The sequence below is a fragment of the Emydura macquarii genome, unplaced genomic scaffold, assembly GCF_026122565.2.
Source record: "Emydura macquarii macquarii isolate MOO-44397 ecotype Brisbane River unplaced genomic scaffold, CSIRO-AGI_Emac_v2 contig_369, whole genome shotgun sequence".
NCBI lineage: Eukaryota > Metazoa > Chordata > Testudines > Chelidae > Emydura > Emydura macquarii.
In genome coordinates, this window is record NW_027130506.1 from 6,105,850 (window position 1) to 6,394,207 (window position 288,358).

The 288,358-nt window shown below is 41.4% G+C and overlaps 4 protein-coding genes across 20 annotated transcripts; 2 read left to right on the plus strand and 2 right to left on the minus strand.

The window, feature by feature from the left end:
- The first annotated feature begins 16,154 nt into the window (after positions 1 to 16,154).
- Positions 16,155 to 23,667, plus strand: RNF139 (ring finger protein 139). The gene is made up of 2 exons (XM_067531181.1): positions 16,155 to 16,463; positions 21,766 to 23,667. Exons 1-2 carry the CDS (start codon positions 16,283 to 16,285, stop codon positions 23,517 to 23,519), a joined length of 1,935 nt encoding a protein of 644 aa, XP_067387282.1. The 5' UTR covers positions 16,155 to 16,282; the 3' UTR covers positions 23,520 to 23,667.
- Positions 17,255 to 55,307, minus strand: TATDN1 (TatD DNase domain containing 1). 11 transcript variants are annotated; one of them, XM_067531269.1, is made up of 16 exons: positions 54,616 to 54,672; positions 53,558 to 53,623; positions 52,145 to 52,236; positions 42,758 to 42,807; positions 41,686 to 41,770; positions 40,007 to 40,070; positions 37,893 to 38,036; positions 37,759 to 37,801; positions 32,405 to 32,490; positions 32,240 to 32,280; positions 31,010 to 31,086; positions 30,046 to 30,116; positions 28,083 to 28,209; positions 24,498 to 24,596; positions 18,794 to 18,865; positions 17,257 to 17,494 (listed from the first exon to the last, which is right to left on the minus strand). In XM_067531269.1, exons 6-15 carry the CDS (start codon positions 40,065 to 40,067, stop codon positions 18,805 to 18,807), a joined length of 810 nt encoding a protein of 269 aa, XP_067387370.1. In that variant the 5' UTR covers positions 40,068 to 40,070; positions 41,686 to 41,770; positions 42,758 to 42,807; positions 52,145 to 52,236; positions 53,558 to 53,623; positions 54,616 to 54,672; the 3' UTR covers positions 17,257 to 17,494; positions 18,794 to 18,804. The 11 variants fall into 11 exon arrangements, with proteins under 11 accessions (XP_067387298.1, XP_067387290.1, XP_067387370.1 ...); XM_067531248.1 differs by lacking the exon at positions 41,686 to 41,770 and having other exon boundaries at positions 17,258 to 17,494; XM_067531258.1 differs by lacking the exon at positions 41,686 to 41,770 and having other exon boundaries at positions 17,258 to 17,494; positions 54,599 to 54,645.
- NDUFB9 (NADH:ubiquinone oxidoreductase subunit B9) lies at positions 54,757 to 63,367 on the plus strand. 2 transcript variants are annotated; one of them, XM_067531287.1, is made up of 5 exons: positions 54,757 to 54,930; positions 56,582 to 56,684; positions 57,594 to 57,786; positions 61,796 to 61,909; positions 63,097 to 63,367. In XM_067531287.1, exons 2-5 carry the CDS (start codon positions 56,632 to 56,634, stop codon positions 63,223 to 63,225), a joined length of 489 nt encoding a protein of 162 aa, XP_067387388.1. In that variant the 5' UTR covers positions 54,757 to 54,930; positions 56,582 to 56,631; the 3' UTR covers positions 63,226 to 63,367. The 2 variants fall into 2 exon arrangements, with proteins under 2 accessions (XP_067387388.1, XP_067387394.1); XM_067531293.1 differs by lacking the exon at positions 56,582 to 56,684 and having other exon boundaries at positions 54,767 to 54,930.
- An 8,499-nt stretch (positions 63,368 to 71,866) lies between these two features.
- Positions 71,867 to 236,790, minus strand: MTSS1 (MTSS I-BAR domain containing 1). Of its 6 annotated transcripts, none has more exons than XM_067531314.1 (15): positions 235,848 to 236,790; positions 210,602 to 210,663; positions 205,904 to 205,977; positions 117,077 to 117,161; positions 115,688 to 115,779; positions 113,384 to 113,458; positions 90,828 to 90,985; positions 89,585 to 89,692; positions 88,139 to 88,236; positions 85,820 to 86,030; positions 79,601 to 79,720; positions 78,432 to 78,626; positions 76,470 to 76,634; positions 75,902 to 76,061; positions 71,867 to 74,786 (listed from the first exon to the last, which is right to left on the minus strand). In XM_067531314.1, the coding sequence occupies exons 1-15, from the start codon at positions 235,917 to 235,919 to the stop codon at positions 74,092 to 74,094; spliced, it is 2,370 nt and encodes a 789-aa protein (XP_067387415.1). In that variant the 5' UTR covers positions 235,920 to 236,790; the 3' UTR covers positions 71,867 to 74,091. The 6 variants fall into 6 exon arrangements, with proteins under 6 accessions (XP_067387415.1, XP_067387407.1, XP_067387431.1 ...); XM_067531306.1 differs by having other exon boundaries at positions 75,902 to 76,064; positions 235,848 to 236,788; XM_067531330.1 differs by lacking the exon at positions 79,601 to 79,720 and having other exon boundaries at positions 235,848 to 236,788.
- Positions 236,791 to 288,358: the final 51,568 nt, after the last annotated feature.

The following is a 288,358-nucleotide window of genomic DNA, read 5'->3' on the forward strand; positions in this document are numbered from 1 at the left end:
GAATCACCCAGCAGGCCAGACCAATCATGTTGGTCATTTTCAGGAATGTCAGTGTCTGTATTTGATCCATCTATCTTAAGTGTCTGAAGATGAACAGCAAACCACAAAATACAGATAGTCTCTGTGCTAAAGAGAGTATGGTCTAAACAAGACAGACATAAACAAGATGCACTAGGAAGCCTGCAAGAGGAAATAACTAGTATTTTCAGAAAAAATATTATAATTATTGTCTTGCTTTTTATGAGCATCACAAAAGTGAGACAAGGTGGATGAGGTAATATCTTTTATTGGACCAACTTCTGTTGGTGAGAGAGACAAGCTTTCAAGAGGGATTTGAACTGATAGGGTAATAGATTGATGGATCAGAACTGGAAAGGTATTCAATACATAAGGGGGAGTGTGGAAAAAGAGAGAAGGAATGGACAAATGGAGCATTGAGTCTGGCATTGTTTGTGGGCACAAGGTGACACAATAAGAGACTAGCTGGATGTGTAGGGCAGGGCAGAGTTATGCAGGACCATGAACTATCTGAGATCCCAAAATCTTAAAGTAAACAACTAAATAGTTGCTCCTCCTTCACTTATGTGTCTAGACTTGAGTTCAGATGAAAGTTGTTTTATGTAATGTGTTTCTGAAATCATCAGTTGTTGCAGGGAAACATGGAATTCTGAACTCAGGACTTAGCCAAAGGAGAAGCTAATTTTCAAATATCATCTTTTAAAATATGAGCATATAGGCTACATTCTGGTCAATGCAGTGAGAATGGTATAACCCCACCAGACGACATGTATGTATGCTACAGATGTTGACATGCAATGTATTCTGTTTGAGACCAACCACACATACAGCCCCATCATTCATTCAGGAGGAGTAATAATCTGGGATAAAGCTGGCCTGAAAAACTTTAATGGAAACGTTTTTTACCAGAAAAGTCAGTTCCATTGAAGCAGAAGTGCTTCATGTAATTAAGTTAATTTTGCCAAAATTTAAATGTGGAGGAAAAATGGGGAAAAAAGTTCCAGCAATGTTGACACCTCCCATTTTGCTATTTCCTAAATGAAACGTTTTGATTTCTTATTTTGAAATAACTTTTGTCTTGATTTCTTTATCTTGTTTATTTTGCATATATTATTATAATATACTAAGAAATAAAAAAGTCAAAATAGAAATGAAACATTTCAGTTTTGTCAAAACAAAATGTTTCAATCGATCCACAATGAATTTTTTTTTTTTTTTTTTTGGCATTTTCTTTCACAGAGAATTTCAAAATTTTGGTGGTTTGTTCCAATTTAGAAAGCAGCCAGATTTTTAAATCTAGACTCTCACAATCCTTCCCAAAATGGTATTTCTGTCCTCTGCATGGCTCTAAGTTGGGAGGGATAGTGTGTATATAGCAACTATCTAAGTAGCCATGTAAAGGCTCATATAAAAGTGCAGTATGCCAATTTCTGCATCCCCCACCTTGCATTCCCATATTCCATTATGTCCCTTCCTTGGTGTCAGTCTCCATACAGTCTCTATAAGTTAGATTTGCAAAAGGATTGGGCCAAGTGGGATTCACAGAACCCCTGCTCAGCTGCTGCCAAACACTGTAAGCACCTAGCTCATTCAGCACCTACATTTTTGCAGTAAAAGTTCCTTATGTGCCTATGTTTCTGCCTCTGCGCATGCACACTGTTGCTCCACTCTTGGTGTCCAGCCTCCCACAGTGAACTGGGAAAACAACCTAACTTGCCTGCAGGGCCCAATCTGGTAAGTAGACTAAGAACTCCCTCAATCTCTACTGTTCAATTTGTTCGACTGTGGATAAATAAAAATTAATTGGAGCAGGAGGGCTGGATCCTGGGTCTCCTACTCCCAGGTGACTTCTCTAACTACAGGGTATGTCTACACTGCAATAAAACATCCACGGCACTGAGTCTTAGAGCTTGGGTAAATTGACTTGGGCTCACGGAGCTAAAAATAGCAGAGTACACATTCGGGCTTGGGGTAAAGGCCGGGATCTGAAACACATCAAGAGGGGAGGGTCTCAAAGCCCAGACTCCAGCCCAAGCCCAAACGTCTACGCTGCTATTTTTGCTCCTCAACTCAAGACCCATGAGCCTGAGTCAACTGACCTGGGCTATGAAGGTATGCGCATACTGCAACATAAGACGGCAACATTAAGCCTAACCGCCCTTGCATCTACACTCCAATTGCACTAATCCAGGGCTCAGGCCCAGAATCCCAGGACCCTACAAGACTTCAGGGTCTGAGCACGAGTCAAGCTGGGAACCAGGGTTTGAGCCCTATTGTTTTGCAGTGTAGACAAAGCCCCTCTTGACTTGTGTCCTGGGAGTCAGCCAATAGTATCCCATAATTCCATGGGCCTTAGTCTTTTCTATCTCAACACTCTCCAGTCGTCTCTATTGAAAACAGAAGCCACTCTCCCCTTCTCTCCCGCCCACCTCCTTGGCATATGGCAGCAGCTCAGGTCAGTCTTAACCCATTCTCTTCTGATAGCTGCAAGTACACTATGGGAGAGCGCCCAGGGTTTACAATGGAAACCGAGCAAAGCAAACCTTTTGCAAAGCATCCTGCTTTATGGTCAGGGAGCACAGCCGAATTTTGGCAAATGTCTGGTGTGAGGCCAGTAAAACCGTGCAAAAGCACCAGCAATGATCACATGTACCAGCAGATAGCTAAAAAGCTGGTGGCTTTGCAGATTTTCCAGACTGGTGATGAGTGCAGGGAGCAGCTTAAGAGGCTGAAGATAGAGTACCAGAGGATCAGGTACAAGAATCACACACCAGGCACTCATCAATGACATGACTATTTTATGAGAGGTTTGACCACGTGCTGGGCACAGCACGCAGCATGGAGCCAACTGTGGAGCTGCCTGGAAACTGTGAACACAGTGTGTGTGTTTGGGAAACAATCTTCTAATTACAAATCTAGTCCATTTCAGTTAGAGGTAATCCATGCAGTCTGCAAGTCACAAAATCATTTCTCCCAAGTCCGAGTGGGGTATCAATTTTTGCCCACAACTGTGCTGGATGCGAGCAGGAGGAAAGCTGTGTGCAGCAATAACAGAGTATGCCATGTGTGTGCTAACACAGCATCCTGTTAATTCCCTCATGGATTCTCACCCAATCCTGGTTTCTGATAGCTGCAAACTTTTCCTGAAGTAGGAACTCCAGATAGCTAGTCACATTGCAGGGAAAGGCATATTTTCCAGATTCCCCTCTATAGCTGACTAGCCCTCTCCACTCCCACATGTGCTGTTCAGTCAATATACATTTGAATTCTTCTCCTGCAAGGAGCGAGGGTCCGAAAGCTTGAACTCCAGCCCAAGCCCAAAGGTCTACACAGCAATGAAACAGCCCCGCAACCCTAGCCCCACCAGCCCGAGTCAGCTGGCACAGGCCAGCTGTGGGTTTTTCTTTGCTGTGTACCCTGAGGAGCCTCTCTCTCTCCCCATTCATTGTATAGGGAGCCCAGGCACCTAATTCAGCTTTGTGAATCCCAGTGATTTTCTAAGACTATGTCTACACTATCACTTTTGTCAGAATAACTTACGTTGCTTGAGGGTGTGAAAAAACACACCCCATGAACAACAAAAGTCACATCAACAGAAGTGCTGGTGTGGACAGCGCTATGTCGGCAGGAGAGCATCTCCCGCTGACATAGCTACCACCGTTCATTGGGGCCGGTATAATTGTATTGCTGGGAGAGCTCTCTCCCGATGGCATAGGGCGGCTACACAAGCTATCTGACAGCGGCGCAGCTGCATCGGTACAGCTGGGCAGCTGTAAACTCCTTAGTATAGACATGCCCTAATTGCCTAAATGTTAGGCGTGGTGACATTCAGCACTGCCACACCTCAATTCCATTGTGAATCTAGCCCTAACTAACTTTCTGGAGGTTGTGGAATCAAGGAGAACAACTTCCACCGAGCACTTCCCCTGCCACCCATAATTTTATGATCTGCATATGCATGTTGCCAATCAGAATTTGGCCCATTATTTTAGGTGAAATTCATTCCTGTACAGAGGGCCATCAGATCTGTGCATCACTTAAATCTGTCCTAACCTTAAATCCATCATAAGCCTTGTGCTGCCCTCTGCATAGGAGTGAATTATACCCTTAATAATGTAGTGTCATAATATGTTTTCCACAAACCTCTATTGAAACTGTTGTGAGACTGCAGTCCTGAGATCATTTTATTTGTGGAATTCCCACTGAAATCAGCTGGCATTAATTATCGTTGCAGAATAATTGTGATAACAGAATCTGTGATGCTACCACAAACCTACAGCTATTTAAACTCATCCCCTCCACCAGCCAGCCAAACTCTTATCTTACCAGTGCTGCTGGAACAATTTTTATATTAGGGGGGCTGAAGGTGGAAACCATGTATATGGGCTGTTATCACTACTTCAGGCCAGGAGGTGCGGCAGCCCCTAGTTCCAGCATTTTTGCGTCTTCCCATCTAGATGCAAAATCTCTCAAGCAAAGCTCTGATGCCAAGTGGCAAGCTCCTCTCCTGACTCTCAGGAAAGGGTTGAAAACAAATACCTTCAAGGCTGGCTAGACTAGAGACTGGAATCTTCCCAGGAAGCAGATCATTTTTAATTGAAAAATGCCCAGTTTATTAATCAAACCGTTACGCTCCTGATCAGTTGCTTTTTCAACTGCTTCTATAACTAGGAGCTGTATTAATGATAATTATAACTATAATTATAACTAGGAGTTGATTAATTTCTGGCTGTTTGTGTAGTCTGGAGCTGGATAGCTCCCTGAGAAAAAAAGTCTAAAAGCTGATGATATATGTCTGTTCAGAATGTAAGTAGCTCTGACCTTCTCAGATCTCATAAATCTGATCCTCCTACAGGTTCTGTACCAGGCTCCTCCCACAGCTGAAAAAGATTACAGCTGAGAGGCTTTGACATATGCGGGTTATTTGTCAAAGTCCATAAGGAAAAAACATCTTGGGAAGGTTTATAGTATTTGAAGACTTTGTGCCTGTTTGTAAATGCCATTTGAATGCAGAGAGACATGGTGAATGAGGTAATATCTTTTACTGGACCAACTTCTCTTGGCGAAAGAGACAAGCTTTTGAGCCATTAGTAAGGGTTTTGAGTTCACTTTAAGTTGCCATGGAGAATATAATCCTGGAACGTGGGAGGGCACGAGACCACCCATGGCTAAAAGTTCCACCCCCAGCCTAAGGAGAGGAGCTACTGAGCCCAGAACTCAACTAAATTCAGGGGACAAGAAATGAGAAAACAGGAACGGGCATGAAGGTCAAGGGATTAAATCTAGGGAACCTGAAGGGGACACTGAGCAGAGAACCGCAGACGGTGCCCACTGCTCTGGGTCACTGTTCTATTTAGGTACCGGACGTGGGAGGGCATGAGCCCACCTGCAGCTAAAAGCCCCTCCCCCAGGCTAAGGGGAGGAGCTACTGAGCCCAGGACTCAACTAAATTTGGGGGACAACAAATGAGAAAATAGGAACAGGCATGAAGGTCAACGGGTTAAACAGAGGGAACCTGAAGAGGACACCGCGCAGAGAACCTCGGACAACATCCGCTACTGTGGGTCATTGTTGCTAGGCAGATTTAGCACAATGGCACTCCACATCCAGAAGTTTTTGGAATTAGGTGTGTTAGTTTTGGGTATGCTCTAATAGGTTCCCTTGTTGCTGGAGTCAGACTCCATGAGGGCAAGCGGTCAGGGCAGCTGCTTTACAACAGACCATGTGCCCTGTGTGAGTTGGGACTTGGGAGAAGCCTAGCCCCTGGAGCAGAGAGCAGGTTGTTTTCACTAAGTCTGAAGCATTTTGCAGCAGGTTAGTGATATTATTAACCCTCCAACAGGGAAGCCCTGGCAGTGTTAATTATAGAAAAGAGAAAAAATATTTTTTTATTTTAATTGTATACTTTGAATTTTGTTTGTTTTTTAGCCAAGCTGTTTTAGTTAAATGGTCTCAACTTGTCAGATTCACCAACTTTTCTTTAAATGTAATAATGGAGAAAGAGTCATTTATATTTTGCTATTCTCAGTTTTGTATTTTCTTGTAAACAGGGTTTTTTTTAATCGATATATTTAACTGGTTGGTTAATCAGTTAGATGACTGGCTAACAGTGATTTCAGCAGAGGAGGAAGAAAAGTCTGCATAGATTCCAGCTGAAGATTCCTACAAGCAAGCAGAGGGAAGATGTTGCTTTTGACTCAGCAGACTATAGACTTGGTGCTCAAAGACTCTAACTGAGACTCAGGTGAACTCAGCCTAAGCTCTGGGAACTCTGAGTTTCTTCTCACAGATTTTCTTTGGGGACTGACCTGTTTAGATTTAATTTGTTTTCTTTATTTATGTAAAACTGTGAAGATAATTTATGTGAATTACAAAATAGCCATGTTATGTTATACAAATTGTTATTATTTATTTATTATGTTTCTTTATCATGAGATTTATAAAGTTGGTACTTAATTAAGTTCATTCCTTTTTTGTTCTTTTGTGGACTTGAATATGGAGAGGTTGACCCTATGTAATCCTTCCTGAAAATCCTTAAAGACTGACTTCTGGGTCTCCAGCTTCTTTGGGTTTTTTTTCAAGCACTGGAGAAGGCAATGGAGTGAACTCTAGCCCACTGAAAGGTTACACACTGACATATCATTCTTTTTTGGTACACTTTATCATAACCAAAAGGCAAATAAGTAATCATTCTTACTGAGTTGCATGCTCAAAATTTCTGTAAGATCAAAGCCATTTGATATGTTCCTGCTTCTTCCATGTAAGTGTATTATAAATACCCTCTACAATTGTAAGAAGCAATTCTACTGGGGGCGCAGGCTTTTCAGATGCATTTGTTGGAAACTGCCAATAGATTAATATTTGTATTCCAAAATCTTACTGGTTAAAAAGACTGATCAGTAGTCATCATTTGGTTGCACTCACTTATTATTGGCCAAAATATCATGAGAACCAGAATTCCTAATGACACTCTGTTGTGTGTGCCCATATGCCAATGAAAGATAAAGGGGACTTTGATGTCCTTCCCCACATTTTCTCTCAAAGCAAAACAGATTCCACAGTTCAAGATTTATAGAAACTAAGTAAATGGGGTATGAATCTGCCTCACCAAAGTCAATGGGGAGCAGGAGCCCTTATTAAGTTCTCTACCTATATAGTCATTGTACTACATGCATCTAGATTGTAAAATGCTTTCATTTTGCTTAGCTACGGAAAGCAATATATGAAATAGAATCTAGTTTTATCAGGAAAGTTGCTATTTAGAATTTTTTAAAAATGATGTTACAAGGCACTAGCAAGTCCAGTATTTTATTTATCACAGTTGCATGATACAAAGCATAGCTGATGTCAGAACAGTGTGATGTTGATTTCATCCCCTCCTCCATCTGCTTTTCAATATGTTCCACTCCCCATCAATCAAATGTATTTCTCTTTCTAAATTGTTAGTTATTACAATCAATCTTATTAGATAATTATTTCTGAATTTTCGTTGGGTGTTTGGAAAATACAACTTCACTTCATTGAGTGCCTAGTGTTACACTTATGAAATAAACAGCAGGATCTTATTCAGGGGATAAGGCAGTATGCCACGTTTATTATGAATACAGAAAATATTTGAAAAAACAATTGCCTAAAACACACACACACACACACACACACACAGAGTTCTGCAGGAGGGATATAATGACCAGTCCCTGCACTGCCCGAGCTGAATCACTGGCCAGGTAATTCAGACATGGGGGTGGAGCTGGACTTCTGTCGGTCGCGAAGCGATGCTCCTTGGGGTCTGCAGAACGAGCCCAAAGTCCAGGTTTCTTCAACCCATTTTTATACTTATCCATTCCCATTCGGGTCTATGGATTTTGTCATGTCAGATAGTCTCCTTGTTTGATGTAATCATCATCAATTACATTTGAAATTGCAAGTGTGACAGCTTTCTCATCATTCCTTCATTCCTGTTTCACACTTTGTTTTATTTTCATCCTTGGGTGTTAACTCCCCTGTTTTCCGGGGTTATCTTGATCTTCAGTCATCTAGGTTGTAAAAGTTCTTTAAACAAAAGCATCTCTTTTTCCTCCTGTCCTTGAAGGCTGAGAACATTACCTCAGCAATTATTTTCTTGCCGCCTTATCTCAGTACTCAAACTGCATTCACTCCTCATTCATACTTACTAAAAATCATTACATTCTTATTCCATTACACTGGTAACAATTATCTTTATCTTATTCACTAACTTAATAAAATCCTTCTACCTACACCAATTTTACTAACAAGAAACACAAGAAATCTTATTTGCCCTCTCATTGCCCCATGATTTACACATCAGTCACATTCCTGATATACATCGGGCATTTTCCTTCACTTGTAAATTATCACAATCAGATTTCAGGGTGTTCCCAAACATTCATTCATTGATGGTTACAAGCAGGGCCCCAATGTGTCATAAATGTTAAATCACAGAATGTTTAGGCAGGATGTTCCCACTCATATATACAAATAGTTAATTATCATAGTGGAACCTGGGATGGCATGGACAAGCAATCAATGTGTCCTGAACATCCTTATCTATAATGTCTGTTTTTTGTTCTTTTTCTCAGTGAGAGGATTTAACCCTTAAGCTTCAAATATGTATCCATGGTTCAGGCCTATATCACAGTGTTCACAGTGGTGGGGCCTACATTAGCTTTTCCAGCTGTTCCCCCAGCTACGCACATATTTTAGGACAGAAATATTTATTGTGAACAGATAGATGTTAGGTCCACAGTCCAAAAGAGGGAAGAGATAACACTACAAATGTCTAAAGAACAGCAGGAACCCATAACAGATCCAAAAACATTGAATGTGTCAGCCCAGGATAAACTGACATTTTTATAGCTACTGCTATACTATAATTTACTATTTTAGACGTTCCTTCTCTGCCCGCTCCCGAGATCATTGTTACTGGATTCTTAAAGCACTTTGCAGTAAGGCATACAGAATCAAGCTTTGAAATCTGCAGCATGGATCAAAGGAGTATTCACTCCCACTAAGTCCGCACTCTCTCCTCCCATTGCCTGAAAGGAACATACCTAGCAGTAGCTAAACTAAATCTGATATATGTTCCTTTCTAGTTCCTTATTTAAGTCTTTAAACTAGGACTATAATATTCCACCAATGGGTATATAAAGCAAGCAAAACCACCATGGGAAAAGCAATTATGTAGGAAGCTCACCCTTCCATACAAAAAAAGATATGCTGCTCAGAAAAAAAGTGATGTAGCCAAAGGATCAAGGGAGGGATTGCTCTAAGTGGTGTCTTCCCCCTATGCCCTTAGGAACTATGTATAAGAGGAACTGTAAAAAACCAAGCAAAAAGTGAATGATGCTTTAAACATTGCTAATGCCCATGAACTCCCCTTACAAGGACATACAGCAAAGATTCCAGCTAGCTGCCAAATGGCATAGCTATTGGTCCAGCTCTACAGCCATGGCTGGGGAGGGGGACTAAAGGTGGGTGTGTGTAGGTGTCATATCCCTTCACTCAGCTAGCCAGGGGATGCATAAGGATGGGACTCTGGGTACTTAGATACCTCTGGTCTCTCTTGCTTTTTGCTGTCCCCACTCTATGCACACTGGAACCATGCTGGGCATGCAGATCAAGTAGGCAGTTGGGAAAGGAAGAATGTGCCAGCCATGGAGTTTTTATATTAGTTTGCTCTCTTTCACTCATTTTTGCACAGGAGGAGAACATAAGGGCTCTTTTTCCAAAGAGTTATATAGAAAATTTGCCTAAATGGCAAGGACCACACTATCTCTTGCCATCTTTCTGCACTGGTGAGTGGGTTTTATAGTTAGCTCTTAAATTGGAATTTGGTGATTTTGGTGAAGCTGTGGATCTTAAATCTCACTGGAGATCCATGTGAGCATGATTCTTGCCTTCTTTAAGGCATGATACAAAACTTGCCTCTGTGTTCTAGCTTTCCATTGTATAGTTTACCTTGTATAGAGGGAATATTCTCCTGAATCTGTTCCTTTTTTAAGTGACCTTTTGCCAGACAATGGATAAAAGATCCCCATCTCCCATTTGAGAGAATCATTCTAGAGTGGATGCCTAAATACTGTGGTGATAAGTGTCTTCAGAATGTGTAATAAAATAGGATTTTTTACACAGAAATAAATTATCATTTGACTTGTCAGTATTTAATAGGAATAAATCAGTTTTCACACATTTTACTTGGTTTCAAGAGTGAAAACTAAACTCATGGCTTGCAGTGCAGAGAAGAAGAAGATCAAAGTGTAAACACAGTTTCCTGAGGTTTGTGCTTGCTATCTGAATCTTGGACACCTGCTTTTTCTGGACAGGGGAAAAGGGAAGAGAACCAGTTCTTAAAATATCAAAAAGATGTCCCTAAGGCATTTGCAAATATTTACTACTGCTATATTCAGTTACTCTTCTTTTTCAAATCTTCTGGTTTGTTCTGTTTTCATTATTTTGCTCACAAGAAGCAGATGCAGATATAAACAGTTTGTTCTCAGCAAAGACTTCACCGGTGTCTTTAATTTTAATGTGAAAAATAGATACTGTAATTTTAAATTTCTTACATCAAGCCCTAAACAGCAACTGCTCTGATCTTTTAGTATCACTCATGCTTCTAATATCATGTATAAAAGGTCATCTATACCAAATTGCAAAACAACAGGTGCAAGTTTGGGAAATGTGAAGTCTCTATGTGCAGTACCCACTAACTATATTTTATTGACCTTGTAGTCAGTACACCAGTTACAAGCTTATTAACATAAATAATTTTGCACAAGCATAACTGAGAAAAGAGTTTTGTCCCTCTATTAAGAGCCCATGCTAATAAACAGTAATACTTAGATTAATATTTATACATTCTTTTTTAAATACTATCTAATGCTAAAAAATCGTTCAATGATGTGAATAAAAAAAAATGCTTTACTCTCAACACCTATTTCCTTTCACAGTTCTCATTCATTTCACTCCAGAGAACAAAAATCCTCACTCTTACTAATGTGGAAAACCCACTGATAAATTAATGAGATATTGTGCAGAGCTTTTCAATAAGAAATGTCAAATCATTTTCTAATCATTGTTTCCAAAAGATTTGAGCCTTTAAAAGGGAGAAAGAAGATCTTTTTGAAATACAGTAAGACATCTAATTATTTCATCATTTGCATGCTGTGTACAAACTTTAATTTTTCAACACCCAGATTTTGAGTTGAGTCTCTTTTAACAAACAGCAAGTGTTTATCATTCTTACATAACTTATGTTTTTTGGATATGGTTAAATGTTAATTTCACATAGGTGAAAACGTCTCTGAATACATTCACATGCGTCTCAGGAATTTGTATCTAGAAACAAGAATGCAACCACAAAATCTTCCCCCATTTATCTTTTTCTTTACCTTTAAGAATGCAGATGTCATTTCATAGTGTCTGCTCTTACTATTAACGTTACCACAACTATATTGACCTTTGGGTGAAGAGCCCAGTATAGCACCTGAGCAATAGACATAGTCATCTTGAGTCAACTGTTTTTCCCCAACAGCTGCTGTAGATGTGGCAGTTTCATAAGGCCAGAGAAGCCCACACATTTGATTTCAGGAGGTGGCAAGGTGTAGAGAGCCTGGTTTGAGAAGTAGGTGGTTGTACCGGGATATTCTTTAATATACAAGTTTAAGAAGTGTTTTGAGCTCCAGCAAATGTCTCTTATTTATGTCCAGTTTATTTGTGTTCATTTTGTTAAACCAGCTACAGCTCAAGCAAACGGTCAGTCTGTACTTGATACTTTTCATTTATATAGTACCTCTCATCCAAAATCTCAAACAAAGCTGGTTGAAAAAGGGTGGTGAACAATTTTTGAAAATGTTCATGTATTTTGACCAATCTATGAGTCAGCTAAAAAGCAGCAAAAATCATTTGTAAAAAAAATTAAAAAATTTTGCACAATTTTTTTTGTCTACGTTTTAAAAATCTTCAACTGGCTCTAATCTCAAAGTACTTTTCAAACACTAATTAATTTTCAAAATGCACTTTGGCAGGTAATTATATCCAATGTATATAGAGAGAAACTAAGGCCCTGATCCACAGAGAATGTAGGTGCCTAAGATCCAGGTTTAGGCCCTAAATCCCGGTATTGGCTCCAGTCCTTCTAAACACGGTAGGCACTACTCACTTAGCATCTAACTTTTCGTGGAAAAGTTCCCCAGGAGCTTATGTTTCTGCCTCTGAACATCTGCACTGCTACTTCCCTCAAGGCCTATCTCCCATGTAAACCCCCGAACTAGTCATGATCCAGGGGAAGATAGGTGTTTGACTGCCTAAGTTGTCTGTGGGACCTGATCCAGTAGGCATGCTTAGATGCTACTTACCGGATTGGGTCCAGTTCAGAATCTAGTGAGAGACAGCACCCACCTTATCAGTTTAGCTCAATTGCTAGAACATTACCTGGGATATGGGAGACCCCTGTTTGATTCTTCTCCCTCCCCTACCAGAGAGGAAGAAAGGATTTGAACACAGGTCTTCCTCCTAACAGGAGGATACACTGAGTAATGGGATAGTCTGATGTGGGGGCTCCCTCAACTTCTCCTGTTCAAGCTGCTCATAGTGGATAAACAATGAAAATGTGATTGAAGCAGGAAGAGATGACCCAGGATCTCCCACCTCCCAGGTGGGTGCCTTAACTACTGAACTACAGAATCATGGTCACTCGCTCTCTCTTTTTTGCCCAATGACTATTAAGTATTTATCCATAGTGGAACAGTCACTTCATGGATACAACCCCATTGACTTCAGCGAGGTTCCACACCAGAGTAAATGAGCAGAATTTGATTTGTTATTCCAAATTATCATCATCACATTTGGTAGCACAAATTGTAAATATCCAATAGATGTCATCTTTACTCATACTATATGCCTGCTAATAAACAAGCCTAGAAGGTATTTAAAAATAACAGCAGCAATCTTTAAACACTGGGTCAAATTTTCAGAAGTGTATGTACAAAAATGTGTGCACTCATTTGATCCACTTTAGTTACAATTACACCTGATTGGCACCCACAAGTTGGAGTTTTGTACACACAAGACCCAAAACATATACATGCACGTGCACCTGATGACACTTCCGTGTGTGCATAAATTAGCCTGTGTAAATGTGTATAAACATGCATACGTATTTCAAACAAGAATTATTCTGAGGAAGTTGTCTGGCCTCTGTTATGCAGGAGGTCAGACTAGATGACCACAGTGTTCCCTCCTGGCCTTAGAATCTGTGAATCTCTGCAAATCTAATCCACTGTGTTTAACGCTTAATGCCTTTAAAGCAATGTGAAAATGGCAATGTAAACTCCAATCAAGCAAGATTCTGCAAAGGCATATCCTACATCAGCGAGGAACCCAACTGTAGTTAATAGGGCCCCATGCAAGTCAAGGGGTCCATCTGCATGGAAAACTTTGCAGCTGTTAGTTAATTTAAATTACTATTTAACCCTATACAGATAAAAAAAATTAATATATTTTATTCAGAATTATCAGGTACTTATATGTTGCTCCCCTTTCCCTTTCTTTCCTCCTCAAAAATGATTAGTATTGATTTATTTCAAATACTTCTTCTCAAGCTTTTATTGTTCTCTATTTTCATTTCAAATTGAACATTATCAAAATTATTATAGGCATCAGCCATTTTTAAGCATGAGGAACTTTTTAAAAATTACCTATTTCCCATTATAAAACAAAAAACCAAAACCTGCAACTTTTATTTGGCATGGAAATAGTTCCAAGGTTACAGATACGCCTGCCAATGTCTGGTGGAAATCAGTTGTGAATTGTCAAAGATAAGTTTTGTCTGTTTTTTTTTTAAATGTTCTTTCTAAATGTTTATTGGATTTGTAATGCAATCCTTTAGCAATCTGCCAGTATTCTATTAGTTCTGTTAAAGTGAGCATAGTTTAGGAACATTTGTATGCAATGCTGTAGGGCCTGATCTGACTCTTAGTGAAGATAGGTGGGGAAGGGAGACTGGAGTATAATGTCCAGTTCTGGGTGCCACATTTCAGGAAAGATGTGGACAAACTGGAGAAACTCCAGAGAAGAGCAACAAAAATGATTAAAGGTCTAGAAAGCATGACCTATGAGGGAAGATTGAAAAAAAATTGGGTTTGTTTAGTCTGGAGAAGAGAAGACTGAAGGGGGGATAATAATGATAATAGTTTTCAAGTATATAAAAGGTTGTTACAAGGAGAAGGAAGAAAAATTGTTTTCTTTAACCTCTGAAGATAGGACAAGAAGCAATTGGCTTAAATTGCAGCAAGCGACGTTTAGGTTGGACATTAGGAAAAACTTCCTAACTGTGAGGGTAGTTAAACACTGGAATAAATTGCCTAAGGAGGTTGTGGAATCTGTCACTGGAGATTTTTAAAGGCAGTTTAGACCAACACCTTTCATATAATACTTAGTCCCGTCTTGAGTGGAGGGGACTAAGCTAGATGACTTCTCAAGGTCCCTTCCAGTCCTACACTTCTATAATTCTATCGTTCCAAAGGAGTACTGGCTTCTTCCATCTGACATAGAGAGGTGTGCAGAGGATAAGACAATGGCTTCTGCATTATTGACTGCACATAAAATATAGGAAATTCCATAACCCTCCCCCCCACCTACATTAAAAGAACATTGACACTTCAAGGTGAATAATTCACTCAAAAGTCAGTAAATTACAATGCTAAGGTTGCCTGTATCTAAACGAGGTTAGACAGTATAGTGATAAAAATGCTGGCACCTATGGGAAATGTTATTAAAAAGGACAGTGGTAAAGCCTTGTAGTGCAAACTACATACAATTTCTTGTGAGAAAATAAAATAGCTGAGCTAGTAAAAACAGAAAAGCAACAATACTGATGTGCTGGGAGAGCTGGTAGTCCTTATAATTGTGTGTTGAAACAAACTGAAAGCATCCCAGCACTAGTCAGTTTCAGGATTGTTCCAGATCCATTGCTATTAAAATTAAACAAACATACATTTCTTTTGTTTAAAAACAGATCCCTCATTTTAAAATACTGTTTTGTGGGTTGGGAAATTTATCTATATGTAACTTCTGTTTAACGGTATATGAGTTTCATATATATAGATAGTATGTCATATTTTTATATATGCTGTTTATGTGTCGTGTACTATGTGAAATGGGCCCAACTGCCATATTAGTTCAAATGTAATGTTAGTGTGCATGGGATTTTGTGTAACTTTAGCATATGTGGATGCATTGTGGAGCGAGATGATCTATTTAATTTCAGTATCTGTGTTTAGTGCTGGGTGTGAGAGAAGGTGGCTAAGGGATGTGGTGGACTTTCTGAGGGGGTGGTAACTGTGTACATGAGTGTGTATGCAAAGATGCAGAGGAGTTGGTGCGTGTGAGGGACACTGATAGTTGTTAAGGAAACGTGTGAGTGGGGTTGTGGTGGGGTTTGGGCTGGATCAGGAGCACAGAGGGAGTTTGGGGTTAGGGTGTGGATAGGATGAGAGCATTCTAGGTGTAGGAGTGGGATTTCAGTGTGTGTTTGTGTACAGGTGGGGTTGCATTGAGGCTTGGGGGCATATGATGGAGTCACAGTGTACGCGAGGGGGGCTGCACGGGGATTTTGAGATGTGTGTGAGCGAGGTTGCACTGAAGTTTATGGGAGAGGCTGCAGTGGAGTTTTGAGGCATGCGAGGGGAGCAGTCAATGGGTGTGACGGGGCTGCAGGGGGAGATGGGTGAGCAGAGTTATTTGAGGGGACGGCAGGAAGGGCTATGAGGGCAACAGCGGAATTTGTAGGGGGCTCTGAGCAGCAATGGGGCGTGAGGGGCAATGGCCCGGGGTGCAGTGACGGGCTGTGGGCGGCAGTGGCGTGTGAAGAGCAGCGGAGCACAGTTCGGCGTCAGGCACCCAGGGGCTGCCCTACAGCCCGGGCGGGCGGGCGGGCGAGCGAACGATGACGGGCTGAGGAGAAACAACACTCTCCAACTCCCGCCCTCACCGGCGGCGCCCCGGCCCCCGCCCTGTGTAGAAGCCGGGGGGCGGAGCCGCGCATTGTGACGGCGCGCGCCGTGTGTGTCCCCGCCTCCCCCCGGCCCGGCTGGTGCGGCGGCCGTGCAGGCCCCTAGGCCCGGCCTGCGCGCGAAAGGAAGATGGAGGCGGCCGCACGGCGGGGAGCCTGGCCCGTCCGGGAAGCGGCAGAGAGGCTATAGCGAGCTCCCTGGGCCAGAGAGCGGTACGAGGCGGCGGGTCCCGGGGGATGGCGGCCCCGGGCCCCCCGCAGCTGCCGGCGCTGCGGCTGGGCCCGCGGCTCCGGGCCGGGCTGGAGGTTGCGCTGCGGGTTCCCAGCCTCTTCCTCATCGACGCCATCTTCAACTCTGACCCCCTGCCGGGGGGCTCCCTGTGCGCCGGCCTCGTGGGGGTGCTGCTGCGGCTGCTGGGTGAGAGACCCCCCCCTCCCTGTGCGCGAGCTAGTGGGGTTGCTGCTGGGCGAGACCCCTACCTCCCCTTTCCCTCCCCCGTCCTGGCTCCTGGAGGCACCGCCGTGGCGGGCTGGGTAACCCCTGGGCCCCGCGATACCCGCTTTCCTCGTTCACTTCTCAACCAACTGCCACCCTCTTGGCTGGAGCCTGCCGTCCTCGCCGAGTCCTCCGCCCGCCCCTCTCTCCTCCTGACTGCTGTGCTCCCCATAGCTCTTCTCTGGGGCCTCTGGGTCTCACCGCCTCCTCCCTGCTGTCTCCGTCCTATCTCGCACCGAGCTCTCCCCGCAGCGCAGCCCCTCCCCAGCTGCGGCCCCCTCCCCTCAGCGCCTCCTGGCTCCCTGTTCCTTGTCCTCTCTCACTCCCCTTGACCTGAGTTCAAGAGCTTCTCTAGTCCCTTTGCCCTACCTACAGCTGCTTTTTAGCTGCACTGAGCAGACCTGTCTCCACTTCCCTTTCTCTCCTGCTGCTGCAGGCCGCACGTCATTGAGCTTCACTCTTTTCTATTCTCCACTCACCCTTTTCTTCTCCTTCCTGCTTCAGCATCTCTCCTTCCTAGCAGCAGCAAGTTGAGAGCTCGTCCCTTCTGCTCAGTATCTCCTAGCTGAATTGAACAGAACCCATCTCTTCAACTGTTCTTCTTGTCTTGTTCTTTTGCTCTGTATGACTCTTAATGAGATACTTTTGCCCCTCCATAACAATTTGAGACTCCCTAGAACATTTTAAAGCTCCATATAAGTGTTAAGAATTATTACTGTAACTTTATCTGGCTAACAAGGCCTGCAAGTGATGCTAAAGCTAATACCTTGAAGTGTCTCTAAGGTAGATTATACACAGTAGTAATGGGTCTTCTGTCACTTGACTATTTTGCATTACTAACCACTTCTCTTTCCAGTTTTCTCCATGTTTGAGTTTGTAATGTTCTGTGTAGTCTTGAGGTTTTCCAAATCCTGTCTTTGGTGTCCTTACACATATCACATTCTGATGAGAGACTTTAAAAAAAAACAAAACCAGAAGTGTAATATGCTTTGTGGAAACATATTGCAAAATCTTTGTGTGCTATAGAATCTTAGAAGTGTAGGACTGGAAGGGGCCTCCAGAGGACATCTAGTGCAGTCTCCTGCACTGAAGCAGGACTATGTAGTAACAAGACCATTCCTGACAGGTGTTTGTCTAACCTAAAAAGGTTTTCTAAAAACCTGCAATGACAGAGATTCTGTGACCTCGATAGGCAGTTTGTTCCAGTGCTTCACCACCCTGACAGGAAGGTTTTCCTAATGTCTAGCCCAAACCTCCCTTGCTGCAATTTAAACCCGTTGCTTCTTGTCTTATCCTCAGAGGTTAACAAAAACAATTTTTTGCTCTCATCCTTGTAACAACCTTTTAGGTACTTGAAAACTGTTATCATGTCCTCCCTGCCTTCTCTTCAGACTAAACAAACCCAATTTTTTCAGTCTCATATCTTATAAAGTGCATGAAAAAGAATCCTCAGATGGGAGGGTCACCCTCATAAGAGTGAAACTTGACAGGGGTCATGTTTGATATTGGGGAATTTTTCGTTGTCTGCCTGGGTATGATGGTTAGGCACTATAATAGATTTATATTACAGTAGTGTCCCTGTAACCTGTAAACAAGACTGGGGTACCACTATTCTAAGCGCTGTACAAATGCAAGAAGGTATGTTCCCACCTGTATAAAGTTTACAATCCCAAAAGACAGGAAATAGGCAGGAGGGGAAAAGGAATACAAAATACAATCACAGTGCTTAGGATGATGGCAGGCACGTGACATGTTGGCTTCATGTCTTCTTTTAACATGCTTTATTTATATTACAAAAACTGAGCTGTAGAATTTTTGTTTGTTTTTATGGTGGGGCACTTGGAGTTGAAGTGGAGGAGAAGACATTGAAAAGGGAGGTAAAAAGAGGGAAGGGAGAGAAGGATGATGAGAACTATAATGCTGAAGGAGAATGAGGTTGAGTAGCTGAGGAGTTGCAGTGTTAAAGGGGTGGGGGAGAGATAAAGGCAACCAACAGCAATACAGCATATAAGAGGAGAGAGTCTAAATTTCAGTGATAAAATAGGAAGTTTTTTAAAGAGACAAATCTTTTCAGGGTTGAGTTTTTTAGAGACAAATCTTTTCAGAGTTGAGTAAATGATGCTGTCCATAGGCTGCAAAGGCTTCTCCTGACTGCTGCTTTTTGTGTGAAGGAGAGTTGGGGAGGCTACATGGCCCAGTGCCTAGGTGGATTCTTTTGTGTCAAGCATACAGGCTAGAAGGCTTTGACTTACTCAGTGTTCCTTCAGTTGCAGCTGGTGGTGGTGGTTTTGGGGAAGGAGCCCTTCTTACTCCTGCTTTTCTGTCTGTGGGGAGAAGGAGAGAGGATAAATGAGCCCTGTGCATTGTCTTGCAGGACTGGAAGGCCCTGACTTATTCCCTGTGTTCCCTCCGTTGGTAACAGCAGTACCTCAAATTGATAAAATAAATTACTTTTTTTTAAAAGTGATACTTCTAAATGTCTCATGGAAACACCTTTCAAAATCCTGCATATTATGAGGCAGGTGCTTTATAAAGTACTTTGAAATTAATCCCACATAAGTGAGACTTGGCATGTTTGTTATTGGATGTTCTCTGTTAAGTATGTAATGATAGGATTAAATGATTATGGTGCTCTTCAGAATGGTGTCTGTATGATAGGTTTTTCTGAAAGGGTTTGGGGAAGGAGAGGGTAATCATTTTCTTTGGTTTTTGTCCTCCATGGAAAGTTTTGGAAGTCTCATTGCTTGAGATACTTAAAACTTAAATTGGCTGCAGCACTTAATATTACACTGTAGGGAACAATCCTGCACTGATATAAATACACTTCCTACTCATAGGTAATGTTTCCCACTTTTCATTGGAGAACCCCCTTATGATATTAAGATCTTTCATACTGATCAGTAATGAAGTGACTTGATATGACTATATCTCCCTGTATTTAATTTTTTCTCTTCCCTATCCCTCTAATAAGAAAAGAGGACTGTTACAGTCCACGTTCACAATCGGAAACAGCTTTATTGAAACATATGAAGATAGTATTTTGACAACTAGCTATATTCTGAATACTTGAAGACTGTTCATTTTGCAGCTGACAAGTGTGTAACTGAGATCAACATAAACATAAATATTATTAGACTCTGAAATACACTTTGGATTATGCCGTATTGAAATAATGGGAAAGTTTTGTTGGCAAAACTCCCAGCAAGTAGGCAATGATGGTCGGACTGATTCTACTTTAACAAGTTGACTTTTTTTAAAAATAGGATAAATATACTAATTTAGCAATGGATGGGAGGAAAAGTTGTGTATCCCAATGAAATTTTATTGATACTTTTGGAGAGTGCTGCTGAAAAGTTTTGAAACACTATTCCAGATAGTATGCCTTGTTTTGAGAAGAATGAATGGAATACTGTACAATTATGATACATTATAGAATTTTGTTGCTTCTGTTTAATTTTTTGTATTCAGTTCTGCCCTGATTTACTTCCTATGTAAGTAATCACATTGGCTTCACTGGGATTATGTGGATAGGAAGTCAGGGCAGAACGGAGTCCTAAAACTCTTTGCAGTCTTTCTCTAACCTTTCTGCTTAACCTCTCACTTTATCTCCCTTGTTACATACTCTAACCATCTCCATAGGCTCCCAGTTTTCTTTAAGCCTTAAAATCACTTCTGGGGCTGTGTCTCTGTTGCATTAAATTGTCACTTCAGAAAGTAATATCTCCTCTTTGGGGTGTGTTGATTTGACAGGTTCACTGGAGATGTTTTTCAGTGCAGATGGAGTTTGAGGTGGATGGCGTTGGGGGTGGAAAGACAGTCCAGTGGCTTATTAAAAGAGTTAGAAGAGAAGTAATAGTTCCTTGTAAGATAGCTCTATTACTAAAATTTGAATACTCTGTTGAATTCTGGGTATCACATTGTCAGAAACTTATTGACAAACTGCAGGGAATGCAGTCAAGAATAGAAATGAGAATTAGAAGTATTGATTACAGTGTAAGGGAAGATATAAATGACACTATTAGTAATGTCACCCTAATGTTAAGATAATAGTTTTTACTATTTTAAAATGTTTGTTCTCAGAGGATTTAGAGCATTGTGCAACAGCCAATTTAAAATACTATTTTCAGAAAGCAACTGGGTTCTGTCTTTAAATAAAACACATGAACCAGGTGTGACATATTTGGATTTTTCAAATAAAGTTGATAGTAACTCACAATCTTAGTAAAAATTTATCCAAACTGTTTAGGTTGTGAACATTGTCACATTGACAGAAGGGCCATACACTAGTGAAGTATCAAAAAGGCTATTATTAGATTCCATCTTATTTAACATTTTCATTAATAACTTGGACCTGGCTAGGAATATGGTATCCTGTATGAAAATGAATGTGTACAGTGGTACCCTTAGCTGTATCTCTTAATATCACATTTCATATATTACAAAAATAATTGTTTCCTGTTGTCAAACTAAAAAGTTAAATGGTTTGGACACTAAATTTAGGGTGTTGTAATAGCCTGACGTTGTAGTCTGATGATTGAAATTAACACCTCAAAATAGCAGCAATGTCTGAAGGTTTCAAAATATATTCTGATAGCAACACTTTACTTACACTGTTCTCTAAATTTGAAAAATAGTAAGTATTAGTGAAAGGCTCTGGATTAGTTGTTCTAGAGACTGAAGTCCTCTATATCCATAGTGCTTGAAGAGCTCAGGCATTGGCAATTCAGTAACAAGTTATTAGGCTCAATGCAGAGAGAGCTGAGTGGAAATTTATGGCGTGTGAGACACAGCAAGTCAGACTAGATGATCTAACGTCCCTTCAGGGCTCAAAATCTATTAATCTCCCTGCATTGTGCCTCAACCCTGATCTGGAAGGATCCCACCGTACTGAGAGGGGGAAAGTAGTTAAGACTTCATATTGAAATTTCAAAAAAGACTGACAATTGTGGTGGTGACTTACTGTTTTTGCTTCATTGGTGTGATGTGCCTAGGTTTGTGTGTATCAAAGGCAAGTTTATTAGTCCTGTACTCTGGTGCCTCTTGCACAGAAAAAGCTAAAGTTTAAATAGTAACTCTATTCAACTGGGTTTTTTATAATAGAAATGTTTAAAGGTAAATACAAGTGTCAAAGCTAAAAACACTGAATTGTGTATCATGAAAATTAATAGGTAAAATGTGTATCTAATTTCTGCAGAAGACTAAATGATTTCATTCTGTTTTTTAGGGATCTTTGTATCCAGTGTTGTTCTGGTCTTGCAACAGCGAGCACTTTTCAAGTTTTATATGATCAGTTCGGCATTTCTGCTAGCTGCAACCTCAGTGTTGGTGAATTATTATGCTTCTTTGCACATAAACTTCTACAGTGCCTACTACACAGCAGCTTTTGGAATTCAGTTCCTTCCTCGTAAAGGACCCTCACTATGGATGGCACTTTCTATCCTTCAACTTACTTTTGGAATTGGATATGTTACATTGCTAAATGTGCAGTCCATATACTCTCAACTAATCATCCTGGATATATTGATTCCTATAATAGGCTTGATCATTGAATTACCTTTAAATGTCAGACATATTTTAGTTTTTACTTCGGGCCTAATTCTGACATTATATACCACAGTCATTTTAGTTATGAAAATTAAATGGTTCTATTATTCCACACGATACGTTTATCTCCTTATAAGGCATATGTATCGCATTTATGGATTACAGCTATTGATGGAAGACACATGGAAAAGGATTCGTTTTCCAGCTGTATTGCGTGTGTTCTGGCTAATGAGACTTGCAGCACAAGCAGTTGTCTTAACATATGTTGTCAAGATGGCAGAAACTGATACAGAAGAAAAGTTCTACCTGATTTCTTGGGAAAATTGTTGGGAACTAGTTTGCAGTCTTATAATAAGTGGGTGTGATTCTACTTTAACTGTCTTAGGTATGAGCGCTGTAATTTCTTCAATAGCCCATTATCTGGGACTGGGTATTTTGGCCTTTATTGGATCAACTGATGAAGATGATAAGAGGCTTGGTTTTGTAGCACCTGTTTTGTTTTTTATTTTAGCTCTGCAGACTGGTTTAAGTGGTCTAAAGCCAGAAGAGAGACTAGTTCGCTTAAGTCGAAACATGTGCCTTTTGTTAACTGCAGTCCTGCATTTTATCCATGGAATGACAGACCCTGTACTAATGTCTCTCAGTGCCTCCCATGTGTCATCATTTCGCAGACACTTCCCTGTACTTTTTGTTTCAGCTTGCCTTTTTATTCTTCCAGTTCTTCTCAGTTATATCCTTTGGCACCACTATGCACTAAATACATGGCTTTTTGCAGTTACAGCATTCTGTGTGGAACTTTGCCTGAAAGTAATTGTTTCTATCACTGTTTATGTACTATTCATGATTGATGGCTACTATAATGTCCTATGGGAAAAGCTTGATGATTATGTCTACTATGTTCGTTCTACAGGCAATATTATTGAGTTTATATTTGGTGTAATCATGTTTGGAAATGGAGCTTATACCATGGTATTTGAATCAGGAAGTAAGATTCGGGCTTGCATGATGTGTCTACATGCTTATTTCAACATCTATTTGCAAGCAAAGAATGGCTGGAAAACTTTTATAAATCATAGGACAGCTGTTAAGAAAATAAACTCACTTCCTGAAGTAAAAGGAAATCGGTTACATGAAATAGATGATGTATGTGCAATCTGCTACCATGAGTTTACTACATCTGCTCGTATTACTCCATGCAATCATTACTTTCATGCACTTTGCCTTCGGAAATGGCTCTATATTCAAGACACTTGTCCAATGTGCCATCAAAAAGTATATATTGAAGAAAAGGAAAATGCAAATATCTCTAATAATGGGTTTGTTGCACCTAATGAAAATCCTATAGAAGTTGCAGAAGAAGCTGCTGAAGCTGCCAATGAACTAAATGAAGATAATGACAGTACCGACAGTGATGATGATGATGACGACGACTAAGACTACGTGGCAGAACACCAGAATGAGACTTTTAATGACTCCCTTGGTGACTAAAATGTCATTTACTAATCTTTGAGGTATTTGTTTAAAATGGAGTTCAGCAACAGAATAAAAGTATCATTTCATCATTGTATACCTAAGCACAACACCACTATCTCAATGTTGTCTGTGAATGGTTGTCTTTTACTCTTGTGTGCTACTGTAAATATACCACTAATTATTTCTGGTCTCTTTCATGACCACCTTAAATTTATGTACATTATTGTACATGAAATAAAATGTTTTCACATGTTTTTTTAAGATAAAGTTGGACAAACACTTAATTGATGTAGTGACACGTAATCAAGCAGCTGTGCCAAAGACCGCATGCTAATTTGAAAACAATGATTTTTGGTTGTGAATTAAAAACTATTGGAGAATTGAGATCTTCAGGATGCCTACCACACACAATTAGAGATGAAAAGTTTTGAGCAAAAGTTGGTCTACCTACGAGTTTAAAAACAACATTAGCAGAACTTTATAGTTACAAACCTTCTGAGCTATCTCAAAATAAAGTTCAGGTTTGTAGACGACTTAATAGCAATTTCATTCTCATATTCTACATACACAAGTACTATGTTTTCTGGAAATTTTTCTCAGAAGCAAGATGTATGGGGGACAGGTTTGTTATAATAAGTTTGAACTTCAGTAATATAAGAAGGTACCAGGCAAAACAGGAATGTTGCTTTTACCAGACTTAAAAGTAAAGTGCTGGAAAAGATTAATCAAAAGTATAGCTGTTATAGATTACCCTTAAAATTGATCCTAGAATGTTGATGTGAGAGAAATAGAGCTGTGAAATTGACTACGCAAAGCAGATCAAGCTTGTTGACAAGCTTAAGAATTTCCAGGGTGATTTATTTGTTTTGAAGTTTTATAGTGAGGTTAACAGACTTTGTATAAAAGTATGCAAAATAAAGGTAAGAAATATAGCTTTACATGTCTGAAAAGAAGACTTTAATAGTATTGTTGTACAGAGTGTTGGCCAGTTCAAGTGGGTCTTCTTCTCTTACTGTCGTCATTATCTCCAGTACTTGACTAAAAAAAAAAAAAGATTTTTACTCAGTTAAGTATAATAGTGAATATACTAAGGTCAGTTTACTGTAGGTGTATACAACTACCTATGAGGCTAGGTAGAAGATGGCAGGGAAACTTACAGGTGCATGTATACTCTAGCTTCATTTGTACAGTCACACCCACTTAAAACATCAACCACTCACTGGCAGTCTCTAATCTTTGATCCTTTGACAACTTTTGCTTGGTCTAAATGGGTAGTTAAACAACCTTACATTCCAGTGAAAGTGATTCTGGTGTACAGGTGAAATATTTGCTAGCCTCCAACTTTGGATAAAGTGCAATATAAACCTCCTTTCACATAGCCCATCAGAAGTTCAAAGGTTGAAGTGATGTCCCATTAAGAGCAGAGTCAATTAAATAGCTTGCATGCCATCCAAAATTTTTATTTCTAATGAACAAGCTTAGTTGGTTATCAATAGCATGTTAAATGAACACTTCAAAAATATGGTGTGCTAACAAATCTGGTTGCTAAAAAGGGATGGGGAAGAAGCCAAAGGATAAGATGGGCTTCATAATAGTGAAACTGGGTTGCACTTTTCAAAAACTTGAGCCTTGACAAGTGCAGTCATCTCCTACTACTTACCCTGTATTTTCTAAACAGCAGTTCTAAAGTAGTAGCTGAGAGATAGATAAGGATGGAATAGTTGTTCCTTCCACTACTTTCTGATCCCTGGTAGCCTTTAGGACTACCTCCTGACAATTAATGCAATATTGTACTTCTTTACAGGCACTTGAATTAGTGGATACACTTCTGTTTAAAAACTCAGTTAGGGTCCACAGTGCTAGTGCTGCCCTTTGAAGTTCTTTATTTCTGTTAAAGCTTCGGTTCACAAGAAATTTTTCTGCACAGGCTATTTGTTATAGGCACAACCCATTAACAGTAAGTGAAGGTGATCATTTCAGGGACAGATGCTCAGCTGATTGTAGATACATTAGCTTCAGTAGAGCTACACCAATTTACACCAGCTGAGGATCTGGCCTCAGGAAGTCTCTTTCGGAAATCTGAACCTGAAGTCCATATTTAGATCCCAGATTGAGCCCTGCAGGCAAGAGAGATGAGAACCTATTTTGTGAATCCCACTGGGGCTTGGGCATGAAGTACATACTGAGTATCAACGTGGTCAGCTTTGCACGTGCCCACCGTCAGGAATTTAGGCAGCAGCAGAGCAAGGGTGTTGAGGATCTAAATTTTGAATGTAGGCAAATAATGTGGCAGGTAAGTATCAAAATCTTTGGGGATCCAGCTTAAAGTGGTTTCCCCTGTCACTTATCACTTCATCTTAGCTGAAACTCAGGTCATTTTTAAAGTAACCAATTTAAAGTTTTGTGTTTTCCAATTTACACCTGACAATTGATGTTCAGGGTTTAAGTTGGCTGCATGTTATTTGAGATAATTTTAAAAGGTGACTGCATTTAGTCACATTTTGACATAAATGTTTTATACCTATTACAGGTTCCTGACTGTCACTGAAAGAAAATCCTCCGCCCCTAATAAAATAAAAGGGTTATTTTATGTATCTTAGTTCAACTTTCTCTCTCAGGTACTGCTCTGGAGGAAGCTTCCCTGTATGTTCTCCCCTACACTCAGTAACCAGGTATTTACTACTAACAGCAAAATTGAAACAGGAGGCAGCTGACAAGCATGGGGGAGGGGCTCTTGACATAATTTGGGGTTCATCCAGATAACCTTTCTAAATAGCAGCAGGGAATAGATAAACTTATGTACATCCCTAATTTGTAAAGTTTATCAGAACACTGTTAGATATTTTAAAAAACAAACTGTCCCTATAAGGTCTGAATGTATTGAAAAAACAGTTTTATGTTGTAAATATACTTTAAACATGGAAGTACACACACATTGTTCAGACTCCTACAAATTGCTACGCATAAAGAGCTTCCGACCACTTTTATAATAGATGATGCCATATCAAAGTAAGATTGATCAACTATCTTGTGGACTACTTGCCAAATTTACTTGGATTATTTAGTAGCTGCATTAAAAGTGTTTTAAAAAGCTAATCTCTACAAAAGTAACGTTTTATAATATTTCAGAGAAGGAAGCACTATTTTTCAGTGACCGACCATTTCTATGACAAGTAAACTAGTTTCAGATTTTGATTGCTACACATATTTTACATTCTTGCAGACAGACACACTTGCAAACTGTTACTGGGCCAAAAGTGAATTAAAGTCACAACTAGGCCTGAGAAGATTAGATTTTTACAGGTCAATGTCACCATGCACAAAATGAAAAAATATTTCCACTAACGATAATTGAAATTTACACATAGAGAAAAATGCTGCTTGAGAACTTTAGTCTGATTTAAGAATATTTAGACATGATGTTGATTTCTGTTTAACGATTATACAGCTTTAATTTTTTCACTCAACATCCACTGTAATTAAATAGTTGTCTAACTTTCCCCATAATTTCCCACAACTCTGAAAATGTAAATTGGTAAACAGAAAACAATGTTTAAAATAAATATCAATAAAAATCAAACTCTACCAAGCCTACTTGTAACACAATCAGAGCTTTTCACTTAATATTTTGTGATGGTGGGTGGAAATAAGAGAAAGCAGATCTAACACCAAAACCAGACTCATCAGTAGTTGCGTATTTCAGCTATCAATCTCATATAGTGATTTAGTTAATAAAATTTAAATCAAAAGCACTACTTTTACCCCCTTCTGTTTTTTTTTCTAGACAGTGAGATTCTAGAGCAATGGGAGCCACAGGCACCTGAAGAGTTTCCCTTTCCAAACTCCGTTTTGGGGCACATGTTCATCTCCAGACTTCATCACAAGATCAAACTGGTGCTTTACTGGCTGTAGCTTTCCTAGCAGAATGAATTGATGTGATCTTAATTAGTTTCACTTTGCTGCTGATCTTCAGATTACAGCTACACCAACACTAGCCTCCTCATCTGGTGGAAGTACTCTTAAACCAGTGGACATTTGGAGAGAAACAGTTTATATCTACTGTATGTCCCACTACCCTCTTTTCACTTTAAAAGATCACACACTTGGCTCTGTTGGTGTTGCTGCTCCAGCTGTAGCTGTTAGAGTATGTGCAACACATTGAAACTAATTAGAATCTGGGTACCTGGATTCAATCTGGGTAGTGCTAAGGGGAGAATTAATCTCTTATTACCCAAGGGAATTACAAAATAGAGGGAAGGAATACATGGGATATCAAATGAAAAGGCCTGAGGGCCTGATTTTAAGATTTGATGAGCATCCAAAACTGCTGAAGTCAATGGGAGATGCAAGAACTCAGTACTTCTGAAGATTAGCCCCAAAGCATATATGAATTTTATAAAACATATCTTAGAATGCAACACCTTGCTCCAGATTCAGTAACTCTCGGTGGTTTAAGCCTACTAAGTTTCTTAAGGACTATACGTTTCCAAACCTTTGTTTAAAATATAAAAATTACATACTTACATTATATGGCAAGGTTCATTTCTATCCTTCAAGCAATGCCCTATTTCCCATTTCTTTTTTGTGGGAAATATTGTTTTTATACACTTTGACCCAGCATGAGTATTTTTCACGCCACACCAGGGAGCATCTAGTATGATTCAAAGAAGAGTTAAATGTATAGTGGTTTGGTAATTTTATATAATAATTTACTCTTCTGTCAGTTCATGTCATCCCCACTATCCACAGACCAAAGCCCATTTTAGAAAACACTCTTCTTAAGCACAGTTTCTGCCCCCAAATAATAAAGGAATGATTATGAGATTAGTTAATTTAACATCCATAATGGTGAATAAATGACTTCAAATTCCTATTTCCTTATATTGAATTCTGTAAGGTTTTTTACATATTATAAAATTAGCCACTTTATTCACCAATAATGAAGTAGAATAAAAGAAACAAGGAGAGAAATGCTACCATGATGAGGGATGCTAGTTAGTAAACCACTGTGTAACTCAGAAAGTTTATATACACCAGTGATATACAGATGGAGGCTCATGAGCCAAGCCACAAGTAGCCTTTTAATGTGTCTCCTGCAGCTCTTTGCAGCACCTATTAAAACACTGATTTAATTAACCAATCAGGATGCTTTTACTATGTTATTAACCAATTGTAATTGATAAAATAATACTTGATCAGTCATTTTGCTGTGAGAATAATACATATCTCTCCTGTCATACTGTTTAAATATGTATATAAAGTACTATAGTAAATAAAACAATGAATTTACACTACTATAGCTCTTTTGGGTAATGTTGATCGCTAATTTGGCTCCTGAATCACTGAGGTCTGAGTATCACTGATGTGCCTCTTAGACACAAATGAAATGCAGGGATTTAACCAGCATTTTCTAAAACAGGCTTTTTCAGATATGCCAAATTACATAACTTGACTAAATCTGATATCCACTAATATATCAGTTCAATCACAGCTAATTATTCCAGGAGGTATTTTCAGGCCCTCTTTCATATTGTTTTGCTTAATGAGTTGGAATTTCCTTGTATGCATCCAAGTGTCATTACTACTCACAGTGGGATGGTCTTTATCACATCCTTTACTATAGTGTGTTTGGCATAGCTATATTCTGTTTAGTGCCTCCGCCTCCCCCCCCGCTTTTATTCATTCATACCCTCTGTGTCTGCCAAGTGTTCTTTCTAGCAGAAGACAGCTGAATATAATTACTGCTGGAGCCAGTGAACTGCTTACTGAGTCTAAAAAAAGGGTGTCTACAGTGCAATGTTCTCTTAACTTTGGGCTTATGAGAACTCAATTTAGCAGACCCTGGGTTTGTTACAACCTAGGGTTTGAGCATCTACACTTATTTGTAACCCCAGGTTAGGAATTGTTGAACTCTTGGTCCCAATCTGGGGCTCCAGTGTCTACACTGCATTATGTGAGCCTGAGTCCAACCACTCATATCCCAGACTTCTTAGCACCCTCCCAAAATGTGGCTGCTCTAGCTCTTTCATCGTGGTGCAGTATGGAAAAATTTGACTGTCTCCCTAATATGATTGTCCAGAAGACAAAGAAGGCCTGTGGGATTGTGGAATACTATTGGCAGACTATTAGAGCACAAGTCCAGTGGGGCTGCATCTATTCTGCAGAGCAATAGGGCTTGAACATGCATGGGTCCTGGCTTGACTCAGGCTCGGACCCTTGACCTTCATGGGATCCTGGGTCTAAGGATTAGCAAGATTTGTGTGTAGAAGGAAGGGTGGTTAGGCTTGAGCCTGAGTTCCAACCTCGAGCTTACACTGCTGTATAAGAACAAGGTAATACATTCCCTATTCCTGGTGCCTGTTACTCTGATGGTGAGTCTGTGTCTGAAGACTGCCCTCTATGTCTATTGCCATACAAGCACAACTCCACTTCTAATGAAGTTTTCAAATGATCAAATAAAACACGGTCCATCAGAACAGTAACTTACCAGTTTCTATCATTAATCTTTCACTAGGAATTGACTTCAGTGTTTCTAAGTTGGCTTCTGTTTTCAGTGAGCTAGAAATCATAAAAACAGGGAGTGAATTTGGACTTAAAAGTTGATGTTTTGTTGAACAATTGTGGCTTTGTGTTCAAACTATACATAAGCCATGTGTGATTGGAATCAGCCTCTCAGAGCCTTATGAAGCTCATAACTAGAAACTAACTACAAGGTTATCTGCTAGTGATATAATTACCTTGCCTATAAAAATGGTATCTTAGCATAAGTGGTTTCTTAAAGAATTAATTTCTAAATAATGTGTAAGTACTATTTGTTTCAATTTATACAAAAAAAAGCTCTCAGCTGTGAGTCCAAGCCACTGCTAAAAATGGCAACCCTGGCATGGCCCACTGTCCCAGTCCTAGTTCCAATTTCACAAATTAGCTTCTATAGCCACGCTGGCCTGCTAAAACTTGTGGAAGCTTCTGCTGCATGTCTATGTTCACCTGGCCCCAGCTACCTGGATAATTTAAAGGCTCCTGTCACAGGGTATAGCAATCTGGGCTCAGGTAAATCAAACAGTTAGGTCTCAGTGCAAATACTAGTGTGATTTCAGCCCATTAGGCTGATCACATTAATTCTTGGTTACTTTTGGACTAGACAATATAGTTTGTCTTATTTTTTTTAATAGTTTGTCCTAAAATAGGGCTGCCTCTTCTTTAAAAACAAGAATTGGCATGGAGGGGCTCAGAAAGGGTTTAAACCTATACCTCAGTGAGTAAAGGGGAATGCATTTGACCTCTGAATTAAGAACTTTTTGCAGTTAACAGATTCATAAATGCAGGTTGAAAACTGTCTACAAATGATCACTGACTCTAATGAGCTTTGAAGACTTAAACTCATTTAAAAAAAGTAATTACATTTCAGGTTATGAAACTGTTTTAAAATATATTTGTTGAAAAGAACTTACCAACCATTTATTCCTATGTAGAGATCCAAATCTATTATAGCAGCTGCTTCTTCCTTTGTGCCATCAAATGAATGTACCTAGAAAGTAATGTTTATATATTCTATCATGTAAGAAAACCTGTATCCAAAATTAATATTTATGTAAATATTTATTTTCCTTAATTGTAAAGTAAAAACCAGAAGTAATATGCAAGATGTATTTATATAGAATTCAGTGACTTATAGAGTCAGTAAGGCTCATCTGATTGATAGCACTTTTGCCTTTGGACAAGAGAGACACAGGCAGAATTCTGCATCAGAATTTAAGGTTAAACACTACATTGACAAAAGAGGGCAGCCCTTTGACAAGTAGTGTTGGCTCTGAATATGTTACAGAAGGAAGGCCTACCTTTCTCTCTTAGCCAGGGATGATGATTATATGCTAAAGTAATCCGCAAGAGTTGTTTTTTTTTAAACTGTCCCTTGTCTGCTGTAATATTTTTTAACATAAAAATGTAAAACCTTAATTTCTGCAGATATATACTGGTTGAAAGTTACATCTGGACATGGTTTGGAGAAAGTGTCTTGATATAAAAATCAAATGTTTGTGGTTACAGTTCGCCCTGAAGCATGCAATGGACAAGAAATTAAAAATGAAGTAGTACAAAGTTAGTTGCACTAGAAAAAGTGCAGCTTCTCAATCACAGTCAAGTGTTTCCTTCAGAAGAGCTATCCTAGACATTAGTGGTAGTAAGACCAATGATGGAGGAGACTGCATCACTAAAACAGACTCCTCTGAAGTGAGGTAAGCATGACCCTTATGTTGAAAGTATGTTCTATGTTTTATTCTTGGTGAGATGCCCGTATTTTTAGCATTTTACTCTTGTACGCAGCCCACTATTTGATATTAGGTTTCAATTTCTAGACAACATTAACACTCCTTATAACTAACTGCAGCTATAGATGCTTCAGAATTGGGGAATAAGCCAGTTTAAGTAAAAAGTGCTTAAAGCTGCACTTCTGGCAAACAAATAAAAACTGCTAATGTCAGTTGCAAAGTGTTTCTCTCCTTGGCCAATCCTGTAAGAAATTATTGGAAAAGCAACAATGAGAAGGATAAAAGTAGGGAAAGGGACTGTAAAGTTACTATGGATTTGGAATGGTTTAACAGGACAAGCAACAGGATAGTACTCAAATGAAATAAATGAGTGTTAGACTGAATATAATTTATTATAAGGTGGCTCATACTTACCACTCCTCCCACACATCTATCTCTATTCCTTCTCATTATGTCTGCCAATTAAAAGAAAGAACAATGTAAGCAAAACTAACTGTTTGCTAAAGGGCAAACGCAAAATATTAAAAACTTCTGACATTCAGTCTTGAGCATTGCTTTAAACTTCCAAACAAAACCCACCTAAAAATTCAGTGTGTGCATTTCTACAATGGAGAAACATTGGTAATTTTGTTTGCTCTGACAGGTCAAATTGTTTTTCAAAGTATCTGCAAGAAAAAAAAAATTTTTTAGACAGAAACTCAATGCAAGATTGAATAAATGGAGTAAAGGATGCCATGAGGCAAATGGTATCTTTTTTCTTTTTAAGAAAGCATCAACAAAAATTCATGTGCATTTTTGTCCAGAAGAATTAAGACACTAACACAGTGTTACGCAGACTGAGGCTCAGGAGCCACAAGTGGCTCTTTAATGTGTCTCCTGCAGCTCTTTGCAGCCTATGATATTAAAACACTGGGTGATTTAATTCTTAAGCAATCAGGATGCTTTTACTAAGGTATTAACCAATTGCAGAATACTCAGTCATTTTGCTCTGTGTGTGTGTGTGTGTGTGTGTGTGTGTGTGGGGGGGGGAGAGGGAGAGAGAGAGTGTGTGTGTGTAAATGAGACAATGAATTCACACTACTATGGCTCTTTTGAATAAAGCTGATCACTAATTTGGCTCCTGAACCACTGAGGTCTGAGTATCACTGTACTAATGGTTCCACTGAATGGTTCCACTGAATGGGAGGTTTTGCCTGTGAAATGACTAAAGGATAGATCTTTAAAGCAAAGTCTTCCCCTGGGCACATTAATATATTAAGTGATACATTTTGGAAGTCAATAAGTGGCCAGGAATGGCAACATTGAATGCAGAGGGGTTTATGCTGGGCAGACTGACCATATGCTGGGTGTGACCCCTCTTGCTTCCCCGCTTTTTAAAAAAGGGAACTGAATTATCTCCCGGAAGCATTAAAAATTGGGGAACTTTAGGTTTAAATTTAGCAGTTACAGCAACTCTCCCCAAAAATTTAGGAAACAGGTTAGGGGTTAATGTCATGTGGGTACCAACAGCCCAAAGAACCATCAAAGAAAGCATGTGTAGGTTGGAAAAAGTATGGGAGTGTTCCCCTGGCCTTTATATCCTCAAACAGCTACAATTAGACAACAGGATGCCAGTATTTTACTGTATGGTAGTCCTGCAGGCTACCCAGAAAGACCTTAAATTTTGGTTGTCATTTCTCAGTGGAAGGCTGGGGCATCAATGTTAGGATCACTACTATTATTTCTGTCCAATTTTTCCTTCTATCTATCTTAACCCTCTTCAGGTCTTCAGTTATCGGTCTCCTCTCCTCTCCTTCCTTCTTTCTGCAATTGTTTCTGCCTATTCTCACTTATCTTTCTTCCTCTCTTCCTTTTTTCTGTTTTTGACTTTTTCTACCCCTGCTAGTCTCTTCTTTAATGGATGAAGGGGGTCAATAGCAGTCATGCAGCCACTCTATAAAGACATATGGAAGGGTGGGCAGAGGGAAACCAGCTAGGGTGCCAGTTTTCCCAAAACACTTTCAAAGGAAACCAATCAATTTCTGGTTGATTGTCTGCCAAGCTGTACCCAGACTGGCAAATTACAACTGATCAGGAAACACACTGGGGCACTTATGCATGTCATATGGCCAAGAATGCATAGTAGACTCACTATGAGTAAGCATTTTGGAGGATAACATTAATTGGACAAGGAAAGAGGGCACTGCTGCCTGCCCAACAAAATGATACTTACTGCATTTGCTGAGATTCTTTATATTTTGTTGCTTAAACTAATAAGCACAGAGTATTCCTATCCTTGGCACATCAGAAACCCTTTAAAGGGAAGATCCAGTCCATATGTAGGTGTGCATGATACCCAGCACCAGAGTGGACTGGAAGAATATTGATAAAATACTTAAGATGATAACCATTCTCAGAACATGCAGACTAGGGGAAAAGAAAAACATGACATATGCAATAAAAGAGAGTGGCAGCACTAGAGAATCAGCATCAAACAAGGGACTGTCACACAAAGCCTACTCTTCCCAAATGAAAGTGGATACAAAAAAAGCAACAGCAATAAAAAATAAGCCAGCTATCAAACCACGTCAATTATTTAACCACAAAAGCGATAATAGCTAGCAACCAAAATATTATTTAACCAAAAGAATCCAAATTAATTTAAACTCAGTATCCAGACAATATACTAAAGGAATTCCACCAATCTGAAAGCTATTCATGTTGCATTTAATTGATGACCCTAAATCTCCTGGCCAATTTTTATGATTTCTATACTGCAACAGGTGAGAAAGAAGGAGGAGGAAACTGACAGAAACTGCTTCTGGGGCAGCTTCACCAAAGGACTTTCATTCTCAATGGCTATGCAAGACAGGAGACAAAGTGGAATAAACATCCTTTCATCTTCACAGAAAATTGTCCCCAAGGAAACAAAATCAAACTACAACAGAAAATAATATTTAAGTATTAAATGGAATTCAGAAGTCATACTCAAGTATTATCTACTGGGAAAGCATGTCACTTTGCTTCACTTACAGGATAATCATCTGACTGACTGCTAGCAATCTTAATAACTAGTATAATAGTTTGATTCCCTGTCGGCTGACAGGTGGCAATTGACTACCTCACTATACCCTTTTGTTTTTTTCTTTCAGTGTCCTTACTTTTTTTTAAAAAAATCATTAATTTGAAAACTTTCCCTCTATCTTGGTTTGAAACGCCAAATGAAAGAGTTACCTAACACTATGGCATGCAATTTTAAAACTCTCTAACAGTAAGTTGCCCAAACAAATATAGGACAGCTCCTAGCAAAATGCAAAATATCTAGGAAAATAATAAAATAAAATTTACAAACCTAAACCTGGCATGTGTCTTCCCGTTTTACATTTCTTTATTACCTTGTCTTTCTTGCCTTCTCTCTCATTCATTTCCCCACACCATAGATCTTTTCTCTATGTAATTTCCAGAAAGGATGCCAAGCGGAGCCAATACGAATTGGACTGACATAACCAACTTATTTCACACAATCACTGAACAATCAGATGATACAGACTTTCTGCCTCTGCAACTCACAGGTGATCTTCCTTTTCTATTTTTCCTCTTCTACCCTCCCACTTCAATTTAAGTATGGCTGATTAGAGGTTTTCCTCTAGCCTAAAAATCATGCACTTGCATCAGTGACCATGCTGATTCACACTGCTGTCTGTAAGCTTGTGTAGTGGGAAGGAACAATTAGATTCTGAAGATTTATTTCAGTAGGCTCAGGCTCTGTTTAGGAAACAGAAGAATCTTCAAAGTGACAACATCTACTCTTGATCATTATACCGATGTTTTGTTTCACAGCAAGGGTTGAACAATTGTTTACAATTGTTCACTGCATTCAGCAAATTTTGATTGCTACTCCAAACTAATAAGAACAAGAAAAATTATGCTGGCTATTTGGCTTATCCTGTTACTACAAGAGGCTAGTGCAGTAGCACTGTAATGCAGTAAATAGGTTAAAAACTAAAAGCTGCTATACCTTCTGTAGTGGAAGCTACACGTTCATACTGCGGGTGGAAAGTGCAAAAAGTCCTAAGTAACCTCTCCACTACCGTGAATGACATTAGTTCTCTCCCTACTCAGACAACAATGTGCAAGCATCATCCACAAGTCCAATCATCATTTTGTTCAAATGTACCATCTGCTGTCAAAGATGTATTTTTCAACTGCTTCCCTGAACTGTCCTACTTATTTCTGCAGCACTTCCTCCCCAACATCACAACCCAATTCTAGGTGCAGTACCAGCATGCCTCCATCAGAACAACATGAAAATATATGAAAGGTGATATTAGGTCAGACCAATGGTTCATCTAGCCCAGTAACCTGTCTTCCAACAGTGGCCAATGCCAGGTGCTTTAGAGAAAATGAACAGAACATGCAGGAACCCAGTCCCTTCCCTGCTCCTTACTGCATGCTTTGCTCTCTGACAAACCAGTCCTCTCCCAACTTCAGATTTTCCTTTCCCTCAGCTTTCCTAGAGCACCCTGCTCCTAACTAAGGCTTGCCTTGCCAATATCTTGCCCCTTATCCACTGCAGGCTTTGACAGCTCTGACAGTTCCACTCCCTTCTACAGGTCTTCCTTTCCCACTGCTCAGCTTCTATGCCACTGCCTAATGTAGACTTCCCTCCTACACTGGAGCTCCTGACAGTTCTTGAATAGCAAAGTCAGTGAATGCCTCTCTAAACAGAAATTCACAAATTATGATTGATTTTACAGCAAGGAAGTATTGATTCAATGTCAAGCATAAGAGTAGCTTTGCAACATTAAGGGTAGGATCCATGAAGGAACTTAGGCATTGCAACGCTGAACATCACAGTGCCTTTTAGGTGCCTAGAAAAATCACGCAATCCACAAAAGCCAGCACATTAGATGAGGAGCCAAACCCCTTGCTCCAATCACTCTTTCATTATTTATCCACAGCGGAACAGCTTCAACAAGAGAGACTGAGGGAGCCCCACATCAAAATATCTCATAGCTCCATGGTTAGAGTACCCTCCTGAGAGCACCCCCTGTTCAAATCCTTTCTACAACTTTGGCAAAGAGGGGGGAATTGAACCTTGGTCTCCCACATCTCAGGTGAGTGCTCTAAACACAGGGATAAAAGTTGTAAGGCTGGGCACCACAACCTCCAGCCAGATTCTGAATCTGTTCGGTATGCTCAGACGATGCCTACCACATCAGGCCCTGCATGCAATTTAGGTGGCCAAATGCCTATATTCCCCCAGTTCATGGATTGCTCTGGGGCTTACGTGGGAGACAGGCGTCTGGAAGCCTAGAGGCAGGCATCAATGCGCATGTCTGACGGTCTAAAACTTAGGCACCTAAGGAATTTTTACAGCAGAAAGTTAGGAGCTGAGCGATTTTAGGCATCCAAAGGGCTAGGCGGCAGCCAAGCAGAAGTTTCATGGATTGCAGTGATAATGTGCATTAGGAGTTAGGTGTTTAACTCTGGAATTTAACCACCCAAATTGTAAGTAACTACCTATCTTTTCTTGAATGCAGGTCTTTTTCCTATAGAATCATTATTACTGGTCAAAAAATAATAGCTAATCAGACTTTGAGTTAGAATAAGTGTATTTTACAGACGGGATAAGATATTTAGCTGACAAAATGCCAGTTGCTGTAATACAAAATGAAAAAAGTTGTAGACTCATAGACTATAAGGTCAAAAGGGACCATTATGATCATCTAGTCTGACCTCCTGCACAACACAGGCACAGAACTTCATCCACCCATTCCTGTAACAGATCCCTAACCTAAGACTGAGTTACTGAAGTCCTCAAATAATGATTTAAAGACTTCAACGTACAGAGAATCCACCAGCAAATGACACATGCCCCATGCTGCAGAGAAAGGTAAAAATTGCTACAAAATTTTATACATCAATCTCTATAGTTATCAGATTTTTCTTACTTGAGTTGGGTGTCTTTAGGGCAAAATTCTAATCTATCAAAATCTACAAAAGAAAAAAAAGAAACAATTAATTTTTTTTTTTTTTTAGAATACAACTAAATAAAATAATCTTGATATTTCCCAACAATACTTACCCAGGCCACATTCCCCAATTGCTCTGATCTTCCTCTTATTTTTTTCAACTAGATTTTGTAATTCAGCTAAATATTGGTCTGGGTCACTCTGCTCAAATTGTCCACAGCGGGTGGGATGACAGCCAACTGTACTGTAAAACATGTCTAGAGCATGACAATATTACAGTTTTCTTTCCAGGAATACAGTAAGTTTATATAAATTATAGATGCCTTTTTTTTATTTTGTTAATAACTTTTAAAAACCTTTCCCTTCCTACTGCCTCTATTTTAATCTGTGTGGTGAATTAATACCAATGACAATTTAGTCCTAACAATGAAAAATAACATATATATGTGCCTTTTACAGTACAGACTATTTGCAGCATTGCAGTGATCCACTTCCAAAACAGCAATTTATACTGAGTTTATTTTTCCTTAGAGCAAACCTCAGGCAGAAACTGGGCTGGCTCAAGCAAATCAGGTGACCTTCAGCTCTGAGGCTCATGGTTCAACATGTGACTTTCTTTCCTCCCACCTGCTCCAATCTTCTAAGCAATCCTTCTTGGAGTGGAAGAGATTCAGTCCAGCTAGGTAAAGGGGTAACTTGTCCAGAAGTTTTGACACTTTGATACCATAGATTACATTAACAGAATTTGCGGGTGTATTTGTGAAAGAAGGTAATGCCCCAACTCAACAAGCATTTAAGCACATGAATAATCCCTTATTCAACAGAGCACTTAATCATATACTGAATTTTAAGCAGAGGCTTAACTGCTTTTCTGAATAGGGATGGGATCATTCGCATGCTTAAATGCTCTGCTAAATGGGTCCTACGTGAATAGTGGATGGAGGTTTCATTTCAAACAGAAAAAGAAGAGGGAACCTCCAAAGATTGCAATAAAGAGAAAAATATCCCAATTCCCCATGGTATTCATGTTGGTATAATCAGCACGAACTCCACACTATGTTGCACTGCAAGCATGAGCAGTAAATACTATATTAGCACTTCCACTTGCTCCAGAAGGGCAGGATCCAGAGAAGTATTATTATTATTACATCCTTCTCACACCAGTGTTGGAGAACAGGGTGGGAACTAGTCTCTTCCATCCCCTTCTGTCATTAACTGCTGCTTCCATCTGCTCTATGGTGTTGAGACCAACTATTCTGCCCTCTATTTGAAGGCTGTTTCTTAAGGTTTTTCTTGGACACCCTTGTTTCCTCATACCAGTTGGTTTCCACTTGACAGCTTCATGTGGGAGTCTGGTTGCTGGAACCAAGAGTACATGATCCAAATACATCTAGCACTTCCTTCTGATTCCAGTAGAGACGAACTGCAGGTTCGTGATTTCTTTGATCTTTTCATTGGTCATGAAGTCTTTCCATCCAATGCCCTGGATCTTTCAAAGCACTTATTTTCAAAGGCACCTAGTTTTCTGTGTAACTGTTTGATAGATCTCTAGCTCTCACAGCTGTATATTAACACTGAGATTACATTTGAGTTGAAAATTCTGTTTTGGTACCATATACCTTTAATTTCCATGTTGATGAGTTTAGTATATGTTGTGGATTCCTTTCTATCTTTGATTTCACTTCTTTTCTGAGGTCTCCGTTGGCTAGTATGGTGCTGCCCAGGTAAATGAACTGTTATACTTTCTTGATGTTTTTATCTTCCAATATGATGTCACTGCTTGACATCCATGTTTCAAGGATGTTTGATTTTGAGCCTGCTGTTTTTGCCAAGGTGTCTGTCTTTGTTTGTAGCTTTTTGGGGGTGTCATTCAATAACATGATATCACCAGCAAAGTCTAAGTCTTTTAGGCACTTGGCAACTACCCAGTTGTTATGCCAGTGTGTGTGTTGCTAATACTCTGCTTCATTATCAGATACAGAATGCAGCCCTGTTTCACACCAATATCCACAGTGAACCACTGGAAGGACTGATATTAACCAAATACCCCAACCCCTCTGTTACAGGAAATAAAATCATGTAGGATGTATCGAGCTAATCCTAATATATTTTTTCTTTTCAATAGCTCCAGGAATAGATAATTTTAAATATTAATTACCATGGGGAAGAGGGGGAATATACCGCTACAGAGATTAAATATATATCATATATTTTAAGGCAAGGATACCGTTTGTCTGTGCCAGCTGCAATGCATCTTTACTATCTTGTAGATTTCCACCTGTAATCATAAACTGAAATTAAGAAAAATATTATTAGTAAATGTGTTCAACTCTGAGCAAACAACCAGCAAATGCTTCAAAAGACACTCAGATACCAGAGTGATAGAAGTCATAGACAAACCTAGTAGTTATTTGTATTATGAATATATTAGTATTCTGATAAATCATGCAAGAGTCTCAAGATTTGTTAAGACTTTCAAGAGACATATTAGTGAATTTACTATAAGCCAAATCGTGGATTTTGTTCAGAAGGACATAAATTAGTCTCCCACCTTAATGGCAGTTGTCGTCTATTCAATTAGTGCAATACCACTATTAATAACAATACCAACCTTTTATACAGTGATTTTCATCTTCAAGGCACTTTACTGGGTACTATGAGGATTAATTCATTTGTAAAGTATTATCCCCATTTTACAATTGGGGAAAACAAAGTAGAAGGATTATGTGATTTAAAAAAGCTACCCAGAAAGTCATTATCAGAGCCAGGATTATAATTTCAGAAGTTTCTGGCCCCCAGTGCGATGCTCTGACCATAACATCAGAGCTTGTTACACTAACATTGTAGTTTTAATGTGTCTTCTTACCCTTTCATATGTTGGATGTACATCCAGTGTTTTACTACAGAAATGCCATTTTATTGCCTCTACAATAAAACCATGTCTCATTCTCCCAAAGGAGAACAAAGGCAATTTATATTTAAACTAGTTTTGCACTGTTTGTTTTTCTTCAAACAGGTAATGCTTTTGCTACAGAATATTTTCTATTGTATGTTCTTGGAAATTCAGGACTGGATTTTTAAAGATCAGTTGTGCAAAATAAACAGTTGATAGATGTGACAGCATGTGCAAATTAGGTAAATATATGTGCAAATGCCAAAATTTGGCCATTTGGCCAATTAGTTCATAATTAGTTCCTCTGGATACGCAATCATAGCAATTGCACATATAAGTTAGGTGTGCAATTACACATGCATTGTATGTGCCTAACTTTTTTCAGAATGAGGGCCAGCAACGCTCATGATAGTCAAACAATTAAAAAATTTCCCATGTGTTCTGGGGATAAGTGGGGTTTACTGTTTACTTGATATATGTCCATAATTCTCATGAATGTTACTAGATACTGCCATCTATTGAGAAGAAACAGTTCTTTGCTGTGAAAGATGTAAGCCTCGCTAGGACTAATCAGGAAAGCTACAAAACAGCAGCACAGTGATTGTGACATTGCAGATCTATTTAAGATGTACATACAGATATCATTTGTATAAACGAGGAAATAGTCTTTGGGGAATACCCAGAAGTAACATACTTATCTGCCCTTTAGGAGTTTATGTAGGGTCATTACTAACAGTATAGCTGAAATTTAAATAATGCAGTTTAAAAAACTAATCAATAGTCTGTCTTAGATGGGCATCAGAGGAGTGAGTTAAGCCAATCCAGCTCATTGTAGGCAAGCCTTAGAGGTAAATGTTCACAGCATAAAACTTAAGCATGCAGTAAGGCACAACTACACACACAGAAATAGAAGTATGTTCAAAAAAACAATTTAAGACAACCGGAAACAGATACAGAAGAGACCTCTAAATCTATGTGTGCTGGAAACATGGTCTAGCGGACAGAGCACATACCTGAGAGCAAAGAATTCTTCAATTCTCATTTGGGTTCTGCTATGTGCTCTTGAGCAAATTACTTAATCTATGATTATCAGTTTCTCTGTGCAAAAATAGGAATATTACGAATTACTCACCTCACAGGAGTGTTGTGAGGATTAAACAATGTTTGTACAGCACTTGCATAAGTGCTATGTATTACTATGATTCTACATTAGTTACTTTAAGAGAACTTTTCCCTTGCTCTCGAAATTTTGTTTTAACTCATTTCAGATTATATCTTATTTATCAAACCTCTAAAATACTTGTTCCTGTGAAAGAGGTAGGGTTTCTTTGTTTTTAAAACAAACTAATCTGTAAGCCTTACTAACAGAGTAAAATACCTTTATAATATCACACAACTCCTGATTTGAGCAAATTCATATTTTTGTTTGTAGTGACAATTTATAGAGGTCCAATAAAGGAGTTGGACTGAATATTTTAGTCAAAGAGTTCCAAGTTTGCAAATGACAATGTAATTCTAAATACATGTAAGTCAACATTTATTAGCAGAGACTCAGCAAAGAGTCTGTGCACATGCTTAACTTTACACGGATGAAAAGCACATGAAGATGATTGAATTAAAGTGTTTACAGAATCAAGGCCACATGAATATTTGGGTCTAGGCTAATAGAGGTAATCACAGGATCACACAGGATAACAGAAGTCCATACTGGCCTCCTGCAACACAACACACTCAGAAAACCTTCCCTTCCATCCCTGCTTGTGTAGCCTTCCATTAAAACTTGCCATGGCCAGCTTTACATACATATCACAAGTCTTTTGCAAAAAGATGCCCTTACACTTATTTTAGTGACCAGCTGATCATTGTGCACAGGAATATGTAATACTGGGTACAAAGAATTTTGATTTTGCAGAGAACTCTGCAACACTAAAGAAAGTTGCTAGCATTTTTATTGATGCTAATTTCAGTAGAAAATTGTTTGTGCTATGGCTTCAGTTTTCCTACAAACCCAAGGTGTTAAAATCCATTTAAAAATTCACAATATCATAAAGAAACCACATATATATAATCTATAAGAGAAGTTACCTTTTTAACACCAATTTTGACTGCTCTCTCTATTACATCCAAAAAGTCATCTGCAAAAGTTTACAAAAATATGGTAAATTAAGGTCAAGTTCTTAAAACATAATTTAACTTCCACATTCCTTTGCGATAAAGCCTCTTTTGCATAAATATTACACTTAACATGGTATGAATAATCTTAGGACACATACAATTAGTTAATCTTTTCAGGAGGGCAAATGAGAGGATGATGCAAATGACTGAGATGGTAGAATTTAGGATCCTGACAAAAGGAAGAAAGGAGAACAGCAGAATACAGACCCTGGACTTCAGAAAAGCAGACTTTGACACCAGCAGGGATCTGGTGGGCAGGATCCCCTGGGAGGCTAATATAAGGGAGAAAGGAGATCAAAAGAGCTGGCTGTTTTTTAAAGAAACCTTATTGAGGGTGCAGGAACAAACCATCCTGATGTACAGAAAGAATGCAAATATGGTAGATGACCAGCTTGGCTTAACAGAGAAATTTTTGGAGAGCTTAAACACAAAAAGGAAACTTACAAGAGGTGGAATCTTGGTCAGATGACTATGGAAGAGTATAAAAATACTGCTAGAATATGCAGGAGTGAAATCAGGAAGGCCAAAGCACAACTGGAGTTGCAGCTAGCAAGGGATGTGAAGGGTAACAAGAAGGGTTTCTACAGGTATGTTATCAACAAGAAGGTGGTCAGGGAAAGCGTGGGCCCCTTACTGAGGCAACCTAAAGGGGGAGGCAACCTAGTGACAGATGATGTGGAAAACACTGAAGTATTCAATTATTTTTTTGCCTCTATCTCCACAGACCGGGTCAGCTCCCAGACTACTGCACTGGGCAGCATAGAATGGGGAGGAGGTGAGCAGCCCTCAGTGGTGAAAGAACAGGTTCAGGACTATTTAAAAAAAAGCTGGATATGCACAAGTCCATGGGGCTGGATGCAATGCATCTCAGAGAACTGAGGGAGTTGGCTGATATGATTGCAGAGCCATTGGTCCTTATCTTTGAAAACCTGTGGAGATTGGGGGAGGTCCTGGATGATTGGAAAAAGGCAAATATAGTGCCCATCTTCCAAAAAAGGAGAGGAGGAAGATCTGGGGAACTACAGACCAGTCAGCCTTACATCTGTCCCCGGAAAAATCATGGAGCAGATCCTCAAGGAATCCATTTTGAGGCACTTGGAGGAAAGGAAGTTGATCAGGAACAGTCAGCATGGATTCACCAAGGGCAAGTCATGCCTGACCAACCTGATTACCATTTAGGATGAGATGACTGGCTTTGTGAATGTGGAGAAAGTAGTGGAAGTGATATAACTTGACTTTAGAAAAGCTTTTGATATAATATCCTACAGTATTCTTATCAGCAAGTTAAAGAAGTATGGGTTGGATGAATGGACTATAAGGTGGATAGAAAGCTGGCTAGATCATCGGGCTCAATGGGTAGTGATTAACGGCTTGATGTCTAGTTGGCAGCCAGTAACAAGCTGAGTGCCCCAGGGGTCAGTTTTGTTCAACATCTTCATTAATGATTTGGAGGATGGAATGGATTGCACCCTCAGCAAGTTTGCAGATGACACTAAGCTGGGGGGCGGTAAATACACTGGAGGATAGGGATAGGATATAGAGTGACCTATGCTAGTTGGAGAATTGGGTCAATAGAAATCTGACAAGGTTCAACAAGGACAAGTGCAGAGTCCTGCACTTAGAACAGAAGAATCCCATACACTGCTACAGACTAGGGACAGACAGGGTAGGCAGTAGTTCTGCAGAAAATGACCTGGGGTTACAGTGGCCGAGAAGCTGGATGAGTCAACAGTGTGCCCTTATTGCCAAGAAGGCTAACAGCATATTGGGCTGCATTTGTAGGAGCATTGCCAGCAGATCGAGGGAAGTGAGGCCACATTTGGCCACATTTGGAGTATTGTGTCCAGTTTTGGGCCCCCCACTACAGAAAGGTTGTAGACAAATTGGAGAAAGTCCAGCAGAGGGCAACAAGAATTATTAGGGGGCTGAAGCACATGACTTATGAGGAGAGGCTGAGGGAACTAGGCTTGTTTAGGCTGCAGAAGAGAAGAGTGAAGGGGGATTTGATAGTGGCCTTCAACTACCTGAAGGGGAGCTCCAGGAAGATAAAACTAGGCTGTTCTCAGTGGCGGCAGATGACAGAACAAGGAGGAATGGTCTCAAGTTGCAGTAGGAGAGGTCTAGGTTGGATATTAGGAAAAACGTTTTTGCTAAACAGGTGATGAAGCACTGGAATGGGTGACCTAGGGAGATGGTGGAATCTCCATCCTGAGAGGTTTTTAAGGCCCAGCTTGACAAAGCCCTGGCTGGGATGATTTAGTTGGGGTTGGTTCTGCTTTGAGCAGGGGGTTGGACTAGATGACCTCCTGAGGTCCCTTTCAACCCTAATTTTCTGTGATTCCACTTTAGTGCTGGCACGTCCTTGATCAGAGATTCTTGCCAAAAATGCTCATCTGGGTGTATGTGCCATTGGTGCCCTTTTCAGCACACTCAAGCCAACCCCTCTGTTCCTTCTCTACTGTGGAGCATAAATTTAGACTCTGAAGTAGAGGGAAGGAGGGTGGGTAGTGGATCAGCCACAAGGACACACATCTCAAAGAACCTCGGATACTGCACAAGGTGAGTAGCCTTCTCTTCTTCTTCAAGTAGTGTCTCTGGGGGTGCTCCACTGTAGGTGACTCTCGGACAGTACCCTTAACTGGTGGAAGGAACTTCAGTCAGTAGGTTGTATAGAGGAGAGTACCAATAGTCCTATTGACACATCAGATCTGGATGCTTGGTTAGTGGTATAATGTTTCATGAACATATGGGCTGAGGCCCAGGTACCTGCTCTACATATGTCTAGGATTGGTACATTATGTAGGACAGCTGGGAATGTAGAGACCAATCTGGTAGAATGTGTTTTGACCCCCTTTGATGCTGATGCACCTCTTTGTGTGTAGCATGTATGGATGGAACCTGAAATCCACTTTGAGAGACTTTGTATGGATTTGATCGTTACCTTCAGATCATTCTGCGATTCATACAAAAAGTTTGGGGGATTTTTTAAATGGTTTTATTCTTTCTAGGTAGAATGCAATTGCACATCTAATGTCCAATGTGTGCAAGGCCACATCCTGTGTGTTGCTGTGGGGGTTGGGGCAGAACGTAGGTAGGTGAATTGGTTGGTTTAAATGAAATGCTGATGTAACTTGGGGGAGGAATTTTGGATGGGGTCTGAGCGTTTGTCCTTATAGAGGATTGTGTATGGTGGGTGGGCCATGAGTGCTCCGAGCTCACCTACATGGCGAGCCGAAGGGATGGCCACTAGGAATGATACTAATGCATATGTCAGTGAAGGTAAGTGTGACCCATCCATGTCTAGGGTAGACCACCTGAAAATACCAAGGTCAGGGCAGGCTGCAAAAGGAGAGCAGATTCTCACAGCACTGGTGGGTGACACTGAAGTCAGACTTCCCAACCAACCATGAACAGTTCTTCTGATTCCTCACACTGGTTATCAAGAAGCGAAAACAAAACATACACAGCACACTTTCCTGCATTTCAGTCCCTGGCTCCTAATCGGCCACTAGGTCCAGTAAATAGATCAGTTATTTAAACTCTATGCTCTTTACCAAAAAGGTTCTCCTGACCCCAAAGAGTCAAGCACATTACCAGATCAATATAAGTTTGGATCTTACCCAAAATACCACATTGCTAGCCAATCCTTTAGTAACTAAAACTAGAGATTTATTATAAAAGGAAAGAAACAAAATATAAGAGAAATGTTAAAGGATTAAAGCAATCAGATACATACAAATGATTTGAAAGTCCATACACATGAGGTTTTCAGTAGAATTGTGGAATTTGCAGGCTTGTATAGTCCCTCTGGTGTACATCCAGTAGCTGGATGGGTCTCAGTACTTTGATTTACAGCTTCAGTTGCAAATGAGTTGATCCAGAGGTAGATGAAGACTAAAGACAAAATGAATGTGGTGCAGATGCTTTGTATGTCCCTTAGCCTTTGCTATGCTGCCTGTGGAAATTTACAAAAATAAGATGGAGTCCAGGTCGCATGAGTAAGTCTTGGTGACTTATAAAGTGTAGCCTCTGGGTTCTTTCCCTAGGCTTATTGTACCTTTGAGTTCTCTTAATGGGCCATCAAGCAGCTAGTGCAGCAGCCATCCTGTCTGGGTGTTGCCCAGAAACTCAGCACAAGTTGAAATAAAGATACATCAAATATATCCATAACTTCCAATACAAATATGACACATGAACATAAACAATATCATTATACTTAGCAAATTATAATCTTTCTAACAGTACCTGACATGGCCTCATTAATTATTGTAATTTTGAAATATTGATGTTAAATAATTTCATAAATGGTTCCCCTTATTCAGCCAGCGTCACTGTGAGTATGTTGCTAAGGACTCAAATGGTGGTTTAATAATGGTCCTTAGGACTAGGTTAAGTTCCCACGGTATTGTGGGAACTCGATATTCTGTATACCAGTCATGAAACGCTTCACCGTTGGATGTGCAGAGTGTCTTGTCATCTATCTGACTGTGGAAGATGGTGATAGCTGCTAGATGAACTTTGAGTGAGCTAATCGATAATCCTGATTCTTTTAGGTTTAGGTTCGACTGTCGACGTCTTTGAGGTCTCTGTCTAGTGCGTGATTGCTTGTATCATCTGTGCTGTGAGTACTGTTGGTATCTTTGAGAGTAATTTTGATATCTATATTGTTTCCTCCTTGTCGCAGGTTTATTTATGCCGAGAGTGCACAGCATGGCTCACGAATCCTTCATTGTGTGCATGACCTCATCAGTTTTCTTCGCGAAGAGCTTCGCCTGGTCGAATGGGAGATCTTCTATGGTGGATTGCAACTGTGTAGGTAAACCTGTGGAGGGGAGCCACAAAGCCCTGTGCATGACAACGGCCATTGCTACTGTTCTGGTGGCGGTGCCAACGACGTCAAGAGAGGCTTGTAATGCAATTCTCGCGAACAGATGGCCCTCCTTTATCAGATTGGAATTGCCCTTTTTTGTTGTTAGGAAGGTCATCAATAAATTCAGAGATCTTTGTGTAATTGTTGTGGTCGTAGTTGGATAAGAGTGTGAATAATTAGCTACTTGTAGCTGTAAAGTTGCTCATGTATAGACTTTTCTGCCAAATAGGTCAAATCTTTTTCCATCCTTGTCCTGTGGAGTTGATTTATACTGCTGCTGCTGCTGCTTGCCCCACTGGTTTGCTGTCTCAACAACTATAGGGAGTTTGGTGCCGGGTGGGTAAAGAGAAATTCTGTACCCTTAGCAGGAACATAGTATTTCTCGTCTGCTCTTTTGCAGGTGGAGGGGATGGTGGCTGGTGTTTGCCAGATATTATTGGCTGGTTCCATTAGCGCAGGGTGTCAAAGTCACTGATGGTGACGAGCCAAATTCACATAAACTGCACTTCACAGGGGCTATGCAATACCCTCTGCCGAAAAATTCAGGGCGTCTTCTGCTTTTCGGCGGCAGGGTTCTGCGGAGGAAGGTATTGCCGCTTTAAGACTCTCTTAAAGTGGCAATGCCCTCCGCTGACAAATCTCTTAAAGTGGCAATGCCATACGCAGAGAAGTGCGTCAGCACGACTCACTTACACTGGCTGAACGTGGGCTGGATCAAAAAGGTTCGCAGGCCAGATGTGGCCCGCGGGCCGTATGTTTGACACCCCTGCATTAGCACATCATCAATCAGAAGAGTAATTTTTGACGAGGCTGAGGTCTGAAGGATCTTTAGTTTGTGCTGTGTTTCTGCGACCTCCTGAAGTGGGATTTCTAGATTGTCAGCTACTTTCTTAAACAGCTCTTGAAACTGCTTAAAATCATCTGCAATAGTAGGAGGTGGAGAGATTATAGCCTCATCTGGTGAGGAGGATGAGTTGTGTGCAGGTGGTGTTGTCCCCTGCTCTATGCTTTCCTCCCTTTGTTCTGCAGGTTCGGTGCTGGTTGTGCCAGACCTTGTGGGTGATCTGGGTCTGCTTCTGTGGGGACTTGGGGGGTCTACTATAAGATCTGGTATAGTTAGACCAGTTATCCCAACATGGCCACTGCATATGGTAGGGGATTGGTGGCCCAAGCCATGGTGGTCTAAACCATAGCTGTGTGGGGTGTCTGGGTTGTGACCCAAGTCTAGCTGTCTGTTGGTTAGATCTAGTGGGAGAAGAATGTTGGGAGGAGAATACCCCTCCTTCTCCTTCATCCTCATCGTCACTGGAGAATGGAATTGGGGAAATGGCTTCATCGTGGGTGAACTGTACTGGGGATGTATCTGTACCGTAGAGTGGTGACTGAGGCGAGGATGTTAACAGTATTTCTTCTTGTTTGTGGTAGCACTGTTTCTCTGTATGTTTTTGTGGCAGTGCCAATGTCGGTGCTGCTGTAGGGTTTGGCTCCCGCACTTGAGGTAGGTTCTGAGGTATAGGTTGATGCTAGCATGGTTGTTGGTGCCATCGGTGCCATAATTGTTGTCGGTGCCATTCAGTGTCTTGGGTGGTGTCGGCACCGTGGCGTATGTTAGTGCTGCAGTTGGTGCCGTGCACTCTATTGGTGCTGATGTCGACATGGGGGTGGTTGCTACTGTTTTCTTCCGTGGTTTGTGAGCCGTTAGTTTTGTCAGTGCCATATCGGAGGAGGGCTCTTTGCTTTTGCCTCTCGACTCCGCACTGGGACATTGGGAGTCCTTCGGTGTTGAGAGACTGACTGTACTAAGGAACCTACAGCCTCATTGGTACCAGGTCTTTAACCCGCTATGGTTGGTGACTTCCTTCTCTTGGCTGACTCAGTTCCAGGCAGGGTTGAATGACATTTTCTATTAGTTTTTCCCTCTGATATCACCTTGTCCAGAGTCAGAGGAGGGTCTGAGTGACTTCTCCAGAAGGATAAGTTTCAGCTGGAGAGCTCATCTCTGTCTTGTCTGGCTCTGGCTTTTAAGTTCTTATTGTGGAAACATTTCTGTGTTGTGTGTCCCTCACCCCAGCATCTGACGCATTGTGAGCATCCATTAGATGCTGAGATTGCGTCATTACACGAGGTGTATCTTTTGAAACCCGGTGAACCCAACATGATGCATGATTCTGTGAAGGGGAACAAAATGAAATGCTAACTTACTCTATGAGTGAGAGAGAGGGGAAAATATAATAATTTTTTTTTTTTTTGGGGGGGGGGGGGGGGGGGCGTTTACAGGGAAGGTAAGTTCTCAAAAGAGAAAGCTAACTAAAATTAACATTATAACTAACTAGTAACTGACCATCTGACAAGCTGTGGAGAATGGCTGAAGGATCCATCTCAGACCATGGACGGTTGAGGAGGAATTGAGGGGGTCGGGTCACGTGTGCCAAAATGGGCACCAATGGCACCGTAAATCGGGGATGGCACATGCGCAACCCGCACAAGGACTGCTGGCAAGAATCACCCATCATGGACACGCCAACACCTAGAGTAGAGCACCCACAGGGACACTACTTGAAGAAGCAGTAGTACCTATAGTGGGTCACTGTGCCCCAGCACACCAACAGTCTAACACAGCGGTTCTCAAACATTTTCCCTGCATGACACCATTTTCAGATGGGTTGTCTCCCACTACCCCAGACAGCACGGAAGTTGCCATTTAAAGAAGGTGTCCTCCATGTACTATGACCTCACATGCACTGTACATACAAGGTCACACTGCAAGGAGGATGCCCTTTTGCAAAGCAAAATGGCATCCTCTGAACTGCATAATCTCACACACATACAGTATGTGCAAGGTCATGCTGCATGGAGGGCACCATTTTGGGGAGCAAAATAGCATCCACCATGCAATGTGACCTTGTGCATACGGTGCATGTGAGGTCACAGTGTGCAGAGGAGGCTGTTTTGTACAATGGCGCCCTCTGCACGCTTGGGATTGCCGTGACCTCATCTGCTGATGAGGTGACCCCACTTGGGGTCACAACTCACAGCGTGGAAACTGCTGGTCTGACAGCTCACTCTTGTGTGCATGGATCCCTATCAGCCGCATAATCTCTATCAGTAGAGACTGTGTCGCTTAACATGTCTGTAGGTAGCTGTAGGCCAACTAGCCCTACCACTTTTCTGTTCCTCCCCCAAGAGCAGGGCTGCCTTCATGGTCAGTCAATACTTGTTCTCCAATATTGAAACCAAATGCAAATGAGAGAATGCAGTTAAACCAAATGTTTATTTAAGGAACAGAGAAGAATGAAGAAGAATTACAAGTTTTTTGATAAATGGGAAAATTGTCTAGTTTCCTTTTAGCTTCTCTAAATAACTCTGCTTTAGAATTGGTTGGGAAAAGGTCAGCGTATTTCATGAAATTTTTCAAAATAAATGAAATGTTATTTTTCAACAAAAAAAATATTTCACTGGGGGGAAAACATTTTTTTTAAAACTTTCCCCCACTATTTTCCATTGGAAAATGGAGTGGAGAATAAAAAGAGTGAGAGAAAGTGGGATTTTCCACACCAAACAAAACTGAAAAAAGAGAATGTTTTCATTTAAATTTTTTAATGAAAATGCATATTTTCACAAAGATTTCCATTTAGTCAAAAAGCCATTTATAAAAAAAAATTATCCATCTTGTAATCTGTATCTTTTACTACTGTATTATTTTATACCTTTCTGTATTTCTTACAGCCATACTCCTCAGATATTTTATCCTTCCACCTCATAAAATAGCAATATACTCAGAGAAACGATCTTCAGGAATCTAAACAAACTAATATTTATTTCAGTTTTGAATATGCTCCTATCATTGGCCCATGTACCCTAAGAACAATTACAAGCTTCACAAAATAGACCAAAGATGAAAGATTAAAAGGACTGCCGTAAATGTAACTCCTGCTGATACGACTTAAAGTTGATTCCTGTGAATCTGTAGCATACAGAAATATGCACTCTAAGGACCTGTGTGTATTTCATATGCACTGCTGTTTAATTTTGATGTATTATGTTTAATATGAGCTCAACAGTCTTTGGACACAAAGAATTGGATAGCTAGAACAAAGTGAAGCCAGCTGTCTTCAACAGAACAGCTAGACTGAATTAGGATTTAAGTTCCCACAAACAAACAAACAAAAAAAAAAAAGGTATATAGTAGGAAAGCATTGGAGTTAAAATAATACAGTATTATACTATGCTACCCCGTAAGTGCCTTCCTTTCAGAGGTACAAAAGAAAACATCTCTACTACAAAGGAAGTAACCAGCTGAAAGATTTATTTTGTGTGAATATAAGAAAAAAAAATTAAAATTGTACCATATAATATATAATACAATTTACTTTGATCTGGCTTCTTTAATAAAAGGATTAAATTAGACACGACTGAAAATAACTTGCATTTTCCTATGCCATCAGAAGCAGGTGTTCCTCATATTCTTTTAAAATTCCCTTGTGGAATAATCCCAGAGGAAGATCATCCCACTGATGGACTAGTAAAAAATGAGATGAACAAAAGTGTATAGCAAGAGAAACCCAGGGCAAAGAAACAGAATTTGTTCAATGTTAGGATTGAAATTATAATAATTAGCTGGAATTTATGTTAATATGTTGTACAGTGCATTAAAACCTTACACCTAACGTTTTTGAATCTCACCTTCTTTGAAAGAAGAGAGTGGAAAAGAAAAGGAACGTGAGAGAGAGAATTCTCCAACAGACAAATATGAAATTAATGCCCTGTAATGCAATGAGTCACAAAATAATTTACATGGACAACTGGAAGCTAAAGAGAAAAAGAAATTTAAACATAAGATCTACAGAAAGGAAACTAGACTGTTATTACCAATAAATATTTACTGAGAGCCAATGTGTACAGCTCTGTACATACAAAGTAGGAGTCACGGTCCTTGTCACATAAAATTTACAATCTAAACCAAACAGACACTACAGTCTAAACAGATACGACAGGATCCTTAGCTGGTGCAAATCAGAGTAGCTCCATTGACTACAACAGAGTTATACCAAAGTATACCAGTTGATGACCTGGCCCACAGAATACATAAGATGAAGGTCTAAATGCAGATCTGTGTGTATAACCTTGGAAAACCACTGCTGAAAGACTTTACTAAAATGTTCAGCTATTTAGATTTTTATCTGTATGGAAGTTTTATTACAAAATATATGTTCTAGTTAGAAGGTGTAAACATTTATTTTTAAAGCTCCAGCCTCACTTTGGGCACTATAGAAATAAAGTAATAACTAGGTGAAAGTCCATGCTATTGTATAGGTGTAAGTGTAAAAAAGTAGAAAATGTCTGAGAACTTGAAAATTGGAGAGTAATAGACCACGAATTCTAGTGGTGATTGAACCTGGTGATACACTAAACAAACAAACAAAAACTCTCTCAACCATACTTGTAGCTGTTTCCATCACTTCACACTGACTTAACAGACACTGTAAGCATAGAATCATAACGTTAGAAGGGACCGCAACAGTCATCTAGTCTAACCTCTGCCAAGATACAGGATTTGTTGGCTGGATATGCAGGTTTCTTTTGAAAACCTCCAGTGAAGGAGCTTCCACAACATTCTTAGGCAGTCTGTTCCAGTGTCCTATTCTTCTTACAGTTAGGAAGATTTTCCTGAGATTTAATCTAAGCTTCAAAGTGACAATCCTGGAATCTCGTAATATAGATGATAAATGCTTAGATACTATACATAACCGCTGAGAAAAAAGTGAATATTTAATATTTACCATTCAGGTAAGAAATATAAGATAAACTATAACTTTTCGCAGATTCAAGGAAACATTTACCTTGATGTTTCCGTGTACCTCTGTAAATGCCTCGGAACATAGGATCAGTCAAGTTAATACCAACATCTGTAGTGAGAAAAACAAGACAGGCTGAATTAACTGTCATTGTCTTTCTGTTTCACATATAGCTCAACAGACTAGGTATTGAAAGCCACGGAGAAATAGTCTTTGTGTACTTTAGGGTTCTCAGAGGCACAAGACACCACAATGATAGCTAGCTAGCTTAAAGCTTAAGCATGTATTTACTTCAACAATCCTGAAGCTTATCTAATCTTTCTTATATTGGATGCAATGGCAAATTCTGGCCTGTTTGGGAATAAGCATCAGACTCATTCTACCCCATAATATTTTATAAAACCTGACTCCATATATAGCAAAGCAAACACATGTACATAATTATAAGTGAACCAGTTACGCTTTACTACTATTTATTATGTACACTTGTACATAAATAATAAGCATACTATTTAACGGTGCAGGGGAACATCTACAATAGCGCTCCCCAGTCCCAGCCCAGGGGAGAGGAGCAGCAGCACAGGGACCGATGCAACAGCTCACATGCATTCCGGCACCTGCGGGGTAAGCGACAGCCAGTTTCTCAAAGACTGTCAGCCTTCCCGCTTTGCTCCCATGACACCCCACACTGCGGAGTGACACAGAAGGTGAGGTAACAGCTCCCACTGGACCAGCTTCTGCCGGTGAAAGAGACAAGCTCTGGAGCTTACACAGAAGGCCCCAGCCCTTCCTAGGCGTTGGTAAATGACCCTGCCGGAGGCTGGGGGAGGATGGACACAGACGCTTCCTTCCCCCCAAGCCTCGGCCTGCCTAGAGAGGACGGATAAGAACACACACCCCCCCTCAGCCTCGGCCTGCCTTGGAGCGGGGACGCGGGGGCGGACACCCCCACACGGGAGCCCCCTGCCCAGAGACGGGCACGGCACGGCACCGAACTCCCCCCACAGCCTCGGGTGAGAGACGAGGGGGATGGCGGGAGAAGCGCGCGCGCGCGCCCGCCCGGCGAACGAGACCCCGCGGACGCACCATACCCGCCCCCTCACCGACGAATTTAAAGCGGCTCATGGTGGCTGTACTGGTCCCGCCTCCTCCTCCCCGAGCTGTCCGGCTGCGGCGGAAAAAAAGACGCGAACGGAACCGGAAGGAAGCGCTCGGCGTCGCCGGCTCCTCCTCCTTCCCGTCAGCCCACGCGCCTCCTGAGTCCTTGGCGAAGGACGGGGGAGGGCTGAGGGGCCGGGCAGCGGCGGCGGCGACACGGAGGGAGCCCAAAAGATGGCGGCCTACCTGTCGCACCGGCAGAAGGTGCTGCGGCTCTACAAGAAGTCGCTGCGCCATCTCGAGTCCTGGTGCATCTACCGGTGAGAGCGGGGCGCGGATGGATCTCGGGGGGGGGCCCTGCGAGCCGCCCCGCCCCGCCCGCTACCCTGCTTCCTCATCAGGACAGCCTCTCTGGGCGCCGCGCAGGGGCTATTAGGCCGCAGTGGGAGTGAGGCGCCCCCGGAGCCGCCTCCATAGGGCTGGGCACTGGGCAGGGCTTGAACTAGTGCCCCCGGGTGCTGCCTCCTGTTACCCGCGCCCGGGGCTGCCACCCCCCGCAGAGCGAGCCCCTGGCGGTGCGGCCCCGGGGCCTCAGCTCTGCGCCAGCCTCTGCTGCGAAACCTACCTCGGGGCGGGTGCCTTTTCCCTCTGGCTGCAGGGGGTGACAGGCGGGCCGGGGGCGAGCTCTGGGGATCGGGCTCCCCCTCAGCACGGAGGTCGCGGTCTGCGCCCACACAGGCGACCGTTTCTGACGTCAGTAACGGTCAGTCATAACCGGGTCGGGTCGGGGTGAGATGGTGTCACGCTGGGAGCCTGAAGGAAAAGAGGCATCAGCCCATGTGGAAGTTCAGTCCTTGCACACGTTTCTTCTAAAGAGATGGCCTTGAATTGAGGCTGATCAGTACAGGCCTCAGCACATCTCCACTGCCTGAAGGATCGCTGGCGTTGGGGATGTGGTATGAAGTCTTTTCGGTTCCGTCTCAATTGAATTCAAACTTTTCCTTGCCTTTAAGGTTTTTAGTTAAACAGTAACGTCTCCTAATAATACCTAGCTCTTAACTAGCCCTTTTCATCCGTCGTTTTCAAAGAGCTTTATGAAGAATCCTTATCCCCATTTAGCAGAAGGGGAAACTGAGGCACAGGGAAGTGACGGGTTTAACCAAAATCACCCAGCAGATTAGTGACAGAGCAAGGAATAGCACCCAGATCTCCTAAATTCCTCTCCCAGTGCTCTATCCACTACATCAATGGTTCTCAACCTTTTCAGATTACTGTACTCCTTTCAGGAATCTGATTTGCATACCCCAAATTTCACCTCACTTAAAAACTCCTGGCTTACAAAATCTGACATAAAAGTACAGAAGTGTCACAGCCCACTATTACTGAAAAATTGCTTACTTTCTTAATTTTACCATATAATTATAAAACGATTGGAATATAAATATTGTACTTACGTTTCAGGGTGATAATTGAGCCTATTTTTATGTGTGAGCCTTGTCTGAAGCCCCTGAGCCGCAGGTGGCCGGGTTGAAGCATGTAACTTAGCTTTGTGGGATTCCCTGTTGTGTGGAGGCCCCCGGCAATTGCTCTACTTGCCCTCCTTAATGCTGGCCCTGCACTTACAATCCCTCTAAACTTGTCCTGTTACACCCCCCCCCTTGGGGCTGCAATCCCAGGTTGAGAAACACTGATCTAGATGAGTTAAGTACCCCCGGAAGACCTCTGCATACCTTCAGGGATATGCATACCCCTGGTTGAGAACCACTTCACCATATGAAGGAACATTAGTTATGTGGATTCTCCATCACTTGTGGTCTTCAAATCAGGACTCAATATTCTTTTAAAAGATATGCTATAGCACAAACAGAAGTTAGTTACTGGGTGAGGCTCTATGGCCTGTATTATGCAGAAGATTAGATTAATATATCGGTCCCTTCTGGCCTTAATCTATTTGAATTATTTGTATTACAGTAAAGCCCAATGGCTTCAGTCAAGATCATCAGGGCCTGTTGTGCTGGCTGATGTACAGATACTTAGATGTTCCCTTCCCAAAAGGGTTTACAACGTTTTTAGGGTACGTTGCTTATTATTACTAATGAATTTTTGCATTCCAGTAGACCAAAAGGCTCCTATGAAAATGATGGCCCATTATGCCAGGTGTGTTACTGACATGGCTAAAGAGACAGTTCCTTCCCAGGAAGGCATGGACCCTAAAATAAAAATAAAAAAAAAAAAAAATACAGGAGCAGACAAAGGATTAGGGATGGGGATATAACATAAACATAAATGAAATGATGATTACTACGGTTTTGTTACTTGTATTAGGGGCATTCTGGAAGAAAGCAGAAAGTTCTTTAAGGGACAAGCTTATCTGTGGGCAGTGTCTCAGAATGCTAGAGCAGGGCAAATTGTGAAGGCCTTAAAGATAAAAACAAGAGGCATTGTTTGATACAGGAGTGAAGAAGGAGCCAGTGGAGGGATTAGGTTAGTGAAATAAGTGGTGAGCCAGGAAGACTATTTTATAGCATCAGCATTTCAAATAGACTTTGAGAAGGTCAGTGAGGGAAGAGATCGCAGTAGTCAAGGTGCAAGACGGTGGGAGTTCTGATGATGTGGACAGAGAGGACAAACAGAGTCCTTGTATAACATTGTAGAGATGTCTAGAATTGACTAGACAGTGCCTGGATATGTAGAATTGGAGAGAGGGCTTAACATATTTATAACTAGAAGGGTTTGATTCATTTCAGAGTAGACAATATACAAGGAGAACCTACTATAGACATTCAATGATTAGGTGAGCCAAGGAGGCTCTTCCATCTGATTGCCATGAAGAATGGTGATGATGTGAATTCTCAAAAGGTCATGAGCAAGTCTTTTTGTCTTTGGTGAGGAAACTTCTAATATTCCCATACTAGAAAACAATGCAGAAAAGAGCCAGGATATTTTTACCACTAGAAATGTTGCATATTATTTGTATCTATAGGGACAAATATCGATTCTTTGCCTGTCTGCTGAGGGCACGGTTCGATGAACACAAGAATGAGAAGGATATGGTGAAAGCAACAAAACTGTTGAAAGCTGCTGCGGAAGAATTTTGGTACAACCAGCATCCTAATCCTTACATCTTCCCTGACTCTCCTGGAGGCGTATGTTATGAGAGAAATGATTGTTACAAGGTAGGTAGGCTGTAAAGTAGCATCAGTGGGCTGTTTGGTCTATGTTCTTCTCTCCTGTCTTAACACAGTTGTCTCTCTTGTTCTTTTGGGAGTGGGAGGTGTGAATTCCAAGCACTGTTGTCTTGATCCTTTTTCTGCTTCTGTCAGGACTCTTGTTTCAGTTAGGTGTGTTGGAGGACCTCTGCTTCTTCAGTCTCCTACTGCCTTACTCCCCTAATATTATAAAATAGGGTTGTAAATGTTCGGAGGATGCTTTATGGATCTTAATTATATGTTCAGCACTTGAATACTACAATGTGATAGGCACTGTAAAAAAACAAACAAAAGGAAAACCCCAAGAGATTTACTTTGGCATTCTTAGAATGCTAAATAGAATTTTAAATATAAAGAAACTCCTAGTTAAAGTTCTTACATGAACTCTAGCTCCGATCTCTTCGTAATTCTCATATGCTTTACAATAAGACTATAAATCTGTATGGTACAACAAAGATCCATGCTTTCCCTCTCCTTCAAATCCTATTTACTGATATAGAAAGTGATCGTCCAGATACGTCCATGGAGGGTTCCATGCATAAGGGGCATCAAGGAAGAAACAAAAGGAAATCAAGGCGGATGTTGGTAATGGGAATGGAATGGCAACCTGATAAACAAGCAAATACATAAGAAAAAGCAGAGCTATGAAACATCTTGGACACGAGAACAAGAGAGAAGCTTGAATTTGTTGTGGTGGAAGGATTCAAAGGGGGTTGGGCTTACATGACCAGGAGGATTATTTTAGCTGTGCTTTGAACAGACTTGGCAGGGACATGGATTGTGGGAAGCTAGAGAGGAGGTTACAGTAATCTCAGTGAGGGACGAATGAGTCTCAACAGAAGACAATCAGTTTAGGAAATGATATGGAAGGAGAATTAACAGGATTTGTACATGGCCTGGATGTGAGGGAGAAGAAGGAATTAGGGCCTGAGTGACAGGGAGGATGATAGTGCTGTCAACAGTGACAGAGAATCAAAATAATGGGAATTGTTTCTGATGAAAGAAAAATGGACAAGGTTCATCTCAACATAATAGTTTTTAAAATGACTGTCTCATCTCCTTTCTCTTCCTGTTTGGCTAAACTCCCTAAAATCATAATTTCAGGGGTTGAGCCTAGATGGGACAGCACTGGCTGCCTGAAAAGGTTACAGCTGCTTTTTGAAGTAGCCCTGAGAGCCCAGGAAAGGGGAGACATGCCTATGCCTTCCTCACCTTCTAAGAGATGGCAGAGTTTCCAGGGTTGGGCAGTGCTGCAGTGAGTTTAGTAGACCAGCTACTGATACCACTCTCCGTATGCGGTTCTTGGGCGGGGAGGGGACTGTTACAGTAGAACCTCAGAGTTACGAACACTTCCGGAATGGAGGTGGTTTGTAACTCTGAACAAAACGTTATTGTGGTTGTTTCAGAAGTTTACAACTGAACATTGACTTAATACAGCTTTGAAACTTTACTATGAAGAAGAAAAATGCAAAATAAAGGCTCAGTGGGGTGGTGGTTTGGGTGTGGGGGGGTTAGTGTGGGAGCTTCTGAGGGTGTGCATGGAAGTTCGTGGGGGTCCAGATGCACAGGGGTTGGACGGATGGGGAGGAGCTACCCCTACAGTGACCCTTCCCCCTGCGGCTGACACGGGATGGGGCAGGGAGTGAGGACAGAGTTTCCTCCAGATGGGGGAGGTTCCTGGTGATGAGTTTGACCCAGCCAAAAGTCCCCCCCCTCGCTGTCGCCCCGTCCCCCCAGCTTAGCTGGGATTAGCGGCTGAGTCAGGAGCAGAATTCCTCCAGTAGTAATTGACACCATCATTCACCTGGGTTGTACACTGCACAAATGCTTGGGAAGCAGCTCAGCCGTCTAGCTCTCCTCATTGAAAACGGTCCCAAGCTGGAGCTCTGTGTGGGTAGCTGCGCTCTTCCCTTCATGGGCTGTTTAAGGGGAGGGTGAAACAGACCTGCTAGTGGAGAACATTTGGCATCACCACTTGCCCCAGAGTGCAGTTGGCCGGTCAGGTCTTAATACTGGTGTTCATATCTCCAAAATTTTACTATAATTCTCTCATAAAAAATGCCACAGCTGGATGGGTGTGGGAGTTTGCTGTGGAGTTGCACCACTCTAAGTGTGGTGATGGGTTTTTTTTGTTTTGTTTGTTTTAAGGGTAAGTGACTGGCCCATTAAGCTCACTTCAGCTTTGTCATTGTTCTCCCCTTAATGTACTATCACTTTGCTACAGGGGTCTGTTCAGGGGTTGAGGGGTTTGGCAAGAGCTGCAAATCCCATGTAAGTTTGTTCCAATGCTGTAAGGAAGACAGACCCCAGAGTAGGAATATTAACTTGAACGTTTTAACAGTGTCCACATGTGGTGTCTGTTTAATTCTGAGTGTACAAAAATGTAAAGAATTGAAAACACTAGCAAAGTAAAGCTAGGTCTATATTTTAGTTTTAATTGAGGATAAATGTATACAGAGTCTGAATTCTCTATGCCTAGATACTTAAACAAAAATGTGTATGTTCTCAGTGGTAAGAACCACAACTTAAACAGCTTCACTTTCCCAAAATTCTCATTTGATTTAAGATGAAGCATGCAAGGCTTCAGACTGAACACAGATTTTGTTTACATATACAAAAACTATTGAGCTTAGAATGGGTTCACTGATGACTCAATAACAGTTCAACAATGTAAATGTAGCTAACTGGTTGGTCTGATGCATTTTACAATTTAAGAAATCCCATTTTGAAAAAGTTCATATCCTGGGAAAAATTAAATTGTCATTGTTGAGATTAAAGCACTTTGTATAATAACTGATTAAAAGAAATAGCAGCAAAAATGCTGTTTAAAAGGGACATCATCAATTTAAAAATGAAACTTGTGTCTGAGAGCTTATTTGGTGATAACACCCAACACAACAAACTGAAAGGGGTTAGAGAAATTTGTTTCTCTTATCTTTTCGTTTTTACTTTGTGCACTTGATAGCACAAGTCAGTTTAATTGTTTCCTCTGTATAGTCCCTTTTCTCCTCTTGATGATATGCATCTTTAACACTACAGCAGAGCAGACAAATATTTACAACAGGAACTTGTATCTGTAAAATCGTAAAAACCAGCAGGAGGTCCTGGGTAGGTGTAGTACTTGGAACAGCATTTTATTTGTTTGAAACTGACTAGTTTTCAAGTTTTTGTCCCTTCAGTCGTAGTTAATAGGTTAGATACCATAAATATTTTATTTTACCTTTCTCTACTGGGGGGATTCAGTGAAACCTACTTGGCTCCCAGAAGACCCACCCACTTTTTAATCCAGATACGCCCCTTAGTGTGGACTAGACTGCACCTTAGAGTTCAGAATGTACCATAATCTTCTAGATACGTGATTGCTGAGCTACATAAAACTCTTGTAGACAAGCAGGAGTAAACTGTGAAAGTTGGACCACGGTGTTATAATTCTTATATTTTGCCTTCATCACTTGGTCTGGTTTGCACCACAAATGCTGGAACTAAACCCCAAATTTAGGAGGACATGAGTTTTTTTAAATTACACCTCTTCTATAACTTTGAGTTAAATATAAGCAATTTACACTTTCAAGGCCAAAAATGAAAGTAATTAGGACTAGTGGACAGAGCACTGGAGTGGGAGTTAGGAGGCATGGGTTCTATTTCCAGCTTTACCATTGGCCTGCTGGGTGACCTTAGGCAAGCTACTTTACCTCACAGTGCCTCCATTTCTTTCTGTGAAATGGGGTTTAAAAATACTTACATCCTTTGTAAAGTGCTTTGAGATCTACTGCTGAAAAGTATTATATAAGAGTTAGGTATAATGTAATCCTTTGCCTTATGAGCTTTTATGATACTTACCTATTTTATATTAACTTGATTGCCTAAGCTGTGTTTTTGCTGTATATTCTGCAATTTCTTGTATCTAGTACGTGGAGTGTGTGTGTGTGTGTGTGTGTGTGTTTGTGTTTTTGAGGGTTTTTTTTTTTCCCCCCAGGCTCCTGAGTGGTGCTTGGATTTCTGGCATCCTTCTGAGAAGGCAATGTATCCTGATTACTTCGCCAAAAGAGAGCAATGGAAGAAGCTGCGGTTAGAAAGCTGGGAAAAAGAGGTCAGTACTATTTTAATGGGGAGTGAAGCTCAGTTAGCGTGTGATTCTCTACTTTCAAAGAAGCAAACTTAATGTATTCCAGACTCCAGCTGGGTGACAAACACTTTAAAAGTGATTACTTGATCTAGGCATGATACTTGTATTTCCCCACTGAAGTCTTAATTAAACCGCATCAGTAAAATTGTTAGCTGTGTATAATATTGACAGCTTTCCATATGCAGATATCTTAATGACACACTACTTGATGAGAACTCTAAAGGAACATTTCAGAGTTAAAACTGCAATTTTATCTTTGTCTCATCCTGTTGTGGCTTAGTATTGCAACAGCTACACTAAAAGTTATAAATGTCACAATAGGACAAACAGTATCTCTTTGATACTAACATTATTATGGTAATATATACCTTTTGCAGGTAGAAGCTCTGAAGAAATCGGTATGTGCTTTTGAAAAGCTCATTGTCAACTTGCTTTAAGGAATTCAGACCAATCTTGGGCCATTTACCATTTAGTTTTCAGCAGGAAAGAAAATTGTGATGTTGAAATCTTGAACTTCCAAACATTAATGTTTAGGCAAATAGAGTGGATTTCTGGATCTTTGACTGTGCAGTTATATAGTGGTGGTGAAACTGACCTTAACACTAATTGTCACATTCTTAACTTCAAGAATCATCAAATCAAAATAATAGCAAATGGGAGCTGAGGCTGTCGGCTCCATATAGAACTTATTTCATGTTTAAAAAGGTTTTCTCCTTCAAGGACATTAGAGCAAGTCCATTAAAGTCAATGGAAAGACACCTATTGAACTTCAAGTGGTGCTGGGTTGGGTCGCTAATATTTAATGGAGTATCTGATAGACTTCCAAAGCAGAGGAAGGACACTTATTCCATTATTTGTTGCAGTTAATAAGCTTCTGTATAAAATATTCCTTTGTCATTAATTAGTTTTAACTTAAACTATTGTAGGGTCAGAGGTTCCGTAACTGAAATTGCAAATGAGCACTAGATAGTGTAGTCAACTTAAATGAGGGAATTTTATTTGTAGTAGCTCTATCCTGTTCATGAAGTCAGTGCTCCGTTTGGTTAAAGTTGTGATGTAAGGAACTGTTCTGTGCCTATATTTGAGTACCAAATACCAAAGGAAACAAAGATTCACGTACTTAAGTAAATTTGTTTTCTTGTATGTTTCAGGTTAAACAACTAGAGGAGGAAACTCCACCTGATGGTCCTTTGAATGAAGCCTTGCCCCCAGCTCGCCAAGAAGGGCATCTGCCACCTCTGTGGTGGCAGTATGTAACCAGACCCCGTGAACAGCCGTAATAAAAACATCCTTTCATGAACAAGCAAATTTACACTCAAGGGGTTTGTTCTCTACAAGCAGTAGGGATGCCAGTTAACATGCACTACTGTACTTAATGCACAATGAAGCTAAGTAAAATAAACATGAATATACTTAAAATGGGATTTGGTGATGTGCTCCTTAACTCTAAGGCATCAAAACTACCTATTGTAGTGTGTAGGCATCGAATCTTCGCAAACCATTTGGGGCCTGTAGGTCAGATGCCTTTTTTCAGCTAAGTACACAACATTTCAGTTGGGCGCTGTGCATCCACATCTTCCTGTAAAATGTTAATTCTGCTTTGGGTGGGTTACAATTAGGTTCAGAACTTCAGACCAAGTGTAATAAAGGCGCACATTTAGAAATTGAACTAATGCCAGCTTCAAAATTAAACAGCAGCAGTGGGACTTTTTAGTTTAGTTTTATTTTTTTTTAAACCTTTTGCATGTCACCTTTAAATCAATAATAGGCTTGTCCTTTTTACAGCTCTATTTCTGAAACCTGGAACTTCTGCTTGTTTAACTCTAGCAAACTTCCCTGGTTTCATTGGAGAAGGATTGAGGTGTAAGGATGTTTGAATGAGGCTTTTATTGTTGAAGTTAAATAGGTGCCAAGTTCTCAACAGTGATTAGAAATCTCTACTGCTCTTAATAACTGATCTTTCACTTATGCCTTGGGTTGTCATTCACAGTAGCTCTCCCATTTCCTCCTAGACAGGTTCTGAATTTCAAAGGTGAAAGACAAACATTGTACAGAGGCAGCCTGTACATTCTTTTGAAGCAGAAGAAAAGGTCACATGCTCTGTGTTTTTCTCTTTGCTGTTTTCCTTTAAGACACTGCCCTTAACTACTAGATGACAAGACAGAATAAACTAAAATGTAAGAACTTGTCCAAAAATGCATTTGGATATCAGCAGTTCTATGTAGTACTGTAAACTATGGGTGCATTTCTAGTAAACTAACTGCATTATTTTTGTTTCACATTAGAGTGTTTGCTTTTGAGCCTTCTACTAATTTGGCTAAATTGACAACAATGATTTGATTTTAAAAACAACCAAAGTGCAGAACCTTTTAATGCAGCAGCCTCTTCTGCTGGAAGAACAAGTGCACCACTCCTAGTTTCAAGCATTGGGAAAAAGCAACTTGCTTATCTTAAACAGTTTAAATTTGTTAGCTAGCAGGGTCATCTTGATGCTCTTGCCTTATTTAAGATAAATGTTCTTTAATGAAACTAAGGTAACTCAAATGCTAGATATGTTTGTTTATGCACTTGTACCTATATTATCTGTACAAGGTACCACGTTTCCTTCTTTGAAGCTGGCCCATGGTGCTCTGTGATACAGTACAGCTGGACTGTTCCTCAGCTGCCAAGCACAAAACCTTTTTTTTTTTCCTTAATCCCCACTAGCATCACGAGGCAGTGCCAGCAGGTGGATAACACTCTAGACAATTGCCGAAGCTGAGAAAACAATCTATATCACTTCTGATTACTCACTTCTAAGAGTAGCTCATGCCATGCAGGTATGCTATCACTTTCATTAATTCATAACAAATGGAAAAACTTAAAGCAAGGAAGATCTCCGTGAGAATCCCAAGAATCACTCTCTCTGCAGGAATGCTCTATAAGGGAAAAAGGAAACTGAGTTCCCTTCTGACTGGAATTTAATGCCAATTAAGTGATGTCCTGGTGTGGGTTTCAGAGTACCAGTTGCCTTCTTCAAAGAAGGAAAAATGTTGGGTAGGTAATTAATGCTTATGTGCTAGTGTAGGATCACAGCCATTCAAATTGTCTAGTGGTGGCGGCATGCTGAGGGTTTGAGCAATTACATAATTTGAAGTGTTGCTTGAATGGAAGTTGCTGTTAGGCTTAATAAAATGGTAGGCAAGGCTGCTTTGGCACTCATGAGTGGAAAGAAAAGCTTTATCACGTGTGTGTATTCCAGAAATGTGAGTGATTCCTTGGCCCACGCAGGCTGACGTGATCTAGGTTGCTCTGCTGCATTGGTAAGAAATGCAATAGGCAGGCTTAGTTTAGACCATACTAACCTAACAGAGGCCCAAACAGTCTTCTTAGTACTGGGAAGAAGTATGGGCTAGAACACTGTACTGCATATGATACTTCTGGGGAATTTTGCACCAAAAAGTTAAAAATTCTGTGTACAGTGTTTTAAAATTCTGAGAATCTTATGTCAAAATAATGTAATCACACATTTCAATTATTTTGGTAATTTATTTCAAAATACCTGTTAACAAATAGGTCTGTAACAATACAGGTGACGACAAGGATTCAGGAAATGTTTTTAACAACTAGAGATTCAATTTATTTAAACTACAATACAGAAACGTATTTTCTGCACTCCTCAGAAGCAGAGGAAAGGCTTGCGGGTGTCTGCAGTAAAGGAGGAGCTGAGAGAGAGGGAAGTAATTGCTGGGAAGGAGTGTTGGAGGGCACCTGGAGAGTAGTCACATGTGGAGGGGAGAAATATGTAACAGGTTTTTTTGGGGGGGGATTGTGAGCCAGGGAGCCTCCCACAGGCTGACCCCTAGCCTCTCCCAGTGTCAGTCACTTGCCCTGTCCCCGTCTGTCCCTCCAGCCCCCTTCCCCATGTCCCTACACCCCTACTTAGCCACCTCTTCTCCCATCCCCATATTCCTGCACTCCCATTCAGCCTGTCTCAATACTGTCAGCCCTATAGCGCCTGTGCCCCTACCCTAGTCTGTCCCCCCAGCAGCCCTATGTGCCCTGGTCTGTCCATGTCTCTTCCCCCCCCCCCAATATCCCATGCTGCCTCACGTGGTCCTGTGAGTAGGGTGTTGTGAGGAAAGCAGCCTCTCCTTCCTTTCTGTGGCTGGTTGCTCCAGCCCATAGCCAGTTCCTTTTCTTCTGGTGCCACAGCAGCCCCTGGTGGGCAAAAGGTGTAATTGCAGCCCCTCCCCAGCATAATGTATTATCCTACAGGTGAGGAAAAAACATCTGCAGGGGACATGAATTCTGCACAAGTGCTGTGGTGCTGAATTTCTCCAGAAGTAATAATATGGTGGGTGGAGGAAAGCACTGGTAAAATGAGACTGGACTAGGCCATGTCTGAGGGGGAATATAGAGCTCACCACCATGAGCAGGCTTGCACTATGGATCAGACTTTTGCTGCCTCACTGAAGGGGTGGGGGAGAATCTGAGGCTTGGAAAAGAGAACGGGCCTCTCAGGCTACCTTCATGTAATAACTCATACCAAATATGGGGTATCTGAGCTGTGTGGGGGTTAGTGTAGCATTGGTGTTGGAGTCTGTGGGAGTCAGAACTGCCCAGGGCTAGGGAAGGATGTGCAAGAGCCCCTAGGGTTCAAGATACTGACCATAACAAGGAATCACTAAGGCTCTTCCTGGAGCAATTTCTGGCTACTGTGGTAATCTGAAAGGGATGGGGAATCTTGTTCAAGGGATTTTGCCAGCCTCTTGGAGCTGCTCCTAGTCACTATTTCACACTAGAGCTCATTGCTTCCAAAATGCTACGTCGTATTGAATTTCCATTCTGAGCTACTTAAGGCTTGCCTGCTATGTTGCTGCTGTTGGGGTCAGCCTTTACTACCATCTTTGACCTTGTCAGGAGCACCAAGTACACAAAGCCTACTATGCTTGGTGATTCTGCAAAGCCAGCTCTTGCTGCTGACTTTCTTCCCCAAACAGTTTAAGCCTGGCCTTGATGCTGTAATATGCAGCTGGGATGTGAGCAGATGCCCTTGTGATGGTATGTTGGCCTGCTACCATGCTATGCTTTCTCCCCAATACGAGTTTCATGCAGACTCCTCTCCTCAAAACTCCTGTCTCTCCAGAGGGGCATGGAAAAGAGGGAGCAAAATCAATGGAAAAAGCTCCTGCTTGTTGGAGTAGAGAGACAGACAGGTAGTTATCTGAATAGCTCCACCTGCTGGCACAATTTGTGAAGCTAGAGGGAGAAGTTTAAAAAAAAATCTTGTACTGGAACTGAGGAAAACCCAGTTGCAAGGGATTATGGAGCACAAGGTGCCCAGAAGGAAGAAATCTTTATAGCTATAAAACTGGCTCCTGGCAATTAAATGGAAGAAATTAAAATGTGTGCATATTGTTTTGGGGTTTAAATAGTGTGGCACGGGCAGCTAGTTCAGCCCTCTCACGGTACTGTGCCCTCCTCGGCTACGACTATGGCATGCCTGGGTGGGAGCGGGGGGTGCTGGTCCCACACTCTGCCCCGGGCCCCGACCCAGGGACCCTGTGTGGAGTAGTCTTCAAACTGCCCAGTCTGTGACTTACTCCCTTCCCTGGGTTGCCTGTCTTTGGCCCCACTGCTCACAGTCTGCTTCCTGGAACTGGGTGGGAAGGGGTTCTCCCTCAGGCCTGTGTCTTGGGTCCTTGGCCGTAGCCAGACAGGTACCCCCCCCTCTTGTCTCTGGTACCTTTGGGGTTGTAGTATGTGGCAGTGGTTGCTCCAAGTCCTGTAGCAGCTCTGCTGTGCTCCTTCTTCTACTCCCTTCCAGCTGCTCCTGTCTGCCTGACAGGGAGGCTTTTAACTGCTGGGGCAAGCTCCTTGATTGGCCTCAGCTGGCCTAATTGCCCCAGGGTAGCCCCAGCTGGATCACCCAGGGAACAGGGATTTGTTCATTGTGGGACTAATATAGACCCCCCTCTACTACTCTCCTGTAGCCATCAGGTCTGGCCCTGTCACAATAGTGAGTAAAATCAAATAACTCTTGACCAGCATTTTCATCATTGAAGTGAGTTATAGCTGGAGCTGGTTGCAGAATATGGACATATTTGAAGCAGACATTTTTGCAGAATGCTGATACTGTTTTAGCCTGCTCTAAAAGCATGGTGCCTTCCCGTGGACAGCCCACACCTCCCCCAGAAACACTAGGCATCACCCTAGTAGCCTGGGACCCAAATTCCACTGCTCTGTGGCTGTGAAGGATTGTGGAATGTGAGTGGAGAACAAAATTGTGGACTCACTACTTACAGCCTCTACCGCTGTTTGCTGCAGTCTTGGCACAGGATAGAGGGTTGGTCCAGCTCTATCTGGTTAGGAGACCTTCAGTACCTAATTGGTCTAGGAAGATGGGGGTAAGTCAGTATCTAACAGTGCCACTTTAGAAAGAGGAAGAACAGAGTCTGCTAAGTGCTCAGTAGCTTATCATTGCATATTTTTGCTATAATAGAGAGGATTTAATTCAAGTTGCTGGTTTCCCTTTGGGGAAGAACATTTGATCCAATTCAGTTCCCCTCGAGTTTTAACTGGAGATTGTACTCTTTCCTGAACTGCTGTGTTGCACCAAGCAGTGACTCTACACCAGTGGTGCATTTCAGTGGGCAAAGCAAGTGCTACAGGCTCACAGGTGACACACAAGATAGGAAGGTGGGAACTTCAGCGTATTTTGCAGTAATCCTAGTTGGAAGGAATTTAGCTCCTAGTATAGACCCTCCAGCTAGGCTGGTGACTTCAATTGCAGGAGAGGTGGAAGGGATGTGAGGGCTCTAACAAGGGTGCAGAAGATTGGAGAGAAGAATAAAAGCTGATTGCCACGTCATTCTATTTTTCCACTGTAGGCTAGACACCCAATCAGAGTAACAAACTCGTGGGAAATTAATCCAAGTAACTTAACTCTTCATTTAGTACTTTATCAATGAACTGAAATGTCATTTCCACAGCCATGTGCAGTACAGCTGTATGCATGTTGACTGGGTTATGTCTTTCTCCGGAAGCTGGGTCTCCCGCCTACTGCAGCAAGCTTTATCCACTGGGCCACAATGCCTCCCTTAGCTTTGAATACACTGGCTCTGCTTAAAATCTGACTTACCTGCATTTCAAATTCATATATATTTTAGCTTTTCTGTGGTGCGCACTCCTGAAGATTACTCATCTTTGACGGGGCAGGGCCATCCTCCCTCCAACAAGTGGTCTGTGCCATGTTCCAGCACACCTCTCTCTTTTACGACCCCTGATCTTTGGCATATAGCTGTTCCACACTTGTAATGATCCTGTTCCCCCTTTAGCCTCTGGTACAGTTCCCTGATACCACTTAGAGTGAGGAAGGAGGTGGCCCTCACTGATGGTGCTGTGCTAGAGATGACTTGTTCACAACAGGAGATCCAAGCAAGCCCCTTTTACTCATGAGTTTGTAAACCACTCATTGCCATGGCTAAGTTCTTTCTCGCACAGCAGCTCTAATAGTTGTAGCAAAATTTTGGTTAGCCAGTCCAAAATCAGATTCCAAGGCCAGAAGAGATCATTGTGATTATCTGCTCTGACCACCTGAACAACACAGGCCACAGGACTCGTGAATTTATTCCTGTTTGAATTAGAACGTATTTTTTTTTTTTTTTACAAAAACATCCAATCTTGACTTAAAAATGGCCAGTGATGGAGAATCCACCATGACCCTTGGTAAGTTGTTCCAACATTTTATTACTCTATTTTTTAAAAGTGTCCCTTATTACTAGAGTCTGAATTTGTTTAGCTTCAATTTCTAGCCATTGGATCATGTTACACCTTTTTCTGATAGACTGAAGAGCCTTCTGTTATCAAATTTCTGTACCCCATACCTACAGAATGATCAAGTACCCCTTATTCGCCTCTTTGGTAAACTACATAGATTGCACTCCTTGAGGCTATCACTGTAAGGCAGATTTTCCAATCCTTTGATCATTCTCATGACTTTCTCTGAACTCCAATTTATCAGCATCCTTTTTGAATTGTGGACACCAAAACTTGATACAGTATTGCAATAGCAGTCGCACTAGTGCTAAATACAGAGGTAATATAACCTCCCGACTCCTACTTGAGTTCCTGTTTATCTATCTAAGGATTGCATTAGCCCTTTTGGACACCAGGTTTGCTTTAGATACTAATGTTCACTTGATTATCCATCAGGAGCACCAAGTCCTTTCAAGAGTCATTACTTCCCAGGATGGAGTCCCCCATCCTGTAAGCATGGCCTACATTCTTTGATCCTTGATGTATACATTTCCATTTGATGGCATTAAAATGCATGTTTGCTTGTGCCCAATTTACCACACATTCCAGATCACTTCATCATAATTACTTACCAGCCCTCCAATCTGTGTCACCTGCATACTTTATTAGTAATGATTCTGTTTTCTTCCAGATCATTGATAAAAATGTTAAATGACATAGGGCCAGGAACCAATCCCTGTACGACCCCACTAGAAACATACCTGCTCAAAGATTTCCCATTTACAGTTACATTTTAAGACCTGTTCTTGAGCCATTTAATAGGTATCATGTTGATTTTGTATCATTCCAACTTCATCAGTCAAATGTCTTAGAGAAGTCTAAATATTGCTTCAGCACTATTACCTTTATCTTAAAAAAAACCCAACACAGACACACACAACCCACAATAGTTTGGAATCTGTTTTCCATAAACCCAAGTTCTAAGCACTCATTTGTTTTAGCAACTAATTACATAGAATTGTCTGATTCTTTTCTTTAAAAGGGACACTCAAGCCACTTTTTTTTTAAACCTGCCATGATTCTTGTGCTGTGTATGTCGAGTAACTCTTATCTATGCAGTGTTTACACTGGAGGTCCCAGTTTTTGCCTTGTTATGGCCTTTTGGGGACAAATGAATCAAAATACCCTTTTTGTTCTACTTGTCTGAAATCTCCATGTTTACAACTGGCATGAAGGTACCAATCCATTTACCACCGAAACCAATATTGTCTTTCCATTAACTTCAGGGTCATCAGATCAGCCCTATGTCTGATGTTCTTTAGGAGGATGCTTCTTTTAAAGTTTTAAAATGTTTGCACACAGGATCAAAGCTCATAGACACACTGAACAACCATTAGGAAAATGTCTCAAGGTTTTGTAGGATTGTCTAGCAGCACCATGCAATTATGAAATAAATTATGGCAATAGAAAGACAGTAGGTATGCAAATATACTACTTTTAAAGGCACAACATGTATTTCACTCAACCACCTTGAGTTTTCCTTTAATGTCTTAATGAAAAATGGAAACTTTAGGACATGAATTGTCTATTTCAGCAGCAGGTAACGTAGGCCACTGCATAAGAGTTTCAAAACAATCCCTTCCCTCCCTTCCTTCGTCTTTAGGACAGGCATCTGCACTGAGAGCTGACATCAGTAAGTGCTATCTTCCACATATCTCTGACTGTTATGCTTGATTCTGACATATATTAGAACACAAGCAGAAATCGTTCTCCTAAGGCAAAAGAATAACTGCAGTCCACCAGCAAAGCAGATATACATAAAACACGATATTGTCCAGGAAACACAAAGAACTCAAGTAACAATGCGGGAGGGGGCAGGGAAACAATTGTTCAGCACTTAGGACATTTAATCTTTAGAGTACTGTACAATGTATGTTCCCCTCCCCAACCTCAGACCACTTCTCCAAACACCCCAATAAGAAACAACTGAACAAAAATATAATCTCCAAGAGTCCTTACTGAAGCTTCTGTTTACTTACATGCATGAATCAGATGGTTGGAGTTCAGGTATGATTTGCATGTTCTGTGCTTTATGTATTTTTTAAAGGAGTTAGACAAAGGAAACCATTTACATCCAAAGCCCTGAAAGGACGGAGTCTTTTTTAAGAATTGAAATACATGCATTTTTCATCAGTTCTTTATTTATAATGTAGGCTGAAGCAATCATTACAATGTAGAAGGGAGACACAGTTACAGCAATTATTTATACCAGTTTAAAACAAAAAACTGCACAGGGAGAGGTCAACTCTCAGTACAAACTATCAACTAAACCACAATAATTTACCGTTAGAAACTTTTTATTTTTTAGCTGTGACACTGCTTTTACAATATGCAAAAACACAGACAATAGAACTATCCAAAGTGTTTTGTCACATTCTTTCTACATTGAATTTGGCAACATTTTATATTACATTTACCGAGATTATACTAACGTTTAAGAACTAAACAAGTGAAAAGCTGTACTTCAGTACAGTTACATCCATTTATTTCAAAGGTTTAAATAACACTTTTTAACTACTGAGATTATTTCCTAACAGTTTTTGTTTAAGCAAAAACCATCTCAAAGCATCATTTGCACAATGCATCAGCTACTTTATCAACATTGGTGGGCTGGCTCCACCACAGGCACTACTGTTTATTATATTCGGTAATAAGGAGCTTGTTTTTCAAAGAAAGGAAGGTTTCATATATTCTAAGAATCATGCCTTTTTGCTTTAAAGCCATAATATAAAAAAGTTAAGCAACCACAGCAGTGTAAATGTTATATAGAACAGAGTGACTATTGAGTTACAAGAAGTCTCACATCCAATGCAGTTATGTATTAAAGCATAAGAGGTTATGTAGGCAAGATAAAAGCCAACAGAAATCTGCAGTATTTGGTGGAAACTAGCCCCTTACATTTATTTGGTCACAAACGTAGAGGCCTGGTATTGATCTCACATTTGTTGTTGTTGAAGACAGGCAGATTGTGCCCTTTTGGACTGTTTGAACAGAATGCTTGTGGCACTCCAAGTTCTGCACATTTCTATTGGCTTCAGGAGATGGGTACTGCAGCCATAACTTATTTTTACTTAAGAAAAAAATCCAACTCATCTATAATTCTATCTATCAATAACATTCCAAAAATACATTACCTAGAATACAAAAGAGAACAGAGTGGTCAGTCTCCCAGTAGTAACATTAAATACAAATCAATCTTTCTCCCACCCCCCTATTGTTCAGTATTTAGTAAAAGCCAATCAACTGCCATTTAAAAGACGGTAAGAAAAACAAGCCCCTGAACTGGAAAAGAAACATATTTGCAATTTACTAGATCTTAAGCTGGTGACTGCAGTCAAATCATTAAGTGTTTTCTCAAAATATTTGGGCTTTTCAGGGTGCCCAGCCTGCTGGGCACAGTCAGTAAAAGGCATTTTGATATATCTAAGAACTCCCTGTTATCAGTTTTAAAACGTTTTCACATTTGTAACTGCCTTAAGCCTCTGGAACTTGTTTGTATTCGATGAAAGGATGAGAGGAATGGAAAGTAATGGAGGAAATCTAAGCCTACACAGTTAAGGTGGCATGCATGTAGCTGAAAGTTGTTGCTGTGCAGTTTAGAAGAAATGTGGGGGGAAGAAAAAATTAAAGTCTTTAAACCCTCTAAAGAAACAAACACTGCAATCCAATATGGCTTATTCGGATGCATTTACTGTGAAGCTACAAGCACTTAATCCTACTAAGCTACTCTTGTGCAACTGCATCTGCTATTTTGATGGCATTTCCCTCCCTCCCCCCACTATCCGCAAATATTCTACCAATTGCAGGTTTCTTTCTTGCATTATATTGCTTTTATTATCAATTGTTCCTGCTTTTCAAACAAACAAAAAAAAATCATTCTACTTAAATGAGGATCTAATTCCTTACTGTTTCGTTTATACACAGAAGTCCCATTTTTTTAAAACCTCACTATTATAAGACGCTCTACCAAAGCCTATAAGAAATCCAAATACAGTAGATCTCTTTACCAAAGTTAACTACTTAACCTTTTTCCCCCCTTGCACACATAAAACTTTACAAAGAGTTATACAAAAGTTAAATGGGATTTGGCACCTCCAGAAAAAATTAAAAGGGGGTTTTAGATCAAAAATTAGCAGAAACAAAATCACTGATATTTACAAATTAAAACACTAGTGAAAATGTCTGTTACTATGCACTTGCATCTTGTTGTCTCCTTTATAGTGCCTTCAAAACTATTACTGAGTTTCCTACAAAATCTTTTGATTATAGATTGGAATGGATAGAGACAAATAAGGTTTCATCACAGTTCATTCTCAGTAACTAGAACACTGGTAGCATTCTCCTGTCTATGAAATACGAGGTGCCGAGCGATCATTTGTGGTAGTTTTCTTCAGTTTGACACCACGGCGAATGGCGTTCAGCATGTCTTCGCCTTGTGGGGCATTTCCTGGGCTCAGGTCTCCTGGGTCACACTTTGGCTGGCATGGGGGTGCAAGGGAGCTTGAGCTATCCCTTTCATTTTCTTCTCCTTCACTTTCAGGGACTGCTTGTGTCTGTTCATCGGCGGTATTCAGCTTCTGGCTCAGGGGTGGAGGGTTGATAGATGCTTGCCCGCTCCACAAGGAAGAGGGCATATTGGTGACTCCTTGCCCACCATCGCCAGCAGATTCAGACTCAGGACTCTGCTCAGCACATTCTTCTGCCCCACCGAGAGTGCCTGGCAGTCCCCCCAGTACATCTGGTACAGTTGGCGTTTTGACAGGAATGACAGGAGTTTTGATTGGAATAGGGCCTCCGCCTATGGTGCCTCGTCTGACCGAAGGTTTGGTGGAAGGGGTCCGTCTGATGGTTGCTACACCGGGTGTAACTATTACTGGTCCAAGCGTTGTTGGCAGGCCTGCAGTGGAAGCAGGACGCTTGGTCTGAAACATTCTGCGGTAGGACTGGCTGATGTCACTGTTTCTTGGAATGGTTGAGGATTTGTCAAATTCTTGTTCTGTCTCCTGATCACCACTCACAGAGAAATAATCATAATCTGAAACTGACGCCAAAGGATACTGTTAGAAACAAGCTGGAGCAAACAGGTTAGTGAGTCTGAAGTAAGTGTATAACAATACTGTGTTTGAAGTCAGTATCTATTAATATTTGCAGAAGACACACTTTACCAGCATGTCCATGCACCCAAAAGGCCTAACAACAAGCCTAAGATATCCTGACTACAATTTTCAAACCTGGGTGTCTAAAGTTAGGCACCTAAGTGGCCAGATTTTATATGTGATAAGCACCTACATCTTTCACTGAAGTTAATGAAAGTTACGGATGCTCAGCTCTGAAAATAATCAGATCATTTATTCAGGTGTCTAAGAAATTTGGGTGACAACTGTAAGGCACCCAACTTTTAAAACCACAGATTACTCTGGCCTGTTAGTCACATCCCAATATTTTGAATTTGTCACTGATGGAAGGGCAGTCCCGGTCTAAAAGGCAATTCTATAAATTGCATTGTGGGGACAAAAATCTGCTGTGTCTCAATGATATCTGCATCAGATATGCTCAACTTACAGGTAAAACTGTTTTCTAACTGCCAACCCTTCAGACTCAGTTGAAGTTACTACAATTTCCACCTCTGTTTAAAAAAGCTCACAGAATGAGGGAAACCAGAACAAGGCAGCTACTGAGCAAAGTTTATGGGTTTGCCATTGGCCAATACAGGACTACCCAAGAGGCCTATTAAGTCAGTGAGACGAATCAAGCAGAATATTTTTAAATAAAAACCCATAAAAGGTCAGATTTACTATAAAAATGGTACAATACTTAAGGTGAAATTCACCCCTACGCTGTTCCTCAGACCTCTGTTAAATCTTTAGTTGGTGCGTAAGATGTGCAGGCACCACGCCACTGGAGTGAATTTTGCCTTATTTACTGTTTAAGGGAGAACAGTCTCAGAGGGTTACAAGATGAAATCTGTTAATATACAGCTCACACTTAAGCCTGAAAAAACCTTAAGCATGGTAATGTTAGCTGTTCTCTTCTCCCATCACTAACCAGAACAGAGCAACATTTCTTGGTTTCAGATCCATTAGCAGAGAGAGGTGAGGGGCCGTGATAGTCTTTATCTGGAATACTCAAGAAGGGCAGCAATTTAGATCAAAGCACCTTGTGATGGGATAGTGTCCTCCGAACAGCATGGCGTGGTAGTCTGAGTGCTGTAGCCACTGGAACACTGCAAGGAATCTCTGCTGCTTCTCTGGGTGTCCAGCTGCAGACCTCTCGTCAGAGCTAGAGCTAGCTCCTCACATGCTTCTATCTCCTCTCCCTGCTAGTCACACGCAAGAAAGCAACTCATTAGTTTTATGTCTGATTCAGTCAGGGCGATACTTCAGAGATCTCACCAAGTTTGGTCCTGCCAATGTGGTACCCTTTCCAAAGTCAGCACCACAACCCAACAGGATTATTTCTAAATATTCATAATGGTTTTGTAAAAAAAGAACAACAGGTGTTTCTTCTTACATCGTAATTCCACAAGGGCCAACCTATTGACAGCGTGTCATCCATCCGTTGATGCATATTTATGATTTCCAAAGACTATACCCCATGCTATAACCAGCCTGTCATTATAAAAAGGGCTGTGTACCAACAGAAAGCACTTGAACTAAAACGTTTGCAAGAGCTAACAAATACATCCCCTGTGCACTGAGCTCCTTAGTAAAAATTAGAGCATCACCCTTGTGGCAGCTGACACAGTCATACTCCGAGGTCTCTGGGCCTCCTCCATGGGCACAGATGGTCCACTTAGGGCCCCGCCATTAGGGTCTGGTTCACGTTTCTCTTTGCGGCGTTGCAAGGTATTCACCATAGGCTGATCATATGGACCTGGCTTAGCCCAATCCTAAGGAAACATTTCCATTAGTAAGCATACAGTCTATGTGGAAATACAACCATTCCTATTACAGAACAATACCAATACAGCAGCAGATTAAATAAGTATCAAATGTAGGTGCAATATTGAAAAAAGCAAAATAAACTACTTAATTCTCAGGATAGTTATAAAAAAAGTTCATAGTATAAACTCATCTCTTCTAATCTTCCTTTAAACAAGATACCTAAAATATTTTAATTTGCATTTAAAGCCTACGTTTTCAGAAACACAGCGGCAAAAATGTATGTAATTACCATAAGTGAACAATTACAATGCATGTGCAAATAGTCAAGTTAGCTATCTAAAAATTCATTTGCATGTACAATAGCTGAAACTGCACACATCACATTACGGGTGCAGATCTAAATACCCCCATTAGAAGTGTAAATTTATTCTGAGTATTTTCTTTAAAAACTACTTATTAGCTCAAGTCTAGGTTTTAGTGAAGGGCTACATCAAATAGGGCTAACATCACTTTGCGCACTGATGACTGTGAATCCACTAAGGAGGCAATTTCTCAAGCTATTGGGAATATATGCACTTAGGGCTCTATGAAGAAGTGAAAATTCTGAGGATACACAGAAACTATAGTGTGCGCACTAGGAAAAGTGTTCAGCAGATAAATTTGGTGGGACTTCAAATTCACTGATGATCGATTCCAGACATGCTGCTTACCAAATGATAATGCTCAATTAATTGTAATGTCTTCTTTAATCTCTGAATGAAATCCTCTCTCTATTCTGTTTTATAAGTGGGCTGCCAGAACTTTAAGACTACATGGCCCATTTCTGGCAGCAGGCTGGCTGCTAATCAGCCTCTTCCCTACCCTCTTCAAGTGAACAGCGGACTCTCAGAAGACACCCAAGCCCCGAGGTGATCATTACCATCCTCCATATAAGGCTTTCAGAGGGAGGTAGCTCTACAGACTCCAAGTATTAAAGGCTGGGGTAGAACTGGAAGCCTGTATGTAACATTCTACAGCTGCAATAAGTCTCCCCGAGTCAGGATTTAATTTATAAAAAGTCCCATTTAAAAAAGTCTCTGGGTATATCTGCAATATTGTAACAAATCCATAGCCACCCAAGAGCTTCACAGCTGTCTGCATGATGCAGGTCCATGGCTACTTGGAGCTGCAGGGGGACAGAACTCATATTCTCCTGCTCCAAAAACATAGGCCTACTCCACCTGTTTGAGTTAAAGGAGAATCTCTGAAAGCTCTGGGTAGTACTGGGCCTCTGACAAAATGGAGCAGTTCTGATTCCATCCACTAAAAGACAGGGGTGCTATCTATCCAGTAGTTCATTAAAATAGCTAAAAGCAACACATGCAGATTGTTGATCAATTTAAAAATGTCCACTAAATGAACTAGATGCCAATCCTACATTTGCCTCTTCAGGCATAAGTGTGGCCAGGTGCTAAAGAACTTGTGGAAGTCTCACTATTGGCTGAACACAGCCCAGAGTGCTTTCAAAGTACCATCCCCCTCTCTTTCTAAGGCCAACCTGTCTTTACTGATACCCAGTCCATTTTTAAAGGCAAGTATTTTACAAACCTTAGACTGTCCGTGATCATTCAGAAATATTGGGTTAGTTCTTTGAACATTTATCATCTGACCATGGTAAATATTCAGCATGTCAAGTCCACTTTAGAATGGTATTAAACAGAGCAAATCAACTGGTAATTAAATGGGATTTGAAAGGCAACGACCACAGTGAGTACCGTAAAGCATGGAGAAGAGAGCACTGCTGCAACAAAAGAAACACAAACCTTCCAGCTAGGGATCTTAGATGATGGTAACATGCCTGGCCCAATGGTGTAATAATGACCGGAGTCTGCAAAGAGAGTTGAGGAAGCCCGAGTCCATGCGCGGGAGACAGATGGGAAATGAGGGAAAGGACCTGCACCAACTGAAGCTAGGTATGGGTCACTTGATAAACTACAGTGATAATACCCATTAGACAACTGGAAACAAACAAAACAAAACAAAAACAAAAACCAAATTAATATAAACAAGATGAGTATGAAAATACACGGTGACTGACATGCTCTGGGCAGAGACAAAGTCTCTTCATTTTAAAGCCAAAAATTGAGAACTGCTACAAATGAACAACTAATTAAAAAACTGATCTAATGTTTGCTCCTGAAGCGTGCCTGCTTGAAAATTGTTATTCGAATTAACAAATTTCAAAGGTCAATCCAGAAATCATTTTCTCTGGGCTGAGCAGCTTTGTGTTGTCTCCCCTTGGAGAGGGTATTTTTTGGGGAAAAAAAGACAACAGTTTGTTTATTGTGTAGCTCTGGACATGGAAACTAAACATATCCAAAGCTGAAAATGTTCATGTCAGCATCATCATATGCAATAAAACAGAGAGAGGAAAGTGTGCAGCCTCTGAAAATGACATGTTCCAGCAGCATAATGACATGGGAGGGAAGAAAAAATGGGAAGGAGTTACTGGATGAGAATGGATACTGATATCACTGGCTCCCCTAGATTTAGGATTTATACAAAATTTATTCTAGCATGGTGGGTTTTTTGGGCATACCTGGATTTCTCAGAGATTAATGCATAATACATAATTTGGGGGAAAAAATATTGACAGTGAAACCTGAACAAGCAGCCACTCGTATTAGGCAACTACTCTCTTTAGACAACTTCCCACTATGTTACCAAGCTCAGGATGTACAGTTTGGCTGCACCTTTGTTAGAAAACCACCTCTTAAGGCATCAATTTGTAAGTACCCCTGATTGTCAGCTTAGATGAGTTTCACTGTATTTTACTCATGTATTCATTCTTTAAGGGAGTGTGTAACAGTTTCTTTTCTCATCTTCACAGGGAAGGGTCTTAGCTACGTGTCCCATGCATGCTGTTATTCAAATGTCACTGGGCTTGGATAACGAGCTGGAAGATTTGTACGTCTGAGATGAAATTTTTCACCTTATCTGTGGAGGCCCAAGCCCCCATGGTGGAGCCTGAGCTGACTGAGGTGGGGGAACTGCACTCGCTCACTGACTGGCAGGTTTCAGAAGCTTCTGAAGAGGCAGAGCTGGACGAATTCTGCAGCGTGAACACCACCACAACGCAGGGAAAGGAAAAAACAAGCCACCAACGAAGGAAAGCAAAAAGCACACATACACACAGACGGACACACACAGGAGAAGGGGAAGGATGAGAAAAGCAGAGGGTTAGGGATTAAATCAATCATTAAATACTGCTCCAAGCCACCGCTAGCGATCAGTAACTCTGCAGGAGAAACAAAAAACCTTAATTTCTTAATGCAAGGACTTGCTGCATAGGCTGAGGGAGCTCTTGGTTCTCTCCCCCCCACTGCTTTCTGTGCAACTACAACTCAAGGGCCACATCTCCTCAGGTGCTGAGGGCCCTCCTATGATAGTAAATGGAAGTTGAGAGAACTCAGCACATCAAATGTCTGGGCCCTAAATGCATTTAACTATTTAATATAGCAAAGACGGATTATATCATGAGCTCAGTTTCCTAGGGGAAGCTGTCTAGACTCAATGTGTGCCTGCAAAACAGCAAACGCCACTTGTGCACACAGATTCTGTTTTTTCCAGATGCAAATGTGTGTATGCAAAGCTTGACTGAGTTTGGACATTAGGGAACAGTCTGCCTTTCCTCCTTTGGAACCCATCCTTGTGAAAACAGTTTGACTATCAAATCTCGTCACATTATGAACATACCTACTGGATGACCTTAAAGTTCAACTCTCCCCTTTAACCATTTCATCACAGTAAGTATGTTTTTAAAGCCTGGAATGACTGTGGTTACCCTTCAGTGCACTCACTACAGATCTAAAATCACCTCTTCTATGAAAGAGATCAAAGCTAACACAACATTAACATAGCAGTCTAAAGAGTGCTTTGTACAAAAACAAATGTCATTTCTCAGAGTTCTCTTATTTTATATAGCCTCCCTGCTATCTGATCTGTCAGATGCTGACTCTGTTGGCGTCAGGGATTGTTCTTTAATAACCTTTCTTTGTTTGTATGGTTTATGCACATTCCACTGAATATACATAATATTTTTTAATTTGGTCCATTGTACCATGTTTTTATATTAGATGGCAGTTTCCGCCTTTCAATGTATGTAAGATCCATGTCCATCTCAATCTGCCTGCATCCTTATTTTGCTAAATTTTCAGTTCATGTGCAGTGTTGCTGCTTACAAACAAACAAGCAATCTATCTTTTTCTAGGACACCGCACCATGGAAGACAACATCCTAGTGATGGGCCTGATCCAGACCCTACTGAAACCAATGGGAGTCTTTTCACTGACTTCAATAACCCAACTGGGTCAGGCTCACAGTGACTTGAGGTCACGCCCTTGGATTTTTCCATTGTCAGCAGAAAGTCTCTGCAGTAACTTCTGATGTTCTGTTGTAAATAACACAACCCAAATGGATTTTTTAAAGCTGCAGAAGCTTGGGAGAAGCTAATACTTGATAGTGGTTCACTGAGATTTATAGCTTCTGTGGGACCCTTACTAAATCTTGCACTGTGGGGCGCTTGTGCCAATTCTGAAGTGACAGATTTAGCTGAGGTTAGTCCTGCTTTGAGCAGGGGGTTGGACTAGATGACCTCCTGAGGTCCCTTCCAACTCTAATATTCTATGATTCTATAACGTCACACTGATATTTTATATATCATTCACAAAGCAAGAGCTCCTGGCATGACCTAAATGGTGCTTGGCCCAGTTAGTTAGTGTCTTCCAAGCCAGTTTCTTGCCCTAGGAAAATAGTTTATCCCACATACCAGAACTTTCTGCTAGCTAATTAACTGGGATGTAGTACTTTACTGAATGCTTTCTGAATATCTAGGTATCAAAGTATTTCCTGCATTTTAATCTGCAGGATCTTTGAGACAGAGGTTGCATTTTCTTCTGTATTTGGAAAGCACTTAATGCATTTGGGGACTACTATAGTATATATTAACTAGTCATGATGATGTCTGTAGTCTGCCATATAAATAACAACTGATGAAGTCCAACAATTAGTTCAGCATAATAGACTTCCAGGCCCTTACACCAAGTGTTCCTACTAGTTTCGCTAATAGATGCAGTAAAGTTTCCTAATCCTTATATTTTAACCTGGTATTAAAAACAAATTCCGAATGTCAGTTAATGAAACTGCTATTAATGTCAGACAGAGCTTTATATTTTTAAAAGATTTGTAGAGGTTACCTGCCCTTCACAATTTACGTAGAAAAAAATCTTTTCAAAAATATTTCCACTGTGAACTGTACTAACTTCTTCACTGCTATCCGATGCAACAGGATCTCATCAGCAGTCCTATCAGCTTCCTGATTTGTACATGCTGAAGCAAGTTAAAACAAACCTGCCACATATTTCTGACCTAGTTTCTTTTTTTAGAGATGACCCATTTTCCTTTATTGTCTCTGGAAAGATATTTAAAGAACTCTTTATTGTTAGTCAAAGTGTTTTCTGCAATTTGAGATCAGCATTTATTTTGCTCTAATTATCCCTTCAACTAGCTTTGTCTGCTTATTTATTTACTTTTCTAATACCATTACCTAGTATTCTTCCTTATCAGGTTGCTTTAAAAGCCGTTTTGATTGTGTCTTGTGCCTTCACAATGGCTTTTGCTGTTCTTTTGTCATGATTAGATTTAAAACAATGAATTCCATGTGCAGTCTCTCTAACTGTGTAATTACTGTCCACTTTCCTGCAGCACATTTCTTACATTATGATAAACAAGGCATTTTCAAGCTCACCCAAAGTCAAAGGCATCCTTTTATTATTACCCTGATAAGTCAAACATAATAACCACATCATTTGATCCTAGATGCTCCCAAACCTGGGCCTCTATTGCACTAAGCTATGATTAGCTTCAACAGGACTTCTATCATGCAAAGTGTGCACCAAAGAGCTGTTATGTGTTGTCTCTACCAGCATATTTCCCTTCTTAATTTTATGTAGTTCCCTCAAAAATGATCTATCATTAAAACACTAAATCGGAAAAATTCTGTTATATACTTTTCTAAAACTCTGGTTTATGCTTCTACCCATTTCCTACAGCTCAACTGGAAGACACATGACCATGGAATTTATGCACAGCCTCTTTCTATATTCTTTTCACCCATCCCCCCCAAAAAATAATAATGCTTTGTTGCCTTAAACAAAGTGGTGTTAAGACATGAAGCTAACAGACACCACCAGCAGCAGGTAGTCCATAAATGCTGGATGCACAGCTTTTGATTTCCTTTTGTCTGTCTAAAACTCCCTTTTCTGCTTCCCAAAATGTTATTGTTAGAAACAACATCTGGGTTTCAAAAGCAACATTTAACAAACAGTATCTGTGCTTTCTTCCCATATGAGCATGGAAACACAATACCAGACTGAAAGTTTGTCCATTAGTTAGAGACACACAACATGAAATATGCTGTACATTAAACAGCCTTTTAATAAATGTACCGTCACAAATTTGTCAGCACAACATTTGCATTTTACTTAGTGCTGCACATACAAAGCAAGACACTCAAGCAAAAATGAAGCTGCCAGGCAATGATCTGTTACCTTTCCCTCAAGGTAAACGTTGAGTACAGACCTATTCATCGTACCAAGATACTACAGTTGGCAAGTCAATATAAAAGGCTGAATTTCCAGTTACTGATTTACAGCCACTATTCAGGAGCCACAGTGGTTTTGAGTTGCTTTGTGACTTCATATGTAGCTTCAAAAATGAACTAAAATAGTACTTGGGCCAGATCCTCAGCTGATGTAATCGGTATAGTTCCATTAGCTTCAATGAAGCTACACTGATTTACACAGGTGACAATCTGTACCCTCATTTAAAAAGAAGCAAAGGGAATTTGTATGAGATGGTGCAATACCCAAATGATCTTAACAGAAAAAAACCTTTGCCTGCAAACATACCCTTCAGTAACATATTGCCACTCACCTCTCTTTTACCCAAATGCGCTGGATATTATGGAAAGGTAAAGGGATACTGATAACTTTAAAATATATTGATTTAACCTAACTTTCTTACCTTTTTACTAATCTCAAGTTTCATTTTTGATCATTCATGTTGCATTTACCTTTTGCTTTTCATTTGGCTTAGCATTAGACCATCAAAGCAGAGTAGTCAATTAACTTGTCTATATGCAGTTCCTAATTAATTTCACTTTCAGGATCTCATCCAGATGAAAAATGCTGCTATGTCTGGGCTGCAACATTGCAGAGGACATACTCATTTGAAAACAAAATGTTTTCATTAAAATAAAAAAAACAGAAATATTTTTGTTGATGTTCCATTTATGAGACTATATTCTAGACCTCTATTAAGCGGACAGTGTTCTTCTACATATCCTACTGTTTTATTTCTGATGTGTTACTTATCAAATACTCAGCAACAAGCAAGGGACCTGATGCACCAGATGTACTGACGACAGATGCACATCTTCCATTAATTGGATTCAAATTCTCAACTTCCTCTTTTGGCCGGAAATCATAGTTTCAGTGCATATGAACTCCTCTAACTTCTACCAGATGAAAAAGTTTAGGTTTGTATTTATTAAACTAAAAACCTTCACTAAAGAGGCACTAAGGGCAGCTCTTCTCCCAGTGATCTGGGGGTAGTAAGCAACAAACACAAACCTCAACAAAAGATGACAAAGACCCACTCCAGGGGTATATCTACACTTCAAGCTGGAGGGTGTAATTCCCAGCTTGATGAGACATACTCATGCCAGAGCTAGTGCGCGTACGTCTCGAGCTGGGAATTACACTCCCTGCTTGAAGTACAGACATAACCAATGTCATGATGTTCAGCTCTCAGTGGAGTTTAGTATGTAAAATGGTAAAAAGCCTTAATTAGAGCCCAGAAAAAAACACTGTTCTTAAAGGGTGATTTGTAAAAATTAACCAAAATTCAGCTGCTGAAAATGATTTGCCAGTCAGCCATGCAAACCCAAGCCGCATATTTCACCAAGGTTTGGTAGAATGCTTGATTTGACCCTAAACAGAACAGCCACTCAAGTTTGACACAGACATGTGTAGAATGTACAATCTGATTTAAAAAGGCCAGGAAAAAAGCAAGAGGGGAAAGTCTGACCCCACTGATGTTAACAGCAAAACTCCCATTGGCTTCAGTGGGCTGGGATTTCACCCAACATCTTTAGGTTATGACACATTTCTTATCAGATTTTCCTTTTTTTTTTTTTTTAAAAGAGTTTGCATTGTTTTAGTACCTCTACAGGGTGTTGGATTGGCAGCCCTAGGAAACGAGGTTATCCACAGAGAAGAATATCACCAGAAGTGGCAGAGCAAGGTAAGTTTCCCATGCTTTCTGCCAATGCTGCTTAGCACTGCTGTGGCAGTGGGCCATTACTCAGGGGACAAAGGGGAGTACAGTTCCATATGTATTCAGTCCTTTGCCTATTGGCCAACAATACCAGCAAGGGTGCCAGGGTTAACACCAATTAGAAGGCTACTGTGGCATGGATGTCTGACCACTGGGAAATTGAACTGAGATGACTTAACACAACCGCCATCAGATGTTAACAACCTACAGTCACTGCTGACCTAGAGAGGATATGAACTAGTGGGACAGGGTGAGTGAAGTTCAAGTGGATGTTAATTCCCTCAATTAAAAATGTTCAACTTGATTCCATGACACCTAATGACTAAGATCAAGATTTTGTCTCAGTTATTTTTAGTAAAAGTCACGGACAGGTGGCAGGCAATGAACAAAAATTCACAGAAGCCTGTGACCTGTCTGTGACTTTTACTAAAAATAATGGGCAGGGGGAGGTGACTGAAGCCTGGGCCCCGCAAGGAGGTGGGGGGAGGGGGAACTGAGAGGCCGGGGGGGGGGAGGGGGGCGGCGGCTGGTGTGGCTCCAGCACCCGCTGCCACCTCAGCTGACAGCTCCAGGGCCAGCGGCTCAGAGCGTCTGGGCTCCCACCGGCTGACAGCTCCAGCCCCACCACCCCAGGCATGGGGCTGAAGCTGAAGGGAAAATGTCATGGGGGTCTCTGAAAGTCATGGAATCCGTGACAAAAAAAACAACCTTATCCTTACCAATGACCATGTGCTCCTTTCTCTCACACTATGAATTGTATGTGCATTATCATACGCTAGTCACTCAGATTTTTGTTTTTTCCACTTGCACGTACCTGGTTAGGTGCTTCGGGTGGCATGGGAGATGGCGATTTGGACTGGAAAGCATCCTGGGACATGAATCCAGAATCGTGGGAAGACACACTGGACAGTCTCATGGGCGCCTGCTGAGGCAGATTGGAGCTGCGATAGCGATAGTGTGAAGTAGGTGAGTGAGAGTGCGAGCCACTCGACCGGGAATCACTACTGTTAACGCTGTTCAGACTGCTGTGAGAGACAAAAGGAAAAGAGAAAGGAAAGGGGAGAGGGAAAGACAAGAGGGAGGAATGGGAAGAGACCAATACAATACAATTAACGCTCTACAAGTCTAGCAACAGGCAGCATAAACCAGAAAAGAAATGTTGACAAGTAACTGGTAAAAATCATAAGAAGCTGCAAGTATCCTTGGCGATCAGAGAAGGAAAATGGCATTCTACATTCCTGTGTGTTCTGCACTCATTAGGGACAGACTCTGACACCCTTAATCACACTGTGAAATAAGGGTAGCACAAATTGGCCCTAGGGAATTTATTTCCCCAGCTTGGGGAGACAGTAGAATACTCTCTCTTTCTCTGGGCTTTTACAGCGCACAAGTCACCAGTCAGTAAGCATGAACACTCCATTACTGTCCCTCTCTAATGGTCAGCAGAGAGAGTATAGTTTAATAATACTAGCTCAGATATGTTAAATTCAACGTAATGCGCCAAATTTTTAAGGTCATCTCCAATAGCCCATCTGCAAAGCTTAAAGGCACATCCAACAGCCTGCTTCTGAGTGCACAAAGAGGGTAAGTAGGCAGGCAAACAGATGCACTTTTTGGAAGTGGCTTTGAAAACGTGACCCATCTTGAGTTCTCCAGATCTTCTACAGTAGGTTTCACTGTATGTAAAAGCTTTCTGCCAATAAAGAAAGCACATAATATAAAGCTATACTGAGAATATTTATCAAATGTTAGTGAGGACAGAGAGGGAAGAGAATTAAAGATCCCAGCTAATAACTGTGAAAAAGGCAGAATAACCCAAAAGAGACTATTTTCAAAGTTCCAATAAATCTATATTGCATCAATTATTTACCAGCGACACTGTGGGTGTTTTTCAAGAAAGTTTCCTTTTGTCTTTTAAGAGAACATATTAATGGCACTAGTAGCATTCCCCAGTGCAAGTATAGGGAATGACTGTTTAGACTGGTAAGCTCTCACCTAAGGGAATAAAAGAAAAAGAAGAGGTACCCACCAGCTGTATGCTTATTTAACATGTTTAACATTGTTTTTCTATTTAAAAACTGCTTGTTAAAGTGTGTGCTTGGGGCAAAGGTGGGGAGGGCTGCGTTGCTTTATCCAGACACACAAAAACCTGCTGCTACACAATCTTATCACTTGAGAAAATAAAAAGCTAGTTAGGAATATACGATGTATTTTCAGCCATTTTCTTTTACAGTTTCAGGATATTGCATCTTTAAGCCTGTGCTCACTGCTGTAAATATATACATATATATTAAAAGTTAGCCACCACTTTTTTATATATATATATATACATGCAGAGATAGCTAGATACATACATACATGAAGAAGTGGAATTTTGCTAAGTCTGCCATGCTATAGGCTAAGTTCTGCTCCCACAAGGGAGTCTATGATCTATTTGTTTGTAAGGCAAACCAAAAAGGTAAGAGTATTAAAGGCTACCAAGGTATTAGAGCAGGATACACAACAGGCAATCATCCTTTAAAAAAAAAAAAAAGTAGAGAACTATTTAAACATCAATGCACCAGGGCAACATGCTGATAAACTGTTTTACTGAAAGAAAACAGTTTTACAGAGAAAGCAAAGACAGGATCCAACTACTCCAAAACACACTTCAAAGGACAGAATTAGACAGCATTAAACAGTCTTGTATTTCACAGTAAAGCATTTCCATTTAACAGACTGAAAAAGTAATTGACAAATACCTTCTTCCCTTTCAAACAATTTAACCTAGTAGTTAATTACAGCTATTCCATGATCATTTCTTTATCTAAATGATAATACAAAGTATGCATGATCAAAAAGGGCAGCTAGGAGTGAACAATCCAGAGTTTCGATTGGTTAGTACAGTTTGCTCTTTCATCAATGCATTAAGCTGAACTGAATCAAAACACATCTTCCGCTGTCAGTCTCTTTGCACTCAAAATTGTTTAACTGTGCCCCTCATTTTTCATGTTCTGTTATACTCTTAAGTGGATTATAATTACTAGGCATTGATCTCTCATTATTAAACAAAATATAGGCACAAATTTGTAACAGAGCTTGAGCCGTATTTTCCCCAAAATAGATTAAAATGACATTTCACCAATCTGCTTACCTACAAACACTCGATTTTCTGGACATGGTGGTACTGGGAGAGGATGGAGGAGTCTGATATGACCAGCTGTAATCAGAACCTTTCAAATCTAGAATCACCTGATGAAAGAGAATTGATCATATAAAACGTTTTTAAAAAGGCCATTTTCCTTCTCAAGAAAATACCCCAAACTTGCAAAAAGCTGTTCATTGTAAGAGGAATTTTCACTACCAATCTATTGCCATTCTTCTATCGATTTATATTCTGTGATCACTAAATTCATGCTTTTTAAACTTCATTTGTATTTAACTCAGGATGAATGCTGAACACAAATTAACTTCATTTTTTGGTTCTCGCATGCTAGAGCCACGTCTCAGTATTTGGGTTACATACACTAAAGGGAAAGTTTAGATTTATACAAAAAATTCTTTTAAAAAAATTTCACTTATTTAGACATAGAAATTAAAAAAAATATCAACCTTTGGGTCACGATCCTGCAGAAAGGATGTATGAGAGGAGACCCATTCAATTAAATGGATCCAATTCTCATTTACACTGATCCAGCAGTGTAAAGGAGTCAGTGTAAATGAGAACTGGGCTCAGTAAGACTACTCAAGTGTTTGTGGGATCAGGGCCTGAATTCTAAAACTAGGTTACTTGACAGTATACCTTTAAGGAAGATCATAAGGGATGGGGAAATAAAACTCAAATAACCAAATGGGAGTTACCTACCCATGCAGTGCTATTGTTGCCTAAGATGTTCAAAAGTACCTTAAGGGAGTCAAGCACCCAAATCCACTGAATTTCCATGGGAACTGGGGGTCTAACTTCCTGGCCTCTTTTGAAATGTTCAGCCTAAAATGCTACCATAATTACCATAAGATTTGTTCCTTCATTTGTTTTTACAGTTCTATACATGTATTTAACAGCTACTTTTAAAGGTTTAAAAGATATCTATACCCGTTATAGTTTGTAATTGCCAAAGGTGGTGAAGGGTGAAAAACTCTCTCAGAGCAGCCTAATTCAAACTGTAGTCAGCAGTAAACTTACATTGGAGCCCCAAGACAGAAAAAAAAGTCATTTCCCTTTGAAAGGAGTCCGCCAACTCTGAGGTTGCACTATGTCATTTTCCAGCACCTAATGGTGAAACTGATTTATGAACAGCACTTTCCACTTAGTCGTCTTTGGAGCACAGTTGGTTGTTTCTCAGCTACATTTAAAGTGTTACCACTGACAATTTGTGTTGATCTGCTCAAGATTTCAGGAGACAATGGATGATTTACTTGATTTATTAAGTTGGAAAAACTGTATATAGTAAAAGTGAAAAAGTTTTCTTGCTGCACGCTAGGCACCTACAAGAATACACTCAAATATTTTTTACCACTTGGAGTTAGTAAAAAGTTCTAATAAGTAGCAAACCACCCCCACTCCCCGACAAACAGCCTTTTCTAGGGAATAAGAACTAACCTGTTCACTTGATGATGGCAATTTGTGAGGATCCATAGTGAGGTTTTTCAGGTCATCCGATATGGTCTGTAGATGCGTTATTTCTCCTAGCATTGATATTTCTTCTTCCTGAAGAGATTAAAAATGGAACAGTAAGGTTGGTGTCACTCTTAAGATTTAAAAAATTGCCATATATACACCATGATGTGCAACCGTTATCACTCCTCTTGCTGGATGCAATTATGTCAAACAATCAGTTACATGCTCATGTCTTTGTCCATGAGATTATTATTTCCTAGGGAAAATGGCTGGAAAGGTCAATCTACAAGGTTTAAGAACTAGATTGGGGATTTTTCCACATTGCAGCAAATCTGGATCTCAAAACTCTTGCTCAATAAGCCACCTATGTCACCCATGAGGTGCAGAAATCTAAGCAAATTTTTAGAAAGACCCTGCAAACAGAAGTTCAGTGCTTCTCTGCATTTGGAACAGGGATCACAATTCCTAAGTGCACTAAATATTTTGCCTTAGGGATCTTATCCTTGAATCCAAGACACCATGGTTGAACTCATACTTTTTGCTGGTTTTGTGAGCACTTCATTTAGATAAAGGCACTACATAAATCCGTGATTCAGAATGGCACGTAACTATGTCAAAGGTTGGTTTTGACTAGAGACAGTTTCAGGAACATAGCAAATTGTCACAGTAATTGCTTCAGCTACTATGGCAATTTTATCCAGGACTTCAGTGTCTGCTATTCACTGTTTTTTGCTTAGGCATCCTCCTAATAATTAACTGTGGTTCTACTTAGAGACTGAGATGCCTTTCATAAGCAAGCAACAAGAACATATTGCATATGCATTGATGACCATCCACAAATACACAAGTCTTATATGATGCCACAAAATTCCATCCTGGGCTTCAGACAACCTGAGCTTAAAAAAATATACTTAAACCTTTCAAATGGACTGAGAAGGGCATTGTGTAGGTGGTCATGGCTGGCAGAAAATTAACAGAGAAAACTGGAATCTGTCAAATAATCTCATTTATGTATATGGGGTTCTCATGGAATGTATACGAGTCCTAGCACTCTAGGAGATGTGAGGAAGGAAGGTTTATTTTTTAATATTCCATTTTGAAGAGGAGGGGCAGAATATGAATTAACATCTAATTGTTCATTCAAAGCTTTTATTACTAATTACTCTACCTCAAAGTTAAAATTCACAGCACAAATGAATGTAAGAACTTGAAACAAAAGACTTACTATCACAGGCCGTAGCATCGAGATAAAAGTACAGAAGCGACTGCGTTCTTCGATGAGGGCCTTTCTAACAGCCTGCTTCTCGGTTTCTTCAAGCAGCAGGTACTTATCATTGACATCTTGTAATGCACTGTCCAACTGGGGCTGGATGTCTCCTCTCCCTGTACACGGGAAAGAACCATAAGTAGGTTTTGTCTGAACAACTGGCTTACACAGAAGGAACTCCCTATTTTCAGTCACTTTGCCTCATTGCCTGAAGAGGTTATTCATAATTTGAGTCTAATCAGCATTTTCTGTAATTAAAATATATTTTCTTAATCAAGTATTTTACCATAATTTCTCTCTCATCTGGAAGAAGAAATACAACCCTCTCAATTCAAAGGAGGTTTCATCAAGTTAGAAAGAGCGGATCCTGGTTCACATGGGGAGTGTAAAATGGCTGTATTAAGCAAATCTTATTAAAAACCCTCAATCCACCCTTGTTAATGACTGTTGCCTGCAGGAGTTGTGAAAGTACCAATCATTGAGCACTGATCTCTCTTTCCCTTCCCTCACACCCTCTTTCAGCCCTTAGCTAGTTACTACTTACTTTTGTTTTTGGTAGGACCACAAAAGATTCATACATTAGTGACATTCCTTAGGATCAAATGACAACAGGTGCTAATTACAGATTGTTGGAACACTGAATTCAGTTGTATTTCTAGAAGTTACTGGTAAAACAAAGCACAGTACTTACCATTCTAAGGTCAAAAACCTTATATCATTTATGCATAAATCCAGTAGCTTTTACATTTTTTTGCCTAAAAACAATCTACTAAAAGTAAAAGGTACAGATTTTTGTCAGAGATCTATCAAATTAGTTGCAACAAACTCATTGTGCTGAAGCTTGCTGCCACAGTGAGTATATAGCAAGTCTCATCCTAAAACAAGTTACACGCTTGTGTACTGTTCACCACTCCAAAAATATAGGTTTGTAATGAAAAGCAGCCTTAGTTATATATAGCATTACTGATGCACTTTTAGAGCTATAAGACTTTTTAGTACAAGTTACTAGGTTCTGTCATACTTTAGACTCTCAGACACATACATTCACCCTAAGCATTAAATAATGTGAAGTCTTTTCTGAAAACTTAATGTACTTTGTATATTTTCATTTCCATCAGTGTGGAATATCAAAAGTGTTTGTGTATTATATTTATATGCTTGTTTATATTAGTGAAGCACCTCCTCCTAGATTCATTGCAGTGACACTGCCATCACTAATTTCTGCATTCCTCTGAAATGTCTGGCTGTAGGCCATTTCCAGACAAGATAACTGTTGATTAGTGCGTTTGGGTACGCGGTTACTATGTCCCTTGGTGGAGTGTATGACATACCGGGGCAGTGCTGATTGAATTGGGCAGGAAGTGGCAGCTGATTACTGGACTATTTCTCATTAGAATGTTTCAAGAGTGTGCGCAAATAACCAGTAAAGCTAGGTGCTTCCCTCCAACCTAAGCTTAGTTACTGAACTCTAAGAGAGGGGAGGGTCAGCATCTCCCACTGGCTGGCTTAGTCATCTCCCTGGATAGCATGCTCGCTTTTGTGTATCTACTCTTAAGCACCTCTCTCTACCCGTTCACTGTATAGGGAGTGTAGGCACCTAATTCAGGTTTTTGGGATTCCATTGTTGTTCCAGTGATTTTCTAGGCACCTGTTAGGCATTGCAATGCCTATGCCCTTTCTGAAGCTGGCCCAGCATTTACATTTCACCTTCTATACAAAGCTTTTTGTCTCCATCTACAACAAAGACTACCACATAACATTTTATAATATTTGGCTCAAGGATGGTGTTTATGAAGTGGGGGCAACTGAATAAACTAACGTGTCTTTTTCGGTGCAGCTAGACTTCAATGGTACGAAAGTTGGCAGAACTTCAATTCCTGAAATCCTATTAGTGAGCAGACCTGACAGAACGTAAGATTTTTCCTTGCTGTTTTGCAGGTTAGTTTCAGAATCTATACCTATGTCCTGCTGACATAGTCCTTTTTAAAACAAAGGCCACTTGATGTATCAGGTGCAAATTTACAATGCAGCCCATACAAACCAGAGACTACATGCTCATTTCACCGTGGATTCTCATACACTGGATGATAATAGTTACTGGTAACCTTAATTAGAGCAGAATTTGGTATCTTGGTACACTATGGTTTGAGAGAGAAAGCAAATGGCAAGGTAAGATTGGGTTAGCCGATGGTAACGCATTGCCATGCACATGGTGAAAGTACATCTTCTGAGATGTACTGTCTCCTGTGGAGGCAGCAAGTTCCTTTCCTGGGAGGGATGTTTGTACAAAGAAGCATTTTTAGCACCTTGTAGTGACTCCTGAAGTCATTCTAGGAGCAGGACTAACTGGCCCTGCAGGAACCACGACCAGCTTCACCCCTCAACAAGATCATTCACTGAGACCTGAAGGCTTTTGGAGTGAAGGTCAGCAAAGAAAATTCAGATAAATGTCCTTTCATGAGTTGGTGCTGAGACTTGGGATTCATTAAAGCACAATATGTGTGCTGAGCTCAGGGCTCCTAGTGTCAAGGGGCTGAAACGCTAGAGCTAAAAATGGATTGCAAAAATACGTAGAATTCAATTTCACTTGTTTTAGACACAACACAGGAAGAGAAAATATTTACTAGCTCTCTAGCTAATCACTCCTTCTATGTTTCAAACAACTCTCACTAAAATGGTTGGCCTAAAAGCACAGCTAGTATATACTGATGCAGAGCTCTCTTAAGATGCATGTTTGTCAGTAAAGATTTAAATAGAAATAAGTACAGTATGAGTTAGTTACTTCTGTGCACTAACAGAAGTTGGTCCAATCTCTAGGTTTTGTAGCTTTAATGATGTAGGACAGCAGAGAAGCTATGATATCAGACTATTTAGGGATAGAGTTCATATGGCATCTTGACTGATCCAGTGTTTTGAGGAACATGTAGAATTAAATTGAGACTTTGCAGAATGAACCCTTTACTATGAGCTTAGTATACAATATATACTATATATAAGCCATATCAAACTGGTTTGTAACAATAATAATAACCTATCAAAATATAATTATCTGATACAAATCCAATCAGAGCTATAGGCCAAAAATTTCAGTTCAGAGTTCCTAAAAATATGTACCTAAATAAATGGCCTGATCTTCTGATATCTCCCACAGACTTCAATGGCTTTTCCGGGCCTAAATCTGGCATAGATGCCTAACTGAAGGCATCCATATTGGAAAATGTTAGCCATAGCTTTTACAAGTGCAACAATTGTACACACTAAGATATATAATATATTATAAATATATAATATATATATAATATAATATAAATCATATAAATAGTTAATCACATAATGATCTCTAAGAAGAGACAAAGTTACATGGAACCCTGTGGCTCAATGTCACATTTTAAAAAAAGGGTATTCCTTTAACAGCCAAGAACAAAGTGGTGCTATACATTATTTAGCAGTAATTCAGGGCTGGATAGAAACAAATGCCAAAGCCTGCACAGGGGGTGACGTGACCCAATTCAGGCGCAGGGTGGATAAAATGAAAAAAAAAAAAATCCAATTTCTAAATTTTATTTTTAAAATCTAATTTTTAAAAATTAAATTAAGGTGTATTTTTTTAAAAAACTCTTTAAAATGTAATTTGAAATTATGACAATGTATGTTAAGCCTAAACTTATTATAATTTATTAAAATACATTAAAAAGTTAAGCAATACATGTTTGCTGCCAATATTTTTAAAGAAAGACAAACCACTGAACTGGTAGAAGTCAAGGGCTAAACATATATCTCTATTGTACCATATTTATAAAGCTTGACCTTAAAAGTTAGATCCCCTGATTCTCTTTTTATATAGAAAAGTAGCCTTTAACTCAAAAGTTTCTGAAAGAGGCTCACAGATTCAGCATTTTTTTATTTAAATGTTTTCAGAGATTATAAGTAGTTTAGGCCTTAACATATTTTGTATTAAATTCAGATTTCATTTTAAATAGATTTTTTTAAAAGAAAAAAAATTAAATAAACCAAAATCAAAGAAATCCAATTAAAATAAAAATATCTGATTTTAAAAAATCATTGATTTGTATCCACCCTAATTTCAAATCATTCTTTAATGGACCCACATTTTCTGAGTCCTCCTTTGCCTCTTGAGACAGGCAAGATGGTAACTTCCTGCGTAATTATTACTTAAATACCTTTCAAATCATTTTTATTTAAAGCGATTCACTTCAATGCAGTGATTGCAATACCATTTACATGACACTGGTGTTTTTTTTTCTATCAGATTGAGGATTATATTATTCACACCACACAAGAAAATACCCAGAGGCAATATTTTAAGAAGAATTTTAAAAATGATTGCAAATGAAATAACCTTGGTTGCCTTAAATCTAGACAGTGGCTCACAAATGTAAGTCAACCAAATGCAAAATATTAGTCATTAACTGAACTGCCAAAACTAACGAATGACTCAGCTTCAGAGAGCTGCTATTGTTCAGTTATTTCTCAAATACAATTGTGCATGGTGAAAGCCTTGGATGAACACAATAATTCTAGGTTATATTCATATGTCTGTTGGTATAAGTGATGGAAGATGCTCTATCAGTATCACCAGGAATTTGCTGATGTATCAATCATCACTGTTTAAAAGCTATTTAGGAAAAAAACCAACCACCCGGCATTAATTACTTGGTGCATAAGTGACTTTGCTCATACCAGTGTATCGCCACTGACTTTAATGGAGTAATCCTCGTGTAAGTTAGGAGTAACCAGGCCCAAAATCAGGCCTAGTATGTTTTAGCCCAACTCCCTTCAACACAAAGTTTCTTTAACCTCACACAGTTCTGGCACCATCTGCGCCTTTACAAAGTTCTTGCTCCTTTATGTGCCAAACTTACCAAACCTATGTGAACAGGATGCGTTTAATGACTGTTCCTTGGACAGAAAGACTGTACTGAAGACCCTTTGTGCTCCACAATGCAGAGACTAGCCAGCCAGCAGATAGGGCTTCTGATCTGTTTGTGGCCTACTCTCTCCATTCTCTGAAGACTCATATACTTTAAGGCCAGAAGGGACCATCATGATCATCCAGTCTGACCTTCTGTACATTCCAGGCCACAGAACCTCAACCACCCAACTCCTGCAGTAGACCCCTAACTCTGGCTGAATTACTGAAGTCCTCAAATCATGGTTTGGGGACTCCAAGTTACAAAGAATCCACCATTTACACTAGTTTAAACCTGCTAGCGACACGTGCCTCATGCTGCAGAGAAAGGTAAAAATCCTTACAGATTCTGTTCTCCCTTGTACTTGCTTTACTTCAGTGTGACATTGGTGGAGCTATTCCTGCTTTACATTGATGAAATGCAGAATGAGGCTCTTTGTGTCAAGAACAGGGAAGTCCTAACTGCTGATTGAAAAACACACGTTGATGCCCACCTACAATGTACTCAATCTTTGTTTAATGATTCATGCTTGAAGAAAAGGTTACTCACCCTGTGCAGTAACTGTGGTTCTTTGAGATGTCTCCCCTCTACAGGGAGCACCCATAGGGACGCACATCTTGAAGACCCACAAGATGAGTAACCTTTTCTTCAGCGAATGGAGAGTGTAGGCCAGACACAGATCAGAAGACCTATCTGTTGGCAGGCTAGTTTCTGCATTGTGGCACATAACTGGTCTTCAATTCAGTCTTCCTGTCCAAGGAACAGTCATGAGGATGCATCCTGTCCACACAGGTTTAGCAGGTTACATAAAGGAGCAATATAGGAGCTTTGTTAAGGCACAGACCCACGGTACTGAGTCAAGAAGTCCAGGGCTACAACACCACAGACCTAGCAGGAGATTTGGACTTCTTGGGAGCTGGCTCCTTGTGGTGGGAGGCTGAACTCCTCTTCGAGACTTTCCCTGAGTCCTCCAAGAGCTTAGCCGAAGTCGAAGAGGCACTGGATCTGTCTGGAGACAGATGTATGGGAGGAAGGGAGAGACTCCCTCATCTGACTCGGAAGTGACTCAAAGGGAGTGCTTTATCAGCAGCTTCAATTTGGTCTCCTGATTCTTCCGAGCTCTGGATTTTAGAGCCAGGCAAAGTTACATTTCTGAGAGACATGGTGTGACACCCCAAAACCCTCATATTCCCCACTGTCATATAATTATGATATGTTTTATACAAAGTATGCCTTGTGATGCATCATTTTAAACGTCTTGGTCTGTTAAACATTAATATGCTGTTGGATTGTATGTGCTGCCATTGTATATGAAGTTATGAGGTTTTGCTGCGTATGTGAAACTGAAATATGGTGGAAGGTAGGAAACACCCAAAACAGCTTTTCAGGTACAAGAATGGAATAGCCCGATGTGCTGATGGGCCATTAAGGGGAATCCATTCTCCCAAACCCCATCCCTAGATACTTCACAAAGGAAGCACGTACACAATGGACACAGCTTGACCAATGGGGGGCAGCCCCTCACATCACATGCATAGATGTTTCCAAAGCCCCTCACATCACATGCATGGATGTTTCCCAGGTTGGAAGAAGCTGGGGGGGGGGGGGGGGAAGAGGAGTGCCATCATCACTAGTCGTCGCTCCCCCATAACTCAACACCTGAAGGAACATCTGGAAGACAAAAGATTTTACACAGGGGAGGGGAACCCAGGCTGCAAAGCAGACGCACCCTGTGCTGCAAGAATCTGTAAACCTGAATCATCAGTCACGGTGAGATATTGCTGATTCAAATCCTGTTTAGTGGATAAGAACTTAGACTACAAAGTTATTTTTATTTCTTTGGTAATTATCTCTGATCTTTACGACTACTGCTTACAATCACTTAAAATCCATCTCTCTCTAGTTAATAAATCTGTTTTATAATTTTACTTAATACAGTGTGCCTCAGTTGAAGTTCTTAGGCTATCCCAGCTCAGTTAAAGGCTGGTGTATGTCCTCTTCAGATTGAGGAAGGAGCAGACAAATTACTGAGCTTCCTCTGACCAAATTTCTGTCCAGAGTAAGACAGAACAATTCTGCAGTGCAGTGCATAAAGCTGGGATGAATTGGCTGATGCCATTCTCTATTGTTGGTTCATGAATTGCTAAGGGAAAGCATTCATGTTCCACAGTTGGGTGCATCCTTGCCTGTGAATGCCTGTGTGAGTACTTTACCTACTGGAGATTTGTAGCTTACTGATAGCATCACAGAGCCAAAGGCAGCACAGGTAAACATTCCTGCTCCCTAGCTGGGTGAGGTGCTCCATCTGCTGTTGCATAGAGGGATCTGCTGTTTATCACCAGCCCAGGCTGGAAGGGATGGTTAAGAGTGTACAGCAGTTCCATAGCTTCCAGGTTGTACCCTGGGGAATGTAATCCTGTCACATGGGACTTTCCCAAGCAACAGATACATGTAGAGTGGCTGTCAGTTTTTGGGATAGCCTCCCAACAAGAGAGGCAACATTTGAAAGCTGGCAAGCAAGGCATGCCTACCCAGGCCAAATAAACTCCCCAGAAAAAATGGGGAGGAAAAACTGAAACCTCTCAACAATCTAACTAATTCTACACTAACAATAGCGAAGACTAACTAGAAACATTAAATTAACTAAACAACAACTACAAAAGACACTGAAACACCCGAGGCAGACACTCTAGAGCTCCGTCTCAGATCAAGGTGGTAGGGAAGGAACTGAGGTTGGTTCGCCCATGTACCCTCAAGTAGTTGTATATAGCACATGTGTGGGGCAAATGAACACGGCTAAAGGAAAAATCTATAATCAAGGCTCGAGAGGCACATGTGCACCTGAAGTGGAGCACTCATAGGGACACTACTCGAAAAAGTAGTGGCAGTTGCCTACAGCAGCATTCCCAGGCCTTACCAGTGAGAGAATCGGGTTTGAATCCTAAAGAGGTTTCCATTCCCCAGACGAAACAGCACACAGTGCTACCTCTAGGCTGCACTCCTGATATATCGAGGTATGCGTTTTGAAAAACTCTGAGGTTGTAATATTAGACTGCAGATCACCAGGCACTTCCCACCTATTGCCTTCATTAATCTGACTCCACTATGTTACTCTCTGAAGGAGCTGTTGGCTCCGACTGCTGTCAGAGATGAGAAGTGGCCAATTGTGCACGTGAGTTGCATCCACACTGGCATTCAATTAACAACTTCAATCAACTGAGGTTTTTTCCCCTTTGAGTTACCAGGGAAATTTCAACTGATTATTGCCTTCACGACAATTTAAAGTATTTTTCCTCTTGCACACATGGAGCACTTCAATCAACAGGGAACATTAACAATTGATTAATCTCTTTATCATAGACAAGGCCTTAGGCTAAATATCTGGAAATATTGTCATAGAAAATTATTAAATTATAGAAAAAGTTTCCAGAGAAGCTTCATAATTGAATACTGGATTATACGTTGCAGGGTAAAGGTATTACGGAGGACACGCCTGTCCCAGTGGGGGATTGCGCTGGATGACCTGACAGAATAGAAATTAGAGAGGGACAAAAAGGTCTTTGATTTGGAGTTCTCCAATCAGCAATGAGAATGAAGAACATTAACGTGCCGATTGCATGCTCAGAAAGGGACCAATCACTTGCTCGAATACCCTGACAGATTTCTTAAGGCAAAAGGCTTCTTATTGTCCATTCACTCTTCTCTCAGAGCCTTGATTTTTGCTGTTGCTGAAAGGGAGCAGAGCTATGGGGTGAGTGACTGTCACCTGACTCCACTGTGTTGGTAGTGAAATCAACAGCTTCAGGCAGTTGTAGGAGTCAGGGGTCGACACACACAGGTACCCTTCTAATGAACTGTACAGAGAGCTCATCACAGCTGCTGAGTTGCTTCTCATCAATATTAATAAGAACCCATTGTTACTCACAGGACAGTCTGAATGTGCTACCTTCGAAGCAGCTGCTTCAGTCATGAATGATCAGTAGCATGGTATGCAAGAGCCTTCAAGGACCAACATGCATTAAAACAACGGGTTTCACAGTAGTCTGTGTGAACTGCAGCTAGATGCGCTCATGGGCCTGAATCCTAAATAGCCATTTATTAAAACAAAAACGTAATGAAAGGAACATATTAAGAGACTAATAATTCTAATTTCCAACTCACTTTCACGCCTGCGGTTTGTGCTACATCTTAAAATAAAATGTAGCTTTCAACACTGCAGCACTGATGATGTATTATTTTTAAATGCACCCAATATTTAGATTTGGACACTAATAAAGGCATTGCTAGTGTAGAGAAGATATATAGCACCATATATTGGTCCAATTAAGGCTACTTTTCATTATATATACTTTGGCTCAAAGATTGCTTTCCTACCCCTTCCAAATGTCTGTATGGAATTTTAAAATTTAATTTGGTTCATTACACAAAACGACAGGATTTACATTACACTGAGTACATAAACAGTAACACATAAAAGCTGAGTACATAAACAGTAACACCAAAAAAATTTGCTATAGGCATTCACTCCGGTTCTTTTCCGATGCAACTGTGTGCACCTTGACCTTCCAATATAATTAACTGCTGTAAGTACTGCACAGCGAGTCAACAAATAAGCAACTATGGTCTAGTCTGAGAACAAAAAACAACTGTTTTCAGACTGGTGGAAAGAAACTATATAATATCATCTGCATCTTTCAGAATAGCCTGTTTCTGCTGGCTTAACCCAATTATCTTCAGATGTGAGAGGAAAAAAAAACCCAAATGTGTTATATTAGTCTGCAAATAACCTTCTCCAAAATCTCTAAAGAATGCCTGAGGTAACTTAGAGAACAGAATTGTAGAAGCCCAGTAACTGATCCAGTCCCCAACCCCATTCCTGCAAACATCAAGAAAAAATGGTTACCTACGTATAACTATTGTTCTTCGAGAGATAATGCAGATGTGTGTTCTGCTTAGGTGTGTGCGCACCCAGGGTACTGGAGCTGGAGAACTTTGCCTAGCAGTATCCATAGGGACAGTGCTCATGCCCTGCAGCCCTTCTCCCTCCTCTGGCCATATCAGGGTGGTGCCGCCCAACCTCCTCAGTTCCTTCACACTGAACATCAGAAGTACAGACTCCAATGCCGAGATGATGGAGGCTGGGTCGCAGAATACATAGATGTGATGCAGATGTGGATACGGCTAGGCAATGTTCTCCAGCTCCAGTACCCTGGGCACGCTCACACCTAAGTAGAATACGTCTGCATCACATCTCAAAGAACAGTTACACACAGGTAAACATTTTTTCTTCTTTGAGTAGATGCAGCCGTGTATTCTACTTAGGTGACTCACAAGCTCTACTCATAGGAGCTGGGGCATGGAGTCTGTTTAAACTGAGACTGCAGGACTGCCTTCCCAAAGTTTACATCTGATCCGGATGCAATAGTAATGATATAGTGGTTTATAGAAGTACGCACAAAGGACCAAGTGGCAGCCCTGCAAATGTCCAGTATGGAATGTCACTTAGAAATGCCATCGATGTTGCCTGGGCTCTCGTGGAATGACCTTGCACCCTTTGAGGAGGCGTAGTCTGTGCTCCTTAGTATGCTGTCATGATACAGGAAGTTATGCATCTGGAGATCATCTGTGAAGAGACCGCTTGACCCTTCATTTGGTCTTAAGAGTGTGGCTACAGGATTATTTTGTCTTCAGAAAACTGCGTGTAAAGAGGCTCCGCCATCAAAGCCTATAACTCACCCAATCAACTTGCAGATGTTATTGCCACAAAGAAGGCAGTTTTTGACACAGAAAGGAGAAAGCGCAGAAATGGCCAGAGGCTCGAATGGAGCCGTAGGAGCTGCTGAGACAGTATTAAGGTCCCAAAAAGGAATCAGATCTTTAAGTGGCAGGTGGAGAGCGACCCTTTTCAAGAACCTCACTGCCACAGGGTTTGAAAACACCAACCTCCCATGGATGGACGGATGAAACACCAAAATTGCTGCCAGGTGCACTCTCAATGAACTAAGCACAAGACCAGAAGACTGAAGGTGCAACAGGTACTCCAAGATATCCTGGATACAAGCCAGCTTTAGATGAACTCCCTGGGGACGGGCTAATGACTATATTGAGAACCACTTCCACTTGATCAAATAGGTGGCTCTGGTGGAGAGCTTCCTACTACTGAGCAAGACTTACTGGACCACCTGCAAACACTGCTCCTCCTCCTCCTCCTCAGCTAAGCAACATCTATGCTGTGAGATGCAGGGAGCTGCGTGCAGGATGCAAAACCTGACCACGGTGCTGAATAAGATCATCGGGATGAAGAGGAAGGGATATGGAAGGCCAAACTGCTAACACAAGGAGGTTGGAATCCCAACATTGGCTTGGCCACACTGGAGCAATGAGAATGAGCTTTGCACAGTTCAATTTCAGCTTGAGAATGAGTCGCAGGATGATCAGATTTGGAGGAAAGGCATACAGAAGGACTGATTCCTAGCTCAGATGAAAAACGTTGGTCAAGGAGCCCGGACTGAGACCCCCTCAAGAGCAAAACAGCCAGTGAACAGGCAGATTGTTGGGATACCCAAACTGCAAAAGTAGACTACTGGATGCTGGGTTTCAGAGACCACTCATGATTAAGGGAGAAATTCCTGCTGGAGTGATTCCGGATCCCAGTAAGTGATCAGCCACGGGCTTGTTTTCTTCAATGCAAAATTGATCACCTCTGGACACAGCACACTGGAGTTTGAGCTCTCCTGTCTGTTCACATAAGACATCGCGGTGGTATTGTTGGTAAAAATGTGCACTGCTGAGTCCCTGATGTGTTCCTGAAGGGCTGACAGGCATTGTAGATGGCATGAAGCTCCAGGACGTAGATATGCAGTGAAGCTTCCTGTTTCGATCACAGGCCTTGAAACGTTCAGCGACCTCAGATGTGCTCCCCAACCTATTAAGGCATCGGCGACAATAGTCCTGGTTGGTGGGGAATGAGTGAAGGGAGCTCCCTGGCACACATTGCTCTGAACCATTCACCATTGTAAAGAGTCTAGAATTGGTGGAGGAAGTTTGACCAGTCTTGTCCAAGGGATGATGTCTCAGATGATGGACCAACTTTACCTACATCTGAAAGGACACAGGGGCAGCCTGACATACTGGACTACCGGTGTGCATACTGGCAACCTCAGACAGACTCGGCCTGTGGTTGGGCATTGAGACTGCAGCTCCAGACATAGGAGGTGAATCACTTGGAATCGCTTGGTTGGCAGAAAAACTCTTGCACTTATAGTCAATCCGGGGCCCAGTGAGTTCAATTCTTTGAGTTGTAACCAATGTTGACTTCCCACTGTTTAGGATAAGACCTAGATGACCGAGTAGGCGTAATGTGAAATGGACAGGACAGATGACTTCCTCTCTGGATTTGCCCCATAGTAACCAATCATCCAAATACAGGAAAATATGAATACCCTTCTTCCTGAGATACACTGAGGTTATCACAATTATACATTTGGTAAAAACCTGGGAAGCAGAAGATAAGCCAAAAGGTAGTAACAGTGTAAAATACTGCCAGACAGCTATGACAAACCTCCAGGCTCAGAAGTATTGCTGCATAGAAATAAGCATCTTGCACGCCCAGGACAGCAAACTAGTTATTATGATTTAAGGAGGGGAGGATAGTTGGGGTGAACATACGGAATCTCACGTATCTGATGTAATTGCTGAGATCACAGAGGTCAAGGATAGGTCCCAAAATCCATTGAGAGCCAAGAAATAATGGAAGTAGAACCCTGTCCCCAACGCTGCCGGGGGGGTGGGGGGGGAAGGAGGAGGGAGATCCTCTACAGCCCCCAGAGCCAGCAGAAACTGAACCTGTTCAAGGAATGAGGTTCAGGGAGTGGGGAGGAGAGATGGACAGGAACAGTGTGGAATACCCTGATCTGACAGTCTGTGGTAACAGAGTACCAAACACCATAAAAATGAGCCAGCATGACCCCAAACTGAGGGGAAGGAGAAGTAGCCACTGGGTTGCTGTTCTGGACACAAGAGTCAAAATGGGCACTTGCTAGATGTTGGTGGAAGCGGGGAGGCCAGCTGGTTTAACCCAGAACCAGAGGACCGTCTCTGGATTCTATGGCTCTTCCAGGAATAGTTCCACTGACCTTACAGGAAGGGAGGATTGTCCAGAAAAAATGCTGTGGATGGTATTGCTGCTGACCACTATAATGGTGTCTCTTCATGGCTAGACTCTATAATCCCAAAGAACGTAAGGTATCTTGGGATGCTTTAAAAAGGTTTCTTCGGTTTTTTTCTGAAAACAAAACCCGGCCATCAAATGGTAAGACCTAAATGGCCAGCTCCCTCAGGCACAATGCCCAAATTCTGCATACCGGGGGCCTGCCTCATAGTCACAGCTGATGCCATAATTCTGGCCACAGCATCTGCCACATCCAGAGATAACTGCAACAAGGTCTGGGCTACCATATGCCCTTCTGCAATGAATGCCATAAACTCTTCCACGAAGGGTTCTAGCAACCAGTCCAGGAACTTAGATGTGGCCATGTAACTTGCAAAATCATATTTAGAGATCAACACCCGCTGGCTCACAATGTGCATCTGCAGGGAAGAGGAGATACATATCTTCCATCCCAGTAAGTCCATTCTTTTGGATCTTTCGTTCTTAGGGACGGACTTGCAACTTCCCTGCCATGCCCCATCATCTGCTGCCGTTACCATCAGAGAGTTAGGGGCTGGGCGAGAGTAGAAACCCTCAAAACCCTGCATTAGAACGAAGCACCACTTCGCCAAACACTTTGCTGTGGGAGGCAGCAAAGCTGGAGTACTGCAAAGGGTCTTTGCAGGCTTCAAAAGACCCTTGTTTATCAGGACGGCTACTCTCCATGGAGCAGATGATTGGAAAATGTCCAAGAGCTTATCTGTAATTCTCTTGCCGGAATTCTCCCTGGATACCCAAGATAGCAGCCACACACCTTAGGAGGTCCTGATAAGCCTTAAAGTCCTTGGTCTCCAAGGGAGAGAGACATTCTGGCATGGCAGAGTCATCTGGGAAGAACAAAGAGGCAGTTTGTTGTGCTAAAGATGGATCCTGTTCTTGCACCACAGGATCTGGTCTGAACAGTCCTGGAGGTCCTCAGGGAACAGGCTCAGCAGTCACTTGCAGCTTTGGGAGCCGGAGCCACCATCAGGACTGGTAATCGCACTCTGGAGCAGGATGAGGAGTGGGACCTCAGGGACCGAGGAGCTTCCCAAGGAGATTACTGAGCATATGGATAAGGCATTGGTGGCCAGTAGGGACTCAAGAGCTCTGTCCTGATTGCAGGACAGATGCTGATCTTGGTACTGATGGTGATCAGAGGGTGATCTCAGGTGCCTATATGACAACGAGGGGGAGGGTGACCCCAACCTGGATCCTGAGGGGTTCAAGAGGTTCTCTGGTGCCACCCCGATGGGGAAAACAAATGGTCTGACTCATCTGAAGCCCAATATGGGACTACACTGGTGCCCAAGAGGAATGGGGGATCAGCACTGGTGGAACCGAATGAGAGACACTCTCACCCAATACCGACAGAGGTGTCGTTACCGAGGCTAAGGGCGGTACCCAACTTGACAAAGTGATCTCCTGCCAAGACAAGGACGGTGCCGAAGGATGCATCAATGTCAAGGAGGCCTTCAGTGCTGGGCCTGGTGCTGGCCTCAACTCCACAGTCTGAAGCTTGAGCAATGTCAGCAATGGTGCTGATGAGCCTGGCAGTTCTACAACATAGCCACAAGGTGTCAAGAGCATAACAGAGGACAAGGCACTAAAAGCCATGGCACCAGCAAACTCTTGAACCAGTGGAGAAGTCCAGGACTGAGAGACAAAGCAGGTCTGATGCCACTTGGTATGTTGCCAGCATGGAGACAGTCAACGCCAGTGCCGATGTCATCAGCATCGGACTCAACAAATACCTCATGGCTGGAACTGGAGTCAGTGGTATGGGCTCTTGGAGTGGTACGGATATCGACAGACAGACTTGCTCCATCCCACATGCTGGAGAAGATAAGGAGAAGTCTCACTGAGCCCTGGAATGGGCCCGATTCATTTTATAGGACCTCTTCCTTGCTTTACCAGAGGAGGGAGAATGACCCTCTTCCTTTTGGAGGAAATGCCAGAGCCCAAATGCAGAGCAGTATCACTTGCTAGATCTGAAGGTGACTGCCAATCAGACGAGGACCTCGGTGCCAAAGTGGGCTTCACGCAGCTGCAAGTCTCTCACCACCTGAGTCCTCTTTGTGAATGATGTGCAGATGGAGCACCGCTCTTTAAGGTATCCTTCCCCAAGACACAACAAGCACCTTGTGTACAGATCACTTTTAGGGATGACCCCCAAACACAATGGACAATGCTTGAACCCTGGTGAGGGCATCACACAGGACAGCTAACTACTCTAACACTATACTAACACTGGAGTTAACCTACGGTACTACTAACTGCTATAAACAAGAAAAAAATTCTCAGAAACTGAGACCAAAAGTGCAAGATGAAAAATACAACATGTAGCTCTGACTTTAGCCATGGGCAGTGAGGGGATCGGGTCAATGCCAGCCTTTTGTGGCCAGTGTGAGTGCCACCCCTAAAGGTCAAACTAGGCAAAGTTCTCTGAACACACGAACACCTACATAGAATACACAGTTGCATCTACTTGAACAACCACTTCTGTTATTTAGCAAAACATTAATTAGGCCATAATGTACCTTCCAGCCACTCTGAGACTTGCTACCTCTTTTTCCTATCATCTTGCCTGATATCATCAGTGATTCTCAAACATTCGTCTGTGCAGAGAGACATGCTCCTGAACGTGAGGATCTGACCCATTATCTTCAATTGGACTCAAACAACATCACTGTCTTCCACCTGCCTTCCAATTGTTATGCACAGTTTATTGCCGCTGCTAACTTCAGAAACTAGTTCGAGATCCAACGCACAGTAAAATCAGTTGGAGTCTTTCTAGTGACTATAAGATGAGGTATATCAGTCCCTAACGCTGAAAAAAACGTTAGTTGTCCCTACAAGGCCAGCTCCAAGTAATGCAAATGTATAGATTTAGAAAGCTCAGGAAGAATGCAAAGTACATTTTCAAAAAGGAGAAAAATACTGTAACCCTAAAAGACACTAAGCAATCCAACCACTTTCAACTTCCAGTATCCTGGTTGAAGATGGCCCTCTGATTCAACAGATTTAAGACTCAGTCAAGCAGCAGAAAAGAAGAACCCAATTTCCAACCCTTTGAAAGGTCACATACAATTTGTTATTAATCAATCATAGAAGGTGCATGCAGTTTGTTGAAAAGGGATTCAGATCACAGGTTTACAGAAAACACCACTAAAGACTTTAAGCTCTAGACTTTAAAAATCACACTGCCAAATATGAAAAAAAAAGTTATTTGGACATCACCCTAACATGACAGATTGAATGTTTAATGTAACTTCTCTGAAAAGCATGGCATGATTTAACCAGTGCATGATTTAACCTTTCTAAAAAACCACTAAAATTTTGCTACTATAATACAGACTTTTTCTTTTACAGCATTCCAATTAGATGCAAAGAAAATAAAAATTAAAAGAATAGTTGTTGAGTTTCACAATCATTGAGAATAAGTGATATTTTAATTTTATTATTTTAATTAGAAATTAAAGTCTAGGCAGCTAGTGGACACTAGACAACCATAAAGAGGCCACAGAAAGGACTACAACCAACCAGCCACCAGGGATACAGCACAGCACAGACTTACCCAGAGCCTCAGCTGGCAGGGAGGTGCCCATGATGAGAAATTGCAGGATACAAAATTGATACAAAAAGGAAAATAAAAAAGTCAAACTGGTATTCCAGCATTCCTAGTATTTATACATCATTATCAGTTCCAGGACAAGAGAGTGAGTCAGTTTAGATTACACTACTTTGACTTCATGTTCTTTTATCAAGGAAAAACTGCTAGCATTGATTCACAACAGTTCATCAATGAACGAACGTCCCATTAATAGCCAAGTAGTTTTATTAAAGGGAGTTTAACTTTAAATCCATTTAGTAAGTTTTAAAATCAACTTTAACTTATAGCAAGAACATAGTAGCTGATCCTTAACACACAATACATATAGATAATTATCAGACCGTTAAGTTAGTAAACTAGAATGAAGCAGATGTCCTTTGGTCTAACTTTCCCTGCCTCTCTATTTAAAGCAGCAGTGACACATGGAACAATAGTTCACGTTCTTGCAGTGCTGCACACCCATATTGCACTGATTGCTACAGCACACTCCACGATGCTTTCTGCTGCAATTTTATTAGCTAAACATTGATGCAGTAAAAACCAATGCCAGATGGCTGCTACCATGAACGGGAAATAATCCCTCTGCAAGTTGTGACTTTAAATATGATAAAAGGAAGGAATGTCAAAACAATGGCCAATGATTTCCCTGACCTTTATTTTCATCTTTATTTTCAGTAGAGTTTACATGACAGAGGTGTGAGAAATAAGATGTTCCTAGGCATTATGGTCTTGTCTACACTTTAGTTTTCTCCTAAAGTTTCCAAAAGTTGTTACCTCCAATTTAGCTCCACCCACTACTCCAAGCCTGTTTGTATTGCACAGTCAGCTCTGTCTACATTCCCACTGGTGGAGCTGCAGCTATGGTAGCACATGCTTAATCGAAGGGGGAAAATCCTAGTGTAGACTCATTCTAGAATTGGACCTGATCAGAGGTCCTTACCTGCTTGCAACTCCAGTGAGAGTTAATGGGAGCTTTGCATACTAAAAGGACTTCAAATGGAGCGAAGAGAACTTAAACAAAATGCTAATCTATTTAAGTATTTATATGGCTGCCACCACTTATAATATGGTCATGCAATTATTTATTTTCTCCCTTCAGCATATGTGCAGGGTACACAATCATCCTTTGTATTCCACAGCAGTGATAAATGTTCAGACATCACAATGTCAAAATCATCTGACAAAAGGGATCCTAAAATTGGGACCATTTTATCTCATCTAACAAAAAAAGGAGAATTTAAAGAGCTTCTAAAGCTACTTAATAAAAAATCTCATATACACCCAAATTCTGAAGAGCAAGTTCTCAAGAACTGCTGAGTAACTCAAAAAAGTACCTAGAATCAATATCTAAAAGTAAGTACCCATTAGCACAACATGTCATGAACTAGGACACCAGCTGCTGATGGGATGAGAGATGTTCCGATTCAGGTATATTAAGTGTAAGTAGTGCTCAAAGAGGGACTTTACTGGGCAGTTCAGATCCAAAATGCAGGTTTTGTACAAGTTTTATAAAATGAGTTTGGGGGGAGGTTTGCAGGGAGGGTGTTTGACTATTAATTGGTTCCCCCCCCAACCCCCCAACTAAATGAAGCTGAAAACTCTTCAGATTTAATCATTTTCCCTTGCAGTATTTGCAACCCTTGAACTAAACACAATGTGCCACGCAGACCCTGAATGTGAAACCTATCAAACACAAATTAAACAATAGTGAAATCTGATCAGTCTAGCGAGATGTAAGTAGATTTTCTATTTTTTCAATTATAATCTATGAGGTTATTCATGATTTTAGTTAATTTAAAAGAATGATTTTTAATTATAATGTGTCTAACAACGTTAACTCACCCCAGCTCCAAAATGGTCACACCTGTAGCTACAACAATTTATGCCAGCTGGGGATCTGCCCCGAGACCCTGCTCCATCACAACACCTGAAGTACACACACCACCTTAAGCACATGCTTAAGTGTGTTACTGAATCAGGTCCTATGCACAAGCAGTACACAGAAGTGGGAAGGGCTTATTTTTGGGGCCAAAGAGCACAATGTGAAAAAGGAGAGCAATTTAAAGATGGAACAGTAATTGCATTCATTGGAAACAAACAAATATAAATGAAAAATGTAGATCAATTAAGACTGCAAATGCATTTCCTATGGTCTTAATAACATTGTCATAAAGCAGCCACAAAAAAAAAAACCTAATTGCACAAAATCAGTAAGATTTTCAAGAACATTGCAAAACCTCCATTTCCCTTTCCATAAAAGGCCTGCCATTTTGCCAAATATCTTTTTGCAAATTTGGAAAAAACAATCCTAAAAACATTCATTCTCTTTAGCATTCTAGTACTTAAGGGCTTCCCATTCACCTTAAAAGGAAACACATTTATCCCCATTAACAATTATCCCTATGGAATAGGGGTGTTTAAGTGTCAAAGCTTCTAGCAGGCACTACACTGACAACACTAAGCTAATTCCATGCTAGATAGAAGCAGAATTTGAACCACAATCTCTAGAGGGAACTGGGGAGTAAGTGTATTAACTTTAAAAACCAAAAAACATCATGAGACATGTAAGTGTCAAATGAGTATCCATGTACTCATATCAGTGTGTCTGTCGCCCGTGTTTCTTTCCCACTCCCACTCCCTGTTAGTCATAAACTAACTTGTCTGTTACATCCCTCATTTAAATTGAGCTCTTTTCAAGCAGGAATTTATCCCTTTTGTTTTCTGTGATGTTCCTAGCACACTTGTGGGAACTCTAAAACAACAAATTAGATAATCTTCCACCTTCCTCACCACTCCTCAGATATATTTTAACAAACCTTGCAATCCAAGATGGGCCCATAAGGCAGTGCTGAGATCTGGATCTAGATTACATTTATGGTAAAATTTAGTGCCAGAATTTTGAAGCTTTTCCTAGCAAGCTTTCTGTCACAACTGAATTGGAAAGTAAACTCCTTTTGGCTTTGAATACAAACTATATGGACAGCTTCGGATCAGCGTTTTAAGAGTATAATCTTCTGCCCTAACACATGCCTCCTTCATCCTCATCCCTTAGAATTCAAAGAGGATTGAATGTATTTGGTCTATCTTTTCTTATGGCTTGTGTAGCCTATATTTGTTCTGATTCCATGCAACTATGTGGAAACTCAGCTTCTGACTTTGTTGAGATCAGTAATTAGGAACCAAGAGTTTCTTTATATAAAACACTGCAGACTGATAGTAAGAATAATGCAGTCAGAACTGAGGCATATTAAGCAGATATTTAGGAGGAAGCATAAGAACATTTTTGTCTTCATGATGCCTGCCATTAGCTAGACATGGATCTTATTTTAAGGACAATGTCTTGATGTTTCAAGTCTGGGTATCGGGGGGGGGGGGGGGGGGGGGGGGGGGGGGGGGGGGAGGGGCGGCAGTGGACAGGGAGAGGAAAAGGTGCCTGATTCCTATTTTCTTCCAAACTTTGCTGCTTTTTCAAAATATTAGAGGAAGTAGCTACACTCCTCTCCATTGTGTGAGACATCCATTGGGCTGACAGGCTCAGGAATTCATTTTTTTCACTTCTATACCAGCTTTAGTTTGTTTTATACAAGTCTCAAGGTAAAGAGAATGACAAAGATTTCCTAAGAAATATGGTGGATCCTGATTTCACTGTATATTGGCTCTCTGGGCTGGCCTCCTTTGCTCTCCTCATTTCAAACCTCCCTTACCGTTCCCGTCGCCATTTATTTTGTCCCCCCGCCCCAGTCTCCCTCAATTCCTACCTTAAAGAAGCTTTGGTTCCAAGTGAATGTTCAAGACAGAGACAACTCTGGGATCTGAAGTGTCCCAAGAATGCACTGCACACCAGCATGGGTGATTCAGGAAGGAGTCTGACAGCATACCGCAGAGTGCCAAAATGCAGAAAGGCTGAGTGGGTTTTTAAACCAGCACCTAGTCACAGCATTATCGCCACAGAATCCACGTCAGGATGAAGACACTAACGTAAAGGGCCTTTGTACCTCTCCATTCCCCCTTTTAATCCTTTCACAAAGTAAAACAGGACACCACATTGAGCTGATCTTCTCTTGGCTAGCTTCGGTTCTTTAAAAAAACAATTAAGGCAACGCACTCCACTGTATGCACTCCTCCTCATGGGGACAGGATAAGAGAACACATACAAGTCACGTTGCTTAATGCATTTCTGGAAGGTGCTCAGATACTACAGTGATAAGCATGGTATAAGAACCTGTATAGGACAGAACTGAACATAATGCCCTCTCTGCTGGAGAACGAAGCTAAGTGTTCCTTCTCTCCAGAGAGTCTCTGCAGCACTTAGTGCTCCTGCTGGCCTAGGAGAGAGCAAGGGGTAACCTGCTAGGTGTAACAAGGGGGAAATGCAGGTGGTAGAGAGGGGAATACCATACCCTAGTTTGATAAAATTAGGCTGAAATCAGCCAATTCCACAAACAAGGAGGAAACAAAGCAAAAACCACAGAAAGAACCTAAACAGAGGCTATATTTTGACATTGGACTTCCTCCAGAAGAACTCCTGATACAAAGACTGCTGGATCCAATGTGCTAACCCCCTATTTTGCAGCCTTTTGCTATTTCTTTTCTTTCCCCTCCACTCTTCCTTTATGTAGTTAGTCAAGCTTCAAGAGCAATTTATTTACTCTGAAATAATTTAGTCACATGATTATCCATTAGACTACTTGTTCATAAACTCTGTTAACTCAATGGTCAAAAAGGAAAGCTAGGGATGCGTAAACTGCCTTGGATAAAACATGAATTCCTCCGAATCTCTGAGGTGTGGAAAGTTAAGGAAACACCACATCCCACCACTCACTTTTCTTGAGTCCACACTTTCCAGTTTCAGCCAGGATCAGAAGCATAAGTTCCCACATGGAAATCGTCCAAAGCATATTTCCAGCCCAGCTGATATTGGAGAGCAAAGGACCAGGAAATAACAAAAGGCTCTTCCTGCAAGTTTTCCAGTCCAGTTTTGCAAGCATGTGGAGGTTGTAATAAGAATCTGAAACTTACAGGTTTGTGAATTTGACTTCTCTGACACTCTCTAACTTGAGGCAGGTACAAATTTAAAATCACGCACTGACCAGTCACCAATGGGAAAAAAATAAACCACCATGAAAGCCACAGCTTCTGCTATTCAACAATTAATGGATTATGAGAGAAAGAGCTTGGTAATAGCTCCCTGTTGGAGAGGAGGGAACATTTGTGCTGCTCTTCTTTACCTCCTCTTTAGCTTTTCACTATTGCTAAGTGCACTCTCTGACAGCAACCAATACCAGCTTCCTACAGCTGTCATTTTATGAATCTTGTAACAAATAATGGGAGGTTTAGGAGATTATAGGTTGTAAAAGATGGAGGTGGAAAAGGAGAAACAGCATAATTTCCTGCTATAACTACTTCAGAATATTTGCATAATGGCTTTTTTATACTATTCCGAAGCTTTCAGGAAATTTTGCCTGTATAACACTGCAAAAGTCATACTACTCTATCAGTTTCTTAACATGAAAAAGACTACACAAAAGTTCCATTTTAAAAAAACTCCCTATATGCTCATCCATTTTGTACACAGAGATTTTCAGGCACTTTAAGGCATTTTAAAACAGCAGCTTTATGATTCTACTAGAACACCATTACAGATGAGGTGTATGAAGGTGCACAACAGATGTGACACTATATAGAATGTTGGCTTTTCCACAGAACATCCTATAGTTATGCAATCTTTGCCAATGAACCCTTCACAAAAGTACCTCAATGGTAAAAGTATGGAGAAAGTTACCTTTCTTTGCTTTCTTCTGCAGCTTCAGCGTGTCTGATGACTTCTTTTTTATCTCTTGGCGGGCTTTTTTGTATTCTAAAAAACACAGTCTTTATATCAACACATTTGATATCTGATTCAGTCTTTGTTTTACAAAAAAAAAGGCTACGTTTTGAGACACTATAACTGTTCCCTAGACTAGAAATTTTAGCACAGAGATATATTCACTTTTGATCAAAGCAGCTTAAAAATTAGACTGGCATTGCGTAGTGTCTGTAGCTTTGGTTTAACAGAGCATTTTAACGTGAAATAGTGCTCAAGGGATATATCTGCACGCAATAAAAAACCTGTGGCACTGAATCTCAGTGCCCAAGTCAGCTGACTCGGACTCGTGGAGCTTGGGCTGTGGGGCTAAAAATTGCAGTGTAGATGTTTGGGCTCAAGCTGGAGACCTTCCCAACTCACAGGGTCTCAGAGCCCGGGTCCCAGCCCAAGCCCAAATGTCTATCGTGCAATTTTATAGCCCAACAGCCTGCACCCAGTCAGCCTGCGTCAGCTGACATGAGCGAACTGCTTCTGTGCCATAAGTCTTTTATCGCAGTGTAGACGTACCCACAATGGACATTTTAACCAAATAAACTAGGTCTTTACAGAAATATCAGTGGAGAACACAAAGCTAAATGAGAGAACTAGCTTGATTCTTGACTTATCCACTAACAGCAATGGAACACAGAAGGATTTTGACAGGCCTCAGAACATTTGTGTTCAAAAATTAGTATCTACTCTTGGTAAGACAGAAAAGACACTATATTTACTACCCCCTTTGAAAATCAGGGAAGAGATGTCACATCTAGAGGTAGGCAAAACTTTTTTTTTTTTTTGCGTTTCCTCCTTCTCCCCCCACAATGCAACTTCTGGTCGATTTTGGCAAATTTTTTTGGTCCCAAGTATGCATCTGTTTTAACAGCAATACCACCTTGCTCTTATATAGTGTTTTCCATCAATAGCTCTCAAAGGGCTTTATAGTGGAGGTCGGTATCATTATCCCAATTTTACAGATGGGGAAACTGAGACAGAAAAAGGAAGTGACTTGCTCAACATCGCCCAGCAGACCAGTGGCAGAGCCAGTAATTGAACCCAGGTCTCCTCTGCCCCAGTCTAGTGCTCTGTCCATTAGGCCACACTGAGTCCCAGCCTCCACTCTTTGGAGAACCCCACATTTAGGATCTCTGCAACTCTTTCCTGCCCAGTGTGTGTCTCTGCTTAAATCTCCCCCAGACACCTCTGTGGTTGCAAGGGTGAAGGGCAGGGTGAAAATTCTTTCAGCGACTGATGCTTCTATTAGGCCACAACATCAGCTGGGTGTTAAGAGGCACTTCTTCCTACAAGGACTGCTCTGCCTCCACAGCAGTCTTAATTGCTCCCAGTGCAACAAGTATGGTGAACTGCACAGCCATGCAGGAAACCCTGATCTGAATGCTCACGGCACTGTCAGGTCAGCAAGCATGATTTTGCTTTGTTCCACAGACCCAAGGACTTAAATTTTGAAGGCAAAAAGCAAAACAGAAACAAGTTCAAATGGCTATGTCAGAGGTCAACTGTCCCCAAAGTGATGCCTCATAGGTCTGAAGTGTTTTTCTGCCAGCAGCCACCAGCTCCTGCTGTGCGAAACTGCCTCCCTCTTCCCCCTGCTGCGCATTTCCACCAGAGAGATCACCCCTCGACAGAACAGCCCTGCCACTCTTGCTCTGCCGAGTGGGAAGCTGGCTTGTCCTGCCCTCTAACAGATGGCTTTCCAAGTTCTCTGAATATTCATCTCTTATATCCAATGGGATATAAAACAAAAAACACCGAATGCTTTACAAGACCACCCAATATCTGGAGGGTGGTCTGGCTGAAGCTTGCCTTACTCTTACAAATAGCCTGCATATCCCATGACTGTTGAGTGGTGGGTGACATGTCCCGAGCAGCGTGCATGACAAGGCATCACACAGCAAGAGACTGCTGAGAAAAATGCCATGCCAGACTTAAATTTACAAGAGAAGATTCACCTAAGTTTAGTAATATGCTGAAAACATTGCTTTACAGAGTTCATTTGAACCCTTCAGCACCTAGCCTCAAATTTAAGCCTGTAAAGTTTGAAGAATTAGCTAACTATATTTGCTATGTAGTTTTAAAATTGGAAGAGAGGATAATTAGTATAGATACTTAAGCAAATTTAATATGGTTTCCCGAATACCCAGTAAAAGGAGAAGAGCCATGTTAGGAAGATATCCTTTGTTAACCTTGTCCTATTATACTACAGTGTTCTTCCTCTATAACTACCTTTTGCATGGTCTTTATCCAGTTGATTGGCCACTTTCTTCCACTCTTCCATCTGTTCTTGAAGTGGGTTTATCAGACAGTCAATTAAAGCACTAATTTTGTTGAAAAAACACAAAGAGCAATCAAATCCTGCAGATGCCCTTATTTCTATATCCAGAGCCAAGGTCAATATTGGAGTATTTCATTCTACTGCAACAGTTAATAGTGCCATGGAATGCAAATATCCAAACCTTAGTGTGTCTAGAGTACCTGCTACACAATAAAATGGTTAAATAGTTGTTATGATGTGACCCAAATTCCTCTGGTTGGATGAAAGCCAAAGATGGGACAATTAAAAAACCCACATAAGAGGGTAACCAGAATTAATGTGCAGAAGTTCTGGAACAGCACGGAATAGAATATCAACCAGAAGAGTGACCTGAAACAAGGCCAATATAAGCAATTAGACTTTTCATTTGTCATGTGCTTGCCGAAGTCAGTGCTTGCAAAACGCTTTAGATTGATGTCCTGGAGACTACGGGCTTCTATTTATCCAAAAAGATCGTACAAATACATAATGCACACACAGAGCACAAACAGCAGCAGTGCATGCTTCTCTATTCTGCCCTATGCATGTGCCCCAACCCTCACCAGTGGGGACCCTGGTGCTGGGGTAATTCAGTCTCCATGCCCAGTGAACTACTGGCATCTTTGCTGAGAGTTCCAGTTGTGGTTGTGGATTTATGTAGGCCAAAGAAACGGCAAGTCATTATTTCTTTTTACCACTGGCAAAGTATGCATTTCATTTCTATGATAAATGAACTAAGCATATCTTTCTTCATGACACACAAGAAGATTGTGTTATTCTCCCCCATCCCACTATTTCTACTTTCTGTAGAAATCTACTGAGAGGAGTTGCAGCGGAGGAGTTTAGTTCAAGTCAGTTTGCTCCCAAACTTTCTTGGCTGCAGGTTATTTGGGTTCTCATGCATTTGAGAAGACGGAACAAAGTATTTGCTTTTGCTTTAACTCAGTGACGACACTTAAGCTTCTGAAATTTTAAGCCCAGTCCTCATCATCATGAATTGACTGCTCACTGCTGAGCTACAATAACTTTGATGACAGGAATTTCCAGCATTTAGAGCAGCTTGAGCTGGCAAGCCCAACTCTCAGAATGAGCAGCTAAATCCTTTTCTCTCTATTTCTATAAAGTCCAATTTGTCAGGAGAGAGAGAAAAGAAAGCTCTTCTCAGTGACTTTAAGTCAGAGGTCAGCTGGAAGCCAACACTGGTAAACAGCTTAATGTGCTCCTGAATGAAAGGGGCTGTGTAACAACTACATTTTGACTGCAGTCCATTCACCAATGAAAAGTGATTCCCAAGCTTTGGGCCAGGCTGTACAACTGCTCACCTTGAAAACTGCCTGAGTTTGGACTCTATACTTCTGTGTCTCATGCACATTCTCGTCAGGGCAGACCCAATTTCTCTGGTACCACCTGAAAACGAAATACAAGAGAGTTAAGGAACAGGGATCCCTGGGATGGGAATCTCTCACTGTGATGTAGATAGAAGCTGAATTAAATATCACATTGTAAAATTAAGTGTCATGTACTATTATAACAGCAGAACTACTAAGCAATATTCGACATTTAGGAAAAAAGATACATATTTCTGCTCACCAGGAGCCCAGAACTAGATTAACAAGACGACAAAATAGTTTTCTCTCTAGAGGCTTTAGTGTGGCACAAATACATACAGGATCAACATACTCTCAACATGTTACTTAGAAGGAATCCAAAGGGAGCCCAAAAGTTGGGAGATCAGAGCTGGATGTGTAGGAGGAAGAAGCAGGGTAAAGAGAGGAGAGAGAGAGAGTAGGGAACCGTAGCATAAACACTGATCAGGCCAGTGTCTAGTCTAGAGAGAGAGAATCCAAAATCTTGAAACAACATATCCAGGGCTTCTGACTAATTTCTTTTGATCACATTCTTCACAGCCAATATTGCAAAGGTTCTGATATTAAAAACACCCATTTCAGCACAGGTAACGCTTCCCCCAACCCAATCCTGTATATAAAACACATCTATAGTTATAGACCGTGCATCTATCACTTCACAAATATTGCCAGAAGATGGCGCTGTTTATTTGCGCTACACACCCATTCATTCATTTCAGTGCCTACAAAAGATAGCCTCTCTTGATAGCAAATGATTCATTTTCAGGACTTTTTCTCCCAAAAGTATTTTACTTTTAAAGCAAAAATTTCCTTGCTCTATAATTTAATTAAACACAATAATCTTGGCCTTTTCAGTGTTCGGTTTTGTTTTGACAGCCATATGGCCCTAACTATATGTAAACCAAGCTATGGCATCTCAGACACAATACAAACTTCTACATAAAGTCCTACAAATTCGTTAAAATATTCACCAGGGTTGTGTGAAATACATTTTGAGATTTTAAAATGGTTATGGGTAAGGTTTTCATTGTGATTGTGATATTGATCTGATTTGGCAATATACTGTGAAAATTCTGTGAGTTTTGCTAAAAACTACACTGTTTAAGGGAAAAGTTTATTTTTGAGTGAAAAGTTCAGTGTGGTCAATATTTCATTTTCAAAATCAATTTTTACATTTTTAAAAAGTAGCCAAAAAAGTCATGTTTTTATGTTAAAATTATTTCAGGAAAATTCTTCACACAAAGCAAAATTTTGGGCCCACCTTATGACCCAGAAGTAAACTGCAAATATTTTGCACAAAGTGCCATGGATTTTATTTTTCTGGCTCCTATTATGGCAGAGGCCTTTTGTTTACCCTTTTGAACATGTTCAGAGTTGAACTCCTTTATAGAATTAATTTAATAATGAATATACACAGTAGTTTAAAGTTTTACTAACATTTATAAGTTAAGGTGCTGTAGTATAACTAACAATTTTGCAAATACGAGTGAACGAAATATGCAGACCTGAATGGGTCTTTCCAGTGGAGGCAGATCTGTCTTCTCATTAACACTGCAGTTCATTCAAAAGCTGTGACTACACGTATAGACTGGTACCAAAAAGCATTGTGAAAATTTCAGACCCCCTCATTTCCCACAGTGAAGAACTATTTCTGCTACTTAAGGCATCTTTCTTGCTCCATAATCTCAGTATGGTCTTATTCTCCTTTCCCCCTAAAAGAGAACTACCAGGTCACTAAAAAACAAGAAAAGAACAGGACTTCTTGTCCTAATGGAGCAGAACTTCTGCTGGAGATTTCAAGGAAGGTCTCTTGAGAAATGAGTGCTAAAACTTTCTCCATTGTCATTAGCAGAGCAACTTATCAGTCAAGAAACAGTGGAACGTTGCATTAAGCAAGAACTGAAACTTGAACAGGAATGCAAGTATTCTAGGGTTTCTATAGGTTAATATTTATATTTCCCTAACCCTATACCTTGAGAAGAGGAAGAGCCATGTAAGTACAGTAAGTGGGAAATAAAATGGGGAATAAGGGTCAGCTAAAATAAATAAGGGAACAAATAAAAACTGCCAGGTAGCACTATTATAACCTAAGTAGCAGTAACAAACAAATATAAATATGCATTTTCAACACACAAGGATGGTGTATATATGGTTAATACAAATGTCAACACAACAAGGTTATATGAAACAAGGTCTACATATTATTTCTGCTTATTTATAACAAAGCACATTCGCAGATTTTCAAAGTATTTACTATTAACTGCAACAAGCTCTTTCAGAGGTCTGACAAAAATAGGGTTTTTCCAGAAAGCTACATTGATTTTGGGGTGGCGGAACTTTTTATTTTTTTTAAACTACATCCTCACATCTTTTGAATTTCCATGTCCTTTGGAAGTATTTATAGAACCATAGTATATATTTGAAAGCTTTTTTTTAAAAAATACTGCAAACATTGGGTGTAAATTTCAATCTATGAATGAAAATTATTCTAAAAAGTTGAAAAGGAAAGTGAGGAGAACATCCACATTTTTGTATGCCTGTTAGAAAATAAAGTCTAGAACTTATAGAAGACGAAGAAAAATGGGTAGAGTCAACGGTGACAAGGAGAAGCAGCATTAGCACATGAAATTAACTGTCGCTGAATATTAAAGAGAAGGGAATGGGAGAAATTGTCAATGGTTAGCGAGGCTTAGTTTGTTAAAATCTTGCTGCGTAGTGGGTAGGGCATCTGATAATATGATACCGTATAATGCCAGCTAGCTCATCTTATTTTTCTCTCTTCTTCACAATGTTGAATTCACCAGGCAATTTCTCATTGTAAGTGATAAATGTGAAAGCTGCTGATCTTAATCAGTACTGCAAAAGAGTGGTTAATGTTTAAGTCATTTCCAAACAGCACGCAAATATATCTGACTCAGCTTGTCTAAAACCAAAGCAAGTGTTAGGAAATAAGTGACGGCCAAAAGTTGCTAAGTAACAAAAGAGGAAGGATTCATGCTCATCTAATAAAGCTCGATGAACTGGTTTCTTCAGAACCTTCAAGATCAAATGTGCTACTCAATGAAAATGTCTGCATAAATGGCAGAGCAGAGGGACACTAATGAGTCTGATGATCCTAGAAGCAAGACATTCGCAGTGCCACAGTCTGCATCAAAATATAGCTGCAATGCCTATGTAAGTACCAAATCCAGATCTTCCAGCAGCTCATCATCATCATCATCTTCATTCAAGGGCAACAATGCTATGGGGCCATTTAAAAACAAAAAACACTTGCGTACAGCAACTCGCCATAAACAATTACAGTGCTGTTTGATTCAGAGACCATAGTGATCTTTGTTCTATTCGTCAAAGCCTTCTCATTTGCAGGCTGCTGCCATCTCGCAACACAGCAGGCAGCTAATAGACTCACAGTCAATCACTCTTTAGAGGGGTGCAGGTGGCAGGCATGCTCCGAAAAGCTGTTCTGCATGAGCAGGCTTCTGTCGCAGTAAAAAAAACAAACAAAAAACAAAACAAAACAAGCTTGGGGTTCATTCACAGCATACTGTGACAATAAAGTCACTCTGCATTTCAAATTCCCATTTCAAATTAAAGCTGATGTTGAAATATAATTAAGTGTATGAGAGAATTGCTGGAAGAGACAATTGGATTTTTAATCTGGACGTGCGTTTGATCAGAAGAGCCAGAAAACCATGTAAATATGTCTGTAAATACCTATCAAGGTGAGAGGGCATGCTGGGATTACAGGATATCTCCTAGAGATAAAGAGATGCTGAAGCAGAAACAACTGCACTGATATCTGTTGAGTGTCTCATCTCTGAAGATGACAAACACAATGATACTGGAGGGGTCCCGGGAGCCCCTTGATAAAATTCTAGCATCAGACCGAAGGGAAAGTTTGGTTGATATTCCTGTCTCTGTATCACCCACCCCCTTCTCCATCTATCACTAACATATCCATGCCACGGATTACTTATACCCAGGACTCTGAAAAACACCCTGAAGAGCAAATGTTTTCCCACTGGAATGGACCCGATTGTACCACACTACAGGTATTTTAAACCAAAAAAAAAAAAAAAAATTCCCAAGGGTAGGAAAAAACCCAGGTCCCTAGCAGGTCTTCAGCCCCTCTTCATATTACACCATTTATAGCCTTCTTCCAAAACTCACGATCACACGCCAAGGTGTGGGGCAAATTAATCTTTGTCTGTCTGTCTACAGAGCAAAGAAAAACTGACTTGGGCTCGCGGGGCTCAGGCTGCAGGGTTGTTTCACTGCTGTATGTAGGCTTCTGGGCTCGGGCTGGAGCCCAAACTATGGGACCCTTCCACCCCGCAGGGTCCTAGAGCCTAGGCTCCCACCCAAGCCCAGAAATTTATGCAGCAATGAAACAGCCCCACAGTCTGAGCCTACTGACACAGGCCAGCCCCAAGTTTTCCTGTGCTGCGTAGACATACCCTTTGAGGTCTGCCGATATTTGGTTCGTGTACTGAGCCTTTGATCTCTCCTGTGGTTGTCTTCCATCCAACGTCACTTCAAGCATCACCCTACCAATATAATTCTTCGGTCTCTGTTGAATATGCCCTTGTCAACATAGCCTAGGCTCCCTCAACTTGTTTTCAATTGAAGCAACCCACACTAGGTCCTTTACAATCTCGCTCGGTTTTCTATCACGGCGTGTCCAACCACTTAACCATCTCTACATCTTCACTTCTGTGGTGATGATCATCCTGATTTCCGTTCCTGTGGATGGTCAAGTCTCTGTTCTGTATGTTAAGATGGGTCGAATTTCCAGGAACTGAACTGTGTGTGTGTGGAGGGGGGGTGGGGGGGGTCGCTGGCCTGGGCCACTCCAGAAGAGTGGCACTGAAATACTTGCAGTTGGGAGGGCTACTATTGGTCAATCCCAGCACCAAGCTGAAGCAGGTCTCTTCAAGTCATAGGGTCTTAGTAGAGTTGAAATTTCTGAATCTTCAGAATTGCTGAGGTGTGGTGTTGTTTTGGTTGATTTGTTTTTTAGTTTGGTGTTTTTTACAGCTAGCTTTAATTTTCAGCTTCCACCAGAGGGCCATCACAGATGGGAAAGCAGTATCATACTTTGGTTCAGCATTATAGTAACTTATTGTCCTGCCCATAGAATGAGATGTTCACAGACCACTAGCTATTTGGTTTGTTACAGAATTCTGAAAGTTGACATGGCAATAGTATTTTAGCTATTAACGAATCCACCAGGCAAAACCTCAGCATTATACTTGGAAGTTTAGCCAAACAACATGAATGGGATGTGTGAGGAAGTTTATGTATTAAATATGCAATACAATCAGTGCAATCTACTGCTTAGGAGCACAAAGCAAGAACATTAAGATCTAGATGAGAAAGTAGTTTCATATTTAAAATAAAAGTTTTAATGCAAGTATGCATGGCCCCTGAAAAGTGAAATCTACCTATAGTCAAGCATAGGCAGGTACAGTGCAAACTTTCCAGCACTAACTCATACACTTTCCCCAACCGTGACCTGGAGGTACCCACCTCTAAAAAGGTGAGATGATAGCTTAATCTCCGTGCCTGTTCACTTCTTACCCACCAAAATTCTCTATGAGTGACCAGTTGCAAAGTGAAAACCTTTTCACTGAAGAACAGAATGCTGTCAATTTGTTTCCCAGAAGCAAACAAAGAGCACCATCTTTCAGCTGCTACTAGTGCTGTCAATGAATCGCAGTTAGTGCATACAATTAACGCAAAACAAATTAACTAGATTAATAAAAGTAGTCACAATTAATCACAGTTTTAATCGCACTGTTAAATAATAGAATACCAGTTTAAATTTACTATAATTTTGGATGTTTTACTACATTTTCAAATATACTGATTTCAATTACAACACAGAATACAAAGTGTACAAGCGCTCAGTTTATATTATTTTTTTTTTACAAATATTTGCACTGTAAAAAAGATAAATAAAAGAAATAGTATTTTTCAATTCACCTCATAAGTCCATTCAGTCTTACTTTTTCTTCAGTCAATCACTAAGACAAAAAAGTTTGTTCATATTTATGGGAGATAATGCTGCCTGCTTCTTATTTAAAATGTCACCTGAAAGTAAGAACAGGTATTCACATGGCACTAGAGTAGCCGGTGTTGCAAGATAGTTATGTGCCAGATATGTTAAACATTTGTATGCCCCTTCTTACTTCGACTTGTAGGTTTCTAAAGTTTCACATTGTTTTGTTACTGAGTGCAGTTATGTAAAAAATAGTAATTCTACATTTGTAAGTTGCATTTTCACATAAAGAGATTGCACTACAGTACTTGGATGAGGTGAACTGAAAAATACTATTTCTTTTATCTTTTTTTACAATGCAAATATTTATAATAAAAATAATAGCAAACAGTGATCACTGTACACTTTGTATTCTGGTTTGTAATTGAAATCAATATATTTGAAAATGTAGAAAAACATCCACAAATATTTATAATAAATGTAAATTGGTATTTTATTACTGTTTAACAATGTGATTAAAACTGCAATTAATCGCAATCACCTTTTTAATCTCGTGATTAATTGTGATTTTTTTTTAATCTTTTGATAGCCCTAACTGCTACCAAACCCAACTGGATAGACAGAGCTAGTGCATGGAGATGAAAGGCTTTGCATCACAATATTATGCACTCCCATGCATTTCTGTAACTCAGAAATATTTAAACTCCATTTTGTTTAAAAGTTGACTCTTTGAATAAAGTCCCAGCATCAAGCACACTTCTATGACACTTACTATCCCCTGAAGAGAAGGGATTATAATGGCTTATTTGGCAGTCTCCGAATAAAAAAGATGATTAAGTGTTAGAAGACCTGGGTTCCACTCCCTGCTCTATGACTCCTTGGCCAAGTTACCTAACTACTATGTCTTTCCATCTATAAAATGTGGGTAATATTTATGTACCTTACAGGGGCATTACAATGATTCATTAATATCTGTAAAGCTCTTTGACATCATCTAAAGTAATATCCTACAACTGGAGACTGGCATTACCACTATACAATGGAACCTCTCATCAGTATTACAAATAAATACTCCTGTCAAAGTCCATCAAATTAAAAAAACGGGGTAAAAAAAAAATCAAAGATTCTGTGTTCTCATAAATAAAATGCATTATTCAGAACCCACACACGTGTCCCCCCAACCAAGCCTAAGATGACCAAAAACCTCTTTATTATAAACTAATTAAATGAAATGCTGCATAATACTACTACAAGGAGGCCACTGTAAAGGCTTAAATGGTTCTATTTCCGTGCCCATTTGTTATTCAACACCACAGAGGAATAAAAAGGAGTAGGGCTGGGGGAGGGGAGAGGTTAAATTGCTTTATTAGAATCATTCTGTTCTACTTAATGATCATGTATCAATGAAATGGTTATTTGATGAAACATGCAGCTGTATAACTACAAGGCCTTCTGTATACTCAAAGCAGTTGGCTACAATCAGCCTCTTATCTCGTCTATCCTTTAACTTCATTGTTGAGCAGTCTACAGAAGGTTAGCATGACAACTGTCTTTCAGGAAGTGACTTTAAGACTCCACTTAAGTGATTCCTTTTTATCCTCCAGGGCAAAGTCCAATTATGTCAGACACCCAAAAGGGAAGGGAAACTATGAAAAGTGGACATAATATTTTGCAATTTCAAAGTTATTAAGAGATGCTTCCATCTCAGAGCATAGATTAAATAAGCCGCTGACTATAGGCTCGATTATTAAATGAATTAAACACCAAGGCTGTGACAAGCTGGCAAGCAGTAGGAATTCTAAGCTTGTGGCCAACGCACAACCTTTATTCAAACTCTTAAGAGTAGGCAGTTTTCATTACGGGTTACAAGCCGTAAAAGCCCTGATCCTGCAAGCTATTCATGTGGTGGGCGCGGGGGCGCCTGTGCCGACATGCAGCCCCACAAAAGTAAAGGATGGATGGATCAGTGCCACAGAGACTGGCTCTGTTAGGATTTTTTGGGCTAACTGGAGCCTAGCATGGCTGCAACATTGTTTGCCTGCACTGCACCAAATACCATTACAATATTACAAACTTGTTTGAAGCCATGCCATAAGCTACCTTTGGGGGTGGAGGGAGTTTTTGGTCACAGTATTCTTTCGGTCAGTAGAGGTCTGTCTCCCCACACAGAAAGGAATTATTGGTAAAACAATTGAATGTTGGGCAACTTCAGCAAGCTCCTAGCTGAACTGCACTTGGGAAATATTTCTAAACATTGTTGCTCAAGGTGAATAAAAACTAAGCAATTTTCTGAGGCTACGTCTTCACTGACGGCAGCAAATTCACCGCCGTCAGATGGATTTCTCTGGATTGACTGAGCGGTCAGTGAAGACCCATTCAGTTGATCCAGAAATCGATGTATTAAGACCACCTTCTCAAGTGGAGTAGCACTGCATCGATGGCACGCAGAACAGAAGCAGAGAAGTCAACGGGAGTTACGCATGTTTTTTGCGTAGCTTGTGTAACTCCGAGATTCGGCAGCAGTTGACTGGAGGTAAGTGTAGACAAGCCCTGAGGTACAAAAGACAATTTTTGAAGCTTTCATTAATTTTTTTTTTAAAGGTTAGACATTTTTTAAACAAGGGTGAATTTGCAATTGTTACAAGGTCTAAACTCCCTATTAACTATTTTCATTTAAATCGAAAAAACCACGATTATAACAAGCCAAAGTCATGCACTGCATAGCCACGCAATTGTCACCACTGAATAGATGAGGTGTAATATTCAGTACTGCAGCCTATTTGAAAAAACTACTGGATAACATATTTAAAGGGGCTTGGATATGAGCATGCCACACTGACTGAAAATTTTCCCAGGCCATGTGATTCTGTTCCAGGTTGGTTGAGAAAGAAGTATAGCTATTTTATCTGTGCTAAGGATGCCAAAGCCTTTGCAGATACAAATCAGAGGAAAACTGCCTCAGAGATGTAGATTTGGCCTTGTTTACAAAGAAAGGGTTTGTCACCTACAAACTCTCTTAGTGTAGATGCAACTTATACTAGCAGAAAGGGTTATTTTGCCAGTATAGCTTATACCTGTTCCCCTGAATAAACTAAACTATACTGATATAAGGGCTTGTACCATAAGACTTTTGCCAGTATAGTTATGTCAAAATATCATACCCCTGACTGACATATCTATGCTGGCAAAAGTTTTTTAATTAAATGTGAATGATGGATCTCAGTAAGATACAGAGGTGCAGACTATTCCCGGAGAGCAACAAAACTCTGCCCTCTGAGGAGCTCCAAACAAGTTTTGGGAATTAAAAACAAAAAACCGTAAAAACAACAAAACCCCTCAATCTGAAAAAACATGTAAATGGTTTCAGCCCAAATTCATTCAAGTTACTATCTGTACTCAAAAAGTTCCATTTGGAATACAATGTTCAGTTAGGTCTTTGATTTCCATAGACTCCAGCAGTGGGTGCACTTAGTGCAATACTTGGTTGAATTTAGGATATTGGAAGAGCATGCAAATACATAAGAGTCCATTGGACTATACCAGATTACTGGGCACCAAAACACTCTGTGAAACCCTATATGTATTAAGGGTTAGATGAAACTGATGACATATGTGGGACATTACTGCTACCGGAATTCTATTTGATATCCATATGGAAGGTTGACTTGGAACCAAACACAGCTAAATCTAACAGGTGCAAAAAGCAGAACAAAGAAATTGTCACTCAAGTCAGCAGATACAACTGAGAACACACAGTGAGCAGTTCTGCAGAGTATGGCAGTGCTATTTTTACACTGTCACTTTTCTGAGCAGAACAACTGTAAGATATTTTTTGTCGTGGAGTAAAAGGGAGGAGGGTGGGGTGACAAAGTGAGGAAATTCACTAAAGGCTATCTTAAAGTTAACATAAGATTATCCTTTCCATGGAATCTCATAGGTCTTCATTCAACATACAAGAATACAATACAAAAGTTTAAATTAAAATGACAACATTAACGAACAAAAATAATTAAGTGGCCTTCTGCACAACAGGGCCCAATAAAGCATGTAGAGGAGTGCTATACTCCATTTCCAGGTACTCCATGATGTGCTACATTTCCTACTTGTGAATGTCTTTCGCTTTGCATCAGTGTTAACATTCTTTCACTGTGTTTAGTGGATATAAATGCATTTAGGAGTGCAATAAAACCTTGTTCTGATACTCTCCAAAGGCAGCTGCTGTGCATTCTTTGAAGCCGATTTTAAAAAATTCTGCTCTCAACTGTATTATGAAATACCTGTGAACTCCGTCTCCCAGGATTAATTCATTGTATACCAAAATTAGTTTCAACATGGATTGGTATAAAGAATGGAGCTTTAAAATCAACTGTCTTTTTCTCACCACTCCTCTAGACAGCAATTTCTTAGGCAAAATTTGGAGAATTTATGAACTCCTTTAACCCAAAGACCGCTAAACCAAAGTATTAAGTTTAAGGTTGGTACCTGTGACATTAAAATGATTACCTAGATCCCATGAAACCTGCTAAGGTATTTTACCCAGTGCTGTGTTCAAAGACGCATGCTGGGCTGTAAAGCAGGTTAATCAAAGATAACCAGTTGGCTTGGCAGTAATATTTTGCATTACTGCAACTACTTTCATCTCCAGCTTTCCTACATGTGTTACATAGTTATGCTTTTCCACAAATGGATGGAGACCAGCACCATACAGCGTAACACCAGCTGTTTAAGGCCAGTAGGCACAGGAATTTAGTACACAACACTGACATCAATGGAAAAAAGCAATACTCCACCTGTTATGAAAAACACAATGAGGGCAATAATCTGCACACACAAAAGTCAAATGTCTTTTCTCTTCTGGCCACATAAATGCACTAAACACTACAAACTCTGAAATAAACTAAATCCAATTACAAAATTTGTCAATTTTGAATTTAAGAACAGTACTGTAGCATCTTTCCCACCTCTGCATACAAGCACCAGTAGAGGACTATGCTTTATATATTAATAAACTTGCATACCAATTAGCAGATTAATTTACAGGTGGGAAATCTGATGAGGCCAGCCCTGGTTCTCCAAACAAATTCTTAGCTGGCTTGAGTGAACTGCTCAGCTGCCAAATGTACTGTTTACCCCAAAAATCTTTACAACAATCTAAACTGGCATGTTGAATTTAAAACACTTCTGTTCAATCATAGAGCGTAAAAGTGGGAATAGCTTCCTAAGATTTTTACTTTGCAGGTAAAACCTGTAGATCTTACAAAATATCCTTCATTAAAAAAAGCTGTGAATTGTTGTAGTACTAGGACATGGCAATTCTGGAGCAAAGCAAGATGTTTAGAGTGTTCATTTGCATGCAAATACCAAGCATGTGGTCATGTCTCACTGCTGCTGAATCATCAGTGAAGGCAGGCACAGGGGAAGTAAAATGTGTGGCCATCCCGTGAAACACAAATGCAGGATTCAGCACCATTCCACAAAAGACAGAAAAATGTCTTTTTGATTCCTTCTTTAAGAAGATCCCCACAACTATGACGAAAACTTAAGGGTTCAGATTGTTAGACTGCACACAGGTAACTTTGCTATACAGTTGCTATTATGGTATGCACAAATTAAACACAGACAAGTAAGTTTTGAACAAGAAAGCTTAGTTTTAAGACACTTTGCGCATTCCCTCACTGAAACTAACCGTAAAATGCTCCAAGAAACCCACCCTAGAGATGACAGATTTTTTTCCCCTAGTCACGGAGCCCAAGACAAGAAGCTAACGGAAGGAAGAACAGCCTGAGAGAAAAAAATTAATCAAAAAAGAGAGGGGAAAAAAAGATCCATAGAGACACAAGTTCTTCTGTATCCCTATAAAGGACAGTGCCATCACCGCATCTACTTTACAGTTTGTAACCAATCAAGCTTGGGTGGCTCTAAACAAGCATTCTGTCCACACACACACACACACAATGCGGCTGATGCTTTCTTAGTAACTATGGCAGGTAGGAATGCTCCCTTCCCTGCCAGTATACACAGCTAGCACATAGCTGTCTTCTTGTAACTCATTTGGCCCACTTCTTTTGCTGTGCAAATGGAACTCCACCCCCCCCCCCCACACACACACACACGCACACTCAAAGAGCACTTGTGTAGCCAGTTTGGCTGGTTGTCCTTCCTCACAGTCTTTTGTGCAGTGGAACATTCCAGAATGCACCACCCGTTGCTGCTGTGTGCATGACTTCTGGGTACTCAGTTCCCACCTCAGGCATTAGCTGCCCAAATGTATCCAGACTGCTCTGAAAGACGACATGGCAAAGCAGCCTGGTAGGTGTGGACAGAAACACAGTGGACACTTGTTTGTATTGTGAAAAATGTTTGTGTCAACACAACTCAACCACATGTGCTAAATGAGTCAAATGCCAGTGTTACAACCTAGTTACAGAGATTCTCTGGTGTATTTGAGAGGACCTAAGAGAAACAGGGGCTAACCTCTGGGATAACACAAATTTATTTGGATGCATTTGTACACAGTTATTTTCTCCATGCTTCCTAAAGCACATCAAAATACATTTTGCACTGCTTTTCAAGGTTAAGTTAACTTATGCCTATTGATACTGAGATCAGTGTCTGGTCATCTGACTTTTGGGTAATAAGGTAAGTTCATCCAAACTTTACACCTTCTCACCCCTCTTTGCCACTCTCTTGTTCTACTAAACAGACCCCATCAGCCTTTGCTTAGGAAGACATGCCTGGTTTATAAAATTGTCAATTAAAGATGACAGGAAATGTCAGAACAGGCAAAGGGGCTTTTGACCTAGACTCTAAGCGCTCTGGTGCACAGGACCAGCATATAAATTACAGGTTTACAGGAAACTACTTGGAAAGATTTGCCTGCTATTTAGAATTTATTAACTATTCCCAGAGGAAGCACTTTGATTTAGTGCCATGTTCCCACATTAGTAGTGATGCTCTTGTATTACAGACTTGTCTTCCTCCCACTCTCTCTCTACCATGACGGAGGACTCTTGTTTATTTCACCCAGCTGCTCTTCTGAAGATGGTCAACATGAGAACCAGGATGCTCTCAGACAAAGAGCATGACCCATCTATACAATTACAGACCATTTTATAAGTAACTTTTGTAATGCTATATTGAAGCAGTAGGGGGAAGTAAAACCTCACATTGCTCAACAGTAACTCCACAAGCCAGAGCATGTTTGCAATTTCCTCACTTTGTGGGAGATATGCCCTCTAATGGAGGCCCAAAGAAAAGTTAAAAGATCTATTACTAATGGGAACTTAAGTGGTGAAGCCCTGTGTTTTGGAAGCTGAAGCACCTGAGTTTTGGAAGCTGAAGGACCTGAGTTCTAGTCTCAAATCTCCAGATCCAAGTATGATTAATTTAAAACTGATTATATGCAGCACATGAATGAGTTACAAATTATGGCCAATAGCGGGACAGAAAACCCCCAGATGGAAGGTGCTGTCTTGAAGATCAGGAAAAACAGGAGTCCACAGGACAAGAACGCAGCATCTCTGAAAGGATGTGAGATGATGAAGGGAGACCAACCATAGCTACTGTATATGCAGTTACTTTCTCTCTACCCTGCACAATTACTGGTAATGCTTTCAGGGAACCATGTGTTCCAACTAACACTATGCCCAAAATATGAGCATTATGGACATCAATAAGAGCGTCTTGTACTTGACAGTAAATGTCAATGAAAACAATGTAAGAGATCTAATGAAATTACTCACAAAAAATATCAAAGCTATATTCAGATCAGTAATCAAAGCTACTTTAGATCACATAAATTCTACCATAGGGAGCGTGTTTCCCCCCTCCCCCCCTCCTTTCCTCTCCCCCATCTCTCTCTCTCTCTCTCTCTCACACACACACACACACACACACACACACACACACACACACACACACACACACACACACACACACACACACACACACACACACACACACACACACACACACAGGTTTTGTTTGTTTTTTAAATTAGGAATATGAACTGCAAAATATTAGCTTCTTTATAACTCAATTTCTCCAATTGTAAAATGGGAATAAGGGAACTTAATCTTTATGAAATGCTTTGCCTTCTAAGCATGAATATTGCCACAAGTGCTAAAACAAATACAGCATGTTCAACATTCAAAAGCTTTCCCTTGCTTCAGCATAATTTGTATCAGTTATCCATTAACTACAGGGCTGTTCTCCTGTAATTGCAGAATTATATCCAAGATTTTCATCAAGTTTTGATACTTGTGAGCCTTAAGTAGAGTCCAGTTACTGAATAATATAAATATTTTGTAGTCCTTATTACCAGAAATGAGATATTGCACTATATGGGGGTGAGGAGCGGGTCAGAAAGTGTGGTGGACCTTAGAAATGGTTGTTATGTGCAAGATATTCAAGTTGGCTATGCTCTGGTAAATATTACATCTTAACAGTCTTAAGACACATCCAATACAATACAAGTTCCACTGTTTTACTTCCTTCCACCCCACAAACCTCTTCACCACAAACTGTTTCCATTTGAAGCATCAATACTCAACAGCCAATCTCACCATCTGCAGCTTACAAGGCCATTTACTTATGGAAAAACAGATATGCATTACCTGCAAAAGAGCAAAATAGTAGACAACAGAACTGTGATCAATTCTGTACTTCCCTCTTGTAAATAAATGATCATTAGCTACTGCATTAAAGTAGCTAGGTCACAGTTCTTCTGTGTGTGTATAGTTCTGAATATACAGAGAGGTGAGACTCAACCTTTCACTGCATATGCATTTTCAGCTTTGAACACAGTACTTAAGAGAGAGGAGGGGGGTTGATATCAAGTGATTATCATGCACAAAAAGCCTTTAAATATCAAAAACCATTTACAGATTTAAACTCTCGCCCATTATTCAGAACTGAAGCCACACTTTCCTATGCTCCTGATGAACACAACAGCCCAAATTTCGGATTGTGATATAGGCTCACAGCAACTGCAATGCAGCACTCATATGGTCTTTGATTATCTCAGAATTTGTCTTCAGCAACATTGCCACCCAATCAAAGTAAAACTCAAGGGCAAGTCCTTAACAAAATAATTACTGCATTCAATCTGTCCAGCTGCAATCCATTCTAGATACAACTGCTTGCAACAGAATTAGTCTAGATTTTGTAATAGTATATTTAAGTAGGTAAAATAAATTATTCAGTGAAAAATACCCTCCCCCGAGAACTATTTCTTGATATAAGAATACAGACAGAGTAAAATTAGGTCTTGATGTAAGCAGCCCCTCTATGGTTAAGAAAAACCTTTCCAATGCAATACTTTGGTCCCATTAATCTGCCATTTCCAAAAGCATCAGAAACCTGTGAAAAAACTGCTTGCAGGCAAGACTGCAATAAAATGAAAGCTATGTTGTCAATTCAAAAATAGAACAGGGATGCATGTGAGATCAATTCCATGTAATGCACTATTTTATTATCCAGTAGCTATGGTGGAATCCTACAGTGACAGAAATGGGAAGCACAAAAAAACCTTAGGAGACTGATAAATTTCAGAACACTAATGAACAGAACCAGACTCAAGGAACATTGATCTACGTATTACTCTACTAGATTTGTTTCAGGCAGGAAAGCTAGGGCACGGACATCACATGAAATTAAAGAGCACGCAAAGTTCCAAACAGGAGCTAGGAGATCGGATATTTTCCCCCTTTATAGTGTTGGGGGATGGGGTGGGTGTGTGCATGCTAAATGCTTAAAGAGGTGACAGATTTGCAACCATAAAATAAGTACCAAGCAAGAAGCAGCAGTCCCAACTTCTCTACCAATATAGCCCCTCTCCACACTTACCTATAACAATAGTAATGACAGCAATTTAATGAGGGGGGAAAGCCCCCTCCCACCCAGACATTCTGTTCATCACAAGCAATGAATGAGAAGGGGATTTGAATGTAAAGCGCATGCAGGAGGAGGTAGGATGTGGCTTCTTTTGAAGTTTCTCTGCCTTTTGCAAAAGGAAGAGCATAACAAATCAGTTAGCAAAAGCAACACATGGATCCCATTAAGAGAAATGCCTCCACTTTACAAGATCCCATTTGACTTAGTCTAAATATCTCAAAGAGCTCTCATTTTTTTAAATGATATGTGGCAGGATGGAAACATCAGAGAGGGGGATAAGACCTATCAGATCATCGAGTTTATCTTGCCGATAACACAGGACCATTCCTTGCACTTCTTGTTTTAAGTGTTCCAAAACTAGGGCTACGCACCAACTGCAGAGATTAATCTATAGCCTAACACATCTCTTCATCAGGAAGTTTTCCTGATATTCATCCTAAAAATGTACCCTCTTCACGCATTGTACTATTAAGTAATTTCTCTTCCTCCTGAGTGTTTACATCCTTCAAAAGGGTGTTTGTAGACTTAAATCCAGAGCTATTATCATGTATTCTCCTATTATACAAATACCAACAAACACGATAGGTGAAAACAGAGGGAGTTGGCAGTGCTTCCTTCTGGGTGTGGAGGAGGAAGTGCGAGCAGTAGGCAAATCAAAATATGTCATTCACCAAGTCAGCCCCAAGCAGTTGATCACTGGTCCGCATGCATCCTGCATTGCAGTGTACAGAAGAGCTATCTGCAAGCTGCAAATAGAAGTTTTGTGCTAGTTTCGTGTGATCATTTTCCAATAACAGAGGTCACAGCAGCAGAGGAAGAAATCCATGGTTTATGTGCCAAACTGTCTCCAAGTCTTTGATTTCAAATCCTAGAAAAAATTATTAAGGACGTGGTCAAGCTTGAAACATGCCCCAATGCTCTCGTAGCCAGCCCGGGCAGCCAAGATTACTTCAAAAGAAAAGCGAAGCCATTGACCCAAACTTTAAAATAGGGTCAATTTGTGTACTGTGGGGAACATTTCCTGTCACAGAACACCTCAATATGGAAACCTTTACACTAACTTTCTTTAGAAGTCTCATTTTAATTGGGGCCAAAAACCAATGCCAACATTAAAAAATAATGACCCAAAAACTGGATTTCTCAGCTGAAGATTTTGATGCTTTGCCACATGCTGCAGGAGTGAATTTTCTGTCTTTTTATCTTTGGATTTTCCACCATGAGAATTCTACTCCAGACTGATAGCCAAGTATAACATCACTGCTTTAGATGACAGGATAGTTACTGTATTAGCAAATTCTCATGAATCATACCACTTATCCCAAGTAAAAGGAGCAACAAAAGAATGCAGCACCTTGATAGTAAAGTACCATTCAGAACAACATTGGGTAACCTTGATGGATCACTCAAAGGAGAGTACACAACTCCACTCTACAGAAGATATATAAGATAAGGTTTGATTCCCTGATTTCTTCCTCCTCCAAACCCCTTAAGCAATCGATTAGAGGAGTATAGAAATGCAAGTTATATTCCAGTTCTCAAATCTCCCTCTCTCTCTCACACCCCTACAGTTTATGGAAAAACATCATAAAAATCTGTCAAGAAGCTCCTGGTGGAAATGGAAAAACCCCATCCCCTAAGATATTTTTAGCCTAATGAGTAAGAAAGCTCTGCTAAACCAATTAGCCTGGACCAGATCAGCTGTGGGGGCTGGGAATCTGGCTCTGCTTTCACTTCTAGATTTCACTGAGATCCACAGGAATAAAGTCAGATCTATAACTAAGCATTTTAGCACCCGAGGCAAGCGAGCAAGCATATCTGCAACCCACAGAGGCAATGCGTGGGGGGGGCATGCAGGATCAGGTGTCCTCCACCCCACCCCACCCCCAATTTCTACCTTCCATTTAGCCCAGAGGTTTTCAAACAGTGGGGTGCGCTTCCCTAGGGGGACACACTCCACAGTTTGAAAACCCATCGCCTCTTGCCAGGAGCCAGAGTGTAATGTCAAAACCCGCAACTGACAAATCTTGCTACCAGTAGCAGTTACTGATATCTATGGATGTTCTCTTTTGCTGCCATTTACAATTTGCAACCTCTCTCCTTTCTCATTGGTCCAGGGGAAGCAAATTCTGATGGACGGGGGTACCCCGTCACAATTTGCTACCTCTCACCTTTCCCATCCTTTGGTCCAGGGTAGCAAACTGACAGGACATCCATCACAATTTGCTACCCGCTAGACCAAAGGATGACAAAGATGAGAGTTAACAAATTGTGATGGATGGATGATACACGATGCACCACATTCTGAATCAATACAAGTGCTCATAATATAAGAAACGGCCATACTGGGTCAAACTAATGGTCCATCTAGCCCAGTATCCTATCTTCAGACAATGGCCAATGCCAGGTGCTTCAGAGAGAAGGAACAGAACAGGTAATCGTCAAGTGATCCATCCCATTGCCCATTTCCAGCTTCTGGCAAACAGCAATCCTTGCCCATCTGGCTAATAGCCATTGATGGACCAATCCTCCATGAAGGATAATCCTGGTGAGTACATTCACTACCAACATGAGGAGCCAAGTAAGTAGGCATGTGCAGAAGTGACATACTAACTGCAGCAACTGTATCCTGACATAACTTGAATTAATGTAAGTTTGTAGTGTAGATATGGCCTTACGTATATGGATTATTTGGGAGAGGTTAAAGCAAAAGTATGAGGCTAGGCCAAGATTCACTCAGGGGTTTAGGCTCCTACTTTTGTGGATCTGGGCCTCCTGCACCCGAAAGGCTCAGGAACAAAATGGCACATAAAAAGAATCCATTATCATTTATTTCTTTTTTTAAGTCTCATGACTTGGGGATATATAACTCACGATTTTTGAATTCTTGTGGTTGTCAAGCAATCATGGGGTTGTAGATGTGTGCTCATTATCCTGTGAAGGCCAAAACCACAACTGGGTCCAAAAAAAGAATTAGCTAAGTTCCTGGGGGATAGGCTCATCAATGGCTTTTACACCCAAGATGGTCAGGGATGTCTGTATCCTTAGCCTCTGACTGCCAGAAATTGGGAGTGAACGACAGGATCACTTGATGACTGCCCATTCTGTTCATTCCCTCTGAAACACCTGGCACTGTCCACTGTTGGAAGAGAAAATACTGGGCTTGATGACTGACCCCATATGGCCATTCTTATGTTCAGTAAAAATTACTGACTTTTTGCCTTTGTGAAGGATTTATATGAGATAGTATGCTGCCCTTAGTGAATATCTGGGAACCAAGTAAAGTTCTACGCATAAACAGTGACATGCGAAAAAGCACTAAGGGCTGAACTGAGAGGCAAAATAACAGTTGAGAAAGACAATCCCCCCACTGGTGGATCAAATGAAAATGAAGTTTTGACACCAGGCTAGGAAACCAGTCAGATTAGAAGTCACATGATCCAGCAGAATAAACTTGTGCTATAAAAAAAATTATGATTAAAAATTCCAAGTTAAAAAATCACAGGAAAAACATAGGAAGTTTTAATAGAAACACAGATGTCATTACTAAAACTATTAGCTTATAAATATTTTTAGTGATTATTTGCTATTATAATATAAATTAAATAGCACGACATCCATCTGCACAATGTTGACAAAGGTAAACGAAGTACTAAGAGTAATGAAAAATAACATTCTAAAAAGTAAAAAATTAGTAGGAGCAAAACTATTTAAAATGGATTACAAGAAAGTGAATACAATTCAGGGAATCACAGTAGGAGATAGACATATTAGTGAACTGCTGAAAGACTTTATGCAGACATATAAACTGATAAGAGATTCTTTTAAACACTCAAAGGGTGTGGAACAGTTTTCTGGGTGGTGTATGTAAAATATTTCACTGAATCAAGTCTCTAGTATCTCCTCAATGCGTTATATCAGACAGAGAAGAGTTGCCTTGTGTAGGCACTGGGATGCCTGTGCCTTTAAGAACCCAGCCATGGGAAGTGGGTGCTGGGACCTATTGTCCTGAGGGAGGGGAAATAAAGTCCCTCTGCTGCCCCCCGCTTCAATTTTTGTAAACAGGTGGCTCACCTCATTGGGGTAACTGTTACCCCCCCTGTGCCTCCATGCCGGGGTTTTACCCTCTGCCACCTGCTGGCAGCCCTTCACGCGAGCTTAAACCTGGCTCCTACTCCCCCGATTTTGCCCCTCGGCCCCTCTCCTGCCCCTGCCCTCCAGCTGTTTGACACCCCCACGCTGTCAGTTTCCACCCCTGCTCAGACCCTGCCCATCTCCCCCTCCGATTTACCCCCTTAACTTCTGTCAACAGCAGATTTAATCCCCAGCAAGGGGGCAGCAGCTTCAGCATGAGCCAAGCAGAGCATCAGTGCCATGGCTGCCTGCTGCCCCGGTCATAGAACCGCAGGGAGTGCCTGCTCCAGCTGGCGTCACTCACTGGGCCTAATCCTGCGCGCTGCCTCAGTTTTGTGCCCCTGCCAGCTCTGTGCCTGGGTGGCTGCCCCACTCTAGTTACAACCCTGAATACAGTAGTCCAAGAATTGGAGAGCTGTGTTTTATGTGGACTTAAACCTCCACAGAAGAATGTCACAGAAGAATGTGGTTATCGCCTGGGGAAATGTATGTTAAGTCACCCAGATCAGGGCGTCAGTTTCACATACTCAAAGGCTGTCCTTTGTATAAACAATATCCCTGGCTCCACAGCATGAGATGGAAGAACTGATCAGCTGGAATCCTTCCTCCCTAAAGTGCTACTTCTCTGAACACCTCTCTCTTCACTTACTACAGGATACCCTCAGACACAAACCAGAAAGAACAATGGGACCATCACAGTTACCATGACTATGACCTTTAAATGTTTAACTACGGATCTATTCTTTCTTGTGGCCAAGAAAAAACAGCACGTGATTAGCGTCACTATGAGTCACTGTGTGCCTGTAGTGCAATAATTCAATTAGACACTTAACAGCCTTCAATTTGGTTCAGGATCGGTCTACCAGAGCCACACACCCCTTTGCTGTGGTCTCATTCAACCTCGCAAGTTAAGTAGGGCCAGACCAGGTCAAAACCCAGGTACTACAGGCAATTAAACCATCAGCACAGTCAATGCTTGGGATAGCATCTGGAGTCAGTTGTGTGCAGTGATGTAGGGCTAAGTTTTATAATACTGGATCCTTGACCTGCCCCCCCCATGCTCAGCTCAAGTTGCCTCTCAGCGTAGGCGGCTGGTGAAAATATTCTTCGGGGGGGAGACAATTACAACTGTTGGGCCCTGCTCTTTGATGCATGTGGGGGCCATGGTTTCTAGTCTTGCCTGGTGTGAAGGGCGGGGGACCGAGGAACTGGGCGGGGAGGGATGACTGTAGAGCATGCCTGCCCTACACACCTGTCCCACAGGGCCCATCTCCCTGCCCTGGCCTTCTGGCTCTCACCACCTGCAGATTTGCTGTGGCAGGCTTGTCCAATAAGGAGTGGGGGGAAAACAGCCATCTGACCACCCCGAGATGAGGGGAAAAGGTCACCTGCCCCGATTAACACTCCAGAGCAAATATGGGATGCTGATGCCAGGGCTAAAGGGCAGGAAGGTTCCTGGGTGAGCCTTAGGAGACTGGAGCACTTGGAGAAGGAAGAGAACTGGTGCAGCCAGCAGTCGGGCTGATCTGTTGGGTAGATAGACAGGTAGGTGGGAGAGCAGAAGAACCCTGGGGAAGGACGTGGTGGAGGTGAAGAGGGAGGCTGGGAGGAAGGAAGCGTTTTGTGGGGGATGGGTGAGTATGAGGGGGTTTAAGAGGTCGGTTTATTGGGGAATGGGGCTGGGGTGATGGTGAGCAATGGCGGAGGAGGGTTTGGGGGTGAGGATGTGGGGCAGAGTTGCTCAGAACTGGGGGGAGGCTTGGGACCCCTTCCAGCCCTAGCCACCAGCCACCTGTGTCCCTTGGACTTCTCCCGGGGCAACAGAGCAACAGATGTTTCAGAGAGGAGTGCAAGCCTCGAGGAAATCTATGGGAGAGGGAAAGGGAAATTCTGAAGTGCAGGGGCTTCACTCTAGCCTAGATTTCAGGTGCCGGAGCAATGCTCCGGGCCATTCTGGCAGCAGGTGGTGGGTTTTTCAACAACATAAAACTGATGCTGACCTCTTCTGGTCACTGATCTCATGGTACTTTCTGCAAGGCCTGGGGCATTAACTTTGGTATCCCAGCAAACTCCAACTTGGGTAGGAGTATATTCTGCTAACTTAAATGTGTTCTGCAATTTCAATCAGATACATTCTTCTTCATTTCCTGACCCAAGCTGCCGCATTGTGAGAGTCTAAACAGCTGTGTTTTCCACCCCCTGAAATGGCTGTAATTCAGTGATGAATGAATCTACACATCCTTCACCCCCTCCACTGAATCTATTTTCCAGGTGGCTTAAGACTGTATCAGGAAGCAGCTCGGGACTTGTTCCCCAGTATGGCAAGTAAGTGAAATCTTCAGCACAGCATGCAATGCACAATCTCACCTGTGTTCCAAAGCAGTGATATTTCAGAAGCTCGGGGGGTGGGAGGGAGGGTTCTGTTAGGTTGTGTTTATCTAAGCTAAAGGAAGGTCTTGCAGTTAAGACAATGGACCCAGATTCAGGAGACCTGGATTCAATTATAGGCTCTGTCACAGGCTTCCTAAATGACTTTGTGACAATCACTTAATCTCTGTGCTTCAGTTTCCTATATGTAAAATGAGGATAATAATGCTACCGCTGCCCCATGCTTTGTCTATTTAGAGTGTAAATTTACAACTTATTTAGGCTGTAAGTTCTTTGGGGCACAGACCATCTCTTACTATGCAGTTATTCAACATAAGAAGGCTCAATACTGTAATGCAAGCTAAATAACTGCAAAGGTGTTTACCGCATTTAAACATGCAACTGTGGAGTTCGGACTCCCCCTCCAACCTGACAATTTAGCTACCGAAGACTTTGAATTGCTGGCAAATGACTGAAATTTCTAGCCAACAGCTCTAAAGGTTTGACAGATCAACACTGAATCCAAAAGCCCAGCCTTTCCAATCACAAAATCACTGCAGGAGCACAATGCAGACTGCCACATCTGCCTGAAATCCCAGGCTTTAATCCAAATCAACAGGAATCAAAGGGAGATTTATTGCAGCATAGACATACTCTTGGTCACTTCATGGAAGCAGGAAAGAAGCAGCAATCATAAAATTAAGGGGGGGAAAGCATTTTTTAAACCCTGAATACTCCAGAGGCTGGCTTGAGCAAGTTCATCAGCTTTGATATTTTTCTTCCTCTCCATTTCAGGACTTCATGTTGCCAAAAGGGTAGGTGGTGGACAGACCAGGACAGGACGTTCCCAAGCATTGCTATGGTTACTGTATCAGTACATGATATACTGGCAGACAAAATATTCCCCCCATTGGTACCTTTCTGCCTCCCCGCTGCTCATGAGTCAGCAAATATGTTCCTATCTTAAATAACACACGACAACATATTCAGCCTCATCACCCTGCAACTGTTTCTCCTTTCAGGATAGATGGAGTGACACCTGTAGCAGCACTAGCCAAATTCAAAACCAACAGTCTTCTAAGGGGAAGAACTTAACACTGCTCCTTTCATCCCAGCATCTCTGATTATGGCATTAAACATTACACCTCACTGCAACCTGATGAAGCAGAGAAGTCTTCCTGTGTTATTATGGGGATTACGTCTATGCTGCAATCACAGGGTGTGATCGCGGCTCCAACAGACACACCAGAGCCAGCTTTCGTCTAGCTAGTCTGGGTACCAGAGCAGTGCAGCGGCGGCTGGCCATGAATAATTCCCCAGGGTTCTAAGCAGGACTGTACAACTGCGCAGCTGCAGCTTTACTGCTCCGGTGCCCACGCTAGCTAGGCAACGTCTACTCAAGCTGCTGTCACAGCCAGCGACGGACATACAGACATACCCCAAAGAGACTGACTTGTTCATATCAGTGCTACAGCCCAGAGCTCCTTACTCCTAGTCTGTGCTCCAACCGTGCACCACCTTTTTAGCATCTGCCCTCAAACGGCAAAGGTCAAAAGACTCATGTGCCCTTTGATATATCCAAGATTACAGTGGACAGTTTGATCATTTAAAACTAGCTAGTACTGAAGTTAGTTTTATGAGCAGTCTATAATCATTGCCTAAGATGGACAACACGCTATCATAGATCTGGTTTAATTAAGTGTAGTACTTAAACTCTCTTCAAGAGATGCCAAGTTGATTTAAGCCCAGATTGTTGTCATTTGCTGGATGTATTTATTAGCAAGACCTGTCCACCCTCACACCTACACAACTCCTTTTTCTTCCACGTTCTACATGATATAGCAGATACCAGAACTGGCAGGCAATGTGATTCTCTCTCGATTTTCCTAAGGCAAATGGAGCTGCGGCATCACATGCAAGTGGTTAAAAACGTGATAATGTATTAAACAAATCCCTGGTGGAGTTTTTAATAACCAAGTGGCTTCTTGTTCTTCAGCAGCCAATAAAAATGCACTGTTAGCACTTCAGTCATAAACAGAAAGAGGTCCCAGCAGTGCCATTACTGCTCATCCCCTCAAACCACATGCCTACATCCATTAGTGCTGATGGGCGTTATGTACATATATCCAAAGGAGAATAAACCTCAAAGTATACTACTACACATGCAAGTCAAAGCACTACCTGCCTATTCAACAGTAAAGCCTTATACTACACTATAACTGCCCTAACTATGCCACAGACTCATCACGGGCCGAGTCGTACAGCCCTTAGTCACACAAGTAATCCATATGGGACTCCTCTTGAAAGAAACTGCTCAGCAGCACGAGTAAGTGTTGCACAATGGGATTAAACAGTAAGGATGATGTTGTAGCACTGTGCATGACGAGAGGCTAAGTGCAGTGCTGTGGGCTGGTCATGTAGGAGGTGCATGCACTTATAGTTCTTTAAAGAACGCTCATTGGTTTTCTGGTGGAAGGCACGGTCAGAAAGCTAGCGGCAGTTTTAGAAGAGCTGGGAGGCTTAATGAGAACTCGTCTCTACTGAAAGTTAAACAGGAAGGCCTGACCCATTCCCACTTTCATCCAGAACTAAGTCAGGCTCTCTAGTATTTCAAACTGCCCCGATTTTGCTGTCCTTGTGAACAGAAACGGGTACCAAGATGCTTCTTGCTCTGATCTGTACATGTAGCCCTGTTCGCGACAAGCTACCACAGATCTGACTTGGGTGGGGCACATCTGGAAGAGCCTCTCTTAGGTGAGCCATGGTGGTTTTTTACGTAACCAGAGTCAAAGGTAAACCCAAGTGGCTTTAAAATGAATATGAGCTACTCGTAAGTACAAAGTCCATGCACAAAGATTTTCGAGTAGCACCTGCAGTGTAAAGAGATCTCGTGTCACAACCACACTACTAGCTGTACACTTTCGCACTGCAATGCTCAGCTCTGAAAATTCACTTTTGGCTGGAGTACAGTATGCAAGTCCTCGCCTACGGAATCTTATTTCTGGCCTCTCTCAACAGTTACTTTCACCCAGAGCAGCCAATTTTAGGTAAATTATGAGTAACAGCAATGAGAAGTTCTACAAGGGCTCTGAATGCCAAGTTAATGGGCATGTGCAACAGCCATGCTGACGAGGTGACATCAGGTTGGAACCGCTCCACAGTGTCAGTCCAGTAAACTTTAATGCCAATTAGTCAAGTCCGTGATCCAAGAATTATGAAAGTGATAAGGGTAGAAAATCTTATCGCCAAGCGCTTTTAAAATTAGAAACAAAGGGTCCTAACTCACAAGGACAAGGCAAGCAAGGCAGGAGCTGATGCTAATGCTATTGTTTATCCTGTTGTGTTATAGTATGACACTGGATTGCAACCACCATTGGATCTTGTATGCTTAAACCAACGCCATGTGCTAAACAAATCACCTTTACGAGTTTATTAAAACTGAAAGGGCAGAGAAAAAAAATGTATTGTCCCCGCTCCGCCACTCCATTTACTTTGTCCATCTGACATCTGAGCTGGCTTAAAAAACAAAAAACCAGCCTTGATAGACAAAAAGGGTATGGTTTTTCGATCATGTTAGCGCATTCATGTTAACTGAACTGAGGTAACATAACTGATGCACACACTCTTTTTGTCCATCAAGACATGACCTTTGAATAGCCAGTTTCACCACTTGCCTTGTATAGTCAAAGTCCTCCTCATCCAAGAAAAGACTTGTATTAATTAGAAACAAAATCAGAGAAATGTATATAGAAATAAAGGCAAGGCTTAAAATACGTTAAAAAACTAGGCAGGTATTTAGGAGAAACCTTACAAGAGGCTGGCACTAACATGATGTGCACCTATCACCAGCTTGACTGCTCTATTTATATGTTATATCCTATCCCATCACCCCCTTTTCCCCTCTTTCCTTTGTCTCTTTAGACGGTAAACTCTGTGGCAAGAAGGTATCCTATGCCTTTGTATAGCACCTAGCATGAAGCCTCTGACTGGGCCCTGGTGCACCATCGCAATAAAGATTTCAAGGGTGGATACATCTGGAGGTTACTTTTTGAAATATTGGTAATTGCAGTGCCCTTGAAAGGTACCAGATTGACACTGCTGCAGAATTAAATCCTTCATTTAGCCACAAAACCCACACTACATAGAGAGTGGCAGTGTAAGCTTTCCCAAATCACTTCACAATATCCCTTATTCCTGATAAAGGAAGACTCAGAGCATCATTTGACCTGCCTAACCAAATCTCTAGCCTCTCTACCGAGGCTTTCAGTGAGTGCTGAATTTGGTACTGGTTTGCATGCCGGTGTGGAACATCTATTAGGAACAACACTGTGGAACCAACATTCAGTCACTACCAATCTGAGTCCTATCTGAAACAGCAACTAGAAGTAAAAGGCTCTATATTCCACTACCCATCTCTCAAAACACCAATTCCCCAATATATTAATGGCTAAATCAACTAGAAATTAAGTATCAAAGGCAACCGAAGTGAGGCTGAAATTGAGTTGAATCTGAACTGGTGGGGAAGATCTTAATTACCTGCCCAACTCAAAGCTGTGACCAGGAAACATGAAGTTCTGACCACCTCCTATGTCCCATATGTAGGAAATAAAGATTAACGTGGAAACAGAAATTAGGTTGCAACTGTATTACTGAAGTCTACATGCTATTTCACTGAGCCAAAAGGCCCTAGATGACCTGGCTCAGACAGGTGTACTGTGATGCCAGATAAGTTTCAAAAGTAGAGGTCAAAGTCATGGCTATGTCCTGGAAATATATTAGCACACACTGGCTGTTGCCCTTTGCGCGTCACCAATGGTAACTCATTTCACAGTTGGTACCCTTATTTGTGGAACTAAGATAAAACGTATGTTTGCAAAGGACAAAATGCACTATTGCTCTCAACAATAACTTGCCTTGATTTTTCCAGACAAACTGAAGCATCTGGTACATTATCCTCATCACCTCCATTATGACAAAGGTTGACAGAGTAGCCCTGCAGTTTTCTGAGAAGTGATCATCACCTCTCAGAATCTCCAGATTAGCAGCAACAGCATGACAGGATTTTGGACAGAGTATGGGTAAAAAATGGTAACCAGAATGAAAAAGCAAACATAAGCCCCACTAACAAAGCTCTAGTTGGCCAACTCTGCTTGCTCCCATATCTAGCATATGATCTGATCAGAGGAGAATGAAGAATCCTTATGTCTAGGTGCCCAGAGGCAAAAAATGTATATGTAGTTAAAGTCATTAATCGAAATGCAAATCTTAAGAGTGTTGGTCTCTTCTTTGTTCTCAGGGGCACTCAGATAGCTGCATATTGAAAATCAAAGTTACAACAAAACAAAAATGCAAATTTCAATAAATCATTGGGCTAAAACTCAAAATGTTTATCTACAAAAACAGACATGCTTTTTCATCAACTGTTAAAATGTTTTGTAGATATTATGAAAGATTAAAACTGTTTTGTGCACTGATCTCTGATGATGGAGGTTTCTCTTTACTTCCCATAAGAGTAGTAATTTGTTCTTCTGTATCACATAAATGGAATTTGGAGGGAAAATACATGAAAAGTCATGAAGAAGAGAAGCTTGTAAACATTCCACTTGGCTATTGCCATCGTGTTGGCAGCCAGACAGGCGCAGAACAAGTGAAGTTTTAAGCAGTATTCATTAATAAGGCAGCTATGGGGAACCAATCTTAATGGCTTCGCTCCACTTCCTCCATTGATTCCTCCTCCAATTCCTCCCACCCCCACGTCTGCAACTGTAACATAGTTACAATTATTATGTACAAGTTTATTGAAAGTCCAATGCCTGGATGCCCCTGGTTAGGGTCTGCCACATGCATGTGGTAACTTGAACAAGGAAATAAACTGGCTAATACATGCAGCCAGGACATTGCTCACAATGAAATTGCTTGACTTTGTCAGAGTAACTTGGAAAGAAAACGCCTGCACTGCTAAAGATCTACACTTCAGTCTATAGGTGGCAAAGAAAGGGAAAACAGCAATGGCTATACTATTCATGACATTCATGGTGCAGTGTTGCTGCACAAAACCTCCCTGAAAGCCCATTGACTGGGTGAAAGCACCAGGACTCATCCCTGAGAGTGGCCCCAGAAACCACTGACATTTTCCTACACAGCTATACAATAGAGACAAAGACCTTTACTTCACTTCTCAGCCCCATTCATAAGGATACAGGGAAACCCCACCCCTACCCCTGCTTGCATCACAGGTATTCTAGTATTCTACCCACTTTTTTTTTTTTTTTTTAATCATATTAAATATTCTGCTTTAGAACCACATTTTGAGTGTGGCAGAAAATGATTTCCCCTCTCCACCCCAATGTCTGATACCCAAACCTAAGCACTTATTTTATGGCAGAGGAACAGCTCTATCCAGTTCACACTCAATCCACTTATTCAAAAAGTAAATAAATATTAAAATAAACACTGGAAGGGGAATGGTAGGACAAGTTGCACCTCTCTGCATTATTTATACACTGAAATCTATCAGAGTCCAGCACTAATACAACTGCTGCATTTCCAGATGGCATGGATGGGGAGTGTTCAAGAATCACCTGGGACTTTCCAGTAGCTTGCTTTGTCCAAGGAACATAAGGCAGAGTGTAAATGGATGTTGAATACAACCTGGGAGGCTTGCTCTTTAAGATATGATTTGAAGCACACTTTTCTCTATTTAAGGTTTTGGGTATATTAAGCAACAAACAAATCTCTCTGCTTCTTTATGCAAGGAACTCAAAAATCTCTGAAATGTTGAAGTACTGTATATTAGTTAAGGTCTGAAATTAGGCTGCAGCACACATGACTAAGATTCACAGAAGTTCAACCTTAGTTTATGTAAGAAGAGATGGAACTGGTGATTTAAAAAAAAATTTAGACAAGGACTAGGGTCAGCAAACATGCTGCCTAATATTTAACGACATTAAACCGGAAAGTTAACCGGGCATGCAGCCTAAAACTGCTCCTGAAGGCAACAAATGTGACATGATCCTTCTGACAGCTGTGACAAATTCGGTTTCATTTGCTTGAGCGCCAGCCATGTTCATTTAACTACAATTACTGACGCACCAGGATCCCCACTCCGGAGAATGCACCCAGTCATCCATCCCAGCGGTGAAACAAAGAATCTTGTACAGATCAACATGTTTAAATCATTCCTCTGTAACCACATCAAAATACTGAAATCTTCAAGACAACCCAGTGTGCATGCATGCCTGTAGATCCATCTGGTGTTTAGCAGATCCTCTATTATTCAGGAAACAGGGAATAGTAAGACCCATTTTGAATGCTTTGAACTACTTACCCATCCACTATGCACCAGGCTACTGAACACGGCATAAAAACAGAGCAGTCCATGCTCTCCTGTAGGATGTATTCTGGTTACTTACCTTGTATGATAACTGGAGTCCTTTCTGGTGGCATGAGGTTTGGATAGAAGACAGGTAAGTGGATGATCTGGGTCAGATGTAATTCTGAGATTACTTCTGGCATGAATGTAGGACGTAACCTCAAGAAGCTCTTATCCTCACAGAAGGCCGTATAGGCACAGACACCCAGAAGGGCTCCCAGTATACCTACTGGCTGAGGTGACTGTCGCCAGAAGGCAATATTCATAGATAGGACTAGATTAAGGTCCCATATCAGGGTAGGTTTCCACACCAGAAGAAAGGCTGACAAGTCCCTTCAGAAACCGTAAACTGTAGGCAGACAGGCAAAGACTGAATGGTTGTCCACCAGAAGGTGAAATGCACTAATAACTGTCATGTGTACTCCTGAGGAGCTGAGACACAAACCTGCCATTTTCACATAGAGGAGATGCTACATAGAGAGTCTCTTCCATTTTGCTGTATAGCATTGTCTCATGGAATTTTTACTGCTATTGCGAAGGATGGAACGTACAGCCACTGAGCATGATCACTCTATGTTAGTCAGCCATCTAAATACCAAGATGCCAGATGGAGACAGATTAGCTGGGGATGCAGGATCTGTCCTGGGTCAGTAGATCTGGAAGATGCAGGTGAGCCAGGACTGCCTCGGATGCCTGGGAGCCAAGAGAATCACCATCATTTTGTCTTGTTTGATCTTCCTCAGAACTAGTGGAAAGAGAAGGATGGGCAGGAATGTGTACATTAGTGGTTCTGACCATTGTATTGGAAATGTGTCCCATCTGCAGTTGTGGCCCCTGCACTACCCTGGAAGAGTAAGCCGGGCATTTTTTGTTTTCTTGAGATTTGAAGAGCTCACACAATGGGAATCCCCACTGTTGAAAGATGCTCTGCATCACCGAGTAATGTAATTTCCATGCATGGTCTTTGGAGAAGTGTTTGCTAAGGCTGTCTGCCAGAGTGTTCTGCCCAGAGTGTGATCTGATGGCAGATGCACATGTTCCAGAGACTGACAGCCTCTATGCAAAAAAGCGTGGACCTTGTCCCTCCGTTGTTGATATAACAAACTGCTGTCATGTTGTCCAATGTGACTTGAACGTGCCAGGTCCAGATCAACAGCAGAAACCATCTGGCAGGCCTTCGTATACGGCACATGGTTCCTAGTAGGTTTACGTGTAAGTTGGATTCCTGCTGGGAATCCCAACCTAGCAGAGAGGCTTCTGTAATCAGTCTTTTTGTCAAAAAGTGGGGTTGGAAACAAAAGGAACTGCTATACATACTGTCTTCATATTTTCCCATCAGGTGAGTGAAGTTAGAACTCTGAGGGGGAGCAAGACCAGCGTGTCCAAGCTCTGCTTGTTTGGAGCATTAAGTGTCCACAACCAAGCCTGTACACATCGAAGCAAAAGGTGTCTAGCAAAAGGTGTCACGAGACACGATCCCATGAGGCCAGAAGGACAAAACAGGATCTTAGTATTGTCTGAGGGCTCACTCGGAGCTGAGTTATGAGATTCTTCACACCTTGGAATCTGTCCTGAAGTAGATAGCCTTTGGCCATGGCCAAATCGAGCGTCGCTTCAACAAAGTCTATGGTCCATGTGGGAACTAAAGTGGACTTTTCTGCAAAAACTTGGAATCTTAATGATTGTAGGAGTTGGAGCAGGATCCACAGAATTGCCACCTGCACTTTATGGTATGAGTTTCCTGTGAGCAGTTGTCAAGGTAGGGGAATGCTCACATACCCCAACAATGCAGATGTGCTACCACTACTGAAAACACCTTCATAAATGCTCGCGACGCTGCTGAGAGGCCAAGGGGAACATTCTGTATTGGTAATGGTCTAGGCCTACAGCAAACTGCAGGAATCTTGTGCATGCAGGGGGAATATTTATGTTGAAATAGTGCCCTTCAATTCGAGAATTGCAAACAAATCACCTTTGTTTAGCAATGAGGCTATAGCTGCCAGGGTGATCATTCTGAACATCAGGTGGCAGATGAAGAGCTTGTGGGGGGGAGAAGGGAGGGTAGTAGAGGAAAAGATGGACAAAAGCTCTATCGTATAACCACTGGTAATGATTTCCAGAACCCATATGTCTGATGTGAAATGGCAGCACACACAGGAAAAGCAATCTATGTGCCCACCAAAAGTTCTGCGTGAATCCAGTCTGGGTAGCTCCATCTGAGACTATGGGCAGTAGAAAGGAACTGGAGAGGCAGGCAGTCCACAACACCTCTAATATTCACAAGTTCAGAGCACGAGAAGAAGGGTGCATGTGCGGATCAATGGACTCTGCTAATGAAAGATCATCTCTTCGCAGGCACATACACATCTTGAGTAGAATACAAACAGGGACAATCATTCAGAGACGAATCTTACTGTCTTGTCTGATCAAACCCAAAACAGAATAGATCATTTGGACACTAAACAGTGTCCATCTATACCTTTATGGAATAGAAGAGTCTGCTGGAATTTAATCTGCATCTATAGGATATTAACGTAATTTCTACCTTGTTTCATCCCTATTAAATTCTCTAAGTCTTATCCATAACAATCTTTAGGGCCAAATTCAGCCCTTGAATATATGCCAACAACTCCTACAGACTTCAGTGGGCACTGAGCATGGTTGAATGAGAGCTAAACTTCACCCCAAAGAGGGAAAGACCTTATTTCCAGATCTGCTAAAGGATTAGGTGCTTTACGCCACGTCTACACTACAGAGCTACTGTACTGATGCAGCTAAAAGATCATTCATGTAGTCGCTCTATGCTGATGGGAGAGAGCTCTCCCACTGGCATAATAAAACCACCTCCATGAGTTGCGGTAGAAGCTCTGCTGCTGAGACAGTGCTGTTGACACCAGTGCTTCTGTCGATGTAACTTACTGGGTTTTTTCCACACCCCTGAGCAATGTAAGTGGTATAGTAGACAAGCTGTAAGTGTCCTCATCATTATCCCCCCCAAAACTATAGCCTCAAAACAGAAGAGAGTTGTAAACATGCCAATGAAACACTTTTTCTTCAGAGATTGACTTTAAAGCTCCTAGATACCAGATCTGTCTTGGTTTTAAATAAGTTTAGAAACTTCACAAAATGCTTCCAAATATCAACATTATTTGTGTTAAAAAACAAAAAACAAAAAAACAATTTAAAATAAATTCCAAAGCATGACATGTAGCAAATACATGCAATCTGTAGACTGGAATTTATTCTCTTTAATGCTGTTGTTCAGGCCACAGCTGTTCTTTCAGGCTATGGCCTGTAGTAACAGATGGTTTATGTTTTTCTTTTCAAAAGAACATCCTAGTCCACATCTTCAATGGAATGCAAGAAACACACTGGCATTTGTGTATTCCAAAGCAGAATTTGCTCTTTAGGAGGATTCAGTCTCCCATCAACACATGGGGAGACTTACAGTACAGTATATATGTAACCTCAACTAGCACACGGGATGCTATTGAGTAAGTCCCTAGTATGTCAAAAGAATCCAGGAATCCTTATATGGCATTAGCTAATGACTCAAAATTCCTGTTCATTCAGGATCCCAAGAAAGATACTTTGCTGGGCAGATATGTTTCTGAAAATAATTGCCGTGATGAAGAATGAGCTGAAACAATTTGAAACTTTGAAAATAGGCAAAATGTTAAAGCAAATGAAACTAGAAGGATCAGGAAAGCAAGTGACAAGGAAGGGAAAAAACACAAATGAATTTTTGACAAAGATTATAAACTAAACAGCAATCAATGGGCAAAAGGTATCATCAGTGGGTAAACAGAGGCACAGCGGTTATCTGACTTGCTCAAGGGCACAGCTAATCAACCGCTGAGATGGGAACAGAACCCAGGAGTCCTTATTCCCAGCTCCCTCCTTCCCCCCCCCCCTTTTTTTTTTTTATATAAACAAAAACATCTTTCAACTTCCGTAGAACATAGCTCTTTTCACACTAGTGGTGTGTACATGATCTAATTTTTTTGGTGTTTATTTTTAAAGCAGTTGAATTTTACTGGAAAAAAAACTGGAGATTATCGAGCACAAATAAACTCAACAGCTCTGCAAGCCGTTGTTGGCCTGGTTTTCTACCCATTCCTCCCCCCCACTTTTAAATCATTATGTGCCTCTTGCTGAAGTCTATTTGCAGATAGTATTTTCATAGCCACTATCTTTCCTCAGCAGCCAGCCAGCCATGCAACACATCTTAGTCCAGTGTTGCAAAGACAGTATTGATGGAAAGCTACTGTAATATTTAAGGAATTCTGTTTAAGAACAAGGTAGACTTTGTTGACAAATAAAACTGGAGAGGAAGATTTGTCATTACCTTTCCAAATAAAAGTAAATAGAATTGTGTTTATTTTTCAATGAGAAATTCCCCCCCCCCCTTAAAAAAAAACCAACAAAACAAAAAACGAACCCAACAAACTTCCTACACCAAAAACACCCTATAACCATTTGGGTATGTTTTGAAGAAGATAGTAAGAGCAAAAAACAAATTCATTTTCTGTCCTGGTATTTCTAATGAAGCTCCATCATCCCCAAGAGCCAAAGCAGAAGGAAAATGGGTCACATAGCTAATTACCACTGATGAAGCGTGAAGCCAAAATTTCCCTGAAATGTAATAGATTTTTTTTAATAACTCCAGACTCATTAAAATATCCCACAGTCACCTATGTATTGCCAGCAGCTTAAGCTGAATACTATGCAAGAACGTATCCGACACCATGCTGTTTCACCATCAAAAGAGAAAGGCATCACACTTGACAACATCTAAACTCCTATTAGTTTAGTAGTAAAATGACTAGAAAAATCATCCTCGTACAGGCTGTTCTTTAATTTAATCAAACACCCTCCCACACAAAAACACACAAAAAACAAACCACCTAGACTTATCCAGGCACTAACCAAAGAATTCAGTTTCAGATCAAACAGCTGGGCAGAACCCACTGCAGGTTCCAACTCATGTTTCACAGAAAAGCCTTTTTAAAAACCTGCAGTTCACATCAAGTTTATTATTTCCCTGTAACACAGGGAGTATTCCACAACAAGTTTTTTGCCCAGCTGTTCACTTAATTCTGCCCTCATTCCCTCCCACGCACAGATATCACACCGCCATACACAAACTATTAGACACAGCCACGCATTTTGGCTTTGTCATAGGCAGATCCTGTTTATAAATGACAGGTGCATACACTTGCTGTACCAGGCAGTGAACCTGTGATCAAGCTTATCAGGTGAAGAAAATATGAGGAAGTCACAAGGGGGGGAAAACTCACTATCAGGCTACAAATATCACATTTACAGCCCACTAAGATCATAACAACAGGATGCAAGATCAGCGGCATGTCAGCTGGCTACGCTTTCCATATCAGTTTAATAGTGTGCTATTTGCTCTTGCCTCCTAAACCTTGTTTTCATTTGGACCAGTCTGACCCCCGACTCCCAAGCCAAACCCAATTTCATGGATAGGTTCACATTACCTCTTGATGCAGAACACCAATGTACCATTTGCCTTGGATGATATCAGTGACAGTGAAGCCCTGGTGGGGTGTTTAAGAAAGCACCAACAGGGAAGTCAGTCTGTCCAGCCAAACAACATGTGGCCATAACAGATTTCCACTCACCAAGTGACTGGATAATAGAACTCTGCACACTATAACTCAATGCATCATAGCTACGGACAATATACTACAAAAGCAAGTCACCACAACGTTTTAGAAATCAAAACATCTTGCAGAGGGGACGCCTCATTTGACAGGTCTGCAGCTGCCTTTCAGTACATGTCAAACAGCACAGTCCTCGTCCTGCATCAGATTTTGTATGAGAGAAGAGCAAAGATGCTAAGCCTGAAGAGTGCAAAACCAGAGTGAGACATTCATTCTGAATGGTATGTCCGTGACTACGTTCCTGCCCTGCAGACTAACATGCCTTCTTTCTGTGGGTTTCGCACTCCAGCACAATTGCATCCGCTGCACTGATTTCACATTTTTGTTTAGTATTAAATTGTGAGCTCTCATTTTATAAAGTCTTCATGCTCTACAGTGAGGACAAATACACAAGTCACATTTGAGTAAAACCCACAAAATTATATTTACAGATATATCCCTTGATTAATCCAAGTACAACATTACCATTAATCAAATATATGTTTTTTATCCACTTAATATAGGAAAAGGCAAAAAAACAGTGGCAACAGGGTCTAATGGGTTAAGCACAGTTCTGGCACCCAGGAATACATGGATCTGAAGTCTGGTCTACACTCAAAAGTTTTACTGACATACTTTAGTCAGGGGTATAGTTTATTTTTTTACTGAAATAGTTATACTAGTACACCACCTATTGTGGATGCAGTACACAGGTATAAAAGTGACTTATATGGGCATAATTTATAGATTCTAAGGCCAGAAGGGACAACTGCGATAATCTATTCTGACCTCTTGAATAACAAAGGCCACAGAATTTACCCAAAATAATTCCTTTGGAACTACAACATATCTCTAAAAAAAAAAAAAAAAAAAAAAAAAAAAAGATCCAATCTTGATTTTGAAATTTCAAGTGATGGAGAATCCACCACAACTCTTGGGTAAATTGTTCCAAGGATTAATTACCCTTACCATTAAAAATTTACATTTTATTTCCAGTCTGAATTCATCTAGCTTCAACTTCCAGCCATTGATCGTGTTACATCTTTTTCTGCTAGACTGAAGAGCCTATCAGATATTTGTTCCCTATGCAGGTACTTGCATACTGTACTCAAGCCACATCTTAACCATCACCAAGTTTCAAACAGCTCAATCTGTTTAGTTTAACAATCACTACAGAGCTTATTTTCTAATCCTTTAATCATTCTCACAGCTCTTCTCTGAACCCTCTCCTATTTATCAACATCCTGCTTGAACTGTGGACACCAGAACTGGACACTGTAATTGTCACACCAGTAATTGTCACACCAATGCCAAATACAGAGGTTATATAACCTCCCTTCTCCTACTCAATATTCCCGTTTATGAATTCAAAGACTGCATAAGCCTTTTGGCCAAAAGTATCACAATGGGCACTCATGTTCAGCTAATTGTAAAAGATTTGGGAGTCAGGGCTGATAGAATCACTGCTTCCCAGGACAGAGTCCCCCGTTATATAAGTATGGCCTACATTCTTTGTTCTTAGATGCACACATTTACATTTAGCAATATTAAAATGCATATTGTTTGCTTGTGCTCAGCTTACCAGGTGATCTAAATTGCTCTGCATCAGTGACCTGTCCTATTCATTGTTTATCACTCCCACAATCTTTGTTTCATCTACAAACCTCATCAATGATGATTTTATATTCTCATTTGAGGCTGAGATGTTAAATAGTGTAAGGTCAAGAAGGGACCCTTGTGAAACACACCTGCGCAATAATGATTCCCCATTTACAATTACATTTTGCAACCTATTAGCCAGTTTTTAATCCATTTAATGGGTGCCATGTTTATTTTGTGTCTTTCCATTTTCTAGCTTATTCCCTTTTCTGTACAGGAACAGCTATACAAATAAAATAGCATTCACATGAAGGTGTTGTACCGCTTTAAATATGCTGGTAAGCTTAAAACAATATAGGTTTCTGCAGCAGACAAGCCAAAAGCAGAAGCAAAGTAGTTAGCTAGCTAACTTGCTTTAGGGGACCTGGGGCCAGATTTTCCAAACAGCTCTGTTCCCATTCAGATACCAAAATATAGCTGAGATTTTCATAAGTGCTCAACATGTTGGGTAGCAAGCTCTTTTGAAAATCTGGCCTCTTATTTAAGTACCCTAAATGGAAGCAGAATTCTTCCATTCAGCAGTCTGAAAACCAGACTCCTACAGTGCACTTCCACAGCACTTTCTATGCAAGGAACTACAAGTGCTAACAAACCCCTCAGAGGAGGGTATTATCCCCTATTATATCTGGGGAGCTGTGGCACACATTTTAAGGATCTAATCCAATACTTACTGGTGTCAACAGAAATATTCCCACCGACTTCAGTGGGTTCTGAATCAGGACCTAAGTGTCTTGCACGAGATCACACAGCAGTTTGTGGCAGAGCCAGAAACAGAAACCAGATCTCCTATCTCCTAGTCCAGTGCCTTAACCACATCATCTCATTTACTGTGAAATAAAACTAGGGTAAAAGGAGGCTTTCAATGGAGAAGGTGATGTGAATGGAAAGCAAGAGCAAAAGTCTCGTCAGCACATTCAATAGACTTTGTCTCTGTTTAATGAGGAGATAAACAGATAAAGCTTTCAACCTACCTATGGAGTATTTTTATTTAAAAAGAAACTAACCAAGCAGATGGAACTCAATGGCAAGCAAAGGCTGAACAGAACACATTTTCTGACACAGAGCCTGGATGTTAAGTGAAAAATGTCACAATTCTCATGCAACAGGAAGAGGAAATAGAGGGTTTCCCCTATCATCTCTACCTGGCTGAATTTGTTTCCTCTAATTATCTACTCCCATTCAAACACCCGGCTGTGTCATAAAGTTAATATATTCAAAAGCAAAACAGTTACTTCTATGCAAAAAACTAATTTTACTGCAAAATTAAAGTTAAAATTCAGCGTGAAGATCCTCAGAGCAAGTTTCTCTCTCTTCTCATTCACTTATGCTTTACAACCAACCCCTTTACTACTTGACTTAATATGTGGAAATATAAACATTCTTCTTGTAAAAATGCTAGCAAATAGAACATCAGGCTGTTCTTTTGCGTCATGTTTGCAAAAGAATATGTGACAATGTCTACCTGTACAAGCTCATGTAACCCATATCCCTGCTGTAATGCAAAAAAAATTTGCATGCGTGTTTTCCTTTGTTTTTAAGAGAAAGTGTTTAGTGCAAAATGAGTTTTTTAAAAATGAAGATCGAGAAAATGGTGTCCCTTTCTTAGCATGACTTTGACAACAAAACCAACCTCTAAGCGGAACTTTTTTCTTCTGTTCGGGGTGGACCGAGGCCACAGAATTTGGATCCAGACTTCCAGAGTCTGAAGGTTCTTAGACAGGCTTTTGTTTGAGATCATTAGTACCCATGTTGCCCAGCCATCACTATTCTTACAAAGCTGCAGGCTATACCACCACCACATACGCAACCATTTAACATGCAAAGGAGCTTTATCTCTATTAACATACAAACCATCTCATTACAGAGTTCAATTTATACACAGCTGTTAAATTAGGTAAATAAAATAAAGGTCAAATTTTAAAAGCTGCCTTGTAAATATTAAAGCATGGAAGGATTTTCTTCATGCAGGATTAATTTCAAACATCTAACTGGATTTTAATTTTCTTTCCTCATGTGCTAAGTGCTAGATTGACAGCTCTGGATAGGGAAGCCTTCTCTTCAAAGATGCATGCGTCTGTCCATCAGCATGCTTCAGCCATGACGTATAGGGTCCACCTCCAAGAAAAGATGGTAATTTGGATTCCACAGACCACTACGTCTTTGGCCTTTCTGCCGAGACTGCCATTTCAGGTGGGGATTTTCGATATACTAACTTCTGTGCACTAGGAACTGGACTGAGATCAAACACATACTCACATAGCCCAAAGAGCCACCAGATAAGTAACTTTCTGTCTCTACTGACCAGGGAGAGATTAAGGAGCAGGCAGAGATTAAGAACCAGCAGCCTCCAATGAAAGACCTTATATCCTCTGCTATCCAGCCCTCCTGGATTTCTTTTTTAAAATCTTTAAAAAACCCACACTTTTAGGACAAGACCAAGCATTAAAAACTTCAAAGACGATTTTTGGAGAATTTTCGAAGTACTTAAAAATCAGGGTTTAGCTGGAAGTACCATCTAAACCTTAAATAAACAGCATTGTTACCACAATACCGTAAGAGGCCGGTGACTTAACTATGCAAGTCCCAGACATGTTGATTTACATGCATGTGAAATACAAGTGCAATTTTAACAATTTTAGAAGAACTTTACAAATATGGTATATCTTCTTATTGAAATGGAAATACTGAATAACAGCTGTTATGTTTAAAAAAAGATGTAGTGCCAGCCCCAGCAAGAACTCTATGGAAAAGAAATGCCCTCGTTTTTTGTTTCTAGAAAGGCTGCATCACAGCTTCAGTTCTTGTAACATGTGTCAGAGATTGCATTTCAATCAAAAACATTTATCCTAAAGGGCTCATCACGGAAAACTACAATGCAAGAATTTCTATATTTGAATATGTAGTTTCGGAAAAAACTGGCAGGAAAACAATGGAAACTTATAAACACTTACCACTGTTCTGCACAGTGCCAAGAGCTATTTTTAAGATGCAACTGTGACATTCCCCAGGGGGGCAATCTGAACTGCTGTGTCCCCTTAGCTCTATAGCCTGGGATGCTTTTTACATTGCTTTGCTGATGAAGCAGCCCCTCCAGGCTCTGCTCACGCCCAGCCACCAGCATGCAATGTCACTCCCAGCTGCAAACACAACTGCTATGCCCAGCTGCCATGAATTACATACAGGGTGACACCTGTATATTCCTCAGTCCCAGCTTTGCTCCCCAAAATGTCTGACTTGTATTGCTGAGTAGCCCACTGGACAGTACAAACTCACGGATAATTCATCATTTCAACAATGGGTAATGATTATGCACCAGACTTGTTGACCAAAGTAAAGATACACAAGCATGTCAACCAAAACATACTGGTTTAGATAAAACAATAAAACAAGTTTATTGACTAGAGAAAGATAGATTTTAAGTGATTACAAGTATAGATGCATATAAGTCAGGATTGGTTCCAAAAGAAATAAAAAGGATAAATACACAAGCTAATTCCTAAACTTTACCAAGGCTAATAGGCTTAAAAGCAAAAGTTTAGTCTCATCATGAGATGCAATACATTTCACAGGCTGTGTCCCTTTACAGCCTGGGACAACTCCCCTCCTTTGTTCAGTTCTTTGAGAGTTGTCATCGTTATGAGCAGAGAAATGGAAGGAAGAGAGAGGTGAGGTGAAAGTCACGGTCTCTTACTTTTATACCTCCCTCCTCTCTTTGAGGATTACCCCCCGCCATGGTGTAGTCAAACAGCTCACATTCCTGTGATGCAACATACATTTCTTGTTTATACCCCTCCCCCCACTGGTGAATAGCCGATTAAGTAATGGCCCTTTAGCACTTTGCTGGGGTGCCACTGTCTTTGCCTCTGATAAATTAGTTTGTGGGCGTTACACAGAACAACATATTTCAGTAACAATCATACAGTAAAATCTCATAGCTTTACACACAGTGTTGTTATACACATCTTATCAGGACAATGATGTTCAACAAATTATGAGTTTTCAAATGATATCTTATAAGGCATACTTTGGACAAAATATATCATAACCTTATAAAGGTGGTGAACTTGGGGTACAGGGTGTCACATGGGGTACAAGATGTCACAGTAACTACGTCATTCGGAAAGCAGCATATTGATGGAATGCATTACCCAGGTTGCATCCAGTGTACAACTCAAAACATGTAGGTTTTTATTTCAGTGGAAGTAGCATAACAACACTACAAATTGTTTTCCCTATTTGGTTCTAATGCAAAACAAGTAGAACTTAATTGCTGCATATTGCAGCTACAATCAACTTGAAAATAAAACTTAAGCTCTTTATGGGTAACAGCCAGCTCAAAGTACAAGAGGGTATCAGAGATTTAGAAAAATCTCTCATCTCATCAAGGTTTATTCTATTGTTAGCAATTCTCTTTTGTCAGACTAGCTTCCTAATACATATTACTACTTCAAAGATTTTATATTTTTCATTTTTTCTACCTCTACTCTACAGAAAAAAGTTGGGTAAGATTACCAAGAAACAGTTTGCTAAGGGAAGTGGTAAATTTATCATCACACAAAGTCTTTCTAAAAGATCTGCTCTAGTTTAACCAGTTATCTAGTTGTTGAGCCAAATGGTGTTCATTTACAGACTATGGAAAAGTAATTCCCTCTATGGAATTATAAGGTGAAGTTCTGGGTTCGTGTTATGCAGAAGATCAGACTACATCACAGTAATTCTTTATGGCCTTAAAAAAAAAAAAAATCTATGAAACTGAGGTCTCTGTCAGTCCATCAGCCAAACTGATGCAAGAGTCTATTGCAACTGGGTGCTTAATTTATATTGTTGATCATTCCTGAGTTCATAGCATAATCCTAGTTAAAGAGAAATTTACTAGTGTAATTCCCGGAATATGATGAAATCTCAGCAAACACCAGGAAGTAGAGATAAAGAGTAGACCTACCATTTCCAAAGATCAGATACTATTGCTCAATCATTTTAATCATTTAATCAAGCCTCATCAGGCTAGGGTCCTAGTTGTAAATTCCATTTATGGTTGAGCAACAAGGTAAGTGCTTTATGATAAGCAAACCATTTTCAAATAACTAATAAAATACCAAGTTTCTTTTTAAAAAGTAATCTCAACTTTGTAAGTTACACGTGAACAGCAGCTTCAGATACATTCATTTAGTTCACATTTTTGGGAGCTTCCTCTATGTTATTGTTTCAGTAATCATAGAAATTGAGAAAGGCAGACAGACTAGTAAGCATTCCGTGTTGGTCAGGAATGGACAGCCATTCCCTATAGTGTATTCAAATATTCTGTCCAGAGTAGTCATGAAAGTTTTCTACCATTTCCTTTGATAAACTATTACATCAAAGAGAGATGTAAAGAAATTCCCCTAAAATCCACTTAGCTCTATTTCATGCAATTCCTCTCTTTCTCTCTTTTTATAGGTTAACATCTCAATTTACCAAAACTGTTGACTGATCAAACTCTTATCTAGAGCTTGTCTACCTGATGGACTAATGAGTTCTACAGGGGGTGATTTCTGGTGTGCACTAAAGGTTCCCTAGTGTGCTTTAGAAATCACACCCCCATAGTGTGCATTTATCCTACTGTGTAGACAAGCCCTTACCCTACTTGTTTTTCTTGTTAATTTTTTTTTAAAAGAGAAATTAAACAATTTAACTATTTTAGAATCATTTTCATCTTCTTAACAGGTTATTTCCTGTAGTTCATAATATTCACTCTACACTACACCCAATAAAGAAATGTGTGAATATTCTTTGCTTCAGTCCCACATTTTTAGAAGATTCCATGACATATATCCTACAATGCAAAATATCTACTCTGATGGTGAATTGCCAGCATTTGCTTCCAAGCAGCTCATCATGAAAACAAAAAAACACAAAATATATAAGCCAGAGTCATAAAAAAAAAAAAGAAAGACAGAAATAATGCCCTCTTCCTGGCTAATGTTCAGAACCAGTACTCCATCCTTAGCCTCCTTGGCCTGTCAGCTGGCTTTGACAGTGTCAATCATGCTTCTTTTTGATATCTTACCTTCCCTTTTCTTCTGTGACTTGGTCCTTTTCTGGGACTCCTCTTGCTCCTCATCTCACCCCCCAACTTTCTGTGGGATTTCATAGGGTTTCAGAGGATTCCAGTCTCAGTCCCATTCGCTTCTCTTTATTTATTCTGTCTCTAGGTAATCTTTTCTTCAGACACAAGTTAAATCATCTCTATGCTGACATCTCACAGATCTACTTCTCTACTCCAGACCCATCTGTCGAAACTAAAATCTCAGCCTGACATCTGTTCATGGATGTCCAGGCGTCAGGTTAAGCTCAACATGCCAGAACAGAACTGCTAATCTTTCCCTCTCAAACCCCACTCCACACCCACTCTCTTGATTACTATGGCCACCATCACCAGCCTCCCTGTCACTGGTGCCCGTAACCTGGGCATCCTCTTCAGCTAGGCCTTCTCACTAGACCGCCACCACATTCAGACAGTGCTTAAATCTTACTGATTCTTTCTGCATAACATCTCTGAGATACAGCCTCTCTTACCAGTGCACACACCTAAAGCTTTCATGATCCAGGTTCTCATCTCGATTATTGCAACCTCCCCTTCTCTGACCATGACAAATGCAGTCTTGCCCCACTCATATCCATTCATCATGTTGCTGCAAAGCTCATTTTCCTAGCCCACTGCTTTGGCCACATCACCCCTCTCTTTTCATCCCTCCACCGATTCTCCCTTTTCTATCACATCAAATATAAATGACCAGTCTTCACTTTCAAGGCCCTTCACTGCCCAGTCCATGCTACTTATCATCTCATACACTACAGAGATGTCGACTCCCGACTTTTATTGGCCCATGATGCCAACCTCCATCACCCACTTATTAAACTCTCAAAAACAAGCGCCTTTGTGCTTTCTCCCATGCTGCCCTTGGCCTCATTACCCTCCTTCAAACTCTTTGCTATGATGCCTACAAGAAACTTAACAGTTAGGCAGCTGGTTGACAGACTACTATCCATCAGGATGACCAACATTGTCTCATCATTTCCTTGTGCTTCCCTGTTTGTCTCCATCGGTTGATTTTTGTCTTAGCTCTTTGGGATGGGAACAGTATTTTTGTTCTGTGCTTGTACAGCACCTAGCACAATGAAGTCCTGCTCCATAATCAGGGTTCCCAGATGCTATCACAATACCAATAATAAATAAAATTAGAGTAAACTCACGTTTCTTTAAATACAAGTCACCAAGTAGCTCAAAAATATTCCTAAAAATTACACTAAAAAAGCATTCAAAGCCATCTTACTGTCCTGAAACTCCAATTTCTGTATTTTAAAAAAAATTAATGTGTCCTACTGATAGCAAACTTCTCCTACGGTACTTACCTGGTCCTCATCACCCTAGTATCTGAGCACTGCACAGTCTTTAGTGTATCCATCCTCACAACATCCCTGCAAGGTAGAGCACTGCCATTACTCACAATGAACAGGCGGGGAACTGAGGCACAGAGATGGAACTGAACAGAACTGAACTGAGTCCAAGTCTCCCAAGTTCTACGCTTGCGCCTTAACCACGGACGGAAGCTCTCTTGATCAAAACTATACCAGCAGGATGGACTGCAACATTTTAAAACGGCAAACAAGTTTAAATAAGCAAACAACTTCAGAATGAAGGATTTAGAGAAATGGTCTTCCCACATGTCAGCACCGCCACTGGATACAAAATACAAAAGAATGAAGCCAACAACATTATACGAGACAAAACAAACCTAGGCAAGATCACCATTGTTTCTGTTTGGCATAACTGGTAACACCCTTGCCTTGCGGACACTAAGCAGTGATTTCATCTCTGAAATTAGGATTCATTCACTGAATATCCTTCAGTATCAGATTGGGAGAGTGAAGCACCTTTACATGAACGTAAAGGAATTTTATTCTCCGTCTATTGACTCTCCAGTTAGAAACTAACTGTTGCTTTCCACGGCACTGTTTGAAACAACTAACGTCTTGATTTTTCCCCCTACAATTTCCTATGGTAGCCCCTCATACAAATATGACAGACTAAATTACAGATTCTATCAGTGGACAACTCCTCAAGGGAAAAAAAAATACAATGCGCAACTTCAGTGATATGGACTGGTTTTGACATGACCTACAGGATTATCTATAATCCTGGTGTGACTAAATGTGGCATTTCCAATGTTTACTGTCTGTGAAGGAGACTTTAATGACAACCTCCACTTTACACATTCCCTTGGGGGAGGGGAGAAGACTGGGGAAGGGATGGTGTGCAAATATATTAAGTAGCAATGAGCTGGTTACATGTTTTCCTAGTCTACTGCAAAGGTGGAAAAAAATGTTTTCATTAATAAGAAACGAAGAGGAGGATAATCCAGGTATCCCTGCCAACGTTTCCCCCACCTCGCACTCGAACTCACACTCGAACTCTTAACTTCATACAGTACTGAAGTATCTCAAGTTAAAATGGTGCCACATCAAATCAAAATTATGTTCTAAAATTGCCACAAAAATTTAACAACCCAGACAAAAATCTATTCGTTTGTCCTATACCAGTAATGAAAAAAATCTAACTATATTCGACATGCTAAAAAAATTACACATCCTGGGCAAGCTGCATTTTGCAAGACTGCTCTACTGTTACACAGGGCTGAAAGTCAAACATTAAACTCAGCCACTACAAAAGAAAAGGGGGGAAAAAAAGTAATAAATCAGGTTGTGAAAAGCCAAATCTTACAATGCCAAATGAGAGTTTCCTCTTTCAATGGTGGCTCCTCAGTGTAATCAAGATTGCTCTACATGATGGATCACATCCTTCCTACACAGTCAAGTCTAATAATACATCAGCAAGTCAAATGAGGATACAGCCATGTAATTTTTTCTAAAAATACCATCTCTTTAGGACTGCCTCAGGGAATAGATAGGGGTAGAACAGTTTCCTAGGACTCAATACACTAACTTTTCTGGCTCAAAGGGGCAGTCACATTCCAATTTAAATACCTGTAGTCTCTATCAAGCATAAAGTGGCTTGGAACCAACTTATCTCAAAGACACGCACTTGTTTCCTTAGCATTTTCCTAAGCCGCCATCTGAGCTCAAGGACTAGAAGTTCAGTGCTGAGTTTATGGGGACTCAAGCTTGCTGCGTCGCTGGGCACTTTCTAATGTTTCCAGCAGACTGAATAAAATTATAGACTACAGCTGCTACCTATTTCATCCCATAAAATACTCAAGGTACTAGAAAATCCCAGCATTCAGATTGCACTTCCACTGCAAGACTTGAGGTAGCATGCATACACATATCTGAGATGTGCACAGACAATTACAGGCAATGTAAACAGAAACAATATTGAAGTTGCCCCATATTGGCATTTCCTCCAACAAATTCCTGAATATTTTAAAACCCAAGTGGAATGGAGCCACGTTTCAGTTTCCAAATGACAAGTCTCGTCCCAGACCACATACAGAAGCTATACTGCCTGTAACCAACGCCTTGCACTTTCATTCCATTTCAGAAGTACTCCATTGGCAAGATAAGCTACACAAGGAGTGCTAAAGTGTGAAGGACAGAAAATTAGGTATCTGTCACAAACCTTTGCATCAGCCATCTTCTCAGGACTGGGTTTCTCAGTAGCATTTGGGATTTAAAATCCTGTCCGTACTGATCATGACCCATGTTTTAATCCATTGCAGCCTATTATTCATGCTGTCTTTCTTTATCTTGGGTTATGCAGAGTTTTGCATCAAAACTTCCTAATGGGAAGTCTCAATTTCTGATAATCTGAGGAAACTTTTCTCCTTGTGCGTCTCCCTATTTTGGACACTGGAAGAGAAACTCTTTTTCCTTTGTCATACTGATTGCACAGTTGTTTCTTTGGATTTGTGCTTTGCATTGTTCCCCATTTCCACCTCTATTTCTAGTCACCACTTCTGTTTTTTCCCCCCATCGTCTTTTGCGGACTGAATGTTTAAACCAATCCAGTTAAAGTATCAGCAAAATAGGTTTTTTCCCCCCAGGAGATAGCACCCTACTTGCTCCTGCAAACAACTGTCACACCAGCTACCTAGCCCAGTAACACTAGCTAAACAAGGAGATCAATTCCCATAAATTAAGACTTACGGGGGTTTCAATACCTAGTGGTAATTTTATTGCCCCAGTTTACAGTCTTTTGACCACCAAAGTTTGCAGCAGATTGTTAACTGCACTTTTTCTGAAGACCTGAAGTTCCTGTGGTTTAGCATCTGTCTTCTCTCTGCATATAAATGTTGCCCTTTACTGATCTTCCCACAGAAGGCAACTAAAGAATTTTATGATGTCAGGAAACAAGCTGCCCTAAACCCACAGGTCCCATTTCAAATTAAAAGGCAGGTAGTAGGGTAGCACTAAGCGAACATACAAACACACAGTATCTATTCATGATTGTAACAAATTTCATCTTTTTCAAAGTACAGATAAGTGCATTAGGAAGATCCATTTATTACTTGTATTTAACGCAACAAATGATAATCCAAACAATAATTATATCACAGATTTGATTTATTTAAAAAGGGACACAACGTAACTTTAATAGTAATAGTAAAAGTTACTAATAACTTAGATGACCACAACTGAAAGTTTTAAAGCCCTAACTGAACTTTGTTTTGCATTATTCTCAGCTTGTACAATGAAGGCATAAAATGATTTTTATGAAAACGGACTATAATTTCATTTTATGGTTCAAACGCACTATAACCTTTGGTTCAAAACTTGTAGAGGAATGTTTAGATTAAAAACCCTTAAAAAAATTAAGAAGCATTAGAAAATATTTGCATTAGTATCAGATTTTGAAAAATAAACACTTTAAAAATACAATCCAAATTTTGTGCTTAAAAGTTGTGTACAATATACCTTAGCATCATAGAAAATTAGGTTTGGAAGGGACCTCAGGAAGTCATGTAGTCCAACTCCCTGCTCAAAGCAGGACCAACCCCAATGACATCATCCCAGCCAGAGCTTTGTCAAGCTGCACCTTAAAAACCTCTAAGGATGGAGATTCCACCACCTCCCCAGGTAACCGATTCCAGTGCTTCACCACCTTCCTAGCGAAAAAGATTTTCCTAATATCCAACCTAGACCTACCCCACTGCAACTTGAGACCATTGCTCCTGGCTCTGTTATCTACTACCATGAGAACAGCCTAGTTCCATCCTCTTTGGAACGCCTCTTCAGGTAGTTGAAGGCTGCTATCAAATCCCCCCTCATTCTTCTCTACTGCTGACTAAATAAGCCTAGTTCCCTCAGCCTCTCCTCATAAGTCATGCACTCCAGCCTCCTAATCATTTTCATTGCCCTCCACTGGACTCTCTCCAATTTGTCCACGTCCTTTCTGTCGTGAGGGGTCCAAAACTGGACCCAGTACTCCAAATATGGCCTCACCAAGGCCGAACAGAGGGGAATATCACTTCCCTCAATCTGCTGGCAATGCTCCTACTAATGCAGCCCAATATGCTGTTAGCCTTCTTGGCAACAACGGCAGAATGTTGACTCATATCCAGCTTCATATTCACTGTAACCCTCAGATGCTTTTCTGCCAAACTGGTGCCTAGCCAGTTGGTCCCCAGGCTGTAGCAGTGCATGGGATTCTTCTGTACTAAGTGCAGGACTCTGCATTTGTCCTTGTTGAACCTCACTGGATTTCTTTTTGGCCCAACCCTCCAATTTGTCTAGGTTAGTCTGTATCCTATCCCTACCCTCTAACACAGTGGCTCTCAACCTTTCCAGACTACTGTACCCCTTTCAGGAGTCTGATTTGTCTTGTGTACCTCCAAGTTTCACCTCACTTAAAAACTACTTGCTTACAAAATCAGATATAAAAATACACAAATGTCATAGCACACTATTACTGAAAAATTTCTTACTTTCTCATTTTTACCATATAATTATAAAATAAATCAATTGGAATATAAATATTGTTCTTACATTTCAGTGTACAGTATATAGATCAGTACAAACAAGTCATTGTCTGCATTAAATTTTAATTTGTACTGATTTCACTAGTGCTTTTATGTAGACTCTTGTAAAACTAGGCAAATATCTAGATGAGTTGATGTACCCCCTGGAAGACCTCTGCGTACCACCCCCAGAGGTAGAGGTACCCCTGTTTGAGATTCACTGCTGTAGCATATGTACCACTCCCTTCAGCTTAGTGTCATCCACAAACTTGCTGAGGGTGCAATCCACCCCATCATCCAGATCATTAATGATGTTGAATAAAACCGGCCCCAGAAATGATCCCTGGGGCACTCTGCTTGTTACTGGCTGCCAACTAGACATCAAGTTGTTGATCACTATCCATTCAGTCTGACGATCTAGCCAGCTTTCTCTCCACCTTATAGTCCATTCCTCCAACCCATATTTCTTTAACTTGCTAACAATACTTTGGGAGACCGTATCAAAAGCTTTGCTAAAGTCAAGGTATATCACGTGCACCGCTTTTCTCCACATCCACAGAGTCAGATATCTCATCATAGAAGGCAATCAGGTTGGTCAGGCATGGCTTGCCCTTCGCGAATCCATGCTGTCTGTTTCTGATCACCTTCCTCTCCTCCACGTGTTTCAAAATGGATTCTTTGAGGTCCTGCTCCATGATTTTTCTAGGGACAAATGTAAGGCTGACTGGTCTGTAGTTCCCCGGATCTTCCTCCTTTCCTTTTTTAAAAGATTGGAAAAAGGCCAATATAGTGCCCTTTTTCCAATCGTCCGGGACTTTCTGCGATCGCTACCAGTTTTCAAAGATAATGGCCAAGGGCTCTTCAATTCACAACAGCCAACTCCCTCAGCACCCTCGGATGCACTGCATCCAGCCCCATGGACTTGTGTATGTCCAACTTTTCTAAACAGTCCTGAACCTGTTCTTTCACCACTAAAGGCTGCTCACCTTCCAGTAATGTTCCTTCGAATATAATGGAAACAAGCAACCACAGAGCTTCCCTATCCACAGCATATCTACTGCATTATGAATGTTTTATAAATGTGTATTACCTTTGTGTAATCTCACTTTAAAATAAGGGCCAAATCTGACCATACATTAAATAACATACATTTAAATAAGTGGAAGCTTTTTAGTTTATGGGGTGGCAAATATTAATCTCTCAGCATCCTGCTAGTAAGCCATTAGACGGTAGCTGGCTACCATTTGGAGAAGAGATCTGGCCCCTACTGATAACATATAGTGAAAAAACTGATTTACAGATGAAACGTTTAGAAGCTTCATATGACAACCTGATCAGTGCAAAGCCAACTGTTAAATCTCTTTTAAAAACCCCCACAAAGCCAGGATTCGGTAGCGTTGCTCTACTAGGAGCTATCAAATGTAGAATTCATGCAGCTTCTGTGAGCAAAGTGATCTATGCTGCATAGCAAGGTCTTTCACAGAGGACCAAACACTTCGTTGCTCATGTAAGCTGAGTGCTGCGTGTGAGCCAACTTTAAGTTCAAATGGCTTTTGGGGTTTAAGGACCATCTGAGAAGGTTATCCAGGGGGCAAAATCTCAGCTTGGCTGCTCCTAGAAACTGAGAATGTAGCTGTCGAAGTGGAGGCTGGACACAAATTGCCACAATGGAATCAGGCAGGGAGAGGAAAACTCCCAGAGAGATATATATATGAGAGTAAGAGTGACTGTGAAGGTGAATTGAAAGTGTTTTGAGAGTGAAACACACACACTTCACAGCTGCTGCAGGCCATACTTATTGCACACACCAGGAACTCCTTACATCCCTCCATCCACCCGGTGCCGCAATGAAGTAGGTGCTGCCGGAGCACTTTGCACCGACCCGGTGCTCGGTGCCAAAAGGGAGCTGGACAGTTCCGATGCCAGTCTCAGTGCAGCCTCCATTAACAAGGCCTTCAGATGGATATCTTGGTCCTTTGGAGTCTTCGGTCTGAATGCCTTGCAGATGCGGCGCCTGTCCTTTTGATGAGCCTCCCCCCCCCAAGGCACTTTAAGCAATCTTCGTGGGGGTTGCTAATCAGGAAGGCCTTCCCACAGGATTTACAAGGCTTAAAGCCCAGAGATTGGGGCATACTCCAACACGGGGTGGAGGTCCCTAGCGGAACTACCTTATCAACTACAACAGTAACTAAGAACTATCTGAACAACTACTTAAAAAGTATTTATAAAACAAAAGGCTACAGCTAAGAGGTACTCGCCGAAGCAAGCAAGAATGTAGTTCCAGTAACCATTCAGTGGTGGAAAGAAGGGACTGAGGGGCCGTAGGGCTGGAAGTGCCTTATATATCGCGGCATGCACGTGGGACTCCAGGGGGTGCCGGAGCCAGCCCTACGGGATCTGCTAAAGGGAAATTTTTTTCCAGGAACCATGCATGGGGCGCGCATGCACCTGCAATGGAATGAACACAAGCAAGCGCTCAAAGAAAAATGTTTTGTTTTTCTAATTAGAAGCACAAATACCTCTGGTCATGGATCTACAGGTCCAGTGCTCTTGAACAACTTTGGAACAGTCCCTGGGAGGACACCCTTCAATGTGTCAGCCCCCTTAGGCTCACATTCTTTCAATAGCGCCAACCTCCTGGGACTGTACCTCACAGCCTTTGGTACTCCTTTCTCTGTTCTGCCCTCAAACTTGCTCTGAAAATATCACTAGGAAATGGATAGAGTGCACGTGTATGCATATTACATAGTTGCATCTGTATTCTTGGAATATTTATCAGTAGACTAGGGCAGAAAACATTAAGTGCATCTTATCAATTGCAGTCAACAGTAACCCAAGCACATAATACTTACTGCACAGAGCTCTGGCTTTTGTCTAGGGATCAGTGTATTGGACATTTAATTTTATAACCCTCCTCTCTCTCTTCAGCCAACAATGCCATACTGTAAATGTTAAGAATTGTCACTCGAAAGTATTTTGTTGTTGTTATTTTGGGAAAAAAAACTTCAACTGGTAGAAATCTTGCCTACATAAGGTCATGGGTTCAGGCACCACAGCAGGATTAGGGACAACAATCAGTAAGCCTTCTCCTTGGTGCCTCACCTTCCCACTCAATAACGCATAGAACTATTTCCAAAGCCACCTGCTGTATTGTGGCTAGTGGGATCCAGAGTTATAACAATCCTATGGAGTAATGTCCTTTCACATATTCAGCATACATCTGACAAATCCAACTGAAGTGGATTTACTAAGAACAAGGTTCCTCACCAAAGGCTCTTAAGCAAAGTAAGCTGTCTTGGGATAAGAGGGAAGGTCCTCTCTGGGATTAGTAACTGGTTAAAAGATAGGAAACAAAGGGTAGAAATAAAAGGTCATTTTTCAGAATGGAGAGAGGTAAATAGTGGTGTCCCCAAGGGGTCTGTACTGAGACCAGTACTGTTCAACATATCAATAAATGATCTGGAAAAAAGGGGCAAACAGTGAGGTGGCAAAATCTGCCGATGATACAAAACTACTCAAGATAGTTAAGTCCAAAGCAGACTGCGAAGAGTTACAAAGGGATCTTATAAAACTGGATGACTGGGCAACAAAATGGCAGATGAAATTCAATGTTGATAAATGCAAAGTAATGCACACTGAAAAACATAATCCCAATTATACATATAGACTGAGGGGTTTAAATTAGCAGTACCACTCAAGAAAGAGATCTTGGAGTCATTGTGGATAGTTCTCTGAAAACATACACTCAATGTGCAACGGCAGTTAAAAAAGCTAACAGAATGGTAGGAATCATTAGGAAAGAGATAGATAATAATACAGAAAATGTATTGCCTCTTTGTAAATACCCCACATCTTGAATACTGCATGCAGATCTGGTCGCCCCATCTCAAAAAAAGATATTTTGGAATTAGAAAAGAAAAAGGGCAACAAAAATTATTAGGGGTATGGAAAAGCTTCCATAAGAGGAGAGATTAATAAGACTGGGACTTTTCAGCTTGGAAATGAGATGTCTATGGGGGATATGGCAGAAGTCTATAAAATCATGACTGGCATGGAGAAAGTAAATAAGGAAGTGTTATTTACCGCTTTCTCATAACACAAGAACTAGGGGTCACCAAATGAAATAAATAGGCAGCAGGTTTAAAACAAACAAAAGGAAGTATTTCTTCACAGAACGCAGTGTCAACCTGTGGAATTTCTTGCCAGAGGATGAAGACCAAATTAAAACACGGTTCAAGTTCATGGAGGATAGGTCCATCAATGGCTATTAGTCAGATGGGCAGGGATTGCTGTTTGCCAGAAGCTGGGAAATGGGCAACAGGATGGGTCACTTGATGATTACTTGTTCTGTTCACTTCCTCTGAAGCACCAGGCATTGGCCACTGTCGGAAAACAGGATACTGGGCTAGATGGACCATTGGGCTGACCCAGTGTGGGCATTCTTATGTCCTTACGACAGCATGCCTTCTTACCAGAGAAGTGCATCTATGACCGAATTAGCTCTGGTCCATATCAAAGTGGGTGTACGGTCATTTATAACTAACAAGTGTGAACAACAGTAGCAGGTAATTCTAATACAAGACAATAGAACAAATAAGGTAAGATTTTAAGTTTAAAAATTATTATGCCAGAGGCAATGTATCAAATAGCTAAGATATATTAAGGCTCACCTGCTCCCTCCTAATTAACTGATTTGATATTTCAGGACTGACAGTGCTGAAAACTCTGTCATATGATTAGATAAACAGTTGTCTTGGCTATAGGGGAAACACCATTACTGTAATGGAAAGAGATTTAAGTCTTGTTTGCAGTCAGTCTGGGCCTGTACTGAACAGCTGTTTAAAATTCTATGTAACCACTAAAGATTTGTGCTACCAAAGTCATTTCTCAGGAAGCCACAAATTGAATAGTAACTTGTTGGCCGGTAAGTTTCTAAAAATGAAAAACATTTCTTCTCTTTCAGAAAAGGAATGTGGCTAAACTGATTAGCAGCTCCCTTCAGTAGTAATTCCCTGCCTAAGAAAGTATATTACCATACTAAGACACATCACATACTTGCAAAAGGGGATTTGTGTTGCTTTATGAATCCATGTAAATCATGACCATTCGCACATGGCTCCTCCAAAGATTTAGACTGAAGCAATTTCAGCATGTTGTATCCAATATTTGGTCCATATGGTGCATGATTAAAAATACACTTCACATTTTTATTCCTATCGATGTGTTTTCCGGAGTCTCCCCATCCCCACGTTTCTAAAAAAAGTAAAAGCAAAAGCCAATGCCTACCATGTTGGCTGCAACTTATTTTATTCATTTTCCAAGTTTCTCCAGTTCTGGGGGAGCCCATTGAGAGGATCTCTAAAAATCTGGGGTAGGTTGTAACCTTTTCCTCCAACCTTTGTCTTCTCAGACTGTAAGCTTCTGAGGCGCTTCGTATAGGTCTTTATCTAGCATATCTGAGATACTAAACACTGCAGTATTCATAACACACAGACAGCAGGACTGGATACACATTACAAGTTTGCACTCCTGCTAAGACAATCTCAGTGCTTACAATGCAAGACAAAAGCTAAATCAATCCAGAAGACACTTTAGAAGAAATAGATTAAAGGGGAGCCCAAATATTACTAGGAATACAATCTTCAATTAGTGCACCCCATTTATATATGTATGTTAGTGTGCCTGTCTTCCCACCTATGCAAGCATTGTACCCCTCCCTCTACTGGATGGGATGTGTCACAGCAAGACCCAAACACCTTGAATCTATCACTATAAGGCATGTTTTCTAATATTTTAATCATTCTCATACCTCTCATCTTTACTTACCCTCTCCAATTTATCAACATCTTTCTTGAACTGTGGACACCAGAACTGGACACAGTATTCCAGCAGTTGTTGCACTACTGCCAAATACAGAAGTAAAAATAACCTCTCTATTCCTACTTGAGATTCCCATTTATACATCCACAGATCGCATTAGTCTTTTTGACAACCAAATTTGCAATGGGAACTAATCTGATTATTCACCTAACCATCAAATCCTTTTCAGATTCACTAATTCCCAGGCTGAAGTCTTCTCCCCCCACAAAACTCATGTAAGTATGGCCTACATTCTTTGTTCCTAGATGCGGACATTTTACATTTAGCCGTATTAAAACCCATACTGTTTGTCGGCACCCAATTTACCAAGCTGGCGATACTCAATCTGATAAATTCATGGGTTTGTAGCATTCTTGAAATATGTATGTGTGATGCCACTACCCCACCCGATGTGTACCTTCTCCTAGTTCATCAGCATGGGAAGAGTCACTCCATCATAGTTACTATGATAATTTTGAGTAGAAAGAGTGCTATATGCCAATATTTCTCTTCTGATCCTTTCCCCTGCCTTCTGCATCACAGAAGCAGCAGCATGACTGGTTGAATGCCATCCTGACCAGCTGGCTCTCTCAGCAGCTCATACAATTGACCAATAACTTTGTGTGACCTTCAAAATGCTAACCAAGGATAATATCCAACAGAAGGCAAAGTATAAAATCCAAGAGAGGCCATTATAGCTATCCCAAATTCAGATTAGTCACACGATTACGTCCCCCTTAAACAAGAACACAAATGTGTACTCTGCATTCATCCGTAGTCTGTAGCCTCCTTTTCCTAACTCAAAGATATCACCATACCAAATAGCATCAGAAATGTATTTTGGTCTCCTATATGGTAGGACAAGCTACCATATGACTATCCTCTGTCCTAAGTCATATGACCAAACCACAATATTACTAGGATGCATACTCACCGACTCAATTAATGATGCCATCCTGACAATGTTTCTGACACCTGCATCATGACAATGGAATGCTACAGCAAAGGTCTATCACAAGAAGTGTCATTTATTTTACACAGGTGTGTTTGAAGCCCCAATCCCAGCAAAGCACTTGCTCAAATTTATCACACACACACCCCCCACAGACTCCCCCACATCCACCCCATTAGACAGAAACAAGCCCATAAAGTTTTAACACAGAAGGTTCAGAATCTTACGAGTAACTGGAAAACAGGGTTAGAATGGAAACAATTGTACAACAGCAGCAAGAGCTGTCTCAGCCCTATCAATCTTAAAATCAAATCATCACATTTGGGAGAGGGATGGAAGGTGAATGGAATTGAAGAGAAGGGAATACATGAAGGACAGGATGAGAAATGACACTGGAACCCCCACCTTTCAGCAGCTTTTCTGTGAAGCGGGGAGGAAAAAACCACGCAAAATGGAGAGGAGCTGGCAGACAGAAGTCAGGCACGGAGCATGCAGGCAAGCTCTCTCATTACCGTGGACATTCTATTTAAATAGACTTCATAGTAGACCCGACGCTGTATTAGAGATGTAAAATACTAAATGGTTAAACGGTTAACTAATAAGTGTTAGTCTTACTGTTAAGACTAATGCTTATCTGTTAACTGGCAGCATGGAAGTTAACCAGCGGCGTGGGCTCTCCGTCTCCATGGTGACAGCGTCAGGCCATGGTGAAGGTGGCCGTGCTGCTGCTGCTGCCCGGGGAGGCCAAGGTTCTGGTGCAGGCACTGAGGAGCATCCTGCTGCAGAATACCGGGGCCACGGTCTGAGATAGGGGATGCCCCGTGGAGCTAGGCTGTGGGCGCTACCTAGGGGCTGGTGGAAAGGGGGAGGGAGGGACGGAGACACACAAAATTATATTGGTTAAATGGTTAACTGATATAATTTTAATAGTTTAAACAGTTACCTTTTGTAACCAATATTTACATCCCTACACTGTATACAAAGAGTCCCACACTTCACATAGAAACGCTAATAAAAAAAGCAATTCCTATTTCTTTCAGCTTTACAACAGCACTCAGAGTGGGCCTGTACATTGCTAAATACAGTGGGCCCTTTGCTTTGCCATGCTTACAACAGCCTCAGAAGAGGACTTCAAATCAGCCCAGTAAATGAAAGAAAATGCAGGCAGCCAGGCAGTTTAGGGAGACAGGGCCTACTTGGATGCCTGGGCATCATTGCTGATGAAGTACTCAGGTTTTCTTAGCACTCTATGGAGACAGCTGGTGCTGTACTGTAGAACACTGAGGCTAGAGGACTGCAGGCCCTTGTGGCTAGCTACAGCTTCAGTTTGACTTAACTATGAATCAGTTGTCTAGCCACGTCATCAAAAGGCTCTGAACAGGTGCACTCAGATTCCACTTCTATCATCACTATAATTGTCTTGCACATGAGGCTACCTAGACCCTCAACACAACACAGAATCATAGTATCGTAGGACTGAAAAGGACCTCAAGAGGTCAACTTATAGCAGGACCAAGCATTATCTAGACCACCCCTGACAGGAGTTTGTCTAATCTGCTCTTAAAAATCTTCAATAATGGAGATTCCACAACCTCCTTAGGCAATTTATTCCAGTGCTTAACTATCCTGACAGTTAGGAAGTTTTCCTAATGTCCAACCTAAATCACCCTTACCGCAATTTAAGCCCATTGCTTCTTGTCCTATCCTCAGAGGTTAATGAGAACAATTTTCCTCCCTCCTCCTTGTAACAACCTTTTATGTACTTGAAAAACGTTATGTCCTCCCTCTGTTCTCTTTTCTCCAGACTAAACAAACCAAACTTTTTCAATCTTCTCTCATAGCTCATGTTTTCTAGATCTTTAATCATTTGTGTTGCTCTTCTCAAGACTTTCTCCAATTTGTCTACATCTTTCCTAAAATGTGGTGCCTAGAACTGGACACAATACTCCAGTTGAGGCCTAATCAGTGCGGAACAGAGTAGAAGAATGACTTCTCATATCTTGCATGTAGAATTCCATTTACATTATCATGGCTCTAAATTTCTATGGGATCAATAATCATTGTCAAAGTTTAAAAACAGGATTTTAAAAAGTTTTTTTTTTTTAGAAGAAACACAGCAAAAGCTGGCAAAGCCTCATATGCAAGTTGATGCCCCATTCAAACAAGAAAAATACACTGAAATGTTTAATTTCAGCTCAAACCACAACCATTTCACTGTATTCCTGTAATGCATGTGCAGTAAGGCAACATTTTGCCAGCATATGTCATTTACTACCCCACCAATCAGAACACATTTCTATGCACAAAGAATTTAACAGCAGCATTATTTTAAATGAGATTTCCTCATCACTGTTACTATAAACTGGTGCATGGTTTCAAACCCCAAATCCACACTCTTTAGAGAAACAGGGTACTGAAGTCTCTCAAACCGAATAAAGGTACTTTTGATTTGGTTACAGTACTTCCACCTTTCACCTGCCACCTAACAATGTTTATGAACATACCTCTATACAGCATTATCATCATAAACACCAGCATGTACCTGGAAGAAAAACTGACAACCCTGGAAAAAAGCTTTAACTGGTGCTTTGTTTGTTTCCCATTTAATACAAAATTTTCAGAATGAGATGTAAAACCATTGTTTCAATCTAGTCTTCCCACCAGCTCTACAAAGATTAATAAATAAACCGAGCACTAAGGGGGGAAAAATCCTTTCAGCCTGAAGAGTTAGATGAGACTGGCCAACTGACCTATATGGACACACTAGTATATCCATAAGGCACTCCAATATTAATGATGGGTGCAGGAAAAGGGAGGCCAAATATTAAAAATGCCCTTTCAGAGATGTTGAACTTCATCTCTGCCTGCACCACAAGAAAGGTGGTGAGAAACATACTACATCGTACAGCAGCATCAGGAGACATTTTCATGAACACGACAGAACATCCATTTGAGATGCAAATTGCTTCCCATTTTCCCCTGTGCCAGACTCACCCATTTGTATAAAAGACCTTTAGAAACTGCAGCAAACAGACCATCCAGAATTATGGCTGTTTTTATTTCAGTAATTCTAAAAAGACACTGGAACACAAGTTGTTGAACAGAAGGCAGGTCTCTCCTATAATTCACGCAGAAAGCTCTTGTTAGGGTACCGTTACTGCATGCAACTCTCTACAGAGAGATGATTACAGAATCAAACTGGATTAAACAATAGCCAATTAGTCTTTCACACGGTGCTCCATTAACCAGCAATGCATCTTTATCTGACATTTGTTACCACTGTACCTTTAAAAAAATTAATCTAATTGGTACATGTGCACTGAAGATTCTACACAAATTCATCCAATCGCTTTGATAGTAACATTCTTCTTTGCTGCCCTTTACCAAAACGATGAACGCAAGAAACCATTATTCAAGTTTCACCTTTTCTAGAGTTTCCGACAAAGTAGTTTAAAGCAGTTGCTATTAAACACCACATTCAGTGCATTATTAATTTGCCATCTCAGATGCTTTTCATTCTGCATATAATGACAGGAAAGCATCTCTCTCCTCAGGCAGAAGTCATGCAAGAATTTTGTTTTTTAAAATAAAAACAACCTCGAAATAATGCCTGACTGAAATTCACAGACTAGTTAGGCATCCCCAGTGCAAAGTACCCTCATTCCTTCCCCCTATAAAAACCCATCCGAAAATAACCAAATACCATCAGTGAACCAGCCCACTCTCCCCAAAACAGGTTCTTAACAAGAACCCAATCCTTTGTCTTGTCTACACTACAGTTTCTACTTAAGGAGCAGCACCCCTCAGGAACCACAGATCCTGAATTAGCCTGTGTAGACTAAAGTTAGGCGCACCATCAGCTCCGGGCATCGTTCTGTAGAGCATCTAACCAAAGCAGATGCTCCCCAATAGTTCACCATGTTTCACTGGGGAAAAAAAAAAATCTTAGAATGTCAAAATGGAGTGCATTCTGGCCATACAATCCCATACCCTGAACTACCCTCAAGGATCGGACATTTTTCCTAGAAGGTAACTGTGTCACACCAGCTAAAATTTTCAATAAAAAAATTGATTGAGAGAGAAACCAAGACCCAAATTCAAGTTTGGTATCTATGCAAAATGACTCAGATGAAGAGAAGCCAAATTCAAAATAGTGTCTAAATAGAGAGAGAGCACTAAACAATTTTCAGAAAAAAAGTGATCAATTTCAGCCTGACAGCCCACATTCAGATGGTGAACAAACTTGGATTCAATTCCCTGCTGCATCTCTGACCCATTATGCAACCCGGGGAAATTACTTCCACCTGCCGATGTTAATTATCCCCAATTTACAGACAGGAGAACAGAGTTCTCAATTAATTTCTAAAAAGAGCATTAGCATGAATTAAAAGATAAAAGAGTTAAGTATTATTAAAAACCCAGGACTTGACACTAGCATGACAGTACTATACAGCAGAAGATCCTATGTGGATACAAACAACAAAGCAGTGTACAGCACACACAGTAGAAACAACGTGTTTACTACATAGCCTGCTTTCTCTATGGCTGAAAGCAATAATCTTTCACTTCATAGAACTGTCATGTCAGAGTCATGCCCTGAGAATGCAGCTTGACACATTATGGATGACAATTATTTGCCATGATGGCATTAATAACTCCCCAACGAAGAGTTAAACAAGGTTAGATATTTTAAAAACTACAAGGGAGATTTTCAAAGCAGCAAACAGCAGTTAGACTTACTCCCATTGACTTTTAACGAGAATTACATGCCTAAAAGCCATAGGTGCCAGTGATGATCGTCTTCTAAAGCTGATCACATTCAAGATAATCCATCTCATTCATACCAGAGTGTCTGTATATAATTATTTATCCAAAGTGTATATTTTTGGGGCTAACATGACACTGAAAACATCATTACACCTTAAGGTGGCGTCATATATAGTTAAGCATAGTATCTGCAGGAACCCAGGCATAGTATTACAGAAATTAGCAAGTTATACAACTGGTGACTCCTCCTGTCACAAGGATTTATACACGGCTCGCTGGGTTAGCAAAATGACTACAACCTCAGGTTCTGGAACAGACACTGTTGCTATTTATTCCGATGCTCTTTTTATTTTGGATGCATCTTATCATATGGAAAACATTCAGACTTGTACAGCTTTTTGTTGATACGGCTTTTAGCGCAATTTATTTTAACAAAACTACATTTTCATGATGCTGTGTCTGCACATCTCTGTAAACAGATACACATGCACTGGCCACCCCATGTTTCTATCAAGCCCTAATACTTTCCTGACATCTAAAAGGCAGTCATAGTAAGTTTCATTAGCTCTGTAAGTAGGTAAATCCAATAGGGCAACTGTCCTCCCCACCCCCATACAGAGCAGGTGCGGTGACTTCCACATGTTGATTAGATCCCATCTGAATCAGCAACAGGTTCCATTGAGAACTCTGACTATGAAGGAGATTCCATTAGTTTGTATGACACAAACAAAGGAAGGTGAGGCTGTGCTTTGGTTGATTCAAAATAAAAGCTTTAGCCTTACTAAAATACAGTATTTTAAAATTCATTTTCATTTCACTATTTCATTTCATTATATTTAAATACTTACTGGGAATTATTTGTTTACTTACATAAGTAATTCTCTACCACCAGGTTACTAGAACGCTGGACCTGGCTCCCGTTGAATTTGGTGGGTATGTGTGTGTTTTTGAGGGTCATATGTTTAACAGCTGTTTGGCTGCCAGTATTCTCTTTTGCCTCCTTGATCTCCCCTACCCCAGACAGTGACCAGCGTGACAAGTGGTCATCATATCAAGCGCTTTATCTCCTTTTATGGGAGACACTTGACCTACTCTAAGTAGCAGTCAACACCATTTTCTTACAGCTGGTTGACATCAACAGAAGGTAGTACTTTATTAGCAAGCATAGCAGTGGGTGGGTGTATGCGTGCGCACACACAAGACATATTCCAGCACACAGATTCCACATCACTGTCAGATTTTAGCTCCAATGTTCAGATGGACACATTGACTGCATTCCACTGTTAGAATATATTATATTAATTTATCTCCCAGAGGTTTGCTTTCTATCTGAAAATGTTCAAGAAGAAATGCATCCTTCTAATGAAATGCACAATTTGTTCAGTATTTAAACCCTAAAATACAGAAGTGGTTTTATATCCACCTTTTCTGAATTCATTATCCATTTTCAATTAAACAATTAATAAAAGGAAAAACATGAGACATTATCCAGCTGTTATTAACCATTTCCATAATGCAGCTGAGACAGTGACAAATTATATTAGTGGTTATCAAGGTAACAGCATAATCTCCAATATTTTTCCAACACCATCCCTCCAAAATCGATTTAATGTTTTTGACCATCAGTACATTTCAAGAATCTGAATTAGAGAATACAAGAGTTTCAAGTGGAACTGCATTTAAAATCTTGAATGAACAGATATTTATTAAAAAACTGCTTTTATTTAACATCTGCTCTTTCACTCCACTCAATCCCCCATATTCCTTTTCAGTGGGAAAGATACAGGACACTCCAAGACCTTGGTAGAAAATTTTTTGACCATGAACCACATCTTCAAGATGCAGTATTTCAAACGGGGGAGAAAGAGGGGAGGAAGAAATCTAATAATTGAAACAGTAGAAGCCAATCTACTTCTTGGCAGAATAACTCAAAGCATTATCTAAACTTGATAAACAGGAAGGTTTTTTAGCCACCTCTAGAAACACAAGCAGTAGGGAAAACTGGACCATGGCTTAACCACTTACCTACTCTTGCACTGTTAACGCAACACCAGTATATAGATTCATCAGCATCAAACAAAATCTCTAGAATAGACTGAGCAGTGCAAACTATACACAGCTAGAAGTCAATTACTTGCACCTCAAAATGGTTTTCCCTTTTAATTTTCAGAAGGATTTCAGGCACATAAGAAAATTGTCAAAAACTGTTTAACGTTTTCATGGAAAATTGTAAGTTTACCAAATTTCTATCCAACATAAGAACTAGATCCTATTTCCACACTCCCCAGATGAAAAGGTCCTGCCACTTCAGCACCTAGATTCAGATTAAATACAATTCGTCCCATATAGAAAGGCATGAACCTTAGCTGTTCATTTCAGCTAAGGTTTTCAAAAGTGACGAGTGATTTTAGGTGTCTCCGTTTTTTGATGACCAAACTGAGACATCTTAAAAGACTGATTTTAAGGAAGGGCTGAGCTCCCACCCACTGACAATCAGGCCCCTGTGCAAATAAGGCCCACATGCTCATTCATGTATGCAAATACAATAAATGCACACTTCTGGTGTGGACCTACCTCCTTTGGAAATTTAGCCTAAAATGTCTGCTAATGACTACACCCCTAAACAACATGAAATGCAACATTTGCTTCTGTCATTAAGTTATTTCTACCATGATTTACTAATTTCACATAGCCCAGCTAACCAAATCGTTAAATAATCCTACCATAAAATCCACACCTATCTTTGGTTAGCACCTATTTTTCCTCACCTACAACAGGTTATGTGGAACTTCCTAACCTTCAATTCTGTTTCCATGGTTACATCCTATAAAAAAACCACAGCCTCGATTACTTAAACCAGGTAATATGGACAGTTATTATTGAGTAGATGTAGAGAAATAGAAGAAGTCAAAACAGTGTGTATTCTCAATTACACAGTAACAGATTTAGGTTTTGTTTCTAAAAGGAGTAAATTATAGCATTTCCCCCAAAGCTAAAGATACAAAGCTCCAGTTTCTGCATTGCTGTTCTTCTGTGGACTTTCAATTATCTCTAAAAATGGCACCAACAACTTAGGGTGTGGTAAGCACAACTGCAACGCAACATGCTTTCAAAAGGCTACTCATCAAAGCCACCTTTTGGGACAGAACAGTGCAAATTCCATATGAAGGTGGTACTCAGCCCCAGGAAAATTATTATTTCTGCATGCTAACTTCTTTTCACCAGTTAATCATTGCCATGCACAGGTCTTTTTTTGCATTTTATTCTTTTTAAGAGTACATGTGGAGTAATTAAGACAGACCTGCTTTCAAAACCACATTAACTTCTACTTTAATCAGTCTCCTCATGCAATTTGTGAATTTGCTGTTGGACTAATCTGCTTCCTGTACAAAATGGTTGACTGCATGAGGAAAAACATTTCACAAATAATTTGAGACAGTGTATTTCTTCTCCCTCTTCTGCCTTCCAAAATAAAACTGTTTGAAAAAACAAACCATGGGAGGTTCCTCTCGGGTGTAATTCAACAGAGTGACACCAGAGATAAATTTGGCTCCAAGTCTAGTTGCTCTACATTTCATGTGCAAGTTTGTTTTGAACAGATTAGGAATCAGAGTTCCAAATTTCATTATGACAAATTTGAGTTCCTCTTTGCCTCCCCCGATTCTCCAAATATGGGGCACAGATTGCAGTTGCATTAATTTTACTTCAGAGGAACTAAAGCCATTTCCCGGCACAAACACCAGGTCAGCACTGCACTGCAGATTCCTCTTAAAAGAATGAGGAAACAGCACCTTTCTCCTCATTTTTTAAAAATCATTCTTGATTCACAGTTTAACACAACCTTTTGGAAGTTAAAGTAATACAGTCTCGTTCTTAAAGTAACTACTAGCAGTCAGATGTACTCTACAAATAGATAAGAAAAAGGAGGATAAATTTAGGCTTTGCCAGGCATTAAGAAATTCTAAGCTGCAACTTTTACACTGAGAAATTATCTGGGAGGGCATGCAAATACAGTGGAGCAGAAGGAAAGAGGAGATACAAATTCTGGTTTCAAACCTGAGGAAATGCAGAAGTAGGCAATAAAAACACCAGTTTACCCTTTACAGTCCAGAAAAACAGACAAAGCTAAGGGACTCTGGCAGCTGACAGCATTTTAAGGTTACTAGATGGTATCTGCTCTATTTTTTTTTTTAATCTGGGTTGGTTTGGAGACCACCCACATTTCTTATATTAAGTGCTCTTCTTTAAAAAAGTTATTAGACACATTGATCTAAAGCAGATTTGTTCCCAACTACAGCCAGAACCAGATGTTGATAGTGGGATTATTCTTCATGCAAAGTCAAAAAGCCAAGATTCCAGATTCCTGTACAAGAGGATCCAGGGGAGATTAAACAAAAGCCCTCTTCAGCATGACCATCCTACGAGCTATTTAGAGAAATATGACTTCATACTTGTTTGTTTTCAAGTTGCACAGAGGTACTGTATCAATTCATATTACTGGAGGATAATACCTACACCCAGTTTTAAAACCACTCTTGACTGCATAGTTTGAGAAGCATGAATCTGGAACATCACCATGTTTTGCTGCATAAGCATGTGGGTTAAACTCAAACTTATCAGTGTTTTTAAGCAAACCATGAATAGATCCGAATATAGATGTTTTGAAACAAAAAACCAACAACAAAAAAGCTATGACTGAGCTACTGAAAAAAGTAATTACACTTATTTCTATGTCCTCAGCAGGTGCAGACAGGACTAGAGTTAGTTGTTCTTCAATATATAGTGCAGTAGGTGAGATAAATCTTTTTGTCTTTGCCACTTGTCTTTGCCATTTGTAGTATGTACTTTTCTTTTCTTTTTTTAAGTAGCTGGGCATGCCAAACTCTTGCAAATAATGCAATCTTGCTTTCAAAAACTGTAACTGAGCATCATAGAAGAGTTTAAATAAAGTCCACTAGACCAACGGTTCCCAACCTGGGGGGCAGGACCCCCGGGGGGGGGGGGATGCGCCAAAGATCCCAGGGGGGTCAATGAGGCTTCAGTAATATTTTGGTCATTTAGACCCCCCAAGCTCCATGCCGGGCACAGCAGCCTTGAGCTCCACACTGGCTGGAGCAGCGCCCCCCTTCCCCCATCAGCTCCACACCGGCCGGAGTGGAGGAGCAGCTCCCCCAGGCCTGCACAGGCCAGGCACCCAGATGGAGAGGAGCAGCCTTGCGCCGGTGGGGACCTGGAGCAGCCCTGACCCACCTGCCTGGGCCCGCCTCCATTACCCTCAGTCCATGAGGGATGGGAAGAGGCAGGGCCACACATGGCATGAGGTGGCGGCTCTGCCAGGGAAGGCTTAGCTTCTTACTCAGGTAAAAGTAATTTATTATTACTATTATTATGCAATGTAGTGTTATTAGTATTATCATTATATGTGTTTATACGGGTTATAAGTGTTTATGGCAGGTGAGGGGGCAGGTGCATGTTTTACCTAGTGTTAACTACTAGGACTTTCACTCAAAAAAGTTGGGAACCACTGAGCTAGACTACTTTTCACCACTTCCCATATAGGTGATTGCAGGATGTCTAAAGGGTTGATGCACTACGCTAAAGTCCTGTTTTGTCTCAAATGAAGAATGAGCTTTAAAACGGGAAAGCTGTAACGTCATACAGTTCCAAAATTGCAACTCTGCTTTAAAACGTATTTTCCCCTACTTGCTGTTTTTAAAAATTATTCCTGGTTCCTGCAATGTATCCTTATAGTTTCTCCCCCTTCCACTCACCTTGCACATACACAAATTCCATTTACCACTAACTCTAAAACAGCCAAAAATCAGAACTTACGCCAAATTCAGTGATTATTTTTGCAATTTTACAGCAAAACCTCACTAGTCCATTCTTCAGTAATCTGTAAATCTGCACACAAAAACAGCAGCTTCTCTCACCTTCTCAAAGTTTTCAAAGACCAAAACAGTAATGAGGTATTTCTAAGACTTTACTGAACACTCCGTAATATACCATGAACTATCAAGTAATTAAAACTAAAACTGTCAAAATAAATTAGGTAGATACTGATTCACTGTCCTTGCTTCATTGTTTTCATTGTACCTTACAGATTGCAAAAATATAATAAATTACTGCAAGTTTCCAGTCATTAGTACAAATAAGTGAGGTTATTATGAAATGCCAAATTCACCTAAGACTGCAACTTATTCTGCATCTCTCTTTTAAAGTCATATTTGGTTTTTATTCTACTAGCTGCTTAATCTGACATTATAAAATGATAATTGTATTGCTCACCATGAATTACATGCCGTAAGATCTAGCTTATAAACAATGTGCGAGTTCACAAGCGCAAACAATCCTCCCTCTCAAAAATAAATGTAGTGCTACCTAGGCTACCTAGGACTTAAAGAATTAGACATTAAACAAAAACTTTTGGAAACAGCCAGAAGCTTCAGTTATAGTGTCCTGCCTTTATGTCTGTGCTGGGAGGTCTACAAACAGGCCCTGCTATATTTTATGATCAGGATGAAACTTGTCTGAACTACTAATCCAAGATGAATGTTACATTAAAGGCTTGCAAGAGAAATGCAAAAAAAAAAAAAAAAGAGTTGTGTTTCACATTAGCTTACATCAAATAAAAATCACTGTAAATTTAAAAAACCTTCAGCCCTACCAATGCAAAGCAAGTAGTTCACTATTCACAAGTCTACACTGTAGAAATAATTGCCCCAAGATTTAAATGACCTAGGTCTTTCCATCCTTTAATTTCCATGAGTTTAATATATTTCATCCAAGCACCTTGCTGCTGTGAGATGAGGAAACTGAGGCAATATTAAATCAGTTTCTCTAATGATGCTGAGCATGCAGAGAGAAACTATGCATCAAAAGGCTTGCAATCAGAAAAGCAAGAGTGCTTACAAAAATATAAATATATACTACAGTAACTCTTAACCCCTACTATCACAAATGCAGTTCAATAAGCATACACATTTTCTGTCCTCCTTATCCAGCTACAAGAACACTTTTCCACGTAACCTAGGTTTTCATAACTACATCTTGTATGTAAATGTGCATACCCCAAATGTAACTAACTTTGCTTGCAGATAAAATAGCTGTAAAACAAGCAGCAACATATCTATATGTACTCTAATCCTCTCTATAGATATGAATATATACACAACCTTGTTTTATATCTCTGTTGCTGCTTGTTTTACAGTTACCTTAATTAAGGTAAGTAATATTTGTGGAGTGAGAGCCAAACTGAGCTTGCATGTGTGGTAGGGTTCCACAAACTGAAATAATCCTCTTATGTCTTTACCCACCCCGGCCATTGGGGGTTTACTACGACTCCGAGAGGACAATCACAGAAGACTTGATCAGGTATTCCCAAAAAGCACTCTCTAACTTCGCTCAGCCTCATTGCCACATGTTCATACTCACATGACAGGCCAACTAGACTTCTTCCAAACCGTGCCCCCATCAGCTGGAGAAGGACTTTGGAATGGCTTCAGGCAGATTTTGTTGGGTGCTTCTCCCTAGTTGACGGCTCCCTTTCCTCTGTCCTCTACCACCCCTGTACCGACTGGCAGACTACTGGAAAGAGCCATGTGCCAAAACGAGCGATAATGCACAAGCCCAGCATTAATCATCCTTTCGTAAGCACAACGCCAAGCATTTAAAAAAGATAACCCTCAATTCTGGAAGACAGACCACCAAGCCTGTTTGTTTGCTCCTCTCTCCAACCAGCCACTGTGTAGGAGCTACCCGACTGTAGTTACTGGCAAAGAAAGGAGGATTCAGCATGCACTGTGAAAGCTTTCTGATTTCAATTTAGCTCCTCAACCACAGCCCCGGAGAAAAAAGGTGTTCCAAATTCTTCCATGCAGATCAGTCTTTCCTCCAAATAGACCATCCTCCTATAGAACAAGGATCCAACAAGCTTTGCATAGCTTGTTTGGCCAGAGATTTTCTACTGGATTAAGGAGAAGCCATGTAAAAGCAAGATCTACTAAACTGCCTTGTCTATACCTTCCATCTTGTAAAGTGCAGAGACTATGATTTGACTGAAAGAGTCCAGAATAGCCACTTTGACCCCTTTCTGAAGCAAGTACCACAAAATCACAGGTGAGGATCAATGCATGTATGTGCCACAAGGCATGCAAAATTCATTGTCCTCAGTGTGGATTAGACTAACATCCAAACCACATTGCCAGAGAACATAAATTAGGGACCTAGATATTAAAGGTGTTACTGTTTAGAAAACCAAGGGAATAGTTAGTCTAGAGGATGGGGCTCTACTTTGGAGAAGTGGCTCAGCCACTTACCTATGTAGCATAAGAAAATAATCTTGAAATAATTCTTATATATATATATATTTTCATATTCCCATCCCAATCTGTCAGTCTGAGTTGACGTGCTGGAGAAATTGTGATGTGAGAGGCAATTTAATCCACATATGGTGGACATATCCAATTAAAGATTTCTGGGATATAATTGGAAGCCACATATTACAAGCTGTTGGACAATTTGTTGCCAAACGATCTGTTAATTTCTTTGGGGCTGCCTAGTGGAAAGAGAGACTCTCAAAGTAATAGTTTTTCGTTTATTAGTAGCTGCTTGTCTATCGTTTGCTTCAGAAAAGCACTGTCCAAAGCGAAGAAATATTTGCAAAGAAAAGTGAAGTTAATTGTTATGGAAAAACTAGCACATCAACTGCAGAAACAAAAGAACAGACAAAAAAATAAATACTTGGAGATCTGGGTACCAATTATTCTATACTCTCTATACACTCAGTTGCTAAATAGCCACTGCATTTGTCAAAATATTTTGATTATTAGAAAGCATGACAGATTTATTTTAATTTGATAATATGCATGAAAGAATTATCATCTTAATTTTATTTGGCTCACTTTATTTATTTGGCTCACTTAGGAGCCCTGGGTTATATGGAAAGTAGTGTCCCGAAATTTAGAATTACCCTGAAAAATTGCTGACTATACCTGTCACATTTTTGCTGTAGATTAAAATAAGTTAGTTCATAATATTTAATAGAGTATTTCTGGAGTTTATAGCTATTGGTTGTGGATAATTCCAAAATTAAAAGTTTAAAATATAACACAGAATACGCTTTGACTTATTTTTACTCATTCCAGCTTTAAAGCGGCAAAGTAAAGGTTTTGAAAATGGGACTGTTACTCAGAGATGGCTGCGCTCACATAAAAGGAAACACTATTGTCCAGCCCCTTCCTGAAATGCCAATGATGGGAAGATGGGTAAAAGAGCATACTGAGCTTCAAAGATAGTTCCTTGTTACAGAATTTCAAAGAGCTTCTTGGGTGACAATCTGACCAAGTAATACACCTCAAAGAACTCAAGATTGTCATAATTATCGTCACTTTGGGCAACCTCATCTCAAATTGAAATGCAGCATCTCTACTTCCGTTCCATCTTCTTATTGGTCTCCATTGATTCTACAGGGAAACTATAATCCAGAATGCTTTCCTGGCCAAATTACAACAGGCTATTGTTGGGGTCTCCCGGAGTATGCATAAGAATCAGTTTGTTTCAGTGCATCTTCTTGTACACATCAATAAGTGAGGAATCCACAGATGCATCCACACGTCGGGCCGACGTTGCCTCATTTTTACCACAGCCTGCTTTCTTCGCTCACACTTCTCTTCGGCATTTTCTGTTCTGCTATTCTTTAACCCCAGGCCAACAGACCTGCCGTCATTTCGGTCTATCTGCGGCAGCAGCTTTCCATGTATTCCGGTTGACTTTGTCAGCTTTTAGGTGACCTTTGGGAGTGTCCTTGTATTGTTTTCATTGGCCTCCCAGTATATGTGCTCCTGTCTTCAACTGCCCATAAAATATGCCTTTGAGGAGTCAGATATTGTCCATAAGTACAAGGTGACCAACCCAGCAAAACTGCACCTGTACATTTAGGGATTCAGTGCTAGTCATGCAGTTTGGTCCAGGGCTTCGATGTTTGGTATCCTGTCTGTTTACTTGATACTTACAGATGAGAGACAGACCATGCATGTGAAAACACTATTTGTTTCAAATGCCTGCTGCGGTGTCCATGTTTCACAGTCACAGAGAAGTAACTGAAAAAGATTTGGGGTGTGCCGTGGATAATCAGCTGAACATGAGCTCTCAGTGCAAAGCTGTGGCCAAAAGGGCTAATGCAATCGTTGGATGAATAAACAAGGGAATCTCAAGTAGAAGGAGAGAGGTTATTTCACCTTGGTATTTGGCACTAGCACCATTGCTGCTGAAATGCTGTGTTCACACTTCAATTGTGCCCACAATTCAAGAAGGAGGTTGATAAATTGGAGCAGGTTCAGAGAACAGCCACGAGAGTGATTAAAGGATTAGAAAATATGGTGAATGAAGTTTCTTGAGTCTGTCTATTTAGTTTAACAAAGAGAAGGCTACGGGATGACTTTACAGTCTAAGTATGTACATGGGAACAAATATTTAATAAGGGACTCTTCAGTGTATCAGAGAAAGATATAACACAATCCAAAGGCTGGAAGCTGAAGCCAGACAAACTCAGACTGGAAATAAGATGTACATTTTTAAACAGTGAGGGTAATTAACCATTGGAACAATTTACCAAGATTGTGGTGGCTTCTCCCTCACTGGCTATTTTAAGAACAAGAATGGACATTTTTCTAAACAATATGCTCTAGGAATAATAATTGGGAAGTTCTAGGGCCTGTATTTTACAGGAGGTCAGACTAGATGATCACAGTGGTCCCTTCTGTCCTTGGACTTTATCAATCTAGGAAAGATACAGAGGGTATTACATTTTCAAACAAGCAAGAGGAGCAAAGAAAAAAAGATTATTACTTCCAGAGTGTGGAGCAAGAAGATTTAGGAGAAAAGGGAAATAATATTTTGCATATTTAAGGTCTTAAAATGGCAGTAACCTGTCCTTCCTAGTCCACATGATTTTCCCTATCCCACGAAAGAATCTCTCTCTCAAGCAAGGCAAGACCTGGCTTCCTCGCTTTGGGCTTATCAATGGGAAATGTACAATGGTTAAGGATATGATTTAGTCAAGGAGGTCAGGGAAGTCATGGATTCCGTGACTTTATCAGATCTCCATGTCTTCACTTCAGGGGAGGAGCCAGGGCTGTGCATCCCTTACCCGCGGCTTCTAACTTGGGCCATTCATCCACATGTTACCATAGATGACCTATTAATATACAATACAATGCCCCAAAAGGCATTCTACATTCCATGAAGTCGAAAGACAACAGTGCTTTTGATCACAGATCTACCCGTCTGAATCACATAGGAATTAACTGACAATCATTAATATTTATATCGTACTCGGCCTTCTTTATGCCATGACTGTTTAACACTCCCACTGAAGCCTGCCAAAGTAAAGGCCTAATTAATTGATAAGCCACATCTAGAAAGCTTACATTCAGACTAGACACGCAGTCCCTTATATTCCTGCCAAAACAATTCTACTCCCACTCTCCTTTCAGCATGATCAGGTCTAAATCTTATAAATAAAAAACAATATTAAAAAGGTTTTCATCTTAGTTAAAAGTAATCTGAGATTTCTCAAACAAAAAAAAAAACGACCAAGAAACCCGACTCCCTGTAGACTGGGTTTTTTAAAAATGTCGTTAATAAGAGATAACATCTTTAGTTGCTGAAATGAAATCTAAAAGAGTAAATGGGAGTACTAAGCAGAAGGTAAATTAGAGGAATTCAAGTATTCTTTACATTTATTGCATGGAAGTTTCAGTGTCTAAACATATTGTTTTCATTAGTATCTTGTAATAAAAACCTGGAGTGAAAGGAACTAAGATAGGGGAGTGGAACATTAACAAGGCTTTCATAGTTGTCTAGTTTTACACCTGCTTCCCACTGCAAAATAGATTTGGCTATCAATTAGAAAGGTTTACCTCTACTAGGCATAACATCTGGGTCTGTTAGAACTCAAGATCGTGGTGCACTTATTTGTGGCTATCCCTAACCCCAATATCCAGAGCTAGAACAATCAGGGTCCAAGACACCTTGCTCTTCACAAAGATGACCAGTAAACTGGATTATTTTGCAGATTTTATATTTATGGATCCTTTAGTGTAATGCAAATATACTGACAAAGCTGCTTCTTACCGTAGGACGTTTGTGCTTCCAATACAAGAATGAGACACTCATCGATGCAGACAAAGGATAGAAAAACAGCAGGTAAAGCCTTTGCCCAATAAAATGTGAGCTCTACCACTTACTAAGTAGAGCTACATGAACCAGGAATGACGAGTCCGGCCAGAAATGGGGAACAGGGCAGAGCAATTATCAGCGTTTACCACCCCACCCTCAATTTTTTATAAAATCGTATGTTCTCGTGAGTGGTAAAATTTACAAATAATTTAAATGAGGCATTTTCTGCACAGAAGTCAAAAGAAGATGGGGAGAGCTTTAAAGATAAAGCAGAGCAAGGTTGCCAGCCTTTTGGGGGCATCGATAGAAAAATCCCCAGTCCAACACATCAACCACTGCCTCCTACAGGTGACTGAGGGGAAGACACTGAGTTTTATTAAAAACAAAACACAAAATCCTCTTTATCCATCTCTTTGCAGACATTAACTAATCCGCAACAGCAAGAAAGAAAATATTAATCCTTTTAACAGAAATAGAGAAAAATTGACTAAGTGACTTGCCTAGAGTTAATAGATTTTAAGGCCAGGAAGAACCACTCTAATCAGCTGGGTCAGAGAGAGGAGAGAGAACGCAAGCGCGAGAGAGAGAGAGAGCGAGAGCAAGAGAGAAATGTCAAAGATGGGATTAAAATGTAGGAGTTCCTGGCACCCAGCCTTGTGTTTAAACCAATCTGTTCACTCCTCCATCTAAGAGGAACAAGAGACAATCTTAGCTTGCAGGGCGTTGAGTCATTTTGTTAGGCTGTTTCCCCTTTTGAGACAGACCTGAAATACCCTTAACTAGAAATTACTGCGATTATATAAACAGATGTTCCACTGTCAGATATTGCTGGCATGCTATTTTAAAAAAGTTACACGCAAATCACACTTGAAATCTAAACTCAACCTATCTCCCTAGCTAGGCTCTTGTCTGGCACACAGCACACCATTATGTGAAACAGCTAAGGAAAAGTTTCACATTTTCCTCATGTCCTTTCAACCTTTTGGAGCTCCAGGAAGCAATGAATCAAAGGTAAACTGAACTGACCTGTCCCATTTCATTTCCATGCAACTTAAAACCACAGCATTAATGTTTAATGCTTACTCCCATTAGTCATGGGAAAGCTTTTTACACGAGGAATGCATTTCATTTAAGGGAAACATTTACATATTAGAGAAAATAATTGTAAAGAATTATACTACTAGCACCTCCTTTCCTTATTTTCCACAACAGATTTCCTAACAATAAACCCAGACTACCTAGGACACCTGAGGAACACCTGTAGGAACCAGTTTTCAAGCCAGGCTCCTCATTTTTGCAAGTGCAATGTATCCGCCAAGAATTTAACTCCTGGTGAATTACTAGAGGAAAGTATGAATTATACATGAACCAAAAATTGTAGGCATAATTATTCATTGTATCTGCAAAACTGTGCCCTCAAAAATGGAGGCCAATTATGAAAGTCAGGCCCGTGAATATTTCCCTATGTAATGTGGCATTAAAAATTAGGTATTGAAACACAGTTTTCTTTGATGGTGCACTCTGATCTGAATACAATGCTGTATCAAACAGTGCATGTATTGAGGTAAAAGGAGCAGTGAGGTTTTCCTACTTTAACCTTAATCAATCAGTCCTTCCAAGAGCAAGGGAAATGCTAGATCTTCCTCCCAGCTCTGTCCAATATCTCCTTGTGGCACCCAGGACGGGCAGATGGATGGGTGTGTGTTTTAAGAAAATTTAAGTTCTACTGTAAGCAAGTTTAATGTACTCTAGTACCTTGCCTGAAAAGGCAGGCTTTGTTCTGATAAGGCAACAATTGCTTCGAAACATCACTCTTCTATTTTCAGAGCAGGTTACTGTTCACTTATGCTGTTAATGAAATTTCAAGTTCTAGTACAGTACCATCGACACTTCTCTTCTTCACTTCCATCATTTACTCACCAAAAAAAGGTCCTCAGCATCACCCTGCTTATTTAAAAAAAAAAAAAAAAAAACCCTTTTCTGTCCCGCGTTTTGAAAACTATGTTGTGCTCACATGCCAGCTGTCTCCCATATGCCCGTTTGTTGCCACAGATTGCTTTGAAGGCAGGCTGCCTCAGTTCCCCCCCTCAAGTAGCTTCTTAAACCCCACACAGGCCTTTCTTGTCCATTTACCACCTCTTTTCAGGAGTCAGTTTATTCACATAAACAAAGCTCCAAAATAAAATTCAAAAGTCCCAAAACACAGTCCATTGTTTTTACCCTCTTGACAGGTCACTCCCAGGCTTTTCCTGCCTGTGGCCTCAGTAATGAAACCCCTTGTTCCAGGTCTTTTTGCTGGAGGCCGTTCACTCTTCTTCTAGGCCTTCCTGCCTGGGGCCTTTCCTGCTTTGTCAGGCCATTTCCAGGACCCAGCTGGCTGGAGCCTCAGGTTTATAGCTCTAGCTTCCAAACCCCTGGTATCAGGGTCTTTCCCACAGAAGCCTCTCTTACTTCCTGCAGTTTCCTGAGCTTCCTTCTTCACTGTAGCCATCTGCTGCCCTTTACAGAGAATTACCTAAACCAACCCAGGTGTGTCTTTAGTAATAAGAGTTGGCTAGACCAACTTCTTTAGGGGTAAGCCACCCTGTTACAGGCTTTATCAATTAACAACCCTGAATCTGCATGGTCTAGAATGGGTGTACTATTATGGTGTCAAGTCAAAGACAGTTTTCATTTCCCCAGTAGCAGGCTAAGCTACGGTTTGTTTAAGCGCTCATGCCATTCCCGATTACACTCCTCGCTCAGGGTCCCGGTTGCACAGCCATAGAAGTATAACATGTGAACTCTTTACCTCTGAGCCCGTATGTCTGAAGCCCAGACTTAGCTACTATTCGTCTAGCATGTACTTCGGATAACCCAGATACAGAACAAACAAATGTATGTACACCCTGGAATCAGAAAGAAATACAGCTTATTGAACTATAGTGAATTTTGCAAATTAGGGACTGAGTGAGCCTCCATTAAAATAAGCAGGGATAATCCACCATAACATATGCTTTATTCGCCTGTATATCAAATGTTCTTTAGCTTTAACTTATTTATAATAATTCATAATGTACTGGACTTGCAGGGAGTATGCTATGTAAAAATAATGAAGTCTTAGTAATACGAAACCTCACAACAGCACTCGGTTTAGCACCCATTTGCTGGGAAGCAGAGAAAGGACTATCTCTGCACTACTAGGCGGCACGCAGATTAACAAGGTTTCTCAGCAGCCAACACACGCTGTTGAATTGTGAGGCGGTCACACTAACAAGTTACCTGGAAAACATCTCATTGTGGCCCAAAATATTCAAGATCATGACTGCATTAAGCCAATGGCATTATGTGAACTGGCAGGTAATATTTTGTATTATGGATAACATGAGATGCATCAATTATATATTCAGAATATCTGAAATCTTATTCTAAAGAGTGTGATTATCCATATTTTTATACTCAAATGTGTTCAGCTAATAACTATATTCTAAAATATACGTTCACACCTCAGACTATGTTGCTGATGCTACAAGTTTAGCTGGCAGTAAGACTGCTCTTAACTAATTCAAAACATTATCGGGAACTGTTCACAGTCCAGGTACCATTTTGCATTGGACACACCCACTTCTTTGAGGCATTCGTATGATGGTATGCAATATTCTCTGCTCAGGAATTTTTATTCTATTTAGCAGGCAATTATTTCTATGTTGTATTCCCCTTCTCATGAAAATGGAGTTCTGCTCTGAAAAAGATAAAAATAGCAGTCTATGTTCATGCCTCAGACCACAATATCATATTTGTTCAAGAAGAACCAGGATATTTTCAAGACTGCCGGCATCACAAAACCTGGATTGTGAACGTCATCTTTGTTCTAGTCTCTCTCATTCTGCTCTCACTTACACCTATGCAACCCCATTACAATTTAAAACTGCACTGGCATAAATGAGAGCAGAATCTGGCCTTGCAAATGGAACTTCGCTAACAATGCTATTTACTGTGCACAGCAATATAGAGTCCAGCTCCCTCTCAGTATGGGATAAATACCTTCATGACAGTTATCCTGTGGAGGAACAGCACCCGTTCCTAGCCTTGCATTTCACTTTGAGATGGGTTGAAGTGATATCAGAATATAAAAATATTCTGCCATCAATTCCCACTGTATTCTTCAATCCTTCAAATCTATGGCTCTTTTGGCATCATCAGAAACCCACACAACACCACTTCTTATGCTGGCATTCTGCAGAGTGCCCATTTTCACAGCACAATACATATTTTGAGGTGCATGCGTGTCACATGTAGAAAGAGCAGCACATTCCTTATCCTCTTGGTTGTAATCAAACACTTGCACAGGACTACATGGAACTGTGAAATACGCTCTTATACAACTCCGAAGAAAAGTCCCATCCAGCTCCTTGATATTAGTTTCTATAGTAACCAGTCCCTAGGCCCAGGCACTCACAGCAGGGGATAATGCAGATTTCAATTTTACATAGCAGTAAATGCTTCAGAAAGAGGGAGTTGCATAGTAATTGTAAGCACTGGGATAGCAAAACAGAGCCACCCCACACAATTATCCCATGATTCTGCTACACTGCAGTACAACAGAATGTCCCCCACTCTCTATTATTTTTCACACTGTTATCTGCAACCTGTGCTAGAGCCGCTTCTGCAAAATGACAGCATTTTCCACCAAGGTCTTTACGAGAATAAGAAATGTGCTCCCTCTCATGTAACACCCCCAGCAAAAAGATATCAAAAAGTGCCAAATGCAATGAGATTTAACCAGTTGTAACCCAACCATTTACTGAGATTGGGTCATTTCTGAACAAGAACTTGCTTGCTAAAGGCCAAAAGAAACAATCAAAATGGGAGGGGGGGGGAAGAGGGGGAGAGAGAAGCATTCCCTACAGAAGTTTGCCCTTTTACACCCACTCTTCCTAGAAAAGGAGGAGATAAGAGAGGCTCTAAGAGTGAAGATCACACTATTTTTAACTTTCATGCGGTTTTACAGGTTGGACTTCATTAAGGAAAGGAGTGGAGGGGGAAGGAGAAGCACAGAACAATAAGTCACTTGTCCTAGGTCGATACTAGTTTTCTAGTGGAATCTGACATCCAAAAGGGGTCCCCTCTCAAGAGGCTCAGAATTCTGCATACAGAGGGTATTTCTACCCCAATACTGGACAAACAAGACCAGAAAACTGCCTAGCTCCAGCTCCAGGAAATGCCTCATTTTAAAAACAAACTGACACTTGCACATAGCAACAGGGCAAATAATTGAGCTAGCAACACCCAGCAACTCACTAGCAAACAGATGGACAAGAAAATGCAGGAAGCCAGTCTATTTTAAGCAAGACCTCATTACCACCATACAAACGCACAACCTTCCTCTGAGCAGCAAATGTGGGATGATTCATATCACTAAGCAAACCGCCTGGCAATGAGAACAGCCTTAACTAGTTTGCATGTACACACACACACACAAAGCAAAACTTTCACAATTGAAATTGCTGACACCTCTGCAGTAAGGGTGCATAAAAAGAATGACATGGAGGAGTTTAGCCTCCAGGGAATAATTAAAACAACATCAGAAAAAGCAGCTCAAGCATCCTTCTGAGAGACTGACAGTATATCACAGAGGGGGAAAAAAACCTGTTAGACAATGCAAATACCATTGGCTCTTTTGTTCAAGGATTAAATAAAGCTCCATTGTTCTGGATGTGCAATTCTCAATTCTAGACTTCCCAGGCTTGTAATCTCACATTTGCTTATTCCTTTCTGTTGTCAGAAATACAAAACAGAATTCTGTCTGAGGGGAAAACCTAAGGACAAACCTGTATTCCAATCCAAAGGGTGTATTTCTATAATGTGCCACAAATTAACTGCCTTACATCATGCAGGACTGATGTAAAAAGGAATGAAGAGGGACCGGTGGCTTAAAGGAGAGAGAACACCACACACTCCTAGATCGTGGTCTGAATCCTGCCTGGATTGACATACAGCAAAATGAAGTCACCACGACAGAGATCTGGTGAGCTGCAAGAAGTAAATTGACATTGCTAATCCGACTCCTGGTGGGCACATTCCCCTGTTCACTAAAGCTACCATCACAATTGTCACTCTCAGTCTCAGCAGAGGATATGTCTACTGCAATCAGACACCTGTAGCTCTGGGATGCACCCACCTCACAAGGTCCTAGAGCCCAAACCTCTACACTGCAACTAAACAGTCCCTTAGACCAAGCCCTGAGAGCCCGAGTCACCTGGCACGGGTCAGCCACGGGTGTCTAGCTGCAGTGTAGACATAGCCAGAGAGGCCAAGGAGCGAACTGGCCTGTAGAGACTCAGCTGCCTTTCATCTCGAGAGGTGGTCTCAGCAAGTATTGGGTGGGACATGACAAGATAGATGGGCAAGCCTGGCCCACTGCCTATACAGTACTTTTATTTGGGCAACATCTCAGGGGCACCATTATGACCCTATTTTTAATAAAGGGCAAGCAACTCAAGTCTAACTTAAAGGCCTTATATTTATTTTCCTATAGATGCATTATGACAAATAGATTAAAATAAAACAAATACTGGTAAACTACAATGGAAACATAACTTTGGCAACTGTTGCTAACCAACAGAGTCACACACACAAAAAGCTCTTTTGTTGTGGTTACTACAGAAGTATGGTTTTGCACCAACTAATCACTTCATGACTGAGCGTGGGATCTCTGACCATAGGAAGATATGCTGTACTGACAAACAACCACCAACCAAAACCTTGGCTGCCTGTTTTAAAAATCATCTTCTCTCGCTCTCTCTCCCTTTCTTCCCCACTCATCCTCACAGTTCCCCAAGATAACTGGGTTTTAAAATTCCAACCCCATCCCTTTAACACTTGTAACTCAAGACCAATTCCATAAACTGCCATTTTGTTCTCAGTCCTGCAAGGAACAACACATGGGCAGGGACCTGCACATGAACCTACATGGAGTCCCAATGAAGTTGAAGGGGCCACCACATGAACGCAACAGTCCGTCTATATGGATTAGGGCCTTTGATACCACAGTGCTAAAAGTATTAAAAAATACATAAGTCAGAAAAAGCGGATGCTATTGATTAAACAGCAATGCATATCCAATGTTACCTCTTCCTCTACCCCACTTCTTCCTGCAATAAGGTTTCTTGACTCAATGTTTCTGTATAGATTTGCATTTTTAATCAGGAAAAGAGTGTCATGCTCTTCCTTATTATACACTTGCCCATTTCTTATTTGCACCCCTCCAAACATTGGGTGTTTAAAAAAAACAAACAACCCCCTGCAATTAAATTTGTTCATTTCTGCTGCCTGAATACAAATCACTGCAGCAGCCTAACCCATTTCTTAACTGCATTTCAATCTCCTTCCAAAAGACAACCAGCTTCATAAAAAAATGCTTCGATTTAGGGGAAGAGACATCATCATCTATTTATACATCATACTGCGCAAAGCACCGTGGACTAGGTGGCCATGTAGGTTGCCATAGTGATTATTTTATCTATCAAACTGGAAATTTCTCCTCAGTCTGAAGTAGCAAGGCAGCACTAATTTTGATTACATTAATCCTGAGACCACACACACACACACACACACAATCTAGTTAGAAACAACAACAAGAAGTTATTAGAACATTACATTAAATCTCTTGCATTTGTGGATATAAGATTAAACTACAACTAAAAGACAAGACTCAGGTCTCATTCCATTCTTAACTCATTCAGCTGAGTACCACAGAGCTCAAGAAAGAGCACAGTGTTAAAGTCATTGAGCTGCATACATAAGCACAAGGAGAGAGGCAGATGGGAGAAGACATGGACAAAGTAGCACTACCTCTCTACACTATCTTAATTCCTTGATTCTGCAGGGTTAATATTAAAAAGACAGCTTTAAAAATACTATCCGTTATGCCTGAGTTAATATTACAGAACACATGTATGTAAATACATATTCAGGCAATTTAAAAACTACTTTCAAAGGATTTTAAATTGTCTCTTTATTGCATGCACTGGCATACTGAATTAGGTTTATTTAAATATTGCTTTTTCCCCCTAATTGATTGACACCTTAGAAGTACCAGGTGTATAAAATCTGGTCATCCCTGGGTTTTATTTATTTCGGAGAATCAGGGGGAAGGATAGGGATGTTTATTGTAAGATCTTACCACCCTTACTTGAAGGTTCATCTTTAACAAAGGTTTCTTTTAGTCTAATATCACTGACGTTAAACAGCTGTTAATGAGAAAAAGTTTAATAATGATTAAATCCCCTTCCCCTCTCATCAGTTCCCCTTTTACTCCCACTAGTCTTGTGGTGTCAACATTTATACTAGCTCTCCAGTCATTGGAGACTACCATAAGCTGGGCAAAAACAGACAAGTGTTCTGGGAAATTACATTTATTTTTATGACCATCTCTATAGCTGGTTCAAAGTTTAATTTTGAAGTTTTTGACAACAAAGACACCTCTTTCAATATTTCCCATATATTCAGCTGTACCGTCATGAATTTTGTCCTGTGATCACAATTTACAGCAATTTTTATTAAGTCAAAATACCAGTTTAGGAGAATTAAAATATTTACTCAGGAGACTTGGATTCTATTCCCAGCTCTGCTATGGACTTATGTGTGACCGTGAGCAAATCCCTTCCCCTCTGTTTTCCCCCACACACACCATTTATCTTGTTTAGTTACATCACAAAATATTTGGGGCAAGGACCATCTTACTTTGCGTTTACACAGTGCCTAGCACACTGGGGCTTCCACCTCAGACAGGGCCTCCAGGCATTACTGCCATACAAATAAATAAGTCATGTTCACAAGACAGGAGAGCAGTGACTCCTCTTCTGCCCATAGCCTTCAATTGCCTTTCCTCAGCCCTGGGAACAAGGGTACACTGCAGAGTGAAGCTGTGATTGGAACCCGAGTAGATATACTCATGTTAACTTTAATCTACTAACACTGGTAATAATAGCAGTGTAGATGCTGCACAGAATTCAGCATGGACTAGCAAGCAGAGTATGTACCGAGGGTCCCTGGGAGTATGTCTACACTGCAGCTGGAAGCCCAGCCAGACTTGAACTAGTGTGCTAAAAATAGCATTGTGGACGTAGTAGCATGGGCAGCGACACAGGCTAGCCACCTGAGACCTGACCTGAGGGTAGGTGGGCTTGTACTTGGGCATTTAACTCATGCCATCACCCATGCCACAATACCCACGCTGCTATTTTTAGCACACTACCTTGAGCAGAACTAATGTGTGTCTGTCTACCTGGGCTGGGAGGCATGCTCCAGCTGCAGCATACATTTAAGCTAAGCGTCAATTTTGGCTGCCCTCCAACGTACTACCATGGCTACTCCTCACTGGCCTCCACACCCTGTAATCCCAAGTCCTCTCTTACCATCAGAAAGCCATTTCTGCTACAAGTCTCACTAGCACTTTAATGTGCAGATCATCTTTCGCTCCTCAAGGCCTGCTGTAGAATGAAGGGGATAAATAGCACTGACTTCTTAAAGTATACTGCATATGGGAAGGGAAGGTGTCCCCCTTGCAGGACATGTCAAGTTGAAACAAGGTCTCTCAGCTGCATCATCATCCACTGAATCAGACTGTCCACAGAAAAGCTCTCTGAGTTATTGTATAATTAAACCATTCCGAGGCACACATCTGCTAACAGCAAATACTACTGCTTTGTGTATTAAAAAACACTTCAATACAGCTGAAAAAAGCTAAATGCGAAGTGGATACTGGAGCACTCATTAACAATCATACTTAGAAGATCAATTGTTAGTCCAGTGTAATCACGAAGCTTTCAAATTCTCTTTCCATAAGTCTTCTAAATTTACACCCATGAAAACGAAAAAGAAGGCAGGGAGACACTGCCAGTTAATATATTCAGCTCTCCTATGAATATTCAATAAAACAAATTTTAAGAATAACATCGGTATTAACTCTGAAGCTATAAGATAGTAGCTTAATGTCACTATTCCCCTCATACCTACATTTTCAGGTTTTTAAATCCAGTGCCAGTCAGAAAGGACATCAAAATATAGCAAAGGCAAAGAGAAAATTAAGTGTATGTACAAAGCAAAGAAACCAATTTACCAATACACTAATACTGCACAAAAGCCAAATTTATATTATATCTACCAACTACAGTGTTTTGAACATATTGGTACTCTTTTGCTCTGAGAAAACATAGCAGGACCATGCCAACTTAATTGAAGGCCAACGTTTATAGAAAGTTGATTTAGAGGAGAGGCTCTAAGATTTTATATCTCCAAAAATAACCATTTCCTCCTTCTGTGGTTTGAACTCAGATGCAAATCTTTTGCAGTAATTTATGAAAAGGAGAAAGCGACTAGACCAATCTAGTTTCTCTTTCTCTATCCTGAGTAAAATGCAAAGCCAACAATACTACCTAAAAATGCCCTTATGTAGTGCTTTTCATCAGTAGATTTCAAAGCGCTTCACCATCTTTTAATGCAATTATCCTCACAACAACTTTGGTGAGATAGGGCAGTACTATTATTTCTATTTCACAGATGGGGAACTGAGACAGAGGCTAAATGACTTGCCCACGGTCACACAGAAACTTTGTGGCAGGGTAGAATACTGAACCCAGGCCTCCCAAGTCTGAGGGCAGCACCCTAGTTACTGGACCATCTCTCCTCTCTTCAGCAAGCAGTGAGAAACTGGATTTGAAAGTTCTTTCCAGTTTCAGTAGATTATTGGAAACACAGGCAAAGCATTTTAACAACTATTTTGGCAGTGCTCCTTTAAATAGTGGTGGATGAACAAGTAACACACGGTTACACAAAGAGACTATGAACTATGCCTAACTCTACAATGGCCCTATTCTTATATTCCCTGGGAAAATACCAATGGCTAGATAGGTTCACACAGGTCACCAGAACCAATAAAGCTTGTATATATTAGGTGTAGTTTTATTTAAAACTCAGGTACCAAAAAAAATGCATACCAAACGTGAAGCCAAATAGTTATTTGCACTATTTAGTGAAAGATATTGTTCTTTATAAAGCAAAAAATTCTGAATGGGTCTGAAGTAATTTTTCTGCAAAAAAAAAGTTTTAAATGACTGGTTTTTAAAAAGATTATAATACTTACATTATATGGACCTTGGTTCAGCACAGTATTGAAAGATGCGCCAAACGGGCAAAGGTCATCTACTGAGAGGGTTGATGGGGCAGGATGAAGGTATTCCGGGGAAGTGGGGGGAGTAGGTGGGGAGAAAGCTTCTCAGGGTGAGAGTTTTGTTTTATTAAATTTATTGCAGCCAAGGTAAATGGTTATCTCCGTTTGATGGTTTAGGATGGAGTTTACAAAACGCTCAGCATTAATTTAACTCCTCCCACTGCAGCCAACAGGATCTCATAATTGACTTCAATGGGTGCAGTTAGGCCAATGTGGAACACTTCTGAAAATCCCACCCTTTAATGCCAGTGGCTAATGACATTGAATGTTAGTATGTTCTGCTGTTTTATTGTAAATGTAATCATTCTCGGGGCATTTGGTGCATGTATGTTTGTTTTTTAAATTGTGACACATCAACAAAATAACTTACACCTAAAGAATAACTGCACTATAGTCAATGGGACAATTCATGTGCATGTGCTCAAGCACCTTGCTGAACTAGGGCCATAAGGTTTTACATATTAACTAATCCTCCCATGAACTCTGGGTACAAATTATCCCTAAGTATGTATGAGGAGGAGAGAGGGGGAGAAATACAGGGCCAGATCCTGGGAGTTTCTGAAGGCAGTCCACTTCCATTGAAGTCAGTAGGACCTGACGGCACTCAGCACATACCCCAAGATGGCCCCACAGTGGGTGTATCTACACTAGAACAAAATGTGTACGCTGAAAAATGTGTAGTTACACCAATTTAGCTATCATTCTTTAAATATACAGTATCTTTTATCCTAATCTACGCAAGCCCAACGACCTGAAGAAGGCCACTCTGCATCAGTCGCAGAGCTGGAACTCAGACTCAGAAGTGCTTGGCTTCCTATGGTCAATCCACCAGACTACACTAGCTCAAAAAGTGTGATAGATCCTCTAACACAATGCAATGTTATACCACTTGAGATCAAATGCTTTTATAGTGAATTCTGTATCTAGAATATAAATATAACTAATATATGGCAATGCACCATTTTTATTGCATCTGTTAGACAATGCTTCTTTCATTAGTTGATTCAGTTAACGGCTTTTCTTGTATCAGTTTTATTTAGGAGTCGGACTGGAAAAAGGAAGTAGTAGTACTTATCCTCCACTTATAATCCTGGAACAGCTGAATGTTTCTGCTGTCACACAAGCCAGGAGCAAGCAGAGTCAATATTAAAATCCTTCAGAGTTAGCACCCCCCTGAAATGAATAGAGAAGTTCACACCATTCTGAGCTATGTTTCTATATACCAGCCCAGTACAATAATGCATTGCTTCACATTCGGTGCATCTTTGCTACCCTAAAAAGTAACAAGTGAGGAGTGATAGTATGGCCCAGCACAGCATACTGGCGCATTATGCCCTGTGAATCTATTGTATTATGCTCTCCCCTTAGAGTCCGACACCTCAAAGCCTCCAATCCCAAGCACGAATACAAAAATTGTGTAACAAGCAAAAAACTGCAAAGCTGGAGTCAAGAGGAGGCAAATGACCAAGGGAGACAATGGATGGATGGGAAGGGAAGGGAAGAGCCAACATTTTGGGATGCCAGACCTCAAGTACCATGGAGAGGTTAATGCCAGCTACAAAAACCAGGGTTCAGGGTAGTACTTCATGAAAATGAAATGGGAAGCTACCTACAGCCCATCATCCTAAGGTATCTGCAAAGGTATTCATTTTCCCCTGTATAGGTGGGTATGTATATTTGTAAATACTTACATACATATACATGGACAGTATTTCTCCCCCTCTGAAATGAATGCTGATGCAAGCAGATTGACGAGTAGCCAGAGAGAGCCACTGCTGACTGACTGTGATAAAATGCTTTCATCAGCTAGAACACTGGGCCTTAAAATAACCCCCCCACTTCCAGTAAAACAGTAAGCGATTACAAATAAAAAACAGCACACAGCTTTACAATACTTTAATCACATTACTTCCCATTAGGGAATAACACTGTCATCTCTGAAACAGGCAGGTGGATCAGCATTTTTATTTAAAGCTACCCAAGAAGTACAATACAAGTACATACAATGACAATGTATGCATACAATTCACAGCATACCAAATTGCTAAACTTTCTGTCAAGTGTTACATAGCATGCATGTGTATTTCCTGCTTGTAGTTTATCCCAAACATTTGCTTACAAATTAAAAACATTACATATACCCTCGGCACAGATAGATAAAACATGAAAACCAACTTTGGAAACTTCAGATGATCTCAACAAACATGGGACAAAACTATTTTAAAACTACCCTTATTTTTGCCATATTAGTTTATAATCTATACCAGGCTTGTGAGCCACATACAGCCCTTTTACAGTTAAAGTGTGGCTCACAGAGCACTCTACACTCCCCTGCCCCATTCTCCGCCTACCAGACTGGGGTGGAGAGCTAAGAGCTTCTGCCCTGCGACAGGGTGGTGGGGCTAGAGGATTCTGTCCAGTGGGAAGGGAGGGTCAGTATGTTTGGCGACCTCTGATCTATAACAGCAGCATCAACCACAGATCAAAGAAATCCACAATTTATAAAGGAGAAAATACACAGAAACAAAAAAAATCTGGCAATGTTTCGTACAATATTGTCTTAAGTCCAACATATCTAATTAACAACGCCTCAAGGGGCAAAAACCACATGCAGGAAAAGAATCCCCACATCACAAAAGGGGGAGAAGGGAAATCAGTATTTTTAAGACAGATTGCACTTAAGCTACTACTTTTATGAAGAAGATGTTGGATAAAATCCTGACCCCAATGAAGTTATAGGAGTTTTGCTCTTGACTTCAATGGGACCGGGATTTCAACCAGTCTACAGCAAAAGCTACAAGGAGTCATTAGTTGAAGAACTTCACTAATCCCCAAGGTTTCTTCTTCAATACAATGCAAGATGCTAATTCTTAATACATACTCGGGGGAGCAAGGGGGAATGGAAGAGCCATTAGCCTGGAATTTCAATTCCTTGGTCAGAATATAAGTTTCTAGAAATAAGTCAGAATTCCCTTCTACCATTTCAGTTGGAAGGGAGGTAGAGAGGGGGTTATACTAATTTAACAGGACTGAATTTATAGAGCTTCTTTTCTAAGGGATGTACTCTGTGAAGTAAGAGAAGAGATGCAATGCATGCTGGACACATGCCAAATACATGGAATAGAAGATGTAAAATATCCCACAACAATTTGCATAGATCCACATTAGTTAGCTTTTTGGTCATTGAACAATTCAAAATGCTTGTAAAAAAAAATAATAGTAATCTTAAAGCACTTTCAGTGACCCAGCACTGAAGAAGCCAAGCTCAGCCAAGCCTGAACTTTGGAGGGAAAAAAAGGGTGATGTTTCAGATTCCAAACCAAGATTTTTCTCCTTCGGTCCCTATGACAGTCCCATTTCTCTAGTTTGGTCCCTTTCTTGCCATGTACATAGGAAGCCAGGTCTGTGAATCCCAGCCTAATAGTCAATCTGTATGAGCTAGCATTTTTTAATGTATGTATTAATATCACCATGCAGTAGATAAGAAATTCCTTCATATAAGCTTAGCAGAATGCAAATATTAGCTTTAAAAAACAAATATCTGGATCCTCAACATTGTTACACATTGTCCTTATTTAACACCTGTTCCAGCTGCTGCTACTGCTACTACTGCTTTCAGAAGGAAAAATGTGGCTTAGCATACTGCTAATTAAAACTCACACTTTTCAATATTAGAATGAAGTATTACTCAGAGCTAGAAACTAGCAAGGATTTATTAGGACCAAAAAACAAACAAAAAAACAAAAACAAAAAAACACCACCACCAAAGCTAGAAGTTACTGAAAACAGTTTAATGAACAGTTGTACATTCACTTTGGAATAGCTCTTCAACAATAGAGCAATGCTGGACAGTGCAGCCACGGGACACCCCAAGCCTCTGCAGGGACATCGGAACAATCGATGCCTGGATCAGCATTCATCTGGTACATCACAGAAAAGCAGCCTTTTGCTCCCCACTCACCCAGGGGTCAGGCAGGATTGTCGTGCACTGTTTCTACGGTATATTCCCAGACAAACTTGCACAGTCACCCCATATGAGCCTGGGCATCCCTCATTTCCTGCCAGAGGCCAGGAGAACTAGTTTTGGCCACTAAATAGCAGGTTAAGGAAAAATTATAGGGTCTGGAGGGAGGAGGGGGAAAGAAGAAGATTCCTCTAAAAGGAAGGTACAGGCAACTGCCTCAAACATCCAGGGACCAAGGCTTAAAACAAAAACAAACACACACACACACACACACACACACACACACACACACACACACACACACACACACACACACACACACACACACACACACACACACACACACACACACACACTACAATCCACATCTCAGCTGGTGCAAGTCAGCACAGCTCTGCTGTCTTCCGTGAACCTACACCAACTGACGCCAGCTGAGGATCGAGGCTTACATCTCTTTTAAACTTATTTCTGGGATAAAGTGTCAGTGTGAAAACAGATACAGATTTCAATAAATCTATAAGTAAAATACTCTTCGCCAGTATGTAATGCAGAGGACAATTAAGTAATATTCCAAATGGTTTATGTCAAACAAATCTAGATTATGGATCTCCATCATTTTTTTTTTTTTTAATATTTTCAACCCATCTCATATTCTGCATATTCAAAGTAGGAGTCTATCAAACAGCTGTCTCCAGATCTGCCTGTCATTGGTAACAAGTCCGGCTCTTATTTTTTATTACCACAAATGGTAAAAACTGCACACAGCATTCTGTTAAACTAAATATTGACACATTTGCTTACCACGTGTGTTGGTAGCCATGTCAGCCACTTTCTGAAAGGCATCCAAAAACGCAGCAGCTGCTACTACCGTAGTCCTGAAATGAATACAGATAACAAAACATCAGCTATGTCTCATTGATGCCTATTTAATTATTGCCCAAAATGTTTAGGCTTATAAAGAAAGGAGTGGGAACTTGCAGGGGCAATAATATAACAAATCCCCCTCCATTTTATGTTTGAATTTAGCCCTCTCCTGCCTTTGTTTCTTAATCTCTTTCTTGCTTTATGCTGATACTATGGACGGCACTACAGCCATGCTAATGCTGTGCTGTGAATTGCACAGGACAGGTGTTATTTCAAAAGTATGCAGCCAGCCCCTTCTAGAGGATTTCATCTGATGAATCAATATTAAAGCAGTCAAACATGAAAAAGAATCTAAACAAATTATACTACACTAATTAAACTACAAATCAAAGCCACTATTATTTTCGGGAGACGCTTATCTGGGGATTTATCCTACAACAAACAAGCTCTCTGCAGTCCTAGTCAAATCCTATCCTGAGCACATCATCTGAGTTCTCATTTGAACTATATCTGCTTCCCCCACAACTGAGAGAGAATAGGAGGGTACTTTCCAAGAGATCTCTTGACCCTGTTTGGCAGTTTTGGGACCAGTGGGAAAAGGAGACTATTCATCACCCAGAGATTTCTCTCTGTTCTATAGCTCCACCAGGTCAGGACAAATGGTTATATCATTCTCCTCTTGACAGGCAGGTCAGCAACCAGTTGGAATCTTAGTTGCCAAACCAGTTAGACCCACCCACACAACAGCCTCTAGAGCTAAACCCAAATGTATTAGCAGCCCTATACATAAACATATAGAACAACAAAATTGCACCTGCTGACTAATTGGGGTACAAATAGAACCAGGGCAAAGGCAGGAGTTACGAGTGAGAAATCTGTTCTGTAATGGAGGCAGTCACACCACAGAGGAGACAAACGTACCCCCCAGGGACAAAAGAGAAAGGATAGCAAATGCAGAAGAGCCAACTGACAAAAATCCCATCAAAACTAATGCAGAAGATACAGAATACCTTCCCTCTCCTCCACCATCCTTGATGGAAGGCAGGCCTACCAAGCTGTGTGGAATGCCCAAAGGGCACCCTATCCATAGCAGCATCTGAAGATGAAAGCAGCGGTGTTGAGAATACTTCTGCAGGCACCACCAAGTGGGAGATTTGCTCTTCCTCAGCTACAGCTGCTCACTGGCTCTGCCTAGGAAGTGAACTGGATGGGGCTTTCAGGTTCAAAGGGCAAGGAAGGCCGGCCAACTGCATTCTCAGCTAAACTGTGTTATCTATTGAGAGAGCAAATCTAGTTGCTGGCGTCCCTTGATTCTTATCCTCAGAGAGAACTAATGTGGATTCCAATTTTCTAAATAAGTAGGTCTTGAGGGCCTTACACATCGCAGCTTTGTGCCAGAGCTTTTCTTTTTCTGGCTTACAGTCTGGGTATCCTGATTTAAATGAAATTAGGACAGGACTTTAGGGATAAAATGGGAACAGTAGCACAGCAGCACTTTGTGCTGCTGTCCCGTTAGACAATAAGGTATGGAGAAACACAGACAAATACGGTGAATTCCCTCCTCCCTGCAACAGTTGGAGAGAACACTCCAAATGAGTCCCAAACAATCAAGACCTCCTTAAAGAGATCCATCAATTTCACTTTGTCTCAGAAGTCTCCTCATTATGGGCAAAAGGCCAAAGTCCATCCTTGCCACACCCACAGAACCAAACACAACAGAGAGATGCAGGGAAGCCTTTCCGCAGCCAGTAAGGACCATAATTGTAGAGAAAGAATAGTTTTTCTGGGAGAGCTGGAACTGCACTACCATGTCTGATTTTATCCAACCCTCACGCCACACATACCCTCAAACTACAGGGGATATAAATGGTAGTTTACAGTTGGGCTACAGCCGGTGCAGAATTCCTCCTAAGAGCCTTCTCAATCTTCTGATTCAAGATATGTGTTTAAAAGAGATGATGGCCTCAAAAGGACAGGAGGAGAAATCTGAGCCTACTGCCATTTGCAGGTCAGACCCTGGAACAGAGGGAAGAGATGGGCTTCTCTAACTAATTGTTGATACTTTTCCCAGCATTGTTTTCCTTTTGCTAGACTCTTCCAAAATCATCAGTGACATTGTCTTATCCAGATTCTTAATAAAGAAGGCTCCACTTCTCTGATAAGAAAATACTGGAGGCCCTGACTCCAGCTTAGATTACATATATTCCCCTTTGTCAAAGGAAGCAGCAGAGGCAAAAAGATTAACATTTCCTGGAAGTAAGTGAATCCTCAAGCTGTCTGTACAGAGCTACTAAAGCACCTGGGAGGGAAATTTTCTTTGTGAACAACAGTGGTAAAGAAAAAAAGACTTTGAATAAGCCCTACAAAATAACCGACTGAGCAATCAAGCTACAACATCTGAGGGCAACCACTTCCCCCCTTCCAAACAAAGCTGCTGTAGAGAGAGGGTGCCGGAAATTGAGGACTGGAAAGGTAGAGGACAACTACTGCAACAAGGCCCGGATCTGAAAGCTGTCATGCCCAGGAGCAGTGGAGAGGTAGCCTGGAGCTTTGAGGTGCTGCTGGAAGCCACTGCTCTTTCTGAAGGGCAGCTTCCCAGAAAGAACCTGTGATACAGGTCCATGTTGTACCACTGCAGCAAGAGTACTCAGAGTCTCCTTTTTGGGGCAGGAGAGGAATGTCTTTTGTCTCTGTTGCCCATAAGGAAAATTAGAAAAATAGGGAAGAGCTCTGAAAACCTGCCCTGAAAAGCCAGAAAATGGCAGAGGGCAGAGATGTACTGGGGAGACAAATAGGGGAGCAAGGCCTGGCTAGCTAGAGTGTGCCAGAATCTGGAGATTCTCTTTTATTCTAGCCTCCCTGTTGAGAAGAAGAGAAGTTGCCCAATCACCCTGAACCGTTGATGTCCAGGACGTAAGAGGAACTGGAGAATTTTCTGAAGCAATCCCAACTTGGCAGATAAACTGTACTTCCAAAATAAATTACTAAAAACTTCCAATTTGCCCTAATTTTTTAATGCCCTTTAGCATAAGGACAAACTACACCATAACCATTCAAACCCTTAACACCCTTCAAGGAGTCCACTCATTTTTCTCCTCTCCCAGCAGTAGCCCCAGCTGCCCTCTATTCCTCCCCACACCTGTATGCCACCTACCCTTACAGCTTCCCAAGCTGGGAAAGGTGGCAGAAACAGGAAGCCAGGTAAGACTGGGGGTGATTGGGTGTATGGAGGAGTTCTTGGAGATGAGGAAGTGGGCCTAGCGCCTTCCAAGAATACCAATATGGCTGCACTTTTCAGTCCATCCCATCCAGGACGAGACTTCAGGGAAAACCTGGAAACTCGTCAGATGTTTTGAACATCTAAGAAGCCAGGCAGACTCTTGCCCATTGTGCCTCTCAAAATCCAAAGTGGATTTAACAATGATTTGCAACTTGGGGTGATGCTTTGGCACAGTCCTGCAGAATGTTTTTCGCACTTAAATACTCCCAGTACATGGCAATTGCTTTACTGGCATCACATATCAAAAAAGGAGAGGTGGTGGGGGTTGGATAGGGTGGGGACAAACAAGCTCACTTTGGCCAAAACAATGCCTTCCTAGCCTCAGGGGCATGCTTCAAATCCCATACTCCAGAGCTGCTGGAAGTTTGAGTGGAGGGGAAGGAAGGAAGGGAGATGAAGAAAAAAGAAAACTGAAAACAATCTTTAAAAATAGATAACTGCACAACTTGATATGGGTCAAGGGAAGCATGGTTCCTCTTTCCCTGCTTTTACTTCTTTAGTCAGTCAGACAGGAGAAACTCACATGAGTTACCCACTAGCATGGTACTGCATGGAAAAGGGAACACACATGCAGGAAACCAACCATATACCAAGTTTCTGTGGGGGTTTTTGACATAACAGATGAGAAACATACATCCCATTAGTTTGGGAAACAAGGTTCAGTTCATAGTAACATGCAATTTAATTTCTCACCACTCTCTATGTAACAAGAAAGGCATTTTACGAGTCTGTCGATTCCGATACTGAAACCAAGTCGTGATAGAGAAGCTTCCTGAATAAATGTTTTATTAATGGAAGGCTATGAAAAGTTATCCAGAATGCCAGTTGTAATTTATTGGGCCTCAGTATACATGTTATTAACTGCTGCTGCATGACCAAGCACTGGGATTCCCTTGGCAGCAAGATCTTCTGTCCTAGTTTTTAGGTTACCACAGGCTTTACCCAATATTTAGAAGTACTCCTCTAACTCAATAATCCTTCCTTATCTTACATTTATAAGGACAACGTAAGAACTTTCAACCCCAAAGTTATGGGTTCATTAAATCAAACTAAACAAACAGTCAAAGTAGTATTCCAGAAGGGACCACATTATGAAACAAGGAAAATGTCAAATGAATTTACAAATTAGGGGCAAATGAGCTATTTGGGGCAAATGAGCTATTTTCTAAAACATATTAAAACTGTAAAACGTGGCCCATAGAAATTACATAGATAAGTTTTGAATATGAAATATTTAAAAGAAAAGCTACTAAAAACATGTTAAACTACAAAAGACAAAGCACCATTTAAACTACACAGTATGCCTGGAATGTACACACATGCCAAGGGAATGGGCTGTGTGATAGGAAACTTACCTAAGCTGAGACTGCAGTTTCCCAGCTTTGTTTATAAAATCTTCCCAAACTGGGTAACTTCCCTGAAAGAAAAAAGAAACAGTAATAATGAGTATTTTATTGATCATTAAATTTTGACATTCAGAATTTGGTGTTTGAGATTATACGAAGGATCAAAGTAAAGCAATAAAGCCTACTTTTTGTTTAATAAATTGCAATCCTTTAAGCCAGAGGTTTTCAAACTGGGGTGGGGGCACATGAGAAGCTTTAAGGGTAAGGGGGAAAAAACCTTACTGTGCATATTCAGAGCCGGCAGCTGGAAAACAGCAGCTGCTGGCCAGGCATCTTCGGGGGGGGGGGGGGGGGGGGGGGGGGGGGGAAATAAACTACTATAGACACAAAGAAGGGGGTGCAATCAAAACAAGTCTGAGAACCACTGCCATAGGTGTAACATTTTTCTAGCAATTTATCTACTGTTCCTTTAAAACTAAAAAAGCTCCCACTGTCTCTGAATTCAGGTAGACTGTCTACAGTACTCAAGCACCAAAGAGAACACTATACCCCGAGACTTGAGAGAACTATGTTCAAGTCCCTACTCTGCCAAAGACTTTCCATGTGACGTTGGGCAAGCCACTTGGTCTGTTCTCTGCCTCTGCTCTCCCACTTGTAAAACAGCACTTCACCTCACAGGAGTGTTGAGAGAATAAATAAACCCCATGATGTGCTAAACAATCACACCAATGTAGTCACGTGCTAGATTGGACAAATAGCTTCCACTGCCCTGGTCTCTGCACTGAGTCCCTTTGGCAATTCAAGGTTCTAGTCTTCATCTTCAATGTTCCTGTGAGATTGGCCCAAATTACCTGAGAGATCACCTCATGGATATTGCGTCCCAAGGAAACAATAGAGCGGTCACAACCAAAAGAATGGCACTCAAGAATGCAGGAAACAGAACTTTCTCAGTAAGTGGCCTGCAGCTTCCAGAAGAGTTCAGAGTGACCCTGGAATCTGGACTACTGAATTGGAGTTGGCCAAAAAAAGCCACGTTTTTTTGGGGGAGAATTCTGAAAGTGTTCATCCACCCCTGAAATCTCCTGTGAACGTTCTGTGTTTTTTTTCATTGAAAAACAAACTAATTTTTTTTTTATTTTCAAAACCAAGAACAGAAAAAAGTACACTCAAAATTGGTCTTTTTAAAATGAAGATCTGGAAAATACTGAGCAAAATGAACATTTTTTACTCTCACACACACGTCAAAAAATCATTTTTTTCATAAAAATTTCAACTAGCTCTCTTGTATTAATTTAGATGGAATATATGTGGCCCAAAGAGTCAAAGGTGTTAACACAACCCTGAAACTGCCCAACGTTAAACAGTGTTAAATAAGATTCAGAGTTTGATATACTGAGACCTTAGCCCGGCTTAATACTATAGCAAACAATTAAACATCTTTTTAACCTTTTATTATAAGATACAGAAAAGAAAGGAAAACCATTAATAGCTAAAGCATTTGAAATGTAGAGTAAGGCTTTCATTTGAACAATATCCCTTATTCCTTTTTTCACTTTACCTGGAGAGAGTTTTTATAAGGAAAAACATCTTGTTTGACAGTCTTTTAGATGGTTTCAAAGATAACTGTCCTTTTTTGGAGGAATGGAGGGGAGGGGAGGGGAGGAGTTGAGATGGGTTGGAGTTGTTATAAATGCTGTTGAAGTTTGATACTGTTTAGATAAGACAAGACAAGACAGACACTTACAAGAAGGGAGAAGAAAGAACAGCAAAAGACAAAGTGCAGCTTTGTTGGCTTTCACTTGCAATCTCTCTGTTGGAACAAAAACAGGCACAACACATGGTCTTATCAGCCAGTCTGGATATGGCAAACTTATACCAGCAATAGGCTGTTTAGAGCATTGCTTTTAGTAGCCTCTTTCTGGTCACAGGCTCGCAGCAGTGGAGCAAAATATACAGTCTTGGCTGGCTAAGCCAGAGTCTTACTAGAGAAAAGGCAAACGCAGAAGAAATAAGGTGTGGACAGAAAACGACACGTTAGGGCAGGGGGACAACCAAGGCTCACATCCCAGTTGGTATTCAGGAGTTAGCCAGAGCCAGTGTTGATGACCATGTCATCTGGCTCTCTCTCTGGCCCAGTTTCATCAGCAACTCTCTCAGGACGAAGAAGGTCCAGGTCCCAGTACACGGTGGGGGTGGCAGCCATGATTGGTGAGGCTCGCTCCTTTCCCTTCTTCCAGTCTTTCAATCAGCCAGCATTGCCATTATCCCCCCCAAAAGTCTCTTTCTGAGTGCCGAAAAAGGGAGTGATGGGCAGAAAAGCCCGTCCCCATTATTTTGATCATGAGTTAGGCCCAGTGTCCAACGTATCAATTTTGATTGTTTTCTGGTTCCAGACTTTGCTTGTTTACCAGACCTTATCTTAACACTGTCCTTGAATTGTACCAGTAGGCCATTTTGGTTGAAATAATTCCGTTTGTCTTCCTTTTTCACCGTTTCCCCATCAACATTTATTGGTATAGGTTATTATGACATTTGATGAACTTTCACTCACTCTTCAACGCTGAGCTCATAATTAGGGCAAATTTGTAAGTCCAGTTATCACAACAGCTCTATTCAGAATAAGTGTAGAGTCTCCTTTGACCTAGCCTTTCCCCCCAACTGTACACTAAACCCCCCCCCAAAAAAATTCCAATTGACTGGGGGTTAGAAAGAAAAAGAAAACTATGTTCAGTTTAATAAATTTGTTAGACACTCAATTACTGCAGTAAGGGGCATAGTACAAGCCTAGATAAGACAGATGCCCAAGGCTGAGAATATGCATTTCAAATGGAAGTTATTTTATGCAAATGTAATTGTTTATAGTAAGGTATATCTGCCCCTACAGGTGTCATCTCTGCTTTTATCAAATTAGATATAAATAATTATTAATAGATCTGCAATTACCATAGCGCCTAAAAGCCCGCACATGGACCAAGGCCCATTGTGCTAGGTGCTATCCAAACAGAACAAAAAGACAATCTCTGCCCCAAAGAGTTTACAATCTAAATATAAGACAAGAGAAAAAAACAGATGGATACAGACAGACAGATTGGTGAATGCAAGGAAACAACATTGGTCAACATGTTAGGCAGTGATCTCAGTGTACAGTGCACTAGCCATTGTCACATTTTTGTAAACATAATTTACTCTTCAGATTTTGTATCATGCACTACTGTATCTGGTAATACCCCACCATTACAAGAATTCTGCACTCAGATTGGCTTATTTTGCTTACTGATCTATTTGGCAGCAAATCTGAATGTCAGATTACAATGTTTTTATCAACTATAATCCATGGTAGTATAAAAATAAGAGCCTGAGCCCACAATCTTAAATCATAACTCTCATTGAAATCGGTGACTCAGGCACACCCTAAAATTGCTCGTGATGGGAGATGAGTATCAGTGCCAATAAATGAGACAAGATTTTAAATGCCCAAGTCTAAGGGAAAGAAAACAAAAATCTTTTTACCTAATAGAAGAGACCGACTATTTTACCATCTTTTATTGATCTGCTAAATCAAAAAAAAAAGTTTATTTGAAAAGAAGAACATTGTACTTGGCAAGTTTAAATCTAGGGGATCTCTTCAGGGCAAAGGAGAAAGCAGCAGGTTCAAAAGGCTGCACTAGTTCCCCGAACAAAAGTTTCACACAACATATGCAATTTCATGTATATTTGGCACTTATTATTCTCAGACGGATTTCCCCCAGTGGCAGTTTCCTAACATTATTTCAGCTCAGCTCCTGATAAGTCTTAGAAGCCTCATTTTTGCAGTGCTTTTCCTTAATTGAGTTCACAGCTAATTGATTGGAATGCATCCCACCCCCCACTTCGAGAAACCTCAGCAGATACAGACCCCAGACTGAAGCTTACTACATGAAATTTAAGTCCGCTTCAGAACATGCAGACATTGAAGTCTGAGGCTGAAATCTTGGCTCTACTGAAATCAATGAGCGTTTTGCCACTGACTTCAATATGGCCACGATTTTACCCCGTGAGCTTTTCCAGGTGACACCCCTAAATCAGCAAGGCCCAATCTTAATGAACAGAAGAAAGTGAGGCATCTTTGTAATTCCCACATTCACAATCTCTGTAGAAACTAGATTTTGCAGCCAGTGCCTCTGTACTTGCAGAATTGATTGTTCTTGTTGATGCTGTAACACAGCTCACAGAAATACCTTGCTGAATCAGGACCTAAGTACACACTGAAATTTCAGGATAGGTCCCAATTACATCCCCGGAACTACTCACATACTTAAAGGTAGGTATGTGCTTCAGTACTTGCTGCATCATGCCTTATGATTCACACAGGCTGGCAGTGTATAAAGAGAGGATTTTTACATGTGCCCTCCATAACATGATATGGAATTGGGAAGGAAACTCAGATCTGGATTAGAGCATTTACAGTTAGTCTATCTGCTTCCTTCTGTACACCAGCAACCTCACAATTTAATTAATTTAATGCACTACTTATTAGACATGAGAGATGAAGACTCAACTCAAGAAATGGCAGAACATTACACTGACCTTTCCATCATTAACAGCACATACCCAGAGAAGAACAGAATGACTCAGAGGACTGATAATAATTACACAGCCTCGCCCGTCTAAGGGCTTGTCTTCACTGCAGCAGTTAGCTTAAGGTACTTGTTGAACCAGCCTAGCGTGAAAGCAGCCACATGGCAAAAGACTTGAGCTATACAGAGTGTTAGATTAGCAGATGATGAGCTGTGCTAACTCAGAGGTAGGCTGTAACTGCATCCTCACACATTACTAGCTCGAGTGTCAGCAGCAACTGGGCTTCCACCCACAAAGCCAGCTAGCTTGAGTTTAAAACATCATTTACCTCAAGCTAGAGAAGTGAGTGAGGGGCTGGATTTATTGATTGCTTGAATGCTTGATTTATACCCTGGGCTAACACTGCAGTGAAAACAAGCCCTCAATTTCTGATTCAAGCCTGGCCCAGGTCACTAACAACAACAATGTGCTCTTATCAGAGAGCCATGAATGGCCTATGTGAAATGGGAAGTTCTTGTCCAGTGATTATTGCTGACCCCATTTCTCACAAACAAGAAATCACTCCACAGCTGGCAACCTCTGCCAGCCCAGGGCTGAAGATGTATGAAGGAGGACCTTCCCTCTTATCCCTAGAAGTAGCTTGTCCAGAATTAAAACTCCATACCATGGTAGGGGAAGCATGCACTGCTGTTGTGTTAGCGGTGATTGTTCTGTGAGTGGAGAAAATTTCAGTCTCTAAGACTCTCAATCTAACACCTCTCTGAAGCATTTATTTTAATAAATCGAGTAAATCAACCAGATGACTATGAACCTGAACCTAGTTATGTCTATACCTCAGAGGGGAGAAATGGATGTTAAAATTTTATTCAGGATGATAAGACCCTGAACAAAGTGTTTTATGTTAAGATAGATTTGTCAGCCATGTAAGTGCAAGACACCCATACTAACCCTGTCAGTATTACTGAAATCTACTACTTCGAACTCTGCTCTCTCAACAGTAAGCTGCTAGTGTTTCCGAACATGTCTATATGCAATGTATGCATTTGGTATGTATACACCAGGAACCTTTGAGGCACGGACAATTAACAGCAGTGCCTAGGGCTTTACTGCAAAATACAAGTTCACAATGAAGCACACCAAAGCAGTCTATTTATGCTGCCAATTCAGTGGCAGCATTACACTGCTAACTGGGCCTAACGCTACAGAGAATACTGACACCAATCAAATTTAACTGTGTCACAGGAGACTCAAGGGACAGTATAGACAAAATATAACTTGGGAAGGGGAGATTTTGTGGCAGGGTGGCTCACCACCTAGCCACATAGAAATCAGGTTCAAAATCATCATCCACCGCTTCTACAAATCTTGCTTCTTTTTGTTTTTAAGCCTACTACCCAAAGAGGCTGCATCAATGTAATTAAATTGGTTTCCAACTTGATTTAGTTAGATCAGTACAAATCCTTTCATGTGGACATTCTTAAACTGATCTGGGTGATCAGTGGCAGATTCTTAAACTGATCTGAAGAGTGGCTGATCTCGATTTAGCTTAATTTGGTACCAAAATAGCAATTTATTAGTTCAATCATAACTGAATCCCTGGATGTTTGTTCACCTGCAATCTAGCAACAATCCCACCTTCTAGCAGTATGTGTGTGTTGTGGTTTTTATCTGTAGTGCATTTATAGCATTAATTCCTGTAAAACTCCTTTGCCTAGCAATAATTTGCTCTGATTTTCCACAGCTCTGACCTCTCCCCCACAAATCTTCTATACAAACTCTCATTTTGTAGCTTTCCAATTATTCCTATTCCAGTAGAAATAGTTCTTTCCTTTTAACTCTCAGATCAGCCCCTTCTGAAGCCAAGTTAGTTTGTTTCCTCGTTTCCCTACCCCTCTTCCCTGGAACTTAATTCATGTGTATTAATTATGGTATCCCTTTGAACGCTTCAACCAAACACTGCTCTCTACATAATCTTGTGAAGTATTGAATGCCCTGAACTCCCACTGAAAGCAGGAGGAGTTGAGGACGCTCCTCAATTCACCAGATCGGACTGTAGGTATTTATCCTACCTCCTCCAGCTAGGGAAACTGTATGCAGGATCACCTGGGTGAGGTTTATGGGAAAACACATTGAGAGGAAGCAATGGTCCAGTGGTTAAAACACTAGCCTAGGACCTGGGAGATCTAGGCTCAAGTCCCTTCTCTACCACAGACTGCGTGAGAGAGCTTGGACAAATCACTTAGTCCCTCTGTGTTCCCCGTCTGTAAAATGGGGATAACAGCACTTCCCTACCTCGTAGAGGGTGTTGTGAGGATAAAAGATTGTGAGATGCTTAGATGCTGTACAATAAACAGGGGGCCACAGAATGTCCATTAAATTTGTGATTTCATCCTAAGAAATATTTAATTCAACGTTACTTTTTTAATTAATTGGAAAAACAACTATATGTTTGCTTTGACTAAAAATCCTAGTGTAATTTAAGACTACTTTGGAAGAACAACATAGTGTTTTTAAGTGCAATGTTTCCCACAGCTACCTCTATGCTGTCTGAAATTTCTGATTTCAAAATAGCTGATAAAGGAAATTATTTTTTTTCTTTAAATGTCAGAGTCATTTGAGCTCAAGTGTTATCTGTAAAAGAGGCAGGCTTCCTTTATCTTTCAAACCCTGTTCACACCGTGAAGGGAGTGCTGGGCAGAAGGACAGCTTTAGGACATAAGGTGTTAAAGCCTTCTATTGAGCAACTTCATAGTTTGCAGGCCAAGTCAGTCATTTTGTAGGTTAGGTTTTTGGGGGGTTTCTTAATGTTAATGATTTATTATTTGGGGTCTATTTCCCCACAAGTAACTTTATGCCTAGTTAAGAAATTATTTCTTTAAATGTCAACTACTGTGGTTTTTCTTTGGCATTTATATTTTATTACAGTAAAACACTCCAAAGTATTACAGACACCACCACCACAACTTGGTGCTTAGCAGTGCTCTGTTTTTGGCTGTTTGCCTACCAACCACCAAGGCGTGTCATTATTAGGCCATAATAATATACCCTCGTCATATCTTATTGCTTAATTAGTTAGTTGACGGGTGATTAATTGTAGCGTGGGCAAGTCCTCTCTTCAGATCAGGCAACTCATCCACTGCAAAGGTGGGTAGAGCACGGCCTTTCTGCTTTTACCTCTCCTCCCTGACGGACTAGCCTGCAGGCTGAAAAAGGAAACAGTGCGTCTTACCCTGTCAGTATTTAGCCAGTTCACAATTAAAACTCCAAACCACATCCCGTCGGGAGCACAGGCAGTAGCTGGTTACCCTAAAGGTACTAGATTGAGCTGCTGGAGCTCTTTATGCTTCCTCAAGCCTCAGAGGTGCAGTATCCAGGCCTACTAGCATCTCAACAGATCCTGCCACATACTAATCATTCCGCAGCAGCAGGGTCATAGCTTTTGCTGGACAGAGGAGAGCATTTTGGATCCTACCCACCTAAGCAGGCTACTTGCAAATGGTGCTCAGCTTGTAGCCCTCAAGGTTCTTGGGCTGCAATATTCACTAATCTCATTCATACGTGCCATTGGGCCCTATGCAAAGAAGAGAAAAGGAATCTGAAGTTCCACGCAAGCCAAAGTTGCTTTAAATCTAACTCTCATAAGGTAAATTTAACAGCTAGTTCCAAGTCCATGCAGTGGGCATGGGCGAGCTGGTGGATGGAGTCAAGAATCTCCACCCAGGAAAGCGTGTGTAATGGGCACTCTCTGGCAGATTTGGGAGAATCAGTGTTTGACACATCCTGAGGAGCCGAACAGCCCACTCTAGGATTGCTCTGCAAATCCGATGAAGCGAAGTTGCTAAAAGAGGATCTAAAAATGGCTTTCTTCCTTCTTTCAGGCCAGCAAACCTGCAAACGTAATTAATACTTGAACCAAATCAACTGAACACCACCACCCTCGGATCTAAGAATATCAAGCTTCAGAAGAGTAAAGATCCACTCTGTCCGAAAAAGGATAATGCTCTGGTTTCTCATGAAATCAGTACCATACAGATACAGATGCACAGAGTAAGGCTTCACTGGTTGAAGAGGGCCACATTTACTGAAACTGACATGGATTATAGTGGCGATGATGAGAAAGAACCAAACTGCTAGTGTTGACTGGGCAATCCAAAATAAATGTATGGGTCCTGGCAGCTTAGTAAAAGGAATAAATTGAACACTTTATGATGCTTCTCTTTTTACTTCAAGGAAAGAGACTTGCTTTTCTTAATAATCTATATTCATGTCCTGCGACTAAGATAGATGAAGAAAAGACTTAGATGAAGCTATTAGGCACACTCCAAATGGCCACTAAAACTGGCTTTAAGGTGACTCCAGTCTTGGTTCCAGTTCCTCCTATGACACTCACCAATGACAATAACTGCAAGAGATGCAGCAACAGGGACTCTTTTGTTTGTGGTAACACACATCATCACGTACACAACCTTTGACAGAAACATCTGAACATCACAGAATGATCGGGATGTATTACCTACTTTGGGGAAAAAACGAGAAGATGGTTTGACAGTCCCATTGGGGTGCGAGGAGAAGATGAAAATGGGGAGGACGCGCAGGGTGAGGCCAACAGGCAGAGCAGTATTGTTACTCGTCATAGCCAGGCGTCTCCACTTCCTCACTGCAAGCTAACTTCCCTCCTTGCCTCTCACCCAAATTTATCACATTAACAACTCACTATTTATAGACGTTAATACAAAAATCATGGGAGTCTGTACTTCTCGAAGTTAGCTGGTTTTTTCCGTGTTGGTTTTTTTTTTTTTTAAATAACTAAACTTAAGTTTGCAATTCTGACACCAAACTTCACACACCAGTAACATATCCACAGACTGCACATCTGACCTCACAACCACAACACACTATTAACTCTACTCCTGAACACATGCCCTGAAAATATAAAATTAAATACACAACCCTAAAACCTTATCCACCCAGAACAAAATGTCCCTCTCGTCAGTTACCGCCACCACTAGAATGATTAGTAATATGTGCACCAAGTGCCTCCAATCAGAACAGAGAGCCTATCGTGCTTGGTGCTGTACAAATACACAAAGCGCAGCTGGGCTAGACTGGACATAAAGGACACTGGTTTTCCAAAGAAACTTCAACAGACCAAACAGCAAGAAGCACTCAGGGAAGCAATACAACAATGGCCTTAAAACCAACCTTAATCGTGGACATAGGTCAACAAGCGCGGGAAGCTACAGTGGCTGACAAATCAGTTTGCTAAGCCAGGCAACATCTGCTGCAGAAAGTTCATGTTGACTGATTTAAAAAAAAACAAGGGAAAAGGGCATTTGGCACACATTGAGAACAGAAATGACAGAACACTAGCAAACAGTACTGCATTTCTCTGCTCAACCCATGGAGAATCTGTAACTGGAAGGTTGGACTGAGTAGCCACTCACAAGACCATAAAAGCTCTTGCAAAAAACAGGTCATCTTTGATACACAACAGACAGGCTAATCTGAAGTTTATGATCACTTTTTCCAAGCTTCCCTTCCATCTTAATAGTAATTTTTTTCCCCAATTGGTAGCATTCTCTCTCTGCTGGTTTGTTTCTCCACTCTTTATATCAGAAAACTAACAAAAATAATTCAAGAACCTACTTAATGAAGTATCTTCAGCTGAATTCATCTCCCAACAAAAGTCAGGTTAACTACAATCTTACAGTGAGATTAAATTTAGATTTAGGCGGGACCAGAAATATTTCATTATATTTAATTCTTCCCACATATCTAGAATAATAGCACATGTATTCTAGGATGTTATTTTATTGGTCTCTTAATGAACAGCATTTTATTACTGCTGCCTTCATTATCAATTTATATCTTGCTTAGGTGCAAGTGATTTTGACAAATTCAGCTCCCACACACTTCCCTTTCCTATCCCTCAATATTTATGCTCCATTTAAATGAATCATCCCGCAAAGTTTCTGCAACACCAAAAGCACCGTATACTCCATCAAACAAGATCTCAAGCATTTCTCGTTTTTTTTGCAATGCCAAGATGAACTAATTTAAATCCAAGATTTCATATAGTGTTTTAATTCCAAGGTCTAAAATAACACTCCATTTCAAACCTTTCTTAAAAGAAAAGTTAGTTCCCACTGGTTTGCCAGCCAAAATATACCTTATTCAAAGAAAGGGCTAACATGCCTTATTAATCATATAACAAACATGAGAAATCTCAATATAATTTAAGCCACGCTTTCAAAACTTGTATGTTTATTAGAATTTCCAAGGCCAGACTGGATCAGACCATAGGTCCATCTAAACCAGTATCTTGTCTCTGACAATGGCCAACACCAAATGCTTCAGATGAAGGGGTGAGAAAATCTGCTAAAGGTAATTATGGGATAGCCTGCCACCAAGAAAAAGCTTCCTCCTAACCCACAAATTTAGAGGCCATAAAGCATAAAGGTTTATACCCCCTTCCAAAACTTGATAAATATTAAATATTTAGTTAAATAAATAAATATTTAATATTTATCATTATGGATTTTCTTGATAACCATATATAAGCGTCTCATTCTTTTCTGAAATCATGAACAACTCTTGAATTCAATGGTATCCTATGGACAGTCTAATTGTGCACTGAATTGAAAAATTATTTCCTTTTAGCAGTTTTTAAACTTGCCACCTTTCAGTTTCATTGAGCATCCTTTTGTTCTTATATTATGAGAAAGATTAAAACTTTTATTTGCTCTATCTTCTCTATATCACTCATAATCAGCATTTTAGAATATTTTTATATTAGATGAAAATAAATCTATCCTTAGTTTGTTGAACATAATTAGAATAAAGCAGATGCAAGGCCTCTTCATGTGTATATAAACATATTTTACTCTTAGGGATTCTAAAATGCTTTATAAACTATATGCATGGCCTGATTTTCAGAGCTGCATAAGCACATGTAGCTTCATGACTTCAGGTGCTCAGTTCCTTTGAAAAAGTCAAGCCAACAGACATCCCCATTCTCCCATCACTGATATACACGCAACTGTGAGATCAAAAAGCACAGCAATCTAATCTACTAAACTCTGTAGTATTTTTATTTTATTTTATTTTTAAAGGCAAGTGAAAAATAACTTCTCACTTAGTTTCATTTAGAGAACTGTGGGTACCTGGAATATAATTTAGTTCAAAGAGAAAGCGAGAGTGCACAGAACCTCTCCCAAGTGGCAAGTGCAAGCCCGTAATCACATAAAGAGTTCTATAACTGAAGAGAGCGACAACACTATGCATAGAGCAAGGATTTAGAACACAACCGCTTTGCAGCCAAAGAAACTCTTTACTCATCCAGAACCAGGAATGAAATGTTGTAGTTAACAGTTAAAGAAGAGAACGACATTAATTTCATCTCCTTTCAAAACAAAGGCAGCTCAAGCCCAACCTCACTAAATGGAAAAGCTTCACATTTAAGAGGCTATACTGCAAACAACTGAAAGTAGTGACAAGCCATAGGAAAACAGGTTAAAAATGTAGTGTAGTCTGTGTTAAGTTTCAGGATCGGAAGACTGTAGATGATGAAAAAGAAAATATAAGTCTAACCTATTTTTCCCACCACTTATGCTATTGTTTTCTTTTGTATTTCTCAGCCTAGACAATCTAAACACACTTGCCAGTTTTACTTTCAGGGTCTTGTGCATTATCACAATGCTGCGATGTATGCAATCTAAACACTTCAGTGGAAAGCTTGTATGGTTTAAATTTGTTATAAACTTCATGGAACCACCTTTACAAGTCTAGGATTTTTGTAATAGCTTGATCAACTCAAGAAAGCGATCCAGTCATGGTGGAAGTATATGGAAAACTCTAGAAGAGAGCCACCGCACCAAACGAAAAAGTATCCCTACCACTTAGATAATTCCAAAGCACTTTATGAACACCAAACAGTAACTAATTCCCTGAGCACTGATGTGCAGTCAACACTTGGTTGGAATATGGCAATTTAATAGCGAATAACAAATATAAAAAATGTAAGGGAAGAAGATGAGGAATACAGATCAGGTGAAATTTTGTTATTAGAGAGCCATATTCTTTGCTTACTTAGTTCATATTGGAATAAAGCCCACATCCTAATAGCCCAAAATATTTGGGATGCTAAAAGCATCCTCTCCTTTCTTTGAGCACAGCATCCTAGCTTGCGACCAAGTCAGTCCACTCACCTACTGCCAACAAGTGCAATGTCACAACTACATCATTCGTGGCACACTCCCACTACAGGTTCATAAGATCTAAGAACCTTAGCTTTGCGAAAGTAAGTCCTGGTTTAAATACAAATAGATTGGAAAATTAGCAAACATGGTAAGAAAATGCATTAATACAGTGTGAAAGGAAACACACCTGCTAGATACCTTTGTAAGTTTTTTCCACTATAAAAGTCCCTCTCAAACATATAGAGACCTGCATTAAGACCAAGTCTAACTCTCTCTCTAAATAGAGAAAGTCATCTGTAAGAGGGGAAAAGAGGGACCCAGCTGCAGCAATGAGAGAGCCTGACTTAGTATCCGATGGTGCATTCTGCAAAAAGAGTTGAATACACAAGATGATGTTTCTAAAGTAGTGTGCAAGGGGAAATGTTTAGTTACTCGTTCTTCACTTCAGATTAGAATAAGTTTGTGAGAGACTCTGAATAGAGGATTTCTCCACAGAGACTCATTCATAGAAGGCTTTCATCCACTCTAACATGAAATAGCCCCTGGGTATGCATAGCAGGCACTTCAACTCAGAATATTTCTGTTGGCTCAAAACTAAGACTATTAAAATATTAAGAGGCATTCACTCTGGTTAATGCAGGAGAGGTAATTCTCAAAGCAATGCCAGGGCCTACCCATGGCCAGGTAACTCCACTAACAGCACTGGGATTTGATCAGCTAAAACTTTACTCAACTCCTTTAAGGAGAAAATTTCATTTATAGCAGTGCCCCTCACCACTGGGTCTCTGTGCACTCTACAATATTTTATGCATCTTATGTGCTGACCAGTGTCACCTTTAAGAGTCAGATCACTCAAAGCTTACACCGCCCAGTCCATACGATCGTTTCAGCAAAACCCACATAGAAGAGGCAGACTTAACTCTATGCATTGAAAGACCACAGCTGTCAAGCACATAGGGAGAAAGGGAGTTCTCTCAGGTAGCCAGGCCCAAACTACATAGGGTTTTACCCTTTGGGTCTCTTCAAAATTCACTGGTATGTATTTGGTTTATTACAAGTTTACTACTAGCTAAGAGTAGAACAATAAAATCATTTCCCCAAGCTAAACACCCTATGTCAAATTTCAGCAAAAAAGTATGGGAAAGGGGGAGAGGGGAGCACTACATTTATTAACAACTCAAAATAAGGCTTAACATTGAAGAGCTAACTCACCCTCAACTACAGGGCCGATACACAAAAGCTGGTTTACAGCAACATTCAGGGTCCAGCATGCAAACCTGGAAACAGCATGGTGGCATTGCTAGTTTATGGAGAAAGGTCTCAGACCCATCGGTGACCTCACTCCAACTCTGCCCTTTTCTTTTTTTGGGTAGTATGAGCTGAATTTCTGAGGTAGAATAATCATTACTAGCACTGAACACATCAAAACCATTGATAACAATAAGTTAACTAACTTAACTATACTGATAGCAGACATGGACTAGCTGTTATCTCAGCCTACATCCTAAGGCTAACACAAACAGTACAGCACTGCTCCGCTTTTGCCTCTTAGGCAGCTTGTTGTTGGCTAACGACAGTCTGGGCACTATACAAAGATAAAACAGCCACTCTCAGAATAGTTGACTGTGGATCCTTCATATATTACAATCCTACAAGTTAAAATGCTCCGATCAGCCCATTCCTTTAAAAACCAAAACAGTAGTGCCAAGGTTTTTGGCCTCAGGTACATCTGGGGGGAAAAAGAATCATGATTAGATCATGGATGAGCATATGGAGAGATTATCTTCACCTTCAAACAAAGGGAAACATCAGTGAAGTCTGAAGGTAAGTCTACACTGTAGAGTGAAGTCGACTTAATTTCAGTCGACTTCACCTCCAAACTTACGAAGTTGGAGGAGCATGATCAACCCACACATGTTGCGTCGGGGGTTTGTGTCCCCCACCAGCCGCATCAATAATCAAAGCAGTGCACCATGGGTAGCTATCCCACAGTGCAACTACCAGCCGTGACTTTTGGGAAGGTTGTCATCCTCCCATGATGAAACGTGCTCCTCCCCCCCTCTAGTCCAAAACAAACAGATGAACATTTTTCACACCATTTTTCCAAATCTGTCTGTGCCACGCACACGCCATTGCCAGAGAGGCATGGAGCCCACTCAGCTGTGCACTATCATTGTAAGCATCACAAACACCTCACGACCTCCTGCAGAATTTTCAAGGCTGAGACAGGAGCCGCAGCATGGAAAACTGTGATGTTACTGAAGCCACCCTGCTACAAGCCACAGAATGAAACAATTCCCGTTTGCTGCATGCTGTCATGCACTATCTTCAGTCGGTGGAGTGCCGTTTCTGGTCCCAGGAAACAAGCAATGACTAGTGGGATCACATTGTTATGAAGGTGTGGGATGATGAACAGTGGCTGCAGAACTTTCACATGCAAAAGACCACTTTCACTGAACTTTGCACAGAGCTGTCCCCAGCCCTGAAATGCATGAATGCTCACTTGAGACCTGCTATGACAGTGGAGAAGTGAGTGGCCATCGCTGTATGGAAGCTAGCAACCCCAGACTGCTACCAGTCAGTTGGGAATCAATTTGGAGACAGTAAACCCACCATGGAAGCTGCAAGTGTGCAGGACCATCAATAGACTTCTGCTAAGAAAGGTAGTGACTTTGGAAAATGTGTAGAACATAGTGGGCGGGTTTGCCACAATGGGGTTCCCAAACTGTGACGGGGCGAGAGATGGCATGTAAATCCCTATCTTAGCATCGGACCACCCTGACACAGAGTGCTTAAACCAAAACTGATACGTCTCAATGGTGTCGCAGGCCGTTGTGGATCACAGGGGATGCTTCACCAACTTCAATGTGGGGTGGTCTGGAAAGGCGCATGACACACACATCTTTAGGAACTCAGGTCTGTTCAAAAAGATACAGATGGGCACTTTCTTCCCTGACCAAAAAATAAATACTGGTGATGTTGAAATGCCAATAGTGATCCTGGGGGATCCTGCCTACCCCTTGCTCCCCTGGCTAATGAAGCCCTACACCAGGCACCTGGACAGCAAGAAAGAGCTTTTCAATAATAGGCTTAGCAAGTGCAAATGGTGATGGAATGTGCATTTGGCCGCTTAAAGGCACGATGGCGCACTTTGCTCACTAGGTTAGACTTCAGTGAATGGAACATTCCATCAGTTATATCTGCATGCTGTGTGCTCCAGAATGTGTGTGAAACAAAGGGGGAAAAGTTCCCACTGGGTTGAGCCGTGTAGGCTGATAAGCTGGCTGTAAATTTTGAGCAGCCAGATACCAGTGCAACACTGAGAGCCAACCGCGGAATGCTGCACCTCAGGGAAGCATTGAAAACCCATTTTTGCAATGAACTGCAATAGTGTACATCTCGGTCAGTGTTGTGCCTTCCCTTCCCATCCCCCACCCTCACACCATCATTCCCCTTCCCCTCTTCCCCCGTAGACAATTCCCGAGCTCTCAATAAATAAAGAGTAATGTTTTTTAAAGCAGTAAAGTTTTATTGGTGATCCATTACACTAGGGGGAAAAGGAAGATAATTTAACGTTCTCATAAGGCTGTTAGGGCATCCAGAGCAAAGTGTAACTGTGCAGACAGCAAAGCATGCACATTCCCAGTTCTTAAAGGGGCCGTCGCCTCTTTTGCTCCCCTCTACCAGCATGGAGCACCTGGGGTGGGGGCTGGGAAACAGCTTGTTAGCTGAGCAGGGGCTACAGAGGGAGTCTGTTCTGCCACTACTCCTCCTGGAGATCTACCAGACGCCTCAGCATGTCAGACTGATCCCTCATAATACGCAACATCTCCTCTTGCACTGCACGCTTCTGCTCCTGGGCTGATTTTCCGTTTTCCATGTCCATGTTCAGTTTTTCTGACAATAACATCCTCCAGGCTCCGAGCACTGCGTCAGCAGTCGCAGAAGCATTCATTAGTTTGTTGAACATGTCATCCCAAGGTTGTTGTTTTTTTTTTTTTGCCTTCTAATCTAAGAAAGACGTTCTGCAGGAGTAGAAGCTTGGGTGAAGGCTGAGCTGTCCACCGTAAGGCAAACTAAGCACAAAGTTTCCATTGCTAGGTGATCCCATGGACAAAAAGCAATGTTACAATATAAAAAGAACTCCCCTTCATATTCATAAGGCAATGTCAGACCTGCATACCAATCTGTATCTATTGTATGGGTCAAAGGGGCATTCCAGCCATGGTAAGTAAGAGGCCCTTGCATCCATTATAGGGAAGTCTCTGTAGCATTAAATTCCCCAAACCACAGTTAACCAAGGAGCAGGATCATTGGACTCCCCTTTACCATCCCAAAGACCGGTTTGGGAGTAGGTGTCCAAAGGGACTGGAGGAGGGTGTGGGTGAAGTGTCGCTAGAGAAAACATAGGGGCACCCGTTCCCAGACCCCTAAAACCCATGATAACAATGTCATGGCTGGGAATTGTCTGTGTTGGAGCCCAGGACACCATCCATGGCAGGGGAATAACACACAGTGAATACATTGTTCGGGTACCGTAAACTTGCACCATCTTCCCTAGGTGACCATGTGTGATATCAGTCTTCTGAGGGTAACACAGGCAGAAAGGGAAGATTTGCTGCAAGCATCTGGGTACAGGCCTGGCCCTTATACTGCTATGCTGTGTTCCACAATGATGTCTTCTCATTTAATAGCAGAGAGGCAGGGAAAAGTGTCCTACCGTGGCGGAAGAAATAAGGCTGCCCTCCCCAGAAACCTGTGAAGGATTGCAGAGTATCTACATTAAAGTTTCCTGGAGATATCCATAGAGGATTCTCGGAGCATCCTTGGGCACATAAATAGTCTTTTCCGGGGATAACCCTCCGCTTAAGTAGACCAACACCCAGGAAGGCCATCCCCACAAAAACACAAACTCCTTTTTTCCAATAAATAAGAAAGTGGACTAGGGCTATAACCACAGAAATGCAATTTGCTATATGCCCTCACCAGATGTGCCTTCCCCGGCATCAGTCACGCTGTCCTGTCCCCAGCTGGGCTTCTCTGGGGTAACAAACAGGTCCTGGTTCTCAGGAAGAATGGAGATCCTGCTTTCCTGCCCACTGTTCTCTTCATCATTATCCTCCTTGTTCACAGAGTCTTCCTCATTCATCTTGGACTGGGATTCTATGGAGGTATCTATTCTGCGTGGTGGTATAGTGGTGGAGAATCGCATGGAGAACCGCTGAGAATCACATGCAGCTCCTCATAAAAGTGGCATGTCTTTGGTGATGAGCCAGAACGACTTCACCTCCCGAGTTTTCTGATATGCCTGCCTCAGCTCTTTGATTTTAACGCAGCACTGCTGCACATCCCTGTTGTGGCCCTTCTCCATCATACCATGCGATATCTTCTCGTAGATATCCAAATTTCTTTTGCTGGCTTGGAGCTGAGCCAGAACAGACTCTTTGCCCCACAGGCTGATGAGCTCCAAGACATCAGGCCGACTCCATGCTGGAGCGTGTTTGGGGCGTACAGTCGCCATGAGCAGTTCAGCTACAAAGCTCTCTCCACGCTGACCAAACATGAAATGGGCATTCAAAATTTCCCAGGGCTTCAGGGAGGGCTGTTTCCTGTGCACGTAGCCGCGGTGCAGCAGAGTGTGAATGTCCAGAGCAGTCACAACAGAGATTATGGGATACCTCCCGGAGGACAATGACATTGATTTAAGTTGCACTCTGCCTACATTGACACTCATTCAACCCATACAATTTGACTTCAGCGCTACGCCACTTGCGGACATAGTTGTATTAAGTCGAATTTTACCACAATTTAGGTTGTCAGAACTGACATGGCAGTGGAGACGCATACTTTATGTGGTCGACGGAAGCCGCATTCCGTTGACCTACATTGTCAGTGTAGACCAGGCCTGAGGCACTGACAAAAGGTTAGAGAGCACAGTAATGAAAGCCAGAAACTCCTGAACTCAAATCCACTCTAAGGCCTATTCCATTTGAGGTCTTGAGGAAAACGTCACCAAATCTCCAAGCCTCACCTTGTCTTTCTGTTAAAGAGGGGATAAATATTCCTAAGATTTCTGGAAACTAGGTATTAGAGCATTTTGAAGATGAAATGCACTATGGGCTCAACCCTAGTGCCAAACATTCAGTCTCCAATCAAGCAAAGCACTTCAGTGCACGAGCAGTCCCACTGACTCTACTAAGACTTCTTATGTGTTTCTAGTTCAGCACAATCTGTACATGTTAGTGCTCTGCTGGATTGGAGACAGAGCTCAGCGCCTTAACCAATCAAGCACTATACAGAATGCTAAACTGACAAACCTAAACACAAAGAGAAAGCAAATCCACCCTGTTGAGAAGCCCTTTCATGGGACTCTTCCTTAGTAATTCAGAGTCCCCCTGATTTTGTGGGTTCAAAGTAGATTGATGCACCTTTTAAGTGCAACTGTCATTTTATTATTCTGCTCTGTGTCATGGGATTCTTCCCCACACCTCCACCCAATACCTTCTGTGGACATTTCCATAGACAGATCGCTAATTCCCTCCGGATTAAAAATGGGGATTTGTAACTGAAAAGCTGAAAACACCAAGACAATTATAGTGGTGCTCCTGGAAGACAGTCTACACAGATACACAAAAGTGTTCCATCACCTGGAGCAACAAATATGTGACCAAGAGACGTGCCTACACAGTAAAACACATGCTATTGTATATTGCTGGTTTTAATGCATCTTTTCCAGGTTCAGAATGGAGGAAGCAGTGTACTCTGAGAAACATTACCATTTGTTATGTATTAACCAGTGCTGAGTGCATAATTACACAGTCTTGTTATTCTCAAACGTTTGTTTCATCAGTTGTATTTTTATGCAGAGCTGCACAATCCCTTCTAGGCTATGACACTGCAAACCTTATTATGTAGCCCAGGGCATTCTGCCTCATCTGAAAGGATTTTTTTTAAAACATTTGTTCCCTTCAGACTATATAAAACTGTTCTCTAAAGACTTGATCCTTAAAGATCCTCAGCTGCTGTAAACTGTGATCACTCCTCTGCAGTGGATTACACCAGCTGAGGATCTGCCATTAAAAAGAGGTTGTAATTACACATTTTCATAGCTCTGCCACAACTGTATGGAATACGCTGATAGGCATTCACTATTTTTCTTCCTAGATCATCACTCAAGCTTCGTGATAAATTCATGAGATTTTTTTCTTCTGAAGTCCTTAAGACAGTCCTTACAGAAAGATTCTGCAGCTGTTTATACAGAGCAAAGAATTTCAGAGAAAGCATGCTAGCTCCTGGCACAAATTGCAAATAATCAGCTGTATTTGCTAACCATAGAAGTGTTGACATCAAAACACCTTTTCTAAAAAAAAAAACAGTGCGGAGAAAAAAAAGAAACACACTGTATAGTATAAATACCAGTCCCTATGCTTGAATCAGAGCTTGTCTTCAAGAATCATGAGAGAGAGACATGCTAATTCTAATGTAGCATGCATGTGGGTAAGGGAAGAATTCCCTCTCTCATCTCCCCCCCCCCCCAAAGTAAATGAATGTGCAAAGCACAGGTGTAGAAGTTAACCATTAAAAGAAAAAATGCTAGTCATATTAGCAACTGGATGGCAGACAGCTGTAGTATCTGTATTTTACTTAAACTTTGTAACTACCAGCTTAGTTCAAAGCATTTAGAGACAGCTGGTTTGAGAGATGCTATACTAAATAAGGTCAGGGTCCTGGAAGCAGATACAAACAGGCAGCCACTTGTGTTTGCACAGATCTGATCACAGGACCAGAACCTAAAGCCATATTTGAGTGGTAACTTGCTTAGCATTTTGTTTATCCCAACAATGGCTTAGCATTGTTTGAGTCACATCACAAATATTTTCATCTGTTTTTCAAATGTGCATTTCCTTGTGTTCATACCAAGCACAAAAAATGCCAACGACTGTCCCTAGCCACTGTATCAGTGTTAGACCTACCTACCTACCAAATTGCTTCAAGAATTACAGCCATTTTCCTTTGCGCATCTTGTGCCAAGTTATGCAATGTACAATGTTTGAAAATACTTTTCACCCTCCATACTGAAAATACATGGAGAAGCTGAAAAATACTCATTACTTAATATTTTTCACTCTCAGCCACTCAGATACATTTTCTTATCTATTCTCCTTTGTGCCCCCTGAGATTTCTATCCTTTCTATATCTCTACCAGCAACAGCCTTGAACGTTTGACAGCAATGATACCACATTCCCATCCAAAAGAGCATTACTGGCCACAACAAGGCAGAATGAAGTTGATGGTACCTCTCCAACTAAGCATTAAAATAAAAGTCACATCAATGCTTTGCTCTCAATTATTTTACTGAGACGTGAACTAAAATACTATAAACATTTATCTTCTCTTATAATTAGGCCTCTGGATTTCCATCTCCTACTAGGGAAGTGGGCACTGATCCTGTCTTAGAAACATGATTTTTTATTCTCCCAGGAGAAAATGTATATTCCCTTCTTGTGTCATTAAACTGCACATCCCCCACCTTCTATGTCTGAACAGATGAATGCAAATATCAGTCATCTTTTAAGATTTGTAAAACGTGGTTAAAAAAAACTTGTCCAAAATAAGCCTAAGCAAACTCATGAAGATAATCAACGTAGGCCTGCCTTTTATCATTTACTTGTATTCTAAGAATGCCTGGAGACCAGAGTCAGAATCAGGGTCCAATTCAAACAGGTGCTGTACAAACAGAGCAACAGCTCCAACAAATTTACAGACAAAACAGATGAAGGATGTGTTAGGGGGAAAGGATGTAACATACAGGCAAGAGAGATGGGTGGTGCCCAGTATGTTAGTAACTTTGGGGGGTGGGGGGGAGAGTAATTATAGTGTGGAATGGTATGACTAAAGGGAAGGGGGAGGGAATAAATTAAGAGGAGCACAGAATTAGGAATAAGAAGGAAAGGAAGAGCAACACTGAAGAAAGCATGCTCCTCATCAAAAGATAGGATTGTTTGAAACACACTCTGAAAAAAGCTCACCCCAAAATTATCTGCGCAGATTTGCTTTATGCTACAAGAAATATTGAAATTAACAGCATACTACTCTCAGTATTTTGTTTTCAGAAAGGAATTACAATTCATTCAGATCAAATGCTATCTTCCCACAGGGAACTACAAAAAGCATATTACATTCAAAGGGAAACAAGTACAATGTTAGCACAGCATACAAATCTACTCCTGAGAGGGCACAAGCAAGTGTTTATTTTTTAATTTGGAACACTGAGAGAGATCTTGCATAAAACACCTGTAAGTTACTGCCTCAAGAATAGATCATCAGGAACAATATAGTTCATTAAGAATGGACAATACCTACAGCCAGCAGGCCTTTGCCATCTCTAAATGTCTATAATTCTTTAGTCTGATTTTGAATTCTGAAGTTGCCAAATCCTGATTCTGAAGCAAATATACCAAGCACGACTCCAGATATGAACTCATCAGACATGAATCTGTCATAGTCAAGACCCTGTGCACTCCATGATAAATTTGACCTAAACTTTGCAGCAGAGGGCCTGGATTTTGCCTTCATAGCAAACTGGAAGGGGAGGGGTAATTTAATTATATATTAAAATGAATAATACAATATTCCTTGTGTTATTTAATTTGAAATTAAATTTAATTATACAATGCTGCAAAATATTTAATTTACTGATAGCTGCCAAATCTTGCACTGAGACCACACCCACATTGTAGAAGTTGGTGGTGGAAGATTTTGGTAGCTGAAGAGGGGACAGTTGGGACTTCTGGCACCTGGGAAATTGAGACAATCAGTTTATGACTGTGGCCTATTTCAATGTTTCTGCTAAGGAGATCAGCACTAGAATGGTTAAGTCTAACTTAGTCATCATTAGGTTTCAATGTTAACACACCATTGAGACGATTGCTAGTGTTTACAGGCTCAAAAACCTTGTCCATACTAAGAAAAGCTAGGCAGCAACAACAGGGCAGCTGAACTGGTGCTGAACATGGTTTAAATACCAGCATAGATATGGCCAAGCAGTTCCACATGGACTATATCCACATCACACCTGTAATGAGTAATTTAACACTGACCGTGTTCACACTGTTCATATGGGGGGGTGGGGGGGAGGAGATTCATCACAATGGCTAGGAATAAAAATGAATAAAATGAAAAGGGTGGATACGGTCACAAATTCCACAACATCACTGAGTACACAGGGCTCTGGCCACAATCTTCCCATTATGGGAATTAGGGACAGATCCTGCAACTAGATGCGATCCGAGCAGAGGTCTGCCCTCCTAACAGCTTTGCAAGAAGTCCACCCCCACAGCTTCACTTGTACAAAATGGTCCTTAGAAAGCTAAGTTCCATTTTACTGCAGAGGTACAGCTAGCTGAAAGCATCCATTAATCTCTCAAAAATTAATTAATTTTGTAAGTTGTCATTATCCTTGCACATAATTAGTAAAGACAGCTAATATTTCATTAATTGCATTGATGTCATTTAATTGCTTTGTTTGGACTACACAATAAGGAGCATTGTGCTTCTTTATCTAAGTGATCTACAGGGGTAAGAATTGGTGCAGTGTTCTTTTCCTTTAAATCAAATACACCCCTTCTAGAGGTCAGTCTAGAAAACAGGTTCCACTACTATTACAGATTTTTTAAAAATCCACACCTGTTCCCATCTCTGTAAAGCAGCTGTATTAAAATCTTTCCAGTGAGCAGGGTTTCCATGCAGGTAACCGTGCATAAACACACACATGCATACACGACAGTAGCAGCAAAACAAGATGCATTGTTTTTATAGGAGAAAAGTAAAGACATTTTCTGCTCTTCTCTATTTAAATAAAAAAAAACAAGATTTAATATGGCAGAACAGAACATCTGCTAAATGTTCTTTTTAAAGTATATTTAAGGAAAATTATTACAGGGGTGGAGGTTGGTTTTTGTTTGTCTTTTAAATGAAACCTATACTTAATTAAAAAAAGCAAAATTTGGAGAATCACACTTGAAAAATGCAACAACTGCAGCGTTCTCCTGACACACACATCTCCCCAAACCTGCCTACTCGTTATAAGCCATGTTTTTAATTAAGTATCTCCACAGATCTGTTTAGATGAAAGTACATGTGAATCTGAGCTAAACATTTATTCCTGGCCTAGAACCACTGCTCCCCTCCCAGTACACACAAAAAGCCATTCACCTATGTATGCCTCACTGCAAATTATATTTTAGCTAGTAAAATTGAGCTCCCATCCAGTGCCCATCCACACCCATCAATGAATTCCTCACCTCTAAGAACCAGCTCCCCCTGACACCCTCACTTTCCAGTCCTTCTGGGAAGAGTCCTGTACCGATTAAAAATGCATTACAGTATTCTACAGCAATGATTCTAAACAGTAACACACATACTTCACTACTGGCCAAAGTGGTATAGTCTATAGCTGGATTTCCACATTATCTGATGTCTCCCTCAAATCTAGCCCCTCATCAAAGCCCCATCTGAGAAAGGCATCTTGCCCTTGTTAAGGAGAACATTACAGTATTCCGCAAGAAGAGCTGCAAACCCTGTGTAACGTTATTTTAAGTTGTAATGGTTCAGGACCATTATTGCGGAGATACTGTAGTTTGTTTTGTTTTTTTTAAACAAGACTAGGCTAGAAGTTTCCCCCATCCATAAAAAAAAATATTTAAAAATCCTACAGAGTGGCGGTATGCAGTCAACACCCCTTACAAGGCTCCCTTACAAGAATGATCTTTGTAGATTGTGATTTCAGTTTGCAAGGGGGCAAATCTATAAGAATCGGTGCACTCTGCATTTAAAAGATAGTCTCAGGAAAGGGCAGTCATTATCCATACGAATATACCATAATACAAAAAAATTAATCACAGATTAAGCTACAGTTTCAACCCAGAAAAACAAATATACTTTTAAGTATCTGTCAGTCTCGATTCTTATACTGCACTCATCATGGTAGTCTATTAATTCCTATATTGCCCCTTTCCACCCCACCTTCGGGCTTTCCAACACGCTATAATGGGGGTGTCCTACACTGAATTACTTCTGGCCTTGTTGCATTTATTGTTAGGAATCAGACAGCCTGAAACTGTTTTAAAACATTGGTTTAGGAAATGCTGGCCCTAAGGTAGAGATCCAAATGTAAACATTCACAGACAGGCAATGCAGGAGAAGGAGGAGATAGATGTCCTGAAGCAACTCAGGAGTCAGAAACATCAACACTTAACTAGCATACTGCAAACAGCATTTATAACTGATGCCAACACACATCCAGAAGATTAAACATGGGGTCTGGTCTCATCTACAACCCAGTGTAAGAAGCTTAGGGTGGGGTGGGGAGTAAATGCAATGACCCTTCAATGCAGCTGCATTTTATGGTGCAATCATGTGGTGCCTGTAAAGTTTACCCAGCAAAGGTTACTAGATGGCTTCCCAGCACCTGGTCCCCACTCCCCCCTCAATCACTTACCTTCATGTCGCTTATGATGGTCTGGAAGAGCCCTCCAAGCGCACTACATTCCTTCTCTATCACAGCCTCCATTTTCCCAGCTCGATCACACAGGACACTGCTGCAATTTCACAACCCTAAAAAAAAATTAATCGCCCCGATCTCCCACCTCTCAATAAAACCGGAGCAACTCTAAAAAAGCCAACCTAAAGGCAGCCGAGAAAATAAGTGAAATCCTTATATCTCTATTTTTAAAAAATCCCAACGTTACTGGTGTCTATTTTCTACCTACAGTCCCCAACACACCCCCAAAAAATGTCCTGAGATTTAAAACCAAGCTGCCACTATCCCCCCACACAAGGGCAACAACAAAATCCATCTTTGTGCATAATGGGTCATGCCCACAAGCAGTATCAGACCTGGTATTTCAATCTAAAACAGCATCAGCTGTTTAAAAATACATTTAATGCACCAGATCTGCCGCCTACCCAAAAAAAGCAAAATAACTATTCATTAAGGCAACAAATCTGACTGCACAGAAAAGCATTTAATGCACCCACTCTACGCCTTGCACTTTAAGAAAAATAAAGCGTGTTTAACCAAACAAATCAACGGCTTGCCAAAAAAAATAGCCTATTGTATTTAGAGCAACAAATTAATATTTAAATTTTAAAACCCCCACTGCATTTATTAATGCACTCGATCGGCTCGTTGCCACCGGGGCGGGGGAGCCAGCTACACATCGAATGCTTCCAAAAAGCACCAATGCACGGGATTCATCGGCTCTTTATTTGCAACCCCCCCGAGCCACCCAGCCAGCAGAGCTGCCCCCTCCCGTGCCCCTCTCTGCCGCTCTGTGGCTCGCACTGAGCGCGCGCGCAGGCACAGACTCTCCTCGCGAGCGCGCGCTAGTGCCCAAGCCCTAGTACTATCGCACCTCCCCGGGAGCGGGGGCGTCACGAGCGCAGAGTGCCCGCACCGCCGCTGCTGATTGGTTGAAGAGAGAAGGGGCGGAAGGGGCGAAGTTAAGTAGCTGCTGGCTCCACAGCTTGCACGTGTGGGGAGAGTGGGACGCTGCGGGGGTTGCTCGGGTTCGAGTCCCCGCTGTGGGAGTAAATGGTAGGATTGTGGGTCAGGATTCCTGGCGGGGGGGAGGTTGTTCTATTAAGAGGTAAGGCTAGGACTCCTGCGTTCTGTGGAGCCGTGGTGCTGCTGTGGCTTACACCATTGCCCCCTCCCAATGGGTGGAGGCATATGCTGAGATCCTGCTGTGGCAAGGACAGAGGGGCTAATGAACTAACCAAGGGTCTGTGGTGATGCAATCAACAGCCTTTTCCACCCTCAGTGATGCTGGTCTTTGTGTGCCCTACAGTCATGTAATTTTAAATATAGTGCACACACCAAAAACCATTACTGAGGTTGCAAAGTCAAGCACATTAGGAAATACCAGAATTCAGGCTGTCTGTGCAGGGATCCTGTGGGAAAAAATTAGTAGGTGATCATTTAATTAAACATTACCACAATGCATTCACACAAGGTGGCCTAATTAATGCTGCGCAGTCACTCTTCGGTCTGACATTTCCTAACTTTAGAGTGCTTGACCCTCTAACCTTCAACATGTTCTTTGAGACAGAGAGTGTGTCTAATGTCCTCAGTTTTTTTTAAAAGCAAACTGACAACATAAATTCCATCGTGGGACATCATGCTGATACCCGCATGGTTCATCATTTGGTTACTGCACAGGCTTAAGCTAATGGAAACACTGATATTAGTAGTAGGTTGTCATCCTCTATTTGGACTAGTACTAAAGGGGGATGGAATGCTTTGCCAGAGGGTTTCATAGATACTTGCTGACAGCCAAAGAATGGTGAGACTTGTGAACCTTGGGTTCCAACCTAGGCCCATAGAAGACTGTGCTCTCCTAGGCACAGCCTCTTCTCCCCATTACCCACAGATTTGACCCCCTTCTGCCCTGTTCCCTCTATCCTCTCCCTGTCCCATGTCTGTCTCTTCCCTCCCCCTGGTTACTCATCCCAGTCCCATTCTCCTTACCTAGCTAATCTCAGTCTCCACACTTCAGGCTTCTCATCCTAGTTACAGTTTCCTTGCCCAGCAAGTCCTGGTCTCATCACTCCAGATTCCCAACCCCAGTCTCCTTGTCCAGCCAGTTTCAGTCTCTATCCTTATGTCCCATTCTCATTCTCCTTCCCCAGCCAGTCCCAGCTTCCCTTTCTCTCTCCCAGAAGCTTCTAGTCCCCATCTCTTTCCTCCAGGCCCTTTGTCCTAATCAATTCCCTGTCCCCAACTTCAGGTCTGGCTCCTGTCCCCCATGCATTTGAATCAGGCAGCTATCTGTTTCACATTGCATTGGCCTACTTGGGGGGGGGGGGAGCATTGAGAGAACAGGAGAGACAGCCTTCCTGCTCTCCATTCCAGGTCCCAGCTTGCCGTACCGGAGGTGCATTTGCAGGGAAACTGCTGTTTAGCCTTGAGCTGGAGCATGCTCAGTACAGATGGAACCTTCTGGGAATTTAACTGTAAAGGTCTTGCAAGTTTCTACTAAGCATGTGCAAACAGCAATTTTTAAATGACTTCTAACTTCACCAAAGCAGGGCAGACTTTCACAAGGTTGGCAAAAGGCACATTGCTGACAGAAATGGCATCCACCTGCTAAATGTCAAGTTCCTGCTTGAAAGCATGAGGGTGCTAGACATGTTCAAAGAAAAAGTCACCCATTTTTTTTTTTTAACATGAGCAAAGCACCCTACTTTCCTTACTGAAAATAGCTGAGCCATTTTGGCTGAAATTTCTCCCTCCTCCGCCCCGCCTCCACTCAACCCCGCCTAGACAAATCAGCCTGAGGCAAATAAAGTTTGCCAAAGTTATAAGGAACTGAATACAGCATCTTATAATTGAAAGTGTATAGCAACCTTTGTAATAGGTGGTGCCATCAGTCCTGCTTATAGTTTGTGTGTGTGTGTGTGTGTATTATCCCATAAATCCAAAAATGTAGTAATCTTTATTGTTAAGGTTGATAGTCTGAACATTTATATCAAATAAAAATACATCTATCAAATTTGGTCTATTAAAAATTCATCCAGTTCAAAACTTTTCTGTATTGAGGCCCCAATCCTGCAAAGAATTATGATTGTGCTTAATTTTATGCACGATGGCCCTAGTTCTGCAAACACGTACACATTTGCTTAGTAAAAGTAAGTGTTTGCAGGTTCAGGGCCATAGAGACATCCCATTGAAATCCATAGGACTAGTCACAGTGTGGAAAGTTAAGCACGTGCTCAAGTACTTTCGGGTTCCCAGCGTTGCTATCCCTGATGGAGCTGCACCCGTGAGACATTATACTGAATTATTGCAAAACTTAATAAGCCCCAGATGTAGGATCAGAAAAATATTAGTGCAAAATAATATTCTTTGATTTGGGCCTTGAATAAATGCTCGTACTCTCTCTTTTTCTCTCTGTATTATGAATGTATATATATAAATGCTGGGTTAATTTATTTACATGAATTTAGTGCTGGTGAAAAGTGCCAGAGTGATCCCTTACCCCCCTATAGAGACACTGCAGCATAGCCATTAGTGGAAGATACCCTCACTGCTCCCTACCAGACAGCCTCAGCTGTGACCTAGAAGAACACCTCTAGGTCTGAAAGAGTAGTTCAGTCTCCATGGCCTACTAAGTCCTAGCCCATTCTAAAGAGAATTTTGACTAGTGCCCATTCTGGCAGTACTTTGCGATATGTCCATCTGCCCGATATGAACTGGACTGCGAGCACCAACTTATTTCCCATAACCAGCCAACAGCCTTCACATGGGATAGATTTGAATCAGCAACTCAGAGGCGAACATTTGTATCCTGTTATTTTTCCCTTCAGTCATTCAGTCTCTGGGATGGACATTCTCTTACCATAAGTAATATTTAGTATCTCATCTTCTTGAGTCAGCATTTCTGATGTAAAAGGTTTGCAGTAATAAAAGTTACATCATGCCAAATGTGTATGGGACAGGATGGAGGTGAATTTAGTTCTAAAAAGAAAGGACAGTGGAGGGAGATGTTTCAGTCAATTCCTTGAAGGCTGCATTACTGCTGTCATTTTCTAAATACATATAAGTTATGTCAACTCTACACTCCAAGTGATACAGCTGCAGCTACGCCATTGTATCACTGTACTGTTGACTCATAGAATCCTAGATTTTAAGGCCAGAAAGAACCACCATGATTCTAACCTGACCTCCTCACACACTGCAGGCCACAGAACCTCATTCACCTCAGGCCCATAACTTCTGGCTGAGTTACTGAAGTTCTCAGATCATGATTTGAAGACTTCAAGTTAACAGAGAATCTACCATTTACTCTAGCTGAAACCAGCAAGTGACCTGTGCCCCATGCTGCAGAGGAAGGCAGAACAAACAAACAAACAAAAAAAAAAACCCAGGGTCTCTGCCAATCTGACCTGGGGGAAAATTCTTTCCTGACCCCAAATATAGTGATCAGTTAGACCCTGAGCAAATGAGCGAGACCCCTCAGCCAGACACCTGAGAGAGAATTCTGTGGAGTAGCTCAGAGCCCTCCACAGTTATTGTCCCATCTCAGGCTGTTGGAGATAATTGCCAATAGCAGTCATGGTTGGCCCATATGCCATTGTAGGCAACCTCATCGTACCATCCCTTCCATAAATATATCAAGCTCAATCTTGAAACCAGTTAGTGTTTTTTCCCCCCCTACTCCCCTTGGAAAGCTGTTTCAGAACTTCATTTCTCTGATGGTTAGAAACCTTCATCTAATTTCAAGCCTAATGTATTGATGGTCAGTTCATATCCATTTGTTCTTGTGCCAACATTGGCCCTTAACTTAAATAACTTCTCTCCCTCCCTGGTGTTTATCCCTCAGATATATAAAGAACAATCAGCTTTCATTTGGTTAGGCAAACAAACTTTTGTTTGGTTAGGCAAATGTAAGGTAGGTTCTCCAGTCCTCTGATCATCCTAGTAGTTTTTCTCTGCCCCTTTTCAAGTTTGAATTAATTAAACATGGAAGACAAGAATTGCACACAGTATTACAGTTGAGGTCTCACCAGTGCCTTGTAGAATGGATATAGCATTTCCCTATCTCTACTGGAAATACCTTGCCTAATGCATCATAGGATTCCATTATACTTTTTCATGGCTGTATCACATTGGCAGCACACAGTACCCTATGATCAACCAAAACACCCAGGTCTGTCTCCTACTCTGTTGTTTCCAACTGGTAAGTCCCCAATTTATAGCAAAAATTCTTGTTGTTAGTCCCTGACTGAATGACCTTGCACTTTGCACTATTACATTTCATCCCATTTGTAATATTCCAGTTTTCAAGGTCATCCAAATGTTTTGGTTTGATATTCTGATCCTCCTCCATATTGGCAAAGCCTCCTAACTTTATGTTATCTGCAAATTGTATTAGCACACTCTGACTTTTTGTGCCACGGTCATTAAAGAAAATGTAAAATAAGATTGGTACCATTAAGACCGATCCTTGAGGAACTCCACTAGTAACCTTCCTCCAGCCTGACAGTTCACCTTTCAGCATGACCTGTTGTAATCTCCACTTTAACTAGTTCCCTGCCCATCTCTAGATTCTCACATTAATCCCCATTTTGTCCAATTTAACAAATCATTTCCTATATGGAATGATATTGAACGTTTTACTAAAATATTCACTGGGTAGATTAGATCTTTCATTTATTGCATTTCATTTAGCTAGAAAATCAGTTATCTTCTGAAAAAAGATCAGGTTGATCTAGCATGATCTACTTTTTGTAAAACCAGGTTGTGTTTTATCCCAGATACCATTTAACTCTATGTCTTCAATAACTTTCTTTCAAAATTTGTTCTAAGACCTTGCACGAAAGGTCAAACTAATTGGCCTATAGTTACCTGGATCACATTTTTCCCCTTTCTTAAATATAGGTATTATATTTACAATTCTCCAGTCATAGGATATGACTCCCCAAGTTTATGGATTCATTAAAATTCCTTGCTCTTGGGCTTGCAATTTAATGTTCCAGTTCCTTGAACATTCTTGGATGGAGATTATTCAGGCCTTCAGATTTGGTTCCATTACGGTGTTTAAATTTGGTTTCCACCTCGGATATGGTAATTTCTACTTCCATATCCTTGTTCCCATTAACCACCCTAGGTTCCCAGGCTCTTCATTATTACCCTTATTAAGAACTGAGGCAAAGTATTTGTTTAAGTGTTGTGCCATACCTGGACTATCTTTAATCCCCATACTCACTGTTTAGCAATCCCACTTCTTCTTTCTTTCTTTGTTCGTTTTCCTAATGGCTAAAGAATATGGCTAAAGAATCTTTTACTATTGATTTTAGTTTGGTTTGCAAGGTCCAGCTCTGCCTGGCTTTGGCAGTTCTCACTTTATTCCTACACTTTCTGCCCTGCAAGAGGTAGCTTTCCTTGTTGAGCCATCTCTTCTTCCATTCCTTGTAGGGTTTCTGCTTTCCCTTAGTACCTGTTTGAGATGCTTGTTCATCTAGTTTGGTCTGCAACCCTTCCCTATGAGTTTTCCACCTTGCTTGGGATGCCAGCTTCAGAGAGCATCTGCAACTTTTACTTAAAGTAATTCCATGTCTTCTCCACACTCAGATCCTTGAGTTCTTCAGTCCAGTCTGTTTCTCTAACTAATTCCCCATATTTTTTAAAGTTTGCCCTTTTGAAATCAAGGATCTTTATTGCAGCCCTTTTTTTTTGTTTGTTTGTTTGTTTATCCTTCTATTGAGTTTAAACTGGATTAACTAGTGATCACTCGAATCATGATTCTCCTTTACAACCAGTTCTACTATGATATCCTAGCGACTTACCAATACTAAATCTAAAATGGCATCATCTCTTGTTGGTTCAGTGACTATTTGGAGAAGAAATCTGTTCACTATCATACCCAGGAATATCTGGGTCCTATCATTATTAATAGCAGTTGTCATCCAATCTGTATCTAGAAAATTAAAGTCTCCCATAATCATACAATTCCCGGTAATATTTATTTAATTAAAAACATTAAAGAGGTCTCTATCTATATACAAATGGGATCCCGGAAATCTATAGCAGGCCTCAAGCACTATCTCAGTGGAGCCTCTGTTACCATTTTTCCCCAAAGTGATTTTGACCCAATCAGATTCTGTTTTATCCATTCCATCACTTCTAATTTCTTTAGTCTACCTCATTATTAATATACAATGCTGCTCTACCACCATTACCTTTATTTCTCTCTTTCCTGAACAGCATACACCCTTCAATACTTGTGTTCCAATCATGACTACTATTCCACTATGTTTCTGTTATCCCTATAATATCTGGTTTCACTTCCTGCACCAGTAGTTCTGTCTCCAGTTATGTAGACCTGCCTATTCCTGGTGTTGGTCCAATTCTCAGGCCTTCCCATGTTTGTCCTTCTTTCTGGATGCTTGTCTTATGTTCTCACCTGCAAACTTCTGAGAGTCATCCTCTATCCTTCTGGGGCTCCGAAGTTTAACTATCTCCATTGTCTCTTTCCCTCTTCTTGTGGGACTAGCTGCTTTTCTCTTCTTCCTTGCCCTTCTTCATTTTCTAACTCCGTGAACATTTTCCTCAGCAATATTTCACCTTCACTAGCCTTCTGCCTTGCTCTCATAGTTACATGCTGCCACAGGCCACTTTCTTCATCCAGCAGTCTACCCACACAGTTCTCTTGTCCAACCTGCATCTGCAAGTCTTCAGTTTTCCCTTCAGCTTCTTCTCTCCTTCCTTCCATCATCTGCTCAAACCCCCTCCTAAGCTCAACCATAGTTTCTAGCTGCCTCTCCAAACCTCAAATCTTCTCTTCCCTTAGTTCTATCAGGCGACACTTCATACAAATTAAGCACCTTTCAGGTACCCTCTCCAGAATAACATACATCCCGCATCTTCCACTTGTAGCCATCTGCACTGTCTCTTCCATTCTTTGGGTCACTACTACTGCTATCCTTGTAGCTGTCATAGCCTCTTTTCCTAAGCTCATGTCAAGGAAAAAACAAACAAAGCAAAAAAAACTTCATCACACACACTCTCCTAAACTCCTGTTCCCGTTTTCAGCTTCACTTGCTGGCTTCTGTGCCACTGCTCCTGTAGTATAGCGACAAGGTTTTTTTCTGTTGCTGTACTAAATCCACTCCTTTGAGAAGCGGTACCTTGGCTGATGGAAGAATTCTTCCATCAACCTAGCAGTGTTTATATTGTGGTTATGTAGGCTTAAGTACGTCACTCGGGGGTGTGAATTTTTCACACTCTTGAGCGATGTAGCTAGGTCAACCTAAGTTTTAGGTGTAGACCAAGCCATATATAAATCAGTGGCATCTGCCCTGAACTAATACATTTTAAAATAATGATAAAACAGTGTGCATGTCTACAGTGGAGGGAAAAAGGAAACCTTTCTAGCTTCCAGAAAGTGATAACAGTGAGTAGTTAGAACTAGTAAAACATTTTTTGACAGAATGTTTTCCCATCAGAACATGTCAGTTCATCACAACTGAAATGTTCCACAGGTATGTGAATTTTGATGTACTTTTGTTTGGAAAAGAATCAATGCATTTTGTTTATTTGTTTTAAAACATTTTTTCATTTCAAAATATTTTTATTTTTATATTTTTGATTTTATATTTAATTTTTATTTTTCTAATTTTGTTTTTATATTTTTATTCTAGTCTATATTATAATTTAAAAGTTATTAAATTAATTTTAAAACAACATAAACTAATATTTTATATATATGTCAAAATACAACATTTTGATTTGATCCAAATTAAATTTTTCAATTCACCTGAAACAAATATTTTTCAGAAATTTTGTTTCACAAGAAGTTTTGAAATTTCACCTTTTTATTCCAATCTGGAATTTTTTTTATTGATTTATTTTTTCAAAATGAAAGAATTTCCTGTGGAACAGATATTCTGAATTTCTATCAGTGTTAGTCTTTTCCCTTGGGAGAGATGAATTCCAATGGTGGTTTAATGTATGACTAAAAGTGAATTTGGTGGTGTCATCATAATCTACAGGTAGCCTTCTCTTACAGTATTTTTGGAATCATTCTGATTTAGTTATGGCAAACCACTTCTGGAAGCATTGATTGCAACACTTTATTACATCCAAAGACTTTCAGAACTTATGAAATATCATGATATTGCAACATTGCATCACCAAGTGATGACATTACCATGGAACACACTGCATAGCAACATGCCGCCACTACAACACAATGTCATAATGACTGAGTGTGTCTATTGGATAATGCTAAAAAAAGACAACAACCCTAAAATTTGTCAGCATCACAATACCGCCACTCATTCAGGCACTGTTCGATACATTTGGCAGTCTGACGGTAAAAGGCCTATTATGCTAAAACTTCAGGGTTGCTCCCGGACAAGAATGAAGCTACCTTGTCAGAGATATGTAAGGAACTCTGGACAATGTCCGTTGTCACTATACCTGGTTCGAGCCAGTACTACTAGTCCCCCTTTACAAAGCATGAAGGAGAAGCAGAGTAATCTAGCAGATAAGACACAGACCTGGAATTCAGGAGTCCTGAATTCCATTGCCAGTTCTGCCATTGACTTGTCATGTGGCCTTGGGAAAAATCTCTTCATCTCCTTGTACCTCAGGTTCTCCATCTGTAAAATTGGGAGATGATATATTGCCCAGGATTGCAAACACTGAGATCTACTAATGAAAGGTATTATAAATGCAAAATATTATTGTAATTAAAAATAATTATTTCATCAATATCCCCTAAAAGTGTTTAACTGCAGCAGTGACTTGGACCCTGATCCTACAAACATTTTGGCCTGGCTTACACTGGCGACAGAGGTCGACGTAACATCGCTTACGTTGAACTCCTAAAGCATGCATCTACACTGGCACGTTAGGTTCCGTTGACTTAAAGCATGGTAAAAGTTGACCTAATAAAACCACCTCTGCAAGTGGCGTAGTGCGTAATTCGAATTTCATGGGTTGAATTTGCATCAGTGTAGACAGAGTGTAATGTAAGTCGACGTTAATGGCTTCCGGGAGCTATCCTATAATGCCCCGTTGTGATCGCTCTGGACATTCACGCTCTGCTCTTACGTGGCCACACAAACAGGAAATAGCCCCTCTCCTCAAGCCCTGGGAAAATTTGAATTTTCATTTCCTGTGTAGCCAGCGTGGAGAGAGCTTTGTAGCTTAACTCATCATGGCTACTGCAAGTCCCAAACACGCTCCAGCATGGAATCGACCAGAGGTCTTAGATCTCATCGATCTGTGGGGCGAGGAGTCCATTCTGGCTCAACTCAGGAATCTGGACATTTATGGGAGGATATCCCAGGGCATGTTGGAGAAGGGGCACAACAGGGACATGCAGCAGTGCTGCGTGAATATCAAGGAGCTACGGCAGGCATATCAGAAAGCTATGGAAGTTAACAGCTGTTCTGGCTCCTCACCCAAAACATGCCACTTCTACGAGGAGCTGCCTGCAATTCTTGGCAGTGACCCCATCACAATGCTGCCACACAGCATCGATACCTCCGCTGGATCCCAGTCCAGGGAGAATGACGAGGACTCTGTGGACAAGGAGGAGGATGAAGAGAGCAGGGTGCAGGAGAGCGAGGTGTCCATTCTCCCAGACAGCCAGGACCTATTCCTGACCCCAGAACAGTCCAGCAACACACAGGACAGCAATAATTATTGGGTTCCCAGAGAAGGCACATCTGGTGAGTTGTTTTTTTTTCTTATTACTGGTTATGTCCCTGATCCAATGTTTAAAATGGCCTTTTTATTCGGGGGGAAGGGGATTTCTGGGTGTTAGTGGATGTAGGAAGGTGCTGTGGCCTCCCTCGGAAACAGAGCCTGAGGGATGGTGCGAGCAGCCTGAGTGGACCAAACCAGACCCAGTCAGCGGCCGTGGGGTGGAGCCTCCACAGGAAGGGGCGGTATAAAAGCACGGCCCCAGAGCTCAGTTGGAGGGAGACTGCCGCTGGACTGCCCCACCGACAGAGGCCTAGGCCAGAGCAGAGCCGGCGACCAACCCCGGCCCCACCCGGGCCTGAAGACTGGGTAGGGCCTTCCTGGAGCTGGACGAGGCAACCCGGCCAGAGAGACTGGGCCGAAGTACCCGGACCCCGGGACTGAACTGAGCCACCGGAGCCCTGGGACTGGGCCGAGACCCCGGAGCAACCCGGGTGGAGGATACCCCTCGAGGTCAGACAGGACCTGGAGGAGCTGCCGGCCGCCGAGCCCCCTGAGTTGGGAACGGACCTGGAGGAGCTGCCGGAAGCCAAGCCCCTCCCGCGCCGAACGACCTAGAGGAGCTGCCCCTCAAAGAGGAGCTCCCTGCATTGCTGCCTGTGGACGAGGAGGGACTGACGGGCCAACCCCAGACGGAATACCCCCACGATACCGAGGAGACAGGTACTGGGGCCAGCGGGGAGGAAGTAGCCCAGGGGCAGCCATAGTTTGTGGCTGAATCTGAGGCCTAGTCGGTGTGTTGCGGCGGGAGCCCCGCCGGCACAGTGGCAACCACTTTTGCCACTGCTAGGGCCCTGGTCTGGAACACAGTGGAGACAGGTGGGCCTGCGTTCCCCTCCCCTCCTCCTTCCCTAGACACCCCGAGGAGAGCCTCCTGCTCCCTACCGCTCCAGAGAGCGACTTGCGACTGCTGACTTGCTTGCTCGCCCTGCCTGAAGGTCAGAGCGCTGAACTGCTTGCTCACCCGGACTAAGGGCTAGAGCATTCGACTGACTTACTTGCTCGCCCTGCCTAAGGGCTAGGGCAACTGACTCCTTGCTCGCCTGCCCTACCTGAGGGCCGGGGCGATAAACTGCTTGCTCACGCTACCTAAGGGGTAGAGCAACCGACTGCTTGCTCGCGAAAAATGAGCCTTATGTAGGAAGGCGCTGGGGCCTCCCCCGGAGACAGAGCTTGAGGGAGGACCCCAGCAACTGGGCCAGCGAGGACAACCCAGTAACAGTGGATTTGACTGGAGGGTTACTCCCGGAACAGATTATTTATGTGCAGAGGTATGCTCTGAGAACCATCCGTTGATATCTCCAGGAAACTCTCATGCAGGTAATCTGTTACCCTTTGCACAAGGTTTCTGGGGAGGATAGCCTTGTTTCTTCTGCCACAGTAGGATACTTCTCCATGCCACGCTGCAATCAAATGAGCCGGAATCATGGCGGAACACAGCATATCAGCATAAGGGCCAGGCCTCTATCCCAGTGCGTGCAGCAAATCTTCCCTTTCCTCCTGCGTTACCCCCAAGAGACTGATATCACTCATGGTCACCTAGGGACGATGGCACACGTTTAAAGTACCCAAGTTATACAGTTGATACTCCTCTAGTCCCCTTTCTATGGGCATACTGGGTCAGTTCATTAATTGTCCAAAGGTATCTGACGATACAATTAACCCATGGTGTCCTCTGACCAAGTCTGCCCACCTCCTCCCAAACCGTTCCTATGAATATAACCGGGGAGCCCGGACACCCCTCTCATACATTAGTTTTGGACTGTGGTTTTTACCAATAATTAAGCCTCTGTATAACAGATTAAAGGGCCCCTGGCTTACCATCTTTGTAACAGCAGAGTGACCCGACCCTTCTGAGATGTTGAGAATGGAATGTGGATCTGGCTTAGCCTTGTGCACACAAAGGGGAGTATTTTATACATTGTAGCAGTTGCTTCAGTTCTTTGGGTCTACTAACAATGGCAACATTGTACATTTATTGTCTTTCCGTAGACACCTCAGCCTTGGCGCCCCCCGGCCAGAACTGCCGCAGAAAGACTTTCCCAGATCAGAAAGGGGGAAAAAAAATCATGGGACAACATGTTTTGCGAGCTCATGAACGCCTCCGTGGCCGCAGAGACAGAGCTCCGAGCATGGAGGATGTCCTTGTCCCAGAAACTGGGCATGGACATGGAGCATAAAATATCTACACAGAAGCAGGAACGCAGTACGTAGCAGGAGATGCTGTGAATAATGCGTGATCAGGCTGACATGTTCAGGCATCTTGTGGAGCTACAGGAAGAGCGGTGGATGGACAGTGTCCCTCTGCAGCCCCTCCAGAATGTTCCTCCGCCTATCGCTTTGCTGCCATCCCCCAACCACAAGCGGCCTAGGAGGAGACTGGGCAGGCTGCAGTATGTGGTGCACTCCACCCCAGTGGAGGCAAGGAGAAAGACACGGTGGCCACCTTGAGAACTGAACAGCAAGCAACCATACTTGCTTAGTATCACTTTACACTGTGAATTAACACTCTATGACCCCTGCCCTTGGAATGTTAATAAATAATACTTTGCAGCATCTCAATACATGTGTCTTTATTATTTCATAGCTTGGTTGGGAAGGGATTGGGAAGCTTCTGATGTTGATGGTGGGGGGATGGAAAAGAAAGGCACAAAATATACAGAAAACATTACTGCAGATCGTTGCAGAACCGGTTTTTCAATGCTTCACGAAGGCGAAGTGCTCTGCGGTTGGCTCTGAGCATATTGCTGCCATCTGGCTGCTCAAAATTTGCAGCCAGCCTTTCTGCCTCCACAGCCCAACCCTGGGGGAACTTTTCCCCCTTCGCTTCACACACATTAAGAACACAGCACGCAGATATAACTGATGGGATGTTTTTTTCACTCATGTCTAGCCTGGTAAGGAGACATCTCCATCTGGCCTTTAAATGCCCAAACGCACATTCCACCACCATTCTGCAAGTGCTGATCCTGTTATTAAAAAGCTCCTTGTTGCTGTCGAGGTGCCCGCTGTAGGGTTTCATTAGCCAAGGGAGCAAGGGATAAGCAGGATCCCCCAGGATCACTATTGGCATTTTCACATCCCCAGTGTTAATTTTTCGGTCTGGGAAGAAAGTGCCCACCTGCATGTTTGTGAACAGACCCGAGTTCCTAAATATATGCACATCATGCACCTTTCCAGACCACCCCATATTGATGTTAGTGAAACGCCCCTGTGACCTACAACGGCCTGGCAACACCATTTTGGTTTATGTATTCTGTTCCAAGGTGGTCAGGCGCTAAGATAGGGATGTGCATGCCATCAATAACCCTCCACAGTTTGAGAAGCCCATTGTGGCAAACATGTCCAGTATGTCCTGCACGTTTCCCAAAATCACTACCCTTCATAGCTGAAGTCTGTTGCTGGCTCTGCACACTTGCATCACAGCAGCTCCCAGTGTAGATTTACCAACTCCGAATTGATTCCCAACGGACCGGTAGCAGTCGGGGGTTGCCAGTTTCCACAGAGTGATGGCCACTCGCTTCTCCACCATCACAGCTGGTCTCAAGTGAGTGTTCACAAGCTTCAGGGCTGGGGACAGCTCTGCGCAAAGTTCAAGGAAAGTAGCCTTTTGTATACAAAAGTTCTGCAGCCACTAGTCATCATCCCGCAGCTTCATAACGATGCGATCCCATCAATCTGTGCTTGTTTCCCAGGACCAGAACCGGTGCTCCACCGACTGCAGATGATGCGAAACAGCCTGCAGCAACCAGGAATTGTTTCGCTGTATGTCTGGTAGCAGGGCAGCCTCAGTGATATCGCTGTTGTCTGTGCTTCGGGTTCTCTCTCGCATTTGAAAATACTCCAGGATAATCATAGAATCATAGAGTTGGAAGGGACCTCAGGAGGTCATCTAGTCCAACACCCTGCTCAAAGCAGGACTAACCTCAGATAAATCATCCCAGCCAGGGCTTTGTCAAGTCGCAGCTTAAAAACCTCTAAAGATGGAGACTCCACCACCTTCCTAGGTAACCCATTCCAGTGCTTCACCACACTCCTAGTGAAAAACTTTTTCCTAAAGTCCAACCTAGACCTCCCCCACTGCAACTTGAGACCGTTGCTCCTTGTTCTGTCATCTGCCGCCACTGAGAACAGCCTAGCTCCATCCTCCCTGGAACCCCTTTTCAGGTAGTTAAAGGCTGCTATCAAATCCCCCCTCATTCTTCTCTTCTGCAGGCTAAACAAGCCTAGTTCCCTCAGCCTCTCCTCATAAGTCTTGTGCTCCAGCCCCCTAATCATTTTTGTTGCCCTCCTCTGGACTCTCTCTAACTTCTCCACATCCTTGTTGTAGTGGGGGCCCAAAACTGGACACAATACTCCAAATGCAGCCTCACCAATGCCGAATAGAGGGGAATGATCACTTCCCGTGATCTGCTGGCAATGCTCCTACTAATGCAGCCCAATATACTATTAGCCTTCTTGGCAACCAGGGCACACTGCTGACTCATATCCAGCTTCTTATCTACTGTTACCCCCAGGTCCTTTTCTGCAGAACTGCTGCCTAGCTCATCGGTCCCCAGTCTGTAGCTGTGCATGGGATTCTTCTGTCTAAAGTGCAGGACTCTGCACTTGTCCTTGTTGAACCTCATCAGATTTCTTTTGGCCCAATCCTCCAGTTTGTTTAGGTCCTTCTGTATCCTATCCCTACCTTCCAGGGTATCTACCATTCCCCCTAGCTTAGTGTCATCTGCAAACTTGCTGAGGGTGCAATCTACCCCACCCTCTAGATCATTAATGAAGATGTTGAACAAAACGGGCCCCAGGACCGACCCCTGGGGCACTCCGTTTGTGACTGGCTGCCAGCTAGACATGGAGCCATTGATCACTACTCGTTGAGCCCTATGCTCTAGCCAGTTCTCTATCCATTTTATAGTCCATTCATCCAACCCATACTTCTTTAACTTGCTGATAAGAATACTGTGAGAGACCGTAACAAAAGCTTTGCAAAAGTCAAGGTATATCACGTCCACCGCTTTCCCCACATCCACAGAGCCAGTCACCTCTTCATAGAAAGCAATCAGGTTGGTCAGGCATGACTTTATCTTGGTGAATCCATGTTGACTGTTCCTGATCACCTTCCTCTCTTCCAAGTGCCTTAAAATGGATTCCTTGAGGACCTGCTCCATGATTTTTCCAGGGATTGAGGTGAGTTAAGCCGCGATGTATTTGTGATGCTCACAATAATAGTGCAGAGTTGAGAAGGCTCCATGTCTCCGCAGCAATGGTGAGCGCACAGCATAAACAAACAGCACGAAAACCGGTTTCCTGTTTGTTTGGGGCAAGAAGGGAGTGGGAAGGAGCCTAGTATCATGGGACGATGAAACTCGTCCCAACAGCCCCCGCGGCTAGTTGCCACTTACTAAATCCCCAACACCACTTCCCACATCATCAAGCTGTTTCTTGGAGATCTCATATCCCAGGGCTTCCCTGGTACAACCCTACTTGCGCTGGTGGGATCATGATATGAGGTCTAATTAGATGAGAATGTAAGATGGCTGGCAGCATTGCTGAAAAGGGAACAAAAAGAACTGCAGAAAAACAGAACAAAAATCAATAGGAGGCTTCTTGAAAGCCTGGGATCCTGATTGCAATATAAATATTAAATAATAATTGCTCCTTAGCCCCAGTAAAGGATTTAGGTTATTTGTAAGGTACATAAATTATTCATTGTCATATCTGCAATTGGGAAGCAGGGGAAGTGGAGATTTCACATTTTCCTGAAACAGGTGTTTTCAATCTGGTCCCTAAACCACCATTGTCTACCCCAGAAATGGTGCTTTTGTGGTTTACCACAATTATTTCAGTGCTTTGTATTGTGTTCCCCCCCACTAAATCCCCAAGTGCCATTTCAGTTCAAACATCTTTGAATTTGGTGCTTGTGGGCAAAATAACTGAGCTGCTGTTCCTTCAGCAGGGTAGATTTCTGTTCAGCAATTCTATCTAAAGCCTACCTACAGGCAACAGCTCCACAGTAAAATATCTGTGCAGCCCCATTTTTAGTTATAAACTTTTAAATACATTATATTGGTGAAAGGTACAGCCTCAGCAAAATCAAACAGTATTTCATTCAACCAGAGCACATCAAGGATGATCCTCTCATTTTTAAATGGAATAAATTAATCAGGATTCTACTTCCAACCTTTCTCCATACTAAAAAACTGCAAAAATAGTGTTGTTTTTGAGTAATATAAGATAATAAAAGATTGGAGAGCTCTTTTGTGTGTGTGCTATGAGGAACTATACTAATTGGCTATTGACTATTTTTATTTTATATCCGTGGAAATTAAACTCTTCCTTGCAAAGATTCTTCTTCTTAGGTTGACAGATTCAGGAAATGGGCTCTGTCCTGCAGCACCCTTTCAAGCATTATTCTTAATGGGAGTTTTGCCTGAGTAAGGACTATAAGTTAGGCCTCTAGAAACAGCTGTTAGGTGTTCCCAGACCTGAACCAAGCATGATGTGTTTGTTTCCCGTTAAACAATTCACTGTATCTCATCTATCAAAGTGCAATACAGGTTCAAAAAGACGTGTGTGTTATTTATTAAAAATAAAGGGAAAAATTAAACTCTGGTCACAGGAAATTTGCAAAGTGAGAAAAAAGGCTAAATTCATTGACTATGGTTTTTGCTCATAAATAGTTTGTCCATCTCTTAGCCAATGAAAATAGAAGGAAGGTTGTTAAGACCCCAATTCAGCAAGGTACTTAGCAGGTGCCTGACATTATACACGTAAGTAGTTCCAGACTACTCAGATGCTTAAAGTTAGACACACAACAGAAACGGGACCTATAATGAGTGTCACTCTCCCAAACAAGCAATGTGTTCTTTTTTCAAGCAATATTGATTTTTTTTCTTTTAAAATGATGACTTATATGAGTCAAATCTGCCTGTCTCTTTACCTTTCCAATACACGCATTAGTTGAGCCCTTTTCATACAACCTCTTCTTCCTCTTCAACCTCTAGATGCCATTTCCTATGAACACTAATTATTTGACATCAGCTTGAACTGAATTTCTTCTGTACTTCTCAGCAGGCAACAATTTTTAGCAGGTCATTTTTTTCTCTATGACTGCATTAATTGTTTCTGGAGCTCTCTTTTGAGACCCATATTCATTGGTATGCACTGAAATTAACATGTTCATCCACTGCTGAACATGGTCATGTGAAGCATTATAAAATGCTTCCTCCTATAAAGAGAGGGCTTTATTCTCCAGGCCTGTAAATCCAGTACTTTCATGAGCATTACATTCATATGGAAAAAATTCAGGAAAAAAATAGGTGAATGTATTACAGGGAGCAGAAATCCAGCTATACCATACATGTAAAACAAATAATAATATGCATAATTTTGGAATAAATGGTTGTACTTTTTTTTGAGATTCTGATTAAAACACATGGATCATGAACCCTTTTCTACAAAATTACACAATTAAGATGTCAGTAAGGCAGATTGTTACCCATAGGTTACACCCGACAATTCAAGTAAATGTTCTGCAGCAAACTCTACAAAGAGAAAGCAGTTGTAAGTAAATAACATCAGACCATGAGTCTGCCAGTATATAGTTTCTACAACAAAAGCAACAGTGGAAACACTTGGGAATTAGAAGCAACAGGAGCCTTTCCAATGAAACATGGAAGACAGGCAAAAGAAATATCTACTCTAGTTAGGCAAATAACACGTGCAGTACTGAACGTAGTGGAATTTGGGAACCGAACTAAAGAGAACTGACATGGGGACATTCTGCAGGGAAAGAGAAGAACAGCAATGAATGGTGCCATTGTGTGACTGTTTTAATTACTTTTTGTAATGAAGCCAAAATCCTAATTTACCACATCCCAAAAGTAAATAGAAAAGGTTATTCCCTTATTTCAGAGGTGGAGAAGATCATCTAGTTGTCAAGCAGCCAGTTGTCACTTGTTTTTGCACCTGGGCAGATATATCTGGTATAGTACTTTGGATAGTACAGAATACTAAAATAATTAATAATGTAAGTTTACTGTTCTCTCCCCCCCACCCCCACTATAGTTGCATAGAAATCATAGAAATGTAGGGCTGGAAGAATCCTCAAGAAGTCTTCAAGGCCAGCACCCTGCAGTGAGGCAGGACCAAATAAACTTAGACCATCGCTGACAGGTGTTTGTCCAACCTGTTCTTAGAAGCCTCCAGTGATGATAAGTTAATGTTTGTATCAGTTGACATCCAAACCAAGCATGTCTGGGCCATGTGATTGTTCTTTTGGAGGAATAAACTGTAGGTGTTGATCATTTCTGTTGAATTCCCACTGTCAGCCTTGATCTCATATGATCTGGGTGCTGAATTCTTTTTCTTCACTACAGCTGGAATTCTCCATCCTTTATCTCCATCCAATTTGACATAAACACAGTCACCAGGTTCTAGACCTGGCAGTTCTCTAAGTGAGTGACATCTGTTGTAAAAGTGTTCATAAACTCTTTTATCCGACTTGGCTGCTTTCTTCATGTCTGATCACTTTGGAAATAGGTTATTTTCCAAAGTTGGCACAGTAGTTCTGAACGGTCTTCCCATCAGGAGTAGAGCTGGACTATATCCAGTAGCTGCTCTTGGTGTCAATCTGTAACTCGGAAGAGCAAGAAATGGAACTTCCCGCTGTAGGATTTTCTTGGATAGCTGTATAGCTCCCTTAGCCTCTCCACTAGCTTGTGGGTAATGTGGGCTCATAGTAATACAATCAAGATCATATTTTGTTCAGAACCACTTAACTTCTGCTGCAGTGAATTGTGGTCTGCTGTCTCTCACTAGTTATTCTGGAACACTGAAGAGAGCAAAAGTGCTATTTTCAGTTTCTCGATAACACTGTGACATGTTATGTCTCTCAACTACATTATTTCTGTATATGTGGAAAAATAGTCCATTATGACCAGGTAATGATGTCCTCTGAATTCACATAAATTTGTAGCTAATTTCTTCCTACGTCTATCTGGTAAAGAGGTGTTGTTGTTAAAGGTTGTTTGGGTTGCATTGGTCTGTTAGTTCTGCAGTATTCGCATGTGGATACTTCATGCTGATGCCTAGCCACAGCACTGACTGGTTGGCTTGTTCACAGTAGTTAGTTAATCCTTGATGTCGTTCATGGAAGAGGTTTAGGATTTCTTCTCTCAATTCGTTTGGAAATATGACACAATTGCCTTTAATGATTAATCCATTTGACTTGTTTAATTGTTCGCAAACCACAAAGTAGTCTCTTGTCACTTCCTTGGTGTCCTTTAGATGCTTGGGTGAGCTGCCCTTTATGTAACTTACAACTTCCTGAAGTTGCGTGTCTGTCAAGCTAGGTTTTTGTAGCTAGAGTAGCCTTTCTTCTGACACTGGTCTATATGTGTCCACAGCATCCAGGTACACCTTTATATCATCTTTGAGCTCATGGGCAGTTGGGTATGGTGCTGGATTCCATGACAGAGTGTCTGCTACTACCAGATTTTTCCCAGGTACATATTAGCAATTGGATTAAATCACATTAACCTTAGCAATAGACGCTGGCATCTCAGCAGTGCTTGATCCAGGTCTTTTCCATTGATGAGGGTTACAAGCGGTCTGTGGTCTGTTATCAGCATAAATTAATCCAGTCCACACAGATATATGTCAGAGTTCTCAGATGCCCATATGCTTACTAGGCACTCCATTTTAATCTGTGCATATTGTTTTTCAACTTCTGTAAGTGTGTGAGAGCAAAATGCAACTTCCTTCCATTCAGAGCTATGTTGTTGTAACAATACACCACCTAAGCCATAGCTGCTTATATCTGTACTAAACATTGTGGGCTTGTTCACATCGTCATACTTGAAAACTGGAGCTGTTGAGATAATTTCTGTTACCATTTTGAAGGCAATTTCTTGATTTGGCTCTCATAGCCAAGATGTGTTGGATTTTAACAATTCATCAGTGGTTTTGGTCACTGTAGAAAGGTCTCATAGATGTCAACCAAGGTAAGTTATCATCCCCAGCATATGTCACAGTTCTGGTACCTTAATTGGGGCATTCAGATTCTCAAAATGCTTGTACTTTCTTGAGGCTAGGACTGATTCCATCTTTGTTTATTGTCTGTCCCCAAAACACAGTTTGGGGTAGACAGACAATGCATTTTTCCCTGTTTAACTTCGGTCCAGACTGAGTCATTAGGCTTAGAACTTTGTTGAGGATTTTGTTATGTTTTTCCATCAAAGATCCATGTATGATAATATTGTCCATAAAACTACAATCGCATTTTAACTGCTCTGCCATCTTCCTTTAGAAAATTTCAGGTGCACTGTCAGTTCCAAAAGGTAATCTTTGAAAGTAAAATCTCCCAAAGGGTGTGATAAATGTCATCAGTTTAGCACTTTCTTTGGCTAAAGTAATTTGCCAGAATCCTCTCGAGGCATCCAGCTTGCAGAAGACTGTAACTCCTTTCACCCTGAGGTGAAAGTTATCTAGTGTTGGGAGGATATATTTTTCTCTCACAACTGCTTCATTATGTCTTTTAAGATCCACACAGGTTCGTATTTTTCCATTTTTCTTTATAACTGGTGCCATTAGGGCACACCATGCTGTTGTCTCAGATTTTCTCAGTCATGCCAATCTGCACCATTCTCTAACTCAGTTACCACTTTATGAAGTAACGGGATAGGAATCCTGTGAGGTGTATGTACAATATATGGTTCAGCATTGTCGCTTAAGGTTATTTGTATTGGATCTCCTTTCAGAAGTCCAGTATCACCCAATATTCCAACAAGTTCTTCCACCTTTCTCACTGGGCCCATCAAGGCTGCATGCTGTGGCTGAAAAGACTATTGGTCTGTGGTCCTTTGATCACAATACAAAGACAAAAGCTGTGCATTTAGGGTGTCAGTTGTTTCTGTGGTAAACTGGCCCATGCAACACATGCTACATCATCACTGTATACATGAACTGGCCATGCTGTTCAGAATACCGCTAGAGCTAGTCAGACCTGTATCAGGTGACTTCAGCTCTAGGAGGGTTTGAAGGTGATTGTAAATCCCTTCTGAGATGACTCTGATGTCAGCTCCTAAGTCAATTTTAAAGTCAATAGTCTTGCAATGAATATTCAGTTCCACTCTTCAGACAGGCTTTATATCATCACAAGTGATAGATCCAAGGAACAATGGCTTTTGGTTGTCTGTAATATGAGTCAACTCTGTGACTGCTTTGGTGTGGCAAACAGCTGCAAAATGTCCATATTTCATGCATGTATTACACTGTGTACCACTGGTTGGCTATGCATCATCTCTTGGGATATGACCTTTTTCTCCACTGTGGGCATATAGGCTGGAATTTGTTGCTCTTAGCCTGGGGGCCTTGCTTCAGGGGTTATATGATAATGAATTTTAACACTCAAGTGTTTGTTTATAGCTTCTAAGCAAGTTTCAGGTTTTTCAAGTTGCTCCTGCTTTTCTTCTGTTGTTTGACTAATTTTCACTGCTTTGCTATCTGCATAGCTGTGTCTAGGGTTAAATCTTGCATTGTAGCCGCTGTGTGTCATTTTGGTCTGTTAACCCAATAACCCGCCTATCTCTGATATTTTCGTGTTTTGCATTCCCCAAATCACAGTTTTCAGCCAGTGTAAGCAGAGGTCTTGTAAAACATTCAGCATTTTCCCTGGGTTCTTGAATTCCCTGGTGAAACATTCTCTTTCATAAACCACATTTCCCTGATGTATAAAGTATGCATCAAACATAGCCAGAACCCTTTCATAGTCATCTTTGTGACTGTCTTCAGTAAAGTCAAAGGTTTTAAAGATATGCTCTACCTGCTTCTCCATAGCATAAATTAAAGAAGATACTTGCATATCTCCAGTTTCTTTGTGGAGTTCATTTGCAATGCAAAATCTTGCAAAATATGGTTTCCAATCTGTCTATTCTGAAGGTTTGTCAAAGCTGAGGTTCTCTGGGGCATAGAAGAGTAACATTTTGATGAGATCCTATAACCTTTGTCGCTTTATTCTTATTGTCTGCAAACTTTGTTGCTGTTTTCCTGTTGTTTCTGTTCTTAATTTTGACACCATGTCATATTCTGTACCAGAGATGGACTAGTCACAAAGCTTATACACACCAGTTGTGTTTATTATAAGATCCTTTAATGCTCTGCCAGGTATGGCTGAGGTTCCCTTAAATCTGGTATTTTACACACACTGTAACAATTTAGCATTTCATCACAGATTACTTATAATCCATCCTGTTTTATTCATTGTTTTCTGTAGGTGTCTGTGATGGAGTGGACTAGGCCCAGAGGCCCTCCGTCGGAGGCCTCAGGATCGTCACACCCATCCCAGGAAAGGAGTAGTGGAGCTAAGTTCTTCAAGCAATCTAAAGAGACTGCACGGAAAGCAGCCAATCAGGGGGAGGCTGAAAAGGGCTAACCAATCAGGGCCCAGAAGGGTCATATAGAGGGTTCTGCAGAGCCAGAGCCAGCGAGGGTGGAAAACCATTGCTTCTAGAGAGGAAGCCCTGGGGGTGTGGCCCGATACTAAGGCCAGGACTGTTTAAAGACTACAGACACACCCAATCAGAATGGGTGCTTGCGAGAGGTGGGTGCCACTACATTTGGTACCAGAAGTGGGATCGTTCAGACTGACCCTGATTAACAAGGGATGCGACCAGGGAAGAGGTGATCCGCCTGTTGGTGGCAGACCAGCAGCAGCAGGGGGTTGTTATGCAGCAGCGGACCCAGGCCCTGCTGATGCAATTGATGGAGAATCTGCAGGGGCAACAGGAGTCCTAGTTTCTGGCCCATCAACAGTGGCAGGAGATCCATTCCAACCAGCAGGACTGAATGCAGAGGCAGTTGGGCCACGCCACAAACAGGAACCCCGTTGGTGAAGGGATTCTTGGTTGGTTGGCTACAGGCCTGGCAAAGCTCAGGCCAGAAGATGACCCTGAGGCCTTCCTTCGGACCTTTGGGTGGATGGCAAAGGCAGCAGACTGGGAAAAGTCAAGTTGGGTGGCCCACATAGCACCATTCCTGACAGGCGAGGCACAGGCAGCTTACTGAATGGTAAGTCATGAGCAAGCAAGTTCCTACCCAGTGGTGAAGGCTGCCATCTTGGACCAGCTAGGGCTGACACTGGAAGCCTACAGGCACAAGTTCTGGACAGAATCACTCCCGCAAGGGGCAAAGCCATGGGTAATGGCACAGAAGTTACAGGATCTAGCGACATGGTGGCTTTGTCCAGAGACCAGCTCGGTGGAGAAGCTCCTGGATCAGGTGGTCCTAGAGCAATTCCTGAAGGTCCTATCTGGAGAGGCAGAGAGCTGGGTAAGGCATTTCCAACTGGCCTCCATCGGGGAAGCAGTAGAGCAAGCTGAGGCCTATTTTGAGGCTGCAGGAGAAGAACGGCTGAAATTGTGTGGTAAACTGAAAGGGGCTCACCAGGGGGTGGCTCAGGGAAGCTTGCAATGGGGAAAAGCCCCAAAGATTTAGACTCAGGGGGTGCAGTGCAACAGCAAGAGGTCCGGGGGTCCTTCAGGACACAGTAGGTACTAGTGGGAAGGAGCTAGGGGAACCAGTAGTCTGTTACAGGTGTGGCTAGCCTGGGCATGTTAAAAGGAACTGCCCAGTAATGGAATCTGAATACTTAAACTGTTGTTACAATGGAACCAATCAGTGGGGTCTCCTCCAAATGTAAGGGTGGCCCCACCATGGGAAGTGATAGTCAGGCTGGGGGGCACTGTAGTTAAGGGTCTGGTAGAATCAGGATGTGGGTACCCCTTGGTTCAAGAAGATCAACTGAGGATAACTGGCCTGGACCGACACCTCTCAGTACGTCTCCTGTGTACATGGAGAGACCCCAGTTTATCCCATGGCAGTAATTGAGCTGGAGGTATAGGGCCAGAGAGCTCAACTCCATGTTGGTGTGGTCAAGGACCTGCCATGGACTGTAATTTTGGGGAGAGACTAGGTGGGCTACTCAGCCTTCATGCGGAAAAGACCAGAACAGCAACCCAGGACTGAGGGGGTCTGGGCCAAGCTGGGAATGAAAGCAGAGGGAGCCAGGGTAAGGAGACCCCAGAAAGAAGCCCAGAGGTGAGACCAGAATGACCAAGACATGAGGGACCCACTGAGGAAATGTCAACAAGAGTTGGATGAGGCCAATGTCTCCCGAGGGAAAGTTATTAACCAGCTGGTCCAGGTAAGAGCAGGAGTTGTCCCGGGTACAGGTGGAAGCCAAGGGGCAGAGGGAACAATGCTTGGCTTTGCAGGACACATTGGCCCAGGCCCAGAGGGACAAGACTCAGAGGGCATAGCAGGATACGATAGAGACCCAGACAGAGAGCTGGGCCCAGCAAGGTACTATGAGGACCCAGACAAAACCCCGAGTGCAGTAGGGTACTGTGGGAACTCGGTCTAAAATACCCAGGCTACTAACTAGTACAGAAGCTTAGATATAGTTGCTTCAGCAGAGAGAAGTGAAAGAAGGGCTGGAGTAAAGAACAGGACCCTGGGATACAGAAAGGAGTAGCACAGGCTTTGTGAACTCCCTCCTAAGCGAGGATGACCTGGTGAAATGATTGGAGGCAGCAGAAAGGGAGCCAGAGGATCTCACGTTCAAGAATGAACAGATGACTGAAGATCTATAGTTCACCGAGGATGAAAAAGAGCACTTGCTCCATATGGCATATGATTATGAGACGCAGCTAGTGGCTTGGCATCAGCGCTGGTTTACATATTCTGCCGCCCTAGGCAAAATAAAAATATGCATCTCCCCCTCACCCCACAAGGGATAAATTTGAGTATTTGCAGCTGCAGGAGCTGTCATTCTTGTCAATTTCAAGCTTCACTGGAGAAATGAAATTGACAAGAAATCAGGGGCAGCTGGAGCCTGGCTCTGGGAGGGGACTGGCTGGCTGCTGCCCATGACCAGTGGGGACACAGGAGGTTGCTGCCTGCTTCCCAGAATGCTGGCGGCTGCTGCCACACTCCTGGCTGCACGCTGGGACCAGGCGGGCGGTGGGTGGCTGCAGCCCAGCAGCCACTCTTTATGTTTTGCTACCCTAGGCAATTGCCTAGTTTGTCTATGCTTAAGGCCAAGCCTGCTTGGTATACAAAGACCCTGAAATCCAGGAGAAGAAATTGAGTAAAGGGATAATGACCATGCTCTCAAGGTAAGAAAGGCCTGGGAGAGTAGATCCTGCGAGACCAGGGCAAAGACTAGGTAGAGTCTCTCCAGACAGAGATGTCTGAAAGAGAGAGAGAGAGAGAGAGCATCCTGATTGAAAGGGGCAAGGACTAAGACAAACTCTCAAGGAGAAGAGACCTGAGAGAAAAGGACCCTGGTAGATGGGGCACAGAGATAACTAGTAGCTCTGCAGATGGTGAGGTCTGGGAGGGAGAAGATCCTGCTAACATGGGGCAAAAAATGGGGTAAAGAGAGAGATTACCCTCTATTGAATGATCACCCCAATCCTGCCAGGAGAAGTGGGGGGTGAGGGATGTGACAGTGGTCTTGGCCTAAAGGGTCACTGCTGGAGGCTTCAGAATCCCAAGAAAGGAGCAGTGGAGCTAAGTCCCCTGAGTGGCCTTGAGAGACTTTGTAGGAAGCAGCCAGTCAAGGCAGGCTGCAAAGGGCTAGCCAATCAGAGAGGCTGCAGGGAGCAGCCAATCAGGGCCTGGAAGGGTCATATGAAAGGAGCTGCAGTGCCAAGGAGAGTTAGTTCCTTGCTGGAGAAGTGTAGGTAGTGTTCCTATCTAGACAAAGGGACCTTCAGTCCCACAGACAGCTCAGTGCTGGCAGGGACCAGGGGAGTGAGGCTGAGCTCCTGGCTGGCTGGCTGCTAGGCCTGAACACAGAAGAGTGCTGAGTAAAGGGTGAAGCATTGATGAAGGCTGGGGCTGTGGGAAATAGCCTAGGGAACTGAAAGCAGTTTTATTAAAGGGACAGCATGGTGTGTGGCTGTTATTCTTAGGGTCCATTAGCTGGGACCTGGAGTAGTGGGGTGGCCTGGGTTTTCCTGATAGGCCACTGGGGAAGTGGCCTACAACTGGACAGTGATCAACTCCCAGAAGGGGAACTGAACTTTTTAGTGGCCCAGCCAGAGAGCTGGGGCTAGAAGGGTCCAGAGAGGGCATAGAACCATTGACTCCAGGAAGGAAACCCTAGGGGTACAGCCCAATACCAGGGCTGGCACTGTTTAAAGACTGCAGGACACACTCAACCAGAAGGGTGCTCGTGAGAGATGAATGCCATGCCCTTACAGTGCCAAATGAGTAAGTTCCTATGCAAGATAATTAAAGAGACTGATTCAGTGTAACATGTCTGCAAGCTAGATTTAAAAAGGAGCAGAAGCAGCATTTTTCCAACCACTGCCACTTAAGAGTATTTTATTTAATAAAACCTGCATTGTATGCTGTTCAGAAAATGTCTGTTCCCATCATGCAGACTCAGCACAACATCCATTTCTCTGCACTTGACTAAGCAACAGTGTTATGGAGTAATTTTTATGGGCCATGAGAAAGATCTGAGAACAGAATTCTGTAATAGGATTTGTGTGTGCGCCCCTCATCTGATGACAATAGCTAGAGGCATGCACCACAACTAGCTCTCTGACTCCCTCTTTCCATGTGGTTCCAAACAGAAATAATACAGTATTGAGCTATCACTAAACACATATTATAATGACTGGTATCAAAAAGTGTGGGAAATTCTGCTATTAAAAAAATGAAAACTGTCACAGTTCTACAGGGAGAAGAAAAAAAAGATAACTACTTAGAAGTCTGGTGCAACTTTTTGGTTTTTGCCTGAAGAGGATCATCCCCTGCTGCCAAACCTGATAATATTTTTTAAAAAGTTCTAAGGATGGGAGAAATCTTAAACTCAAAATTAAGACTTTAACAAAAGGATAGATAGAAGAAAGGCTTAGTATCATGCAGATAGAACAACAAATAAACAGGTTACACATCTAAATGTAAGAAAAACCAGAAATTTGAACCTAAACATGAGATGAAAGACTTTAACTGACACTATCAACTCACAAGACAGAAGAGGAAGACGAAGAGTAGAAAAGCATCAACCACAATATGTGATCAATACCACAGAGTTGAAGAAAGTGACTGGTAGCAGGTCTTGTCATTATAATTTTAAGGACATCTATAGGCTAATTTATAATTGTGTATATGTTAAGTTTATCTCCATTTAAATTGTAACAAAAGTTTTATAAGATTTCCATTCTAAAATAAATGAATTGTTAATAAATAAAATAAAGACCAACGTGCTCAGATACTAAGGTGATATGGGCCATTTAACTACCACAGATAGTTAGAAAAGTGACTACATAAAAAAACTTCACCTTCTTACTCATCCAATCTACTCTCTTTGGCAATTTGGAATCATATCTTCTGCCTTTAGTGCCCAGTAATTTAGAAATAGCACCAATCTCTCTCCTTTCTTTTTAGGCTGTAGGAGAAACAGTTGGAGTACAGGACTCTTTAATTGTTTGTGAGTGAGTGAGCAGGTTGTATGTCTCTGTGAGTATGTGAAGACCTAATTGAGGGAAAGCTAAATCAAAGAAAGTTAGTTGGCATTTAGTTCTGAATGTGGTGAACCCTGTGATGATCTTCATCTCCCCTGGGAGAGGACTCCATAGTCTAGGTCTAGCTCCTGTCTTTCTCACTCACTAGCATTCCCCCATAGCTGATAGTTGTGCCAGAGGAATGCAACTCTCATGAGAGGCCATGATGGAAAGGTGATCTCTCAGGTAGCAGGGCAGTCCCATGGAAGGCTTTGATTATAGTTACAGAGACCTTGAATTTGAGAGAAGAATCCTGTGGGACACTCATCAAGAGAGGAGAGGAAGAAAACTCATTGTTTACAAATACTCTGACAGATTGATCCGATAAGAAGAAAATAATTGGAGGACAAAATAATAATAATTATAATTAATCTGACATCATTTGCAAGGCAAGGTGAATAACACGAAAGTAGAAAAACAATGTGATGCTATTCCCCAGAAGAATAAAAACTTCAGAGCCAGTTGCTAATTTATCAGAATAAAACAAAACAAAACAAAAGACTGTCAGAAAGCACGGTTGTAAGAGAGGCAAGAGTCCTTGGTTTCAGAAGGCAGCTTTAACACAATGGCAAAAAAGAAATGAGAGCTGACATCCCTGCACCATATTTCTCAGTCTGTACCTTTTCTCTTTTTAATAATACAAAAAATTCAAATATGCACTTGCTGACAGAGTGACTATGACACTGTCTCTGCCAAACTCACTGAAAATCTCAGGGCAGGTTTAGGGAGATGAGAAGTCTGTCAGTTCCATTTTTCATTTCATGTCATTACATCTACTTTTCCCTCCCTCAGCAGAATGGTAACTTTATTTTGTATTTGTAATATGACTAGGGCCAAATTTTCATCCCCTGCATAAAGCCTGAATAATTGGGTGTAGAGGAGGAGGGAAAAGCTGGGTGGAAGATAAAGGAGCAGACTCTTGCCCTCACCCAAACCTGGGCATGGGGCAGCCATACAGTTACCCAGCATTCATTGCCAAAGTCTGAGTTATAGTAAGATTTGCAGCTAGCTAAGAACCCTCTCCACAGGTGCTTAGCCAATGGATGCATGCAGTTTTTGGCTGTATTGGCTATTTGCTTGACCTGCAGCTAATTCCCCCATAAAGGAATGTAAAACTGTATTACAATGTTTAACCACTAGGTGGCAACATGTTTAACATACTTTACCTGATCTGGTAATAGCTAGAGTGATGAGTGCATTAAGATGTCTTAGAGAGAACACACCTCTCTGGAATGGAAGCTCTGTAACCAGTCCATATCTGGTACATGACATGGTGTCAGAAGTAAAGGTAACCTAACTGCCAGAAGAGAACAGAAACAGAAGAAAGTAGCAAGGGTTGCAAGCAAAAGAAGAAAACAATTTTAAAAAGCAGCAAAGATTGCAGGATTGCTCTCATCAACATGCCATTCTTAAATACCTCAGAGAACTTCAGCTTCAGAATGGACAATCTGGAAGCAATATTCTGCAAGATTTCACACTGCAACCTAACTCCAACATGAAACTGGAAATGTTCAGGTATCATTTTTAATTTATGCTGGCAGAGCATATCTTTAAATCCTTTACCTTCACTGAAGACAGTCACAAAGATGATTATGAAAGTGTTCTGGTGATGTTTGATGCATACTTTATACCTCAGATGAAGAGAAGTTTTTGAAAGGGCATGTTTTCACCAGAGAATTCAACAACCAGGGAAAATGTTGACTCTTATTAGAGCTTATCATGCATTAGCAGAAAACTGATTTGGGGCCTGTAAAACATGAAAATATTAGTGATAGATTGGTCATAGGGCTTACAGAGGAATGTCTTTCATAGCAGCTACAATGAAAAACAGACTTAATCCTATCCACAGCTATTCAAATAGCAAAGCAGTCTAAACTTGTGAAGCAGCAAAACAAACTTGCTGAACTTGAAAAACAAGAAACTAGTTTAGAAGCTGTAAATAGATGCAGTATATGTGCTAAAAGTCATCATAAGACATATAAGACTAAGATGAACAAATTGTATGTCAGTGGTTTTCAACCTCTAGTCTCGGGGGGTCGGCAGACTACATCTAAAATTTCCAAAGGGGTCTGCATCTCCATTCAAAATATTTTAGGCATGGACAAATGAAAAAAGGTTGAAAACCACTGTTCTAGGATAACCAGAAATCATTTCAGACTAAGTTGCACAGGATGTAGAAAAAAATCATAGCCCAAGAGATGTATAGCTAGTCAAAGGCACAAGATGTAATAAATGCACAAAATATGGTCATTTTGGAACTGTTTGCTGTGCGAAAGCAGTCAGGGAGTCGACTCATATTACAGATAATCAAGAGCCATTGCTTCTGAGATCTATCACATGTGATGACACACAGCCTGCCTGGACAGTGAAACTGAATATTCATGGAAAGGCTATTGACTTACAAAGACAAAAGCTTTGCATTCTAACTGCATGTGATCAAAGGATCAAAGACCAACAACATTCTCAACTGCAGTGTGGCAGCCATGATGGAGCAAGCGAGAAAGGTGGATGAACTCGGTGTATTTGATGATACTGGATTTTTGAAAGGAGATCTAATACAAATAAACTTGAGAGAACGCCAACCAAACCATATGGAACACACCTCTTTTATTAGACAGACCTTGGAAAAGATTATCTGCAGATTTATTTAAATTGAGAGGACATCATTACCTCATTATAATTTCCTTCCTAAGTGAAGATCTTTGCACTTGTGTCACTGAATGTCATCTTGTTGACTTCAAACCAGTTCTCCATTTGTCTAGGTCATTTTGAATTCTAATCCTGTCCTCCAAAGTGCTTGTAACTCCTCCCATCTTGGTGTCCTCTGCAAATGTTATAAGCATACTTTCCTCTCTATTACCCAATGCATTAATCAAATTGTTGAATTCCACAGTCCCAGAGCAGACTCCTGCAGGAACCCACTAGATTCTCCTGCACAATTTGACAGTGAACCATTGATAACTACTCTTTTGGTATAGTCTTTCAACCAGTTGTAGATCCACCTTATAATAATTTCATCTAGACCACATTTTCCTAGTTTGCTGATGAGAATGTCATGTATAATGTGTCAAAAATCTTAATAAAATCAAGATATATCCCATCTACTGCTTCCCCCCATCCAACAGAAAGAAATTAGATTTGTTTGGCATTATTTGTTTTTGACAAATCCACATTAGCTATTACTTATCACCTTATTATCCTCTAGATGCTTATAAACTGATTGTTTAATAATTTGTTCTAGTATTTTTCCAGGTATTGAAGTTAGGACTGTAATTCCGTGGGCCATCTTTGTTCCCCTTTTTAAAGATAGGTATTATGTTTGCTCTTCTCCAGTCAACTGAGACCTCACCAGTCCTCCATGAGTTCTCAAAAATAGTTGCTAAAGTTTCCAGGATTGCTTCAGATAGTTCCATAAGTATCCTAGGATTAATTTCATCAAGCCCTGCTGACTTGAATACACCTACCTTATCTAAATATTCTTTAACCTGTTCTTTCTCCCATTTTGGCTTGTGTTCCTTCCCCCTTGTTGTTAATATTAACTGTGTTAAGCATCTAATCACAATTAACTTTTTTTGTGAAACAAAATAGGCATTAAACAACTCAACTTTCTTGATGTTATCCATTATTAGCTCTCCTTCCACATAAGTAGCAGACCTACATTTTCCTTCATCCTTCTCTTGCTCCTAATGTATTTAAAGGATCTCTTCTTATTGCTGTCCCTTGCTAGGTGTAACTCATATTGTGCCTTAGCCTTTCTGATTTTGTCCCTACAAGCTTGCACTATTTTTTTGAATTCATCGTTAGCAATTTTTCTATGTTTACACTTTTGCAGGATTCCTTTTTGACTTTAATGTAATTAAAGAGCTCCTGTTGGAGTCATACTGGCCTAGCCTATTCTTTTTATACTTCCTTTGCATCCGGATAGTTTGCTGTTGTGCCTTTAATATGTCTCTTTGAGAAACTGCCAGCTTTTCTGAACTTTTTTTTCCCTTAGATTTTCTTCCCATTGAACTTTCCCTACCAATTCTCTGAGTTTGAAACATTTCTAGCAATTTACAAAACACTGTTTGTTTGATACTGACTTTAAAATCACATGTTTATGAAAGTTGATGTTGCCCTATGAAAAAAATACAGCATTATATATATATATATACATATATATAGATATATAAAAAATCCTTGTGAGCTCTATCAACAGTTTCATCTTTCACTGTGTGTCATGATGAAAAAAATAGATTTTAGTGTTTTCAGAGGGAAGCTACTGGAAATTAAATGTTCTTGCAGAAGTTCTGTTTATATGATGAGAAAATTCACATCTTTCTGCATTCCAGATTTAGTTATTTTTGTTTGTCTTTCCATCGGGAACCAGCAATCTATTTAAATTCTGGATTTGTGACTAGCTATTACAAGTTAGATCCATTGGAGTGATGCTATATATATTTTAGAAACAATGTCTTGCTCTGACAGCAGGCACAGCTATGCCACAATCCATGTAATTGAAAGACTAGTCCTTCCCCCAGTACATTCTGAAAAAAGGCTGACCTGTGTCCTTGCTCTTTCATATTATATATGTATAATATTTCACAGTTTTATTACTGACATGGAACACATTAAACTGCTTTTTAGGAACATAGGAGATGCCATACAGAACCAGACCAATGGTCCATCTAACCCTTTACCCTGTTTCCAACAGTGGCTAGTTACAGCTGTTACTATTTAAACTAAGAAAGCATATCTATAGCCCTTCTGCCAGATGGTGTTGGCATGTTTAATATATAGGGGCTCTTCTTCACATTACAAAACAGAACCAGATTGAGCCTCCATCCAGAAATGTGAGAAAACGAAACACCACTTCTGAGTGCCTCTAAAAGACAATAGTTCCCCATTCACAAGCACGGAGTCTGTGTATATCAACAACTACAACAACTACTTATTAAGAAAAGAGAGAATAAAGAATTAATTTGTGAAAATGCAGCAGTAATGATTCAAAAGAATGCAAACAATAAGCAAACACCTGCTCCACAGCATCTTGGGCAGTAGTCCTTTGCCTTAGTTTCCCACCTTGCATTTTGAAAGTCCAACAGATGAATGTCCCTTTAATATGCCACACCTCCTTTTCCCTCCGTTGCATCCTGGTTTGTTGTCTGAAGTTAGTGAAATCCCAGAATCCAGGTGTGCATTCTGGGGGGCTCATATTTCACCATGGAGGGGCGGTTGTGGTGAAGTGACATCTCTGCCTCTTCTGCTGATCACCACTGTTGCTGCTAACTAAGCCACTCACTGCTGCCACTAGCAGGGCTATCATGTTCCGATGTTACTCTACTTGGCCCCCCTTGTGACCCTCTGTACCTCGATGTAGCACCCTGGTACCCCCATAGTCACCACTGTCCTATAATTGTGATATGTTTTGTACTAAGTATGCCTCGTGAGGTATCATTTTAAAAGTCTTGATCTGTTGAAAATTAATCTCCTGTTGGATTGTATGTGAAGTTATGAAGTATTGCTAAATGCATTCCTGAAATATGTTGTGAGGTTGGGAACACCCACAACCATCCTTTCAGTTACAACAAAGGAGTAGCCATCAATTGCCTGATAACATGAATGGCTCATCAACACACAATCCACTATCCTAGAGACTTCTCGGATAAGACACATACACCATGAGGGCAGGCTAACATGTCACAGCAAGGATCTTTCTAGCAAGTTAGAAGAAGGAATAAAAAGAGAGACAGTGACATCATCACTTGGTCTCTCTCTCCTCCCCATCTCAATACCAGGAAGAATGTCTGGAAGACAGACTTTAGACCAGGGAAAGGTGGTCCCAGGCTGGAAAAGGGAGTCTAGTCTGTTTATTGAGGAACTGAAACATTTTGTACCATCTGTCAGGGTGAGACACTGCTTGATTCAAATCCTTCTTAGTCTGTGGAACTTAGACTGTGAATTTACTTTTGTTTCTTTAGTAACCAACTTTGATCTCTATGTCTGCTACTTATAATCACTTACATCTATATTTCTGTAGTTAATAAATCTGTATTATATTTTACCTAAAACAGTGCGTTTTTGGTTGAAGGGCTTGGGAAATCTCAGCTCAGTTTACAAAGGCTAGTGTGTGTCCATTCCACACTGAGGGAGTGGCGAACTACTTAGCAAACGTACACTGGTCAGGCTTCAGACCAGTGCAAGACAGTACAGTTCTCAGATGCGAGGCTGGGGAGCTGGGGGGAATTGGCTGGAGCCTCTTTATTGTTGGTTCATGAGTGGCTGGGAAACCATTCATGTAACTCTGTGGTGTGTGTCCCTGCCTGTGGATGTCGGTGTAAGTGCCGTGCCTGTCAGAGATTTGTAGCTTGTCATCAGCATCACAGTGTCAGAGGCAGCCTAGGTTGGTGAGTAAAGAGGGCTCAGTGGCCCCACAGTCCAGGTTGCACGCCAGAAACCCTGTCACACCCCTCCTTAGTGATTTCATTGGATAACAGAGAACCTCACTGCTGCTACTGTCTATGTTGTCATTCACTCCAACACTGTCCCCACACCAACTGAAAGACTCAGCCCCATACAGCAGCTTATAAGCTATTTCAGCTCTAGTAATCACTGAAAAGAAACAAGGACTGTCACCTGAGTCTAATCAGCTCTGTCTTATGAACACTGGAGGAGAAGGGTTAAATATCACCTAAGACCCATTAAACAGCACCTGTACCATTGAGCAGGAACATCTATCCCCACCCCCTCTGACTTTCATGAAGATGTGGCATCACTACCCCTCGCTTAGTGAGTGAGGTTAAATGTAGTTTGGTCCCCATTCCCAGTTAGGACAAATACAGTTCTGACACCTTTTAGTCATGCAATAAGGATAACAACATTTCCTTACCTCTACATCTAAGACTTAAGTGAATCTTAACCCAAAACAGCCAACATTTATCAATTTGGCAACGTTTCTGGGTCATCCAGACAGAATAGGTGTGTCTATGCAAGTACAGTCTGCTCCAGAGGTCTTTTCCCTTCAATAGATGGCAAGGGACAGCTCATTCAGACCAATATCTTACACATCCATTTGCAAGGATAAACCCTGGGCACACAACACCATGCTAAGTAGAAGCTTCTTCTCATAGTATGCTACAGCAAAGTATGCTACAGCGGCAGGAGGAACACGGTAGTGTGTATGCTTACATAGTTAGGTTGACATAAGCTGCCTTATGTTGATTTAACTTTGTAGTGAAGACATGCCTTGAGACATCTAACTCAAAGGATTTAGGTGACTACCCTTGTGTGTAATATTTGCGTGGAATGGAGCATGATTTCTTTCCTCTCACTCCTCCTTTCCAAAGACGTTTAAGAGCACCTTGCAGTGCCTCCACCTTAGGGTGACCATATTTCCCAAAGGGAAAACAGGACACAGCGTGGGGCTGGCCCAAGCCTCCCACTCCCCACGTGGGGCTGGCCTGAGCTGCTTGCCCGAGCCCTGCCTGCCCCCCCACTGGTGCACTGCACGGGTTCTCCCCCCCCCCCCGCACGTTCCTCTACACCCCACTTTTTGACAAAAGTGGCCATTTGTCCTGTTTGCTCTTGCCAACTGATCAAAAAAAGGGACTGTCCCAGCTAAAACAGGACATATGATCACCCTACTCCACCTTCAGTAATCCACAAATGATCTAGGATGTGGGAGTGAATCTGCAGAGGAAAATGGTTTTAAATACAGCAGTGCCACCCACCAGACCACGGAGGGGTGAGTAATTACCCTTTGCATATATTCAGCTTTATTTTAGGGTAGGCGTGATAAAATGGCAACTAGTCTTCATTCAAACAACTCCACGCATGCCTGCCACACATTCGCCCCTGCTGTTGATGCCTGCTGCAATATCACTCAGCAGCAGGGCTGCAGGCAATGAGCAAGTTTCCCCTTGAGATTCTCCTCTTAGCTACTCTAGAGTCGGGACTTCTAAGCAGGCAGCTAAGGCTTCCTCGTTTTTCCCATCTCACTGCTTCTGCCGCCTGTGCCCTCACTCCATTATGCCTCTCAGTGCAGTGCAAATGGGGACGGACAGGTGGCCAGCATTGTGGCTTCCTGGCTCTTACAGCAGCATTTCCTATAACCACGGAGGTAGCCATGGGCTTGAGGGAGCCAGGACCCGACAGCCTACTAAGAAATTCAGGGAAAGAAAAACCTCAGGGGAGACTCACCATTGTGGGAAATGGTCCAGCTCAAAATGTAGAGAAAAGGCCAGGTCACAGGTGGTAGACAAAGAGACAATGGTGAAGAAAAAAGAAAAAAGAGGAGAGATGAAAGAGAGATTGGGGCCAAGCCAGGGAAATGGAAGAAAGGAAACACTGCAGGACAAACAAGGGAAGGATGAGTGTCATGGCTATTGCACAGGAATGGGAGTCAGGACTTCTGGGTTTCATTCCCAGCTCTACTACTGTCTGACTGCATGACCTTGAGAGAGTCCCGTCATCTATTGGTGCTTCAGTTTACCCATCTGTAAGAGTGAGACAGCAGTACTGACCTACCTCCCAGGCAGGTGAAGCTCCTTAAGATCCTGTGATGGATGTCTTATTAACTAGTAGTTAGAAAGGGGGAAACATGCTGAATCAGTAAAAACTCATTCATGTCACATGCTCTGTCTGCAAAAATGTCACTTGGGAAGCAACTTAGAACTTAGCAGCTCTGAGTACAATTGCTGTCTAATTCCCGCAATCCTTGAGGCCTAAATATTTGTAAAAGTCCTAGTGTCTTACTAGTATAAGCAAAAACCTGTATTAGTGGTTTGTCCTGGGAGCTCTTTGATGCACCAAGAGACACAGTTCTGAGGAAACGCACAGGAAATCCTGGCAGGTGGTTCCCTGTCATGCTGGCTGGACTGGGGTGGGAGGGGGTGCATTTATTATATTATTTAACATCAATATGTCAGAATCATAATAATTCATATGAGATATGCCATGTCAGGTACTGTTAGAAAGGCTATAATGTGCTAAGTAAGATGATAATGTTTATGTTCATGTGTTATATGTGTAATGGAAGTTATGGATATGTTTGATATATCTGTATTTCAAATTGTGCTGTGTCTGGGCGACACCCCAGACAGGATGGCTGCAGCACTAGCCTGCTTAATGGCCCATTAAGGAAACTCACAGGTACAATGGGCCAGGGGGAGAAGCCAGGGATATGCCTGATGAGTCACCAGGACTTACTCATGTGACTCTGGACTCCATCTTATACCTGTAAAATTCCACAAGCAGCATGGCAAAGACCAAAGGACATAAAACGCAGCTGCCTGAGATCCATTTTGTCTTTAGTCTGCCTTCAGCCACCTACCTACCTCTGAACTGAAGCTGTGAAACAAAGGACTGAGACCCATCCAGGTACTGGATGTATACCAGAGGGACTATACAAGCCTGCAAACTCCACAATCCTACTAGAAACCTGATATATATGGACTTTCAAATCATTTGTATGTATCTGATTGCTTTAATCCCTTAACATTTCTCTCATAGTTTGTTTCTTTCTTTTTATAATAAACCTTTAGTTTTAGTTACTAAAGGATTGGCTGGCAGCATGGTATTTTGGGTAAGACCTAAACTTGATCTGGTACTGTGGCTGACCCTTTAGTGTCAGAAGAAACCTTTCTGGTAAAGAGCATAGAGTTTTAAATAACTGATCTCTTTACTGGACCTCGTGGCTGATTGGGAGCCGGAGACTGAAATGCAGTAAAGGGGGCTGTGTATATTTTTATTTTGGCTTCTTGATAACCAGTGTGGGGAATCAGAAGCACTGTTTGTGGATGGTTAGGAAGTCTGACTTCAGTGTCACCCACCAGTGCTGGGAGAATCTGCTCTCCTTTTACAGCCTGCCCTGACCTTGGCATTTTCAGGTGGCTACCCTAGGCACGGATGGGTCACTCTCCTGCTAAAAATAAGCTAGGTTAAAGATATTTGTAATCCACAAAGGAGATAATAAATCAAATGTTAACACAGAAATGGCCTGGTCTTGCTCACTTGGAAGTCGGTGGCCCAGTTTCAATTGTCTGCAGTGGGAGCCAGAGGAAGCCCTGTAGGAAGAAGGGGAAAGGATTGGAGACAGCTAAAGGTGCTAAGTTACATCTATACTAGGGCTAAGCTGTGTTTCAAATCGTATTGGCTAACTCAGTTATGTAAGGCACACCCTTTTTCCTAGTCTAGACAAGGCCTTGTTCATTACAGGGAGTAATGTCTTTTCTACCTTGAGATGTAGAGTGAAACAAACAGACTTTTCTGAGCTGGGCAAGGCTACGCCAACATCAACAGAAAAGGCTGAGCGGTCTCTGTTCAGTTCTTAGCGGATATCACTAAAACCACTATGCCTCTGCTAGCTGAATATGAGGGACTCACCAAAGCGGCCAATGGCCACAGAGACTGACTCGGTCGCAGCTATAGTGAGCATGGCTAGGAAGAAATGGAGAGGTAGCACTGCCACATCCTGTGCTGCACCTATTCTGGATGCTTTCATGCTATGAGGAGACAGAATTACTGGGCCACAAGGTAACTAAACAGTGTTGGTTTCTTGGGGAAAATGATATTCTAACAAATCCATGGTCCTCTCACATTTCCCTTTTGTCACTATGGCTGCACACTGTGGTCACTCAGAGTGTCATGGCAACAGCCAGCGGGGACAGAGAAGAACTTCTGCTCCAAAACACACAGGCCCCTGCCACTTGGAGCAAAGGAGAATCTCTTAGCGATAGCAGCCTGGTGCTAATAAATGCTAGTAAAGCCTGTGACAAGCAATTGGCCAGTTCCGATTCCATCCAGTACAGGTAGTGGTACAAATATGCACTAGCCAGTTTACTGCAATATCAAAGTGGGAGAAAGACGGGTAGAGAACTTTAGTGAGGAAAGCAATCAGAGATCAAGAAATTAGACATGAATGAGCAACGAGATGCTGTTGCAAAAATAAAACAAAATCCCATTTGGGGATGTGTCTAAACAGTTGAAATATCTCTTATGATATTTATTAATTTGTTATTTGTTTTTCAGTGCCCAGAAGTGTGCCAGGTGCTTCCCAGAGACACAGGATAATTAGACAGGTTCCTGCCACAAAAAACTTACAAACTAAGACCCCTATTTAGGAAAGGCTTGTGCATGTGCCCAATTTTAAGTACATTCTCATCCCATTGGATTTAGTGGGATGACTGAGTTGTTTAAAGTGAGGCAGATAAATCTTTCCAGGATCAGGACCTACATAAAAACAGATAAAAACAGGAGTAAATTGGGTGCAGGGATGCAAAAAATAAACAAATTACTGGAGTCATGTTTGGCGCCTGTCATCTTGGTCCCTGTAGAAGATCCCCTGTAAGGGGCGGCACCGGTGGCCCTCCCTCAGTGTCAATCTCCAAAGGAGGCCACACCTCCCGCCGCCTACGCCCTTCGGGAGTCCAAATTAAAGGGGCCGCCTCCAGCCCTTAGTAGGACAAGCCTTGGGTTCAGGCCGCTCCTTAGGGGTAGTCGTCTCTTGCCCTCACAGGTCGGGCAAACAGTCTATGGCCCAGGCCTCAGCCAGGGGCGGGCCAGTAGCGGGAAAAAGCAGTCTCTAGCCCCAGAGGGGTGAGGAACCAGTCTCAGGCCTTGCCCTTTGGCAGAGCAGGCCAGCAAACACAGTCTTGAGCCCTGGGCAGGGCGAGTAGGCAGTCTAGAGCCTAGCCCTTCTGTAGGGCAGGCAGGCAAACATAGTCTCGAGTCCTGGGTAGGGTGAGTAAGCAGTCTAGAGCCCGAGAGGGCGAGGAAATGGTCCAAGGCCCTGGCCCTTAGGCAGGGCAGGGGAGGCAGCAGTCTCTAGCCTTAGGAGGCCCAATCACTAGTTCATACCCGTCCTTCTGCAGAGCGTGGCAGGCAGCAAGAGACAGGCTCTGGCCCTCAACAGGCATTCACCCCTAGGTTGGGGTAGGAAGGGGGGAGGGGGACGCAGGCCCACCCATCTCCACTGCATCCCAGCCCAGCCCAGTGCCCTGTCAGTGACGGGGTGTCCCGTCACTAGGTCAGTGGGGCTTCAGCCAAAACATGCTGACTCGGAGCGAATGCAAGCTCAGCCGGACTGTAGTCAGCTTCCCCAGGCTTCTTCCTCCCACCCTCTCCTGTGCCGTACCCCGGTTCCTTGTCGCTTGATGGCAGGTCCGGGAACTGTTCAGGGTCCTCCGTGGAGGACAGTTCCTCTAGATCCCAGGGGCTGTGTGTCCCTTCTGACTCGCCAGGGGTTGGCAGCTCAGGTAGCTTCTCCAGGTGCTAAGGGCGCCAGGCAGTAGGGAGCTCTGGCAGCCTCTCCTCCGGGTCGTAGGATCCGGGGGTCTCCTCCAGTTCAGGATCCGCAGGGCCCTACGCCGTGGATAGATCCAGCAGCCTCTCCTCTGGGTAGTGGTCAGGGGCAACCATACATTTGGGCACCAAGGGAGGGGCATCCTTCTCCCTTGGCTGCTAGGGCCTGACAGAGTTGGCAGGCCTGGGTTTTATAGGCCTAACTGCTTACTTGCTTCCGGTCAGGTGCTGCAGTCCTGGGTTCCAACCCTCAAGGGGGTTTGGCTCTCCCTCGGTATCAATCTCTGAGGGAGGTCACACCTCCTGGCTACAGTCCCACTTTTTTATTAAAATATTGTTTTTCTCTCATTCCTCCCACCCTCTTCCCCCAGTTGGTTCCAGCCCATATTTTCCCTCCAACCCTCATCCACTGATTGCCTAGTTTTAATCCTTTCTTTCCACACACTGATTTAATCTAGCAATACCCCTAATAAACCCTCAGCTACATTCAATCTCAGCGTCAGTAGGGTCTTTCCAGCTCTAAAATCTATAAACCTATTTATACCTCAGAAGCTTTGAAAAGGAATCATAAAGAAAAGAATCTTGAAGGTGCAGGACAAACTCTCCCCCTTTATTCTGGGATTTTCTTTATATAATATTGGCTAACTATAAATAGTAATGCTTGCCATTTACATTCCTTTCATATGAAAATCTCAAAGCACTGTGCAAGTGAGAATTCAGTAAGACAATGTAAACTGTGTGCAAGTTGAGCTTAAATGGGGTGCAAGTCATTGTGCAGCAGACAGAAGTGGCCTTTTTTCTGCTTATGCTGATGCCATGTTCAGCTGTACAATTGTTTGTTTGATGAATTCACTGATTTGCATTCACTCTTCTTCTCTGTGGCTCCATGAATGCATCTTCTCAGTTTTCAGGAAATTGTGGCAGGAACCTATGTAGATTCAAGTTATACTGAAAAGACAGCCCCACAGCTTTTAAAGCTGGCATTCAAGTGGAGACATACTGATTCCTTTTTTTAATTCTGAAGCCGCTAAATACTGTCATACATCTATAAAATATAATACAGTTCCACATCCAGGCAGAGAACTGGAAGGGGTTTTCTTTGGTCTTTTTTAATTTCTGGGTAGCATTATATCACCATGAATATCAGGTCATCTTCAGCAGATGCTGAAAAGATAGGCCAGATAACATTTTGTACAAATTGTGTTTTGTCATATTATCCGTATCTCACTAATGAGAACAAAGGAAAGCTACAATTAGTGCCTGAATCTCAATGCTAAATTTGAAAATTCATACACTACACATAGGATGGAATGGCACTTAAATTTAAAAAAAAACTCAGTTGCAACATGTCTTATAGTTTCTGTCTCCATGTTGCAAAACCTTTACTTGGTAAAAATGATAACTCAAACAGGAATTAAACTGGGAATTGAGCCAAGAAAGCATGGTAGTATCTCTTGTTTTGTCATGTCAAGACTCTTTCCCTTTCCCCATCATCCTTCAGTTATGGGTCATCTTACTTCTTGTCTCTAATGCTTGACCACGATGCACACCTATTTGCAGTTTCTTTTCAGTGGAAAAGAGAAGCCAGTGATACAGGAATAATCACATTGACTTACCCAAGGAAAGCCTTCACCTGATGAAGTCTGACAGTTACTGTAAGCACAACTAGGCCAGAGGTTTCAAATACTAGATTCTTTCTTTCATAACTGTCCCTCCCATGCTATTTGCTTGTACTTCGAGGCAACATTCTATTGACCAGTGTCTCATTGTAGAAGGGATAATTGGCTCTGAGAATCCTCTGCATATCCTCTTCATCCTCCTGTCCTTTGCGTATCCACCTGCATTCTCATGATGGAAGTCTCATCTACATCAAGTTTAGTGATGCTGAGCTCCCATTGAGCAGCAAACTAAAGACCTGATCCTGCAGAATGCTGAGCCCCTGGGTGTGGGACAGGGCATTCAGAAAGCCCAGCCTTCAGAGAAGTGCTCAGCAGCTGTAGTATCAAGTCTTAAGGCTGAAATCAGTAGGAGTTGCATGTAGATATGAAGAGAGAATTTTGCCATAATTATGAAATTGCTTTGGAATCCAGGCCCCACTTAGGCAATATTAGGCCCCACTTATGCTAACTCAAGCGCGCACTTAATTTTAAGCTCTGTTGGTTTCAGTGAAACCATTCCTGTGTTTAAAGAAATGCAGATGTTCTTTGCCAAATTGAGGCTTTAGTGCTTTCTGATTGGCTACCATTGATGTCTTGGTGATATCAATGCTTGTTCGACCCTGCAGTGGTACAAAGGATGCAGGTTAAACTGAGCTCGCTTATGGAAACTAGTTGAGCTTTTCTGGAGGCTACCATCATCCACTCCTAAATTTGAACTTTGTTTCCCATCATCCAAAAGGTGAAGTGAATTGAAAGGAATGTGCTGGTGCACCAGCAAAACACTGTGTCCTGCCTATTTTGTGGGGTAATGAGTAGCTGGTCATGAGGGATATTCTTTCCTCTGACATACTGTTGTGTTGGTTGCTGGCAGTCAGGTTGCCCTTGCTGTCAGTGTCACTAAACACAGCTCATAAGCACACTTGAGTAGCCTCTCTGCCTTGTTGGCAGCTGGAATAAAAGAGAATCTTTAAAATGGCGGCTAAGCACAGCATTGCATTTGCTGAAATGCTTTTATGCATCTATGCCCTGACCATCTGAAATTACATCTAGAACAAGATCAAGATGGGCCCAACCTGAACTGAGCAATCATCTTATTTCAGCTCTTGTTCTCCCTCACCTCTTCCCCCACCTTTTGTTTGTCTACTATTTTCACCTGTACAGACTCAAATGGAAACTCTTTGGGGCAGGAACCTGTATTTTATTTGCTCTATAAAGCACCTCCTGCACTTCTGGGTTCAGTAAAATCCCTCTATTCTCACCAAATTGTTGAGGACTGGGAATGTTTCTTGGGCCTTTCAGGTAGCCCCTCTATACAGGCACTGTCAGTGATCAAGCCATGGGCAGTCTTGCCTAGTGGTGGGAACAAGAGTCCATATTACCAATTAGAGCTGAATCCAGATGGGGCAGGTCCAGGAGCAAAGCCAAGATTGATAGCCAGGTGTCAGGAACCAATGCCTAAGCTGAAGAGTTAACCAGAGTCACAGTCAGAAGGTGTAGTGGAGGGTCAGAGCTGGGAGTCAGAAACCAAAACCTAAGCCAAAGGATTAACTGGAGTCACAGTCAGAAGGCATAGGTGAGCTAGGAGTCAGAAAGAAGCTGGGATTGGGGCAGAAAGAAGGCTAGCGACAGCAGAGGCAGGCAAAGGACAATGCACAGCTGCAGGCTAGACATGCATTGAGCAGCCACAGGACTGCTGCTGCTACGGAGCTGAAGTATCAGCCTGCTGACTCCTTCTGCCAGGTGGCACAGTCAATCAGACAGCTTCTATCAGGGCTGGCCACACTCATTAGGCTACCAGGACACTGACTGCACTGCAGGCTAGGCCCCTGACAGGCATTGAGCAAATGCTGACTTGGTCAGTGACTTGTCAGCATTTTTCTGCAGGGGTTGAAGAGATTTTTGTTTCCCTTTCACTTTGAGTTTTGAGGAATTATTTGTGCTGTTGGATATTTTTCTGAGGATTTGCCCTTATTGCCATATTGGGCTGCATTAGTAAGAGCATTGCCAGCTGATCAAGGGAAGTGATTATTCCCCTCTATTCGGCACTGGAGAGGCATATTTGGAGCACTGTGTCCAGTCGTGGGCCCCTCACGACAGAAAGGATGTGGACAAATTGGAGGTAGTCCAGAGGAGGGCAACAAAAATGATTAGGGGGCTGGAGCACATGGCTTATGAGGAGAGGCTGGGGGAACTAGGCTTATTTAGTCTGCAGAAGAGAAGAACGAGGGGGGATTTGTTAGTGGCCTTTAACTACCTGAAAGGGGGTTCCAGGGAGGATGGAGCTAGGCTGTTCTCAGTGGTAGTAGATGACAGAAGTAGGAGTAAGTGCAGTGGGGGAGGTCTAGGTTGGATATTAGGAAAGGTTTTTTCACTAGGAGGGTGGTAAAGCACTGGAATGGGTTACCTAGGGAGCTGGTGGAATCTCCATCTTTAGAGGTTTTTAAGGTGCAGCTTGACAAAACCCTGGCTGGGATGATTTAGTTGGGGTTGGTCCTGCTTTGAGCAGCGGGTTGGACTAGGTGACCTCCTGACGTCCCTTCCAGCCCTAATCTTCTATGACTCTATGATTCTATTTTTAATGCCTATTTGGTCAATTCCTATCTATCTTAGGTACCTATACGGCCCCCATCACTATAGTATCTGAGCTTCTCACAATCTGAAACGTATTATGTGGACAACACCCCTGTGTCATGTACCAGATATGAGCTAGTTACAGAGCTTCCACTCCAGAGGGATACATGAAGATGTGTTCTCATTAAAACATTTTAATACATTGCCAGCTTTGGCTGTTCTCAGCATAAAATAAGGTATGCCACACATGACACTCCCGTAGTGGCTAATTATAATACAAGTTTAACATTCCATTACATCTTCTACTTTACGTTTTACATTCTTATCATTTACAAATTTTAACAAAATGTACACTCTCACACTATCTCTCTGTTAAGCATCTCTGAATCATTCTGATTTTCTAATTATACAACCAAATGCGTAACAACTTGGTCATCTGGCTGCCCATTAGTTGCAATGGCTGTGTCTGGTCACTTTCATATCTTTGAGTCTTCTTTTTCTTGTTCCATATCTGCCATCTGTAGAGTTTGCTCTGTTGATTTCGGAGGAACAAACTGTAGCTGTTGACAGTTTCTTTTGAACTCCTCACTGTCAGTCTAGATCGCATATGATCTGGGTGATTAATTCTTTTTCTTTATGAGTGCTGGAGTTGTCCATCCTTTTTCTCCATCCAATTTGTCTTGAACATGGCCACCAAGTTCTAGTTGCATCAGTTCTCTAAGTGAGTGACTTCTGTTGTAAAAGTGTTCAAAAGTTTTTATAAGATTTGGCTGCTCTATTTCATGTCGGACCATTTTGGAAATAGATTCTTTTCCAAAGTTGGAACAGTAGTTCTGTGCTTTTTCCCCATCAGAAGTTTTGCTGGACTGTATCCATTAGCTGCTGTTGGCATTGATCTGTAAGTCAGAAGAGCAAGGAATGGATCTTCTTGCTGTAGGATTTTCTTGGTTCTCTGTACATTTCTCTCAGAACCTCGTCATTTGTTTGTGGGTAATGTGGGCTGCTAGTAATATGATCAAAATCATATTTTGTTCAGAATAGCTTAAATTCTGGTGTTGTGAATTGTGGCCATTGCCTGTCACTAGTTGTTCTGGAATACTGAAGGAAGCAAAAGTGCACTTCATTTCCTCAGTAACACTGTGGCATTTTGTGTCTTTTAAGTACATTAGTTCTCTATACAAGGAAAAATAGTCATTGTGACCAGGTGATGATGTCTAAATTTGCATAAATCTGCAGCTAGTGTCTTCCATGGTCTATCTGGTTAAATTGTTGATACTCTATATGGTTCAGCATTGTCTGTTAAGATTATTTATATTGGATCTCCTTTCAAAAGTCCAATATCACCAAATACTCTGTTGAGTTTTTCCACCTTTCTCACTAGCCCCAACATAGCTGCCATGCTTTGGCTGTGAATATTGTTGGTCTTTGATCCTTTGATCACATGCAGTTTGAATGCAAAGTTTTTTTTTCTGTACGTTGTTTTTGTGGTGAACCGTCCTATGTAGTTAAGAATATCTCTAGAACTAGTCAGGGCTGTGTCGGGTGATTTCAGCTCTGGAAGGGTTTGAAGGCGATTGTAAGTCCTTTCTGACATGACTGTTATGTCTGCTCCTGAGTTAATTTTAAAGTCAGTAGTCCTTCTATGTCAGTTTCACTCTCCAGGCAGGCTGTGTGTCATCACATGATAGATCCCAGAAATGATGGCTCTTGGGCAGGTATAGTTTTAAGTTCCCTGACTGTCTTGGTACAGCAAACAGCCTCAATTTATGTCCATATTTAGTACATTTATTACATCTTGTGCCTTTCGCTGAACATACATTTCTTGCGTTCTGATTTTTTCTCACACGTCTTGTGCATTTAGTCTGAAAAATTTCATAGTTAGCTTAGAATTTGTCCCTCTTAGCCTCAGGGGTCTTATGAGTATTACTTTTAGCATTCATGACAGCTTCTAAGCTAGTTTCTGTTTTTTCAAGTTTGGCAAGTTGCTTTTGGTTTTGCTATTTTACCAGCTCAGACTGCTTTGCTATTTGAATAGCTGTGAGTAGGATTAAGTCTGTTTTTAACTGTAGCTGCTGTGAAAGATTTTTAGCCCTATGACTAATCTATCTCTGATATCTTCATGTTTCACAGGCCCAAAATCACAGTTTCTTGTCAATGCATGTAAAGCGCTGAAAAAAATGTTAACAGATTCCCCTGGTTATTGAATTCTCTGCTGAAAACATGCCCTTTCATAAACCATATTTCTCTGAGGCATAACGTATGCATCAAACAGAGCCAGAACCCTTTCACAGTCATCTTTGTGACTGTCTTCAGCATAAATTAAAGATGATACCAGAATATCTCCAGTTTCCTTGTGGAGTTTGGTTGCAATGCAAAATCTTGCAAAATGCTGCTTCCATTCTGTCAAAACTGAAGTTTCCTGGGACACTGAAGAGTGACATGAGTGATCTTGTAACCTTTGTTGCTTTATTTTTTCTGTTTGTTTGTAACCTTTGTTGCTACTTTCCTTCTCTTTCTGTTCTCCTCTGTGTTGATTCTGGACACTTTGTGATCAGTGTGGATACCAGTGAGACATGGTACGCCCAATTTGCAGATCAATAAGGTTTAATGTGCAAGGTTTTCTATAAATATACTAGTTAGATACAAAGCCCAAAATTAACTACAATATATCATACTCACTAAGCCTGGAGAGCTAAGCAGTTACTCAGAAGGCTGGATACAGGAACAGCTTTCTTTAGGGGCCCTGCCAGGGAGTCAGTGGATCCTCTGGTCCAACCAGCAGCACCTCCCACAGAGTCAGGTGTTGATGAAGCACCCCCCTTTGTCTAAGTGGTGACTACTTATACCCTTCCATAAACAACCTTCACCTAATTATCTCTCTCATTATCATATATGCTAATTACCTACATTGGGTTTCCATCCTTAACTGCATTCCATTCTCACCATAATAATTGGGGTTGTCAAAACAACATCTCGTGATAGGAGGGGTGGAGTAAAAATATGCCCCTTGGTAATGAAACAGTGTACCCCCAGACGTTCAAGGATAATTTGTTGTTCCTATCACCATTATCTATGTGCAGCTGCAAGCATACAGTATCTGTATTTTGTCTTATTATGTGCTGTACTATGCAGAAACTGAGACATCTATAAGGTTATTCAGTCTCTGTCAATGGGATGATGTCATGCTACAGGGGTCAGAATAGCCAAGCAAGCAACTGAAGCTATGCTAGGCCTGTAGAACAATGATCAAGCAACTCAAATTGTACTGAGCCTCCAACACTCTAGTACCAGTTAGGCTGTCTTCATGTCATGTACTTCATATGGACTAGTTACAGAGCTTCTATCCCAGAGATACACATGAAGATGTGTTCTATTTAAGACACTTTAACATGCTGCCAGCTATGACTGTTCTCAGCATAGGTAAGGTATGTTATACCTGGCACCGCTACAAGCTAAGTATTATAATACAGTTTAACATTTCATTATATGCTGTGATGAGGTAGGAAAGTGCTATTATTGCCATTTGACAGATGGGCAACTGAGGTACAGAGAGACTAAGTGAGTTGCCCAAGTCCATACACAAAGTCTCTGGTGGAACAGGGACTTGAAACCAGATCTTCCAAGCCCTGAGCTAGTGCCCTAACCACTGGAACATATTTCCTTTTGTGATGTTGTATGATTGAAATATAACCATGTCTAACATTGTTGCTACCTCTGTTATACAACTGCAACAAAATTTATGCAAAGTATGTCATGTAAGGCGTCAATGGAAAAACTATGATTAGCTAAATATGATTACCTTGTTATATGTTGTCGTGGGCTTGCCACACCCCAGTGTGGGCATCAGTTCACATACGCGCAGTAGGAGGGGAAAAGGCCGTGGATTTACGCCTATTACATTAGGTTCTCTTCTGGAGTGGCCTAACGGTCTGAGTTAACAGGGTGGCCCTGTAATCAGGACTGCGTTTCCTAATGGCCAGAGTCAGTAGTGTGGCCTCCCCCGTCGGGGCTGTGTGGCCTAATGGCCAGAGTCAGTGAAACAACCCCCTGCATCGGGGCAGCGTGGCCTAGTTGCCCATTGAGGTAGTGGGGCACCACCTTTGGGGGTGCAGCACCCAGGGTAGGGGGGCTCAGGCCCATCCTGCTCCTCTGAGCCCCAGCCCAGGGCCCTGTCAGTGTTAGGGTTGTTGGTCACCGAGTCAGCGGGGCTCCACCCAAAACACACTGACAGTGACTCTGCTCATCCCCCTTTTATACTCTTTGGGCCCCCTGGGCTACCTCCTACCCTGTCGTCATCAGCGACGCTTCACGATCCTCTGTGTTCTGTGGGGTCCCCCATCTGTGTGTGGCCCCCATCATCTCAGTCCCTTTTTGGTGCTTGCCTGACGGCCTGGGCTCTGGTTGGGACTTGGCGGCATTTGGCTGTGCCCCAGCATCTGCAGCGGTCACCTGGTGAGGGCCAGCAGCATGCTTCCTCCCTGGTCAACCGTCTGCCCCAACTGAGCTGAGTGACTGGCTTTTATACCCCCCTTCCTAGCTCAGCATGCCCAGCAAAGTCAGGGGGGGCGTGGCCTCTTCAGCCTGTAATGTGTCCGTAACCCTCGCTATACCAATGCGGGGCTGATATGCCCTGTCACATATGCATATATCATTTTGTATCTGAAATACAGATTTTGTATCTGAAGTTATAGACATTGACTATGTACTGGCATTCTGCATATATGCTGCATTCCTGAGGCATCCCTACCAGGTAAAATCTACATTGAAAACAGACAGCCCATTCTGAATGGACTATGCAAGTTAATGGTCTGTTTAAGGACACTTAGCTCATACAATAGACCAGGGGTGGGGAACGTCTGGCCCGCGGGCCGTATAAGGCCCGCAAAATCATTTGGTCCGGCCCGCGGGACCATTTGGTCCGGCCCTGGCGGCGGGGGGGAATTCGGCGGCGGCGCAGTTTCACGGTGGTGGGGTTCCCGGGGGGGCAGTGCCCGCCGCCGAAACCCTGCTGCCGTTTGCCCCTTTTCGGCGGCGGACACTCAGCCGTCTTCCGCGTACCACCATCAGGCCCTTCGCAGAAAAAAGGTTCCCCACCCCTGCAATAGACCATAGAAGACGCCTGTCCCCACCTGATGGGCCTCCTGGTGAACGTTTTAGACAGAACATGGACAATAGCTGCTCTCATGACTCAACAAAGCACGCAAGGACATGTGACTTGCTCATGTGACCCTAGACTCTATCTTGTGTCTGTAAAATTCCACGAACTAAGATTAAAAGCATCCACACACATGGGAGAAAGTATATGAGGCAGCTTCACCATCTCCATTTTGTCTTCATTTCCTGTTTCATTCCTCTAGACAGAATTTTTAACAAGGAAGCTTTAAACAAGGACTGATGACCCCCAACCTGTTTGGATCATTTCCAGAGACTTTGCAAATTGGCAATTTATTCCACCACTGTCACAAAACTGATTCAAGAACTTTGCAATAATTGTGTGTATGTGATTCTTTGACCATTTTGACTCTCTCTTCTTTCTTTTCACTATGAATAAACCTTTCTATATTAGATACCAGAGGACTGATAGCCGCGTGATTATTGGGTAAGAACTGAGTTATATATTGACCTGGCTGTCTGGCTGATCTCTTAGGACTGGAAGAACCCTTCGTTTGATTAAGTTGGTTTTAAATAACCACTCATCTTAAAATCTAATGTCTGGGTGGTGTAAGAAGGGCTAGCATATCTAAGGAGATTGCTTTTCTGATTTCTTATCAACTAGTGTGGTAAGACAGAAATTTACTTTTATTGCTGGCTTGGTATATCTTATGGAAGAATAACCACCAGTCTGAGGAGGATCTGCCCCATTTCTCAGCAGTTTGTCCTAAATCTGGTATCCTGAGCTGTGACCCACTGAAGCACGGTGACACCTTTCTCATTTACTAGGTGATGAAGCCTGGTTGCCCTTTGACATTTTCAGCCCTATAGGCACACAGGAATTGCTTGAATAGATGAGTTCCAAGATCCATTTAGTCCAGTATCCTGTCTCCGACAGTGGCCAGTACTAGATGCTTCCAAGGACTGTGCAAGAAACCACACAAGAAGCAGTTGTAGGAAAAAATGGAAAGCAACACAGACAACTGTGCAAAGCACAGAACCTCCTGTGCACAGACTGTGTGTGCATACAGCACTGAACTGCAAAGCAGGTCTCTGATGAGAGCGGTCTACTGTATCAGGACTAGTTCTGGTCAGGTGCTGGTCACATGTAAGAGGTCAAGTTACCTGTGTCAATGTTGTAAAATCACTTAGGGGAAGTAGTCACTTCATAAAAGTGGGACTTCCAACACAGGGTTCACTTCTAGTCTCTCAGTGATTGAAAAGAATTTATTAGAATGAGTCTGCTATGATCTTTAATTAAAATACTAATTGTGCCTAGAGACTGGGGGTCTTGTTCTTTCTGTCATGTTCAGTATAATAAGAGAACTGGGTTCTACAGCTTGGGCTGTGGTATGAATTTCCATTTGTCCTCTTGGATGACTTTTGCGTAAAGGGTTGATTATAAGGAAATGTGAAAGCTGGTGTCAGAATAATTTCTCCAAGCCTTTGATGTGATCTTTTAAAAATGGATCTTGACATTCTTTCTTATTCTCCTGCTCCTTTTCTCCCCCTCTGGTTATGTTCAGCCTTAATGCCGAGTGACAAATATAATTGGGATAATACTCCCTTAAAATTCTTCAGGTGGGGCCAATCTGGTCTCACATAGACAGCTGGGAGTGCCAAACTCAACTCCTACTGTCCACTCTCCTGATACCAGCAGAGGTTGAGAGACCATTGTGGAAGGAATACAATTCCACCAACAGGCATACATCTCAGTGTCGTAGGTAAAATCCATGTTCAACTCCTGCTCGCCAGGCTAGCTGGATATGGAACCATCACAGAAGTGACCTAGCTCTAGAAGGAAGCTTCATGCTGCCATGTAGGTTATCCATGTTCAAATCTGGACTTGATCCCTTCATTCTGGAGGCCAACAGAAATGACAGCTCCAGGAGGAGGGAAGCGAACATGATGCTTAGCACCCATTCGCTATGTCAGTTTGGGTGGGAAGCTGTGATCTGGAAGGAGCTTTGTTCCTTCCCTACTACATGTTAGGCAGCCTCTTGAGAGGAACTGGGCCCTTATTGCTGATGGGCCCAGTTGTATGTGCTGTCGGACATTAACCATCTGTGATGGAAAACAATGTGGGCCTGCAATGAATCAGTAAGGTTAATGCCGCAGACCGATCTGCATGGTTCCTAGGATGCAACTATAATAATTACAAAGGCTTGGATATGCGGGGAGTGGAAGTGAAACGGTAACTGTGTGAGGTTGGAAAGACTTAACAGTGGATTACATGAATCTCTCCCAAAATAGGCTTGTTTTATTCTGTTTACGGTAGGGCAACATTTAATACATAGCAACCACCATGTTTAATGAAATGACTTGTATTTAGATTTTCTATAGGATAAATATGAAATTGGAGAATTAGGGTGAGCTCATGTTTGGTTAAGGAAATAAGTGTTGTAAAGAAAGGCCCTGCCTAGCAAGTAGAAGAAAGGCCTTGAAAATAGTGAGTTATAAGGTTAGAAGGAATGAAGTATGGAGGATGTCCAGTTCA

Bases quoted from the DNA above. Each gene is read 5' to 3' on its own strand.
- NDUFB9 (XM_067531293.1), top strand. From the start codon at position 54,845: ATGGCGGCCTACCTGTCGCACCGGCAGAAGGTGCTGCGGCTCTACAAG. The intron at 54,931-57,593 runs GTGAGAGCGGGG...TTGTATCTATAG, and splicing joins GAGTCCTGGTGCATCTACCG to GGACAAATATCGATTCTTTG. The intron at 57,787-61,795 runs GTAGGTAGGCTG...TTTTCCCCCCAG, and splicing joins AGAGAAATGATTGTTACAAG to GCTCCTGAGTGGTGCTTGGA.
- MTSS1 (XM_067531306.1), bottom strand. From the start codon at position 235,919: ATGGAGGCTGTGATAGAGAAGGAATGTAGTGCGCTTGGAGGGCTCTTC. The intron at 210,664-235,847 runs GTAAGTGATTGA...TTTTTCTTTCAG, and splicing joins CCATCATAAGCGACATGAAG to GGAAGTTACCCAGTTTGGGA. The intron at 74,787-75,901 runs GTGCTTTGATCT...CTTTGGCGTCAG, and splicing joins GGACACTATCCCATCACAAG to TTTCAGATTATGATTATTTC.
- TATDN1 (XM_067531189.1), bottom strand. From the start codon at position 54,637: ATGAGCCGCTTTAAATTCGTCGGTGAGGGGGCGG. The intron at 31,087-32,239 runs GTAAGTATGAGC...ATTACTTTCTAG, and splicing joins ATAGATGTGTGGGAGGAGTG to GTACATTCATTTGATGGCAC. The intron at 24,597-28,082 runs GTAAGTATGTAA...TTTTTTTTTTAG, and splicing joins AATGAACCTTGCCATATAAT to TCAAGTACTGGAGATAATGA.
- RNF139 (XM_067531181.1), top strand. From the start codon at position 16,283: ATGGCGGCCCCGGGCCCCCCGCAGCTGCCGGCGCTGCGGCTGGGCCCG. The intron at 16,464-21,765 runs GTGAGAGACCCC...TCTGTTTTTTAG, and splicing joins GGTGCTGCTGCGGCTGCTGG to GGATCTTTGTATCCAGTGTT.